The 288,358-nt window shown below is 45.1% G+C and overlaps 1 protein-coding gene and 1 long non-coding RNA gene across 2 annotated transcripts; both read left to right on the forward strand.

The window, feature by feature from the left end:
- The first annotated feature begins 25,884 nt into the window (after positions 1-25,884).
- On the forward strand, positions 25,885-55,340 carry LOC144767588 (uncharacterized). The gene is made up of 3 exons (XR_013598271.1): positions 25,885-25,910; positions 39,301-39,464; positions 55,207-55,340. It is a non-coding gene; the product is annotated as an uncharacterized LOC144767588 (long non-coding RNA).
- Positions 55,341-86,027: 30,687 nt separating this feature from the next.
- LOC144767589 (uncharacterized) lies at positions 86,028-229,120 on the forward strand. The gene is made up of 4 exons (XM_078650999.1): positions 86,028-86,184; positions 128,732-128,822; positions 210,912-211,001; positions 228,914-229,120. The coding sequence occupies exons 1-4, from the start codon at positions 86,044-86,046 to the stop codon at positions 229,018-229,020; spliced, it is 429 nt and encodes a 142-aa protein (XP_078507125.1). The 5' UTR covers positions 86,028-86,043; the 3' UTR covers positions 229,021-229,120.
- Positions 229,121-288,358: the final 59,238 nt, after the last annotated feature.

The raw sequence follows: 288,358 nt of genomic DNA on the forward strand, positions 1-288,358 counted from the left end.
AGTCGACAGGTGAAATGGGCTAAACCAATACTCCATGCTATATGCTGTGGTGGGAGGAGGGACAATGTGAATGGCTTTTGAACAAACCAATCAATGGAAGAGGGCTAGATTAAAGATGTTGATTGTATATCCATATGCCACAGTAATGTGCGCTCCCTCATTTTAACATGCCAAAATGTTTATTAAAAAAAAGAAAAAATAGTCAGTGAATCACAGTTAGGCAACAAGGAGGTCCACTGGCACACAGATAGCATTCAAGCTCAAACATACACGTGCAGAACATAAATGTATATGTTTACATACACATGGCTCCCATGGAGAACAAATGAGGAAACAAAAACAAAGACATTATGCAGGTGCAGAAACTGAAATTGTGCAACAGCACACATTAAGTGTTCAGATTGGTACAAAAATGAAAATGTTGAGAGTTAACCAAGCTACACAAGGATTTCTTGCCAGGCTTGAGGTGTTACGCTGTGGAGACAGTACATCTTGGTATCGTGGGTGATAACACAAAATGGCTAAAACTTCTACAGTTACGCCAAGGCAATATTCCTCAATTTACCGATCCCCTTTTTTAAAAAATATTTATAGTGCAACTATCAAATGTCATGTCTGTTTAGTTCATGAGACACATTATCATTAAACCATTCAAGTGAGCCATAATCATATTTTTGTCTACATTGTTATCAATCTTTGGTAACATCAGAGAGAAAGAAAGGGAAGACTCCTTTAGTAATAAAGCACTTAATGGTGCATGTGCAACTCTTACACGTATATAGAGCAGAATGTGTACAGCCAAAACTGCCAAAATTATCTCTATTATCTTCATTTCAGGTACCCCAAAAATGCCTTTTAACCAAGACCATATACTCTACCCATCCAGACTGAAGCTATCATTAATGTTGTGTAACTCCTTGATACCATAACAGATTTGATCAATTTGTTCATGTACACTCAATGAGACATTTGGTATGAACAAGCAGCATTCTGAACCTACAATGGCACAGACGTCATCCTTGGTAGCCAAGAAAAAATCAAGAGACACTCGATTTTGAAGAAAGACAGGCATTTGCAGTCACTGCTAATTTATTGAACATCAATCCTACCTTTATGCAATGGAATTGGCAAATTCTTCCAAGACCTTAGCTTCTTATTTAGAGCCAGGCCAGGCCTCTCGTCCACAACCTTGATCAAGTTCAGGCACTTCCCTGTCAAACCCAGGTTATCAAAGAAATCTGCAGGTATACTAATTTGTCTGAAAGCTGAAAATGTTTATTAACAAAAACAAAGATAGTCTATGAATCACAGTCAGGCTTCAGGGTGATAGCATGGCTCCACATGAGCATAGAAGCTAAGGCACATAAGCACAGAACACAAATGTACACATTATCATGCATACAGCTTCAATAGAGGTCACATGGCGAAATGGAAACAAAGGTACTTATTTATGAGCCCGTGCGTCACTTTTGCACCGCCGGTGCGTCACTTTTTGTGACGCACCAGCGGCGTAAAAAATGCACCATGTTGCATCATATTTACAAAGTGACGCAACTAGGTAGATGCGTCACTTTGTAAACCGCTGCGCCACATTATACCTGCGCCAGGTATAATTGTTGCACGGTGGGCGTTCCGACGCAAGTAAGCCTCGTAGAAGTGATGCAGTGAAATCTATGAGATTTCACTGCGCCACTTCAAGGACGCAAATGTGTCAATATCTTACGCCTGCCTCACAGCAGGCATAAGACTGACGCAGGCACATTGACATGGGACTTGCCCATGATAAATGACCAATTGCTGAAGTTGCGTCACTTTTGTGGCACACTCCAGCAATGTGTCATTTTCACGCCTACAGATACCTCAGAAATACTGACGTATCTGTAACTCTTTGCGACATGATGCATCATATTGTAAATATGACGCATTCAGCATGGCGCAAGGAGGGGGAAATGAAAAGTGACGCATCGCTGTTTTCATGCAGCATTGCGTCACTTTTCATAAATGAGGCTCAAAGACTTTATGCAGGTGCAGAAACTGCAATTGTGGGACATTACTCATTTGACCTTTTAACTGCTACAAAAATGTAAACTTTTAGAGCTATTTGATAATTTCCCGCCTACAGTACTAGGCATGAGAATGAGGCTTTACGCAGCACAGATGTTTCAATTTGGCACGATGCGTCGATAGGGAGCAAGAAAATGGTAACCACTACTACAGTTGTGATTATGCAACATTTTCAATTCCACAACTGTATGCATTTTAATTACGAATGTTTCTGAAATTGAGATTCTGATAAGCCAGTCAAACCATTCCCCAGGTCAGACCAAAAGCATTTCCTTAATAAAATTAAACAAAACAACTATACTGCGTACAGCCTTTTAGTGTTAAAATATATGTTATTCATTTATGTATCACTTAGAGAGTGCATCGTATCATCCCCAGGGGGATCTCACGGCGCCTAGGCATGACAGCAGACAGAGACCACGAGCAATGCCGACCCCTAAAACATCCAGGTTTTTAAGCTTTTTTAAAGTGTGCCAGAGAGGTACAGTGACGAATCTCTTCCGGCAGCCTATTCCAATGGAATGGGGCCAGATAGGAGAAAGCACGTCCTCCCATTCTGGCTTTATAGATTCTGCAAGGTACTAGCAGATTCTGGCTACTTGACCTGAGGAGGTGACCGGGAACATACGGCCTTGTCTTCTTCCTCAAGTAAGCTGGACCCAGATCTCGAGTTGCCTTAAACACCAGAATAAGGAGTTTAAAGACTGCTCTTTTCTTTACAGGCAGCCAGTGTAGAGCTTTCCGCAAAGGTCGCGAAGGGTAGTGTCTGGGTTTATTCAGGACCATTCTTGCGGCTGTATTTTGCAGCAATTGGAGCCTTGTAAGCAAATCTTCCTTGGCTCCGACCAATAGGGCGTTACCATAGTCCAATCTGCTTACAATAAGCGCCTGTATCAGAGTCTTTCTTGTCCCTAGGGGAATCCAAGGAAATAACTTTCTTAACATCTTCAGAATTCCAAAACAATTGCCCGAAAGTGATTTGATGTGATCTTCAGGTGACAATTTGCTGTCCAGTAACACTCCCAGATTCCTGACCTACTTTGCAGGGGAGGGAGATTCCCCCAGCTCTGTAGGCCACCAGTCCTGTGACCAGAGTTCTTCCGCCTTCCCGAATTAATAGAGCATCCATATAAATCCACATCAGACTGGCCCTACTGTCTCAATTGTTTTTCTTATCAAAGGCCCAGCAACTCTTACATTTGCAAAGAAATAGTGAGGCTCATTTATAAATTTATGCTACGTTTGCAACACAAACTCCTCTCTACAAGCACCATGTTTGTTGTGATTTTGCAACCACTGTAGGGTACTTTAAAATTACTATGCATAATAAAAGTAACTGTATTTCATCGGGCTGGATTGTTCCCATGTGGGCAGCACCAAGACTGATTTGCATATGGCTGGGCCTAATCTGGGGTGGAATGGTGGTCAGAGCATCGATGCATTAGAATGTGGCCTGGAGTGGTGGCAGCGATTAGACTTTTTGCAAACATTCCTCCCATCACCTTTTGTGTTTTTGACACCACATAGCAGATGAAATTATGTTCATTTGCCAATTCACATTCACAGCATGTTGATCTCATTATGTATTTGTTGTTCACAAATTCACTCTCATTAAGACGAAAGTCCATTATTGCCCATACAATGAAGCCACAAATCTGGATATGATATAATGTGTAAATATCAGCTAAATGTATACCAATTGGTTCATCTAAGTTTATTTTGAGAACATTAGTAGCACAATTAAATGTAATAACATGTTTTTGTCTAACACTAAGTCAGTTGGGGACACTTCACCAAAATCAACATAGGAGATGCCCAGCATTTGTAACAAAAATTGTTTTTTGTTTTCCCTGAAAGGTTTCTGTGGAGAGTCCATCTGCACAAATGATGAATGGTGTGGCCAGAGAAATGCTAAATATGGCTGCCTTTGCAAGCAAAATTATGATCATCAGGCAAAACGTTCTCTTGGTACGTTTAGGAATGAATTATATTTCAAATAACCACTATACGTTGCTAATATCTCAATAGTCCGTGTTTAATAATTCTAATGCAGAATATACAGATCAGTCACATTAGTGCCTCATAGTTTTTTCTGGGATCACATATTTTTCTTGCATTTTTTCTAATGTTTATGTAATTAGCTGGGATAATGATATTGAATTTTCACAACACAGGCACCAGCATGTTCAGGACAATAGTTACACTAGCCCCTGTGTTTCAACATCAGTTCCCTTCACTTTAGGCCTCTGCCTGGACTTGTCCATGCTTTGAGGTAAGGCAGCAATGGTTGCAATATTCACCCACACCCAGTGACACTAAGGTTGCCTCTACCACCTGCCTACCCCTCTCTGGGGAATCACTCTCCACCCCAGACTTACACTGGCAATCCCTGGGGATGGCCCCTTAGGAGGCATCTCCCCTTATGTGCCCTGCTGGTTACAATCAAAGCACTTGCCCACCTTTGAGTGGTGAAATAACCTACCACTCTTTCCCTGATACTCCCTTCCTTTGAATGCTGGGTGGTTCAGCCTCACCCTCCTTGTTCAGGTTTGTGTGGGTCTTTGGAGGATTCCTTAGGTTTTTTACCTTTTTTCCCCTGGCTTTCACCTGGGAAGGCACCTGTCCTCCTTTCTTCTGGTCAACCCCCCTGGTGCAGAGTGGAAACCCGGGTCCTCACCCACTCATCAGCTGCCTCGACTAGATCTCTAGGATTAGACAGCTTAGAGTCCTCGAGGTACTGGCGCAACTTCTCTTCAGCACAATGAGTCAAAATACATTCTCTCAAAAACAAATTATACAATCCCTCATATGTGTCAACATTGTTACCAACAATCGAGCCTTCGAGTGCTTTCTGTGAGATGTCCAAAATGTCTACCCATGACTTTGAACTCACTTTCTGGGTGTCTCTGAACATCGCTCTGTACTATTCTGGGGTTAAACCAAATTTCTCTACTAAGCATAGTCTCATGTGAGTATAGGACTTTGCCTCCTCTCCCTACGCGGTCAAGTGCCTATACCTTCCAGCCACTGGAATCATTTCCCACAAGAGTGAACCCAAGTGCTTGAGTCAGACCCCCCCAAATCTCCAGGGCACTCTCAAATGCAGTCAGCCATTTGTCAAACTCATCCCCATCTATTTACAGGGGTACTATACCCTTGGAAAGCTTGTGATCAAACCCACCACCTCTGTACATCTCAAAATGTTCATCATTTTTACTGCTACCATCTCTTTTTGCTGCCTCTTCTCACTCCCTTTCGGTTCAGCCAATTCCAGTTTCCTCTACTCAAAGCTATCAAAGCTAATTGGGCCTTAAGCTGTCTCTGCAAGGGACAGTGGTGGTTCCTGAGTAGGAGACCTGTCCCCCCTCCAACCATCTGGAAGCATATGACTAACACTTGAAAAAATGGAAGAGGCCCCATCCTCACCCCCCTCTTGGATGAGGTTTGGAGGAACAGCCCCCATCATCCTTTGAATCTCCTCAGGTGCCATAGCCCAGGCCTTTAGATACTCAAACAACCCTGCCTTCCTAATCTTTTTGGAAGCAAGCAGCCCCCTAAATCTACACTGTACCCTAAGATCAGCCATTCTGAACTGGGACTTTTTAATCAGGTCCAGCTCCATGGTTCTCTAGTTTTGGATCACAACAACTGGTCACACAGACTTAGAACAATTTGGACAAATCAAAACAATGGATTTAAACAGTTTTAGTCCAAATTCTAAATATTTAACTCAGACGTTTTTGCTGTAAAACAATTTAGAGGATTTGCAAAATCTTAATTAACTTACTGAAAGGTTTACTTTTTAAACACAAGTCCCCATCCACCCAACTGACCACCAAAATGTTGGAAACTGAGCTATTGGTAGTAGTAATATATATCTACCACTGGCAATAAGGCATCTAACACAATAGAGTGCTCAGTACAGGTCTTAGAAAATGTATCCCCATGCTCAACCCTAGGTAGCTTGGCTGCAAACATGCAGGCTTAACTTGAAAGACAGGTATAGAAAGGCTTTTAAAAACACCAATTTCAGTATATAATTAAGGCACAACAAACAATTAAAATCCAACACCAATTTATAAAAATTAAACAAGCATTGGAAATGCAATAGGTCTTGCAGCATTAGAGTTAGTGCATTTAGAATTGTTTATGGGTTTTTTGTTGTAAATCTTTTGCATTTTTATTTTTTGTAGCCAATGCTAAAGAATTACAAATCAAAAAAGCAATAAACATTTGTAAAAGCTTTAACTAAAAATCCTGTGAGACCTATTGCACTGTGTGAGGGTGAGGTGTTGAGGGTGAGTGAGGGTGGGGGTGAGTGAGGAGTTGAGTGTGAGTGAGGTGTTGAGGGTGAGTGAGGTGTTGAGGGTGAGTGAGAGTGAGAGTGAGTGAGGGTGAGGGTGAGGGAGGGTTATTGTGAGTTAGGGTGAGGGGTTGAGGGTGGGTGAGGGTGAGGGTGAGGTGTTGAGGGTGAGTGAGGATGAGTGAGGGTGAGTGAGGGGTTGAGGGTGAGTGAGGGTGAGTGAGGGTGACTGAGTGTGAGTGAGAGTGACTGAGTGTGAGTGAGTGTGAGTGAGGGTGAGTGAGTTATGAGACGCCTCACGCCTGTATCATAGTGAGGTGCAAAAGGAGACGCACGGTGCGAGAACCTTACAAATATGAAAAGCTTGCAGCATGCCAGATGCTAGGATGCGCGGGCGTGTGTGAGATACAGGTACACGCGCGAGAAGCCCTGATGTGGAGCGGGAAATGCACAATGATGAGCATAGTTCGATATACAGAACGAGGTGGCTGTGTGTGGGTGGTACTCAGAAGTGTGGTGTTTGCGATGAACACAGCACGAGAGCCCGAGGGAGATACTTGAAAACTGTGAGAAACATTTCCAAGCGAGTACACCGCACGAGGTCACAAAAGAGCAGTGCATGAGATGCTCACAACACAAGCACAACAAACTCAAGTATGTGGGAGACAAACACATGAAGCATTTTGTATGTAATGCGTGGGGCTCCTCACACACGGGAAGGTGGAGAAGGAATAGAAACACAGAAGTGTGAGGTGGGAAAAGATCGTTTAACATGGGAAACTGGTGTGAGGTGCCAACAAACGAGCCCTGTGTGTGATTTTACCACACAGGGTAACCCTGGTGTGAGAATACGAGCGTGTACAGTGCGTGTGAACCGCTCAGAGCGCGAGAGGCTCACACACACGGGTGTGAGATAGACGCCGAGTATGGGCGAGTCTGACGCTCTCGAGACGCCTGGTGTGTGCCTGTGATGCCCCTGTAAAGCGCTCTGACACCTTGGATAATATTCGCGCTATATAAAATCGCATTAAATAAAATAAATGAAAAAAATAACATGGAAGATGCTCACAGACGCAGGAATAGTGTGAGATACTCGGAAACATAAGCGTGTTGTGTGTGACTCTCAAAAACAAAGTGTGTGAGGTGAACACCGGTACCATGCCTGTACGAGATTCAGGGTGCGTGAGATATACTCAAACACGTGGCGCCCGGTGCGTGAAATGTGTAGAGCTGCGACAAGCATTGTGTAGAGCTGCGACAAGCATAGTGCGTGCGACGCTCACAGGCAGGAGAACCGAGCTGCCCAGCCCACCCCCTCCCCCAGGTAGAGACTGAGGCCGGAGTCGTACACAGAAGCCGAATGCACGTGCGACACAACTGCAAAGACCACGAACAGTACTAGGGTCTTATGGAGAAATAACCCCCTGGGGACTGTAACTGGTAGTCAGACCGTGGGAGTTGCACCGATTTTATGGTATACGCCAAAATAATGCAGTTTAATAGGGCATTCTCGAAATCATGTACTCCTCCTGCCTAGACGTGTAGCCATATGCGATAGTTCTTGTATTGAAGGTGCAAAATGCGTTGTACGAGGCAAATAGAAAAGAATAAAAACAATAAGGTTCGGAGGTGGTAATACACGTTTAATCTCATTTCCATACAACACAAGGGCTTCTGTATAAATATGCTCAGATTCAAAAAAACATTTGTGTACGCGAAATGAGTGTCATTTCTCCCACCGAAGCCTAACAAATACTGCAGGAATAAAATATATCAAGCGTGTACAAACAGAGGAATCCGGGGTGAGGCGTTCAGGCTGGCTACTTGCATATCTCGTTCGAAGCAACAAAAGACTTGCGCTTCGTGTTGCCGCCACCCGTGGTGACTGGAAAGCCATTTTAAGTGAGCGAGAAGGAAGGCGAAAGATAATGGCCGATGCACAGGCTTCAAAGCGTGAGGCGGCTTTCTCTGCAGTGCTGACTCAGGGGAGGGGGCGGAGCGGGGCAGAGCGGCATGTGGGTGTGAAGAAGCCGGGCCTTTGAAGTGAAGCTAAGCTTCACTTCAAAGGTGTCGGAGGAATGCGGGCGGCTGTGCACGCGCTTTTAAGCTCAATGCACATGCGCATTGAGCTTAAAAGTCACGGGCACTGCAAGGAATCGCCACGATTCCTTGCAAGTTAGATAAAGAGTCGATGAGCCCCTATAGTCTCGCTTGCTCGATGCGCATGCGCATCGACAGGCGAGACCTAAAAAGTATCTTTAAAATGACACTAAACCAAAACCTACAGCGTCTATGGAACATCTGGCCGTGCTAAACCAGTTTAAAGTCAAAGTTTCAGGCTGGCCGTGATGGAACCCTGCACAGCTACCCCTGGTGGTAGGTCTTGATCAAAGTTTGTACCATATGACTTTTCTGGGCCTTTATTCCCCTGGGTCCCTCAAAGCTCTCAGCCAGTCCAGATACGGTGAGGGTTTGGCGGCTTGCCTTGCGATGAGCTCCCAGTCAAAGTTGTGGGGATCAGACCTCCCAAGCTTTCCAGAAGGATGAACCAGGGATCCAGACCAGTTTGAGGTTGGAGGTGGGCGTCTTAGCTCTCGTGGTTGGTCCCGGTCACCTATTCTACGTTCGGACTTTGAAACGTTTACATAGTTTTTTCTACAGGGGTCCCTCGATGCTCTTCACCAGGCCGGCATTGGAGAAGATTCACCGGCTTGGGTTTCAGATTACTCTGGGTCAAACTCTGGAAGACGGACCTCTGGAGGTTTTCAGTGGAACAAACTTTGGTGAAAGGACAGCTCACGGTTGTGGGTCGCCTCCTTGGCTGGCCCGGTCGAGTCAGTCCACTTTTGGAGCTTTTTTCCAAAGTTGCTCCAAACCTCTGGAACTTCTTAAAGTTCCCCAAAGGTTGCAAAAGTGCCCAGACATACTCCAAGGGTAGGGAAGCTCCAAGATGGTCCTTGAAACTTTGGTACTTCAGTTACCACAATCCACTTGGACAAAACCCTTCCAAATCTTCTGGTAGTACTCCAGGCTGAGGATTCTTTGTGGTGATGTTCCAGGTGAGCTCTGTTAACATGTAACTTGCAGGGAGAATGCTCTTTATTCCTTTTGAAGCAAGTTAGGTCCACAGAGCTGTAGTTCAGTTTGTGCAGCAGGCGCAGTCTTCTTGACCTGACCCCACTCTGGAACACCTAGGGGAGATCCAGGGGGACCTAATATGCCCAAACATTGTAGTTTATGCATTTCTAAGTGCCCTACATACCAAAGTCCAATTTGGGTATAAATTAGCATTTTAAAAGCAGTCCTGCAACACAGGCTGCTTTTAAACTGATCTCAGGCTTGAGCAGTGCACACATGCAAGTGTAGAAAGGGCTGCTGGCCTCTACATTGCCATGCCTATTATTTACTAGGGACTAACAAGTAGTTTCAATCTCCCTTCCCTAGTATATCCTGGGGCCTTATATGGGAGGTCATGCCAATCATAAGGGTACCCTAACCCATAGTGTACGCTAGTGTATGTAAGTGTTTTCACTGTATGCTAATTGTCTCTTTTAACATAGCTCTGGCCCTGGGCCTAGTTAGGCAGAGCCCAGGGTTATTCGGAGATAGTTATCAGCAGTACCGGTCAGCAAAAGAGTTGGGGGTGCCCAGGGCACAGGATGGATTGCAACATGGTTTAATGAAACACTTAAGCCCAGAGCACAGTTATAGAAGAGGGTCTGAGGGATGTCTCAAAGTACAGTCAATCTGAGCTGGTCTTTCTACAGATTTTTGGGCATCATAATAAAAATACTTCCAGCGATCCTTGTCTGGTAAAAGAATGCAGGCCTTGTCTATGGAGTCATAAATAAGGCCCCTGATTACAAATACAGGTGGGCCTCGACCTTGCATGGACACAATGGTGGCCTGTGGGAAACGTGTCCAGATGCCTGGCCTGTGGGGCGCATGATCACTGCTTGTACTTTGTGTGCTGTGTCTTGATTGTCTATGTGTTCCTAACATCATGTGGCACCTGACATTATTATGTTTTGGGAAAGCTCGCACCCCTCTGTCCATGTGAGCTTTATTGGAGCCAATTTACCCAGACCATTGTGTGTTGCTGCGCTTATTTCAGGGATGGACCTGAGTATCCTGTTCGTGGTTTGTCTGCTGGCTACGTGCCACTCCGCCATATGACCTGTCACACAGTAACCTTAACGTCAAGCCTAGGTTGCAGAGCCTGCCTGACCACGTATTTCTGAGTCAGGGTTGATGGATAGCTCATGACGGGCAAATTTGGTAATAGTGATGTAATTTCCTCGAATCTGAGAGTGCATCATTACAGACATTGACATTGATTGCATCAATATCAACAATGGCACCCGCTAAAACAAACTGGAAACGTTAATTTGGCACACTGTGATATAATTTATCTGTTAAGTAATCTCTGTTTAATAGGATTACTTTAGGAAAGTTTTAGGTTTCAAATAGTTATGCATCTCAGGCCCTTACACTGTCAGGGATTTCCATACTGAGGTTTCTCGCCAACAACAGCTCTACATTTTTTTTTCCTTTCTCAAAAGAGTTATTTCCCTGCCACGCGGTAGATGACGCATCACCCGTAATAGAAACTTTGTCTAGGGTTCCAAACAGTCTTGAGTAACTTATTAACAGGTGATAGAAAACAAGAAGGACACGCATCTCACCCAACAGCCGATAGCAATCAGAGGCTTTTCTTTCCAGTAGCCAACACAATCCGCAAAGGCTGGATCCCAGGTAGTCGCAATAGGGGGCACTCAAAGGCAGCAGTTAACTTATGAGATGTGCCTCTTTTCCACAATTGCTTAACTGATTCATCCATGCCACACTCGGTGGCAAGGTCTAACATTACTTCAGAGGTCAAGTTATGACATTGCCAGTTCACTTAAATTTAAATCGTAAGAGGGGATTCACGAAGGTATTTACGTGTTGGAGTGCTATAGTACAGTGCTTACATGTCAGTTCGAAACATCCTTTTCTTCATTAGTAAAAGTGCAAAGAGGGGATAGACATTTCTATTTGAAAAATGTATATAAGAACATTCCTTTAATACCCCCCAAACCCCCTGTAATTCCCGTTTTAGATGATTTGGGACCTAGTTATAAAGGCAAATAAGAGTATAGAAAATAATACTCCGGGGAAAGCTAATGTACGTACTTATAAATGCCTTTGTGAATTGTCCCTGTGTGCCCGATTTTCTTTCTGATTGAGCCCCTGCCTAGGCAAAACATAGATGGGGAGTTCACTTTCCCTAGGCCTGCTCGGCCATAGCTCCCCTGTCCCTATTAGTAATTAAGCTCCTGAACATGTTTTTACACACCCTCTTCCTGGTGGAAAGCAGCACACCTATGAATCAGCCTAGCATCAATATCTTGAGAATACATGGGAGTCTAACAGATCTGCTTTGCCCGTTGTTTGCTTGGGTTAAGGCAATGAGTTATCTATTCGATCTCAGCCTTGAGTGCTAGATGGAAACTACAGTGCCCTTTAGGTACGTAGATTTCAACAAAGTCCATCCGGGTTCAGTGACAGAACCAGGACAGCCAGGATAGTCTTCCCCTTTCAACGTTCATGCTGGCTGCCGAGATGAGGACCCAAGATACAGTGGTAGGTAGGTTGAAGGGATTGCCTTCCCAGAATTTGTTGAGCCTGCAGAGGCTGGATCACATCCATGGGGTTAGATTAGACTAATGACTAAGTGGAGGATTATAGACATTTGGATCTGCCTCCCTGCAAAGCACCTTATGCTTCTTTGGCTAGGCTGTACCTAGAAACAGAGAGTGTGGGAGTGAAAGGGCGAGATTTTGATCGATACCTTATATCTATTGATCCAAACCTCGATCTGGTCGACTGAACCTTTATTGCCTGTCTTGGAAGGAAACAGTACACCTATCTGCAAATTAGTTCACCCAAGAAAGGACTCTACTCTCAAAGATCACGGACAACTTCTAGGTTTCAAAAGTTTATTGTAAAGATATAATGAGCTGCAAATACAAGCATCTCAGAATGAGATTCACGAGATACACAGGTCCAATTACATACATGTGCTCTCGAAAAGCCCTCAGACGAGCAACAGAAATCACTAACACAAGTTCTAAAAATAGCAAAGCTATAAGCATAGACGCATATCTCTCCTTCATTTAGGTTGGAGGAAAACAAACACAGGTTAGGCGTCCCTACCCTGTTCTAGATGGTATCCCTACTTAACCAAATCCCAACCTAACAAAGGTGTCAGCAATGAATGACCCCCAAGGGAAGTCACCCACTCTAAGTCTCTTGGTGAAAACCTAAAGTTCTCCAGTCATGACCCCTCACTGCCTACCCATCCTCTCTCTAAAGGGTCCTCAGGTCTCTGCTCTAACCCCACCCAGGGGTGCTGTCCCTAATACAAAACAGTCAACAACATTTGAGACGCCCCTTGCGAAACGCCTCTCACGTGGTGCAACTTCAGGCTTTTTCCATGATGCTTTGTATTGGGCCTCAGACGTTAGAGTTGACCTTGCTTCTCAGTCTCTTCTCCGGCCCGCTGATACCCCTTAAACATTCCAGAACCCTCCTCCATGTCTGGGCCGTCTACTGAACAGACCTCTATTCATTCACTTATAATTGGATCCCCCCTTTCCTGTTGCAGACAGATATCTGCCGCCAAGAACCCAACTCTCATAGACTTCTAAAAAGGCTTGCAACATTTCTCAGCCCAGACATGTACGTGTAAATCAATGCTAAAACATTTCAGGCCTACAATATTTCACATTATGATTATAGCATTCTATTTCTTCATTTAATTAAAGCATGTTAAAACTCTTATTCTATTATTTAGAAAACATTACTCTAAATCATGGCCCATTAATGCAATGACCAAAAACGTTAAACAATCTGTGTCGTGAAAAGAAACACCTTCCCTTTTAGCTCCAGCTCTGGCCCTGAGGCCTACCACGTTCTGCGTTTTACCACAGACCATCTTATATGTTAACAGCTACACGACATAGATTCAAAATAATCACGTCTACTAAAATCATATAATGTCACACATTTCTGTATTAGTTCCACTTCTACTTAAATCTCTATATTAGCTATACATTTAGAATATAATTTCATATACTATTAGCACTCATGGCATTTCTCATCATGACTTGTGCTCTCTATAGGTAAGTGTGATGTACTCATACATTTATCTCAGTTTGCGCTCTCTCAGTTCCCCCCTTTGATGACCTCTCGGGGTCATCACTAACATTTAAACTGCAGTTATTGCTGGCATTCTCTGTGCTTCCAGAGCTCTCAGGCTCCTGTACTGATTATCTTGTATGGCAGCCAATCTCTGCAACTGTTCTCTTTGGGCCCTTTCTAACCTTCTTGCTCTGTACCATTTGAATACCCTCACCAATCCCCACAATATTATCCCACAGATCAATATTATGATGATAGGCTTTAGGATATACCAAATAAAGCTTTTGCCTAAGGTGGAAAACCACCCTCCAACTGTACTCATTCCGTGGCCCACCTTTTCCCAGACATTTTCTCTACTCAAGTCTTCGATCTCTTTGTGTATATTAGTTATGTTCTTAATAACTTTCTCAAGGGGTTTTGAAAGGTCTGGAATGTAAGTGCAACATTCCTGAACCTTCAAAGCCTTACAGACTCCGCCCTCTTTTGCTAATAAGACATCTAATGCAAGCCGATTTTGAAGAACCATAGCCCTTATCGATTGCATCTCTCCTTCTACCAGCATTAAGGACTGAGCAGTGCTGGCAGACAACCTGTCGACAACTGTTGCCAGTCGTCTAATTTTAACATCATTAAGGATTATTCCCAAAAGAGGGAACATAGCTCCAAAGACATCTCCAACCATTTCTGCATCGCCTAAATCTCTCCTTCCCCTCGATGATGTCTGGCCCTCAATGATCAATAAGTCTTGTGCATGATATATTTTGGGGAAGACAATTGCCAAGTAACATGATCCATACCAGTTGTCAGGTAGTCTCACGTAAGCATTTCTTCCACATACAAAATACACATTTGGAATCACTTGCATTCCCTTCAGGAAATCCTTAGTGTAGTACTCTAAATTAAAAGCATGTTCACAGTCAACTTCACCCACGTATACATTTTCATAATACGTTTTGGCTCGGTGAAGACATAACTTTCCTTTCTGCACTTTATCTAAAGCTATTGGACCACTACTACCCTTTCTCTTGTGTGACTTCTCTTCCTCGGTCCAATCTAATTTCCCTTGTCCTGATTTTTTCAAAATCTTTTGTCTCCTGTAACGATCATCCACCTGCCCTATGAACTTTTTCTCGACTTCTGACACCTTGCATGTCAGATTATTTCTACGGGCATGTGAAGTATCTAAGGTAATCCAAGGAATGAAGAACTTGGCCAATCTGTCTTCACTCTTCCAGTAATCCCATTTATTCATCTGCTTATAATTCGGGACTTCTGGCAACACAGAATCATAATTGGAGAAATAGTATTCAAAACTATCTCTCTCATAAAATATACTAAGCAATAAGCTACATGTAATGCCATATGTCAGAGGGAGGTGATGATATCGAATTCCTTCATCTACAGACGCAGGCAACTGCATGCAGACGTAGCAATCCTTAACCTCCATGGCATCCACGTATTCATACAAAAGTTTAGCATAAGCATTTGACCTAAAGTCTCCTTGGGACTCGTCTACATGTAACCTGCGGGCTTCTGCAGCCAATAACGCTTTCTCTTGAGTGTTTTCCCTTTTCTCACCTGCAACAGTGGGTGTAAGTGTTACTACAGAATTCGCATCAGTTACCTTTACCTCTTCCTCATGTCCCTTTACATAAGAAATTGTTACCACTAAAGCTATTAATATTATCACTCCTACTATTAGTGTACCTATTATACATTTAGCTCTGCGGTTCGGGGTGCCGGCCTCCATTTCGTCAGACAATCTAGCTTTTCCCTTTCTCCTTGCAAAAAAAGTTCTTTTTCCTCTCGTTCCTTTACAGTCTCTTTCAATCCTTTTCTTGTCTTTAGAATCCACACAGCTGGAGGCTGACAGCCTTTTTCGCAAAAAGTCCTTTCACAGTTCAAAAAGACAACCCTAGCCCTTCTCCATCCACTCAAGGGATTCCCTATAATTCTCTGCTTCCTGGGCGCTAGGTAATCTTCTTTTCTTCTGCTTGCTTTATTTACAAAGTCCTTTAACAATCGACTATTAGATTTGTGGTTGCAGCTTCAATAGCATAGTTCAATATTTCCAAGCGAAGAGTATGCTCTTCATGTGCTGTTATCGTGGTACCAAAGTCGGGGAATTTCAATTCTGTAAGAAACATGTGTTTTAACTTGCTGAGGCGGGGAGGTCTGGGGAGCACGAATGTTAGTGACCCTTCTTGTTCGACACCGGGTACCAACAGTTGTATTTCCACGGTGATAATGGGCTCAGAACTGGACACCACCACCGCTCGGATCCTCCCTGTCTCCGGTTTCACAGACATTTGTCGCCAGATATGTCCACTCAGGTGTGGAGTATCTTCTGTTAGGCACACGCACTCTTCTTGACCTTCTTCGGTCTGGTGCTTCAGCGCCCTGAGCACCTTCTTCTGGGTCTGAGTCTTCTGATATCGGAGGAAGGGTTGCTTCTGGAGTTGACCTCAGGCTAGAACTTCTTCTTTGCGGCCAATTTGCTTCTCCACGTGCCCTTCTACTCCTTCTCCTTCTGGTCTGTTCTCGCTCTCTTTCAGACCTGTCAGGGTCAGACTCGTACTCCCAGCTGTCTTCTCCTTCTGTAGCGTCTTCTGTTTCGCTGTTGTACTGACCGTCCTCAGCTTGGTCAGACTCGTTCCCTGCTTCCACTGGCACCTCTACAGCTTGGCTAGCCCCCTCTATGGCTTCTTGGTCCTCAGCTGGACGTCCATCCGAGAGAGGAGCTGTTTCCAGAGGTGCTGGAACCCTTTTCGTATGCGACGCGTGTATCCAGTTGGGCAGGCCTCCCACCTTTACAGCTGTACTTGTGATCAGGATGACCTGGTAGGGCCCACGCCAACGAATATCCAAGCAGCTTCTTCTCACATGTTTCTTCACCAGGACCCAGTCCCCAGGATACAGGTCATGGCAAGGGCCCTGGCACGCTGGAACCTCTGCAGCCTGCACCTGAAGGGACACAGAACGCATGGCGTCAAACAGCCCCTTACAATAGTCCAGGATCATATCATCTGTGATATTTAACAGTGCAGTAGCTGGAATAGATGGCAGTCTCATTGCTCTCCCCATTAACACCTCATGTGGTGACAACCCTGTTCTTCTGTCTGGGGTACTACGAAGGCTCATGAGTACCAATGGCAGGGCATCAGGCCAACTCAGGGTCGTTGAGGAGCAAACTTTCGCTATTCTGGACTTGATCGTGCCATTAATTTGTTCCACAATTCCTGAGGCTTCTGGTCGGTAACTGCAATGGAGCTTTTGGTCGATATTCAGTGCAACACAAATCATCTTCACAAGCTCGCTGTTAAAATGTGTTCCCCTATCTGATTCCAAAAAGGCCGGCACCCCGAACCGAGGGATAAGTTCTCTAAGCAGTAACTTAGCCACTGTGAGGGTGTCGCACCTACGTGTAGGGTATGCCTCAACCCATCTGGAGAACACACAAACAACCACCAAGACATAGCGGAGGCGGTTGCATCTTGGCATTTCAATGAAATCTATCTGCATTCTGTTGAATGGACCTCCAGACCTTCCTATGTGACTTAGTGCAACTGGTGTTCTTTTCCCTACATTCAGCTGCTGGCAGGTCACACAACGCTGGCACACTGCTTCTGCTGCTATTCTAAACTTAGGATTGTACCAAGTCTGTCTAAACACTCTCAGCATAGCATCTCTCCCTAAGTGTACGGGACCATGTATGAGTCTAGCCATTGGACTCACCATCTCATTGGGCAACACTGCTCTGCCGTCTGCTGAGACCCAAAAATGAGTCTCACCCATTACACATCCTGCCTTTACCCATGTTTCCTTTTCTGAATCAGGAGCATTTTCTTGCATGGTTGACAGTTCATCCCAAGTATCAACAGTTTCCAGTATCATGGCTAATTCAGTTCTCACATTTATTCCACCCACATCCACCTCTGTGAAAGAGTAACCTTGTTCTGCACAATACCGCGCAACTTCATCAGCATATCTATTGCCTTTCGAAACAAAGTCCTCATTTTTGGTATGTGCGATGCACTTTACAACTGCGATACTTGCTGGACATTGCAATGCTTCTAACAACAAGCGCACAAACTCTCCATTGCGAATGGGAGAGCCTGAAGAAGTCATGAACCCTCTTTGAGACCATAACTGCCCGTAATCATGAACTACCCCAAACCCGTATTGGCTGTCGGTGTAGATGGTGACTCGAATTTGATTGCCTGCTAAGCAAGCACGTGTTAGGGCAATAATCTCGGCTACCTGAGCGGAGTGTACTCCTTCCAGGCACCCTGCTTCCACAACTCCTTCAATTGTACAAACAGCATAAGCTGCTCTCAACTGCCCAACTTCGTCTCTTACACATGAGCCATCGACAAAGAAAACTTCATCTGGGTCCGTCAGTGGCTCATCCACAATGTCGGGTCTGGGTTTGGTGCATAGTTCAGTCACATCGAGACAGTCATGGTCTGTATATTCATCATCATCATCAATATCATTTGGAAGTGGCATTAAGGTAGCAGGGTTCAAAACAGAGCATCTCTTGAGGGTCACGTTCTCTGCAGCAAGAATAACTTGCTCATAGCGCGTGAGCCTGCTATTGGTCAGATGCTGTGTTTTGGTCCTGGTCATCAACAGTTCAACAGAATGTGGCACGCACACCTCTAACGGGTGCCCCATAACAATGTTTTCACATCTCTCAATGCTGACACCCGTTGCAGCAACGGATTTGAGACATCCGGGCAACGCTGCGGCTACTGGGTCTAAAGTAGCTGAGAAATAAGCAACTGGTCTACGGGCATTCCCATGGATTTGGACCAACACAGACAACGCACAACCTTCTCTCTCACAACAGTAAAGAAAGAATTGTTTATTGTAATCAGGCATTCCCAATGCCGGAGCACGACACAGGTCCTCTCGCAACTGTAGGAACGCCATCAAACAGTCTTTGTCCCATGGTACCGGATCACTCACCTCTTTGTGCGTCAGTTTTTGCAAGGGCTTTGCTTTCAGTGAAAAGTTCACGATCCACTGTCGGCAATAACCCACCATCCCTAGGAACATCCTGACCTCTCTCTGTGTCTGAGGCGCGTTCATTTTCATGATCGCCTCTATCCTGTCTGGTGACACCTTTCGTTTGCCTTTCTCAATTCTGTGTCCCAAGTACTGCACTTCTGTCAGGCAGTACTGCAATTTTCCCGGGGACACCTTGTGCCCATTAGCAGCTAGGTGATTTAACAAAGCAATGGAATCTTCCCTGCAAGCTTCTTCTGTTTCTGACGCCACAAGGAGGTCGTCTATGTACTGGACCAGAACTGACTTCTGGGGCAGCACTAGACTTTCAAGATTTTTCTTCAGAAGCTGGTTAAAGATCGATGGACTCTCTGTATACCCCTGAGGGATACGACACCATGTTAGGACACGATTTTCCAGCTTAAATGCGAAAAGAAAATGGCTATCTTCGTCCAAAGGGATCGAAAAGAAAGCCTGACAAAGATCTATCACAGTGAACCACTCAGCTTGGAATGGAATCTGAAACAGTATCACTGATGGATTCGGTACCACTGGACAACATGAAACGACTATGTTATTAATCTTTCGAAGGTCCTGCACTATCCGAAATTTCCCATTTGGTTTCTGCAGACCCATAATCGGGGAATTACATGGACTACCCACGATTTCTTTCAGTATTCCCTGTTTAATCATGGACTCGATCACGGGTTTTATGCCTGCAATCGTTTCTGGAGTCAATTTATACTGGGGTGTTCTTGGGAACTCAGCATGCGGTTTCACTACAATTTTCACTGGGTCCACCCCTTTGACTAATCCAATCTCTTCCCCAGTGAAATCCCATACCTCTGATGCCACTGTCTCTCTCAAATCCCAGGGAAGCTCGTCTACTGTCAAAGTAGGGTACAGCTCCACACATATTCTTGAGTTTGCAACTTTGAAATCTGCATCATCATCATTAGTCAATACCTCCACTCCCTGGGGTGTACAATATATAGTACAATTCAATTTGCACAACAGGTCTCTTCCTAGCAGACACACAGGGCTTGAATCGCAAACTACAAATTGGTGCTCATCGCTGTACTTCCCTATTTTCACCTGTACCGGTTCTGTCAATTGGCTGGTTATTCTCCTGTTTGCGACCCCTACCACCTGTATGGTCTCTCCAGACATGGGCAGGTCTGGAACTGCAGCTGATCTGATCGTGGATCTAGTGGCTCCTGTGTCCACCAGAAATGTCGTAGGGCACCCTGCTACTTCTGCTTCCACATAGGGTCCCCTCTGATCTACCTCTAAGGCTGCCCCAAGGGTGCAGTCTTCTCTTTCCACTCTCTGTCCGGTTAATGGGTCCACATAATAGCATTCTTCACCTTCCACAAACAGGGGCATTTGTCTATAGGTCTTACCCATACTCCCTACTCGAGGAGGTTGCGGGAACTGGGCTCGGGGAGGAGCCCCCCCTTTGAGCACCTTTCCTTGGTATGGCGTCGCCCCTCTCATAGGTGCGCTCTGGACCTCTTCCTCCTCTATCTCTTGCTCTCCGATCTCTACATTGTAAGGGCACTCGCGTTTCCAATGCCCCAACTCGTTGCACTGGTGGCACCTAGTCGTTTTCTTCAAGGTAGCTATGTCTACTCTGGGTCTAAAGGTAGTACTCTCCTCATTACCCTTGTTCTGACTGTACTGCTTCTTACCTCCTGTACCTGTCCCTTGCTGCTGTTGTTGCGGTCCCCCCTTTCCTGCTGCCTGCAATTGTACCACCATCAGCTTCTCCTTTAGTTTCTTAGCCTTGGAGTCTACCTCATCACAGCAGTACCTGGCATATCTCAGTATTTCATCTAGGGGTCTACTTTGCCAACAAATCGAGTGTTGCTGAATCATTAAACTAATATCCGGTCTCAGTCCCAGGACGAACTTGGACACGAATTGCCCTATATCTTTTGGATCCATTACATCCAAACCGCTATACTGTTTAAACGCCTTCAGCAATCTCTCGTAATATTCATGGACTGTCTCTTTGGGTTCCTGTCTCGTTCTGTCTATTCTGACCCAATCTATGTCTTGCATTGGCACCTTTTCTTTCAGCCAAGTCATCACTCTCTCGAATTTTGCCATCACGATCTCGGACGGCCCATTAGTCCTAGCATCTCTCTCTGGCTCCGTTGTGGGCCACTCAGCGCTAACCTTGCATGCTGTCCACAGATCTCCTGGTACTACAATGTCAAACAGCGTGTTCAGATCTATCCATAGGACTTTTGAGATCTTTACAAACCTCTCGACTTGCTTGTACCACTCCACAGGGCTCTCTCGTAACTTGGGGAAAGATGTGGTAAAAGCAGCTAAATCTCCCCTACTCCAAGGGACATGTACATAGCTCCCATTGGCAACTTCACGCAAAGGGTAAGCTTCTATTCCCTGCTGTCCTGGTGTCATACCAATCATGCTTCTTCTGCCGGTCCCTTTCTTAGACCACCTCTCTTCCCATTTATCTAGTGCCCTCCATGTCCTTATTCCAGTAATCAGTTCCCTTATGTGTGTTTTCAGCCCAATCGTTCTCCTCTCATCAAGATCTCGATCTGAGTAATGTAGCCTGTGGTTACCCTGTAATGCTTTGGTTCTTGACAAGTCCACCATATATTTGCCTGCTAGTTCGACTAACTTCTCATGGACTGCTCTCGCCTTTCGTGTGATGTCCTTTGCCATATACAGTATTTCATCCTGTTCATACATTTCCATTCTTTCTAAAGGCAGGGTACCATCTACCATGTCATCCAGATCTGACCTTAAGCTGGAGACATCAAGTCTCTTGGCTTTTATCTCAGCTCGCAATATGTCTTTTGAAGGGGGCTCACTGGTCTCCCTACCATCCCAACTTCGAGCTCTGCGTTTGGGCTCAGGAGAATTAATGGGTGGCCTCCCTTGCTCCCATCTCTCCAGGTCCCATGCTCGGCCATCCAATCTTGGAAGGTGATGGAACACGGGCCTTTTATCCCTACTCTCTCTCTGCCCACTCTCGTCTTCTTCTCTCCTCTCACCGCACATCTCTCTGTTATTTTCCCTCTGGTCGCTACACTCCCTTTGCCTCGTATCGCTCAGTATCCGATACGATCCTTCCTGGTTCCCCATATTCCCTGGGCTGCGCTCATTTCTGTCATCACAGGGACTATGGTGCGACCTCTCACAACTCCCATTCTGTTCTCTGGTGCCAGGCACACAGTGTGGACACTTAAAGCTGTTCCTGTACTCTTGCGCTCTCCTCTCCCCTTCACTGAGTATTTGGCACGCCACCCCTTCACTCCCGGGGCCCCCGTTTTCCAGGTCTGTTCTACCTCCATTCCGGGCCCAATGGGTGACTCCCCTACTCCCTCTACAGTCCCACTCCGGGCTACTCTCCCCAGCCCCGCAGTGAGTCCGTGCTCTGCTGTCCTGACTTTCCCTTTCTGCTTCTGCATCATTGATGCACTTTTGAGCCTTCACTGCCTCATCCCACTGCTTCATGTACTCATTTAGCTCTTGAAAGGATTTTCGTCCTGATCCCCTCAGATCCATTGGCCATCTAGGGCCCCCAGGATCTCCTCCTGGGTCCCCTGCTGTGTGCATCGGGGTGCTCCACTCTCTGGGTATCGGCATCTGACTTGGGGAATTAGTGGTATCGTTCCTCCTTGCCTGCTCTGCTCTTTCTCTGTCTTTCCGTTTCCGTTCTTCCCCTCTTGCTCTCTCTTGGTCATATATCGATATTATAGGACCTATGGTAACAGGTACCTGTAGTGCATCTGGTAATGGGTAGGATGTGGCGCTTTCCGTTTCCGGCGCTCTTTGTACCACAAACCTACCGACCACCTGTTGCACCTGACTAGGCTGGAGCAACTCTTTCTTTGGCTCAGGATCCCACTCTGAACTGGGAAGCGGTCTATGCTCTCCTGCATTGCCCCCCTTTTCTCCTTCAGTATTCTCGACCTCTCCCCCTGCTCTATTATACGGGGGTGGCCTGTCTGTCAGTAATCTGTTTATCAGGCTGTCCTCTGTTTCGCTCTCGTCATCTTCTTCTATGGGGCTTTTATTTACTGGCGCCTCTAACACTGGGTACAGTTTATTTATTTCCAAATTATGCACTCTCCATCTTTTAGCATCCGCATCCCACCTGGCATCCTGTACTGCCCTTACCGAGCGTTTCACCCTTTCTTGTCGTCTGTTCATATTCCTTTCATGCGCTGCCCTAAGCCATGCCTCAAGGGCTTCAAACTGGGTTGGTCTAGGCAAGGGTCTCTTTGAGGTCATGACTGATTTCAATCGATGTAACACCTCTAATCTGAACGTCCCGTACTTCGGGAACGTCAGTTCCTCATTTCCTTCAGTAATCTTACTCCACTCTGATATCCAAAGGATCGTATGCAACCCAACATTTACTGCCATATAACGAGCTGGCGTACCCTCCGGCGGGGCTTCTTCCCCTTCATACGATCCTCGCCTCTCTTTCTTAAACAGCGCTTTCAACCATTTAAAACACTTCATAATTATGCGCACAAAATCCAGCCTCGCTACTCTGTTTACTTCCTGATGACAATCCACCAATCCTGTCGCGGCTTTGCTAGCTTGGCCTATCACAGCGCGGTCTTTCTCCGGTCAGCCAATCACTGCGCGACACCACCTGACGTCTCTTTTCTCCGCTTCGCAGCAGCACCCCTCCTTTCTCAACTCGTCTCCCGGTTATGCATGCGTCCCATTCATACACTGAAAAATGACTACTTCCGACCAAGCGGTCACTTCTCTCGACTGTACGTCCACAGTCTATCTGTAATTGTCAACACAACTGACGAGATGTCTATCGTCTTTCTGATAGGTTACTTACACACACAGTAACTTCCGACCAGCGTCCGTTACTCACGCACTCACTCTTACGTTCCCCCTATCTCGGTCCCTCGGGTGATCAATGGTACCTCATGACCCCCTTCACACTAGTTGACAATTACTCTGGGTGTCCGATACACCCGAACCACTTAAGCTCTCCTTGAACTTAAGATTTCCACCGGTTGCGCGCGCTCACAACCTGTTCCACAGTCACTCTACAGACATTCAACTCCGCCAGACATTACAACATAGATACAATACAAAACACCGCAATCTAACACGCATAACCCTTTATACTCACTCTCTCTGATACTGCTGCTTTTTCTGTCTCACGTCATCCGGATCTTCATCTGCGGGCTGTTCTTCCGATCATCGATTTCTAGGGGCCTTGGGGTAAGCTAACCTGGCCTAGGTCACCGTCCTCAAGAAGGCAACCATCCTCTATAGCTACCAACTGAAAGGGCGAGATTTTGATCGATACCTTATATCTATTGATCCAAACCTCGATCTGGTCGACTGAACCTTTATTGCCTGTCTTGGAAGGAAACAGTACACCTATCTGCAAATTAGTTCACCCAAGAAAGGACTCTACTCTCAAAGATCACGGACAACTTCTAGGTTTCAAAAGTTTATTGTAAAGATATAATGAGCTGCAAATACAAGCATCTCAGAATGAGATTCACGAGATACACAGGTCCAATTACATACATGTGCTCTCGAAAAGCCCTCAGACGAGCAACAGAAATCACTAACACAAGTTCTAAAAATAGCAAAGCTATAAGCATAGACGCATATCTCTCCTTCATTTAGGTTGGAGGAAAACAAACACAGGTTAGGCGTCCCTACCCTGTTCTAGATGGTATCCCTACTTAACCAAATCCCAACCTAACAAAGGTGTCAGCAATGAATGACCCCCAAGGGAAGTCACCCACTCTAAGTCTCTTGGTGAAAACCTAAAGTTCTCCAGTCATGACCCCTCACTGCCTACCCATCCTCTCTCTAAAGGGTCCTCAGGTCTCTGCTCTAACCCCACCCAGGGGTGCTGTCCCTAATACAAAACAGTCAACAACATTTGAGACGCCCCTTGCGAAACGCCTCTCACGTGGTGCAACTTCAGGCTTTTTCCATGATGCTTTGTATTGGGCCTCAGACGTTAGAGTTGACCTTGCTTCTCAGTCTCTTCTCCGGCCCGCTGATACCCCTTAAACATTCCAGAACCCTCCTCCATGTCTGGGCCGTCTACTGAACAGACCTCTATTCATTCACTTATAATTGGATCCCCCCTTTCCTGTTGCAGACAGATATCTGCCGCCAAGAACCCAACTCTCATAGACTTCTAAAAAGGCTTGCAACATTTCTCAGCCCAGACATGTACGTGTAAATCAATGCTAAAACATTTCAGGCCTACAATATTTCACATTATGATTATAGCATTCTATTTCTTCATTTAATTAAAGCATGTTAAAACTCTTATTCTATTATTTAGAAAACATTACTCTAAATCATGGCCCATTAATGCAATGACCAAAAACGTTAAACAATCTGTGTCGTGAAAAGAAACACCTTCCCTTTTAGCTCCAGCTCTGGCCCTGAGGCCTACCACGTTCTGCGTTTTACCACAGACCATCTTATATGTTAACAGCTACACGACATAGATTCAAAATAATCACGTCTACTAAAATCATATAATGTCACACATTTCTGTATTAGTTCCACTTCTACTTAAATCTCTATATTAGCTATACATTTAGAATATAATTTCATATACTATTAGCACTCATGGCATTTCTCATCATGACTTGTGCTCTCTATAGGTAAGTGTGATGTACTCATACATTTATCTCAGTTTGCGCTCTCTCAGGAGCTATAGTGTGGTTCCCATTCACCCACGAGGCAGGCTGACAGGTCTGTTTACAGTATGAATTTAGTGAGCTCCTTTCCCTTTCCAAGAGATAGTAGGTGTTCCCTACATCCCTAACTAGAGGTATCTTAAGGGAATGAATGATAGAGACCAGCCTGGGGCTCCTTTAGCCCTAAGGCAAGTCCTCCTCCCATACAAGCCACCTTAGAAACATAACATGTTTGCTGTATAATGTTGTCAATAAATAAATCCATAGGTCACACAGTTAATCTATCACTCACTGTAAGTGTTTGAACATTCAAGACTTTACATAGAGGCAATACTGCTGAAGCCAGTTGCTGTTTGCAAGAAGCACAGGGGCACTTAGTTTTCCACATCCTTGGATTTATCAGAAATTGTTGCTTAATGGGCAGAAATAATGTGAGGAATAATATCATTAATTCATCTCTTCTTTCAGCTATGGAACTAGTCTGTGATGGTCAAGAAAGCTTTGCCTCCGTCTCAAGGTGCTTGCTGTTTGCCTCATCCATTCCTTTGAACACCTTGCATCTAGCCGATCCCACGTGCATGGGGAAATTGGTCGGAGGAAGACTTATTTTCCCATTTGGCAACTTAACTAAAGATTGTGGAAGTCATTTGCGGGTAAGATTTAGAACATATCCAAAGTTAGGTCCCCATAACATAAGAGGGCACGTCGAATGGCACCTTCTTCTGAGCTCTTCCAGTCACAGCATAAATTAACAAAATACATATTAATGGCTTTCATATATTTGCACGTAAGCATTCAATTGATTTATATGAATGAATCAGTAAGAATGAAAAAATATTGACTGAGATAATTACTCATGCGAGAAGTCCAAGCATGTGTTCACAATAATTTTTTTGAGAATTCAGAATGCCCTTTTAAGAGGCTGTGTTTTTCATTTATATTATTTTAACATAGTAATATTAACCACAAGAAACAATTGCAATTACAAAACAATATCAAAATAGCATTGAAGATATTCAGGTTTTCTGTTATTATTTTTATTATTATTGGGATGAGACGTGGGTTCTGAGCTTCTCAAACCGCCTAGACATTTTTATTTTTTTACCTCTGGTTTTGGATCACTAATTGACCTTAAGTCGCCTTAAGCTTCAGGTAAATGGTATTATAAATACAGCAGCTGCACAGCTGAGGTATGAGGCTCCGCACTGCTTACACACAAGCACAAATGCACACATGTATATGTAAATGTAGTTGAGCTTATATAGCGCACAGCTACCCGCAGTGGGTTTCCCGGCGCTTGCTTAGGGAACCCTTCCTGATATTCCCCTGTGAGATAACCCCGGCAGGGTATCCACAAGGTGAAAGTCAGGCATCCCGCCGCGAGGGGCCGTTGTGGAGATTAAGCAAGCTATTGCCCAGAGTCGCAGAGTGTGAACCCGTGAGTTGAGGAGGCACCGGGGCAAGAATTATCGAGTCTGTGGAATTTTTAGCCCAAGAACCGCCGAGACGGGGAATTGAACCCTGGTCCAGGACCGATCTCAGCTTCCGGGTCTGCCGCCTCTAACCCCTGAGCCACACTTCTCCACATGTACATACATGCAGTCTGAGAGAGGAAGATTACTCTCTACCACAGCCTGCGATTTCCACACATATAGCCTGTGGAAGATGAGACCTTGCATAAATTGCTCATACATAACCAGAAAGCAATATTCCTCGGGCAGATTCTGGTAGCTGTTTTTAATGGCTGCCTACTTGTACGGTTTCACTTCATCAGGAGACCACAATGGATTTGGCGGCGTTGCCAGCTATCGAAATTCAGAGTCAGGCCGGTCCTTCAATATAGTCGGTCCCTGGGCCCGATTGCATCTGCCATTTCACCACCTGAGGGGACATGCACCATGTGGGGATCCTAGTCCTGGCGAGCCGACCCGGCCTTGTGGAGGGTGCGGTCACGCCGGAGGAGGCCGCACGGTTGGACCTTGGCCATGCTGGGAACTGGGGGCAATAGGCTGCCCTCCCCATACTTGCCCATCCGGTCCACTTGGCATCTCAAACTGTCAAATATGTGGTGGGGGGTTATTTTGGACTTGTCTCTGGTTTGCCTTGACCCGTAGACCCTTCTGGTACATGGTGGGCCTTGTATCTTTCTCATCCCCAAAATGAGTACTGCAGTCGTCCCCTCACTGCCCCTCCACATCAGACATTTTTTAACTTACCTGCGGTCCCGTGCCATGTGCGGTGCCAAAAAAATGTTGCACAAATATGAATGTACCTTGAAGAAACAGTAGACAAGAGGTGTTTGGTGGCGGCGAAGCCACAAGAGGTACTATGACTGTCTAGCTGTGGACCTGGTCCCTGAGACTGATGCACAATGTGGGCCTCCTTCTTCACCTACTCCCGTCCTTCCTCCCCCCACAGATTGTAGCTCCTGGTCACCAATAGATGCCTGTTCTACACTCTACAGGTGTGGACGGTCTCATACAAGGCTACATGCAGAGGACTGTCCCAGACCCTTCCCCACCCCATGCTACTCCTTGGCTCCTCAGTGTCAGCGTCTCCTACCTCCGAGACAGTCAGCTGGGCCAGCTATTGGACCTTCAGAGCACCCGCTGAGGGACTTTAAGCCCTCCATAGCATCAGAGATGCCCTCCAGAAAATCAACCCAACATCTTCCCTTTATGGAGGTTGTCTTGCAGTCTTGCCCCTCGCATGCCCTCCCTGCTTTGGCCTCCTTCCTCAGGACCCTACGATAGGCCGTATATTGCAGGAAATCACAGCGGTAGGCTGTTATCTGGAGGGCATGGAGACCAAGATGTATGACATTACATTGGAGCGACGGTATAGCTGGGCAGATATTAGCATCTTTAATTATACAGTGGAAGGGGTGGAGAACTTTCTGTCGTCAGTGGAGGAAAGTCTCAATCGCCTCCGGGATTGGGCATCAGAACTCTGACATCTCTGTAACAAGCTCAATGATCTTGAGGACTGGAGCGGCAGAGACAGTCCCGCTTTCTGTTTTCTCTGAGCTTCCTCAGAGCTGTTCTCCTCACACTCACTGGGCTGCTCCCCCCTCCCCTTGGAGATTCAGTGGACCCACCACCTGCGTACACTGCTTTGGTGGTACCTGGGGTGGGCACAGCCCCTTATCACCTGCTTCCTCCACAATGAGCAGGTTCTACAACTCCTGGCTGTGGCCTGGCCCATATGACTTCAAGAACTACGAGATTCGCATCACAGTGGACTTCTCCTGGCAGAACAATAAAAAAGAGGAAGGACTTCCTCGGTCTCAGGACCCAGTTGCACAATCAAATTGACACCAAATTCGCCCTCTTTGAACCTACATGCATGTTGATCACGAAGGACAGGAGGACCAATCACTTTTTCAGTCGGGACAGCTGCAATCGTTTCTGAAGGATCTTCTGGATAAATCAGTCAATTAATCAGGATTTATAAAGCGTGACTAATCACCCAATTGGGTATCAAGGTGCCTGCAGGTCCTGGAAGTTTATTCAAACAACCAGGTCTTGAGGGCCATTTGGAATTCTGGCAGTGAGTTGATGATCCAGAGTTGCGTGGGCAAGCTTTTTGTGGTCTTTGCTTTGATGTGGGAGAAGGAGCTGCACCCACTTCTGCTTCAGTAAATGCAGAGAGAGAGAGTATGAACAAGTGAAAGGGAGGTGGAGTGTACTATTCTCGGCAGTTGGTGGAAGTTCAGGTGGTGGTTAATGTAAGCGGTTCCTTTGTTGTGTAGAGCCTTGTATGTGTGAGTCAACTTCTTGAATTAGCATCTCTTTTGTACTGGGAGCCAGTAGAGCTACCTGAGGTGGGGTGTAATGTGGGTACGTCATGGAATGCTGAAGATGAGTCTGGTTGCTGCATTCTGCATTGTCTGTCTGAGGTCTCTGTAGGAGGTGTGCAGTGATTCCTATATGGAATATATGGTCTTGCCGTATTTTAGTCAGCAGGTCATGAGGACCTGTGTTACAGTGCGTTTCATGTATAGGGGTAGCCACTTGAAGATCTGATGTCGCATGGGCAGAGTGAGAAAGCAGGCGGAGGAGATGGCATGGGCTGTGATTTCATGGAAAGCTTATTGTCAATGATGATGCCAAAGTTTTTGGCGTGGTCAGTGGGAGTGGGTCCATCACCTAGGTCTGATGGCCACTAGAAGTCGTTCCATGTCTTGCTGCTGCTACCGAAGATCAGTACCTCCATCTTGTCTGTCATCAGCTGCAGGCAGTTTTCCTACAGCCAGTCAGCGACGCTTGTCATGCACCCGTGGAACTTGGTGGTGTGGTCATCGATGAATGAGGGGATGAGTTGGGTGTCTTCTGTGTGGGAAATCATGTTGAGGCAGTGGGACCTGATAATGTTGGCCAGTGGGGTTACAGATATTTTGAAGTGCATGGGGCTGAGGGATGAGCCCTGGGGGACAGTGCAGGTGATCTCCTTAGGATCAGAATTGAAAGGTGGGTGTGTATCCTCTGGGCTCTTCTGGTGAGGAAGGAGCTGATCCATCTGGTTGCTCCCCATGGATACCAATGTGATGGAGTATTTCGGTCAGTGTGTGGTGGGATACAGTGGCGAAGGCTGCCAACAGGTCAAGGAGGAACAGAGCTGCTGTTTATCCCCGGTCAAGGTGGGTTTGGATGTCATCGGTGACTGCGATCAGGGCAGTTTTGGAGCTGGGATTGCTGTCGAAGCTAGATTGGGAGGAGGTCTGTGATCAGCTGCAGGCAGTTGTTCTTCATCCACAGAGCGACACTTGTCATACAACCGTGGAAGTTGGTTATGGTGGTGGTGTGGTCATCGATGAATGAGAGGATGAGTTGTGTGTCGTCTGTGAAGAAAATTATGTTGAGGCAGTGGGGCCTGATGATATTTGCCAGTGGAGTTAAAGATGTTTTGAAGTGTGTGGTGCTGGGGGATGAGCCCTGGGAAACATTGCAGGCAATTTCCTTGGGTTCAGAGATGAAAGGTGGGTGTGTATCCTCTGGGCTCTTCTCGTGAGGAAGGAGGTGATCCATCTTGTTGCTCCCCTTGGATGCCAATGTGGTGGAGTCTTTTGATCAGCATGTGGTGGGATACAGTGATCATAGAGGGAGTTCCCATGCTCTGAGCCCAGACAGGAGCACTCAGACCTCAGGCTAGCCATCGTACACAGTGCCAGGGGGTACCATAGAACTCGGCGTCGCCCGAACCGCAGGGGGCAGCAGGGCTATTGTTACGCCACTGCCCTACTCACAGTTTGTGTTTCCTTTCCTGCCCTCCCACCCACCTTAGTTAGTCAGCCCCCCTCCTCCCTCTCCACCCCTCTTACTTCTCCCTCATCAGGGGACTCCTCTCTTCTTCTGTCCCCCCTTTTTCGTTTTCCTCTCCCCTATGCATTCTTATCCCTCTTTCCTGTTCTCTGCTTCCCTTTGCATCCCCTCAGATAATTCTTGAAGCGGGGGCTCCACTGCACCATTGTGCTCCCTCACGTGGGAGAGCATTTGCAGACGCTTCCTTCTCAGGAGAGCAGGTAGTGAAGAGGGGCTCCCATGCCAGCGAGCGATGTGCCAGATATGTTGGAAGCTGACGAGGAAGCACAGGCTTGGACGTCTGCATGGAACCTTTTACTTTACATGAGTGTCCCGCGTAAAGGTCTGGGTCATGCACCATCAAAAGAATTAACAGGCACACCTGTAGTTGCTGTTGAATTTTATTTCTATTTCACTCATCAGAGCAACTGATTCAAATGGGTGGAATATCATGATCCACAGGCCTAATTATGCGCTTTCAAAATGTACATTTTATCCAGAGTGATACCCCAGAGGAAGCAGCGGCACCACCAGCATAGAACATTTGCTGGTGGCTACCAGGACTGCAACAGTTCCCCCTTCAGTTATCGAATATTCTCACCCTGAGTCTCCTGTGTTGCAATAAAAGTGTCCAGGAGAGAGTTGTACCAGACACAACAATCACTCTTGGAGTCAGGACCTTCTTCTTGAGTCTCTTAGGTACATGGACATTAGGTGGGGATTTTTGTTGTTGCTTTGCAACCTTAGTGTATGTAGAGGAAATATTTTGAAACCCTTATTGATGCGTTTGTTTGACAATTTACAATATACATGTTTTATGTCTTAGAAAGGATATAACATTGTCAAAGTGTTTTACCTTTGAATTACACTGTTTTAGGAATTTGTGCTTTACATTTGATTGTCCTGGTGATACCCTGACAAAGTCAGTGGTGTCATGTCGCCATGCCTGACCCCACTCAGAGACAGGGCAGGCAAGTAGGAAGGGGAGGGACAGGAAACGGGAACCGGAACGGGGAGTAGTCTGTAAGCCAGTTGAAGGCTGGCAGGGAATAAAGAAAGGTATCTGCACACTAGCTCCGACTCCTGTGTCTAATTGCAAAGGGCAAATGCGACAATGGCGACGAGGGTGGGATCAATGCACTCCCACAAGTAAGAGACACGCAGCCCAGCCGTCTACACTCGGCCCGACCAGTGAGTCTGCAGTTCATTTCACCGGCAGCGCAAGAAGATCGCGAAACGAAGACCGGCGTCGGGAACTGCCAAGAGCAAGAACATTAGATGAGACAGCGCCGCTTGCTCAGAGACAGCGGTGCAGACGAGAAGCTCGTGCTCCGCCGTGAAAGATGACCACGAGGGATCCCCAGAAGCCGAGCAGCGCCGCAGTGGATGTGAGAGACCCGTCTACCTGTGAAAGCGCGAAGGAACTGATGACCACAGGGGTGAGTCCCGCTCCCACAACAGAAAGAGAGAGAGCGTGACTGTGGCAGCCGATCGGGGTGAAAGCAAGCAAGTGCTTAGAGAGCAGCCAAGGCCCGAAAATACAGCGTCCCACACGGTGGCCATTTTGAGGTCAGGCGCTGGCCACTGGATAACCCACGATCTGAACACGGCGGCCATCTTGAAGTCAGGCGCCCCCTACCATAAATCACAAATTGTAACAGGAAAGAGCGGGACAGCTCCTATTCAGCCAAATCAAACCGAATCAAGCTCAAATGTCTGACACTGAACTCCACAGCACGTCTGGGGGAAGCGCTACAGCCGGCCCAGCAACACCAGCTAACGCAGCCATGCTGCCTCACGCGCCCATGGGGGCATCCTTCTTGCGACAGCCAGAGCCGCTGACGTTGACGCCTGGTAACAGTATGGGGCCTGCGTGGAAAAGCTGGATCGAAGACTTTGAGGACTACATGGCTGGGTCCTTAGTGCAAGACCCCAAGCAGAAACTCGTAGCGTTAAGAAACCTAATAGGCAAAGAAATAGCACAGATCATTAAAGAACTGCCAAACGCGGCGACTGCCACATATGAGGAAACCAAAACTGTCCTCGACAGACGATTCCTCCACAAGCGCAACGTGGACTACGAACGATACACGTTCAACTTGGCCACCCAAGAGAAGGAAGAGTGCATGAGTGATTTCATCACGCGCATCAAAAGGATGGCACGTTACTGCGAGTTTGAGAACTTCAAGACAGAGGACGCGCTGCGACTTCGCATTATTGATGGATGCCAATCCGAATCCTTACGCCGACGACTCCTAAAGAAACAATACACCCTGGAAGAAATCGAGGAAATAACAAGAATCAACGACCAGGCGGAGGAACATGCAAAACGGATGGAAACCCACAAGCCCGACCGGAAGGAACACGCTCTCCAGATGCAGGCACAGAAAGTCACCAGACATGCGACTACCTCCCACAGATCGAGTAAGCCAACCCACACCTCTCAAAGAACATCCTCCAGACGAGAATCACGACACAGCAAGTCCGTCAAATCAGCACCCGCATGCTACAGGTGTGGACAGGACTACCCACACTCAGGACAATGTCCAGCGATCGGTCAGCGATGTCATCGCTGCGGAAGGGACAATCACTTTGAAATAGCATGTCAGGCCAAACAGTCAACACGCAGGTCATCGACCTCTCGGCATGGCACCATGCACGTGCTGTAAGAGGGAGAGAAGGACACTCATCCAGCTCGTCGAGATCTAGCAATCGATCAACAAGCCCATATCAATCACGAGGCCGATCCACGAGCACCCACCGGCCCCGACACCACACAAGAGATTCGTATCGATCTTGCAGACCCACGTCCAGTGAATCATCACACACGCCTGTGTCACAAGACAGTGACGAATACATTTGCATGGTGTCGGACCCTGACCGTTTGAAACGATACCCCAAACTAGATATCATGATAGGAGACCACCCAGCGAAGTTTGAGGAGCGTCACTGAACTATATTTGCGCACTTGAATACTACAACATGAAACAAAGACCCATACTAGAGCCAGCAGCAGTTCGCATATTTACATGGATGTCACGGAAGCCTTTACCGTGCCTGGGTCATTTTCACACAACTCTTGCATTCAAAGACAGAAAAATACCAGCCTACATTCACGTAGTAGAAGGTCCAGATGTGGCCGATTGTCTGCTCAGCCTACCGACAGCAGAGAGACTAAAACTAGTGGAACTCCTCTACATGACCGAAGATGCCCCCGACATCGTGGCAAAATTTCCGAACCTCTTCAAAGGCCTGGGAAAACTGAGTCACTTCAAGGTGAAACTGCACATTGACGAACGGGTGACTCCCATCGCTCAACACCACAGGAAGGTGCCCTTCCACTTACAACAAGCCGTCGATGATGAACTCCAAGATCTTCTACAAACGGATATCATTGAGCGCATGTCAGGACCCACACCATGGGTATCACCGGTTGTGGTAGTCCCAAAAAAGGGGCAAGACAACAAGGTCAGGCTGTGTGTGGACATGCGCGCACCCAACACCGCCATCGAGCGAGAGCGCCACCCGGGCCCCAACATAAGTGATATGATCACGAGACTCAATGACGCCACCGTGTTCTCCAAACTCGACCTTAATAAAGGCTCCACCAGCTGGAGCTTCATGACAAGTCGAGCTATATCACGACATTCACCACGCACCAAGGCCTCTTCCGCTACAGGCGTTTGAACTTTGGCATTTCATCAGCTGCCGAAATCTTCCAGGAGGCCATCCGGCGAGTCATCCAAGGAATTCCCAACGCATTCAATTACAGTGACGACTTACTAGTCTTCGGGAAAGACCAAACGGAACACGACACTGCTCTGGACATAGTATGTCACGCGTTGCTGAACGCCAACCTGACACTTAATGCCAACAAATGTGAATTTCACAAGGACACCCTGAAATTCTATGGACACATTTTCTCCAAGGAGGGAATGAAGCCTGACCCGGAAAAAGTAGCCGCACTTGCTGACACCCCGACACCTCGGGACGTGAGTGATCTCCGCTCGTTCCTTGGTATGGCGAGCTACTGTGCGCGCTACATCCGTGAATACGCTACGATCAGCTACCCGTTACGAGCACTCACTCGTCAGGGCCAACCCTTTGACTGGTCCAATGCATGCGAACAGGCATTCACTGAAATCAAACAGGCAGTTGGCTCAGCCATCGATCTCGCCTACTTCGACACAAAAAAAAGAACAGAAATCATGGTTGATGCCAGCCCGGTGGGTTTGGGCGCCATCCTGGCCCAGTACCACGAAGACTCTGACCAGCGCCACATCATTGCGTATGCGAGCCGCAGCCTCACGGACACTGAAAGAGCGTACTCCCAGCCGGAGAAGGAAAGCCTGGCTGTGGTGTGGGCGTGCCAACATTTCCATCTGTTCGTGTACGGCAAACATTTTACAATCATCACGGACCACCAGGCACTCCTCACCATCTTCGGCAACCCCAACGCCAAGATGCCACCGCGCATCGAACGGTGGGGACTGCGTCTTCAGGACTACATATACACCATCGTCCACAAGCCAGGCAAAGCCGAAAACCCAGCCGATTATATGTCTCGACATCCTCTGATCGTCACACCGGCTGCTCACTCCCTAGCCGACGACTACGTCCACTTTGTCATCGATGCGGCCTGCCCTCCTACAGTCCCACTGGAAGCCATTCAAGAGGCATCGGCACATGACCCTCTCGTGCAAGCTGTCATGACCCGCATCCGCACAAACTTCTGGCGACACGTGAAAACCACGCATCAGGACTCGGAACAACACCTCCGTGAACTCACAGCCTTCCAACACGTGCAAGATGAACTCTCCATCAGTGACAGCGGACTACTTTTGAGAGGGGGGAGGATTGTAATTCCGCACAAGCTACGCCAAGGAGTCATCAACCTGGCCCACGAAGGCCATAGAGGCATAAACGCCACAAAGAAGACTCTAAGAGAACGCGTCTGGTTCCCCAAGCTAGATCAGATGGTAGAGTCAACTTTAAAAGACTGCATGACATGTCAACTGGTAAGTCGAGAGGAACCACCCGCCACGCTCCAGATGTCAGAACTACCCGATGGAGTGTGGCAACAGGTCGCGGTCGATTTCTTTGGACCACTGAAATCAGGACAATATATCATAGTCGTCAGGGACGAGTATTCACGATTCCCATTTGCACACATGGTGCCATCTACCAGAGCAGCGACAGTCATTCCAGTACTGGGCGAGATCTTCGCAGCATGGGGCATTCCCCTACGAGTCAAATCTGATAACGGACCCCCATTCAACGGCCATGAGTTCACAGACTTCGCAGAACATCTCAACTTTAAACACCAAAAAAAAACACCACTATGGCCACAGGCCAACGGCATGGTGGAACGCTTTATGGGGACACTCAAAAAAGCGATTCAGCAAGCTGAACTAACACACCGAGACATTCAGCAGACCCTGAATGAAGTACTGAGGGCGTACCGCACTACCCCGCCCAACACCACGAATCAGTGCCCGGCCACTGTGATGCTAGGGAGGGCGCCCCGCACGCGACTACCCATGATGAGCAACACACCTCAACCACGGACCATCAACGTTGATCATAACACCCTAGTTGAGATTGATCACGAGAAGAAACTCAAGATGAAAACATATGCTGATCGGCGCAGGCGCACCAAGGACGTTGACATCCAGGAAGGAGACTGGGTGATAGTCCGGGGCGACCGGCGAGCAAAGGCGGACAGCCGATATCTTGATCATCCCCTCCAAGTTAGCAAACGGAAAGGAACCATGATCACGGCGAAGGCTGACCACAAGCAGATAACAAGAAATATATCGCATTTTAAGAAATGCAATCCCTGCAATCACCGTGGGACCTCCTCAAGTCAAACCTCAAGCGACTCAGCAAGCCACAGTGACGGTGGTGACCTAAATCACCGCAGCCCTCTGAGAACCACCAGTGACGCAAGCCATCATGTCCGAACACCAGCACAAGAGAGCCGCCCGAAGCGCCAGATAAGAAAGCCCAGGCGACTCGTGGAGGAGATATGAGAGATGGTGAGACTTTGTACAAAAGGGGGAGATGTCATGTCGCCATGCCTGACCCCACTCAGAGACAGGGCAGGCAAGTAGGAAGGGGAGGGACAGGAAACGGGAACCGGAACTGGGAGTAGTCTGTAAGCCAGTTGAAGGCTGGCAGGGAATAAAGAAAGGTACCTGCACACTAGCTCCGACTCCTGTGTCTAATTGCAAAGGGCAAATGCGACAAGTGGGTCTGATCATTTTGTTAATTCGCTCCTCATGTTGTGTTAGACGCATGTAGGAATGGATTTTTTAGGGCTTGTTGGTGTGCAGATTGCTAGAGATGCCTTCAGCGCCGGGGGTCCAGGGTACATCTTGGGGTTTACTAAACCTTTGTGACCTTTGTCCCCTTCAGGCTGTGGAGCCCTTCAGGAGGTGTTACCACAGGCTTCCCCTTGCTATTTTGTAAATATTTAGTTAATTTGTGTCTTATTATTTTTCAGTGTATATAATAAAGATTTTTTCCTTAGGCACAGGCTGGACAGCTATTTATTGCGTGTTACTGAGTTCTGAGTTTCCAACCCTGAGCCGTAGAGTGCACACCTCACTGTCCTGGGTGTAAAGTTCTAAAATTGATGCTTGGTTCTCAGTCTTAGAGTCTGCCGTAGGGGGACCTCAAGACAGAAGTAGCAAAAGACTCCAGTTGTTACTATTAGGTGCAGTTCCAAGTGACTGCCCTGGGGCCTTTCCACGTAGAATTTGCATAGTTAATAGTAGTAGATATAGTGGATGTAGTCATAATATCAAAAGAAGAATTGGTAGGAGTATCCATTTTAATACAGCTTTATATAGTTTTATAGTTTTAAGAAATGGCAATGTTGACGCCATGCTGTTGCTTTTAAACTTAAAGCGATGGGACAAGTTGACAAGTGGCAGTGTCCCTGCAGTGGTACGATCTTCAAATTCTATGCATGGTGTAGTGGGTGCGACACGAAAAGGCTTCTAGCTAATCCGAAGAAAATTTTGTTGGACAATCAGAGTTTGTTCGAACGGGATCCCTGACATAAATTGGCCGCAGTTCCCAATTTACCAACTTCCTGATCCCTTGCCTCACTTGGCGATGGGGGGACTGACAGCTTTCCACTGACTGAGCCTCAGCTCTGTTTCACCCTGGGAACTCCTTGACCCCAGTCTTGATGTGGTTACTAACACTGACATTCAATGCATCCATCTGCAAATTACAGTCCCAAAGTAGCACCCATGGCACTGCTGATGAAACTTGGTGCAAACGTGCTCAAGATTCAACAGACACATATCTTTCATATTGTTCTATACTATTCCTGGCTTTGGACGTGGGTAGGTTCAAGTCTGTTAAGTGTAATTCTATATCATTCCCTTGGGTCAATTACCTTCGTGCTTTAAAACGAGCCATGTGCTATTGCAGATGCAATTATGAGGCATCCCTGACACTCAGTAATAAGCTCGCCCTGCACAAAAATGTTAGCCACAAACCTAACCAAATAGAACTATTTTTTCAGATACAATTCCGAAAGCCCTGAACAAATAAAAAAAGGAGTTTTTAAAATTATCAACGACCTTATTGCTAATACGCTAACGCTGAATGAATATCTTTGTTCAGCATTTTTTGTGAAAAAACTAGAAAGTTCTTTCACTTTTAAAATTGATGAGAGCTGAGCCTCTAATACAAATTATTCTTTTATAGACATATACTTCCTTCACTCAAGAAGTACGGAGCCTTTACTGCAAATTATTATTTTAAAGAGACCTATCCCTTTTGTCTTTGTACTTTGGTCCAGATTCGGCCCACTGGACTGCACCACACTTCTCAGTTCGTTTTCTCGGTGTAGATCTGTTTCACCATTAGATCCTCTGCCAGGGAACCTCTGCACAGTTCAGCAGATCCTGCTGCGGCAGTTTTTTCTGGATATCCTTGAATATTCACTATCAGAAGGCTCAGTTCCTAGCACCTTTAAGGTGCCATTTTAATTTCTTTACTGAAGAAAAGCCATCTCTGATTCACAAGTTTCATCCAACTATTTCCCAATTACTCTGCTGCCTACAATAGGAAAGATCAGGGGTGCAGTAAGATCCTAAGTAATGCGCAAGTGGGCTTTAGCCGCTCACACAGCACTGACCTTGCCTTATGAGCCACGCGTGGTGATCTTTACATAGCGGCAGAGGACAATAGTGCAAATGACATGGTTGTATCGCTCTAGCAACGTCTGTTCTACACCATAGGTTTATACCCCCCCACACACTCTCTCCTATGAGTCTGCCTTTCTCATTTATAGGGATATATATATATATATATATATATATATATATATATATATATATATATATATATATATACTCACCTTATGGGTATTATATGAACTCATAACATTGTTTTGAGTAAGCAGACTAATTTGAAATCACTGCTGTCAGTGTCACAGTGAGTTCTCTGGGGGTCACAGGATAGACATACTTTAGGGGCAACTTTGTATTTTAGTGGCCATTTTCTGCTAAATCAAACGTAATCGGGACAGACAATATTGAATAATGCATTAAAGGTTGAGATGGAAAACCGATGCGAGACAGAGAGAAAGTTCTCTTTCCCAGAGGCCACTTTGAAGGTGTTAGGCTCAGGCACTTTGCCACTTGCCCTTGCATTAAACCATCTCGGATAGCTGTGATTGAGAATCTTCTGCCCATGTTTAAACCCTGGATTTTTATTGTAGGTGAACTCCACCCACGCTATTTATTCAAATTCAATAACGGGTCACTATATCATCCAGAAGCGGAATGTGGTTCTCCTTGAGGGTAACATCAATATTCGGTTCTCCTGTGCCTACCCTCTGAATGCAGACCTTTCCTTCTTGTGGGCCATCCAGACCATCCCCAAGTAAGTATGCTTGCTTGTATGCATGTCCGTTCTTTTGTTGTATTTATCACGCACACATGCACACGCACACACATGCACATGAAAATACATACACACACATACATCATATAGTCCCGCCATCCCATAAAAGAATATTCTTAGGTATGAATCCATGTTGAACTCACGCTCCATCTTTTGGCAAAAGGTTCTTTAAAGCAATACATAGATTTGTCCCAATAAATTCAGTTCATATATTGATTGCTTTCCAAGCATGGCGCTCAGGACAAATAATTAATTAATTAAGCAAGACATTCCATACATTTGTATTGTTTTCAAAATGCATTACTGTTCATTCTGTGCTAAGACGAAGAATTCTGAATATCACTTTTTAAAAAAAAAATCTTTTTTATTGCAGGAAAAAGAAAACAGCATCACATTATGTACACATTTCAGAGGCAAAAATATCCAAACAAAGAATTTAACCATTAAATACATTGTTGAATAAATACAGAGGATGACAGTGTACATTCCCCCAAAAAATAATAATAATAATAAATAAATATAAGTGAATATCACTTTTAAGTAAATTCGAATCTCCAAATGTTATCTAAACGTCTGGAAGAACTTTCTGAAGAGGCAGGCCGGGTATGATGTTATGACAGGGCAGAGTATTCTTCTGCATACAAAGAAAATTTACATGTGTACCTGTAAATGATTACAATTATGCAACGCATGTTAAACCACATGTTTAGGGATTAACATTTGAATCCATGTTTCTTTCATACATGGATTACATGCTTACATCTCTCCACACCTTGCACAGGTTTGTGTTTCAAGAGGGACCTTGCATGAATTCCGGTACTTAACTTTCCATTTATTGCTTGAGGCACTATGCATTGAAGTGGTGGTATTTCCTTATTAGCAGAAGTAAGCACCCGATGCAGTATATTGAGTCCGTGCTTTCTCTGACCGCAGCGTTCGGAGGCTCAATGAACAAATGCGTTCAGTGTAGGGGCCTGTGTTTTACCTCATGGTCACAGGCTCAAATCTCAGCGCGGTCACTCAGCTTTTCATCCTTCGGAGGTTGATAAAATGAGTACCACTGAGTTGGATAACAATTATTCTCCAGTATTAGGGGTGTCTTTCATAGATTCACATGCTTGAATATTCCCCGTCGTCGAAGTGGGAGTCCCACGGTATATAAAAAATAGCAATAATGCTAATATAACATAAATGATAACATCATATATAATAAAAAATAGAGATAATACATACTGTAAAACCTCTACAATGGTAACTTCCATAGGAAGACATTATAAAGAGAAAAACTCATTTGTAGCATATCAGTGTCATTATGTTAGTCCAAACTGCAGCCAATCAGGCTCAAGCACCCTCTAGAACCTTCTCCTCAGAAGCTCAAGCCCTCAGATTTTCTACCGCACGTCGTGTGAAGGGAGTCTCCCTGAGCTCTGCTCAGTTTTCTTCAAGGAAGGATCCCCACCAAAAGTGTATTTACTGTTTGTATCCTGAACACAAGGTGGATGACTGTAAATTCTGTAGAGCTTTTCCAGCTAAGACTCTCAGAGACAGGGAAGGTCGTCTTCTTCTATGGTTGAAGCGCCTCCAGGATAAAGAGGATGTTTTGTCAGACGCAGAAAGTTTCCAGTCAGGCTGTTCTTCTGTTGCTTCCAAGCGTGGAAGTGTTCAGGAGTTACCTTCTCCTTTTTTGAAGAAGAAAAAGATAGCTTTAACAGTGGCACAAGTTCAACCACCAGCTCCTCTGGTTTCTGTGTCTACGCCCACGAGACCTGGCTCTCAGGCGTCATTTCCAGCCTCTATAAGTGTTGTCACAGTTCTGACACCGCGGTCGTCGACGGGCTCGTCGACGACCGTTCCATCAACGAGATTGGCTGTGCTGTCTTCGTCGACGACTTCAGTGACGACGACGTCTGCTTCCTTGTCGTCGACGATGGTTATGTCGACGTCTTCTACGTCGACGAGAGCTTCTATCTCCTCTATCTCGTCCACGCTCCCGATTGTCTCGTCGACGACGAAATTACCGTCGACGAAGAAATCCTCGTCGACGTCGAAGAGTTCATCGTCGACAAAGGTCCCGTCGACGCTGACCGCTTCGTGGACCAGCTCGTCGACGACGGCTTCGTCGACGAAGAAGATGACGACGGTTCCGTCGACGAAGATTCCGTCGACGAAGGTACCGTCGACGAAGGTACCGTCGACGCAGGTACCGTCGACGAAGGTACCGTCGACGAAGGTACCGTCGACGAAGATTCCGTCGACGAAGATTCAGTCGACGAAGATTCCGTCGACGACGGCACCGTCGACGGTAGAGCCTAAACGCTCGTCGTCGTTTACTGCTACATCGTCGACGCCCGCCGTGGAAACAACTGCCTCGTCGACGGCGACAGCTACAGCTGCGGCAGTTTCACAGGGATCACGGCCGGAACATGCAGCATCCACGTCAGGAGTGGGTTCTTTCGCCACTATGCCTCTAGTGCCTCTGCCTTCCATGGCCTCTGGCAAGGAATCTACTCTCCACTTGCCACCTCCTACTCTCCAGCTACCATCACCAATGATGGCTACTGATCACGAAACGGAATCTATTGGGGACGACGATGTCCTTGACGATGCACATAGTCCATCGGAATTAATAATTAAATGTCAGGACACAAGTTCTGAGGGCGAGGAGGAGGAGGTAGTTGACCAACAGGACGAACAATATGTACAGGTTCCTATGGCATCATTTCCAGTATCTTTGTTTTCTAACCTCCAGCATATGCTGGACGACTACAGTCGAAGATTTCCGCCAACCCCTCAGGGTACACCAGGCCCCGCTCCATCAGACACACTAGGCCCTGCAAACCATCAGCATTCTTCGGAGCACACTGTTCAACCAGAGCGACCCCGTCCTACTATCCCCACGAATCCGCAACCTGTTGCGCAAGAGGAGGAGGAGTCGGACAGAGAAGAAGGGGAAGTACCCCAGGATACTGATGAAGACCAGGGCCAAAATATGGCGGAATTCGATGACTATTGGATACAGACACCCTCTCCTCAGCAAGCAGATGCTGGTGATTCACCTCCGGTTGACATCGCAAGCTTCCATGTGCTGATGAATAAAGCGGCGGACCGCTTTAAATTACCGAGAGCACAACGACAGGAAGACTGTTTTCTCTATGATTTCAAAAACCAACCGTACAAACAAATTCACACCATACCTATTATAGAATTTGTATGGAAAGAGGGTATAAAGATCATGCATGCTCCTAACTCCTTGCCGGCACAAGTCCCTCGCCTGGAAAAGAAATATAAAGCTCCGGCTGGTTCCCCCGCTTGTTTGCTCTCGCATCCTAAGCCAGATTCAGTGGTCACGCAGGCAGCGCAGCGACGGTCCCGTAACCCGGCGACTCCTATCACCGCTCCGCCTGATCGAGAGGGTCGACATTTGGACGCAATTGGGAAAAATTCGTGCTGCAAATGCATTAGCCATTTTGGGTCGTTTCGACCGGCAAATGTGGTCGGATATTTCTGCACTGGTTTCGCTGATACCGGAAGCGTCCAGAGCAGAGGCGCAACAGATCCTTCAGGATGGCATGAGGGCATCAGAAGAAATGATCGACTGTGCGATTGACGTGGCGAGCACTGGTTTTCGTATCCTTGCCAGTGCTGCGGCGCTCCACCGTCAGGGTTGGCTTAAATCCACTTCATTTCGGCAGGAGGTCCAGTCGAAGATACTCGACATGCCATATGACGGTGAGTCTCTCTTCGGCGCTCACATTGATGAAGCGCTTGAGTCAATAAAGAAAGACACCGATACAGCAAAATCGCTAGGATCCTTGCAATTTAAAAACCAGCCCTTTCGTGGCGCACGTGGACGAGGCTCGTCTTCAACCACTTTTCGAGGAGGACACACTCAGTACCGCCAGTACAATCAAGGAAATCAGCGTTATTCCAACCAACAGTCTAATCGCCAGCCACAGTCGAAACCCTATAGAGGAAAGTCAAATTATAGGGGTTCCACCAACAAACGTCAATGACTCTCAAGTTGCGCAAGGAGTTGGAGGGAGAATCTCGCAGTTTTATTCCCAATGGTCTCTAATAACATCGGACCAATGGGTATTAGACATTGTTCGCAAGGGTCATGCCTTGGAGTTCACAGAGTTTCCTCCTCAATCTCCACCATCAGGCCCGCCACCTCCCCATTTCAGGGAATTGCAACATCAAGTTCGTCTTCTAATACTAAAAGGTGCAGTCGAAGTGGTTCCTATATCTCAACAAGGGACAGGTTTCTACTCACGTTTTTTCCTCATTGCCAAGAAGACAGGAGAGTGGCGGCCCATATTGGATTTGAGGGCTCTCAATTTCTTTCTGAAACAACAATCTTTCCGCATGCTGACGTTATCGGAAGTCTTGCGGCTTCTCTGCAGCGGAGATTTCCTAACAACAATAGATCTACAAGACGCCTATTTTCATGTGCCGATTCTCCAACACCATCGCCAATTTCTGAGGTTCAAAGTGGGCAATATGCATTACCAGTTCAAGGTGCTGCCTTTTGGCCTGCGATCGGCACCTCATGTTTTCACGAAGGTCTTGGCCCCTGTCATGGCTTATCTACGTCTTCAGGGAGTGCAAATCTTTCCTTATCTAGACGATTGCCTTCTAAAATCTCCATCCCCCCTACAGCTGGCTCACGACACAAGTCTCTGCCTGCAGACATTCGAGTCACTGGGGTTGACCATCAACATGGAGAAGTCACATTTTGCACCATTGCAAAGGAGAAACTTCCTGGGAGCAATTCTAGACACGAGCATATCAAAAGCCTTCATCTCCCAGGAACGACAGAGGAAGATAGAACGTCTGGTCACCACCATCCGTTCAAAACAGTCAGTTTCTGTGCGAACGTTGAAGTCATTTCTGGGGATGGCGTCGTCCTGCATCGCTCTGCTCCCGAACTGCAGGCTACGCACTTGTCCTATACAGGAAGAACAAGACCTGCAATGGCGCCAAGTGTCAGGGTCCTTCAACGACCTAGTGCGAGTCTCGTCTCGCATGAAGGACAGTCTGCTTTGGTGGAAAGAACCATCCAACCTGGACGAAGGAGTTTCGTTTCTGGCCCATTCTCCGGATCTAACACTGACTACAGATGCGTCCATGGAAGGTTGGGGTGCTCATCTCCTGGACCTTTCAATCAAGGGCAAGTGGACGGCGACACAACAAACCTGGCATATCAACAGACTGGAGTTGATGGCGATTTTCCTTGCTCTCAGATCCTTTTTGCCCGTAGTGCAAGGGGAGTCCGTGCTGGTTCAAATGGACAACACAACCAGCATGCACTACATGAACAAACAGGGCGGCACAAGATCTCAGCCATTGTCTCGGCTAGCTCAAAGGATCTGGAATTGGGCTCTTCGTCATCAAATTTCCTTGACGGCGGTCCATCTGCCGGGGGTTTCAAACATCCTAGCGGATTCGTTGAGCAGGTCCACGTCATCGACCCACGAGTGGGAGCTTCATCAGCCTACTCTGGACATGGTCTTCCGCCGTTGGGGTCATCCCATGATAGACCTTTTTGCCACTCCACTGAATCGGAAGTGCCCCGCCTTTGCGAGCTGGCATCCCCATCCAGAGTCCAGCGGAAATGCCCTTCTCATGGATTGGAGCGGCCTGTTCGCCTATGCATTTTCTCCAATACCGTTGGTACCGAGAACGTTGTGGAAGATGCGCAGGCAACCCTGCCACTTGATACTGATCGCCCCTCGTTGGCCCAGACAGGCTTGGTTCTCAGAACTTCTTCTGTTATCCCAATGCGCTCCCATTCATCTGCATCCACGTCCAGATCTCCTGTCAATGGACGAGGGTCGAATTTGCCATCCAGACCCGACCACGCTTCAGTTATGGGCATGGAACCTGAATACCTCGAATTCGCAAATTTAAATATGCCCCAGGAATGCATAGACATTCTGGCTTCTGCTAGAGCTTCATCAACCATCAAAACGTGCAAGCTGAAGTGGAAACGTTTTTGCCATTGGTGTGCTGCATCAGATGTCCATCCACTCACTTCTGCTCCGGAGCAGCTTTTGCCTTTCTTTCTGAGCCTTGCTCAGTCTGGCCTCTCTCATGCCACCTTGAGAGTCTTTCTGGCAGCTATTTCGCGTTTCAGACACGATGGTTCGACGTCTCTCTGCTCATCCAGAATAATCCGACAATTCTTTAAAGGTCTCTTCAGAAAGTTTCCTCCTATTAGACGCCCTCCTCCAGCATGGCAGCTCAACGTGGTATTGTCACAGCTCATGAAGCCTCCTTTTGAGCCAATTCACAGGGCAGACACCAAATTTCTTACCTGGAAGGTTGTATTGCTTTTAGCCCTAACATCTTCTCGTCGTGTAAGCGATCTTCACGCTTTCACAATCAAGCCTCCATATTTGCAATTTAAGCCCGATGGAGTGTCTCTTCGTACCAATCCCTCGTTTTTGCCAAAAGTGCCTAATGATTTCCATCTGAACGAACCTGTCTTCTTAAAGATTTTTTTCCCGGATCCAAAATCACCGGCAGAACAACGACTTCATTCTTTAGACATCAGACGTTGTCTAAAGTTTTACATTTCAAGGACTACCCCTTTCCGCAAATCCGATCAACTTTTTGTGGCATATGGAAGGATGCGGAGGGGACATTCAGTGACAAAACAAACACTTGCAAGGTGGCTCTCAGCAGCCATATCCTTCTGTCACCAACAAGCTGGCAAGCCTTTACAGTGTCCAGTAAAGGCGCATTCGACGAGAGCGATGGCGTCCTCCACCGCCTTGTTTGCTGGAGTGCCTCTACACCAGATTTGCCGGGCGGCAACATGGTCAAGTAGGCACACCTTTACCAGACATTACTGTTTGGATTCCATCAACGAAGCGGATACCGCAGTGGGGCAAGCAGTGCTTCGCCATCTCTTTAAATAAGGTGAGCCTCTGTTCCCTCCTCCTTTTCTTTCTGTGATTGCTATATGCTTTTAAGCTATATGTTTGCCTTCATTTTAAGAATCTATTAGCAATCCCAGTTCTAAGGAGTTACTGCTATCTATTCTATTCAAGCATGTGAATCTATGAAAGACACCCCTAATACTGGAGAAGAACAATTGTTGGCACTGAATATCAGATGTGAACAATTGTTACTTACCTGTAAACAGGTGGTTCTCCAGTATTGGTGTCTTTCATAGATTCACATGCGACCCACCCTTCCTCCCCTCAGAGGCTCTCTTCTCCTCATGCGCTATTATTACTAGTGCTACAAAAATCTGAGGGCTTGAGCTTCTGAGGAGAAGGTTCTAGAGGGTGCTTGAGCCTGATTGGCTGCAGTTTGGACTAACATAATGACACTGATATGTTACAAATGAGTTTTTCTCTTTATAATGTCTTCCTATGGAAGTTACCATTGTAGAGGTTTTACAGTATGTATTATCTCTATTTTTTATTATATATGATGTTATCATTTATGTTATATTAGCATTATTGCTATTTTTTATATACCGTGGGACTCCCACTTCGACGACGGGGAATATTCAAGCATGTGAATCTATGAAAGACATCAATACTGGAGAACCACCTGTTTACAGGTAAGTAACAATTGTTCACATCTGATATTCAGTGCCAAGATTCCCACGGGTGAACGTGTGCTTTACAAATACATGTTATATTTATATCTACTATGCTAGGGTTGCAGCCACAGAAGCCTTCTCAAAGATTGAGAACTGACTTTCAGAGGAGATTAAACTTCTGGAATCCTTATTGACCCTATGAAAATTACTCTGCTTAAACTTCATGCATACAGGACTTCTCCTGGTCATATGTAATTTGGCTCCTAGATTTACCATCACTCGGACTCTTCTATTTCTGTATCCTGTTTTGAATACTTTCTCTTCCCTTTGCCTCCTCCTTTTTCAACTCCTCCTTGTAAAGTGAATATTCCATCCACTTCCTTTTCAATACATAGTCACCCCTGAACCCCTTCCCGCATTGTTACCTTACAAGATCATGTCTACTACACACCAACATTTTCCTGGGCCCTTGACTTGTTTATGCTTCCCTTCCTGATCCTTCTACCTGCTTCCCTTTACCTCCAGTCTTCACTCATCTATCTGCATATACCCTCTCCCCTTTTGGCTCGCTATCTTGGTTGTGCCCTATTTTCTACATTTTCACTTCTGATGTTCTGAACGCTTGTTGGTTAAATCATCCTTTACCCATTTACTTTTTATATATATGATAAAGTTGTTACTTCAAAATGTACATGACTCCCCTGGCCGACATCATATCCTAAGCAGATCACACCCAACTCATCCTTTCCCTCTCAGAAGAACACTCCACCACCAGGACCAACTTCCACAACTACATGACGATCATCACGGACTGGATAAAGATCAACTGCCCGTACCGCAGCACGGACAAGAAGGAAGAGCTGTCTGTTGGCAACAACACCTCCCCCTGGAACGACACCTGATGGCCATCCGAACTCGGACCCACATTGACAGACCATGCTCTAAACCTCGGCATCATTCAGGAAACTCGCTATGAAACACCAGATCAAAGCACTCTAATCTGCCTGCTTCCACACTCTCCACTTGCTTTGAAAGATTTTCAGATGGCTCCCCGACAACACCAAGCAAACTACTGCGCAAGCCCTAGTCACCAGCTCGCGGGACTACGGCAATGTGCTCTGTGCAAGATTCACCACCCAACTCCTGAAGAGACTTCAAACGATACAGAACTCAGCCGCCATACTTATCTTCAACCTCCCCAAACAGACCCACATCACTCAGGAGCCTCCACGGGCTCCACTTCTCCCAAAAATGTGCTGATTCAAGATGTTGGCACACGCATACATGGCCCTCCACGACCCAGAACCACCATATATAACCATCCAGACACGCTCTGCCTTCCTCGCCCTTGCTCACACTCCCTACATTCGTTGAAGCAACAGTTGAGGATGCTTATTCTCCTACCTCGCTGCCAAATCCTGGAACAACCTCTCCCTGCACCTCTCCAAACACCATCCTCTCTCCCTGAATTCAGAAAAAGACCCAAGCCCTGGCTCTTTGAATGATTCAAGTAAGAACCCAGCCCCTAGATACCCCCACAAGTGAATAGCCACTCTGCAAATCCAAGTTGATTGGTTGAAACCGTTTTCTGGGCAGTGTGCTGATACCCTCCGGTTGAGAGTGCTTTAAAAATTGTATAACTAAATAAAATAAATCTTTCTTCAGGACACCAAGATTGGAGACCACCCAGAACACCAAACCGAGATTGATGATGTGGCAATGTCCATGTTCTTACAGTGACACACCGTAGTATGTGCACTAATACATCCTGCCAACACACTGTACTTTCTCTAATTACACCAATTACACCACGTCTTGATAAGGGCCCTTAGACATTTTCATACAAGCCAATATAGCCAGCTTCCTAAGCCAGTACACACAAATAAATCGGTGGTTATCTGGTTTGCCTTTAGAAAAAACTGCTTCATATGTTAGTACTAATTATTGAACATCCGTGACCTCTGCACTTGGAATATACTATCAGGACGTAATCATGCACTATACATCTTTGTTTTCGAAGTCAAAACAAGAGATTTTTTTCAACATAATTAAAGCAATGAAAGCTGTTTTAAAATGAATCAAAGCACCTTTACACGAATTTACCAAAAACATACACAAAAATGTATATGTCTTAATGACCCTCTAGAGACAACATGAATTAGCTTGAAAAGTGAGGAATAATTTTACATTTCTTGGCACTTCATATTATTACTAACTAGTACTTTTCTCATGAGTTCCAAATTTCCATGGAAAAGTGGACACCTTAGTCACATATAAAAACAAATATAAATGAGTTACAATAATAATAATAATATTCTGTTATTTAAATAGCGCTTTTCCGTTAGTGCTTAACATAGAACACTTTAGGTGTATACAATTATTACTCAATTAAAATTGGTACTAATCTTTCGACATCAGAAGGATGTAAATTTTAAATTGCCTTTGTGAATGATGTAACCTGCAACTTATAGACCACACAGATAGACCTCATCATGGAGCACTAAATATAGCCATTTTATTGGCTAACTATATTGCAACAACTCGAATCCATAGCCGAGAAGATACGTATTATTTCAGTAAATTGCCTTGAAACACATTTCAGGTCACATCAAACCCTTCCTCGGGAGAAGACATTCCTTGCAAATATTAAGTAGTTCTTGGTCTCCCACGGTGATAAGGTATTTTGCCATTCTCGAGTTAGGAAATAAAGGCCCTGAACATCATTGAAATACTCTATATTCTCTGACCTCAGCAGCTAATCTGATGACAATTCCATTTACAATATTTTGGTAGTCCATATTCTGCCTTCAATAGAAGTGAGATGGGTATGCCCAGACATGCGTCCCTCGCTCGCTGTGCCACTAGATTGAAGCTGTACAAAAGGGAGTGATGATGGACAGAGCATCTGAATCAATCAAACACTCACACCTACTATATGCAAATCAGTCTGACCCTGTGCCTCATGGGAACAGTCCAGCCCGAACCGCCAAGCCATGTCTTCCCTGGACCGGAAACAAGCTTCTGAGGACCGGTTTCTGGCATTCCTGCCGTCTTCAGCCCGGCTTGCTTGAATCCAGTGACAAAGTGAGCAGGGGACTCACGTCTGAGCATACCCTGCCACACTTATGGCGGCCAAAAGCGGTACAAAAAGGGGTGGTGAAGGAGGGAGCATCTGAATCAATCAAACACTCACACCCAGTCAAAAGATCTGGGTTTAACCCATCACCATTCTTTAGCCCACTCTGCCACCCCAGTTCAGACATGGCTATATGCAAATCAGTCTGACCCTGTGCCTCATGGGAACAGTCCAGCCCGAACCGCCAAACCTTGTCTTCCCTGGACCGGAAACAAGCTTCCAAGGACCGGTTTCTGGCATTCCAGCTGTCTTCAGCCCGGCGTGCTTGAATCCAGTGGCAAAGTGAGCAAGGGACTCACATCTGAGCATACCCTGCCACACTTATGGCGGCCAAAAGCGGTACAAAAGGGGGTGGTGATGAACGGAGCATCTGAATCAATCAAACACTTACACCCAGTCAAAAGATCTGGGTTTAATCCTTCACCGTTCTTTAGCCCACTCTGCCACCCCAGTTCGGACATGGCTATATGCAAATCAGTCTGACCCTGTGCCTCATGGGAACAGTCCAGCCCGAACCGCCAAGCCATGTCTTCCCTGGACGGAAACAAGCTTCCGAGGACCGGTTTCTGGCATTCCAGCCGTCTTCAGCCCGGCTTGCTTGAATCCAGTGACAAAGTGAGCAAGGGACTCACGTCTGAGCATACCCTGCCACACTTATGGCGGCCAAAAGCGGTACAAAAAGGGGTGGTGATGGACAGAACATCTGAATCAATCAAACACTCACACCCAGTCAAAAGATCTGGGTTTAATCCATCACAGTTCTTTAGCCCACTCTGTCACCCCAGTTCAGACATGGCTATATGCAAATCAGTCTGACTCTGTGCCTCATGGGAACAGTCCAGCCCGAACCGCCAAGCCATATCTTCCCTGGACCGGAAACAAGTTTCCGAGGACCGGTTTCTGGCATTCCAGCCGTCTTCAGCCCGACTTGCTTGAATCCAGTGGCGAAGTGAGCAAGGGACTCACGTCTGAGCATACCCTGCCACACTTATGGAGGCCAAAAGCGGTACAAAAGGGGGTGGTGATGGACGGAGCATCAGAATCAATCAAACACTCCCACCCAGTAAAAAGATCTGGGTTTAATCCATCACCGTTCTTTAGCCCACTCTGCCACCCCAGTTCAGACATGGCTATATGCAAATCAGTCTGACCCTGTGCCTCATGGGAACAGTCCAGCCCGAACCGCCAAACCTTGTCTTCCCTGGACCGGAAACAAGCTTCCGAGGACCGGTTTCTGGCATTCCAGCTGTCTTCAGCCCGGCGTGCTTGAATCCAGTGGCAAAGTGAGCAAGGGACTCACATCTGAGCATACCCTGCCACACTTATGGCAGCCAAAAGCGGTACAAAAGGGGGTGGTGATGGACGGAGCATCTGAATCAATCAAACACTTACACCCAGTCAAAAGATCTGGGTTTAATCCTTCACCGTTCTTTAGCCCACTCTGCCACCCCAGTTCGGACATGGCTATATGCAAATCAGTCTGACCCTGTGCCTCATGGGAACAGTCCAGCCCGAACCGCCAAGCCATGTCTTCCCTGGACCGGAAACAAGCTTCCGAGGACCAGTTTCTGGCATTCCAGCCGTCTTCAGCCCGGCTTGCTTGAATCCAGTGACAAAGTGAGCAAGGGACTCACGTCTGAGCATACCCTGCCACAATTATGGCGGCCAAAAGCGGTACAAAAGGGGGTGGTGATGGACGGAGCATCTGAATCAATCAAACACTCACACCCAGTCAAAAGATCTGGGTTTAATCCATCACCGTTCTTTAGCCCACTCTGCCACCCCAGTTCAGACATGGCTATATGCAAATCAGTCTGACCCTGTGCCTCATGGGAACAGTCCAGCCCGAACCGCCAAGCCATGTCTTCTCTGGACAGGAAACAAGCTTCCGAGGACCAGTTTCTGGCATTACAGCCGTCTTCAGCCCCACTTGCTTGATTCCAGTGGCAAAGTGAGCAAGGGACTCACGTCTGAGCATACCCTGCCACACTTATGGCGGCCAAAAGCGGTACAAAAGGGGGTGGTGATGGATGGAGCATCTGAATCAATCAAACACTCACACCCAGTCAAAAGATCTGGGTTTAATCCATCACCGTTCTTTAGCCCACTCTGCCCACCTAGTTCAGACATGGCTATATGCGAATCAGTCTGACCCTGTGCCTCATCGGAACAGTCCAGCCCGAACGGCCAAGCCATATCTTCCCTGGACCGGAAACAAGCTTCCGTGGACCTGTTTCTGGCATTCCAGCCGTCTTCAGCCCGGCTTGCTTGAATCCATTGGCAAAGTGAGCAAAGGACTCACGTCTGAGCATGCCCTGCCAAGTTATGGCAAACAAAGCGGTACAAAAGGGGGTGGTGATGGACGGAGCATCTGAACCAATCAAACACTCACACCCAGTCAACAGATCTGGGTTTAATCCATCACCGTTCTTTAGCCCACTCAGCCACCCCAGTTCAGACATGGCCATATGCAAATCAGTCTGACCCTGTGCCTCATGGGAACAGTCCAGCCCGAACTGCCAAGCCATGCCTTTCCTGGACCGGAAACAAGCTTCCTAGGACTGGTTTCTGGCATTTCAGCCATCTTCAGCCTGGCTTGCTTGAATCCAGTGGCAAAGTGAGCAAGGGACTCACGTCTGAGTATACCCTGCCAACTTATGGCGAACAAAGCGGTACAAAAGGGGGCGGTGATGGACGGAGCATCTGAACCAATCAAACACTCACACCCAGTCAACAGATCTGGGTTTAATACATCACCGTTCTTTAGCCCACTCAGCCACCCCAGTTCAGATATGGCCATATGCAAATCAGTATGACCCTGTGCCTCATGGGAACAGTCCAGCCCGAACTGCCAAGCCATGCCTTCCCTGGACCAGAAACAAGCTTCCTGGGACCGGTTTCTGGCATTTCAGCTGTCTTCAGCCAGGCTTGCTTGAATCCAGTGGCAAAGTGAGCAAGAGACTCACGTCTGAGCATACCCTGCCAACTTATGGTGAACAAAGCGGTACAAAAGGGGGTGGTGATGTACGGAGCATCTGAACCAATCAAGCACTCACACCCAGTCAACAGATCTGGGTTTAATCCATCACCATTCTTTGTGGGCCCCCTTAGCAGATTTGGTGACACAATTTGACTTTGATGCCAAAATAGGCTTACAATGCCCACCCCAGCCTCTGCCTTAAAGCATCCAGCTACCTGCTATGAAGGTCAACAGATTCCAGGGTAGTTTCTCTTCTGTGCTGCCGAGCGAGGATTTTCGAATTTCATGTAAATGAAATCTTATCAAATGATGATTCGATTTTATAATTAAACTAGCAGCCCGTCCCAACGTTGTCCGGGTATGAATTGCTGCCGGCCAGTAGTATATTGTTTTGTAGGATTTCGTTTTGATAGCATTTCTTATCTGTGACAAGCCTGTGAAACGCTCCGATTCACAGTGCGCTGCTGATGCACTTAAGAGTGCGCGTTCAGTAGTGTGTGAACTCGAAATTCGTTGTAAATGCATTAATGGTAAAAGCATGTTTTTTTAAAATGTTTGGATAAGGTTAGTATGGGTAAAGGGGTATATGTTTTGGGGTACTTAGGTATATGTTTTGGGGTGTTTGGGTATTTTAAGTGTTCAGATATAGTTTTGGGTTATGGGGTACAGGGGTAGTTTTAGGGTTTAGGGATAGGTATGGGTTTTGGGGTACAGGGGTATTTTTAAGGTTCAGGGCTAGGTTTGGGTTTCGGGGAATAGGGGTATTTTTAGGGTTCAGGGGTAGGTTTGGGTTTTGGGGTAGAGGGGTATTTTAAGGGTTCAGGGCTAGGTTTGGGTTTTGGGGTACATGGGTATTTTTAGGGTTCAGGGCTAGGTTTGGGTTTTGGGGTACAGGGGTATTTTAGGGTTCAGGGGTAGGTTTGGGTTTTGGGGTGCAGGATTATTTTTAGGGTTCAGGGCTAGGTTTGGGTTTTGGGGTACAGGGGTATTTTTAGGGTTCAGGGGTAGGTTTGGGTTTTGGGGTACAGGGGTATTTTAAGGGTTCAGGGCTAGCTTTGGGTTTTGGGGTACAGGGGTATTTTAGGGTTTGGGTTTTGGGGTACAGGGGTACTTTTAGGGTTCAGGGCTAGGTTTGGGGTACAGGGGTATTGTTAGGGTTCAGGGGTGGGTTTGGGTTTTGAGGTACAGGGGTATTTATAGGGTTCAGGGCTAGGTTTGGGTTTCGGGGTACAGGGGTATTTTTAGGGTTTAGGGATAGGTTTGGGTTTTGGGGTACAGGGTATATTTATAGGGTTAAGATTTAAGGGTGTTGGGGTATTTTAAGAAGTAAGGGTCGGTTATGATTATGGGGTGCAGGGGTATTTAAAGGGAGCAGGGTGGCACCCGGAGCTGGAATGTACAGAACCTGGGAAGAAAAAAACAATGAAATATTGGGCACAAAGCTCGCTTTTTTTTCCGTTATCCCGCGCCCCGCACACGCCCACGCCCCCAGCACACGCCCACAGCACACGATATGAGACATGGCATGAAGAGCGGAACGTACCACACTCCCCCAGCGTTTGTCACGCCCCCAGCACATGCCCACAGCACAACGCAGACACGCCCACAAGGGACTACTTTTCTGGCACGGTTCTTTTACCTTTTAAATGTATATGGTGGGCGTCTGCATAGCCTATGTCCTTCTGCTGCAACTGCCCTTTCCAACGCTGTATTGGGTGTTGTGATTGGTGCTGTGGTTCCTAAGATTACCCGCCCCAAATGTTTGGGCTCTCTATTTATTATATTAGTATGGATGAAAGTAATTGATATCAATTCCAATTCTTGTCTGAAGGCACTTAAAATAAACTGGAGTTAGGAGTGAATTCTAATGCTGCCCTTTGTTGGTGATTATGGCCTAAATGGCTGCTCACTAGGTCAAATCCAGGAGTTTGCAAGTTCATTTAAATATACAGTTAGCATGCAATGCTGTATACTTTTTAATATACTTCTAACATATTTCTAAGTTCATTTTATCTTCCTAAATGGTACGTGTCTATTTATTTTACAGCAACATTATCAGCTTGTCTCTGCCAAATGACAGTCGAAGTTACCTGACTAGTCTGAGGCTTCACAAAGATGCGGAATACACCCACCTGCCAATAGATTCTCCTCTGACCTTGAATATCAACAGCAACAAGGTGTACGTTTCTATCACGGTTTCTGGACTCAACATCAGTCGTTTTGTTCTCACCTTAGATGCCTGTTGGGCAACCACCTTTGCAGACCCCTCAACCAGTGACAGATGGGATCTCATCAGAAACCAGTAAGTTCTACTATTGTTAACAATGTATCAATATGACAAATGTTTTCTGTTGGACTTTGCCTTTTTGCAGGGTCACCCCTACACTTTTTGCCTTTCTCCTAGCCTTTTTTCTGACATGGTGTTGGTGGTTTTAGGCCTCTGGGCACTTTAGCACTGCTGTCCATTTCAAAGTGCGTGCACACTCTGTGTCAAATATGGTAAGAATGGTCTACACCTGCTTGGCCTATGTAATTTACCTGTCAGTCCCTTGTGAAGTGGTATCTCAGATACCCAGGGCTGGTAAATTAAATGCTACCGGTTGGCTTGCAGCGCTGATTGCGCCACCCACCAAAGTAGCCTTTCAAACCTATCTCAGGCCTCTGCCATTGCAGGGCCTGTGCGCGCAGTGTCACTGCCGCTGTGACTTGGCACCTAAAGTGTATGCAATGTCTGTGACCCCCCCTTTTACTACATTCATGTCATTCACTCCTAAAGTAGGCCCTAGCTAGCCCTATGGGCAGGGTGCATTGTAGGTAAAAGATTGGACATGTACCTTAAGTGTGTGACATGTTCCCAGACAGGCTTTCGCCCTGGTCAGGGTACAGAAACTGCCCTTATAGTGGTTGTCGAAGAGGCACGGCGGATCTTGGACTCAGGGGGATCAGCAGCAGTGATCCTCCTGGATCTAAGCGTGGCCTTTGATACGGTTAATCACCGTATCCTCATCCATCGCCTCAGCAACCTGGGAGTCTCGGGCTCTGCCCGGGTATGGTTAGAATCCTTCCTACACTCCAGAACCTTTCAAGTTTCGGAAGTTAACATCTACTCCAAATCGACCCCCCTCCAGTGTGGCGTGCCACAGGGCTCATGTTTGAGCCCGACACTTTTCAACGCATATATGGCCCCACTGGAAGACATCGTCACTCCCTTTGGGATTAAATTAGTAACCTACGCCGATGACACACAACTGGTCATTTCACTCAACCAATCCGACCATTGCTCCGAGAACCTACGGTCCTGCCTGTCAGAAATCTTCGGATGGATGAATAAATCTAAGCTCAAAGTAAATGGAGACAAAACAGAGCTGATGCTCCTGGGTCACAAGACTACATCTGTTCTAAGCTCCATGTGGCCCTCATGCCTTGGACCAACCCCAACAGCAAAAAAAGAAATTAAAAGTCTCGGGGTATGGCTCGACCAAGATCTCTAGCTCAAAACCCAGGCCAAGAAAACAGCCGGGGTGTGTTTTGGCCTTCTTCGGACTGCACAAAAAATTCTACCCCTCCTACCATTCCACTCCAGGAGGCTTCTCGTGCAGGGCCTGATCATTTCCAGGCTGGATTACAGTAACGCTCTATATTCGGGCGCTCCAGAATCCACCATAAATAAACTACAACGAATCCAGAATTCGGCAGCTAGACTGCTAACTGGTACCCCAACCAAACTCTCAGCCAAACCCTCCCTTAGATCCCTCCACTGGCTACCAATAAGGGAGAGAATCAAATTCAAATCTCTGTGCATTATGCACAAATCTCCCCAGGGCAAGGGCTCCCCCATCCTGAGAAGCCTGGCCTGCCCCTATAAAGCTAACAGGGCACTCAGATCAGACCACCTGTACCTGGCAATTGTTCCTAGAGTAAAGAAGGCGCGATCAGGAGGACGTTGTTTCTCTGTTAAAGCCGCGCAGCTCTGGAACTCCCTCCCCCTTAAGATTCGTATCGAACCCAGCCTGCAGAAGTTTCGCAAGCTTCTGAAAACCTTCCTCTTTCCCTAAGGTTCCCTCAATTCCGCAAGCCCGGGCATAATCTCTTTTCTCAGCGCTGGGACGCCTACGGGTATCCATGCGCTCTATAAATCCTATTCCATTCCACATGTCCTGTACGTGACAAACATCCATTTTGGTTTCTCACTACTGTGGGGCTGCTCTCCCATAGGAATGCATTGAGGATTCCCTGATAAGTGTTTCAGTGATAATTCCTGATATGAGAGGTGCAGTGTGGTCAAGTTTGGTATGTTTGGAATAGTGGCAATACAATCTACGCAATGGTGTGCACAGATTTATTATAACTATTTTAGAAATGCCACTTTTAGAAGTTAAAAAAGAGATAGGAGGGGTTTGGCCCTATGGGAAAGAGGGTAGGTAGGGCCTATTGTAATACCAAGAAAAAGGGGGTTTACCTATGCCTCTTATAAGCATACATTAATGTACAGCAAAGAGAAAACCACATCAATTAGTTAACTCAGACATTTAATTTATGTCATTTACTTTCAAGCTTTTTCTGTTTTGATTATTTTAAGAAAACAAGGAAAGATACATAGTCAACTTCACATTGAGCAAACACATTTTTTCAGGGAAAAGCAGAGAAACATTATATACAATCAATAAATTGAAAACAGTGCAAATGTGCAATCAAATTATAACAGTAATAAACAATTATTTCGAAACAGTGAGGAGAAAACAGTATCATCAAGGTGTGTTTGGTCCAAATTTATTTTTGGGTTCCCATTCCTGTGCTTATATAAAATATTCCTCTGTAATGACATGGTAACAGGAAATTGGGCCTTTTCATGAATAAGACTCAAACCCACCTTTATCCATTTTGTCAAACACACCTTGATGATACTGTTTTCTCCTCACTGTTTCGAAATAATTGTTTATTACTGTTATAATTTGATTGCACATTTGCACTGTTTTCAATTTATTGATTGTATATAATGTTTCTCTGCTTTTCCCTGAAAAAATTTGTTTGCTCAATGTGAAGTTGACTATGTATCTTTCCTTGTTTTCTTAAAATAATCAAAACAGAAAAAGCTTGAAAGTAAATGACATAAATTAAATGTCTGAGTTAACTAATTGATGTGGTTTTCTCTTTGCTGTACATTAATGTATGCTTATAAGAGGCATAGGTAAACCCCCTTTTTCTTGGTATTACTTTTAGAAGTTGGCATTTCTGTGTGCTGTGTGTCTGCCTGCCTGATGTGAATTGCATGTCTGACTTTTCAGTGACAGAGGCTGGTGAGGTGTGTGTGGCTCCAGGAGGGGCAGGATGAGTCAGCGCTAGGCTGAATGGGACATCTACATTTTGAGTAGTGGGAGGAGAAGTCCCTGGTCCCTGAATAGGATGTGCCTGCCCCAGTGAATGCTGGCTCCGCCCCCTGTGGTGTGTTTGATGACGAGCCCCCACCTAACAATAGGGAAGAGGAGCCTGGTAAACAGAGTGCTCCAGAATCAGTTGGAACTGGTTTTCCTAAGCCCTGTACTCTAGGAAAATGAAGAATAAATGTAGGGGCTGTGACCCCAGAAAGAGGGTTCTTGTGCTTACCTGGGCCAGGAGGAACCATCATGGGACCCAGCTGCATCTTCTTGGGGGTCCCCGCGCACTGGCCTGCCTGGCTGCCCCCTGCTGGGGTGTCCCCAGCCCCAAAGGACTTCTATCTCTGCCTGCCTTCTAGTGCTTTGTGTGCGCTATATTTTAATTGCCCATGAGAGAGAGTGTGCAGGGGCCCTGCAGCACGAGGCTGTGACACGCTGTGAGGGAATCCCGGCGTGAGGATTCCCCCACGTTGTGAGGAGGAGCGGGAGTCCACCCCGCATTGCTGCTCATCTGGCGGGGGCCTACCCCCATTTGAATTTATTTTTATTGGCGGGAGCCCACCTTTCTGCTGGAGCCTTGTGCAGGAGTCTACCCTGCATTGTGGTTATTTTTGGGCAGGAGCCTACCCCACACTTTTGCCTGCCGAGAAGGAGACGCTGGGAAGCAACCGCCATGGCCCAGGCTGGAAGTCAGGCCGAGGTTGCCTGGTGGTGGGCGCGGCAGCAAAGAGGAAGCAGGAAGGCACCTTGCGGCCTCCGCATCGTAGTCCCGGGTCCCAGGAGGGGACCCGGGTAAAGTCAGAGAGAACCTGTGCATCGGCCCTGCAGCAGGGACAGTGCAGGTCGAGGCACATTGGCAGTCTGTGCAATACAAAAGGGGATGATGGACGGAGCGTTTGAACAAATCAAACACTCACCCCCAGTCAACTGATCTGGCTTTAATCCGTCACCATTCTTTAGTTCACTCAGCCACCCCAGTTCAGACATGGCTATATGCAAATCAGTCTGACCCTGTGCCTCATGGGAACAGTACAGCCCGAACTGCCAAGCCATGTCTTCCCTGGACCGGAAACAAGCATCCTGGGACCGGTTTCGGATTCATAATCCTCATCAGCCAGGCTATCTTGAATCCAGTGGCCAAGTGAACAAGGGACTCACGTCTGAGTATACCCTGCCACACTTAGGGCGATCAAAGTAATACAAAAGGGGATGATGGACGGAGCGTTTGAACAAATCAAACACTCACTCCCAGTCAACTGATCTGGGTTTAATCCATCACCATTCTTTAGTTCACTCAGCCACCCCAGTTCAGACATGGCTATATGCAAATCAGTCTGACCCTGTGCCTCATGGGAACAGTACAGCCCGAACTGCCAAGCCATGTCTTCCCTGGACTGGAAACAAGCATCCTGGGACCGGTTTCGGATTCATAATCCTCATCTGCCAGGCTATCTTGAATCCAGTGGCCAAGTGAACAAGGGACTCACGTCTGAGTATACCCTGCCACACTTAGGGCGAACAAAGCGATACAAAAGGGGATGATGGACGGAGCGTTTGAACAAATCAAACACTCACCCCCAGTCAACTGATCTGGGTTTAATCCATCACCATTCTTTAGTTCACTCAGCCACCCCAGTTCAGACATGGCTATATGCAAATCAGTCTGACCCTGTGCCTCATGGGAACAGTACAGTATCATAATGTGATGTCTATTCGTAAAGTGATTAATGCGTAATGTTAGGCCTAATGTGATACCTAGGACATCATGTATTTATGTTTAGAATGTTTAGGTATACTGTGTTTATGCTGGTGAGGCCCATTGCGTAATGAGTTTATGCTGATGAGGTTTGGGACTAATGTGGGTTTATGTCTAAGGCTTATAGAATAATGCTCAGGTCATTATGGTACCGATAGTTACTGGTTGTGATTGGCATTTACTTACCTTCATTTTGATGGTTCTGTCCTTGGCCGATTGGCCCGGTCCTGTATATAATCCTCTGTGAATATTGCCCGTGCCAGTTGGCACAGTGTAAATGTGTGATTATGTTTCTAATGTGGCTATGACAATACAAAGGCTATTTTTATATAACCTTGCATGGAGTTCCTTTTGTAGTGTGCCTAGTGTGTTGCTGCTGTGTGTTGCGCAAATGCTTTACACATTGCCTCTGGTATAAGCCTGACTGCTCATGCCAAGCTACCAAGGGGGTGAGCAGGGGTTATATTGGGTGTGTAACTCCCTTGCTCTTACTAGAGTGGTGGTTTCAGCCTGGCTTTGACGCAAGCCTTAGCCAACCAGAAATTCAATTTCTAACAGTTTCAATTACCTGATTTTTTTAAATTATATTAGAAGGCGGAGATATTGGGAGTACCACTGAAGACAATGTAGTGGCTCAGTACTAAGAATGGCTGGTGTACAACGTCTTACCAACATTTACATTTTTGTCTTTCTTTTTAATTTAGAACATTCTACCCTCAGTTGGTGGAATGTTCTGATAGCCTCATTGCGCTTTTCTGTCGGGCTATACAGGTTGTTCAAGGCCATCTTTCTTGTTTTAGGACCTCACCTATGGATTGGGCCTACAGCTCAGGTTCAGGGCCTTTAACCCCTTCCATGCTTATGACAGAACGGTTCCGTCATGAGCGACGGTTGAGCTGTGCTCATGACAGAACCGTTCCGTCATCGTTCCATTGGCTCAATGGAACGTTCAGCACAGCGCAGGAATCTGCGCCGGGCTGAAGCGGTTAACACCTAATATAGCCCTCTTCGGCAGGATATAAGGCTATATTAGTTGCAATGACTACAAATATTTGAAATTTGTTACTTTTTGGCATTTAGCATAAAAAGCATAAAACATTAAATATATAGTCAATCTCAAATATTTTCGGACAACTGCTGAGTATGTAAGTGGTAGTGAATAATATAAGTTTATTGCACAATTTCATTACACCCATTTGTAATAAAAATACATGAGATTTTTATGTTCACATTTTTAATTTTCAATTTCATATCTATTTTCAGCAACAAATCCATAAAAACTATTTTCAGACACTGGGCCGGTTGTACAAACACAGGGATTGTGTCCTGTAAATAACAGCAGACCACTGCCATCACTAACTTTGAATTCCAAAATGGAAAACCTGCTTTTAAAGCAGCCCATGATCATTAGAGGATACTGCTCTGCCTTCCCGTTTGGGAGCACATTGGGGAAGCAGGAAATGGCTTCTGAAATACTTCCTGTGCCCCTGAGTTCACCTAACACAATTCCCAAAGGGGCAGCTTTCTCTTTGCAAATAACTTACCACCTCCTTTGCACAGTTGGTAACTTTTCAATGGGTTGAAACTGCAGTATAGAAGTGAACACCCATTTAAAGTTCCCAAAAGCAAATTAAAATGAGTCTGTAAACCCATTGTTCGGTTTAGAAAGATTTTTACCGAACCGCAAAATGGGATTAGTAGATAGCAAAAAAGCCATTTTGAGTGACAAACTCTGTAAAAAGTAGAATGTACTGGGAATTTCAGATTTACCCTCCCTGGTTAGGATACAATGCATTAAAGCATTTAAATAAGGATTTTGCCAGCCAAAACGGAAAAGGTGTGACTAACCATGGTTAAATCAATTGGAGCAAAAAGAAATAAATCAGAGTGGACAAAACACTAAAATACTCATAAAATAGCATCTTATTAAAACTGGAATACACATAAAATAGCATCTCATGGAAGGGGCTGGAAAGATCCAGTTGGAGTTTTAGTCCGGGGCGGATCTATGCAAAACATACAAGATTGCCCCAACACTCCACTCAGAGGGACGACTTGGCTCTATTTTGCCCATAGATGTTTCTACAGCCTTGCCTGTGTAGGAGATGTTATTGTTTCACAGATATTCAGCGCAATGGAGGATTCATTTCAGCTGTGAGTACATACAATATCAAACTTAGTGTGCTGGAAGACACATGCTGTGTCCTGAAGCTGGTGTGAGGAGAGTAGTGGGATTTCAGAAGTAGTGAGAAATGTCATGTGTGCAAACACATACAGCAGTGAGTGAAGTAAATGTGCAAGGTATATGTAGTGAACGAAGCATGCATTGTCTTATGGGAGAACATGGGAGAACAAGGTGCACAGGACTGCTTCCTTCTCCTGCAGTGTTTGCCAGATATCCCTAACAAACAACTGTGTTCAGACCCAGGTGTTGTTGCACAGTGGACTCACCAGCGGCAGCGACATGTTTCTGGAGCTCCGTATTCATAAAAGAGGCAGCATTTCTCTTCTCAGTCAGGCAAGGGTTTGACATCTATCCCATGTCACTCTGTCAGTATCTGTGTCTCTGCAGACCATGAGGAGCACTAGAATGGGAGGAATGTGGGCACAGAGCAGAAGGATGGAAAGGTGGAAGGATATCAAACAAGGGGTTCTTCTTTTTATGCAGAACAATTGAATTATCCTGAAGTAGAAGGTGTTGTCAGCCTTAAATCAATGCCTTTCCAAGATGGCCACCCCCAGCGTTTTTCTTTGAATTTCCTAACCCAGCATGGCACCTACCTCTTTTCCAGTGATGACACCTGCTGAGCGGACGATATATAAAATAAAAGGAGGTTTACCTTCAGATTGAAGCATCGCAACGCATTTGTAACCTTATTCTTTGTCACTCTGAGCCCTGGATTCATTCTTGGGATTCTTTTATTCTGAAAAACTCCACAGACCTGAGGCACGAGCACACAGAGGCAAACGTGAAAACAGGTACAGACCACAACGAGGGATGTTGCGAATTAGAGTGCCTTTATTCCAAAGATGGGTAGCAGCATGACAATTTTATATATATATATATATATATATATATATATATATATATATATATAAATATATATATATATATATATATATATATATATATATAGGGTGGCATCTTGGGTAGTCGGAGGAATCACCCTTTCCTCAGGCACTCAAGATGTATACTTGAGGGACCTTGTAGTGTATATACCTTGACAGAGGTTCAGCTACCAAAATTACAGTGAAGCATAAGTTGAAACAACAGAATAAAAACCATATATTGTCAAAAGATATTATAATATGGAACAGTCTGTTACAGGAAAAATGATAAAAAGTAGTAAAAAAAAACATCTTATGGAGAAAAATAAGTAAAAAGAATTAAGGGTAGATAAATAATCAGGTGATAGTTGAATACATTTTAAGAATAAGAAATAAAACAGACAAATAGGAAAAAGAGGGAAAGAAAACATAAAGAGACGATGAGAGGAGAGGGGAAGGGGGAAAATAAGTAACTGAGGTAAAGATGAGTGTGAAGATAGGAAAGTCATAAAGGGAATCCAAAATAAATTATATTTAATTATCTGGGGTAACGATGACTAAGTTCATTGCAAATGAGATTCCATCACATTAAGGTACATACTTTAAGATTATTTTTCCAACAAGTTAAGATAGCTTTAAAAGCAAGAGAATTAAAAAGATCAAACAGTTTCAACTTTGGTGAGGTGTCGGAAAAATCATCGGATAAGGATCCGAGAAATACATTTTGAATTGATAATGGGATATGACAGTTAAATGTCTTAGATGACGTAGACGAATGGACTTCCAGAATTTAAAAACAATGGGACAATAATATATTAAGTGTAACAATGTGACATCCGAGGAGAGACAAGACCAACAAAGGGGAGAGGAAGAGGAGTTTATCTTATCAATATGAACCGGAGTGCAAACTGCTCTGTTATAGAGGAACAATAAAGATTGAGTAATTTTAGCAGCTTTTGAGGTAGTGAATTTTTTTTGCTAAAGTTTGTTCCATCTGTGAATGGAAAGAGATATAGAGAGATCTTGTTCCCATGCTAATTCTATGGTGGATTTTGGTCTATCAGATATGGGAGTAGACAGTTGCTTGTATATAAGAGAAGTTTTGGGAGTGGAGTCAGGGAGGATTGTGTTTAAAGGGGTCAGGGATGTAAATAAAGTGGGGTCATCAGGGCCATTTTCGGATTATAAGAAGGACTGTAGAGCATTTGTTATTTGTGAGTATTGGGAAAAGTAGGAAAGAGGTAAATTATAATGTTCTTGTATTGCAGTGAAGGGTATGACAGATTTCGGGGATACTAGCTGATGAACATAAAAAATACCCTTTACTTTCCAGTGTTTGAAGTAGAATGATTTGTGTTGAAACGTAATGAATTTATTACACCAAATAGAAGTAATGCTTGCTGAAAGGTAGCATCATCTGTAAACAGTGAATGTACCAAATGCTGGGACTATTTTAAAATGGGGTGTTGAGAAATGAAGGTACAATTGGACGTAGAGCATATGTCAGAAAAGGAGAAATTATGTAGTAAAAAAAGTTTGAAAGCAATACACCTAGGTATTGGTGAATCATGATCCTGCCTAATTAAAGCATAACATTCTCTTAGTAAAAAAGCAGTGTAATATCATTTCAAATTAGGGAATCACACACCCCCATCCGTTTTTGCTTGGTTTAACATTCCACAAGAAGTTAAGACAGAGAGAGTCAAGTTGTTTAAAATAGTAATTGGGAATTTTAAAGGGTAACGTAGAAAGCAAGAAAAGAATGAGAGGAACAATCATCATTTTGGTAGTGTCCAAACTGCCCCATCAAGATAAAAAAGAGGGGATCAATAATTAAATACATTTTGAATCTTACGTTTTAGTGCATTAAAGTTGTGCAAAAGAGTACGAGGGATGGTAGGGGAAAACCAAAAACCCAGATATTTAATTTTAGATGTACACCATTTGAAATTAGTAGCAGAAAATATTAATTGAAAACATACGGAATTTTAAGGTAAGACCTCTGTTTTGGAGAAAGTAAATTTATAGCTGGAAATTTTAGAGTATAAATCAATTTCCTGTAAGAAAGGAGGCAGAAAGGATGAAGGTTTAGAAAGATAGATAAAGATATCATCTGCATAGGCAGATAATTTGATTTAATGGGACTTGTGTTCAAAACCAGTTATTAAGGGGTTGTGACTAATGCGTTCTGGGTAAGATTTAAGGCTCAAAAGAAATAAAAGAGGGGAAGTGGACAACCTTGTCTAGTACCTCCATATAAATTGAAATATGGGGACAAAGGACCATTAACAGAAACAGATGCTCGGGGTGCAGAGTATAATCATTTAATAAATGAGATACATTTGGAACCAAAACCAAACCAATGAAGGGTTTTGAAAATGAATGAGCAATTTATATGATCAAATGTTTTTCTGCATCAAGCGATAATGCACCTGAAGGATCCGCATACTTTTTTCCCAACAAAAGAATATTGGAAAACATCCTAGCATTATCAGAAGTAAGTCGACCTCTAATCAAGCCAGATTGTTCAGGCTTGATAAGTAGGGGTATAACATCATCCAATGTAGAGGCAAGAATTTTTGCAAACATTTTACAATCATAATTAATTTATGAGATTGGACGATAATTTTGGCATAGGGTATGATCTTTATCTGGTTTAGGGATGAGAAAATTATCTAAAAAAGATCCCTCAGACTTTGATTTAAATATGAAGGAATTAAAAAGTTCAGGTAGACACGGAGCAAAAATGCAGGAGAAAGAAGAAATGAGTTCAAGAGAAAAAACATCTGGACCGGGATCCCTGGCCCTCCTCAACAATTTAATTGCATCAAGGATCTCCTGAAGCGATATTTTCTTTTCATGGAGAGTCATTGCATCCGGCACAGAGGGGGGAGAGTGAAGGTTATCAAAGAAAGTCTGGGTGTCACCTTCAGAAGAATGGGTATCATCTATATATGGAGAATGATAATAGGATTAGAAAGCATTAACAATTTCTGAATCAGAATGATGTAAATTGTTAGTGGCAGCATTACAAATAGGACCAATGGTTTTCTTTTCTGTTTTGTTTTTTAAATAGTTGGCCAACATTTCACCAGTTTTATTTTGACTCTTGTTATATTTGGATTTTATTTTAAGTAAAATATTGCAAATATCAATTTTAGCCAATTTGTTTAAATCTGATTTTGCCTTAATAAGGCCTCGGAGGTGTGTTGGACAATTAGATGTGAAGAAAGAGTGTTCAAGAGATTTGATATGTTTGAGGGTAGCGAGATACTGAGAGTTTGATATTTTCTTCTTTTTGTGGTCATGTTGGCAAGCCCTAAAGGATGCCTTAAAGGGGTCCCAGTTGTTATGGATAGAAGTATCAGTAAATTTATTGAACAGAAGAAACTCATTTATGAGAAGTAGCCTCAGATATAAATGGTTGGTCAGATAGGAGCGAGTTGTTAATTCTTCCCTGGTGTTGTAGACGAATCTAGGACTCTAATTAAATATTCCCGATTTATGCCCTCATGTGGTTATATCAAATAATATCCTTATATAGGCATACGAAGCATACCCATATTAAGACATAGCCAATGCAGTCCAAATATGGCAAGGCTACTCCCATAGACTCCTAGAAAGCACAACGTGTTTTTAAACAAACCAAGCCTCCAGCAGCCCGGGAATTCCCCCTGCTTCTGTATTGTTTTGTCCTAGAACTCCTGGAGTCCTGAATGAACTGAGAGTTCTTAGTGACGTCTTATTTCCAACCTTATGTCAAACTGGGCACCTTCCAGGTATAAATATACCAGCATCTGCCCTAGCAAAACACACGGTGGTTTGGAGCAGATCGACTATCTAATTGCCCGACGCCCTGCTGTAGCAAGTGCCGGAAGAAGCCGACCCTCCCACTGATGCACTGAGAGAGACGCTGTCTTTCCTCCTGCAGAGAAATCCAGCTCCAGTGTTTCCCTGTCACCATTGTGGGTTGCAGGGAGATCGAGTCCTGAGAGAGAGATACAAGACCTCCTTCATTCTATAACCAAGGTACGGAGCTGATTAGACCCTTAGAGAATTCGTGATTTAGATTCTTGGCAGAAACTACCTTAACTAAAAACTATATCTCACTTACTCCTTCCCACGTACTAGGCTTAGGTTAGGGGTATCTTAGAAGCACTAGTTGAGTACGTTTAGTACTTATTTTATCATTGTATGTATTGTACCCTTTTTAATATTACTTTGTAATACTCCTTTTACTGTATGCACTTTACTTTACGACAAGTATTGCAATTGTAGCAATTCACTTCTCTTGCATGAGATAGAAGACTGTTCAATATATAACCTCTTTTATTGAAAACTCTCTGTTTCTCTGCTCTTTTGGTGAAACTAAGCATGCACGATTGACTGAGTAAAATAGCTATCTATTGTTTCCGCGACTCTGGAGGTATACTCCTTATTCTGGAGGGAGCAAAGTTGTCATGTTCATGCGGTTGTCAGAAACTAATCCCTTCTTGTGTACTCGAGAAAGTTTCTAGTGACCTCTGAGCTGGCTGGCATTTTATAATTAAGTCTAACATATTCAATAGAGACCTAGTTGACCTCAGTCCTACGTCTAAACTATCGTTTATGTTATTCCAATGCGCAGAGCCTATTGGGAATATAGGAACTACACTACACTGGGTATGTTTACAGTTGGTAAGGTCTAGATCAAATGATGAAAAGACAGGGGCATGGTCAGAAATAAACATGGATCCAATTTCTGAAGATTGAACAGAGAGTAGTAGGGACTTTGAAACCAAAATATAATCAATATGTGGTATAGTATGATGAACACTTGAGAAAAACGTCAATTCATATTTATCAGGATTGCAGGTCTTCTATACATCGAAAAGTGGATGAGAGGCAATAGCAGAATGAAATACTTTGTGAGACTTATCAGGTTTAAATTTACATTTTGACTTTCTGTCCGAGAAAGGTTCTAGTTAATTGTTAAAGCCTCCAGCAACAATACTGTTAGGATTAGTAAAGGAGGATGATTGTAATTTAATTATATTCCAAAAATCAAGGTCAGGTTTAACTGGTCCATAAATATTTAAGAAAGTGATCGGTTTGTTATGAACCTTGGCATGAAGTATTGCCTATTGTCCATCTGTGTCACATTCAGTAGACAAAATTGACATTTTTAGAGATTTGTTACAAAGGATTGCAACCCTCACCCTTACGGTTGACCGCAGGTGAAAAGACAACCGGGCACACCCAAAGGCGTTTAGGTTTGAGAGATTCAATGTCATTACAGTGGTTTTCCTGCAAAAAAGCAATTTGACAATTTAACTTCAACAATTGAGAGAGTACCTTCTGACACTTGACAGGGTGACCCAAACCACGAAGGTTCCACAACACAACATTAAAAATGTATCACTTTCAAGACAAGGGTGCAGGAACACTGATGACACACAGCAAAAACAACAATGGGAATAAAAAGACACCATTTTTCAATAACGAGATGACATAAAAAAAATTATGAAAAACATGAAAGGATGAAGAGAAAAAACCCATAAAAGGTTGTAAAAAGAAATGGAAGAAAGTGATAGAAGTAAGGAGATAACGAAGGGTAATAAAAAAGGGAACATGAGAAAAGTGGGCAGTTAGAGGGAAGAAGAGACAGATCAAGAACAAAAAGCCAGATCTGAAGCAAATAGAGAATGATAAGAGAAACAGGCATGTTAGCACCTAAAGACAAGAGCAACATCAGAGAAAAATGAAGGATAAAAATAAAAAAAGAACATTTCCACCACATAACTAGCAATTAGAAGAAAGAACTAGGGAATAAAACTAGAAGCAATAGAAATTAATAATCGCATTGGAACAACTTAAGAACATTATACAATTGTGTCCATAGGTGACTTGGTGATGGACTGCAGAAATAATTTTAATTTAGTTGGATCTTCAAATGAGCAGGAGACACCTTCTTAAGTAATTGGCTTGATGTGGAGGGAGACTCCGAGGGACAGCCGTTCTTTCGGAGTGCCTCACTTCCTGCCAGGGCCATCTACAGCCACCATCTTGGGCAGGGCAGTAGTCTAGTGTCTCCGCTATCAGACAGCCCGGGCACTACACAGGCAGCAAAAGCCGCGAACGCGCAAAGATTGATGCAGAGCACAGGTTGCACTGGGCTTTTACTTGAATGCTTCAGCGGTAATTTTTAAATATATAATTTAGTATCTTATTTCATTTGCGGCAATCCCTTACTGGTTTTAGTCGTGTTTCGTCTTGTCCACTAAACAAACTTGCTCATTACTCACCAGACCACCGTAAGAGTATTTGGTGCCCTGCAGTCTCCCCATTCCACCGCCACTCATTAGCGGACTGTTTGATGTGAAGGGAGACTCCGGGGGACAGCCGTTCTTTCGGAGTGCCTCACTTCCTGCCAGGGCCATCTACAGCAACCATCTTGGGCAGGTCAGCGGTCTAGTGTCTCTGCTATTAGCCATCCCGGGTACTACAAAGGCAGCAAAAGCTGCGAATGCGCAAAGAGTGATGCAGAGCACAGGTTGCACTGGGCTTTTACTTGAATGCTTCAGCGGTAATTTTTAAACATATAATTTAGTATCTTATTTCATTTGCGGCGATCCCGTACTGGTTTAACTCATTTTACGTCTTGTCCACTAAACAAACTTGCTCATTACTCACCAGACCACCATGAGAGTACTTGGCGCCCTGCAGTCTCCCCGTTCCACCGCCAGTTAATAGCGGACTATTTGATGTGGAGGGAGACTCCGGGGGACAGCCGTTCTTTCGCAGTGCCTCACTTCCTGCCAGGGCCATCTACAGCCGCCATCTTGGGCAGGTCAGCAGTCTAGTATCTCCGCTATTAGCCAGCCCGGGCTCTACAAAGGCAGCAAAAGCCGCGAAAGCGCAAAGATTGATGCAGAGCACAGGTTGCACTGGGCTTTTACTTGAATGCTTCAGCGGTAATTTTTAAATATATAATTTAGTATCTTATTTCATTTGCGGCGATCCCTTACTGGTTTACTCGTTTTTCGTCTTGTCCACTAAACAAACTTGCTCATTACTCACCAGACCATCGTAAGAGTACTTGGCGCCCTACAGTCTCCCCTTTCCACCGCCAGTCATTAGTGGACTGTTTGATGTGGAGGGAGGCTCCGGGGGAACAGCCGTTCTTTTGGAGTGCCTCACTTCCTGCCCAGCCCATCTACAGCCACCATCTTGGGCAGGTCAGTGGTCTAGTGTCTCCGCTATTAGCCAGCCCGGGCACTACAAAGACATCAAATGCTGCGAACGCGCAGCCTTTTCCCATGGCCATCAAAAAATAATTCCAAGCCATAAATCTCTATCATATACTAACACTCAGCTAATGGATTTAAATAATATCGATAATGATCATCATTGCTTCTCTTTCACTGAGGATGCACTATTCAATAAGTCACTTTCCACATGCCCAAACTGTCTATTTAATATAGAATCAACCAGGGCCTCTTTCTTTTCTAGTACACATATCTCCCTAACTAAACCAGATATTATTTATTTCGCACTCTTAAATGTTGGTTCCCTTCCTAAGCACAAGCTTGAAATACATGAATTTCTCATTAGTCTGAACTTGGACTTTCTATTCTTGCCTGAGACCTGGGGTGATTCCTCCTTTGGTCCTTTATTTATCGTGATAAATATGCAATTAAACCTGACACCCTCAACTTCTCAGCTTGTGAAGCATTAACTTTCACAGTCCCGCTTTCAAATAATCAATCATTCAGAGGAACCCTACTATATCGCCCACCAAGCTCGCAAACTGATTTCCTTGTGGAACTTCAGACTTTACTAGAATCAACAGCAGGAATCCCGGATTATACTATCCTGGGAGATTTCAATTTTCATTTAGAGTGTCACAACAACAAGGAATCCTCCTCTCTTATTACGGACCTCCTATCAGTAGGTCTACATCAGCTAGTCACTTCCCCCACTCACAGAGTGGGCCATACACTAGATGGTCTTTTTACCAACAACAGCAGCATCTCTCTTTCCTCGGTCATACCCTTGATCTGGACAGATCATGCTGCAATAATCTGCACCATTCAGAATAGGAAACCCAACTCTAAGGGTAAGGGTTCCCATATATCTAAACACATTTGGCAATGGAATAACATCAATGCTGAACTTTTGCAAGAATCTCTTTCCTCTTTCCAATATAGATCCTCAGAAGACCCCGAAATAGCATCCCAAAAACTACTCTACCTGGTTACATGATACCTTTTCTACTTTAGCACCACCTAAAAAGGTCTCCACTAATCGAAGGGTCCATTCCGCACTGTTGATCTCAGAGGAATTAAGACTGGAGAGACAACGGTGCAGAAATTTAGAGAGAAACTGGCGTAAAGATTATAATAGCAAATGCCGAAACACTATATAAAGATGCAATGAGAAAATAGGAACATCTTATTGTCATAGAAAAAAGTAAATACTATCTTACACAAATAAAACTGGCCCAAAATTCCACCGAGGAACTATTTCAGGAAGTAACCAAACTCTTCACACCCCCAACAGGTACTTCTGTAGAAATCTCTCAAGATTTATGCAATTCTCTTGCCAATTTCTTTAAAGAGAAGGTTAGTCACATTTATTCAAACTTCGCCACTCAGGCTAATTTAGAATCGCTTGGGTCTAACAATTCATTTAACACCTCCTTCACCACCGCATTCTCAGAATTTTCTCAGGTTTCATTTGAGCAGGTACGAGAGCTTGTTCTCTCTATCAAATCTCGTTTCCCCTGGATCCCTCTCCCCCTTCCATTCTCACACTAATTCCGGACCATATTGCCAGAATCCTTGGTGATATTTGCAACTTAATATTCCACACTGGTGTTAACCTATCAGCTTGGAAAAAGGCTATTATCAAAAAGAAATGTAATCTTGATCCGTTAGAACCTAAAAATTATAGACCTATAGCCTGTCTCTCTTTCCCATAAAAAATTATTGAAAAGATAATGAACTTGCAACTAGCCCAATTCATCGATAACAACAATCTGCTCGATGATACTCAATTTGGATTTAGGAAAGGACATGGGACGAGACAGCCCTCACTAAGGCCTCGGACGAGATCAGGATGATTTTGGATAAAGGTGGAGAGGCAGTCCTGATCCTGTTGGATCTGTCCGCTGCTTTTGACACGGTCGATCATGCCATCCTGATCGACTGTGTCTCTGCTATTGGCATTGAGCAAAAGGCTAGATCTTTTAAGTTGGGTGAATTCTATTCTCCAATTTTTTCCCTCCAATGCAGGGTGCCTCAGGGATCCTCCCTAAGTCTAACCTTGTTTAATGTCTAAGTTTCGGACCTGGCCAGGATCATTAAAACCCACGAGATGAGGTTAACTTCCTACGCTGATGACACCCAAATCGTGTTGGCAGTCCACAATGATGGACCAGAAGTGGCAGCAAATTTTCAGGAGGGGATGCGAGACATCAGTTCCTGGATGTCACGGAACTGCCTGAAGCTGAACTCCAAAAAACTGAGGTAATGACCTTCGGTAGTTTATCCCTCAGCTGGTCCCAATTTGGTGGCCAACTGAGATAGGTCCCCCTCCGCAACCAGTCACTAAGGTTAGGAAATTGGGAGTATTGTTTGATGATAATCTTTTGTTTATACACCATGCAAATGCTGTGGTGTCTTCATCTTTCTTCACCCTCAAAATGATTAGGAAAATCCTCCCTTTCCTCCCTCTTAGCGCTGGAAAAATCCTTATGTGCACACTGGTCTTATGTAAGATCGATTATTGCAATGGCCTCCTCCTAAATGCTCAGGAGAAAGTTTTGAACAAGCTGCAATTGGTCCAAAACTCAGCAGCCAGAATACTGTCAGGCACGCCCAAGTTTAAATCCTTTTCTCCGATTATACGCCAACTTCATTGGTTGTCGGTCAGGAACCAAATTAAATTTAAGGCTCTCTGCATTGCATACGGGGCAACCAACAACTCTGGACCTGAGTTTCTGAGAAGAACATTATGCCTGTACATCCCTAACAGATCCTTGCGCTCCTCTTCAGTTCGCCTTCTCACTTTCCTCGTATACAGGAATCATCATGGGGTGACATACTCTTCTCAGTTGCTGCAGCAAAATTATGGAACACCCTACCTCTTCACATTAGGGCCAGCCCCTCCCTTCCTATTTTTAGGAATCTAGTGAAAACGTGGCTTTTCAACCAGTAATCAATCATTCTAATAGTTTGCTCCAATGTCTTTGCAGCGCCGAGACACATTCAGGTATTTGTGCGGTAAACAAATTGCACAAATAAATAAATAAATAAATAATTTTGCAGAGACAGGGATGTAATATGCCGTAGCGGATACTCAGAGACCTCATTTAAGGATGTAGTGCCAAAAATCCCTAACACCAAGCAATGGTTGCATTAGAAAGATCTTGGGAAATAAAGATATTATGACTACACCAAACAACACAACCTTTCTCTCTGGCACATATCAGTACATGCATTAAGTCGGTGAATTCTAGAAAGAGCATTATGATGCCATGTGGTCTGGAGGAATGAGGTTGGCGGCTACCAAGCCAATGTTCTTTTTGGATTTTGGATGATTAGAAGAGCAAAAGACTGAAGGTTTAAGAGTTCAGGTAGAAATTTCTTCAAAAATGACAGAAGATCAAGGCCTTCAATATTCTCCGGTTGACCATATATATGCAGATTATTCCTTCTGTTGCAATTTTCAAGATCCTCGATGTGAAGTTTGCGTTTTTTAATATCTTGCTCCAACATAGGAATCTTGGTCGACAAGTCCTGAAGATGGCCCACACGCTATTACATTTCGGTGATTTTGCCTTCCATGTTGATCCATCTGTCTTCAATCAACTGCAGGTTTTCATTGGTGGCATTCATAGATGGCTTAAGAGCACATAATTCATCCAAAATTGTATCCAGGACTGCATTTGAAGATGACTGAATCCGAGAAGGAGGGTCATTCTGAACTCTTTTTGGTTTTACGCCAGAAGAGGAGGACGTGGAAATGCCATGCCAGTTGCTAGACATTTTACTAATACATATCTGATGCTGAGGAGGCTTTCTAATAGGAGAGAGTCTGCCCATAAAGGTATGAAGAAAAAGTGGTAGGGTATCAGCACACGGCAACTGGAAATATGCCACCAACACCTCAGGAACAGGCACCAGAGAAAGTGGGGGAAGAACTGATCCCACTACAATTTTATGCTAGTAAGACATATGAGGGGTGTGTAGTAATGATTGAAGGCAGAAAAAAGCCAATTCTAAAACAGCATGCTCGGTGAGCACCAATGGGACTTAAACTCCAATTTCATGTGCTCAATTTAACCAATGAAATCATTATGGCATGATGCTAATAATAAATCCCTAGAACTAAGTGAAGATGCAGACATGAATAAAATTATAAAATTAGGGCACCGCAGCAGTGGGTTGAAGTGAAGTCATGGCAGGAGCAGAAATATAGGAGTAATGATTGAAAATGAGAACTAATAAAGAAAAGCTCACCCAAATATCAATAGTCACAGGAGAAAGTCTGAGGTGAGGTGCAGCACAAGCGCCGCACTGCACAAAATGGTGTCTGCTCGGTACTTCAGAGAAAAATCGCTGCAATGAAATGAAGTGAAAACCGGATGTAAATAGGCTCCCATAGGCTCAAGAGGTTCCCACAATGAAGCAATGTGAGAGACCAGCTGTGAGTACGTCGGGCATGGTCTCAAAGTGGACGAAATTTGGTTTCCATTGCTCCATTATCGGATGGAGCTCAGCAGGATGCCTCCATCTTGTCCAATGTGTAAGCCACGCCAGACTTCTTTGATTTCAATAAATTGAATCATGGAGTAGGCATTGGCCCCATTCTGCATTACTATGATGGTCTACACATAATGGGCATCGTCACCATAAACAAAAATTGAAATTTGAACCTATGAGGTCATTAGTAGCAAAGGTACCATGTATGATCGTACATTTTATAAACATACAATCGCAGAAATGAACAGCATATGTTTTTAAGTCTGAATTTAGTAGCACACATTTCGAGAAAATTACAATGGCATTTTTCCATTTCTTTCCTAAATGAATGCCACCAGGTTTAGGATGGCTAAGGGCTGCGGTTCATCACCGAACTTCAGGCTGCAAATATACCTATGGAGGATTAATTTGCCAGAAACTTCAGAAGTTTTGATGATTTCCTTTTAAGTACAAATGTCAGCAATACATTTTAACTTCCTTTAATGTTGTGGACAAGAGAGGTTTCACGTGGTCAAGATGGGGCCACCTCACTGATGTTACTCAATTATGGATTACAGGTCACTTCTGTTCCAATTGACAGCGGCTGCAGAAAGTTTTAATAGACGGGTGGGCCCTTTAGTGATAATGCTAGGACAGATTTGAATATGATTTAATTTTGTTCGCTGTTAAAGACAAATGGCAAAACAGTGCAAAAAAAGAAGTGCAGAGGAAATGATCAAATGGTTCAGATTGATTCTTGCAACCAGCTCTAGCCAACACTTTTTCAGAAGGAGGCAAACTAATTCATATTTTTTTTTAATTTAAACATGAATTCACTCTTAAACAGTAGAATATTGGTGGGTCATCTGCAGAAAGCAATGGACCTTTTGTGTTGAATGGCTGATTTTTTGTTATTATACACATATTTATCTGTTTCTGTCTGCCTTGCAATGAATAGCACCTTTTCAAGGCTAGACGCATAATAAGATATGAGCTTAAAATTTGCTTTTTTTAATGGTGGTCTTTATGCTCAAGTCAAGGCCCTGTTCGCATCATCACTCTGAAATATATATACATGCTTGTTTCCGAGACAGGCTCAGATAACACGAATATTCAACAGAATCTAAATTTGCCAAGCAGTGTGATGGTAAGTTCCAATTCTATTAAGTACATGGAGGTGAGGATTATGCATTATTCTCTCTTCGTTTTATTTAACATTCCAAACACAGCAGCCAGAAAGATAAACAATTTCTCATTACCAGAGAAAAAAACTACAGCTCCCTACAACCAGGGAGACAAGTTAGTCCATAGTCCTTCCACAATTTCCAGCACTCGTAGTATTTAGTCACATGTTTGTCTTTCCTCTTCCTCTTCCAATCATCACTGGTCCTGTTTCGACCAATCATTTCCTAGAAAGGACAAGATAGGTTCAGGAAATTAAGAACTTAAAGAATCTGTAAAATGTCACAAGAACGACCATATCGAACCAAGCCTCAATGTACATTCTTAACCAACCATTAAGAAAAAAACACCAAAAGTGATTACTTACCACATTATGGGTGGTTTTGCACTATCGTGCTCTGGGTGGGATAATCTTTGCCTCCATGTCCTTAATAGAATTGAAACTTACCGTCACACTGCTTGGCAAATTCTGATTCTATGTCAGGACCGAAGGCTTCAGATTATGCTAGTTTAAAGCTTACTTACCACCAACTGAGCCACATCCACCACTGGTTGAAAATGAAACCTTTTAAACGTAGAGTGCGAAGACCAATCTGCTGCTCGCGTCAAATCCTCTAAGCGCGCTCGCAGCGCAAACGCCTTAGAGGCCATGGCTCCTCTAGTGGAATGTGCACCTAACTGTCTCGTATCACTGCCCGCTTCTTGCATGACCCAACGCACCCATCTTGCAATTGTAGGAGAAGACACATCCTTGTGTGGTTTCCTGAGTGCTATCAAAAGTTGTTGCTCGCCCTGAGGACAAAATTCTAGGGTCAAGTCTTCGTAAGGTTTGAGACAATCCACCACACACAACTTCGGGGTATCTCAAAAAGCCGGGTATGACACAGTTCGAGTATTAGACTTAGTATGGCATCTAATTGTTAAAACTACTCTCTCAGGCGAAAAAGTCCTCGCCGAAATGTCCAACACACGGACATCCGAAACTCTCCTGCAGGAGATCAAACATAGCAGCTTAGCCAATTTCGCAGAAAATTCCTTCAAAGAAAGGTAGTTATTAGGCTGCCAAGATAAAAAGAGGTTCAGAACTAAATTAACATCCCAAAGGGTCAAATACCGAGGTTCCGGAGGTAAAGACAACTGGATACCACGTAAGAGTCTACAGACCAAAGGATGCTCCCCAATTGGTTTCCCATCGAGCGGGGAATGGCCTGCAGAAATCGCCGACCGAACTGCATTTATTGAGCGGTATGCCAGTACATCAGACACCAACTCTGCCAGAAAATTCAAGACATGAACGACGTCCCTTCAAACACACCAACAAAGCCACCTTGTCCAAGCAGACCTATAACTTTTTGTGGTGCTGTCTGCCCAAGCCTTTGATTAGAGGGTCGCAGCCCGCTCCGAAAGGCCTGGCAGTGACCAACGCTGCCGAATGACACGGAGCTGTCTCTGCGTGATCAGATGGTGTGACATCCCATCTGGGTTCAGAAGCAGGTGAGGATACCGGGGGAGTAGGATTGAAAAATCCCAAGAAAGTTCCAGAAGAATCAGAAACCAAACTTGAGACCTCCAACAAGGTGTTACCATGATCACTTCCGCCCCTTGCCGACAGATTTGAGCCGCCGCTCTTGCGATCATTGAAAAAGGAGGGAACCCATACCCGACTTCCGTAATCCAATCCTGGAGGAAAGCATCCGTGGCCAGTGCCATCGGATCCGGTCTCTAACTGAAGAACTGGGAAACCTGATTGTCCAAGCGGGAGGCAAAAAGGTCCACTGAGAATGGGCCCCACAGAGTGGTGAGTGGACTGTGGTAGTGTCCCAGCTGCTTTACGGCACCAGCGCGACCTGTGGTGTGTTTTTAACCTGCTTTTATATACGAGGGGACAGAGGGAGGAGAGCGATTAGGCTCCCTCCGTGTTTTGTTTATTTTATATATCATTTGTGCACTGCTTGACTGCAGAGTTCCTCTGACAGTTACCCCGGAGGCATTTGTAGCATTTACGGGTGGCACCGTTGTTCTGACGAGGTCTCCTACCTGAAGGCAGTAACTTGGCACAGGGGGGCTAGGCTCTTTCCTTCCTTCCCGCCCCGTTCTGACACCGGTGACTAGCACCGTTCGAGCAGAGGGCGTGGAAGGTCCGAGCCAGCCACTTCCGGTGCGCGGGGGAGGACGGGCAGAGCTCTAGTGTTCCTAGGCGCTGGAGGGGTTAAAAGGCACAGGATCCCGGGCCCCCGCGGTGGTGAGTGGACAGTGGCAGTGTCCCAGCTGCTTCACGGCACCAGCGCGACCTGTGGTGTGTTTTTAACCTGCTTTTATATACAAGGGGAAAGAGGGAGGAGAGCGATTAGGCTCCCTCCGTGTTTTGTTTATTTTATATATCATTTGTGCACTGCTTGACTGCAGAGGTCTTCTGACAGTTACCCCGGAGGCATTTGTAGCATTTACGGGTGGCACCATTGTTCTGACGGACGAGGTCTCCTACCTGAAGGCAGTAACTTGGCACAGGGGGGCTGGGCTCGTTTCCTTCCTTCCCGCCCCGTTCTGACACCGGTGACTAGCACCGTTCGAGCAGAGGGCGTGGAAGGTCCGATCCAGCCACTTCCGGTGCACGGGGGAGGACGGGCAGCGCTCTAGTGTTCCTAGGCGCTGGGGGGATTAAAAGGCGGATGTCTGCTCGTCCGCGAGCGGATGAGCTCAGCGTACGTGCGCAGCGGGCGCGCCGGTGGCGCGCCAAAGGCGAGCCCGTCTGCTCCCCTCCATGGTCAGGCGCGGGCCACGGCCTTACCCCCTGGTCCGATGGGAGTCCGAACGCTGTGAAGCAGAGATCTACTCCTGAGCCTCCTCACAAAAACCCCTAACCCGTGCTTATATAGCATGAAAGTGGAGGAGGATTCGGGTTGTAAATACTGTCAGTATGTTTTCAGCATAGGAGGAGAGGACAAGCAGACGCACACCAGCCTAGACTGTGGGCTGCTTAATGTTAGATCCCTGCGCAATCATAGGCTAGACATTTACGACCTGCTTACAGAAAAACTATTTGATCTCCTGTTTCTTACAGAAACATGGCTGGATGCGGACTCGGATCCAGAAATCATCGAGGCCTTACCAGAAGGGTATCAGTTGACTAGGCAAGACAGGCCTATCGGCAGAGGCGGGGGCATAACCATTGCATTCAAGCAACCGCTGTGCTGTCAAATGGAGCATATGACGATTACGGACAGCGAGGCAGGTGCCTTTACTATTAGGGTGGACGGTGGCACCACTGTGAAGGGTTTTCTGATTTACAGACCCCTGGGCCCCCATTCCAGGTACTCAGATCGCTTGGTAGAAGGAATTACAGAGGCCGCACTACGCAGAGACAAGTTTTCTCGTGCTAGGGGATCTGAACATGCACATGGAAGATCCCTTGGACAGAGGGGCTGTAGGGTTCTGTCAGGAATTGCAGGCACTACAGCTGGAACAGAGAGTGAAGACCCCCACTCACCAGCAGGGCCATTTACTGGACCCGATATTCGCTAATTGGGGGGAGTAGAGGCCAACCCCCCCATCCCGGTTCCCTGGTCAGACCACTTTCGTGTACCTTTTGTGGTGCAGATTCCGGGTGCTAGGATCCTGGAACAGGCACCCCTTAACTATCCCAGACGGAAGTGGGTAAAATTCTCTGAAGCGAGGTATGATGAGGCACTCACCAAAGGAGGGAGGCCGGGTGGGTTGAATGTGGAAACAGCGAGCAGTAACCTGGATAAGCGTATTATAGAGGCGCTCGACTGCACTGCCCCACTCTGTCTTGCCAAGGCGGGTCGTCGCACACAGTTGAGTTGCGGCTGGCAAAGGCGGATTGCAAGTGCTCTGAGAGGCAGTGGAGGGTGGCCTTTTTGCCCCAGGCCAGGCAGGAGCACTTAGTGAAGAGGCGGGCATACCATGGGCTGATCAGGAAATCAAAAGCAGTCTACTATGCAGAAAGGATTAGGGAGGCGGAGAATTCTGCGAAGGAACTGTTTAAAATTTCCAAATCCATTTCGGTAGCTAAATCCTCCGTGGTACAGGGAGATTGCTCGGTGGATTCTTGCAAACGTATTGCGGACTTTTTTGTGGAAAAAGTCATGAAAATGTATTCATCCTTCCCAGCCCAAACTACAACAGGGTCTGAGTTCGCTGAAGCTGCGGGGGATGTTAGGGGACGGTACGGTTTGGCAAACATTACTACCCTCCCCCCAAGGGATCCCCCTCCCCCCAAGGGATCCTGCATCACCTAAGCAGCTCGCTGGAATCCTGGTGACCCTGGAGCCCTAAATTAGACGCCTGTTAGAGATATCCTTTAGGACTCACACTGTACCTATAGGGTGGAAACAGGCGGTAGTGCTTCCCCTACAAAAGAAGCCGAACATCAGTTTTGAGAAACTGGAGAACTTCCGCCCCATTTCACTCCTACCCTACATGGCCAAAGTAGCGGAGAAGGTCGTGAACATCTAGCTGATGGAATTTGTGGAGGAGGCGAACCTCCTTCATGCCACTCAGTTTGGATTCCGGCCCTGACACTCTACTCAGTCGGCCCTACTTATGGCAGTCGAAACTATTAGACAGGCGGTGGATGAGGGTCAAACTATAGCCCTGATTCTCCTGGATCTAAGTGCAGCATTCGACACTGTAGCACATGCCATCTTGCTACAGTGTCTGAATGAAGGTGGGATCTCAGAGGCTGCACTGAAATGTATCCAGTCCTTCTTGGTAGATAGAGGTTTTCAGGTTAGGCAGGGGGACTACTACTCCAGAGTGGTCAACCTTTGTCAGGGCGTCTCCCAGGGTTCGTCCCTGAGCCCAACCCTACTCAACCTGTATGTCTCCCCAGTGGCTACTATAGTTGAGGGCCATGGGCTGCGCATAGTCTCCTATGCCGATGACACGCAGCTGGTCATCTCCCTATCGCGCACGCCCGGTCTTGCTGCGGACATTTTCAGAGCCTGCATGCACAAGCTTGCATCTTGGATGTTATCCAACTGCCTGAGGCTGAACATCAGCAAGACAGAAGTGCTCGTGGGGCGGGGGGGCCGTCGGTGTGGTCATCGGCATGGTGGCCACCCTGTTTGGGGTCGGCACCCATGCTATGTCATGAAGCCAAAAATCTGGGTGAATGGCTCGATGCTGACTTAACATTTGGACCTCAGATTAACCGGGTGGTGGGGGTGTGCTTTGGTGTTCTGAAAGGCCTGCGGAAGGTTCTTGAGCTCCTTTCAACGGAGGCCAGAAGGATGCTGGTGCATGTTCTTATAACAGCACGATTGGACTATGGCAATCTTCTCTACCTGGGGGCCACAAGAAAGAGCCTGGATCGGCTTCAGGTGTTGCAGAACGCCGTGGCCCTCCTGGTCCTGAGGTTGCCCAGGAGATCGGCCTCAAAGGCAGCGCTCCAAGCACTCCACTGGCTCCCGGTGAGGAGTAGAATCGAGTTCAAGGCTCTGTGTGCGTGCCACCGCATTATAGGCGGTAAGGCACCATTACCACTTCAGGATCTTGTTACCCGTTATGAGCCACTCCGAGCCTTGAGATCCTCCGGCTCTGGGCTACTTAAGATTCCCAAAGTGAAAAAGGCACGTATGAGGGGCAGATCCTTTAGGTTTCTCGCCGCGAAAAGCTGGAAAAAACTCCCGTTGGAACTGTGCCTGGAGCTGTCAGAGTCCAGATTCAGGGGTAAACTTAAAACTCATCTTTTTGTCCGGTAGTTTGGTGCCGGGCTTAGCTGCTGTGATTTTGCTGCTCCCACCTATCATAGCGCGGGGACACGCCGATGTGCGTAACCAGGCACTTTATAAACCTGCCTATTATTATTATTAGTGACTGGATCCACTGAAAGATCTGGGGGTCCAATTTCCAAAGACTGGAATCGTACAAGTTGCATGGATGCCAGTCCGCGATCTGATTGGTATGACCCAGAAGATACACCGCTGTTACTGAAATGTGTTGATCTAGACAGAAAGTCCAGAAATCCTTTGCCAAGTTCACCAGAGCCCACGAACGGGAGCCTCCCAAGCGATTGACGTACCGGACCGCAGAAACGTTGTCCATCTTCAGAAGGACACAGGATTACACTCTGTCTCCGGTCCAACATCGGACTGCAAAGGACCCCTCTAAGAGTTCTAGACAATTGATGTGAAGATTCTGCTCATCTGCAGACCACACTCCTCCGGTGGAAAAATCCCTGCATTGCGCGCCCCAGCCAGAGTGACTGGCGTCAGACTCTATGACTAGGTCCGGAATCAAGCCGAAAATCGCCCGCCCGTTCCAGGCCTCCATGTGGGACAACCACCACGTTATCTCCTCTCTGGCTTCCTCTGAGAGGGGAACCATATGGTTGTAAGATCTCCCCCTTCTCAGATGAAACGCCTTGAAGCACTGGAGCATCCGGTAATGCAGAGGTCCCTGGAAGATCGCCTGAATTGAAGAGGAAAGAAGGCCCACCATCCGGGCCAGGTGATGTAGAGAAATGTGGAGTATTGAAATCGTTTGCCGCAACTCGTGACAAATCTTCACCATTTCCCGAGACGGGAGACTTAGATTTGCTTGGACAGAGTCTATCACAAAGCCAAGAAAGGTTATCGTCTGCGAAGATTGCAGGACCAATTTGGCCTCGTTGATCACAAACCCTGGACCTTGCAACAGAAACACCTTCAGCTGGAGTTGGGAGGTAAGGGTCCAAGGACATTGCGCCATGAGCAGCAAATCGTCCAAGTAGACGATCATGCGGATGCCCTGAGCGCGGAGGAACTCCACTGCTGGATGAAGCACCTTGGTGAAACACCAAGGTGTCGAGGACAGACTGAATGGAAGGGCTGTGAACTTGAACACAAAGTCCTTCCAGCAAAGCTGCAAAAACCGATGATGCGGCGGTTGGATGGGCACTACCAGATAGGCATCTTTCAAGTCTAGGCTGACCATCCAGTCGGCCGGTAGGAGAATGTCGTGGAGGAGGTGGATCCCCTCCATTTTTAAATGACGATACACCAACCAGCTGTTGAAGTCCCTGAGGTTGATAACAGGACGTCAGCAACCGTCGGCCTTGTCCACCAGGAAAATATTGCTGAGAAACCCATGGGGTGTAACGTTGATCGGCAAACAGCCCCTTTGCGGAGCAGCTTGGACACCTCTCCGTCGATCAACTGAGTATCTAGGGCCCTGAAAGAGATTGGTCGAGGAAGAGTCTCTTGTCGGGGGTCCCCATGAATCTCTTTATGAAAGCCCTGAATGGTCTGGAGAACCCATGCGTCTGAGGTCATATCTGCCCAAGCGCCCCGAAATTCAGCTAGCCAACCCCAATACGCACTTGAGCCGCTGGTAGTACATTTACCGTTGGAATTGCCACCAGAGTTGGTCTTGAAACCTCTGCGTTCCCGGAATCTTTGTCCTCGAATTTAGTAGAAATGATTGTAGTTTGCGGATGTATTATATTGTCCGCGTCCAGAGCCTTGTCCCCTGCCGGAGGTTTGTTGGAATCTGCGGCTGGGAGAGCGGCCCCTGCCTCGCCCGACCACACGGAAAACCCGCTGATTAAAGATCTTTTTGACACTGGCCTTGTCCAGTGAAGTGAAAGTTGCGATGAATTTCCCCAGCTCTTTAATAAAGGGGTCGCCGAAAAGGCCTCCCTGTGCCATAGCTCCTGCCTCCGAGGAGGCCAAATCCCCGAATTTGGGATCTAATTGAATCAAAAGAGACCTCCGACGCTCAGTGGACAGAGCGCAATTAGCTTGCCCATAAAAATATTAAGCCATTGGACCCAATTTGAGAGGACTTCGGAGAGATGGGGGACCCCAAGACCTTCGCCTCTTCGGCCAGGTCAAGCATTTTAATCATTGGCCAAATGGCATCGAGTAATTTATCTTGACAGGATCGCCAGGACCTGTCAATACCTTTCCTGGGATCCTTCGTGAACTTAGCCAAGAATGTGGCCATTTTAGGGTCTATCTCCGGCGTGAACGCAATCTTGTTTTCCAAAGAGGGTCTGGAGCATTCTGCACACAGACAGCCTCGAGCCTCCTTTTCCAAGGGCTTCCAGAGTCTACTAGCCACAAACTTGGCCATCTTATCGCCAGGAACCCAAGCCGCTGAACGATGGTGCATGATCTCATCGGGGTTGAGCATGTCAGAATCCTCCTGTGCTGTAGCGGCGCAGGTCGAATGAGTTGCTGCCGGAAGCCAAGGCCATGAAGACCCCGCCTCATTGTAGGTATTTCCCTGTGTGCCATCATCATCCGTTGCGGGGGAAGGAGGTTCTAGGGGCTCTTGCAGGGCATCCGCTGGGGTAGGCGGAGGGACGGAGGGTACCCCCGGTCCTATAAAAGCAGACTTAAGGCGCGTAAAAGCCTCCACATCCACCACTTCAGGTCGCTATTTTTTAGTAGGCGGAGGGTTCTCCCCAGGCTGTTGGCAAGCATCTGCAGAGGGAACCGCACGCGGCGCCGCAAGTTTTGCACACTCGTGGACAATTTTCTCTGAGAGGCACTGCTCCAGTGGACCAACGACCTCATTTACAACCCTATAAATTGAGGTGTCCACCGCCTCAAAGAATTCATCATCCCAGGGCAAATAACTCTGCACCTCCTCTTCATAATACTCAGAGTGACCCTCCATAATATGACAAATGACACCACAGAATGTAATGCCCAAATGACTTCACAGAAAAATATATAGGCCAACCACAAGCTTTGAGTTACACTAAAATGTGCTGGGCACAGAAATTAAGAGGCTTGTAGGCTGCACAAACTCTCTGGTAACCCCAAGGATTACAATAGGGGCAGCACGTACCCCCAACACGCACGGCCCTCAACAGAACTGCCTCCCTGTGCGCGTTCCGCAAGATGCGTGAGATATGGCAAGCGCAAACGAAAGAAGCAGGACTTGTGCAATCTACAATGCTCAGCTGAGCGCGTCAATCAAGTGGGTGAAAAGCTCTTAAATACGGACCCCCGCTGAGTCGTAAATGTGTATAAATAGCAGGGAATACAAGCCGATGGAATTGGGCGTCACGGTGAGGCAGGCAGGGACAGGCTCATACTCTACTCTCGCAGCACGACTCCTCTTTGAGGATCGACGCCGCAAGAGCAACGAGAGGGCCGAGTCCCTCTAGAGGTCGAATCAGTTACCGCACCAGCAGGGGGCCAGCCGCGTGAGGAGTGGAATAAACGCTCCCACGGCGGGGAATCTGAAAAGCCAAAAAATAAACAATGCCACACGAGAACAGAAAACCACTGTAGCCAGGCAATAAATAAAGACACAAAAACACCTCCAATTCTAAGACAGGGCTCCAGGTAGAGAAAAGAACAATAGAGAACGTATCTGGCTGTCGAAGCAACGAAGAAAGAGGAAGAGGAAAGACAAACATGGGACTAAATACTACGAGTGCTGGAAATAGTGGAAGAACTATGGACTAACTTGTCTCCCTGGATGTAGGGAGCTGTGTTTGGAATATTAAATAAAGCGAAGAGAAAATAATGCATAATCTGAAGCCTCCAGTCCTGACATAGAATTAACAACTGCATGGTACAGGTTCTAGTAAAAAAAACTATAAAGAAGGGATGGACCATAGTGGATGGTGGTGAGGGGCACTGGGCAACAGCACATGTGGATGTTGTAAAATGTTTGCCAATATTTACAGTTCTTCATATGATAAATTATACTAGAGATGTGTATACTGTACCATTGTGAAACAGTGTAACTGGACAGCTGTCTTACCATGCCTTGTCTCAAATTCTGGTTAACTGCTTTCTTGTGTGAATTACAGGTGTCCATTGTCTCAAAACGGGATGCCGGTGGTCGAAGAAGATGGGGTGTCCAACATAGGAAGATTTTACTTTGATTTACAGGGATTTGCAAACAGCACAAGTGGACTTTATGTTCATTGCCAAGTTGGCTTATGTGAGATTGAGGATGGTCCATGCATCTCGGTGAGTTGCCTCCTTGTAGTACTTGCTTGTTTCAAACATTACAGCACAGTGTTTAGAAATGTAAGCTGTTATGCTTAGTGTTTCCCGTCTATATCAAAGTTATTCCTCGACTGGGTTTATCAACACTTTGCACCAGTGCAAAGTCATCAAAGTGATGCAAAGTAGTGCAAGCTGTTGATTTAACTTTGCTTGAGGTGGAAAGTTGGCTAAAAAATCAGAGTACTCCTACCTATGGACTGCTTTGAGTTATGTTGTCCCAGGTGTAGTACATGGATAATCCCACCCATATTTTTGGATACAAAGTCCTACCTACTAAGATTTGTAGACAGAGCTTTGCACCAAATGAATATGTCCGTTGAGACATATACGAAGAAGGGAAGGAAAATAATTCTCGAAACGTTTCACGTGTTCTGCCCTGTCAAGCTCACATGCAAAATGGGAAAAGTTTAAAACTATATCTAAGCATAGTATTTAGTACTGGAAGGCTGCATTTCTAGTACCAAACCTTTGTTAGAAATGCAGTGCAAAGGTGGTGCTGGGAGCAAGGCAGTTTAGTTGCGTGCCAGAACTTGGGAAGAGAGCCAGAGGACCATAACTTTGTGGATATGTTGCTGAGCTGCTCTATCTCATATTATGCAGCACAAATACTTTGGTTGTTCAGCATTATTGTGCAACTTTTTAGTGACCGTGCCTCTTAATGTTTTTGCTACAAAAGTGGTGCTATGCATATACAATGGGTGAAGAAAGAGCCTTCTGTTGCAATAAGTGACAAATACTCAGTATTAGATTTGCCAATAGGGCAATCTGAAAGTACAAGTAGGGAAATTCTGATAGGTCAGTGTTGTAAGCATTTTTAAATAAGCTGAGGGGCAGTAGCAATAAAATCTGTGCAGGCTGTGGATATTGTTATCTTATTGCATGCAGTGTGTATGGACCAATCACAGTTTGTGTGTTTTTATTTTTTTAATACGTAGGGAATTATTAGCTGCATATATCAAAGTATTATGCATTCCCAAATGGTGCATCAACTAAATTGGCCCATTTGCAAATCTGAGAATCGCAATTTGCAATTCCATACCCGTAAGATGCCTTTCCTAAATGCAAACTGTGCAATTAGGAAACACTAATACCATTGATTTTAATTTGAGTGTAAACATGTGCATGTGTGTGCCTTACATGTGTACCTTTTTTGTTTGGGGAGCTTCAGGGGGGATTTAGACCACTTAGCATCATTGTCATTGCATTACCTAATTTGCAATTATCAATTAGTAATCGCAATTTAGGTAATGCAAGACCATTCGCACCTATGGGCCTTGAGGCCCATGGGACTGAATGGAGTTACTATTACAAATAGCGATTCCCTAACTGCGTTTGCGATATTTAAGAAATCACAATTGGGGAATCTGTGTTTCCTGTCTGTTTTGTTAGAGCGCATTTTGCGATTACCAAATAGCAATTTCTTAAAAATTGCTATTTGGTCATCTCAAAATGCTACTTTCATACATGTGGCCCATTGTGAATTTATGCACAGCATTTCTGGGAACAATGCATGCCTTTACCACGCATGCCCTTACCACACATATCGTTACAACAACATGCCTTTGAGAAAGCGCTGGACTTTGGAGCAGTATAATTTTCTATTCCAACTCCAGTCGGTGCAACAGTAAGGAAAGCATTGGGCTTTAAGGTCCAAAGCTGCTTTCACCTAAGGCAATATGTGTGGGAAATAAATGCGTTGGAAAGATGAATTTGTTATAACACCCGCAATATAACAGCAGCGCGTGGTTCGCTCCGCATTGTAAATGCTTTTTCCCACCTAAAATATTGCCTGCAGCAAGCACACATATGTATAGTTCCCATGCAGGATATCTAAACTGCCTGAAAGTAAATGAGACACTGCTAGTGAGAAACATTATCTTAGCTTGAACAGACTGGCAATGAAGGTTAAGCAAGAAAGTAATGGGCCCTTTTAACCCCTGAGGTGCCAGAAGAAACCAAATCACCCCAGTGTAGATTTAAAACTTGCTGCTGTTGCCTGCCACCGAACGGATTACTTCCTAAACTCCAGAACTCGTGGTACCCGCTTTGCGGGTCCCGCATCGCCAGGGGGTTCGAGACTTACCCTGGGGAGCTGCTGCTTGTGCGGACCGGGGCAGGAGGGCTGCGAGTAAAAGGGTTAGGACTCGCTTTCCCAGGAGTCCCTGGATAACCCGCGCCCGTCACACCTGGGCTGCTCTCCCTCACCGCCCCGCCCCCACCGGAACGACTTAAAGTACCTCGTTTGCAATTTCACCGTGGGACCATTTTAAAACTTGCTGCTGTTGCCTGCCACCGAACGGATTACTTCCTAAACTCCAGAACTCGCGGTACCCGCTTCGCGGGTCCCGCATCGCCAGGGGGTTCGAGACTTACCCTTGGGAGCTACTGCTTGTGCGGACCGGGGCAGGAGGGCTGCGAGTAAAAGGGTTAGGACTCGCTTTCCCAGGAGTCCCTGGATAACCCGCGCCCGTCACACCTGGGCTGCTCTCCCTCACCGTCCCGCCCCCACCGGAACGACTTACCTTGTTTGCAATTTCACTGTGGGACCATTTTAAAACTAGCTGCTGTTGCCTGCCACCGAACGGATTACTTCCTAAACTCCAGAACTCGCGGTTCCCGCTTCGCGGGTCCCGCATCGCCAGGGGGTTCGAGACTTAACCTTGGGAGCTGCTGCTTGTGCGGACCGGGGCAGGAGGGCTGCGAGTAAAAGGGTTAGGACTCGCTTTCCCAGGAGTCCCTGGATAACCCGCGCCCATCACACCTGGGCTGCTCTCCCTCACCGCCCCGCCCCCACCGGAACGACTTAAAGTACCTCGTTTGCAATTTCACCGTGGGACCATTTTAAAACTTGCTGCTGTTGCCTGCCACCAAACGGATTACTTCCTAAACTCCAGAACTCGCGGTACCCGCTTCGCGGGTCCCGCATCGCCAGAGGGTTCGAGTCTTACCCTTGGGAGCTGCTGCTTGTGCGGACCGGGGCAGGAGGGCTGCGAGTAAAAGGGTTAGGACTCGCTTTCCCAGGAGTCCCTGGATAACCTGCGCCCGTCACACCTGGGCTGCTCTCCCTCACTGCTCCGCCCCCTCTCCCAATTGGAGCTTACTATATAAGTAACCTAAGGTTCCCGCTGCGCGGGAGCGCGCGGGAGCGTCCGGGGCTAAGCCCGGGCAAAGGGCGGGCCCTCTGTGGCCCTCCGAGGCCTGCAGAGCTTGGCCTGGACAGGCCTCTTTACCCTTTTATTTGCCATGGTCACCTCCCCTGGGTGTTATGCTAAGTAATCACTCATTCTTAACTGTCCTATTTTTGCTGTTATATATATTGCTGGTCTTCCGTGTTATACTTATCTTTGGCAAATTGCAGTTTGGTATTAGTTTAGTATTTTTCTTGTTATCCTGTTTCTTTTTCTAGTTTAGGAGTGTTTTGCTATCAATTATTATGTCTACTTGTAAAATACGAAGCCAGAGAGCGGCTAATGTTAAAACCAAAAAAGTAATTGGCACCCTAGATAACTTTATCTCTCGCACTAATTCTCTGATTGATCAGGGAATCTCACTCATGGAAAGGAGGGTTTCGATGGATCTTGTTCAAGCCAAAAGATCATCATTAGGCAATATTGCCCTAGCCCGCTCCCCGATCCAAGGATTAAACAATTCTGCTCCTCTCTCTAGCCAGCTTGTTGTCTGCCCACTTCCCGCTATGTGCTCACTACTACTACCCACTGATCCTCCCCTATGAGTATACCACCTACTGTTACCCCCACGTTGAATAATATAGTATCAACAGCAGTTGAAATCCATCAAGAGAATGATTCCCTACAAGTGGGTAGTTCGAAAACTGTTGTGACAGACCCAAATATTCTGAACCCTACGACTGATACCCCCATTACCAATACACAAGAGGCCATGGGACCAATTGACGGGGAGGTTAACACGGGTGCCCTGGTGGTAGAGGAAAGGGTCCCTTTGGTTACTAATGACCATTTGGAGATTGATATGCTAGATTCCACCCCTCATTTACTATTATTGGGTGTCCCAGATGACACAACTCCTGATAGCAGTTTGGCCAGTATTCTGGATGTTAGCGGTAGCAACGATTCCTCAATTGACCCAGAGGGTGGTAATGACTTCTTTATAATTCTATGTCCATCCTTATTAAATCACTACTCTTGCCTTTAGAGACTAGACTTGCGAACATCGAACATCAGCTTGAGTCTATTCTCTCAATACAAGAACCTAAGATGGACAACCCCATCCCTTCTACCCCTGTTGTAACATCTTCTGTTCCTAATAAGGTGCCTATTATTAAAAACCTTCCTACGGGGGTCAACACTGTACCTAAAACCTGTTTGCCTAATATTCCATACTGGCGAACAATACAACTAGTACCAATCAACCCCCCACCTCTGCATGTCCGCGTGTTGTGAAGGGTAAGGCTCCTATTACCCCAGCTCTCATTAAACCACCACTACAGCCAAAATATTCCAACATACGCCGGAGCATCAATTTACCACCTGATGCCTATGTGGTGTTTTGACTGGTATTCCAGAACTGGCCCCTTCTGTTTCAGAACCTTTTTGGGCAATCAAAAACAAAATCTGTCACTGGCTAGACAGAAATTATCCGCCACCTCCCGGAATAAATAAGAACATTCTTATGGTAGAGAGGGCCCCCTGGGTAGGTGGGAATAAGAAAAGTATAAAGAGTGATTGCGTTGTTATCACGTTTGAGGACCCACGATTGGTAGAATTTATCTGCTCCTTTCCTCCTTGTGATAATAAGTCTGTGGTAATAGCCAAACCATTGTCATTTTTCTACACTCAAGAGGTCCATCAAGATGCCAGGTGGAGCTGGCTGAGGCCGTCCAATATAGGGACAAGGAGAGGGAGAAATAAGAGGGAGAATCTTACCTACCAGATCCCCCAAAAGTGGGGGGGGGTTGAAGAGGAAGGCTGGAATCTAGCTCCTGGGAGGGCGGGGAGACCATGGATGGGTGATCCTCAGCCGAATGGAGAAGGGTTGCGTCCGCAGCTCAACCATCCTCTATTCCCCTGCTACAACCGTTATAGTGGGTGTTGGAAGTGGGTAGCCTGGCCTAGGGCAAGACATGCATTTCAGAGGCACAGTGTTAAGGTTGCAGACCACCCAAAAGTAAAACCCCGCAATAGCACACAAAAGAAAACGCTACACCATAAATGTAGGAAAATAAGCACTGCTTTATAAAAATAATATATATATATCTCTTAGCTCTTTTCACTTTCAAGATTCACAGTTAAATTATCATTTAGGTTGGTTGGATTATAGCAGGAATACTTTTTCAATTCTAAAACATAAGAACGACCAACATTTGTAAAACAGATAAATCACCTGGACATTTGGCAAATAATTCTTACTCTTTTATAATTCAATCAAGTAATGTCTGTACCCAGCTTACTTTATATTATTTCCAAACACAGCATTACTTTAAGTTTTGGCATAAACAACTTCTAAATCCAAGCAGAGCAACACTCCCATCTACATAGGAGACATTTAGATACTCTTTTTACTCAATTGAAGGCCATTGGGTTAAGCCCACTTAAACCAGCATTTAATTAGGCCCCTACAGGTAGTCGAATGGATTTCTATGGAGTACACTATGCTTGATTTACACAGTACCAGTAACCTCCTTCTGATAGTGCATAGTCATTGAGGGATTTCTCAGGTTCCTCCCCACTGAAGGCTATACCACTGTGGAACAATGCTCATTGAATGAGTTATTTCTTGCTTAGGTTATAGCGTTTCTCTCCCCTTCCAATAATACCTCCTTACTTGCTTGTCAGGCGGTGATGTTCTTGTTGTATTAGAGGATGAGGGAGGGACAGTGGTTAAGATAAGGGGGAGACTCGTGCGGGTGAGGTATATTAATCTCTGGGGCCCCTCAGCTCTCCTCCGAGAATCACCAACACTCAAAGAGGCAGAAGGCCTCAGAATACGTCAGCCGCTCTTGGGCTTCTAGGCTCTCCCTTCCCGCTCGCGCTCGCCTCACCAGAGGGCGCTTGAGCAGGGGGGAGAGAAGCTCTTCTGCCTGGCTTCCGCCGAGGGACTCCCGGCGCCTCTCCTCACACTACCAGGTGTCGCGCTGATCCTCCGGTCATGCGCGAGGGCTCCTCCTCACTCGGGAAGGGGACGCGCTGTTCCCTGGGGCATGCGCGATGCTCTCCTTGCTCCCGCCTTCAAAGATCCGGCTCCGCCTCACGGAGCCTGACAGCGCCACCGGGCATGCGCGAGGGAGCAGTGTCTCACCGCCTGGGACCGCGCTGTTGATCTGACGCTGCTCTCCAACTTGGCAATTAACAAGGACTTCCCTCAGTCCACTTCTCACCACAGGGCACACAAATTCGGCTCCACAACGGCGCCGCTCGCCCAGTATCAGCTTGGGGTTGAAGAAGGGTGGAACAGCCCGTTTTCTCCTGGTCTCTGCTCTCCTCAGTGGCGCTCCACAACCGCAGGTGAGAGGGGACGCTCCAGGGAATCTAGCACAATTACCAGTCTCTCCAACTGGGCAGAGGACTGCGCTCCGCAGCGCTGCAGTCTCCTTCTCCTATGGACTTCCCCTATTATTTAGAAAAGGGGGCAAGCCAGGCGCCCAGGGTCTCCAGTAACTTCCCACAGCGGGGCCAAGACAAGTAACCAACAGGGGAATAGTGGGTTGGACCAATAAGGCAGCTTCCCAGTCCAGGAGGTCAACCCTGAGTCTAACCTCTTCCCACCCTCAGCTACCACCTGTCCTCCAGCTGACTTCCACAGGTAGACAAAATGGCTGCCCCGCATTCCACCTTTTATTGGCTGTCCTTCAATGGTCCAGCATGGACCAGAAGGTTCTGGAATGCCCTATGTTAAGCTATGGCCAAGTTCTAGGTGTGACAGTTGGGGCAGTTGGTGGCCACCATTTTAGGTGGTGCCAACTTTCCTGTCAGAACAGGCCTCTGGGCCTGAGGTAAAAGACTATGGGGGGAAAAAGAACACCTATCCCCTTGACCAACACCTAAAAAAGTAGTAGACACAAAAATTATCAAGGGTATGAGGGGCAAAAAGGGGACAAAATAAATAATAATGAGGAGGGACTGCGCAAAAAAATCCAGACAGGTCTAACACGCGTCCCCCCCAGCTGAAAGTGGGGAGAACTACCCAACCCCTTGGGAGTCCTCATCACTAAGACGGAAATACCTGGAGAGACCGTCTGTGTTTGCGTGGTCCACTCCAGGCCGATGTTCCACCCGGAAGTCCATTCCCTGTAGGGAGATGGACCACCTCAACAGCTTGGGATTTTCCCCCTTCATTTGCATCAGCCAACGAAGGGGGCGGTGGTCAGTCTGAACCAGGAAGTGCGAGCCAAAGAGGTATGGCCGCAGCTTCTTCAGAGCCCACACCACCGCAAAAGCTTCCCTCTCAATTGCACTCCACTTCTGTTCCCGGGGAAGCAGTCTCCTGGATAGGAAGACTACAGGCTGATCCAAGCCCTCTTCATTTAGTTGCGATAACACTGCCCCAATGCCATGTTCGGATGCATCTGTTTGCACAATGAACTCCTTGGAGAAATTGGGAGCCTTCAGGACCGGTGCTTCACACATTGCCTGCTTCAACTTTTCAAAGGCTTGCTGACAAGCCTTTGTCCAAACTACCCGTCGAGGTTGTTTCCTAGAGGTGAGCTCTGTGAGGGGCGCTACAATAGTGCCATACCCCTTCACAAAGCGACGGTAGTAACCTGTGAGGCCCAGGAAAGCTCGGACCTCAGTCTGTGTCTTGGGGGGTTCCCAGGCCATGATTGCCTCAATCTTCGCCTGCAGGGGTTGCACTGACCCCCTACCCACCAAGTGTCCAAGGTACACAACCGACCCCTGACCAATCTGGCATTTGCTGGCTTTGATGGTCAATCCAGCTTGTTTCAGCGCCTGGAGAACTGCTTGCAAATGTTGCAAGTGGTCCTCCCAACTGCTACTGAAGACAGCAATGTCATCCAAGTAAGCAGCCGAGAAACCCTCCATTCCAGAGAGGACCTGGTTCACCAGTCGCTGAAATGTGGCAGGGGCGTTCTTGAGCCCAAAGGGCATCACACAGAACTGAAAGTGTCCCTCAGGCGTGGAGAAGGCTGATCTTTCCTTTGCTCCATCTGTCAAGGAGATCTGCCAGTACCCTGAAGTGAGGTTAAAGGTACTCAGGTATTGGGCAGCTCCTTGCCGGTCAATTAACTCATCCGCCCTGGGGATTGGATGAGCGTCAGTTTTGGTAACTGAGTTCAGTCCTCGGTAATCCACACAGAACCTCAGTTCTGGTGTGGTGCCCGGTGGGGCGGCTTTTGGGACTAGCACCACCGGACTGGACCAAGGGCTGCTGGACGGTTCTATCACTCCTAGCTCTAACATCTTGGCTACTTCGCCATGGATGCTAGCCTTCACCTTGTCTGACAGCCTATAGGTCTTGGATTTCACTGGGGGGCTGTCTCCTGTGTCCACATCATGGGTACACAAGTGGGTTCTTCCCGGGACAAGAGAAAACAGTGAAGAGTACTGCCCCAATACCTGTCGGCAATCCTCTCGTTGCTCAGGAGTGAGAGACGGGGAGAGAATTACTCCCTCCACCGACCCATCCTTCTCTTGACATGAAAAGAGGTCTGGGAGAGGCTCGCTTTCTGCTTCCTCAGCACCATCAGTCACCAACATCAGGATGACCTCTGGCCTCTCATGGTGGGGTTTGAGGCGATTGGCATGCAGCACCCGTAGGGGCTGCCTCGGGGTCTTAAGATCCACCAAGTAAGTGGCCTTACCCTTTTTCTCCAACACCTCAAAGGGGCCTGTCCAACGATCCTGAAGGGCACTTAGCTCTCCAGGTTCCATTACCCAGACTTTCTGGCCAGGCTCCAACTCCACCGGGTGAGCATTTTGGTCGTACCATTCCTTCATGACTGCCTGACTGGCCTCTAAGTTGTCAGCAGCCTGCTTCCACAACTTGGCCATCTGGCTTCTGAAGGTCAACATGTAGCTCACCACATCCTGGGGAGGTTTTCTGGGAGACTTCTCCCATCCTTCCTTCACCAGGCTGAGAGGCCCACGCACTGGGTGCCCATACAACAATTCGAACGGGCTGAAGCCCACTCCTTTCTGTGGCACCTCTCGGTAGGAGAACAGTAAGCAAGGTAGGAGGACGTCCCACTTCCTCCGTAAGCTCTCTGGCAGACTTCTTACCATGTCCTTCAGGGTCTTATTGAACCTCTCAACCAGTCCATTGGACTGGGGGTGATAAGGAGTGGTGAACCGGTAGGTCACCCCACACTCCTTCCACATGGTCCGCATGTAAGCAGACAGGAAGTTAGTCCCCCTGTCGGACACAACCTCCTTCGGGAATCCTACCCTAGTAAAGATTCCCATCAGGGCCCTAGCTACCACAGGTGCAGTAACAGTCCTCAGAGGGATGGCCTCTGGGTACCGTGTGGCATGATCCACCAGAACCCGGATGAACCTGTGACCAGCTGCTGTTGGTGGATCCAATGGCCCTACAATGTCGATGCCCACCCTTTCAAAGGGGGTGCTAACGACAGGAAGTGGTTCCAGGGGAGCCTTTAGCTTCACCCCTGTCTTCCCACTGGCCTGGCAGGATACACATGTCCTACAGTATGTGTTGGACGCCACTTTCATCTGAGGCCAGTAAAAGTGGAGGACAAGCCGTGCAAAGGTCTTGTCCTGGCCTAAGTGTCCTGCCAGTGGTATCGCATGAGCCAATTCCAGCAGAAAGGCTCGGTATTGCTGCGGGACCACCAAGGCCCTTGATGAGCCAGGTAGAGGTACCTTGGGTTCACTGTAGAGGAGGCCATCCTCCCAGTAAATATGGTGGTGTCCCGTAGCATCACCTGCTGCCTGGGCTTTGGCCTGACGCCTCAGTCCCTCAAGGGTAGGGCACTCCCTCTGCCCCCTACAGAATTCCTCTCTGGTAGGACCTCCCTCCACATGCCATTCAGCAGGGATGGGTAAATCCTCCAGAGAGTCTACTTCCCCCTCCACGGACTCCTGGCCTACCACTGCAGGAGGCCGATCTGTCACATGGGGCGTGGAAGCCGAAGCAGGCTGTCCCTGTCTCCGTTTCTGACCCTTTTTGGCAGCGGGTTGGGCCATTGTTCCAGGCTCCAACCCAGGCGAACTCCCTCTCCGGGCAGTCGCAGACCGTGTGCTTACACAGGCCCAGTCAGGTGTACCCAGCATCGCAGAATGCGTCCGGTATTCCACCTCTCTCCAAGTGTTGTGCTCCATGTCATTCCCCAACAGACAATCAACTGGCACGGCAGGGCTTACGGCAACTCGAAGTGAACCTGCAACCTCTTCCCACTCAAAGGGAACCTCAGCCACTGGATAGTGGCCCATTCTGCCGTCAGCCATCGCGGCGGGGTGGAGTACATTAGGGACAATCTGCTCTGGAGACACCAGTTGACTTCTCACCATAGTCATACTGGCTCCTGTATCTCTCAGAGCCTCCCCTCTTTGGCCATTGATGGTAACCCATTGCCCATACTTGATAGTATTTGGGGGCACCTGGATCTTTGGTACCATCTCCCGCTCTCCCAGGGACACTAAGGTGACACCCGCCCACTCACCCCCCTTATCTAAGGGCAACTCCTCCCCGAGCGCTACACTAGCTACTCCCGGTGACTTTCCTCCGGTGGGAGGGGGTGGTCTCTTTGGGCATCTGACATCTCCCTTATAATGTCCAACACCACCGCATTCAAAACAGTGGAGAACCCTTGGCTGCTGGCTTTGGCCAGGATTAGGGTTTCTGGGCGGGTTTGCCCTAGGGGTGAAACCTGCTCCCTTACCTTGGAAATTATTTTGGGGACCTTTGGAGAACTCCTTCTTTTTATCTCCTCCCTCTTTCTTCTGGGGGGCGCCCTGTCCGGCTTTTTGAGAATCCCCTCCAGTCCCCTTGGAGGACACCCGGGTACTTGCCCAAGTGTCTGCCTCCTCTGCAAGCTTCCGGGGATCGGTCAGCTTGCTGTCCACCAGGTGTTGGCGCAACTCGGGAAAACATTTCTCGAGGAGGTGTTCTTTCAAAAATAGATTGTACAGCCCCTCATAGTCTTTCACCTCGCTGCCCTTAACCCAACCCTCCAAAGCTTTCTTGGCGTAGTCTAAAAAGTCTACCCAATTTTGGTTACTCATTTTGTGACTTCCCCTGAATTTTTGTCTGTACCTTTCAGGGGTAAGTCCAAACTTTTTCACCAATGCCACCTTCATGGCAGGGTAGTGGGTTTGCTCATCCTGCTCCAGAGCCAACAAAGTGTCTCTGCCAGCAGGTGGCATGTATTTGTACAGCCCACCTCCCCAGTGAGTTTCTAGGATCCCGTGAGCCCTTAAAGAAACTTCGTAGGCGGCCAACCATTTGGCAATGTCATCGCCTGAGGTGTAACTAGCGATGACATCTTTAGGTAAATAGGGTCTGGATTCCCTGGTGTCCCCTTTCTTTTCGCTGCCACCATTGTCTGGATTGGGAGACCTACGGTTGAGAGCTTGTAAGTCCATCTCCTTGATGGTTCGCTCATGAGCTAACCTCCTTTCCTCCCTTTCCATATCCATCCTAGCTAATTCTAGCTTCATTCTCCTCTCCTCCCTCCTATCTTCTAGCTCGGCTTCAGTTAAACCCTTCTCCGAGACACTGCTGCCCACCCTGGGAGGTGTCTTGGAACCTGTTAGTAGATTCCCCCCTCCCGCTTGGTACAGCATGGCAGTCTCAATGACAGTGTCCCTGTCACTCCCTTCTGATTCTGGTACCTCCCCGGAATGAGCCTCCACCCATGCCCGTATGCTTGTCAGCAGCTCGCCTTTCCTGGCACCCTTTTTAAAAAACACATTTTGCTGCTGACACCAGTCCTTTAGTTGGGTCACAGTATAGTTATCCAGCTCTTCCACATTTATCTCCATTTTTACTAGAGTATAAACTTTTCACACAGGAGGAAACCGAAAGTGTCCTAGGGTCAACCTCCACCCACCACCAGAAATAAATTTAGAAAAACAAAAATGTAAATTAGGAGGGCCGCAAGGAGAAAACTCCTGGTGTAGGTTAGTGTATTGCGTTGAATTACTAGTGAGTAGCTGCAACCAAGTCAGTAATCCCACCGCTAGGCACCAAATGTTGGAAGTGGGTAGCCTGGCCTAGGGCAAGACATGCATTTCAGAGGCACAGTGTTAAGGTTGCAGACCACCCAAAAGTAAAACCCCGCAATAGCACACAAAAGAAAACGCTACACCATAAATGTAGGAAAATAAGCACTGCTTTATAAAAATAATATATATATATCTCTTAGCTCTTTTCACTTTCAAGATTCACAGTTAAATTATCATACAGGTTGGTTGGATTATAGCAGGAATACTTTTTCAATTCTAAAACATAAGAACGACCAACATTTGTAAAACAGATAAATCACCTGGACATTTGGCAAATAATTCTTACTCTTTTATAATTCAATCAAGTAATGTCTGTACCCAGCTTACTTTATATTATTTCCAAACACAGCATTACTTTAAGTTTTGGCATAAACAACTTCTAAATCCAAGCAGAGCAACACTCCCATCTACATAGGAGACATTTAGATACTCTTTTTACTCAATTGAAGGCCATTGGGTTAAGCCCACTTAAACCAGCATTTAATTAGGCCCCTACAGGTAGTCAAATGGAATTCTATGGAGTACACTATGCTTCATTTACACAGTACCAGTAACCTCATTCTGATAGTGCATAGTCATTGAGGGATTTCTCAGGTTCCTCCCCACTGAAGGCTATACCACTGTGGAACAATGCTCATTGAATGAGTTATTTCTTGCTTAGGTTATAGCGTTTCTCTCCCCTTCCAATAATACCTCCTTACTTGCTTGTCAGGCGGTGATGTTCTTGTTGTATTAGAGGATGAGGGAGGGACAGTGGTTAAGATAAGGGGGAGACTCGTGCGGGTGAGGTATATTAATCTCTGGGGCCCCTCAGCTCTCCTCCGAGAATCACCAACACTCAAAGAGGCAGAAGGCCTCAGAATACTTCAGCCGCTCTTGGGCTTCTAGGCTCTCCCTTCCCGCTCGCGCTCGCCTCACCAGAGGGCGCTTGAGCAGGGGGGAGAGAAGCTCTTCTGCCTGGCTTCCGCCGAGGGACTCCCGGCGCCTCTCCTCACACTACCAGGTGTCGCGCTGATCCTCCGGTCATGCGCGAGGGCTCCTCCTCACTCGGGAAGGGGACGCGCTGTTCCCTGGGGCATGCGCGACGCTCTCCTTGCTCCCGCCTTCAAAGATCCGGCTCCGCCTCACGGAGCCTGACAGCACCACCGGGCATGCGCGAGGGAGCAGTGTCTCACCGCCTGGGACCGCGCTGTTGATCTGACGCTGCTCTCCAACTTGGCAATTAACAAGGACTTCCCTCAGTCCACTTCTCACCACAGGGCACACAAATTCGGCTCCACAACGGCGCCGCTCGCCCAGTATCAGCTTGGGGTTGAAGAAGGGTGGAACAGCCCGTTTTCTCCTGGTCTCTGCTCTCCTCAGTGGCGCTCCACCACCGCAGGTGAGAGGGGACGCTCCAGGGAATCAGGGACAAAGGGGACAGTCTAGCACAATTACCAGTCTCTCCAACTGGGCAGAGGACTGCGCTCCGCAGCGCTGCAGTCTCCTTCTCCTATGGACTTCCCCTATTATTTAGAAAAGGGGGCAAGCCAGGCGCCCAGGGTCTCCAGTAACTTCCCACAGCGGGGCCAAGACAAGTAACCAACAGGGGATAGTGGGTTGGACCAATAAGGCAGCTTCCCAGTCCAGGAGGTCAACCCTGAGTCTAACCTCTTCCCACCCTCAGCTACCACCTGTCCTCCAGCTGACTTCCACAGGTAGACAAAATGGCTGCCCCGCATTCCGCCTTTTATAGGCTGCCCTTCAATGGTCCAGCATGGACCAGAAGGTTCTGGAATGCCCTATGTTAAGCTATGGCCAAGTTCTAGGTGTGACAGTTGGGGCAGTTGGTGGCCACCATTTTAGGTGGTGCCAACTTTCCTGTCAGAACAGGCCTCTGGGCCTGAGGTAAAAGACTATGGGGGGAAAAAGAACACCTATCCCCTTGACCAACACCTAAAAAAGTAGTAGACACAAAAATTATCAAGGGTATGAGGGGCAAAAAGGGGACAAAATAAATAATAATGAGGAGGGACTGCGCAAAAAAATCCAGACAGGTCTAACAGTGGGTTAGAAGGGGTGGACTGACTACCATCTCAGCCCCCTGAATTTCCCAATGAGAGAGGGGAATCCACTTCCCTGGGCCCTGGAACTAACAATAACGGCAGGGAGGTACTACCCAACCAGGCCAGCACCAGTTCAGATATAATAGAAAGGGAACTTGTTACTGTGACACTATCAAAAGATCTATCATCATCCCTTTCCCCAATTAAGATCCTGTCTTGGAACATAGCAGGTCTTAAAAAAAATCTTGATAACCCTGCTTGGAATGATTTTTTAAATGACTACCACATTTGCATGTTCCAAGAAACCTGGTGTGTCCGGACAGAATATAAAAATAGATATTCAACATTCTTTATTCCTGCCGTTTCATTGGGGAAAGGACGCCCATCGGGAGGTTTACTCATTTGGGTTAGGACAGATTTGAACTGTGTCACTATTGTTAATAATATCTCTTCAAATGACATCCTGCACATTACTGTTAAAAGTTCATCTGGCAATAACGTTTTAGAACTCTTTTGTGTTTATGCCAGAGGCTCACCGGGTGGTCAAACTTCACCTATATTGGAGTTGTTAGATAACAGGTTATCTTCCCTCCCCACTAGATCCAAAATATTGGTGGGGGGTGATTTTAACTGCACCTTTGAGCCCCTGGAAGAGGAAGATTTTTTGGGTTTATACAATGAAGTTGGGAACCAGCTTATACCATCCTTAGCCCTGACTCCAATCAATAAGTGGTCTGCACGAGCAATTCAGTTAAATGCCCTGGTTTTAGATCATGATTTACGGACCTTAAATGGTCGTACTATATCAGATCGTGAGGGAGCAATGACTTTTAATCGAATAGGCAGCCCATCACGGATTGACTACATCCTCCTGGATATTCAGTCATGGGTTAACCTAGTGGATATGAAGGTCAGACAAAGGACAGAGAGCGACCATAATCCTCTATGTATGGAAATTTATTGGGGAGATAAGTTTAGTAATAGTGGTCCTAAAGAGATGATCACCAAAGAAGTAGTTCCCTCTAACTGCAATCGCAGGCTCAAGTGGAATGCAGTTAGGTGTGATGAAGGGAAACTAGATAACATCAAATGTATGTATAGGCATTTATATAGCGCACTACTTACCCATAGGGTCCCAAGGCGCTTCGACCGCTGCGAAACCCTTCCTGGCTTCCCTGAGAGATGGTCCCTTAATGGGTATCTCCAGGGTGAGACCAGGCATCCCCGGCGGTCTGGTGGGGCCGTTAGTGAAGATGAGGCAAGCTAATGCCCAGAGTTGCCGAGTGTGAACGCTGATCAGAGTGGGCACCGAGGCGAGAGAATTATCGAGTCCGCTGACCCTGGTCCAGAAACCTGCCGCGCCGGGAATCGAACCCTGGTCCCGGGCCGTCCTCTGCTCTCGGGTCTGCCGCCTCTAACCAGTGAGCCACACTACTTCAAGGATCTAGTCATGGCCGCGCTGAGTGACCTGTCATCGGTCACTCCAACAGTCCCCCATTCCCAGGGGCCCAACACTGCAGCCAAATATAAGAATTTAATGGGAGAGATTGGTATGTGTTTTATTAAAAAATCTAAGGGGCAGAAACAGGTTAAGCATACTCAAAGTAAGGGCAATCTCTGGTACACAGCTAACTGTAGGGAAAAAAGGAAAGTAATTTCTTTGGCCATAAAAAATAAGGATCCAACAGCTGTAAGAGTTGCAAGACATGATTATCGCAAAAGCATTGCGATAGCTAAGAAGACATGGGAAGAGGACCATTGGCAGGTGCTTAAAGATGCAGCATATGGAAAAAATCCCACTCTGTTCTGGAAATTAATAAATACTCTCGACAGGCGAGGGGCAGAGCTTATTCCCAACCACATCACTGAGCTCCAATGGCACTCTCATTTTTCCAAATTATACGGTGAAGGCAGTGTGGAAGATGTGTCAACATCTCCTGCTCTGGGCATTGGCCGTTTGGTTAAATCGAATTATGACAGCATAGATGAGTTGTTCACGCCCCGCGAAGTCCAGGATGCAATTCATAAAATAATTCTGGGTAAGGCTCCTGGCCCCGATGGAATCCCGGGGGATTTACTGTCGTATGACCCTATAGTTTGGGCAGACTTTATTGCTAGAATTATGAATCTTATCCAGTCTGGCCATCAAGTACCCGATTCCTGGAAGGGTGCAGAGGTCATTACTATTTTTAAAAAGGGTGAAAGAGAGGACCCTGCCAACTACAGACTAATTAGTTTAATTGATACTATTCAAAAAGTAGTTGGCAGGGTCATTATAAACCGGACAGAGTGTTGGTTAATGGAAAAAAACATTTTGGCTCACTTTCAGGCAGGTTTTAGTAGCAACGTAGGTGCTATGGACCAGGTTTTTAGATTTTGTGCGTTTTTTTGGAAATCGGTGCCAATAGCCAGAGGGAGTCTTTACCTGGCCTTTATAGATTTAAAAACTGCTTTTGATGTAACTCCCCGCGCCAAACTTTGGGAGGTTTTAATGGACATGGGATTCCCTTCTTATTTGTTGCAATTTATAATCAAATTACACGAAGGCAACTTTGCTAGGATTCGGTGGGGGACCCAGGGGCAACTCACTAAGAGTATTCCTGTTAACAGGGGGGTGCGGCAGGGGTGTGTGATGGCCCGACCTTGTTTTCTCTGTTCATAAATGGAGTGGTGGACCATGTGAGAGAGATACCGGCAGACGCTCCTATAATTGCCGGGGAGAAAACACCATCGCTCCTCTTTGCCGATGACACCCTGCTGTTATCCAAAACCCCCAAAGGCCTGCAAATCCTCCTTGATCGTTTTAATGTATTTTGTCAAGAACGGGGACTAACGATAAACACCACTAAAACGAAACTAATGGTTATGACTGTAAAAAGAAACCATAGGAAGATTCATCTTTCCTTGAATGGGTCACCTCTAGAGGTAGTAGATGAATTCGACTACCTCGGGGTTAGAATTAGTAATAAAATGAACTGGGAATCCCATTTGAGCAAAATGACTTTAAATCTTAAAAGAGTATCCGGCGCTATTCTAAAGAACCAACGCTTTTCAGTGAGTAGACCAATAGCTCCTGCTCTGTCGGTCTACGAGGGAAAGGCGTTAGCATCAGCAGTCTATGGATCAGAATTATGGGGTACCGAGAATACTAAAGCTCTTGTGCTGGCCGAGAATACGTTTATGAGAGACTTGGTCTCGCTTCCAGTCTCAACTCCACTAAAACCATTATTTGCCGATTTGGGTAGGAGGTCCATTTGTGTCATTGTCCAGCTACGTCCACTATTATTGTGGGTGCGCCTTAGGAGGACCCCGGAACTTGCAAATTATGCTCTAGTGTTCGACGAATTATTAAATCTAAATATCTCTGACAAGATCAAGTGGCTAATCGATTTAAAGAAGCTTACGGTTAGCTTGGGTTTACGTGACGCCTGGGCCTCTCAATCTCCCCCACCCAAACAAACAGTAAAAAAACTTTATTGGGACTGGATAGAGGCCAAGGCTCTGCAGAACCCAAATTGGGGCCAACTAACAGAGAATTTTTTATCTCACAAGCCTACTACAAAGCTAGAACCGCTTTTGGATTTTATTCAGATCCCCGTGACAGAACTCTTTATCTGGAATTCAGATATGGCACTCTCCCTCTTAAAAACTTTACGACAGGGTGGGGAAGGAGGAGGGAAGAGGATAGGAAGTGTCCGGGTTGTCCCTGCCCGGAGGAATCCTTAGGCCACTTTCTTTTTGCCTGTAAAGCCTATAATCAGGCTAGGAACAAATGGTTGAAGTCAGTTTTCAGAAATCTTGGAGTTAGGGATCACAAAACAGCCCTACGAATTATTGTCTCCAATACCACATGCATGGTTACTGTCTGTGGGGTTGCAAAGTTTTTAGCATGTGCTTGGATCATCAGGCTAAGGTTGTTGCACCATACGTCTACAGTCAATATCCCTATATGACTCTTAAATGTAATATTCTCACTACGTTTTTAATACTTTTTCCTGTAATGATGAAGTGGTTTTTATAAAAAGTGTAATCTTTGTAACATATATGTATGTATTTTATGTTATAATGAAAAAAATAATTCCCAGGTGAATGTGTTTTTTCACCAGATTATGATTTTGGTGCTAAGGATACAAACCCTGTGTTTGCACCCGCTTTGTCCTTTCCTTTAACGCTTGCACAGGGCCTGATTCACAAAGATAAACGTACACTTTTGTGCAGTTTGCGTTTTTTTTGGTGTACACAAGCTAGAAGTTAATACTCACCCTGGGCGCATTTGGTGTAGTAGCGCTATGCGTAGCTACGCGAAGTGAACTTTGCACTACGCACGCTGTTCGTAGCTACACGAACTGTGTAGTGTGGTGGGGAAAATGCAGTTCGCAATGATTGCACAATGCCGGATGTTTGTCTGCACTGTGCAATCATTGCAAATGGCATCATGCACAGTGCGTTTTTTGCGCAATTACCAAAGTGTAGAAGTCGGTGGTGACTGTGCAAAAGATGAGGCAGGTACAACTTGAACTCAGCTGCTAATGGGAGCAAGTGCTAAAATGTGCATAAATGCCACTTTCACCAATTTTAGTTAAATTTCACCATTCTAAATGACCCCCCTGACATGTGTGTCATTTTACAGTGTCCTCTGAACTCACTTAATATGCACGTTATACACGACAGGGCTCTCTCCAGCTTGTACGACACCTTCTTACCAAAGCTGATGCTTGATAGGCATGGTACATCCTTTCCAGTTCTATCTGCACTTTGACCTTTTTTATTCACAAATAGGTAACACATAACAAAACAACTATTCTCAGAAAAGAACGAGACTTGTGCAGGTTAAGTAAATATTAGACATCGCCCAGCACTGCACATACCACATTTCAGGGACCTTCTCCTTTAAGTCATCCCAGCACTTTACAGGCAGATCATACTTTCCAAAATACCTGTTATTCTTAGTGTACAGGGTATTTATCAGAAGAGCCACACATAAGCCACCCCCTAACTACTGTCCACAGATCTTACCAATATTTCATTACTGGCTTTATTATTATATTTATTATTATAGAGGAGGGTCGGTTTTCAAATCTAGCAACCATTTGCATACAAGGTTACATTCTATAAGTGCAGCACTTTAAATATAAGCCATACCCTCTCAGAAATCACACCAGTGCTAAATTTGAGGTGGTGGGTTCCGTGGTCGGCACCAGAACTTCATTGTCAACACTGGCACTTATAACAGCTGCAACATAGTGGCGCTGTTTGTGTAATATGGAGATGAGCATAACAAGAGATGTTTATTAATAAAATAGACAATACAAAAACTAATACCTGCCTTCCAAGCCATTCCTACAGCTTCTGGGGGCCTTGACAAGTCTGAATTCTCACACTTGTAACAGTGTGATGACTGGTACTTTGTGTATGTACTATCATTGGTAGCTCTGGCAGTGGCAATGGGTGGTGCAAGCTGAGGTGGCCTCTTGACCAGGGCCCGGCACTCATTTATTTTTACAAATAAAGCACAGCTTTACAGACAATTACTGCATAAGAGACCACGTTCTCTGCTCTGCCAATGCGGAGGAGTTTAATAAGAGACGTCGTTCAGCCAAAGGTGGGACAACGCTTTACATATTGCTGGTTATACTGTGTAGGGTTCCATTACTAAAGTGGCATGTGAAGTGGTCCCCAAACTGGCACCTTTCTAGTGATGAGGAGCAGGCAAAAGACTGTGGCAAGGAGGAGGAATGGACCTCCCTGGGCCACTTCAAAAATACCTCCTAAAGCAAATAGTATTTCACCAAGGCTTGAAAAAAATATGCTGTTATAAGAGAAAACTAAATCGTTATGCAAATCTAGCAACCCTTCACATACAAGGTTACATTCTATAAGTGCAGCACTTTCTTTAAATATAAGCCATACCCTCTCAGAAAGCACATCAGTGCTTAATTTGAGGTGGTGGGTTCCGTGCTCGGCACCAGAACTTCATTGTCAACACTGGCACTTATAACAACTTCCACATGGTGGCACTGTTTGTGTAATATAGCGATGAGCATAACAAGAGATGTTTATTAATAAAATAGACATTAAAAAAAACGAATACCTGCCTTCCAAGCCATTCCTACAGCTTGTGGGGGCCTTGAAAAGTCTGAATTCTCACACTTGTAACAGTGTGATGGCTGGTACTTTGTGTATGTACTATCCTTGGTAGCTCTGGCAGTGGCAATGGGTGGTGCAAGCTGAGGTGGCCTCTTGACCAGGGCCCCACACTTATTTATTTTTACAAATAAAGCACAGCTTCACAGACAATTACTGCATAAGAGATCACGTTCTCTGCTATGCAGAGGAGTTTATTCAGAGACATCGATGAGACAAAGGTGGGACACCGCTTTACATATTGCGGGTCACACTGTGTAGGGCTCCATTGCTAAAGTGACATGTGAAGTGGTCCCCAAACTGGCACCTTTCCAGTGATGAAGAGCAGGCCCAAGACTGGGGCAAGGAGGAGGAATGGACCTCCCTGGGCCACTTAAAAAATACCTCCTACAGCAAACAGCATTTCACAAAGGCTTGAAAAAAATATGCTGTTATAAGAGGAAACAAAATCTTTATGCACTTTCTATATTAATTATATGAAAAGAAATAGCATTCACTGTGAATATCATATTGATACACCATTTTTTTCAAATGTCCATAAACTTGTTGACTTCCTTTAATTGAACATAATTGTGATTTCATGATTCATGTAATAGATTTACTGTAGGAACAAAAGCAACACAGAAGATAGCTTTTGGCCTTTTATTTCAAGAGGAGCACCAGTCCAGCCCTCCTCCCCGTCCCACTTTCTGATCTCATTGGGAAGGTTTGGTAAACTTGCAATGTTAACACAGAATATATTGTGAAAACATTGAAAGTAATGGGGCTTAGACAAAATATTGGAGAAACAAATAACATGTGGATAAAAAATTGTGTAAGAATAATGAGGGCAAAAATATCATGAAGGTAAGTTTCTACAGGTAACCAAGGTTTTACTATATATAACTCAACTTATATGTACCTTGACAATATGTATATATATATATCCTCAAGATATGTAGTGGTGGAGTTACGGATAGCAAATCTATAATTACCTACTTGCACTTACCGTCTCTGTATTTCGGTCCTCAATATTGTTCACACAATATTCTGATAAGGATGGGTTCCACTACAGAAATTTAACAAGGAACCTCAGGTCGATGTCTCTTTTTACCTGCTGGGATGTGTAAAGAGGAGAAACAGTATATCATCCCAATTGACTTTCAAATATTAACACAGACTCCAACTTCAGATTAGGGGGTTTATTACAAAGCCAAAAACAACTGAATATGCAAGCACCTCAAAACGTGGTTGTAGAAATACATAGGAAGTATAAAAAAAAAAACCTACGGATTAGTCTGCTCCAGTGGATCATTAAAAGAATAAATAGCTCTTAAAATAGAACACAAGCTACAGCTGCTCCAACATTTAAGTCAGACTTCATCTGTAGCTAGAAACAGAAAAACATTAGACTATCCCTACACTATCTCTAAGTTGACATCCCTACTTAGCATTTCCCAGGCAAAGTCAGTAAAAAGGTGTCAGCTTGTGAAGACTTTCTAAGAAGCACATTCACAATGGAAATCAGATGACTAAAACTAAAGAGTTCGTTTCAAGATTCTGTTCCCAAATCAATCCTCTAACTCCTACTCCTAACTCATCCTGTCTCCTTCTACCTCTCTAACACTCTTTTTGACTCTCCTCCCTCGGGGCTCTTTCCCTAATACAAAAAGCAAAAATGTAGAACACGCCCACAGATCACCTCCGGTCAACACACAAAGCCCGGCTATAAATCCCCCCCCCCCCCAGGGTCAGCCTGGCAGACATGACTGCGGTGAAAGGAATCCTTGTGCATGTCGGTGATTTGCTTTGAAGTAGTCCTCAACATCAAAGGCACTTTTAGGTATAAGTACATAGTCTCCGAACCCATAAATCAGACACTTCTGGATCTTGAACTGAACCTCTCTCAGAAGGATTGCTGTGCTGATTAAAGTACTCATCTAGACTGCTTTTCCAGAAGGACTGCTTTTCCGCTTGTTGCCCTGCTGCCTACCGTTCCTGACTCTGCTGTAAGGACTCTACCTTCCCTCCAAGTGATCTCCAACAGCTTGCTGGCTTGTCTCCTGTTTTCTGAAGTCTCAGAGACAAAAAATACTTCCTACAATTCTGCTGGCGCTGCGGGACTCTGCCTTCCTATCATTACCTGAGGTGTCCTTTCCCAGTTCTGGGTCTCAGAGGTGGGTTCTATGCTGTTTTAATAAAAAATACACCACATTGCATTTACTGCGTGAAAAATTCCACCACATCGATAACAATGAGGAGGCTGCCTGATGACAGCGCCTCCACAGCCTGTGCCACTGGATGATGATCTGTGGGGTTCGATAACCAGGCATTCCATTCACTTCAACAGAGCTCGATGCCAGTGATGAACCCCTTTTTCGTGGCTCGACAATGACGCAGTAGACTCACAACATTGACAGAACTTCATACATGGTATTTCTTCTCTCTGGGTCCTGTTGCTGGCCTGCTGCTGATCTTGGCGGTGTGAACAATGGATTTTGCACCGGTCCCTCGTGACCTCAAGTAACCTTTTGAAGGCTAGTGACTTTTAAGGACTATTCTTTTTTTAATTGTTTTTTATTGAGAGTTTATAAACAACACAGCATATAATAATACATATTTCAAAATTTCAACAGAGGAGAAGAAAAAATAATAATTTAAGTTTACAATACAAGATGTTACTGTATTAAAGATATACATTTCTAACTGCTCAGCAATATATTCATAATAATCCTATAATACAGAGACTTCATAGTAAGTTGAAATAATAGCAGAGTGCAGAATCGGGATTCATACACAGATCCGTACCCAAAATAAGTTGCAACATGCTATAGTTGGACTAATGAAAGATTTTACCAAATGGTAAGCATTCAATTCTACATAATCTGCAGTATGAGCACAATCTTCCTGAGATACAGAGAGTTCATAAGTATTAAAGTGCAGGGAGCAGAGTCAGGATGCGTCCCTCCTATTATGTCCGAATTAGCAAGAGGGCAGAGGGCAGAGGGAAATTAAGGATCTTAGAATAAAGTGCAAAATGCTGTACCTGTGCGAGTACACAATATTACAATGTGATACAATATTCATTTCTGAATACTCAGCAATATTCCTATAGTAAGAGAGTTCTTGATAGGTTAAAGTGCAAAGTGCAGAATCGGAATGTACACCCTTATACGTACCCAAAGCAGAAGGAAATTAAACTCCTTAGGATAGAGTGTAAAGTGCTATTCCCGGACAAATATATATGTTTCCTTTCATACCGACTGTGATAGGTTCCCCTACAATTCAAACACACTCCAATATTTTTCTTTCTTTTTTAAAGCCCCTGATCTTATTGCATACTTATTTTCCATCTCTTGTACTCTGGTTAGTTTTGCCCTCCAAGCTTTAAAAGTAGGTACTTTCTCTGTTCTCCAAGTTGTAGGATTAAAGATCTTGCTATTAAGGCTGCAATAATAAACTTTCCTTGTTAATAGAAATGGCAGAAGAGCAGCCCAGGACTGAAATAGATTTATCAATGAAAATGAGGGGATCAATTATGGTTTTAAGATATTTCTCAATCTCCTCCCAAAAGCTCTGAATTTTTGGGCACTCCCAGATGATATGAGTCCAGGTTCCTTTCTCTGCACATCGAAAGCATTTGTCTTCTAGCTGTGGGTATATTTTATGTAGAAAAGAGGATGTTCTATATATCAACCATTTCAAATAGTATTGCATGTGTTTGAAATTCGCTCCTCTAAATATAGCTATATTAAACTTATTGAGCCTATTCCAGGTTGTTTTGAAAATCTGCATGCCTTCCCTTTTCTTCCATCTATCCCTCGCTTTTTCATATAGAGAGAAAGATTTATTATCATTGAAGATTTTAATCCAATTACTAATTTTCCGCTGTATGGGGGCATTAAGGAATTCCCTAATAGTAGTTTTATAGTACAGGTTTTTCATATCAAGTTGTTCTAAAATGGATTTTAATCAAATGAATGATCAATTTAAAATTGTGCTTGAGTGTTGCAGCCCCGTTTTAATCTCTGCCCAGGTTTTCCAACAGTTCCCCTTAGCAACATCCTGGATCTGAACAAATCCATTTTCTTCCCATAATCTTAATATATTACTCTCTAGGACACTTACTTCCCCAGTAAATAGATTCGAGAGCCTAGTTGAAATGTTGACTTTTAAAATATCATAGTGTGCTAAGAGCTGAGATTTTTGTTTGTACATCTTTTGAAAGATCTTATAGCTTACTTTTTCTGGGGTACTTAACAACTCATGTGGGATCTACCATGTTATGTTCCATTAAATCTTTTTCATAAAAAATGATCTGCCTCTTGAGGATCTAAAAAAAAAAATCGAAAACTATGATGTGCAAATGCTGCTTAATAGTAATCTCTGATATTTGGTAATGATAATCCTCCCTCTGCTACAGGATAATTTAAAGTGCTGAGTGCTAATCTTGGTATCTTATTTGTCCATAAGAAAGAGGAGAACATACTGTCTATTTCTTTAAAAAAAAGAAGCCTGTATTGCACATGGTGCTGGGCTAAAGAGAAAATTAAATAACGGGAGAATAGACATCCGTATTAACGCAGCTCGGCCTATTATTGATAGCGGCAGCTGATTCCATCGTGTTAGCTGAGAGCGCACCTTTTTCGACAATGGAATGTAATTTAGAGAAAAAAGATCTTCTACTTTCTCGGTTACATAAATTCCTAGATACCTCTTTGGGCTGGTATTATATGTTTGTTTGAATTCTGGTATAAGAGAATTCACCTTGCAATTGCATAATATTATTTCAGTTTTGGTCTTGTTAATCTTATAACCCCCTCTTTTTTCAAAATCCGCAAAGATTCCCATAATTTCTGTCTGAGTGTCAATCTTTGGGTCCAAGAAAAGAACAATATCATCAGCATATAATTTTATGTTCATCATCCCTTGGACCGGGACCGTATGAGCTCTTTTTTCCCTAATCGCAATTGCTAAGGGCTCAATAAATAAGGCAAATATAATCGGGGAAAGGGGACAGCCTTGTCTGGTACCTATATTAACAGAGTTGATTAAAATTTGTGCCTGGGAATATATGTAGAGCTGTACTAATAAAGTTATAAAATCACTTGGGTAAGCCAAACCTTTTAAAAATTGTAAAAATACAGTTCCAAGAAACAAGGTCAAAGGCTTTTTCAGCATCCAAAAACCAGATCTGTGCCTTAACCTTATTAATATTTAAAAAATCCAGTGCCTCTAGTAAAAAATTTGTATTAGTATAAAGCTATCTCCCTGCTATAAAACCACACTGGTCTATCCCAATAAGTGAACCCACTATCTTATTTAACCTATTGGCAAGAAGTTTAGTAAAAATGTTGTAGTCAATATTTAAAAGGCTTATTGGCCTATAAGAATTTACATGTTCCCTATCCTTTTAAAATACTGACCACTACTGCCGTACGAAAAGATACAGGTGGGTCTACACCTTGTAATACATGATTTGCTAGTTTTAAAAACTCGGGGGTGAGTACTGTAGCGAATGTCTTAAAAAATTCTGCAGGGATACCATCCTCTCCAGTAGCTTTACAATTGGACAAGGAGCTGATAACCGCATCTATTTCTTCCTTTGTGAATTCAGCTAGCAGCAGCTCCTTATAGTGATTTTCCAATTTTGGAATAGGTAAGACCTGTGAAAATTCATTAATTGCTTCTAATGAGACCTGATGAGATGCCTGATATATGTCTTTATAATGTCTGAGGAACACCTCGCCTATTAATGACGTAGTCTTTACACAGGTTTTAGTTACTTTATCCTGGAAAGATTCGATTCTATTTCGAACTTGCTTTTCTTTTGCTTGCCAAGCTAACCATCTTCCTGTATACTCACTATCTTCATAGCAGGTCTGTAGGAGAGTAGGGTCTGCAATCCTATGATCACCCAGATTTTTGCTTTTTGCTGCACTGGTTTACGACTTTCCCTGGCTGTGGGCCTGCTAATCAGACCCACAGCCTAGCTGTTCTCTCTATCCAAATTGTACTCAGGTACTGAATTGGCACTGGGCCCTCTCCAAGTCCCTGTACCCAGGGCTGAGGTGTACCCAGAAGTCTCCCAGGGGCTGAAGCATGTATTATGCCACCCCTGGGCTGACTAACTAAACTGACACAACTGGCTGCACGACAGCTGGGGCAAGGTGGTGTACTCACCCTTTGCTTTAGATATAGTATACCTATATCTAACCCTAAAATGGACACACAGATCTCCTATCAGTCACTCCTATGGCAGGCCTTAACAATCCTGAAGGCAGAGTGCTTGGAATCGTGTGAGATGGTGCTCTGGCATGAGCTGAGCCTGTCTGCGGCTTTCGGGATCCATCCCTTAGCCGTTTCCATGATATCGCATACCATATACTCTTAAGTGCATTATAATCCTCGCGGTTATATGCCAACTCTGGTATCGCTTTATCAAAACATGTCGAGTAAGGTGTCATACGAATTGGAATACTAACCCCTCGCCAATTCTGGCGACGGGGTTAGCATTCCACCCTTCTAGAGGGACACGACATGTATGTAACCCCTAACCCCGGTTAAAGTCAAACAGAGCCTCAGCTCCACAAAATGGATGCTGCCACCGAGACACAAGTCTGCCCTCCTGCTGCTGGGAGTCCTCCCAGAGCAGGAGATAAGGACAAAGGGTTTCCTGCCAGGGGCGGTGCCAGCACCGTCCCAGACAGGGTTTTGTGTATTGTAGGTAGGCAGGGCTTTAGAGGAAGGTGACTGCACGTGGCACCCCGGTGCTCACTGTGCATAGGCTGGCTGGAACCAGTTCCAGGGTCACTCCAGACCCTGTGCTGGGGAAAAGCCCGCCAAGGAAGTGGGTGTAACCACCCCCCTCCTAGTCCCACCCATAGGGCAGGACTTAGTCGCGTGCCAGCCCCTTTTTACAGGATAAAGGTAGGAACTGGCCCCCTTCCAAATCAGATCATCTTTGAATCCTGAAACTACTTTCCACGAAAGGAACTCAAGACTTCTTCCTAAGATTTCTCCCTTGTGACTAAGGAGTAGTCACCCTGCATCCGCAGGCACCACCTTAAGAACACTGCGGTCTGCTGCAAGTCTCTCCTCCGGATCAAGACTGCCCAGCTCGACGAGAACCGGCTTCCCTGGCACCTCTGACCTCTACCTGCATCATCAGTCACGCTGAGATTCGTGGGTGTGACGAGACCTCGAGGGACCGGCCATCTTCAAGACTGCACGACTTCTTTCCAGCAAGCCCGCCGAGTAATTTCCTGGTGAGTGCTTTGGGGTCCGAGAAGCCCCGACCCTGAGCAGCTCCAGCACCGAAGTGCAGCCTCCCAGCATCTCCACGATCTGCGTGGGGCCCCTTCTGCTTTTTGCTGCTCACCGCGTTGTTTGGCTACTAGCCCGCTGGCTTGTGGCCTTCTGAACGACGCCCGACGACATTTCTGCTGCTGGTCTGGTTGCTCCAGGCTGGCCCTTGCTCCCTTCCAAAAGAGGAGCCCCCCGGACCCTCCTGGTCCACTCAAGACGCCATTTTGAGTCCACCGCGTGGGCTTGAATTAGCCAAGGCTTGTTGCCCAATCCTGGGTAACTTCGACGCCGACAGCTTCATCCATTGTGGGACAGCTCGCCTCTCCATCCTGGTCGCCGACAACGCCTCCTGGTCCGTGAGATCTGCAGAGCCAGCGTCGCCCACTCACCTAGTCGAGGTGACTTCGCCCGGTGCCATCCTGGTGCCCACTTAATCACTGGCTAGTGATTCAAGAACTTGGTCCCCTCTGCTTTCAGGTTTCTTCTTCCTCGATCCAGGCTTGGATCCAACGAACTTTCCTTCACTGGTCGCCTGCCAGCAACTTCCTTCTTCCAGGCTCCTGGTCCGGCAACGAGATCCCCGACGTCTTTTCAGACCTATGCAGCTGCAGCCCCTGGGCTAGGTAACTTCGGCACTTCGGTGTCCCAGCATAGCCTCACTATCCTAGGGTCAGGATCCACTGTCGTTTTCTTCCTACCAGGTCGGGTTCGCCCGTGAACACTAACTTTGCCTTTACTAGCTTCCATAGACTTTGTCCCGCATCCCGCGTGAGAGTGCACACTCTGCACCCGAGTCCCCTAGGTCTCCTAGAAGTAATCTAACGATTCCCTAGTCAAGTCCTAGCGATTCCAAAGCCTATTAGTACTGTACTTACCTGCTAGTAATTTCGCATTCCACTTTTTAAGTATATGGTTTTTCGTGCCCCTCGGGCATTTGTGTATAACGTGCTAACTTAAGTATTTTCGTAAGAGTTTTGTTGTGTGCCTAGCACCCTGTCCTCATAAAGAGTACAGGGTTGTTGTGATTCTAATAAATACACTGTTTATTTTCATAACACTTGTGTGGTGTCCTTTCACTGGGTGTTCAAGGGGTAATGTGATGGTAAAACAGCTGGCTTAACACGCCCTCTAGAGTCTTAGCCTTAGACTGCTCGTATCCATGCTACTAGGATAGCTGGTCTATAAGGTTGACTTACAACCAATCATCAATAAGGGTTGTTTGGACTGATATATAGTGATCACTAGAATAGTGAACACTGCACATCAGGCCAACTTCTCACATTGGTGAGCAGCGGTTGGGATTTGAGCTTGCTGTTGTTTTACCACACATGCCCTAAGAATATCTTGTGAAAGATCACATAAGTACTAAAGGTACATATAACTTAGCTTAGAATACTCTGAGTTCTACTGAACCAGCTGTTGTAGCTCCTAGGGCCTAGCACACCCTAAACTACAACTCTAGCAAGGGATCAGTAGGCAAACATATAGTGTAGGTAAGTGCACCACTTACACCTCACTAGAAAAGCATGTCTACCCAGGGAGATTCTACTGAGACTCCCCTGGTCAGTGTTGACCCTCCACAGGTCACTTCAAGATATGCAGCTCTCAGTTTCCAGGAGATGAGATAAATCTGTGTCTCCAGAAAACTGAAGCAGGGGTCTAACCCCACCATTCCCTTTCTGATAGGTCTCTTAGAGACATATGATGCCAGAAAGCTTTCTCAGTTACATGAGAACATGCCAGCCTTAGAGGGAACCTCTGGGGATCCAGACCTCCCCAACACTGCTACTGCAGTTGAGGAGGAGGAGGATCAGGAGGAACTCTCTGGGGATGAGGTAGACAAAGGTCTTGAGGTAGTCAGAAGGCTAACTAGGACCAACTTAGACTTACTTGGGCTAGGATCTGGGGGACCCCCAGTACTAACCCGAAGTGGGCCTAACCTTGGAGTTAGGAGAGATAGATATCTTTCTAGGGACTCCAACAGATCTCTGCACTCTAATGCCTCTTCTCAGGGGAGAAGGAATCCTCCACAGAGGAGATTTACTTCCCCTCAGAGAAAAGAGCATGAAGCTAGAATGAGACAAGCTGAACTGAGGATTGAAAGGGAAGAACTTGCCCTGGCCAAAGAGAAGCTTGCCTTTGCTAGAGAGCAGCAGATGAGTGGGCTAGCTCCCACTGGTGGCAGCAATCTCCCAAGAGATAGAGAGAAGGGTTTAGATACTAAACACCTGACTAAAATAGTGCCCCCCTTTAAGCAAGGGGATGATATCCAGAAATGGATGGCTGCTCTGGAGAGGGCCTGCACTGTGCAGTGCATTCCCCAGAGTCAGTGGGCAGCTATACTGTGGCTCTCCTTTGATGGTAAAGGTAGAGATAAGCTCCTCACTACAAGAGTAGAGGATGCTAACAATTACCAGGTCCTGAAGAATACACTGGTTGATGGGTTTGGTTTAACCACTGAGCAGTACAGGTTGCTGTTCAGAGACACCCAGAAAACTCAGTCTCAGGACTGGTCTGACTTTGTGGATTGTGCCACTAAGGCTTTGGAGGGCTGGTTGCTGGGTAGCAAGGTTACAGATTACACAGGATTGTATAATCTAATGATGAGAGAACAAATTTTAAACAATTGTCAGAACCAGTTGTTGCACCAGCACCTTGTTGATTCAGATCTGACCTCTCCCCAAGAATTGGGAAAGAAGGCAGACAAATGGGTCAGGACAAGGATCAAGCAGAACCAGAACCAGAACCAGGGTGGTCAGAAGAAAGCAGACCAGAAGGGTAATGTTAAGAATGAGCAAAATGACCAGAAGTCTTCACCAGGTCCCCAATAAACCAAAGAGGGTGGGGGTCAGGCTTCCCAGAAGAAGAAGACTCAAGAAGGCCAGTCAAAAAGGTGGTGCCAGTACTGCAAAAGTAAATCTCACTGGTTTAGTGAGTGCACCAAAAGAGGAGGACAAACTCCTGCCACTACAGCCCCTAAGGCAACTGCACCCCCTAGTACAGTCAGTAGTGGTAGTGTACCTCCCAAGGCATTAGTTGGGTTAACCTTGGGTACTGAGGGGTCTGACAACTTAGTTGGCACACTCACTCAGGCTGTCCTTGTCTGTACAGGGGATATGGATATGCCCCCTGAAATAAGTCCCAATACTTTGGGCAAATACAGGCAGACACCTTTGATAAATGGCAAAATGGCTCAGGCCTATAGGGACACTTGTGCCAGTGTCACCATGGTGACACCTAACTTTGTGGACCCTGGACAGATCATGCCAGGTACTGATTTCCTGGTGACCAATGCCAGCAATGTCACTACTAGTCATAGTGTGGCAATTGTGGCTTTCTCCTGGGGTGGAGTGAAGGGACAAAAGAAAGTTGTAGTCAGTTCAGACCTCCCAGTTGATTGTTTGTTGGGCAATGATTTGGAGTCATCACAATGGTCAGAAGTGGAGCAGAGGACTCACATGGAAATGTTAGGCTTGCCAGCACATGTGCTTGCTGTGACTAGGTCACAGGCCAGAAAATGCCCCACTGAACAGGTGCTGGATCCTGAAATGATGGACCAGACACCTTCCAAGAAGAAGAGCAGTAAGGGTAAGGCTTTGCCTTCCCCCTTGCCCCAGGTTGAGGATCAAGTCTCTGAGGAGGCTGATCTGGAAGAGCTGAGGGAAACTGAGCCTAAAGAGCTTGAACTTGATCAAGTTGAGTTTCTGGGCTCAGGGGGACCCTCCAGAGCAGACCTGGGGAAGGAACAGTTGAGCTGCCCTTCCCTTGAACCCCTCAGACAGCAGGCTGCTGCTGAGGCTGCAGGGAATGCCACAGGTGCCCACAGGGTATACTGGGAAGATGGACTCCTGTACTCTGAGTCAAGAGACCCCAAGCCTGGTGCAACCAGGAGGCTGGTCATCCCCTTGTCTCTGAGAGGTTTCCTTCTCACCTTGGCCCATGAAATTCCCCTTGCAGGTCACTTAGGTCAGACAAAGACTTGGGACAGGCTTGTCTCACACTTTCACTGGCCCCATATGAATGAGAATACCAAGGAGTTTTGTCGCTCCTGTGTCACTTGCCAAGCCAGTGGTAAGTCAGGTGGCACAACAAAGGCCCCCCTCATACCACTACCTGTGGTGGGGGTTCCCTTTGAAAGAGTGGGGATTGACATTGTTGGTCCAATGGAACCCCAGACAGCATCAGGGCACAAGTTTATACTGGTGGTAGTGGATCATGCCACCAGGTATCCTGAAGCTATTCCCCTTAGGACCACTACAGCACCTGTAGTGGCAAGAGCCCTAGTTGGAGTGTTCTCCAGAGTGGGTTTTCCCAAGGAGGTCGTTTCTGACAGAGGTACAAACTTCATGTCAGGATATCTGACTGCAATGTGGAAGGAGTGTGGTGTGAACTACAAGTTCACCACACCCTACCACCCACAATGCAATGGGCTTGTTGAGAGATTCAACAGGACCCTCTAAGGGATGATTCATGGGCTACCTGAAACTCTTAGGAGAAGATGGGATGTCCTGATCCCCTGCCTCTTGTTTGCTTACAGAGAGGTCCCACTGAAGGGGGTTGGCTACAGCCCTTTTGAGCTTCTGTATGGGCATCCTGTAAGAGGACCCCTGTGTTTGGTGAAGGAAGGATGGGAGAGACCTCTCAAAAAGCCTGCAACCAACATAGTGGACTATGTACTTGGTCTCCGCTCCAGGATGGCTGAGTATATGGAAAAGGCATCCAAAAACCTTGAGGCCAGCCAAGAACTTCAAAAAGCTTGGCATGACCAAAAGGCTGTTCTGACTGTGTACCAGCCAGGACAGAAGGTGTGGGTGCTGGAGCCAGTGGCCCCAGCAGCTCTGAAAGACAAATGGTCTGGGCCCCACACCATCATTGAGCAAAAGGGAGAGGTTACCTACTTGGTGGACCTTGGAACTCCCAGGAGCCCTCTCAGAGTGCTCCATGTTAACAGGCTCAAGGCATATGTTGACAGGAAGGACATGAGCTTGCTCATGGCCACAGATGAGGGACAGGAGGAAGAGAGTGACCCTCTCCCAGACCTGCTCACTCAGAATCCTGATGATGGATCAGTTGATGGTGTTGTCTTTTGTGGAAGCCTCGCTGAACATCAGCAACAGGATTGCAGGCAAGTCTTGCAATCCTTCAGACATATGTTCTCTCTGACACCCAGCCAAACTGATTGGTGTACCCATGATGTTGACACTGGAGACAGTCTGCCTGTCAAGAGTAAAATCTACAGACAGCCTGATCATGTTAGAGACTGCATCAAAACTGAAGTGCAGAAAATGTTGGAGTTGGGAGTCATTGAGCCCTCAGATAGCCCTTGGGCTAGCCCAGTAGTTCTAGTGCCAAAGCCTCACACCCAGGGTGGTAAGAGAGAGATGAGGTTTTGCGTAGACTACAGAGGCCTCAATGCAGTCACTAAGACTGATGCCCACCCAATACCAAGAGCAGATGAACTTATAGATAAATTGGCTTCTGCCAACTTCTTAAGTACATTTGATTTGACAGCTGGGTATTGGCAAATCAGGTTAGCTGAGGAGGCCAAACCCAAGACAGCATTTTCTACCCCTGGAGGGCATTATCAATTTGTGGTAATGCCCTTTGGACTGAAAAATGCACCTGCCACCTTCCAAAGGTTGGTGAATCAAGTCCTCACTGGGCTGGATGACTTCTGTGCAGCTTATCTTGACGATATTGCTGTCTTTAGCTCCACCTGGGAGGATCACCTGGTCCACCTGAGGAAAGTGTTAGAGGCCCTGCAAAAGGCAGGCCTCACTATCAAGGCCACAAAGTGCCAGATAGGGCAGACACAGGTTGTATACCTGGGCCACCTTGTAGGTGGAGGCCAGGTTCAGCCACTGGAGAGTAAGATACAGGCCATCAAGGACTGGACTCCTCCAATCACCCAGACTCAGGTTCGAGCTTTCTTGGGCCTGACTGGGTACTATAGGAAGTTTGTCAGAAATTATGGGTCCATAGTGACCCCTCTTAATGACCTGACAAGCAAAAAGATGCCAAAGAAAGTTCAGTGGACAGCAAGCTGTCAGAAAGCATTCGATGACCTAAAGCAGGCCATGTGCACAGCACCTATCCTAAAGAGTCAAGATTACTCCAAGCCATTCATTGTCCAAACAGATGCTTCTGAGTTGGGTGTGGGGGCTGTTCTGTCTCAACTGAATTTTGATGGTAATGATCAGCCTATTGCTTTCATTAGTAGGAGGTTGACACCCAGAGAGAAACATTGGTCAGCTATTGAGAGGGAGGCCTTTGCTGTGGTCTGGGCCCTGAAGAAGCTGAGGGCCTACTTGTTTGGCACTCACTTCACCATTCAGACAGACCATAAGCCCCTCTTGTGGCTAAATCAGATGAAGGGTGAAAACCCCAAACTGCTTAGGTGGTCCATTTCCCTACAGGGGATGGATTTTACAGTGGAGCATAGACCTGGTACTGATCACAGCAATGCTGATGGGCTCTCCAGGTATTTCCACTTAGAGCAAGAAGACTCACCTGGTCAAGGTTAGTTTATTGTCCCAAAGTTTGGGGGGGGGTCATGTAGGAGAGTAGGGTCTGCAATCCTATGATCACCCAGATTTTTGCTTTTTGCTGCACTGGTTTACGACTTTCCCTGGCTGTGGGCCTGCTAATCAGACCCACAGCCTAGCTGTTCTCTCTATCCAAATTGTACTCAGGTACTGAATTGGCACTGGGCCCTCTCCAAGTCCCTGTACCCAGGGCTGAGGTGTACCCAGAAGTCTCCCAGGGGCTGAAGCATGTATTATGCCACCCCTGGGCTGACTAACTAAACTGACACAACTGGCTGCACGACAGCTGGGGCAAGGTGGTGTACTCACCCTTTGCTTTAGATATAGTATACCTATATCTAACCCTAAAATGGACACACAGATCTCCTATCAGTCACTCCTATGGCAGGCCTTAACAATCCTGAAGGCAGAGTGCTTGGAATCGTGTGAGATGGTGCTCTGGCATGAGCTGAGCCTGTCTGCGGCTTTCGGGATCCATCCCTTAGCCGTTTCCATGATATCGCATACCATATACTCTTAAGTGCATTATAATCCTCGCGGTTATATGCCAACTCTGGTATCGCTTTATCAAAACATGTCGAGTAAGGTGTCATACGAATTGGAATACTAACCCCTCGGCAATTCTGGCGACGGGGTTAGCATTCCACCCTTCTAGAGGGACACGACATGTATGTAACCCCTAACCCCGGTTAAAGTCAAACAGAGCCTCAGCTCCACAAAATGGATGCTGCCACCGAGACACAAGTCTGCCCTCCTGCTGCTGGGAGTCCTCCCAGAGCAGGAGATAAGGACAAAGGGTTTCCTGCCAGGGGCGGTGCCAGCACCGTCCCAGACAGGGTTTTGTGTATTGTAGGTAGGCAGGGCTTTAGAGGAAGGTGACTGCACGTGGCACCCCGGTGCTCACTGTGCATAGGCTGGCTGGAACCAGTTCCAGGGTCACTCCAGACCCTGTGCTGGGGAAAAGCCCGCCAAGGAAGTGGGTGTAACCACCCCCCTCCTAGTCCCACCCATAGGGCAGGACTTAGTCGCGTGCCAGCCGCTTTTTACAGGATAAAGGTAGGAACTGGCCCCCTTCCAAATCAGATCATCTTTGAATCCTGAAACTACTTTCCACGAAAGGAACTCAAGACTTCTTCCTAAGATTTCTCCCTTGTGACTAAGGAGTAGTCACCCTGCATCCGCAGGCACCACCTTAAGAACACTGCGGTCTGCTGCAAGTCTCTCCTCCGGATCAAGACTGCCCAGCTCGACGAGAACCGGCTTCCCTATTTATTTATTTAAAGAATTTATAAAGCGCTGCTGACACCTTGCAGGTTTCCTGGCGCTGAAGAAAACTCTTAACTGAGGCAAATCGTAACGGGGGGATAGGGGGAGGGTTTAAGGAAAGAGCCAAGTCTTAATGCGTTTCCTGAAAGGGAGGAGGTGGGAAATTTGGCGAATATCAATGGGCAGACTGTTCCAGAGTTTAGCCGCTGCGATTTGGAAAGATCTGCCCCCGATTCTAACTTTATAGTAGTTCGGCACTTTTACAAGACAGGCAGATGTAGAACGCAGGGTCCTGTTGGGGGTATACCAAGAGAACAAGGCTTGCAGAGGTTTAGGTCCGAGTCCATGCAAAGCTTTGAAGACCAGGCAGAGGGCTTTGAATGCCACCCGCTGCTTCAGTGGTAGCCAGTGTAGCTCGGCTAGGGCTGCTGTGGCCGAGGATCTCCTGGTCCAGCCGAGGGCTAGTTTGGCAGCCGCCGACTGAATTCTTTGCAGCCGATCCAGCAACACGGTTGGAGACTCGAGTAACATCGCGTTACAGTAGTCAAGGCGACTAAGAATAGTGCACCTGACTATCGTTACTCGGGCATGTGCGGGTAGGAGTGGCATAATTTTGCGCAGAGAACGCAGCAAAGCAGAACAAGTCCCCACTGTTTTTGTAACTTGAGTTTCCATGCTCAGCTTGTTATTGAGCATAACCCCAAGGTTACGGACCGAGGTTACTGGCTGTGGTTTATCCGGTATTTCCAAAGGCCAAAAATCGCTCGGGAACGGACGAGGAATTCTATTTCCAGCACAGAACAATACCTCGGTTTTGGAAGAGTTGAATTGTAGGGAGTTGTTATGCAGCCACCCAGCCGTCTCTCGTAGGCAATCATGGAAGGATGTTAAGGGAATAGAGTCTTCACCTTCCCAAGAGAGAATGAGCTGGGTGTCGTCAGCATAATTGATGGTTTTTATCCTGTGGGACTTTATAAGCGTGATCAAAGGCTTGAGATACACGTTAAAAAGAATGGGGCTGATGGAGGACCCCTGGGGAACCCCCTGGGGCACGGCTGCAAATTCCGATTGAAATGGGGGAAGGGATACCGCCTGTCTCCTGTCCTTCAGGTAGGAATGAAGCCACAGCAGGGCTGTGCCGTCCACACCGGCCTCTCCGAGTCTCTCCAGCAAAATCTTGTGGTTGACCGTGTCGAATGCGGCAGACAGGTCCAGCAGTATCAGGGCTACTGCCTGGCCCCTGTCTGCACGCATTCGAAGATCCTCCATGGCAACCAAGACCGCTGTTTCGGTGCCGTGGGCTGGGCGAAAACCGAATTGGAGGTCATCCAGGAGGTGGTTCTGCTCCAAGTGAGTGGAAAGACAAGAGCTGACCCATCGTTCGGTGACCTTTGCTGGAAATGGCAGGAGGGAAATGGGCCGATAATTCGACAGACAGTCCGGGCTTAGAGAAGGCTTTTTCAGAAGCGGGGTGACAAGAGCTTGCTTCCAAGGAGTGGGAACGTACCCACAGTGCAAAGATTGGTTGCAAATTCTGCGCAGAGTGTCGAAGAGGTCAGATCCAAAGCACCTCTGACCTCTACCTGCATCATCAGTCACGCTGAGATTCGTGGGTGTGACGAGACCTCGAGGGACCGGCCATCTTCAAGACTGCACGACTTCTTTCCAGCAAGCCCGCCGAGTAATTTCCTGGTGAGTGCTTTGGGGTCCGAGAAGCCCCGACCCTGAGCAGCTCCAGCACCGAAGTGCAGCCTCCCAGCATCTCCACGATCTGCGTGGGGCCCTTCTGCTTTTTGCTGCTCACCGCGTTGTTTGGCTACTAGCCCGCTGGCTTGTGGCCTTCTGAACGACGCCCGACGACATTTCTGCTGCTGGTCTGGTTGCTCCAGGCTGGCCCTTGCTCCCTTTCAAAAGAGGAGCCCCCCGGACCCTCCTGGTCCACTCAAGACGCCATTTTGAGTCCACCGCGTGGGCTTGAATTAGCCAAGGCTTGTTGCCCAATCCTGGGTAACTTCGACGCCGACAGCTTCATCCATCGTGGGACAGCTCGCCTCTCCATCCTGGTCGCCGACAACGCCTCCTGGTCCGTGAGATCTGCAGAGCCAGCGTCACCCACTCACCTAGTCGAGGTGACTTCGCCCGGTGCCATCCTGGTGCCCACTTAATCACTGGCTAGTGATTCAAGAACTTGGTCCCCTCTGCTTTCAGGTTTCTTCTTCCTCGATCCAGGCTTGGATCCAACGAACTTTCCTTCACTGGTCGCCTGCCAGCAACTTCCTTCTTCCAGGCTCCTGGTCCGGCAACGAGATCCCCGACGTCTTTTCAGACCTATGCAGCTGCAGCCCCTGGGCTAGGTAACTTCGGCACTTCGGTGTCCCAGCATAGCCTCACTATCCTAGGGTCAGGATCCACTGTCGTTTTCTTCCTACCAGGTCGGGTTCGCCCGTGAACACTAACTTTGCCTTTACTAGCTTCTATAGACTTTGTCCCGCATCCCGCGTGAGAGTGCACACTCTGCACCCGAGTCCCCTAGGTCTCCTAGAAGTAATCTAACGATTCCCTAGTCAAGTCCTAGCGATTCCAAAGCCTATTAGTACTGTACTTACCTGCTAGTAATTTCGCATTCCACTTTTTAAGTATATGGTTTTTCGTGCCCCTCGGGCATTTGTGTATAACGTGCTAACTTAAGTATTTTCGTAAGAGTTTTGTTGTGTGCCTAGCACCCTGTCCTCATAAAGAGTACAGGGTTGTTGTGATTCTAATAAATACACTGTTTATTTTCATAACACTTGTGTGGTGTCCTTTCACTGGGTGTTCAAGGGGTAATGTGATGGTAAAACAGCTGGCTTAACACGCCCTCTAGAGTCTTAGCCTTAGACTGCTCGTATCCATGCTACTAGGATAGCTGGTCTATAAGGTTGACTTACAACCAATCATCAATAAGGGTTGTTTGGACTGATATATAGTGATCACTAGAATAGTGAACACTGCACATCAGGCCAACTTCTCACAAGGTCTGAAGATACAACCTACTTGCCATATCCCCTAGCTCGTAATAGAATTCCCTCATTTTTGTTTTTGCATTTAGTACTTCTTGTGTGTTATGCGAGGTGCTATTTCTGAAATATTCTAGGTTTGCATAAGCTACTTTATTTTCTATTACCATTCTTTCCTCCTTTTTAGCCTTTTGTTTAGGTATCTCTTTTGAGGTAAAAATGCCTCTCAGTGTTGCCTTGAAGGCATCCCGTATTATACTTACTGTGGCAGAATCCTTGTTTATCCTAAAAAATAAACTAATCTCCTTCTCTAATTCTGCACACCATTGCGTATCTGCTAAATTGAGTTTATTAAAATACCACCTTCTGGCTGCCTCTTCTTCTTTGTTCCATAGGAGGATTTCCAATTTTATAAGGACATGATCTAAAAAAGCATTTGCTATATGTTCGTATTTGCTAAATGCCAGATTATGGGAGGTTAAAAAAAATGTTGCCCTGACGCTGAATCATATTTCGCCGAATAGCAAGAGTACTCTCGCCTGGTCAAATTATTGAGCCACAGTTATCTAAAATATCTAGATCTGTTTTACAGCTCAATAGAGCATTGGCTACTTGTGGTTTGGTTTGCCTTCAGTCTTTTTTTGTAGAACCCACCGCAGGATTTTGCTAAACATTTAAATCACCTCCCCATATAATCTGACCAGGTATACCTGAGAGAGCTTGTTTTAACTGTAGGATGGGGAGCGGGTCATCTACTACTGGTGCATGGATCGTGGCTAATATCATGCGTGTTTTGTTTATTGTTCCATACAGGAATACCCACCTACCACTCGTATCTGATTGTGATGCTTCAGCCTGAAATTGAACATCTTGGCCTATATAGATGCATGCTCCCCTCTAGGGCTATCCCTGACACAGATGAGAAATAAAAACCTGCCCAGTTTTTAAATACTTTACTAGCATCTGCTAAGGCTCGAATGTTTGTCTCTTGCATAAAAATCACATCTGGGTGGTATCCTTTTAACCAGGTCTCAGTTGCACCAGCTTTACGCCTATTATTCAGCCAGTTAGCATTCAGAGATAAAATTACGAGTTTATTCCTATTCATAATTTTTTTTTAAAGATGGGAGAGTATAGCTTATTATGTTCACAAATACTTAGATATCCTATCTAAAGTGCAACTTGTGCTGTGTGTGCAAAATGCATATCTAAAGTGCAATTTGTGCAAAAATGTGCAAGATACATAAATGGTGTACCCTAGCAATATTAGATCTTTTATCCCTACAATAGAGTAATGGACTAAATTCTTGACTAAAATACAAACCATAAGTTGTGCAAACTACGTAAATATACCATATCACGTATGACAAAATTCATGCAGTAAGGTGCTACATGTGCAAAATACAAAAATACAAATGATTTGAATTGTGCAAACTAGATGCGTATACCATATCTGGTATGACAATTGTGCAGATCATAATATACGATGCTGTATGTGCAAAACGAATATCTAAAAAGCGAGCTTGTGCAAAATTTGCAAAATACATAGATAGTTTACCGCAAAAATTCTTTGATTTTTTCTTCTTATAGGACAGTAACGGTCCAAGATATCCACTAAAATATACACCATTAAATTGTGCCAGATTGTGGAAATATACCCTGTCTTCCATGATATTTGTGCCAAACATACAATAAGTGCAAATTGCGCATTCAAGTTGATGTACCACAGTACAATTTGTATCCATTGTGCAAGAGGGTTGACTAATTTATAGACCAAGCAGTCATTAAACCAATAAAACCACTATGCTACAGTGCAGCTTATATCCATTATAAGCAGTAGACAATAAAGCATATTAAAGTGCAGCATTCAATATATGACAACAACATTCCAAATCCTCTTTGTGGAAGAAAGAGAAAAAACAAAAAACAAAAACAAGAAAAAACAAAAACATTTCTGTCTACGAACTCTCTTTTTTTTACTGCTTCACGCCCACCCCCACCCCTCCACCCCACCCTCCCCACTGCTTCACCCCAATGTCCCACTACCTCCTCCCCTCCTCCTTTTTCCTGTCAGATACCATCTTATTGCATCCTATCGCATCCCCTGATTCACCTTGTATCTGCCCCTCGAGGAAAGCTTTTAGATGTTTTACTTGATTCTCATGTTGCTACTCATTGTTATTGAAACAGACCTTTAGGCATAGAGCCACAGAGTTCCCCTTTCCTTATGTTGCACTGAGACCTTCTAAAAGGTTTTGGGCTTCCAATATGTCCATAAAAATAAAAAAGAAATCCTTTGGCTATCACTTTTAACTTAGATTGTAGCACAATTATCGCCTGCGCCCCTTTGAATAAAGTCCTTCCGTCTGTGAGCAGAGGCAGCTGACATGTCAGAGAAAATTTTAAATTTCTTGATTTCGTCGGCATTAAATGATCTCCTGGATATTGCCGCATTTACATTTTTCTCTTTGATTCTGTAGTCTGAGAAGTTTATTAAGATGGTTCGTGGATATTTAAGGTTAGGAGGCTTGTGTTCGGGTACCCTATGGGTTATAGTTATTGTGAGATCCCCTTTCAATTCAGGTATTGCCTTCTTCAACAAAGTCTCAGTCCATTTTACCATTTCTGTACTTTCCTGGCCTTCCGATATTCCCACGAGACATAGGTTGGATCTCCTGTTGTAGTTCTCTAAGTCTTGTAACTTTGATCCCATCTGGGTCTTACTTTCATTCAATACCTGTAAATCCTTTTGCATGGTAGTGATGGTGTCTTCGAGAGCCGAAACGCTTGTTTCTGCCTCAGTGACTCTGCTCAGTAGGTTAGTTAAGGTCTCCTTCATCTTTGCCAATCTATTGTTCAGCTGTGATATTTCCCTTGCTTGCAATATTTTCAGGTCTCTTAATTCTTGCAAGATAGTTACCAGCAGTTCCTGTACTGAACTATCTTGTTCCGCCTTTCTCTTTGCAAAGTTGTCACTAAATTCGAGGGACTGACGCATTTCTTTTTCTTTTTCTGCCTCTGTTTCTACTTCCGGTTCTACTTCAGAGTTTGCTGCCAGACCTGGCCTATGAACCATTGCCTCTTCTCGGTCTACTTTTTGTGGCATCTTTGAGCATACATTAGCATCCTTAGTCGGCGGCTGATTGTTTAGTGACAGTTTCCCATGGGCAGCAGTGATTATTTCTACCAGGTCTGATCCTACGTGCAAATTTGACTGAGGCGGTGGATGGGGAGCTTGGTCTGACAGGGCGTGAGAGGGTGACAGGGCGTGAGTAGGGGCGAACAGTAGATTCTGGCCTTGTGTAACTTATAGGACTTTCTCGGCCATTGGAAAAATGAAATTATGCATTGAAAATAATTCTGGATCCTTTATCTTTCCTATCCTTTCCATCCAAAAGACAATAACACCCTTGCCTGCTCTGTACAAGTCAAAGAGACTCCCAGCCCCTCAAATCTGGTGCAGAAGTAATCCGACAAAATGAAACATGTTTCTTTTTTCCTTCGCCCAATGTGAAGGACTTCTTGAAATTATTTTTTTACACTTTACGATTGACTGCACAGAATATCAAGGACAAAAATATTGGGAACATATGTTTGTATAGGTCAGCAAAGCTTTACTATCTATAATGCCACATACATATACATTGACGATATATACATATCTTCAAGTTACATAGATGTGGAGTTAAGACTAATAAATCTATACTTATCTAGTTATAATTACCTTCTCAATATGTTAATCCTCGATATTTTTGGCACTGATAATCTGTCAGTGATCCCCCACAAGCATTGCTTTCTCACTGAGGACATAAGTGATTTCAATTTTAATAATGTTCAGAACTATGTGGATTTGGTAAAGTCTTAGATGCTGCTATGTGTTGTATATCATTTTACTCCATTGTAAGATTATAGTTGAAGCTACACTTTTCAGCTCGTAGTCTTTTGAATGTCACCTTGCCAATATTTTGTAGAGTACATGATGCCTTTATCTGTCTCCTGGGTGTTTGGAGTCCAAATGTAATTTTGCTCTCGGTTTCTTTCCACAGGTGTGCTCTCCCAGATCTTTAGTCTCACAGAGCGACAATGAATCTCCAGTTTTAACTGGCGGCCCAATCATAGTACAAACCAGTAGCACAAGTAAGTCAGCTAAAAGGTTCTTTGAACTTTGGTGAGTTCTTGTGTGGCTGTGTCCTAAGGGTGCTTCTATATATCATTTTAGGCTTAGGTTTCTACTTAAACTCAGGTCAATTTCCTATTGCTAATTCCCAGTGTGTCTAGATCCAATTTTGCATGACCAATTCACCACATGGCCTCCAGACCATAGATTATTGAAAGGTTAGTCACAACATACACAACATAAAAGAATGACTTTATTGGAAGCTAAGTTTCACAATTTCGACCACTTGCCATTGGGCAGATGCAGTATGGTTCATAAGGTTCTGAAATAATTCAAACTAAAATCTAGTATAGCCTTCGCTTCGCATACAAAACTAAACAGTAATTTCATTTAAAGTATGTAATTTAACCTGGTTCTCTGGCTCCTCTGTTTGTACACACTTTATTTTATGCTTTTACTATATTTTATTGGGTGTTTTTTGTAATGTGTTGCTTACCACCATTTGGTGATGTCAGAGCGCTTTGGATGTGTGGGTACATGTATGAGGGGTCGATGATTAACGTTATAATGACATTTCTGGAACATGTGATGAAAGGAACTGTTTGTACTTTGTTTGGGCAATTGAGCACCTGCATTCCCTATTTCTGCAGGTGTACATGGTGGCATTTTTAATGGTAGTTTTGGGCAATGTGTTTATCTGAGGGATTAATGAGAGACCAGTCGAAGTTCAATCCCAAGTTCCTTATCCTATCTACTCTGGTTAACCTGGGCAGAGGGCAGGGGATCCGACTGACAGTACAGAAGTTCAAAATGCCAGTTTTTCCCAATTAGGTGTAGCCAATTATTCTGCATCCATTGGTCCTCTTGAGTTTAGGTGGGATAATTGTCCAGGATAGTCTTCAAATGTGAGATGGAACTTTGTATCATCCACATACATGTGCAAGCCTATGATGTAGGCTTTTGTGCCAGGAGTCCATGTAAGCACTGAAAGAGATTGGAATAAGGGTGAAACCTGAGGAACGCCAAATTGAATGTCAACTGTTCTGTAAAAGAACACACCTAATTAAATATAATTAGTTTGATTTTACTGGAAGAAATTGACCAATGCCACCTCTGTACCACTAACGCCAGCTACAGCAGATAGTTCTTCCAAAAGCACATTATGGCCTATCATGGAAAAAGAAACAAGCATTTGCAATGCAATAGCTCTCGCATTTACGCGAGTTTCAGCTATTAACATTGCACATAACAATGCCTTTTATTTTAGTTTTTGTTTTTAAAACATAAATAACAGGCAGTGTCATTTACAACGCCAATAGCTTAAACGTGCATATTTGATAGACCTATTGCATTGCAAATGCTTGTTGAAATACTATCTGAATAAGCAAGATGACAGCTCACTTTGTTTTATCCATGTCACTCTTAAATTGTATGCTAGGACTCCAATGGCCACCAACAATTGAGTAACTTGATTATTGTGACTGACACCAATGAAAGGAACTATTCAATACAAAGTGCCATCTAGTTTGAAAAATACAATTTGTGCATCTTTTATGGAATTGAAATTGTAATGTGGCCGGCCTCTGATAACTCTTCAGATCATCCGGAAGTTGCCTACATTAGCAAAAAAAATTATACTAATACTAATAAGGCTCCTGTTTGAGCTGTAACGCAGCCTGTGACGATTGCGGTGTGGAACAGGCCCCTTGAATAAGTGGCACACCTCACTGTGTTGCACCATCCTGGACCAAGGCGTCCGGATGTCAGCAGCTGCTCAACTCTGGGATGGAAACAGAACACATATAAATCACTTCCTAATGTGAGTTACTTGCCAGGCCCTCATTTTAAGGTCATAGCCGATTTGACCAGAAAGTCTTCAAAGAAAGCAGAGGTGTGGGACACACGCTGCAGCTTCCGTGAGTTCTGAGGACTCGGGAACAGGCGCCCGGAGTTCATGTTTCTCACATCCATCTGGTGTGGCTCCATCAGCCACATCTCACAGCTCCAAGGGCCAGATGTAGGTAAATATATTTTACCGACTCATAAATACCGAATTTTACCGATTCGGTATTTATGAATCAGTAAAATATATGGAGGGAGATGTAGGTAAATCCAGATGTGGATTTACCGAATCTGTAAAAGTCGGTATTTACCGATTCGGTAAATACCGACCGGTAATGCCCATTCATTCCTATGGGCTTTGACACCGGAATCGGTATTTTACCATCAAATTGATTTTGATGGTAAAATACCGAATTTGTAGGGCTTGTGGGACTCAGAAGAGTCCCACCTACATATCATATTTACCGAATCTGTAAAAATACCGATCGGTAAATTTACAGAATCGGTAAATTTACCGAACGGTAAATTTACCGATTCTGCCCCCTACATCTCAAAATCCTTTTACAGGTCGGTAACGGCCGAATTCGGCCGTTACCGACCGGTAAAACCCTACCTACATCTGGACCCAAGTGCTTTAAGTGGGATGAAAAAACTGGGGGGGGCTCCCAACGGGGCATGGCCTATGTAGTTAAGGGTGTGTCTTAAAGGCACGTAAGCTAAAAATCTGTGCTTAGCATAGTGTGCCGCCCAACTTATATTTTGCTGTTTCTGTCATTGGATCCAGGTTTATGATACAACAAGTAACATCTTACCTACAACAATTCAGGACTATCGGCTTTGTCAATGGTTGTTAGTTGCATACGATAAATAAGCAGTAACAATGGCTTTTATATAATATTGAAAAAGCTTCCACTTAAAGCCCTGGTGACACAACAACGATGTTGCTGCTCCTGAATTTCAAAAAGAGAAGGCAAATCCAGAGAGAATATGACTCTCTTTAAAGGATTTCCCTTCATCTACAACACTGTCACTGCAGTCTGGGAAAAACAGACTGTCTGTGCCAGGGCACAAAACAGAGCCCGATAGAGACCCATTTCGAGGCCTCCTTCAAATAACTGCCAGTGCTCAGCACCGGTGAGACCCAGCCCACTAAAAGCCCTGCCCAAGGGCACATTGGGTTACTTACTCTGTGAATTATGGTTGCAGCTACTGACATCTGCGGTGACCTGCAGGTCACGAGTTCGGAAATAGGTAAAGCAAATCATTCTGTCGAGGTCGAAAAAACGAGTATTAATAGGTTTAATAATAGTGTCATTTGTTGTAAGCAGTGCTTAGAATTGGGCGACATATAGCGCTGGCTCAACTATCCTGACGCACACTAAAAACAAAACAAAGGTACAGACTTCATGTCTAGTCCCATCTCTCCGTAGTACTCTTCGTCACAGGACTACACAGCATTTCGAAGCCACATACACACTTTGTCTGTTTGTCATCTTTCTTCTACTTCCTGTTCCTCGCGTATCTTTCTCCATCTCTCCTTTCACCATGCCTGCTTCTATCCACATCTCTCATCTGTGGCCCTTTCCCACTGATTGTTTCTCTTCCCTCTGTACCTCTTGTTCTCTACTTCTCTATCTTTATACCAGCAGTTTTTGTACTCCACCTAACTCCCCAGCTATCTTTCTCCTCCAATCTACTTGCTCCCTGCCGCTAGTCTTCAGCGTCACTCTCTCTTCCCACTCGAGCCCACCTCCCACCCCTTCTGTCGCTCGATCTCTTCCTACTGTGGCCTCTCTCTCCTCTGGCTCGGTCCTCTCCCGCTCTCACTTTCTGTCACCCTATACTACCCCCTCTCTCCTCCTGAGGAAGTCTCTGTGTCTGTGGGGAGCACTGTAGGCCCCGGTGCAGATGCAGAGAGCAGTGCATTATACTTGGAGCTTACTGAATTAGTTGAGAGATTTGCGCCGATTCACTCCTAATTGAAATTCTGAAGCACACAATCAAAAGCAGAGAGCCGACCCGAGGACTGAACACCCTTCCACGGACACTGCAATCGAGCGGCATACTGCCAGGAGCTCACCAGCCACTCACGAATCAGCCCTTGCCTTAAAGTGTATGGATGTGAGGAAACTCCCAAGTTTCCAAGGTCCAGTCCGTTCTTTTCTTAAAATTCTGGAACTTGTAGTCCAGATTTATTTTATACCGCTTTCAAAAAGGCTACAAGTCTCAGAATTCTTAAAAAAAATAAAATCAGACCTGGTCTAATTAGTCAGACATGGATCTGGGACACATCGTAGGGGTGGGGGTGTTGGGGTATTCTGTGCAGTTTGTGTGTGCGTGTCTCCGGTGTCGGTTTGTGAGTGCACGTGTCCATGTCTGCCTGTCTTCATGTGTGTAAGTGTGTGTGTGTGTGTGTGTGTGTGTTTGGGGAGGGGGATGCTAGGAGAGCACCTTGACAAGAGATATCAGGGCATCGGGTAGGGGTTGAGGGTTCCAAAAAAGGCTCGGAAAAGAGGAGTTTGGAGAACATGTAGCCGAGTTCTCCGAGGTGGCACAACAATTTGAGCTGAGACAGCAGTCACTGCGCTCCAGCCAGCACCAGTGGCGGAGCATGAATTGGTGTGTAGCAGGTACAGGGACAACGGGGCCAAGAGGTCCGGGGAGTGCCCAACCAACCCTTATAATTGATGTATTTGACAATTCAAGCTAGCAGCTTCCAGGGGCCCATTCCTTCCAAGCCTAAGGCCAGTGACAGCGACTGCACCACCTGCCAGTGCGTGGAATGTACAGCATTGTTCTCAGTGCCTTAATGTGCGGCCACGTAGTAATGATGAGCGAGGGGGCCCACACAGTCTCCATTGGGGCAGCGCCGTGGCGTCCCTACAGTGTGTCTGGATCCACTGGAGGGCAGGCCGTGGGGGCTTATATAGGACCCTGAGTACAGAAGCATAGCAAGGATGCTCTGGAAGTGACACAAGCTACGGAAGTTGTCCCTTTGACTGCTGTTGGGGGTAGGAAATTCTGTGTTCAATGAGGCCCTGTGGCTCTAGGCTTCGGTGCCACTGAACCTGCTGCTCCCGCAGGCCAGGCGTATGGTGGCACGTGTCAGGTCTAGAGGCTCCGAGGGGTCGCCGAGGTTCACACAGACCTCACACAGACCGGGAAAAGACCTTGAGAAGCTGCGGGGGCCTCCTAGCTCCAAACTGATATGGAGGGGTGGTGCTAGGCTAGGTCAGGTGCACCTCCTTTCCTGCCCCAAGAACAACCCCCGCACACCTCGCTCCGTGGGTTCAGAACCAGTGGGGCACAGGTTTCAATCCTGTGTTGCCGCTCTACATTCCCCGTCTATGATATAACAATTGCAGTGCTGGGTGATAGACACACCTATTGCTGCTGGCACACCAGGATGAGAACTAGTTTACATGAGAGCAGCGATGCGCTGCCAGGCACAATCCGGCCGAGCTTGGAAGGAGGCTGCAACCAGCGCTCAACATATGGTTCGGATACACAATACTTTATTTGAATCTATGACATAATATCGACAGACAGAATATCTACATACAAAAATATTGACACAAAAATATCGACATCAAAAATATCGAAGTCATATCTTCATAAAGGTAAGTACAAAAATATCAAAAAAATAATATCGTAGTACAAAAATATCGAAATTAAAAATATCGTTTTTTTAAATGTATTAATAATAATGTAAAAATATTTTAGAAATATATCTATTTTTACAAATATTAAAGAAAAACATTACAACATATTTAAAAAATTATAACTAATACATATACATTTAAAATTAATTAAAAACTCTACATATAAATTTATATATATACCTACTCCACATATTGCAACAGTAGGAAAAGCGTTGAATAGCGTAGGGGTAAAAATTACTATTCCCACTCCAGAGGGTGCAACTGTAGGGAAAGCGTTGGATAGCGTAGGGGTTTAAATTACTATTCCCACTCCAGAGGGTGCAACAGTAGGGAAAGCATTGGATAGCGTAGGGGTAAAAATTACTATTCCCACTCCAGAGGGTGCAACAGTACGGAAAACGTTGGATAGCGTAGGGGTAAAAATTACTATTCCCACTCCAGAGGGTGCAACAGTAGCGAAAGCGTTGGATAGCGTAGGGGTAAAAATTACTATTCCCACTCCAGAGGGTACAACAGTAGGGAAAGCGTTGGATAGCGTAGGGGTAAAAATTACTATTCCCACTACAGAGGGTGCAACAGTAGGGAAAGTGTTGGATAGCGTAGGGGTTTAAATTACTAGTCCCACTCCAGAGGGTGCAACAGTAGGGAAAGCGTTGGATAGCTTAGGGGTAAAAATTACTATTCCCACTCCAGAGGGTGCAACAGTACAGAAAGCGTTGGATAGCGTAGGGGTAAAAATTACTATTCCCACTCCAGAGGGTTCAACAGTAGGGAAAGCGTTGGATAGCATAGGGGTAAAAATTACTATTCCCACTCCAGAGAGTGCAAGAGTAGGGAAAGCGTTGGATAGCGTAGGGGTAAAAATCACTATTCCCACTCCAGAGGGTGCAACAGTAGGGAAAGCATTGGATAGCGTAGGGGTAAAAATTACTATACCCACTCCAGAGGGTGCAACAGTACGGAAAACGTTGGATAGCGTAGGGGTAAAAATTACTATTCCCACTCCAGAGGGTGCAACAGTAGGGAAAGCGTTGGATAGCGTAGGGGTTTAAATTACTATTCCCACTCCAGAGGGTGCAACAGTAGGGAAAGTGTTGGATAGCGTAGGGGTTTAAATTACTATTCCCACTCCAGAGGGTGTAACAGTAGGGAAAGCGTTGGATAGCGTAGGGGTAAAAATTACTATTCCCACTCCAGAGGGTACAACAGTAGAGAAAGCGTTGGATAGCGAAGGGGTAAACATTACTATTCCCACTCCAGAGGGTGCAACAGTAGGGAAAGCGTTGGATAGCGTAGGGGTTTAAATTACTATTCCCACTCCACAGGGTGCAACAGTAGGGAAAGCATTGGATAGCGTAGGGGTTGAAAAATTACTATTCCCACTCCAGAGGATGCAACAGTAGGGAAAGCGTTGGATAGCATAAACACACAACACACTACACATAAATAAATCACATCATTTAATCACTTAATAATGATTAATTACCAATTAATTATTAACTAACAATAACAAAAAATTAAATATATTAGCACATTAACTCTAATTAATTTAATTTAATAATTAATATTATTTAATTACCAATTAATTAATTAACAATAACAAAAAATTAAATATATTAGCACATTAACTCTAATTAATTAAATTTACTATTTAATATTATTTAATTACCAATTAATTAATTAACAATAACAAGAAATAAAATATATTAGCACATTAAATCTAATTAATTTAATTAAATAATTAATATGGCAGGCTAGCAGCCGCGATACCTCGCTCTGGGCTCGAGCAGGGCATTTATACTATACTCGCTATGTCGATGGCCGAGTAATTAATGTATTTTACATGCTGGGGCACGGTGCTGATTTCTTTCACTCTGGACTGTCGACGAAGCGTTTTGTTTCTGCTTGTAACATTTTTGCGGAGGATCTCGGTGCACTCGGAGCTTGCCGGTAACCCGCTCACACCCCATTTTGGACCCGCAGGGGGCGTGCTCTCTCCGCGTTCGCAACCGGCGTCAGCACACAACCTGCTGAGCCTGTCAGCTCTGGCGGCATTGCAGACACCGGTCAATCCCACGCCGGCACCTTGGAGGTGCGACCAAGCCGCCCTGGAGCACCGCCGAGGGAGGCAGGCTCGCTCCTTACGCAGAGACCTTTTTCCCACGGTCTTTGCAGCGGCAGACACAGAGAGGCAGCAAGCGGCATCGAGTGGAGGCAGAGGCAGCAAAGACTCTGGGCATTCCGGTGCACCGATTACAGTGCCTCCCAAGGGGTCTGGTGGTCACGAGCAGCTGGATTATTATTCTACAAAGAAGGTGAAGGGGTTGCAAAGGGCGAGGGAGGAGGTGAAGGCTGCAAAGTTTAATGTGTCAGAAGCGGCTGTGCTTGTGGATCAGTCTGAGACCCCCTCAGTTGTATACTCTGACCCTCAGGGTAGCATAGGCTCTACGTTTGAGGTTGTAGACCAGGCTGTTTGTTTAGTAAAAAAGCCTTACTTTTTAAGAAGTGGAGCAACCACCCAGCCTGAAGTAAGGAAAAAATCAGTCCTAGAATCGTGCAGAAAAGGTCGTAGAGCTGGAAAACCAACTAAAGCAGGAAGTGTTCTGAGTAACCGAGGGGGATCAGCCTTAGGAAAATCTAACTGTTTTTCTGCCCCAATACTGGAGTCTTCTCAGTCTACTGTACAAGAGGCCCAGGTTAGCGCTACTGAGGACCCTAAAGTAATAGTCCCAGCTAGCTTAGCTAGTCTAACGCCTACCACGTTTTCTAGTATTAGTGACGGTAAAAAAAATACGCTTTCTAAGTCCTCCTCTTACCTATCAGTAGAAGCCAAGCCCAAAAAATCTAAGAGAACTAAATTAAAGAAAACGGTTTTGGACCCGGGCACAAAGATAACACCTTCCTTGCGCTCATATTTTAAGGCAATCCCACAGGTCCTGAGTCTCGCACATGCCAGCCATTTCTCCACTGAACCCCATTCTGAGGCAAGCCTAAGCCCTAGCCCACCAAAAGTTGGCTATATGGCCGCGGTCTCTGAGCTTCCAAACATGGATAATAGACAATCAACTGCTACACTAGAAAACTCTGTAAACTCTAAGGAGGATAATGTCGCACCCCAGTCCAACATAAAAATGGCTGTCTCACTCAATACCATAGAACCGGCAGACCTTGGCCTCCCCGACAATGGTAACAATCATGCAACAAAGGACTATCAGGGAGTAGAACCAGCTCAAGCACTTGAAGGTTTGCCAACTTCAGTTGATAGCTCTCAGACTTCTCAGGGTACTATACAGCAAGTAAATCAAATATCTCAACCTCTCAGTCCTGCAGTCGCTATCACTACCCCACCTTCAGACCTCTCTGCAGTACTAACCATGATTTCGAACTTAGCAGTTGATGTTAAACGGGGGTTTGAGGAGTCATCCAAAATCCAGAGAGAGATTAGGTCCTACTGCGAATCGTTAGACAGCAAAATTGATGGCCTATATTCAAGGACAGGGGCCTTGGAGGAGACAACAGCAGTGATGTCCATAGAACTAGACAACGCTAAGGAGGATATACTGAAGCTTAAAAGAGAAGACACAGCGCTGGCAGAAAGAATAGAACACTTGGAAAACAACGCGAGGCGATGTAATATTCGCATCCTGAATGTCCCAGAAGCTAATGAAGGCACCGACATAAAGGCTTACATTATCCAACTCCTAATCAAAACTCTAAATTTAAAACACACAGAGGAGGAACTTAATCTTGACATTCAGCGAATTCACAGGGATCCATTCAGGCGTAATCAACAACGTACAAAGCCCCGCAAGATTCTAGTGAATTTCCACACGTATCAACTTAAGGACCATATCTTAAATCTAGCATTAAAACAAAAATCCCTGACAGGTGATGGTTTTTACTTCCAAGTCCGCTCTGACTTGTCAAGGTCGACCCTTGACAGACAGTGGGAGCTAGGCCGAAGGATGGAGGCATTCAGAAATCTGGGAGCATCAGTCCAGTTAAGTTTTCCTGCAGCCCTCAAAATCATGCTAAACAACAAAATGTTCAACGTTCGAACAGTCCTAGCAGCAGATGAATTATTACTAAGTTTGGGCGCCTCAAAAAAGTAATTCTTGGTGGCTCTCCTTATAAACCAGTTCACAGAGTTTACAGTGTTTGACTCTGACCGAACACTATACGGCTAAAAATGACTTAGTATAACGAAGCAAATAGAAGGAAAACAGAATAGTCAACTTGAGAAGAAATAAAAAAAAAAAAAGGAAAAAAGCGCATTATTATATACTTTAAAAACCTTGAAGGTCCTATTAAAAAAAAAAAAATGAAGGGAAAAAAGGAGAAGGGAGGAAAAGGGAAAAAAAAAGGGAAAAAAAAAAAAGTATAAATAAATAAATAAATAAATACACACACCACCTAATAGGAAATTCCAGAGCACTAGTGTAAGAACTTTTTTTTCTCCCCCTATAAGACTCTATAGTCACCACTATAAGTTATTTAGTCAAATTTTCTCACTGTGACTTCCCAATAAAAGGCTCAATAGATTTAGATACACTCAGCCCTAAACGTTAAATAAGTCTCGCCCGAGGCCGGATAGAGTATCAGGGGTATCATAAACCGGATTTCTTCCGGTTGGATAACTAGGGGTTCCTCAGTGGTGGGGGGGAGGTTTTCACAGGGGAAGGGGTAAGGCAAATACAAAATAAAATGTTTCTCACTTCTAAAATGGCGGGCAATAATTTTGTAAATAAACATTGGACTAGTTTCTCTTATTTTTGTAATATCAAACTAAATGCAACGACTGGACCCTTAATCAATACCAATAGATCCACCAATTATAAATACCATTAAGATTCTCTCCTGGAACGTGAATGGCCTGCGCACCAAACCTAGAGCTAATACAATTATACAATACATTCGGGATTTTGATGCTCAGGTCATTATCCTCCAGGAGACACATCTGGTTGAAGCAGAAATACTAGACTTGGTAAAAAAGAACAGATGGATAAGTCTGTCAGTTTCTACTTCCCAGACAGTTAATACAAGAGGGGTTGCTATTTTATTTAAAAAAACGATCACAACAAAGCTCTTGAAAGCAAGGGTTGATCCTCATGGCAGATGGGCTATCGCGGCAGTAACGATAGGGGGGTCAAATATTACATTGGTAGGCTATTACGGGCCTAACTGCGATGACCCCTCCGTCTTGGCCATGTTGTTCTCTGAGTTGCTTCATTTCCCAGAACCCATGATTATAGCGGGAGATTTTAATATTGTGCTGGACCCGAAGTTGGATAAATCTACTTCCAGACGCCAACAGCCACATTCGAAATCTAGAGATTTACTAATTAAAAATATGCAGCAATACGGTTTTATTGATATTTGGACGGCAAGGTCGGGTCAGAAGTCCGGCTTTTCTTTTAGAAACTATAAGTACCGCCACAGATCAAGGATCGATTTCATATTGGTCAACAAAAGCTTGGGCAAGCAAGTGAAGGATATAACATATTTACCATCACACCTGTCCGACCACTCGGCCGTACTCTTAAATCTCGAACTACAATCTCAAACCGCGACAAGATCGTGGACAATAGACAGATCTTTTCTTACATCTTCTGAGGATCTGGAATATATTAAGGTGGAGACGCAAGAATTCTTTAAAATTAACATTGGGTCGGCGCGCTCTAGTGTAGTATGGCAAGGGGTGGTGAGGGACAGAGTCTCTGAATTAAGCAGAATACTCTCACCCAGTCAAGAGATCAGGGCTAGATCCAACACCGTTTTTTAGCTCATTGCACCATCCCAGTTTCAGAACCTGGCTGTATGCAAATTAGTCTGTCCCTGGCCCAGTGCATGATGGGAACAGGGCAGACCAGACTACAAAAGCCAATTCTTACACTGGGAAGGAAACAAGCTTCCGGGGACCGGTTTCTGGCATTACAGCCGTCTTCGGCCCGGCTTGCTTGAATCCTGATGGTGCAATGAGCAAGGGACTCATGTCTGAGTATACCCTTCCACACTTAGGGTGGACAAAAATATTTACAACAAGGGGTGGTGAGGGACAGAGTCTCTGAATTAAGCAGAATACTCTCACCCAGTCAAGAGATCAGGGCTAGATCCAACACCGTTTTTTAGCTCATTGCACCATCCCAGTTTCAGAACCTGGAAAATGGATCAAGCCCTGATCTTTTGACTGGGTAGGAGTGTTCTGCTTAATTCAGATACTCTGTCCATCACCACCCCCTTTATGAATCGTTTTGGCCACCACAAGTGTGGAAGGGTATGCTCAGATGTGAGTCCCTTGCTCACTGCACCATCAGGATTCAAGCAAGCCGGGCCGAAGACGGCTGTAATGCCAGAAACCGGTCCCCGGAAGCTTGTTTCCTTTCCAGTAAAGAATTGGCTTGGTAGTTTGGTCTGCCCTGTTCCCATGATGCACTGGGCCAGGGTCAGACTAATTTGCATGTAGCCAGGTTCTGAGCTGGGATGGTGCAGTGAGCTAAAAAACGGTGATGGATCAAGCCCTGATCTTTTGACTGGGTAGGAGTGTTCTGCTTAATTCAGATACTCTGTCCATCACCACCCCCTTTATGAATCGTTTTGGCCACCACAAGTGTGGAAGGGTATGCTCAGATGTGAGTCCCTTGCTCACTGCACCATCAGGATTCAAGCAAGCCGGGCCGAAGACGGCTGTAATGCCAGAAACCGGTCCCCGGAAGCTTGTTTCCTTTCCAGTAAAGAATTGGCTTGGTAGTTTGGTCTGCCCTGTTCCCATGATGCACTGGGCCAGGGTCAGACTAATTTGCATGTAGCCAGGTTCTGAGCTGGGATGGTGCAGTGAGCTAAAAAACGGTGATGGATCAAGCCCTGATCTTTTGACTGGGTAGGAGTGTTCTGCTTAATTCAGATACTCTGTCCATCACCACCCCCTTTATGAATCCTAGTGTAGTATGGGACGCTTATAAATGCTCTCTGAGAGGGATCGTTAAAAATAAAACTTAATTTCGTAAGAAACAATATACCAAAGAGGTAACATTAATAGAGGCCAACATATTAAAAGCTCAATCAGATTTAGAAAACTTAAATCACTGCCCAGATCATGTTAGACATGCAAAACAGGAGCAGTTAACAAAACTTAAAGGGCAAATGGCTTCTGTATTGAATCAGCGCATATTGCAGAAGTGGGAAGCTAGTAAACTAGCCAATTTTGAATTTGGGGAAGGTGCAGGCAAATTATTAGCCTGGAAATCTAGGACAGACCAAACACGCAATAACATCAGCTCTATAATCTCTGATTCTGGTACAGCATCTTCTGACGCAGAAATAAGGTCAGTTTTCAAAGATTTTTTTCAGGCTATCTATAGAGAGGATAACAACATCACCTCTATTGATGTAGCAAATTGGCTCAACAAAATTTCCCTACCAGTACTCTCTAAAGAACAGGCAACTACATTGGATACTCCAATCCTGGTTGAGGAGGTAGCATTTGCTATATTAAATAGTAAATCTGGCAAGGCGGCGGGCCCGGATGGCCTTCCAGCTGAGTTATATAAATATATTGCAGCAGATATTGCGCCTTTTCTCACCACACTATTTAACCAAATACTGGTAGAAGGAGATTTACCTCCCTCATCATGGAGCAAAGCTTCCATTACGTTAATATTGAAACCAGGTAAAGATGCTACCGCCTGTGGATCATATCGCCCAATTTCAGTCTTAAATGCTGATTATAAAATCTTTGCATCTATACTAGCCAAACGTTTGGGACAAGTAGCCCCTTCAGTACTACATCCAAACCAAAAGGGCTTCGTTAAGGGCCGCCAACTCTACGAGTTAATTTATGACTTGATAGGCGCAATTGACATGGCAACTAATTCATCACAGCCCGTAGCTATTCTAACCTTAGATGCCGCCAAGGCTTTCGACAGGGTTAATTGGAAATACCTGTCGGGGGCCTTGGAAAAATTTGGGGTGGGGCGGGCTTTTTGCCGGGCTGTGGAATTATTATATCATGAACCTTCTGCCTCGGTTTTGGTTAACGGCGGACTATCTGAGCCTTTTACCATCACAAGAGGTACCCGACAGGGCTGTCCACTCTCACCCCTACTTTTTGATATCTATATGGAGCCTTTCGCCCAATCGATCCGCGAAGATATCAACATTGCTCCATTTAGATATAGAGATTGGGAAAAAAAAGTCGCTTTATATGCTGATGATCTCATGATCTTAACATCGGACATTAACACAACGCTCCCATCAGTTATTCATTTGGCACAAAAATTCAGCAATATCTCAGGCTACGAAATTAATGCCACAAAGACTGAGATCATGGCATGGAATAGTATAAATGCGCCACCCCCAGTACAAACTCGGGACAACATGAAATATTTAGGCATAAAAATCTTACAAGATATCAACCAGATTGCCCACACAAACTTTACATTATCAGCCAAAGACTGTAGGAACTTAATGAACTCTTGGAGCCATCTTCCACTGACACTCCTAGGCCGATCTAATCTGGTCAAGATGTCCATTTTGCCTAAATTGACCTTTGTTTTCAATAGTTTGCCACTATATTTTGAAAAGAAAATGATAACAAAGATGCAGAGTGACATCACCTCATTCATATGGAGGAACAAGACAGCAAGAATTTCTTGGAATAAGTTGAGGCGTCGTAGGGAGAAGGGGGGTTTGGCCGGCCCTGATATTCAAATTTATGCCTGGGCATTTCAGCTGACACACGCCCGAATATTATTTAAAACTCCATCAGATCAGGGAGTCGGCCATATGTTTTCAACACTGCTAAAATGTGAAGGTTTAAATCAGACAGGTTTCTTATTTAAGTTTGGAGACCCAAAATTCTTTAAGAAAATTAAGTTGAAGACATTGCAAGGCCTTGCAAAAACTTGGTACAATGTTAGAACCACTACCAAAATAGGCTATTACTCTAACGGCTCTCCCATATGGGATCTTCCGGCTCCACCGGAGTGGACTAAAGACGCTCTGACAAGCCCGCTAAAAGATGCTGGGATCTTAACTTGGGGAGATTTGGTTTTTGAGGGAGAAATGCTCTCCTGGGAACATCTAGTGAGTAAGGTAGGTCCCAATCTCTCTAGACTTAAATATCTGCAGATCTCTAGCTGGGCGATTGCACAAACATCCGGCTCCACTCGCCGTCCACAACAATTATTGGGAGACAATAGTCAGCTAGAATCTTCTTTATTGGATAATTCCTTAACAAAAAAACAGGTTTCTCATTTCTATAACCTAATTTTAGAGGAAATAGATGGAGTGTTACATCTTCCCGACCAATTATGGGGATCATTATTGCCGGCGGTAAATCTAAAAGAATTATGGAAGTCATCCTTCACTGTACTATGTGACATTATTAAACCAGCCTGGTTGCGAAGAAACCATCTCTTCACCCTCCACAGGGCTTATTATTCTCCTCAGAGGCTGTCCAAATTTTCATCAGGCACTCCAGTAGTTTGCCCCTGTTGTGGTCAGGTGGCAGCCTCTGATGCTCATATGTTTTACGATTGCCCACACCTAACATCCTATTGGCAATCAATAAGCAACAAACTAACAACGGACAAAAAACGCAGCACAAATAATAACCTCCTGTTCTACTCAATCCTGGTGGCTCGACAGGAGATTTGTAGGCGCTGGAAAGAGGCATCCCCCCCGACACTACAAGACTGGAGTTCCTCCATACTTTCTATATCGAAATTAGATCTTTCTAGAGGTGGCAAACCAGAAAAAAGAGCTTTCTGGCTTAAATTTGATTGGTCTCAATAGTCAAGACTGGGTTTTTTTTTTTTTGTTTGTTTTTTTCCCAGTTCCAATGATTACGAAGCCATGTCGCACCCCTTTTGCTCACTCATGTTTGCCCTTTACAATTAAGGTCAATTTGTGGTATGAGTAGATGGTGGAATTTGGCTAATGGCAAGCATCATTCCAGGAGTATAAAAGGGCCTGTGATATACTGTGAAACTGACTTTGTTGTTGGGTCTTGGCGTATCCCCGTAAAGATTGACCCCAACCAGTCCTGCACTGAGACAGCATGTCTACTTCTCAAGTCACACTTTTCCTGGCCCGCTGTTCTGAAGGACCTGCCATGGTTGAGATGAGGAACGAAAAAATAAAAAAAAAAATAATAATAATAATAATATTTAATTACCAATTAATTATTAATTAACAATATTTACAAATATATATTAATTAATTAATTATTATTAAATTACTTCCCACCCTATTACCCTATTAACCCACAACCCACTCTGAAACTAAAACGCAAAATGTAAACAAAATTACTATTTTTCAAACATACATTACAAAACATATTTAACAAACATATAAACATCATAATAAAATACATAACACTAAACACAATTTAGATATTAGTAAATTTCGATATTAGTAACATACATACCTTAAAAAACGATATTCTGTCTGTCGATATTTTACACATCGATATTTTATACCATCGATATTAAAACATCGATATTATTGTATATCGATATTTTAATTTCAATATTTTGTCTCACTACCACTTTATTTATCGCAAATTTACGATAAATAAAATAAAGTAAGAAATACAATTAGTTTTTTGTAATCAAGTGTGGGGTACTGGCTTGTTGGAACCTTTCTGGTCAATCTAAAAGAAAATAGGTCGGAATAGAGGTAGTATACTAGTTGTTATGGTTTCTTCCCCCCTCCTCTTGGACCTAAAAGTATTTTAGGGGGAGCTTTCTCTCTAACAGTATGCCCTGTACTTAGTCTGGAACCAGGGCCAGAAAGGCAGAGTATCTGTTCACTTCAAAGTGCCAACTGTGGAAATTTGTCCGCACTGGAATGCAACAAAGTCAGTAGTACAGGTCGACCACCCTTCAAAGGCACAAGTATGAATAAGTACTGGACATCAGACACCAACTCTTCAGAACATTTTTGGACCTTTGCAAACTCTGCCATTAAGAAGGACTGCTGCAAGGACTGCCACTCTGCTGGACTGCTGCTCTGAAGCAACTTCTACATTGCTGTGCTGACCTGCTGGCTGCTACCCTCTTGCCTGGGTTCGAAAGACTGGACATGTGTCTCTTGAACCCTGAATCCAGAGTGACTGCATGAGCTAGTTGGATGTCCCCCTAATCTGAAGTCTCCTGGATATGACAGCCTTCCAACAACCTTGCAGCTGCAAATGGACTCTGCCATCCATGAGTCTACCCTGCCATTTGGTGCAACCCCAGTCCTAGCTGATGTATCTCTTCTGCTGCATGGATTTAAAGTGTCACAAAAACCTGCATAGCTTCTCGGCTATTCGGATCCACTCTATCTCCCCGACTGTGCAACACATCCTTGCCACAGGCCTTCTCATCCTTCATCGATGGCTGCCTTGACGACAACGCCGAACTCCACATTGCAGCTCCTTGGAAACGGCATATCTCTCGACTGAGTGCCAAATTCTCAGTGCCAGACTTCGCATCGTGAACCCCATCAACGAGATCCTCAACGATGGTGCAGGCTCTCATGATGCAGCCTTGACACATCAAGTGAACTGATGCATCGCTTTGGCTGTGCAATGCTTCTTCGATGTGGATCTTCGTAATGCTCCGCAAACAAAGAACTTAGGGGCACGTTACAATAGTGGGCGGTCATCAGTCCGCCTACCATCGCTGCGGAGCTTGGACTACCTCCAGTAAGGCAGCAGTCCCACTCAGTGTATTAGGATGTGCCTGCCACTATGGCGGGCACATCCAGGCACCTGATCATTGCAGGTTCGCCATGCACAAATGGCACTTAGGATTATCTAGGCACCCCTCTCAAAAATGATTTCTGTAGGTCTGGGAACAGGGGTAAAAACAACAGACTATAAACTACAACCGAAGAAATATTGGCCAAGAGATAGAGTGTGGCACCCCAGCTTACAGCACAGCTACTCAGGGCTGATTGTATCACCCGGTTCTCATCTGTGCATGCAGTGTTGTTCTGGTGGTGCAGAGTATGAATGTAGTGAGTGTAAGACATATGATTGGTAGGTGAAAGAGGTGTGATTGAGTGTAGGGGATTTGCTGAATTAATTTGTTATAATCTCGTTATATGTGATTTCCAAATTGTAGATATGAATATGATTGTGTTTGAATTAAGACACCATATATATTTTTGTATCTGAGAAGACTTCTTGCTATGCACTAAATGTAAAGTATAACAAACATGAAGTATAACGAATATAAAAAAGCATAAAATGAAATAAAGAAATAAAGTATCTTAAAATTGATTATCTCTAGCTCTACAGATTTGATTTTTATTGCTGTGGTCTTGTTTAATTTATTAAAGAAAGGTCTATTATTCCAAGTTGTTGTGGGATCTTTTTGAGTGGTGTTTTCACTGTATTATTGTTTGAAGTGTTGCTAAATACTCCACACATTGCCTCTTAGTTAAGCTTGACTGCTCTGAGCCAGACTAACACAGGGATGTGCAGAGATTCATGTAGGGTAAGCTTGTGCCAAACCTGATAAGGATTGTGATTGCTGCTTGACCTGTGCTCACACCCAATCAACCAACAACCCATGTTCTCACAGGGTGATAGAGGCAAGGTTATCTTTTAAGCTGTCTCTGTTCCCACTGTAGAAAGACAGAAGATTATTTTTGGGTGTTAGACCTGTCTTCACCCAAGCATTTTGTCCATTTGCCTCCAATTTTAGTGATCTGCTGTGGGTGGCTGTAGGACTCTGGGCACTATATCACTGCTAACCCATGGTAAAGTGCATGTGCTTTCTCCCTAAACATGGTTTGACTGACTCATCCACAATTGGCATTTTTAATTTACATATAAATTCCTGGTAAAGTGCCCTATATGTGAATAGGGCTTGTAAATTAAATGCCACTAGTAGCCCTTCAGCACTAATTGTGCCATCCATTTAAGTAGCCCTTTAAAACATGTCACAGGGAATGTATGATGGTACATCGCACACCGTTTACAACACGTGCTTTCAGCACGCAGTCAGCACATCGCCAAGACTATCACTTCTTGCCTATTGAACGGCAATGTTGTTAACCCTATAGGCAATGCCACCAGATGGCACACAGTCATTGCATGAGTACATGGATAGTGAATGGATACTTAGGGTGCTGCAAGGAGACTGCATAGTGAATTTATAAGTGCTCGGGTTTCGGCAGAGTTATTGTATAAGGACATGGGACTGTCTGGGTAATTGGAGGAGTGCATAGGTAGTAACAGGGAGATTACTAAACTGTATAGGCAGCACTCAAGGGATTATAGAAGTGCATGAGTTAGTGCCTGGGTAATTGCAAGAGTACAAGGGTACTGACTGGATGATTAGAGTACTGCGAGGAGAGTGCATAGTGAATGAATATGTGCTTGGGTATTGGCGGAGTGATTGGATTAGTACATGGTATTGTCTAGGTGATTAGAGGAGTGCACAGGGAGTGACAGTGTGATTGCTGGACTGCATGGGTACTACCTGGGTAATTGGAGGAGTGAATCAGTAGTGTGTAGTTGATTAGAGGACTGCATGGATAGTACACATGTGATTGTAGCACTGCCTGTGTTAGTGCCTGGGTTATTGCATGAGTACAGGGGTAATGAATGGATGATTAGAAGACTATAAGGAAAGTGCATGGTGAATTTATAAGTGCTTAGGTTTTGGCGGACTGATTGGATAAGAACATCGGGCTGTATGGGTGATTGGAGGACTGCATAGGTATTAACAGGGAGATTACTGAACTGTATGGGAAGTGCACAAGTAATTGTAGCAGTTCATTTGTTAGTGCCAGGGTTATTGCATGAGTACATGGATAGTGACTGGATGATTAGACTACTGCAAGGTGAGTGCATGGTGAATTTAGTAGTGCTTGGGTTTGGCACAGTGGTTAGATAAGGACATGAGACAGACTGAGTGATAGGAGAAGTGAATAGGTAGTAAGTGGGAGATTGCTGACCTGTTTAGGTAGTGCTCACGGGATTGTATAAGCGCATGAGTGAGTGCCTGGGTCATTGCATGGGTAGTGACTGGATGATTAAAGTACTGCAAAGAGAGTGCATGGTGAATTTATAAGTGCTTGGGTTTTGGCGCAGTGATTAGATAAGGACATGAGACTGGCTGGGTGATTAGAGGACTGTATAGGTAGTAACAGGGAGATTACTGAACTATATGGGAAGTGCACAGGTGATTGTAGCAGTGCATGTGTTCCTGCCTAGGTTATTGCATGAGTACATGGATAGTGACTGGATGGTTAGGGTACTACAAGGTGAGTGCACGGTGAATTTATAAGTGCTTGGGTTTTGGCACAGTGATTAGATAAGGACATGAGACTGACTGGGTGATTGGAGGAGTGCATATGTAGTAACAGGGAGATTACTGAGCTGTATAGGTAGTGCTCACTGGATTGTAGAAGTGCATGATAAATGCTGGGTCCTTGTATGGGTAGTGGCTGGATGATTAGAGTACTGCAAGGAGAGTGCATGGTGAATTTATAAGTGCTCTGGTTTTGGCGCAGTGATTAGATAAGGACATGGGACTGGCTGGGTGTTTGGAGGAATGCATATGTAGCAACAGGGAGATTTCAGAACTGTATATGTAGTGCTCAAGTGATTGTAGAAGTACATGGGTAGTGACTGGATGATTAGAGTACTGCAAGGTGACTGCATGGTGAATTTATAAGTGCTTGGGTTTTGGCGCATGGATTAGATAATGACATGAGACTGACTTGGTGATTGGAGGAGTGCCTAGGTAGTAATAGGGAGATTACTGAACTGTGGGCCTTATATATGAAAAGTGATGCATTGCTGAGTGAAAACAGCGATGCGTCACTTTTCATTGCGCCCCCCTTGCAACATGCTGGATGCGTCATATTTACAGTATGATGCATCATGTCGCAAGGAGTTACAGATACATCAGTATTTCTCACGTATCTGTAGGCGCAAAAAATGACGCATTGCTGGAGTGTGTCACGAAAGTGACACAATTCCATCAATGGGTCATTTCACATGGCCAAGTCCCATTTCAAATGTACCTGAGTCAGTCTTATGCCTACTGTGAGGCAGGTGTAAGATATTGATGCATTTGCGTCCTAGAGGTGGTGCAGTGAAATCTCATGGATTTCACTGCATTACTTCTACGAGGCTTACTTGTGTCAGAAAGCCCATCTGGCATACATTATACCTGGCTCAGGTATAAGGTGGCACAGGGGTTTACAAAGTGACGCATCTACCTAGATGTGTCACTTTGTAAATATGATGCAACATGGTAAATTTTTTACCCTGCCGGTGCATCACAAAAAGTGCCACAACGGCAGCGCAAAAGTGACACAAGGGCTCATAAATAGCCCGGTATATGTAGAGCTGAAGGGATTGTAGAAGTGCATGAGATAGTGCCTGGGTCATTGCATGAGTACACTAAGCATACATGCAGCTGTATAAATAGTATCTGAACACATAGATATCTCATTACATACTATCTAGTTACGTAGATATTTGCAACATGCCACAAAGGGTAATATATGGTGTTTTATTTTTGAGTTACATCTTGACCATTCAATCTACAAATATGCGACATCATTAAACTATACCTCACAATAGACTTAAGAAAGTAGAGCAATTAATAACACATTTAATGATCATTTTTAAAGCCACATATATCTTCAGTTTTGTATCTCAAATCACGTGGCATCATTCAACTATACCTTTGCTTAAACTACGAAAAAGAAACCTAATTAACAGCACCTTCCTTCACCATTCTGTCTTTATTTATATGCCATAATTTAACTTTACCTTCTATACAAACTAATAACAGAAACCTAATTAATAACGCATTATATGATCATCTTTCAAACACCACAGTTGTGCTGCGTCTTTACCAAAGTACCTATAATTATGCAGTATAATTAAACTATACCTTTGTAGAGAGAAGAAAAAATTAAGCCTAATAAACTACAGCTTTTAACATCTTTCAAAATACACATTTGTACTGCATTTTCAACTAACTTTCTAAAAATATGAGGCATCATTCAGCTATACCTTTGAACATGCTTAAAAATATTCATATTACTGTAAAAACAGTTTCTTAAACAAAGTACAATTAAACTAATTCCTATATACATCTCTACATTTAATAATATATCTCAAACAACACAGTTTTTAAATACTTTCTTATCTTTTGTAAATATATAACTCGCCTTGCAACTAAGGGGCCGATTAGGATGGCGGACGGACTTGCGTCCGTCCGCCACCCCTGAGTAGGAGGGACCGTCCGCATGGGCAGCGGCGGTCCCTCCATGGCAATTAGGATGTGATCGCCACCCTGGCAGTCACATCCTGTATGTTTTACATTGCGGCGGGTGCTGCTTGAAGCAGCACCCGCCGCAATGTAAAAAATGGAAGCAGTGCATTTGCATGCACAAAGCGGCAGGCACCGCGCGGTGCCTGCCGCTTCGTGCACGCAAAGGCAGGGGGGTACCATAGGTACCCCCCATGTGCACCCCCCACGCAACCTTCACCCAAAGGGCCCGCAACGGGCCCCCAAAGTGAATGTCCGTATGCTTTTCCACGGCGGAAAAGCTGCCGCGGAAAAGCATTACTTTCCCTACATCCTAATATGGCTGGCGGTGTCTGATAGACACCGCCAGCCACGTTAGTGCTTTTCCGCCGTGGTCGCATTCCGACCGCGGCGGAAAAGCGGAGGACAGATTGTGAGACCCACCAGCCATCCTAATTTGGCGGTGGGTCTTTCAAGCCTCCTCGGCGGATTTCCCGCATACTCCGGGCCGGCGGTGGCTTCTGCCAGCCCGGAGTATGCGGAAAATCCACCATCATAATGACCCCCTAAATCTGTTGAATAAAAATCCCATACATTCAGACAGGATTTTCTTTTACACACAGTCAATATAAATCACCAGACTCTGCAAGGTGAAACCAGTAATGGCAAGGTTTCCCTCTCTTTTACCATACAAATACCCATAAGCTACAAATGACATTGCTTTCTCAGAGATTTTCAAATTGCAAAACACATTTCCATTGGTCACAAATAATAACCCTTATCAACTGAATTCTTCACCCCTTCTGCTTAATATCAGTGTCCATAGCAACAGATCATGCAACATCCAACTGAACTGAAAGGTCACAAGTTCACCACACAATGTTGCAAATCAGAACAGCAGGTGTGGTTGGTCGTTGCAAAACATGACCTTATCCTTTCTGCTGTACCTTTCAAAAAATGTTTACTAACCAATAAGAAACTTGCTTTTAAAACAAAGTAAATTACACCCTATTTTTGAATTTACAATGTTCTTAAACAGTGAATCAAATCTCTACTTTCTTAAAAACAGAATCGTGTCCACCATTTTAGATATCTCTCATTCTACCAACTAACTACCTCAGCTACAGACATCTTTTCATTACCTACAGTCATCACTTGAAGATGCTTTCAATGTGGATTGTTGGGCACAGCTATGTTTTCTGGTGCAAAAGGTATGCTAAACGCAGAGGTATTGACAAAGACCTAGCTTTGCAAAATGTAGACATTAAATGGATTGGACAGAGGTGATTAAAGTGACACCAATTGATGCTTTTGGTTAAAACCCTTGTGCATCTCCAAGCCCCTGACCTCATAATTGTGCACTGTGGTGGCAATGACCTAGGCACAGTGACTGGGGTAGGTCTGGAAATGCTAATGAAGGACACCTTTGCAGAATTGATGTTGCTTTTCGCCCAAACTGTCTTTGTATACTCTAACATATGTCAAAGACAGAAATGGAAGTGATCCAATCAATTTTGTCCTCAGTTTGAGAAAGCTAGAAAAAATGTCAATAAAGCTGTTTCTGCTTACCTGAGAGTCCATCGGATGGGCTCCATCTATAACAACAATATTCGTTTCAATATGGATGGCATCAACAGAAGTGATGGAGTACACTTCACTGATGAAGGCAACAGAGTGTTTCTCAACAACCTGAAGCTCTGCATCCACACTTACATGCAGCTACAACAATCTTCCAATGAAAACAAGGGCAGCACTGGGAGCCACGCACCTCTCGCGTTCATACTGGGGGACCGCGCTGGGAGCTGTGCAACCCTAGCGTTCACACTAGAGGGCCACGAACCCCTCTCGTTCACACTAGGGTGGCATGCTGGGAGCAATGCACCTCTTGCGTTCACACTAGGGGGCCGCACTGGGAGCCGCACACCCCTCTCATTCACACTAAGGGGCTGCACACCCCTCCCGTGCACACCAGGGGCTGCGCTGATTACCGTGCATGGCTCACTTTTACACCAGGGGGCCACTCTGAGCACTATGCATGGGTCGCAACTCCAAGCTGTGGCAAACAAAAATGTCCTCTATTATTAATTTATATTTGCTCCGGGGACCCCATCCCCCGGGACATGCCAAATTCTTTTTTTATAAAAAGGAGGGGGACCGCGTGGCACCCCTCCCAGGCCATTTTTGGCCCCAGGGACCCCATCCTCCGAGGCATAGCCTCACAGTTGGGAACCATGGGGGGAGCCCTAATGCCCCCATGGTCCCGGCATTGCTTTTCCACAACGGGAGCTGCTGCTGGCTCCCCTTGTGAAAAAGCAATCCTTAGAAGGAAATTCTAATTACAGCACTCCAAATAAGTGTGTATGTATCAGTAATGGGCTCTGGTATATAGCCCTCAGCACCAAAAAGCAATTCAAACCATTATTGAAAAATAGACAAACAACCTCGAAGATGAGTCACAAAAAATAGTAAGGGATCAACAGTTATCAACCCAGATTCAATTGGAGTCCAAATCTGTAATCTTCAATCGTTTCTTTATTCAAATTTCATTAAAAAAAAATTATTTTCTTTTTCTCCCAGCACGTTATTCGCCAAAACACGTGTTTCGTCTCACACTGAGACTTTATCAAGGCTGGAAATATTAAATACAAGCATTTAGATGACACAAATATAAGCTATTTACATAATAAAAAAGAGAATAAAAAAGTGCTGTGTATAGAACATATACACAATACTAATATATTACAACAATACATGACACTATAAACAAATCCAAGACATGTAAAGCATGGTTTACATTCAATCCATACTTCTAAAGTGAAGCGTGAAACACAGTTAATTCAAAGGTGGAACAGCATACATATACATTCTACAGGTTTGGAAAGCAAATTGAACATGGAAATAGAACAAGCTGTGACTATCTAGACAGAGCCTCTATAGATGAAAAAAATAAAGATAAGATTAAAAATGAGAACCCACCATGAATAATGTAGGAATATCGTGTTGTTTTATAAATGTTTCAAAGCACACTGGAAACATCCAAAGATAGAACACCTGAAGAGAGAAATGTCCAATATTAGCACAGGAGCTCTATGAGTAAAGTGCGCATCAAAGCCATACCATCAGGTATTATCATATCTACAAAACAGCAGATACAAAGATGAGTCAAGAAGGGACGGGAGAATATATAAACCAGGAAATCCGTGACACTTTAAAGAAGTCAATGAATGGGCAAAGCTGTAAAGGAGCAACAAGGGTAAACATGCGAAAAGGACTGTCTTCGCGTGTAGTAGGGGCAAGTATTGACATGCTTAATACCCCGGTCAAACAAGAAGTCATAATCAATTTAGTAATCTCACCATATATTAAGGGCAGCGTACTTTCTAGTTAAAGTGCATCACAACGCGATATTCGTTTGGAAAGTGGAGAAGAGCAACAGCATCTATCATTATTCAAAGATGTGACCGAGATGACCCCAATTTCTACATATATAAAAGAAAACGGGAGAAAAACATGTTACAAAGTCAGTTACATAGCACCAAAAGCGACCTGGTAGGTTCAGGTTTAAAAAGAACATAGGCGAAGTGCACTAAACAGTTAGTAGATTACTATTCATGCGGAAAAACACAACATATGGACACAGTAACTGAGTATAATGACTGAAATGTTCGAGGCAAGTGACTGCGCGCGTCAAAAGTAAAGCACAGAAACGTAAACAATACCGATCCAACCCAATAGACTGTGAAGGCGGTAAACTATCCATTTATATCTGTGTCGGTGATGATACAGCACATATAGTTTCAACACGAAGTGCCTGGTGTGTAATACGGACAGAAGGTACTATCTTGTTTACACTAGGCATGTCTATATTAAAAACATATCCCCTACATATAATCACGAAGCAAAATATGCCTGAGCACCTGACACGACACTGTCCACGTAAATAGAACAAGCTGTGACTATCTAGACAGAGCCTCTATAGATGAAAAAAATAAAGATAAGATTAAAAATGAGAACCCACCATGAATAATGTAGGAATATCGTGTTGTTTTATAAATGTTTCAAAGCACACTGGAAACATCCAAAGATAGAACACCTGAAGAGAGAAATGTCCAATATTAGCACAGGAGCTCTATGAGTAAAGTGCGCATCAAAGCCATACCATCAGGTATTATCATATCTACAAAATAGCAGATACAAAGATGAGTCAAGAAGGGATGGGAGAATATATAAACCAGGAAATCCGTGACACTTTAAAGAAGTCAATGAATGGGCAAGGCTGTAAAGGAGCAACAAGGGTAAACATGCGAAAAGGCAATCCTGCTTTGCTTCGTAGAAGCAAGAGCAGGTGTCCCTGCTCTCACTTCCATGAAGCAATGTAGGAGTTTGCAATAAGAGGGTGGGAGCCCCACAGCTCCCCCCGCCATTGCAAACAGCAGTGTCCTGGGGTGGGCACCCTGGGACACTGCGAGACCCCCACTGCAGACCCCCGTGTATAATTATTAACTGCCCCGGGAAGGTGGCGCTCTCTGCAGCTGTGGGGGCCGCCATGGGCCCCCATACATTAATTCGCAAGTGCCCCCAGGACCTGGACCACCCGGGGGCTTTTTGAAAATGACAATCCATGCTTCTTTTTTAAAAAATAATCTTGCCAGGGGTCGCGACCCCAACGCAACCTCTGCCATTTTTTAAATTAAAAGTATATCTTTTTCTCCCTAGGGGGCCTTGTGGGACCCCCTAAGCATCCCTAGGGGGTGAGGGGGTTTCTACCCTGCCCCCTTTTCTTCATTTTACACTCTGTTTTGCTGTTTTCTTGTGACTCGATTCTACCGAATGTACCATTCTAGCTAACATTTTGAACTTGGTAAAAGGGAGATTTTGAGAACAAAAACTGGGGAATTGATTTTCCCCCTTGACTTACATTGTAAAAGAGGAGAATTTAGACAGGAGACCGATCGAATAAAGCCCATTTGGGCTTAAAAACATTGGGCGTTTCCTCGCTGAATCGGGTCTGTTGGCATGTATGGTTGTAGTACCACTGCCTCTTCCTTCTGCCGACAATGGTCTATTATATTGCAACATCCTCTCTTGCCTATCCTGTATTGTTGGTTTGTTGCCCCTGCCCCCCTTTACACTACCCTCTATAGCCTGTGTGCAGCCACTGCCCTTCCTGCCTGCCCAGTGTGGTCAAATTGTTGCCTCTGCACCCTCATTCCTGCCTTCATTTGTCTTAGTACGTGCCCCTGGTCTCTGCCTTTCAACAGTATCCTAATGAACAACTAGATTGCTAACATTCTATATTATTACAAAGGTGTGGCACGCCAGACGTCTTCTTGATGTAATCAAAACTGTAATACCTAGAGCATTTCCTTTAGAAATTACATGGATGAGAGGGTCTTATTTGCACCGAAATGATGGTTAGTGCTCTAAAAAAACTAAAATGAGGAAATATTTTCTGAGTTTTCAAATAGCGACAAAGCACTTTTAAACATTTGTTATCTTTATGATTTTTTTATCCAGTTGACCACTTGATTACATGTTGCACTTAGGGGAGAGAATCTGATGTTACTTCCAGAGCTGCAGACTTTGCAAATGGGGACCCGGTTTGGAGTTTCTGCTTCAGCTCGACATTCTGTGGGTCTGGTCAAATCACTTAGGGGCATATTATCAAGAATGGTATTAAAATTATCGCCGGTTTAGCGGCAGTTTTCTGCCGCTAAAGCGGCAATAATGGGCTTGATAATATGCCCTGGAGAATTCCCATAGAAGCTCAGGTTCACACCAGAACATGGGCTTCTATGGGAATTCTCAAGGGCATATTATCAAGCCCATTATCGCCGCTTTAGCTCCAGTTTTCTGAAGCTAAACCGGCAATAATGTTTAACACCGTTCTTGATAATATGCCCCTAAATCTCCCCATGTCTACAACCAAAATGAATATGTCCTTGTGTGGTGTAACCAATGCTCATGTAAAGTTATCCAATACCTGACCAGTATGCACTATAAAAAAACTGCAAAAACTCAAGCACCTTTCAGCCATTGAGCTCCACTTGGGCTACATTTGGGTGATATTTGTGTTCTTTTGTCTCTGGTGGCCATCTTGGGAGATTTATTTTTTATGAAGTGTCCTAATTTCCTCATTTACTGCAGTCTCCTCAGTAGGATATACTTTCAGGTTTTTACTTTGATTACATCAAGAAGGCATTCAGATTGTCACACATTTGCAATAAATTCAGAATTTTAGCACTCTAGTTGCTCATTAGATCACTGTAGTAAAACTGCTGCTCCCCAGGGAAGTCTGGTGCTGGTATTGAAAGAGAATGTTTCAGTCTGCATGTCAGAATATTTTTATGAAAAAGAAGAGGATTTGAGAAGTTAAAATGTGCCCAAAATCTTTCTTTCTGTGGGACTAATCATAATTTCTATGGCAAAATGAACCCCCTCATTTTGTTCCTTTGCAAATTAAATGTTTTAAGTGTTACCACATTATTCCAATCAAGATGTCTTCAGGTATGCCATACGTTTTTCATAAGTAAGACTGTTAGCGCACTAGTTGTTCTTTAGAACACCCTTGGACATTCTGTCATTGGGCTATACTTTGTATACATCTGGGTGATATTTGTGTTACACTTGGGCTCTTTTGTCTCTGGTGGCCATCTTGGGAGACTTATTTGTTATGAAGTTTCCTAAGTTCTTCATTTACTACAGTCTCCTCAGTAGGAAATACTTTCCGTTTTTTACTTTGATTACATCAAGAAGGCATTCAGATGAGTCACACATTTGCCATAAATTCAGAATGCACTTTAGTTGCTCATTAGATCACTGTAGTAAAGCTACTGCTCACCAGGGAAGTCTGCTGCTGGTATTGAACGTGCATGTACCAGTCTGCATGTCAGAATTTTTTAATGAAATAAAGAGGATTTGAGAAGTCACTAAAAATTTGCCCTAATTTTTCTTTCCGCAGCACTAATCATAATTCCTATGGCAAAATGAACGCCCTCATTTTGTTCGTTTTCAATTTAAATGTTTTAAGAGTTACCACTTTATTCCAATCAAGATGGCTTCAGGTGTGCAATCATAAGTAGACTGTTAGCGCTCTAGTTGTTCTTTAGAACATTCTGAGAAGCTGCCGTAGAACACAAAGGAATCAACTGACAGTCTCTGCCCTTGTTTGATCTACATGTTTTACTGAGAATGTCAGACTTCATTCTCACATGACTGGGAAAGATAATGCGAATTTACAGAAAATATGCTCTCATTTTAACTTCCAAATCTCTGTGGGAAAAGTATGAGAAAATAGTTTTCTCTCAAACATGATTCATGATATCCCAGCAGAAGGCTTTTTCACAGGATAACATGACCTTAGAACACACCAAAATTCCTAAAATTAGTATGGTACAATCAAGAAATGATTTATAATCTAACTAAAGTATTATCACCCTTTATACACTAGGGGGCAGATGTATCAAAATACCTATTTGCAATTCTCAAATTGCGATTTTTTGAGAATCGCTATTTGAGAATAGCAAAATGGTATGTATCTACAAAATCGCAATTTTTTTGCGATTTCCTAAAATTCCTTCTTTGCGAAGAGCAAATTGCGAATTTGCAAATAAGGAATAATTTCCCATTCATTTCCATGGGCCAGGAGGCCCATAGGAATGAATGTGAAGTTATTCTCAATTTGCGATTCGCAATTTGCTAATCGCAAATTGTGAATAATTTCAAGGGTGCAAGGGTGTCTTAAGGACACCCTGCTGCACCCCTGAAATTTACATGTGGGTGCATATGGCGCACATACATGCCCTAAGGGCATGTATGAGCGCCACATGGCACCTTTACAAATGCCAAAAAGTGCATTTGTAAAAGAAATCGCAAATTACCACCAACCACAAGTTGGTGGTAATTTGCGATTTCTTAGTGTAAATTCGCAAAACCTGAATGCATCATATATAGCATTTAAGGAATCGCAATTTGCGATTCCTTAAATGCTGACGCAAAATTAAGGAATCGCAAAATTTGCGATTCCCTAAGTTTGCGATGCGATTTCAATGATACATCGCATTTTCAGTTTTTTTTGTCTCAAACGCTGCTATTTTGTGAATCGCAGCGTTTGCGACAAAAAAACGTTTGATACATCTGCCCCTAGATTCCTAGTCTCCTGAGGCGGAAGCAGGGAGTAGCTTTGTTTGTTTTTAAAAAAGCGCCGCATATCATTTTAACGGATGTATGACGTTACACGCAGGCTATTACAACGCCTGCCTTTACAACGCGGTTTTTACATCGCAAACCTTTACAATGCATAGCGCTTAGAGGTGCTAGATAGTGGTAAGAATAATTTTCTATTCCAACGCCAGTCCCCATGGACACGAGGGAAGGTGTTGGATAGAAAATTAAACTTATTCCCTATCCTAGAGCCCCCCCCAGCGCAATGCGTTGTAATGGTTTGCGTTGTAATGACCGCGTTGTAATGGTAGTGCGTTGTAATAGTTTTGTTGTAAAGGTTGTTCACCCATTTTAACTGCACCCTTCTTACTTTTACTCACTTGTGTTCGAATTACAGCCTCGCTCACCTTCTCAAACGCGTACGCACTGCACTAGATTCCTAGTCTCCTGAGGCGAAAGCCGGGAGTAGCTCTGTTAGTTTTTTAAATGCACCACATATTATTTTAACTGCACCCTTCTTACTTTTACTCACTTGTGTTGAACTAAAGCCTTGCTCACCTTCTCAGCCGATTAGGTGCTGGGGAGGAGTGACACCACGCGCTAGAGTCTACCGCTGGAGCGGTCAAACATCTTGGGTGGCATTGCAGTAGGCGCACTAACGTTTGGCTCCTCGGGGAACAAATAAAAAGAGGACGCAAACGCGTTCGCACTGCACTAGATTCCTAATCTCCTGAGGTGGAAGCCAGGAGAAGGTCTGTTAGTTTCTTAAAAGCGCCTAATTGTCACCCTGTCTGTTGCCGACTGCCTTAGCGCCATGAAACCTTTTTGGTATACGTGCGCTCTACAAATTTCCCTAACTTCAACTTAACTTCAACTTCACCCTTCTGACTTTTACTCACTTGTGTTCGAATTACAGTCTCGCTCACCTTCTCAGACGATTAGGTGCTGGGGGAGGAGTGACACCAAGAGCTAGAGTCTACCGCTGGAGCGGTCAGACATCTCGGTTGGCATTGCAGGTAGCGCGCTAGTGTTTGGCTCCTCGAAAAACAAAAAAAATGAGAATGGTGGTGTGCTGAAGGCGCGCCAAAGGCAAGCCCGTCTGCGCCCATCCACGCCAAACCAAGACTAGAGGCCAGAGATGCTGCCTCTACTAAGGAAATATCCACCATCAAGCCCCCCTATATTACTCAGCTTAATCTTTACTCGCAATCAGAGCGCTCTCACAAGCCAATAATTGCACCAATGCGAACTGCACTCAGAATTTCCCCGATATGTTAGAAGGGCCGGTAACATGCAATCACTGTCAATTTCAGATGGTATCACCTGTAGGGGTTCTCCAACCCCCCAGCAAAGCCCCAGATCCAGCCACTACGAGCCAAAAAAACATATTGTGCAATGTAAGATCACTTGCTAAACACCCGTTTGAAATATAGGACATGATTGTCTCACAGGACCCTGCATTATGTTTCTTCACTGAAACATGGTTGAACACCTCAAACCACCCCATGATAAAGCTGGCCATACCAGAGAATTATAAATGTATTCATCTGGATAGAGTGAAAAAAATAGGAGCGGGTATAGCCCTTGCTTTTAAAAATCATCTGTACCTAAATTGGGTTTTTACTGTTAGTAATGATTGTCTAGAACCAGGAATTTTCAAGGTCTCTATGTCTCCTTCTGACAGCTGGTATGGCGCCTTAATCTATCGGCCCCCAGGACCGAGAGCCAAATTTATAGACCTCCTGGTGGAACATCTACACGTGCTTGCATCAAGTATATTTCTTCTGCTTGGGGACTTTAATTTTTATGGGGAAAATCCTACCAACCCTGAGGTTAACAAACTCCTCTCTTCCCTCAAACTAATGGGACTTACTCAAAGAGTTGAAGGCTCCACTCATCGAGCTGGCCACCTATTAGACCTGGTTTTCTCTAACACAGACCAGCTGAGATGTGACCCCCCCAGATTCCCTTCCTTGGACGGATCATTCCATGATCATGATCTATATCCAGCAGTCTTGCCAGAAGAGCTCCTAACTATCTATCAGACAAAATCCAGAGCAGCACAGGACATGGTGCAATCTCTCCATAGAAGCATTTAATGAGGTATTCTCCCCGGAATCAGTAACTAACGTCATGGAAGTATCCAAAAAATTGGAGGTTTTTAATACCGCCTTAGAAACAGCTTTTGATGCAGTTATACCAAAAAAATAGGGCTCCTGCCAATGGCGGCCCTCTACCCTCTGGTAAACGGAGGAGCTAAAAATGGAAAGAGCCAAATGTAGGCATTTGGAACAAACTTGGCGAGCTAGTAAGACCCATCAAAACAGACTTCTTTATAGACAGTCTCTGTCCAAATATCATCTGAACCTAAAAGCAGTCAGACGTCTGTTCATCATGAACCAAATAGAATATGCCAGCAACTCCCCGAAAACCCTGTTTGGTATAGTAAGGGACTTTGTATCTCCTAAAGTCTGTAGACAGTCGCCAATGGAATCCCAGGAGTTTTGTAACTCCCTGATGACCTACTTTCATGAGAAGATATCTAAAATCTACGAGAATTTTCTTCCACTAGTCCCTCCTGACTTTGTATCTCCTACCAAATTAGAGGAGCAGGACAAGATAACAACTAGCTCTCTAAACAGCTTCGAACCCACCTCAATTTAGGAGATCACTAAAGGCCTAGCTGCTGCCAAATCCGGGTTGCCATCAGACCTTTGTCCACCAAAAACTATGGCACTTCCAGCCACGAGCTGTGCCCCTGTAATCCGAGATATATTCAATCATTCCATACAAACTGGCACCATCCCATACAAACTGGCACCATCCCTACCATCTGGAAGGAGGCGTTTGTACGCCCTATACTAAAAAAAAACACTGCAGACCCTTCAATCCTTAGCAACTATCGTTCCATCTCCTTATTACCGCTTCTGGGTAAACAACTGGAAAGTATTATCAGCCGCCAACTAAGTTCTTAGCTGGAAATTAACCATATCCTGGATCCATCGCAGTTGGGTTTCTGGACAGGTTTCAGCACAGAGACAATCGACGCAGGAGGCTCAGTAATACTGATTCTCCTAAATCTCTCTGCAGCTTTTGATTCCATCTCCCATTCAAAGCTGGCGGAGAGACTTCTCTCCTGTGGTATCTAAGGGACAGCCTTGAAGTGGCTTCAACACTTCTTGTCTGAGAGAACTCAACTGTCATGTTAGGACCCTTCACTAGAAAATGCATCTCGACCAGGGCATCCCGCAGGGCTCCTGTTTAAGCCCAACTCTCTCTAATATATACACATATCTGACCTGGCAAGGATAGTCGAGCAGCTGGGTTTTGAGACCATCTCATATGCTGATGATACGCAGCTTATGTTTACCATCAGATCAAACCCAGAGCTTGACAAAATCCGTTTTGCCACCGGTATGCTTGCCATCTCCAACTGGAATACAGAAAACTGTCTCCAGTTGAACCCAGAAAAAACTGAGGTTATGTTAATGGGAAAAGCCACGGACATCTGGTCGGACGATTGGTGACCTGCTCAGTTGGGCACAGCCCCCACCCCCAAACAATCAGTAAATAATTTCGAGCTAAAATTGGACCAGGTCCTGACCATGAAGGATCACATCGCGGCCACCACCAGTTCGTGCTACTACAGCTTACAAATACTTCGAAAAATCCTTCCCTACATTCCCACCGCAGATCCCTAGTCCAGGCAAAGGTAATTAGTCATCTGGACTATGGTAAAGCTTTGTTGGCGGAAGTGGGAGAGACCCTACCGGCCAAACTCCAAGTAGTACAGAACTCTGCATCTAGAATGATTTTAAATCATCCTGCATGTTCCCCCTCGATTCCATTGGTTTGTGAACTACACTGGCTATTAGTGAAGAAGAGATCCTTGTTTAAAATCTGCTTCCTCACATACAATGCGTTGAATGAAAGAGGCCCCCTTTACTTGCTAAAAAAAAACTCCTAAAATATTCTCCCTGCAGGAAACTCAGACCTAGCACCCTGGATTTCCTTCAAGTTCCCCAAATTCATCTTACCCACTCTGGGGGTAGATCCTTCTCATAGCTTGCGCCTAGATATTGGAACGAGCTCCTTCCAGTTCTGCGCAAAAGTTCAAGCTACAGCATCTTAAGGAAACAGCTGAAAGCTTTTTTGCTTCAACTGACTTGCCTATCTCAATCCTGGTTCTCTAATCCTCAGAATACTACTTCTAGGCAGCGCTGAGATGCCCCGGGGTGATTTGAGCGCTTTATAAAAACAGTTAACATAACATACGTTCTCCTTTTGGTGACTATTAACACCTTCCAATCACTACAATGCTTTTAAATGAGGTGCTATCATGTATATTAGTCCCAAGATGGCTGCCAACACTTCTTGGATGAAGTGCTGACAGCCAATCAGATCTCACCATGAGATGTGTGTTTAGTCTCCGCCCAGATATATAAAATTATTTTTCCTTTAATATTTAAAAAACTACTGAACTGATTTACCCCATTCAACAAAAAGGACTCTTTCTGAACCAAGGGCTACCTTTTTTGCCAAATTTGGTGTAATTCCGTTCAGCAGCTCGTGGTGTAGCTTTGTCTAAAATTTCCTATAGAAAATAACATGGGGAAAATGCATTTTGGGACCCTATTTTATCTCAGCCCCCGCTTGACGAGTCACACCGAAACTTTGGAGACAGGAGATGATCACTAGTTTTGAAAAATTTGCAAAGATTCGTCAACCGACGCCAAAGTTATTGGGAAAACAACAGACGCTTTTCCTATGGAAACTAGGTCCTAACTATAACTACCTAATGGAGACTTGAAATTACAGTGGAGGAAGAAAATTAGAGTACATGACTAATGGTTTTTGGCGTTAGGATTTTGAATTAACTTTATTGAATGCCGTAAGAAAATAGGCACCACACATCAATAACATGAACTCTAATAAAAAGAAACATTCTATTATAAATTAAAACATTAAACTAAAAATCTTAAAACATTACTATTCCTACTATTCCTACTCCAATAAGTGTAACAGTAGGGAAAGTGTTGGATAGTGGAGGGGTAAAAATCACTATTACCATTCCAATGAATGCAACAGTAGGGAAAGTGTTGGATAGTGGAGGGGTAAAAATTACTATTCCCACTCCAGTGGGTGCAACAGTAAGGAAAGTGTTGAATAGTGAAGGAATACAATTTATATTCCCACTCCAATCCAATAGGCGCAACAGTAGAGAAAGTGTTGGATATCGCAGGGGTAAAAAAAAATATTCCCACTCCAGTCAGTGCAACGGTAGGGAAAGTGTTGGATAGCTGAAGGGTAAAAATGAATATCCCCACTCCAGTGAGTTGAACAGTAGGGAAAATGTTGGCTAGTGGGGGGATAACATTTACTATTCCAACTCTGTTGAGTGCAACAGTAGGGAAAGTGTTGGATAGCAGAGGTGGACACATTACTATTCTCACTCCAATATGTGTAAAAGTAGGGAAAGTGTTGGATAGTAGAGGAGTGAAAATTATTATTCCCAGTCCAATGAGTGCAACAGTAGGTAAAGTTTGGATAGTGAAGGGCTAAAAATTACTATTCCCACTCCAGTGAGTGAAACAGTAGGGAATTTGTTACCCTTCCAATCAGTACAACAGTAGTGTAAGTGTTGGATTGCAGAGGGGTAACAATTAATATTCCCAGTCCAGTCAGTTCCAAAATAAAAGTAAACAAAATATTAACAACAACAAAAATATATTTGAAAAAAACAAAATGAATATATATATATATATATATATATATATATATTACCTACTGGCGGTCGCCAGTAGGTATATATAGTTAGGATTTTTTCTCTATGGGATTTTTGAAAATTCTATGTCTAATAACTTTGGCAGTTGTGGACGGAATTGGCTGAAATTTTCAGGAAAATGGAACATTTTGTTTCTGAGCAGCCCCTGAAAATTTGGGGGGGTTCGTCAAGGGGGGGCCGAGAAAATAGGGGGGTCCCAAAACGCATTTTTCCCATGTTAATTTCCATAGGGCGGTTGGACTCACTTTTAGCTCGAACGGCTGAATGGATTTCCACGAAACTTGGCAAAATTGTAGGGACTGGTAACCCGATGTGCCTTTGCTAGGTCTCAATATATGTTCTCCAGTGGATTTTGAGAAATTAACGTTCAAAAAAAGATATATATCTGTGACAGCGCTCCGGGCAGCGCTCCGCTTCGCGTACTTTTCGCGTTACGGAGCTTTGCGAAGCGAAGCTGATTGGCTCTCCGGTGTCTGTAAACATTCCAACCAGTCCGTAGCGGCCGCCATCTTGTCTCTCGGTAGGATCGAGAGACAAGAGGAGGCCAAAGCAAAGGGGCAAATGACCATAAGGGGGCATAGTAGATCCTCCCTGACCCCCTAGGTTTGATGTGGAGGTTTTAAAAGGGCCCCGCGGGGCAAAAAAAAAATCAAACGGGTGAATGGATTTGCATGAAACTTGGCAAAATTGTAGGGACTGGTAGCCCGATGTGCCTTTGCTGGGTCTCAATATATGTGCTGCAGTGGATTTTGAGAAATTAACGTTCAAAAAAAGATATATATCTGTGACAGCGTCCCGGGTAGCGCTCCGTTTTGCGTACTTTTCGCGTTACGGAGCTTTGCGAAGCGAAGCTGATTGGCTCTCCGGTGTCTGTAAACATTCCAAACAGTACGGAGCGGCCGCCATCTTGTCTCTCGGTAGGATCGAGAGACAAGAGGAGGCCAAAGCGAAGGGGCAAATGACCATAAGGGGGCATAGTAGATCCTCCCTGACCCCATAGGTTTGATGTGGAGGCTTTAAAAGGGCTCCGCGGGGCAAAAAAAACATAAAAAATCGTTTTTTTTGGTGGGGTGCGCCCGGTTAGCGTAACGGGAAGCGGACTGGGGAGCGTACTACAAGGAAACAAGAATGATTGACTTTTAACTTATTGTATGTTTATAGACTTTTTTTTCTTTTTTTTCTGCTGAGTGACGTCTCGGCCTATCTCCACGGGTTGCAGTCCCTACCATCTCGGCGTTTAAGCCCAGGGGGACCGGTAGTGTGGGAGAGATAACGTCTGTTAACGTTTGATTCGAAGGAAATCAGGAAGTGTTGAAAAACATTGTCTGCGCCATCTTGCCTTTTTTCAAATGCCACACTTTTGTCGTGCACGGCAGCCATTTTAGATGCCTTGACCAGACCCACTCTCTGCACGCTGTCGATCCTTAGCATGGCTCCCCACCCTCGCAAGCATCTCCCCCAGGCACTGGTCACCCCCGCTCTCTGTCTTATGCATGGGCAATAAACCTCCCCCCCATCTGCGCTGCTCTTCCCTGAGAATCACACCCTGTGCCCGCCCGACACCTCCCTTTCGCCCTATTCACTACCGCACCCTCTGACACTCCTCTTCCTCTGTGTCCGATTGTCCAGGCCGGTCCCAGGCTATCAGGTAGCCCTGCAGATGTAGTTTATGGCCCCAGCTGTAAAGAATCAGACCTCTTCAAAGGAGTTACAGTAGATCAAGGCCCCCACCCGATGAGATCCGTCACACCACACGCGTTCCTACTATCTGAAAACCATCCTGTATTGTGATTGGGGAGGGGACCGAGCCTGAAGCGGAAGATTCCAGGGATGCCTCTTTGTACATCAAAGTTTTTACAATTATGTGTCACATTAAAAATATATAGCACTCCAACAAAGTAGTAGGATTATAAAACTTTAATAACTTATAAATATATACAACGCAACAAAAACAGTACAAACATTTAAACATTTTTAGGAAAAAAGAAGGAACAATGGTCAGTAGCGGTCGGTTGTGCGAATAGTCCCAAGGCAGCACAACGTCCTGAGTTCTGGATGGCACCCAGGTGATGTTGCCTGGGTGCCGCACTGGTTTTGGGTATCCTACAATGCTGCTCCGAATAACGGCGTGGGGCGTCCCGGGGGGTGGCTCGTCAGTAGCGGTCTGTTGTGCGAATAGTCCCAAGGCAGCAGAACGCGCTGAGATGTGGATGGCACCCAGGTGATGTCAAGTAAGTTGCCGCACTGGTTTTGGTATCCTACAATGCTGCTCCGAATAACGGCGTGGGGCGCCCCGGGGGGGGGGGGTGAGGCGGCGTGAATGGGCCTCCCCAGGTGGAGGCTCGTCTGCTGTAGTGGGGCGCCCCTTTACCGTTTCAGATGCCATTCCGCCCGCTTTTGGTACACTGTGTCAAAATCCGCCATTCAGCTGAGTTGCGCCCACTCTTGCGGTGCAGCGATAGGCGGCTGCCACAGGACTCTCAAAATGGCGGCAGGCTCTTTCCTTTTTGGGCCTGGTCCACTGAAATGGCCCTGGGACACCTTGGAAATCGGACGCTTGTCTGCTAGGTCTTGGACCCCATTCTCGAAAGCGTCCCCTCAGCCTTGAGGATTCTACAAAAGTCTTGGGGGCCCCCGACTCCTGCAGGCTTCCGGTGGGGAGCGGCTGCCATGATTGCTCGCGGAATGACCACGACGGAGCCACGAGATGGTGGTGCTCTTATGCTGACGCCAGCTTCAGTCTGAAACATCCAGAAACAAGGTGGGGCTTTCATCGTTTGGGAAAAAAAAAAGTTTTCATCCAATGAAAAGTGTTATTTTTAGGTCATATGATCAAGCCTTCCATCATTAGGAAACCAAAAGTAAAATGAACCAATGAAAAGTTTTATAAACAAGTCACATGACCTGTTATGCGGCATAGGGTATAAAAAGCATAGAAAATCCGTTGGCACGTGAGGCGGCGTCAGTAGCGGACCGATGTGCGAATAGGCCGAAGGCAGCACAACGCGCCAAGATCCGGATGGCACCGAGGTGGTGTCTAGCAAGTTGCCTCACTGGTGTGGCCATCCTACAATGCTGAAAGTCGGCGTGGGGCGCCCCGTTGGCCTGTGAGTTCGAGTCAGTAGCGGACCGATGTGCGAATAGGCCGAAGGCAGCACAACGCGCCAAGATCCGGATGGCACCGAGGTGGTGTCTAGCAAGTTGCCGCACTGGTGTGGCCATCCTACAATGCTGAAAGTCGGCGTGGGGCGCCCCGTTGGCCTGTGAGTTTGTGTCAGTAGCGGACCGATGTGCGAATAGGCCGAAGGCAGCACAACGCGCCAAGATCCGGATGGCACCGAGGTGGTGTCTAGCAAGTTGCCGCACTGGTGTGGCCATCCTACAATGCTGAAAGTCGGCGTGGGGCGCCCCGTTGGCCTGTGAGGTGGCGTCAGTAGCGGACCGATGTGCGAATAGGGCCAAAGGCAGCGCAACGCGCCAAGATCCGGATGGCACCGAGGTGGTGTCTAGCAAGTTGCCGTACTGGTGTGGCCATCCTGCAATGCTGCGCCGAAAGTAGGCGTGGGGCGCTCCGTTGGCCTGTGAGTTCGCGTCAGTCAGTGGGGGTTGTTTGAGGATCTGACTGCATTGGAAAGCAATGTGATGCTGTGCGTCACCCCCAAGATGAAGGTTCCTCGGCTGCAGTGGGGCGTCCCTTGGTGTTTCACTCGCTATGCAGCTGAGTTGCGTGCGCACTTGCGGCGAATAGGCCGAAGGCAGCACAACAATATTTTCTGAATAGAAGACACCACAAGGCGCTGAGATTCGGTTGGCACCGAGGTGGTGTCTAGCAAGTTGCCGCACTGGTGTGGCCATCCTACAATCCTGCTCCGAATAACGGCGTGGGGTGCCCGAAGGGGGGGGGGGAGGTGGCGTGAACGGGCCTTCCCAAGTGGAGGCTCGTCTGCTGTAGTGGGGCGCCCCTTTACCGTTTCAGTTGCCATTCAGCTGAGTTTCGGCCGCTCTTGATGCTACAGCGACAGGCGGCTGCAACAGGACTCTCAAAATGGCGGCCTGTTCTTTGGATTTGGGCCTGGTCCACTAAAATGGCCCTGGGACACCTTAGAACTCGGACGCTCGAATTTTTTTTCCTTTCCTCTACATGCAAAAAAGGTAAATGCCCGGTACGTTACCTGCCTCATCTGCCACGATGTACTCTCCAGAGGAACCGAAAAAAAATATAGTTATGGTAACTATACCATGCATCATCATATGGAGAGGTGGCACCGATTAATTATAGTGCTGCACAAAAGAGAGATTTGGAGGAGAACCCCCGACCTGCCAGTACATTCACCAAAGAAGTGGCACTGACAGCATCAGAGGCAAGGGAAAGGGTCCCAAATATTTAGAAGAACTTTGGAAAGATTAAAATGACATGTTTAGATTGTGGCAAATTAATTTCATGTGGACAGATGAGTGTTACTCTAATAAATACAGCATATGAACATCATCATAGTCGATGGTTGGTAGAGACATTTTGACTATATCCTGGACCTGCCCGTCCTCGCCCAAAATGGCGCCGGAATAAATGGGACTCGTAACTCCTTGTTGTGTACTGGTTGCAGAACCTTGAAATCACGAGATACGTATGCAGTTTTGAAGCACATGGCGGGCGGGGACGAGAATTGATTGAATATTTCGACATCCCTATTGATATTAAGTTCTGATGTGTTATTGATTACTGTACTATTGAAAGTTCGAATTAACGTCACCCATGGTACTTGCCCGCAAATGTATATCTAGATAATTTTATTGTAACTGGCTCTGTCGTATTTTAATTATAAAATGTACGTCCACCGATTCCGCAACTGTTAGACACCTTAGTTCTTGCAACCTAATGGCCCGCCCGTTACGTTCCTCTACAGTGTAAATGTCTACTCATCATATACGATTACAGTTTGCTCCGTGGCCGGCCCACGTAGTTATAGGCCCGTATTTGTATACTGACATTTTCACAATAAAGGTTTTTAAAAGAAAACATGGTAGTAGTATTTACATTGGTAAAGTTTTTAATAATAGTCACTGTTTTAGAATCAGTAAAAGGCAAGTGAAATAAAGCAGTCCAATTACATGAAGGGTAAAAGGTATAATACGCAGGAACGCAGTAAAGATAAATGGTCAAGGGCTGTTGTGTTTCTACTTCTGCAACATAAAGTGATCGATAAGAATCTGATATTCAGGCGTATCGGCGACTAAGACAGCAGGCCGAGCCTCTTTTGCTCAACGGCTCCGTCATGGGACGAAGAAACGCCCTTTTTCTCGAAAAAGGAATATATTTTACTTGCAGGACAGTTGTAAATTTTCCGGGAAAGTACATTAGCCTGGAACATTATAACATATGTTTAAGAAAAAATAATGTTCGAAAGTAATAAAAAGCGTAATTTTTAGGTCATATGACCAAGCCTTTCATCATTAGAATAAGAAAAGTAAAATGAACCAATGAAAAGTTTTATTAACAAGTCACATGACCTGTTATGCTTACGTTACGCGCTGCGCGCCGCGCCCCGGATCGCTTCCGGGAAGCTGCGCTTCGCGCACCGGAGCACTTCCGGATGCGCTAACGCGGCGCGTCATATGACGCATTACGCGACAACGCAGGTCCAGAATATAGTCAAAATGTCTCCACCAACCAGCGGTCGGAACACAACCCCTTTCAGCAGGCTAAATAGTTCTGTTAAATGACAACAGAAGGGACAGGCAACAAGAACCATCAGTCAAAGAGGGGAGGGCAAGTTCTTCTCTACCGGGTCACGTTGGGGCGCTACTGGAACTGATCGAATTGGTAGTCTACAGTGTTTCTGGATGTTTCAGACTGAAGCTGGCGTTAGCATGAGAGCACCACCATTTCGTAGCTCCGTCGTGGCCATTCCACGAGCAATCATGCTAGCCGCTCCCCACCAGAAGCCTGCGGGAGTCGGGGGCCCCCAAGACTTTTGTAGAATCTTCAAGGCTGAGGGGACGCTTTCGAGAATGGAGCCCAAGCCCTAGCAGACAAGCGTCCGAGTTCCAAGGTGTCGCAGGCCCATTTTAGTGGACCACGCCCAAATCTGAAGAGCCGGCCGCCATTTTGAGAGTCCTGTGGCAGCCGCCTATCGCTGCACCGCAAGAGCGGGAGCAACTCAAGTACATGGTGAGCGAGACGCTGTAGTCGAAAGAGCGGGCGGTAAACAGCTGAATAGCGGAAGAGGCACAGTGTAGCAAAAGTAGGCGGAATGGCAACTGAAACGGTAAAGGGGCGCCCCATTACAGCGTGTCTTTAGGTGAAACGGATTGTGGGACAAGGTCAAGAATGGAAGAGTCACCAAAAGGCAAAAAGTTCCGCTTGACCCCGGGAGCCGGCCACCTATGTCGGGGCGATCTCAGGCCACACCAGGGCAACACGACTTGTGGAGGGGGCCGGAGCCAAGCGCCCCCTCCGAGTCCACGCCATGACACCGTCCCTCGGGGCCCTTCGTCAAGCGGTTCAGGGTGGCACCGCATCACATTGTTTTCAAATGCAGTCACGTCCTCAAACAGCCCCCACTTACATTGAGAATAGTGAAGCTGTAGCAAGTGCAAATAGGCTTCAGACAGTGTTACAAGCACTCCTCAAAACTTTGAACTATCAGAGTGCATGAGTTTCATGCTCAATCGATTGAGCTAGCCGGATCGGGCAACAAAAAGTATAAAATAGTTATGTAAATAGTTATTTAATAAAATGTTTTACCCTGTTACTTTGCTGGTGTGTTGTATATATTTGTAATATTTGCATAGAGTTTATCGTTATTTTGGGCGGGGTGGGTGGCGGAGCCGAGCTGTCTTGCAGCCATCATGGTGTGGAGCTCAGTTCATCTCACTAGTTTCGTATTTCTCATGAGGGGTTGTTCCTAATGTTTCTATTTTAGCGAGGTCAAAAAGAGATCCCATTAGTGGCCTACTGATTTTGCTCGATTCCTTTTGTTTTTTTACACGATTTTTCACTATCTGCAAAGACTAAACAGAGTATTGCGACTCGGTGCTTGTTTGTAAATAGAGAATGAACCAAAGAGAAACAATTCTAAAACAGTAAATGCTTGGATAACAATCAATCAAATGGAGAGAGAAGCAGGCACGACGGATTACAACGGGGGCAAAGGCCTGCGTTAACTACCCTTCACTATCTGCAAAGAGAGAGTACTCCTAATAGAAATGAGGGGGAGGGGGGGCAGCATTCAAAGCAGATCAGTGTGCATAAACACGAAAATGTTTTTACTTACCACGTACTTGACATTCGACAGCTTATGATATTTGCTATTAAAAAACCATTGAAATTCACTGAAAAAACCATAGGTTAGAGACCATATATAGTTAGGAATTAGCATTTAAAAACCTTGAAAATTCACTGAAAAAACCATAGGTTATAGACCATATATAGTTAGGGATTAGCATTTAAAAAACCTTATTTTACTCACACAAAACCATTGAAATTCCATATATAGTTAGTTGCACTAACTATATATCGCGCACCCGCAATCCACTGCTGATGATGTCACATATTACATCATTCATGACATGGTCAGTGACATCACTGATGACATCACTGATGACATCTCAAATGACATCACGGATGACATCACTGATGACATCTCAAATGACATCACTGATAACATCTCAAATGACATCACTGATGACATCTCAAATGACATCACTGATGACATCACTGATGACATTTCATTTGACATCAATGACCACATCACTGATGATATCATTCATGTGACAATACAATGCATCTCCTCACACTTTAATATAACCTCTGTTACACCCAGTGTTAAATACAGAGTATAATTTTTGAAACCATTGACACACCAATACTAGTTACTACATACGCACTCAGTGATTCCTATGTTTACACACACATTCACTCATTCACCAATACAATCATTCATACATACAATCACTCATCTTTACAACACTATCATATGCACTCATACACCTATACAGACTCTCACACTCTGTCACTCATCCATGGAGTTACTCACACACCTAGTCAGTCCTGTAAAGAATCAATCACACTTCCATTTTCTAATCTATACAGTTAAACATAGAGCACCTTACATTTTGAAACATATACTAACACATACTTACTCTCTTATACAATCATTGATACAAGTACACATTGATCTGCACAGAGTCACACACCTCACAGCCAGCCACACACACACTCAGTCTCCCATACAAATACTTGGGCAATCAATCAATAACCCATATAGTTACTCATATAGCTACTGATCAACACATGCAGCAGTTTACAGAACAACAGACATAATGATGCACAAATTAAGACAGTTTAGTCACTAACCCATGCACTCAGTGAGACACATTTAATCACTCACTCATACATTCAGTCATGCACCTACTAAATCCTTCGTCCAGACACTTATACATCTACTCATTCTTCAATATGTAAGACATATTTTAACTTTACAGAAACATACAGTCACTGGATGTTGTCATCAGTGATGTCATCAGTGATGTCATTTGAGATGTCATCAGTGATGTCATCAGTGATGTCACTGACCATGTCATGAATGATGTAATATGTGACATCATCAGCAGTGGATTGCGGGTGCGCGATATATAGTTAGTGCAACTAACTATATATGGAATTTCAATGGTTTTGTGTGAGTAAAATAAGGTTTTTTAAATGCTAATCCCTAACTATATATGGTCTATAACCTATGGTTTTTTCAGTGAATTTTCAAGGTTTTTTAAATGCTAATTCCTAACTATATATGGTCTCTAACCTATGGTTTTTTCAGTGAATATATATATGCTACAAATTAAAATGCTAATATATTTAATATTAAACATTACAAAAATAAAAACATAGTATAATGTTAAGTACATATGGCAAATACTTACAATATTATATCAAATAAACTAAAAAATAATTTTCAAACAAATAAATATTTTTAATTAGAAAATATTTAGAAACAAAAACATTAATTAAATAAATTTAGTTTCTTTTATTTCCTACCCTTTAACAACACACAATTCACAACCCACATATGAATATTAAAAAATATAGTTCCATAATTAACATAATTATCTACCAATTAAATAAATATTATTAATTAAAAAACAAATTAAAACACATAAAAATTCTGGGCGGCCCAGATAAAGCATGCAACAGAGGGATTCCAATGCCTGGGAATCTTTATGTCTCATTGTCCAAAGGTGTCCTGGGCCCGTAACATTAACCCACTCCTTGCCGGCCTTCGAGATGAGACAACAAGATGGTCATCTTTACCTCTCTCGCTGTATGGGGGTTCAGCAATTTTTAAAATGGTCTCTCTCCCCAAAGTGCTTTACCGATTAGAGAATTTCCTGTATCGTATACCCCTTCATGGTTCATGCAAATAAATGGCATACATAATAAATTCTTGTGGGGTAGGGGGCTGTCCGAGTGGTGCTACAGACCTGTGTATAATCAACCTACTGTGGTGGCATTGCTGCGGCAGACGTGTATTTATACTATGCGGACTCCCAACTATTGGTCATTAACAGCCGGTGGTACATTACACCCACAAATGCGGCGCTTGCACTGGAATGTACAGCAATGGAAAGGGTCCCCCTACTTCGGTTAGTAAACAGCATGCAGAGCATTGATTTCCTTCCCCATGCTAGTAGAACAACCATTCAGCTCTGGCGGTATATCGTTCAGCAAATGGGATGGCACGGGCGTCTGGCTCAGGCATTGCCCTGATGGCAAGGTACATACCTGCGCCAGGTGTCAGCATTGGAAGGGTTCCGCCGGTGGGACCTGGTGGGCATATCCACACTCGGAGATGTTATGCAGGGCACTACCCTAAAGTCATTTCAACAGCTGCAGAAGGAATTCCAACTCCATAAAACACAATTCTACAAATACTTCAATTGCATCACGCTCTCACCCCTATGCTTCTCACTTTGGACAATCTCCCGGAGTTTCACCCTGTGGAGGGCCGCCTCCTTATTGGTGACTTGGGAGCTCATAAAATCTGACAAACCTACCAGACGCTAACAACACACTCCACTACGACCTTCCATAAGACCAGGAGGGCATGGCAAGATGACATCCTGGACATGACCGACGATGACTGGACTGAGGCCATAGTTTGTCCAAGGGGTGCGGTGGTGTCCACTAGATACCATCTCATTCAATTTAAATACGTCCATCAAGCATGTTACACGTATCTCACTACAGCCAAACGTGATATTGTGCAGTTGTGGAAGGGGATCTAACCCCGACAATATGAAAATGGTGTAAAGAATTGGACAAATATATGGGGGCGGAGATAGTGGTCTTCCAGGCGCGGGGCTGCCCGCAGAAGCATAGGAAAATTTGGTCCAGATGGGCTCCATATCGAGGCATAGATCTTCCCCCTTTTCCCTCCTACACGCCTGGATTTTTTTTAAATATATTTTTATTCACTTTTTGTCAAGAAACCGCTCTCATGATACATCATATTGCTGTCGGAGATGTTACAACATTGCAAACATGCCTATAGGAAGCATACAATATTCCGAGGCTGCATGGAGTAGGGGCATGGATCCGCTAATAACTGATGCAGCGTGAGCGCGGGAGAGATTTGGGGTAGAGGAATAGGGGACTGCGTGAAAAGAGGAAGATTGGTAACGGGAGCAGTGTTACTGTGAGGGAGAGGGGAGAAAACCCTCCCCCAGAAGGGGAGAGAAACAACCGGGGAGGATGAAGGGGGGGCAAAGACTGAGCCAAGGCAGTAGGGCTAAGCAAATTGTACAGGGCACAAAGCCACCTATTACAACAAGCTGATTAATTCCAGTACTAATCGCTCTAAAACGATCTTTTCTCTAATAAAGGACATGACTATAACGCCTGCGGCAACTAGCAGCACAATAGTCTCTGTCTCTCAGTGCGATGAATTGGCCTGTTTTTTTGTTAACAAAGTAAAAGGAATCTATGATTCACTAAAACTTGGTGAGCCTGTTACGACCTACGTGAAGCCACTGGCCCATATGATCCACCCTACTCTCTTCTTACTCTTCCACCTCTTTCTCAGACAGATTTGGAACTACTGGCCTCCAAGGTGAAGTCTGGATCACCAGATGACCCGGTAAAACCTGAAATGTTCCACTCACACCAGGATTCCATCCTGCTTGAGGGATGGGAACTGATCAATAGATAGCTCCTGGAAACACGCTAAGGTGGTTCCACTGCTGAAAAAGCCCACCTTGGATCCTTCGCGGCCAGAGAGTTTCAAACCCATCTCTTTGTTGCCGTACTTGGCCAAGGTGATGGAATCTCACGTTAATTCCATCTTGACCAAATAATTGGAGACTAATGAGATCCTGGTTGAATCTCAAAACCGTTTCCAAGCTAATCATAGCACGGAATCCGCTTTTTTGGCAGTCACTGAACAGCTGAGGGCTGCACAAGACCTGGGCGATACTTCAGTCCTGATCCTGCTGGACTTGAGTGCGGCCTTTGACACGGTCTCCCATAAGATCTTACTTAAACGACTTGGGGAGATAGGGGTCGGGGGAGGGGCTCTGGATTGGTTTGCGTCTTTTCTATCTGACCGTTCCTTCCAGATTCATGCCCCACCGTACTCGTCCAGCAGGTTCCCCCTCAGCTGCGGGGTCCCACAGGGGTCTGCCCTCAGCCCCACGCTGTTTAATGTGTACGTCCGCCCCCTGGCCGTATTAGCCAGGGAGCGTAATATCAAATTAACAACATATGCTGACGACACACAGCTTATTTTCACCTTTTCCAGTGACGTCGAGAGGGACCGAGTTATATTTCAAGGAGATGTACTAGCCATTTCTGGCTGGATGTCAGAGAACTGTCTCCAACTTAACTCGTCTAAAACCGAGGTGCTCTTGGTTAGCCAAGATCCTCAGAAGTGGGATGAGGTTTGGTGGCCCCCTGCATTGGGCCCACCTCCGATTCCATAACAAGAAGTACAAAATCTGGGGTTCCTTCTGGACAACGCTCTTGCTCTCGACTCCCACGCAAAAAGAGTGGCAGGCACCTGCTACGGTCGCCTACATTCTCACAAGCCCATTTTAGGTTTCTTTGAGCCTTCTACCCGTCAGACAATAGTCCAGTCCATGGTCCCATCTCATCTGGTTTACTGTAATGTACTCATGCTGGGCTCAAACCTGACAGTCATAAAAAGACTTCAAAGGGCTCAAAATGCTGCTGCCCGCACTCTCCTTGCTCTGCCAAAACATTGCCCCACCTCTCAGATTTTACGTCGATGACATTGGTTACCCATTAAACATAAAATTCAATTTAAAACTCTTTGCCTGACTCACAAAATTCTTTATGGCCACGGCGCACAAATATTGCAGGGACTCTGCCTTCTACACTCACACGCGTGCTCTCCGTTCTGCTGACCTCCTTCTTGCCCGCACCATTAGAGTGCGTAGGAGTAGAGCTGGGGGTCGCTCCTTTAAGTCCATGGCTCCGCTACTTTGGAATTCTATCCCCTTGGAAACACGTAACACCAGCAATCATCTGCTCTTCCGAAAACTTATCAAAACTTGGCTGTTCTCCTCCCTTTAGGGCCCCTCCCGTATATTGATCACTTCTCTTCCTCTTTCTATTATGCACCCGTCACACCTATTGTTGGTCCGTCTGCTAGTGCTGGGACGCCCCATTGCTGGGGTAGCCATGCGCTATATAAATATATTTAACATAACATAACATAACATCTGTAGAGAAGAGGGGTGAGGGAGGGGGGAGTAGGGAGAGGCGGAGGGGGTGAAAGAAAAAAAAAGCGGGCGGAAGCCGGTGCAACGGGCCAAGGCGTGGGGGGGGCTATGTTATGTGCACCCTATTGAGGTAGTAATGTGGTCTGGGGTGTGGTGGCAGCTTGAGAGGTACTCGGGGTGTCTTGCTTGTGAGCTGACAGAAACTGGTGGGACAGTGTGGCCCATTCTAGAGATATAGGGTGTTTGCGCTGGCCTTTCACTTCCTCCTCCCTCAGGGCGTCTTCCTCTGCTGCGGCCCACTTCCTCACTGCCCCCACCCATTTCTCGAAAGAGGGTCCAGTCATCGCTCGCCATTGCATGGCTATGTTCTTGGCTAAAAGCAAGGATAGAGCAGCGTATCTGACCTGCACCTTGTATGTCTTCAGCCTGCGAAAGGTCCCCAGTGCGACTGCCTCCCAGGAATGTAAGTCAGTGAGGCCTGTAAGTGTGCTAATGGAGTCAAGGACGGTAGACCATTAGGTCTGTAGGGTCGGGCAGCTCCAGAACATGTGTTGGAAGTGTGCGTCCGGGGAATGACATCTAGGGCATAAGAACTGAGTGTCGGGATAAAATTGCTGGAGGCGTGCTGGGGTCTGATAGGTTCTGTGTAAAATGTAGTATTGTATATTTTTTAACCTTGCGTTTCTTGACACTTTTGTTTGGGAATTCTAGTGCTCTATCCCACTCCCGGTCATGTAATTGTCGCCCGATCTCGTCCTCCCAGGCCGTTCTCAGGGTGAGCAATGGCTTGTGTGTGAGTTCTCTAATTGACATGTATAGCCAAGTGACAAGATTTCTGCCGCTTCCCATGTAAAGGATAGTGTGGATTACGGGGTGTGTTGTGGGCTCGCTGACTGTAAGGTGGGGGCGAAAGCAGTCGATGAATTGGTGATGTGTCAAAAACTACCAGGGGGGAGGCCGTGGTCCTCCATGAGTTGGTCGAATGGTCGAAGCTGACCTTCTACGAACAGTGTCTCCGCCTCCGTGACCTCAGATTCCATCCATACGCGTAACATGGTGCTCGTAAAGTATGAGTCTTCTCGTGGCCACCCCGCTAGCGGAAGCCGTGGGGAGTAGCAAGGGGTCCTCGCCGCCATGCAGTGAATCCGTAACATACATTGGCGGGCCACGGAAACCTGCAAGGGGTAGGTTCGGCGGGGTTTGGTGCCCGGAAGCAGCAGACGGCAGAGTTCTGGTACGGGGACAGGGCTGTGCGTTGTGTGGGTCTCCCGGGAGTGTCTACCCACCGTCCAGTAGGAAAGCCACTGGAGTTGTGCTGCTAGGAAGTATGACTCGGAGGCCGGGGCACCCAGGCCCCCCTGAGGGGTGGGTAGTTGGAAGGAACTTCTGGGAGGCACGACCGGGAGGTTGGTGAATTAATATAATAGGCGGGGGACGATGCTCATGTTTGCCAGGGCTACACGCCCAATAGGGGCTAGTGGGAGGTGTTTCCAGAAGCCCTCTGAGGCGCGGATGCTGGCGAGGACTTTACCATGATTTCCCTCGAAGATGTCGGCAGGTGAGCGATAAAGGCGGATCACCAGATAGCGCGGGGAGCCCGCGGTCCAAGAGAGGCTTTGCGTACAGATCCAGATCTCTCGAGGGTCAAGGGAGTGGTGCAGGGAGTACACCACCGAATTCTCCCAATTCACCTGGAGACCTGATGCCTCCGCGAACTCCGACAAGATCGTCCAGATGGGAGTCAGCAGTGATGTCCCGGACGTACAGTAGAAGATCATCCGCGTACATGGAAATGCAGTGGTTCGTACCAGCTATGGGAATGCCCCAGGTTGTGCCCTTCTGGCGCAGGCGGATCGCCAATGGCTCTACTGCCAGGGCAAAAATCAGCGGGGAGAGGGGGCAGCCCTGTCTGGTGCCCCTCTTGACATGCAATGGGGCTGAGATGTATTTGCCAAGTCTGACTCGGGACGAAAGGTTAGTGTATAGGAGCCGAGTATATCGCAAAAGGGTTGGACCTATTCCCGTCCGACTAAGAACTGCAAATAGGTTAGGCCATGTCACTGTATCGAAAGCTTTTTCGAGATCTAGGATAATGCAGGCCGCGCGTGGGAAGGCCTCTCCCACCTGCTCTTGAACATGGAAGACCCGTCTGATATTCTGGGACGTGTTCCTTCCGGGGACGAAACCGTTTTGGTCTGGGTGGACTAGGGGACGCAGTATCTGCTCATACCGGGCAGCCAGAATTTTCCCTAGGAGTTTGTAATCGGTCGAAAGAAGCGTGATGGGGCAGTAGGAGGACAGTTGTTGTGGGTTTCTGTGCGGTTTGAGAAATGACACAATGACCGATTCCCGGAGCGACTCTGGGAGTTCCCCCCACTTGAGGGCGTCTGCGAACATGGTGGTGAACCTGGGAGTCAGCAGTGCGGAGAAGGTACTGTAGTATTCGAGTGGTAGCCCATCGAAGCCGGGGGCCTTATTCCGCACTAGGGAACGTATTGCACCGGAGACGTCTGTCGCTGTTATTTTCGTATCCAGGGCATCCCTGGTTGCCTCCGTGATATGGGGGAGTGGCTGCGGGTCCAGGAACTGGGAAAACGCTTCCTGACGATAGTGCGTATGGGCGCTGTATACGACGGCATAATAGTGCTGGAACGCATCAAGTATCTCCTGTTGAGAGCGCACCAGAGCGCCTGTGGGAGTCCGGATCTGTGTAATGGGTGCTGTGTCTGTGTCTTGGCGTACCATCTACGCTAGCAGTGTGCCCGTTTTGTCACGCTTCCTGTGTACGCGAGGGGCATAAGCTCTGAAATTGAATTTACGCCTGTCTGCTAGGGCGGTAGCGTATTTTGTTTTTGCCTCCACTACCTGGGCCACTGTTGCCGACTGGGCATCCTCCTTTTTGGTGAGTGTCGCTAGCGTACGTTCCGAGTCAGCAAGTGTGTGTTTGAGTGTACGACGGGCCCCCACTATCTGTTTAATGCAAGCGCCCCGTGCCACTACTTTGAATGCATCCCATTCTACGAGTCTGAATGTGGCGGAACCGGCATCGTGAGTGAAGTATTCTTGCCCACCCAAACCCCTTGATGAGCGGTCCTCACCAGATGTCCTAGGCAATAACACGTAGTGTATTGTATTTTTCATTGTGGCTATCACAGGTGCTCAATCATACTCCTACATGAAGGTGGAATGGCAATATCGGAGCAAAGTTACTACTTTTGTTGTGGTTAAATATGCAAACTTTGGTCAACGATGTTTACAAGCTTGGTACATTGGCATTACCCTGTCTAAAATTTGTATATGTCGGGCAACTAGCCAAACAGTACCATATAAAATCAATAAAATATGTTAAAAAAAACCACATAAAAATGAATTACCTTTCCACACTTTACCTCTATGATCCCCACAAGCCACACCTAAAATTAAACTGTAAAAAAATAATTATGAAATTCAAACTTATTTTCAATTAAAAAACTAATAGTATTTAACAACTAATTATAAAGTAAGCAAACTTAATGTACTCTCCACCCTTTATGCCCAAAAGGAAAACCCATCCACAAAAAATAAACAATGACCCTAATTAAATATCAATGAATAAATTACTATTAATAGTCAACTAATTACTAATTATTTAAACATAAATTACTCCGTACAAATTACCCCTATAAACCTAACAACCCACACCTAAAATGAATTACACATTTTCCATATTAAATTTTCAATTCATTAATTAATATTAACAACGAATGATTAGTTAATTAAACATAAGTTAGTTCCCACCCTTTACCCCTATAAACCCACAACCTGGACCTAAAATCAATTACACAATTTCCATAATTAATTTTCAATCAATTAATTTATATCAATTAACAACAAATTACTAATTCATGAAAAATGATTACTTCCCACCCATTACCCCTATAAGCCCCAAATGACGCACCCTACATTCATTGCACAATTTCCATATTTAATGTTTAATTATTTCATTATTATGAATTAACTACATACTATTAATTAATTAAAAATAAATTACATCGCACCTTTACCCCAATAAACCCCACAACCCAAACCTAAAAAAAGTACAAAATTGCCATAATTAATTACCAATTAATTAATTAATATTAATTAACAACCAATTAATACATAATTAATAATACATTACTTCCCACAGTTAACACTATAAAATCTCAATTAATTAAATATTAATACATTTAATAAATCATTAATTGATTATAATTACATTACTTCCCTCCATATTACCCTATAAAACCGCAGCCCATCACAGAAATAAAAAACGCAAAATTTAATTAAAATAAAATTGATAACTACTAAAATTGCATTTAAAATATATACTAAAATACATGATACTAATTAAAAAATCAATCTTTTAAACAACTATATTTTTGCCAACAATAATAATGACTTCTATATTTTATAAAACAATATTTCTTACCTTAAAATCGATATTCTTTACCACGCTATTCTTGCTGTCGATATTTCTGACTCACGATATTTAGGACTCGATATTTCTGTAGTTCATTGTTTCCAACTTGATATTTTGTATGCATAACCTATTATTACATATAAATCACCCCTAAAGTAGGCCCTAGGTAGCCCATAGGGCAGAATGATATGAAATCAAAAGGTAGGATATGTACTTTTAAGTTTAACATGTCCTGGTACTGAAAAATTTCCAAATACATTTTTCACTGCTGTGAGGCCTTCCTCTCACATAGGTTAACATTGGGGATTCCTTGTTATATATAATATGTGTAATTCCCAATTGGAATGAGGTAAACATGGTATGTTGAGTACCTGCGGAATTGTAATGAGAAATCCTCTTCAATGGTAAAGTTGAATTTATCATTGCATGTTTTTTTTAAATGCCACTTTAGGAAGTTAGCATTTTTCTGCTCTTAGCCCTGTGTACCTTCTATCTGTCTACAATACAAGTTTGGGATAGATGACAGCTGGGCCTTGTGCATTTCCTCTAGGTAGCCACACACAAAAAGAATAACTTAGCTGTGAGTTTTGGGCCATCCACTTCCTGATGGGCCATCCTGGGTAGGGTGGGATGGAGGAGCTGATTTCACACTTACACCTGAATAGGCTGTCTCCTGTCACCACACAAAGGATTGCTTAACCTCCTGTGGTGAGTCTAAAGCCAGGGCAGGAAGGGAGGATCTCTTTGTACTTCAAAGCCACTCTTCAAAGTCTCCTCCATTTCAAAGGCACCACTAGGTAAAAAAACGGTACTTCTGACCCTTCCACTTCAGTACTCTTCTGGACCTGTAGATATTCTGGCAGGAAGAAGAACTACTGTGCTGCTGAAGGACTGCCACTCTGTTTGACTGCTGATCGGAAAGGACTTCTTTGCTACTTTGCTGACCTATCTGCTGCTTGCTGCTCTCCTTGCCTCTGTGAAAGGACTGGACCTACACCACTGGAACCCAGAGAGGGCTGTGCCCCTTGTTCTGAAGTCTCAGGGACATCAAATACTTCCAAGAACCCTGCTATAGCACCTGGACTCCGCCATCTGTGATTGTTACCCTGCCAAGTGATACCAATCGAGTCCTAGGCACTTGGAAGTGGGTAAACTCTGCTTTCCCAGCAGAAATCCATGCATCTATGCTGTTGCACCACTCAAAACCAGTGAATCTCCATTCCTGCCAAACATCCTGCTGTGAGGATCGAGTGCATTGCATAGCTGATAGCACATTGCCTCTATTCCCAGGCATCTTCAACTTTGTGCAGTTCAGAGCTGATGCCCCCCTACATCCCAAGGATCGATGCCGAAATGTCACTTCCTTTACTCTTCACATCCCATCCTCGATGTTGACGCAACCGCGAACCAAGGTACTGTTTCAGCGGGAGAAGGCTGGTCCCTATATCTGACCTGCACTCCATGGCGGTCATCCTGAACATTTGGATTTTACCCGGTCTAGCACAGCCAGACAGTCCCAGTTCGCACTTTAAGCTTTTAAACACTACATTTCGAGATATTCTTTAGAAATTCATAACTTGTGTTCTACTTATTGGATTTTTGCCATTTTGGTCTTGTTTTGTTAATTAAGTTATGTTCTATGTTTCTAACCAGCTATGGTATCTTTTTGTTTGGTGTTTTCACTAACTTACTGTTTGAAGTGTTTCACAAATACTCAACACATTGCCTCCTAAGATAAGCCTAAATGATCTGTGTCAAGCTACCAGGGCCTGAGCACAGGTTTGAGGTTTGAGCCAGTGCATTGAAGGCCTTGATTTGTTTGAGTGTGCTAGAATGCCTTCAGAAGTATCTAGATGTGGATCTGGCAATCTGGGCAGTGGCTAAGTGTAAATCCTAGGATTTATATTGTATAGGTTTCACCATGTGGAGACTCAACCAATATCAGGGAACAATCTGGTTCACTGTGAATGCATAATATGACTAAGAAGGGGTCAAACAAGTGTTTATGTTGTGTTCCCAAGTGCTCTCATTTCAAGGAGAGACACGATTGGAGACTGCAACTTCTTCAAGCGTAAGTTCTTTGGCCAGTTGTATAAAAATGACAGTGTTCATATCCTCTATTAAGTTCATGACAAACATATTTGCTGAATCACCTGTTGAGCTATTTCGGTCCTGTAGGGTAAGAGGTTTTCAGAATATACTGGGCAAGGTCAGGAGATTGGATTGGGAGGTGATGAGTCAGTTCTTTGTTAATGATGGATAGATAACCGCACAGACAGAGGAAGAGGTTGACTGCTGACAGCCTTTGATAGAAGATACAGGAAAGAACAGAAGGGTGGTCCATGCAGCTCCTTGAGTGAAAGTGAGTGGAACAATGTGATGTAATGCATATTAGAATGTTAAAGGGAATTATATTGTTGGATGGAAAGGGGTTTTGAAATGTACACTGGGCAATTATTGGAGCCAGGTTAAAAGGCAAACAGTGTTAGCCTGTGCCCTGAATAAATATCTGAAGTGGCTGCCTGTGTCGAAATTTTGCATCGTAAAGTGTCACAAGGGCAACCAGTAGAAGAACTCCATGCGGTATCTACTAAATAAGAGTTGGTTGCAGGCACCAGTAAGAGTGCAAAGCGTTGGTATCTTCCAAGGTTTTGTTGTGCTAAGGCAAATGAAAAGTGTTGAACATGACTATGATGAACATCCTTAGCAATCTGAAATATTGTATACGATGTGTGAGTAGGATGGTATTAAACAAATTAACATGATAAGAAAAGAAAACAAAAAAAACAACTGTGGAAATAATTGTTGCCTTTCAGAAGGTTCATGTTGTCCTTGATAGTGGTGGAACATGCAACATCATGTATATCACTGAATATCAGAAAACGAAAGAACAACTGCCTCTAAACCCGTCAAGTATCTTTGTTTTTCAGTGCAGGGCCAAACAGCCTGTTTCCTGTTTAGAAAAGAGGCTGGATCACATGCTGAGACAATGCCTCACTGCCCTTTCTGCATTGGCTGCCCTGAACGCACTATAACTATGCCTCCTCTCTTATCACTGACTCCTCTCGTCGCGATCTGCAGTAATGGTTCTTCACGTGCTGGGGCCATTACAGTAATTGGTACTGTGGTGCATGTTGGGCATAATCTACAAAATTACTCACATGCTGTTGGTAATACCGAGAGGGCTTATAGTGCACAACTACTCAGTACCAATCATGTCAACACTTCTGTCACTTCCCACAACTGCATCTTCTACTGCTGAGGCACATCTCCCCACACATCCAGCACAATGTCTACTGACTTACTGCTGCAGGTAAGCTTCACCCAACATTGTTGATCAACTGCTCCAGTCCTCACAGGGTCACTGACACCTCAAGCAACTCTATGCCCAAAGATGCATCTGTGAGAACGTAGGTTAAAAAAATTAAAAAGTACACAAGGGTGGATTCAGCCGAACTTGGCTAATATACCACCGAAAAGTGCCTGAGTGTTATTCAATGAAATCAAATCAGATATGCCTTGTTTTAGGATGGCTGCCAAGAGTTTATCAAAGAACACCAGGACATGCAGCAATGGTGGAACTTTTAGTCTTATGAGCAGCATTCAACTCAGTCTCTCATGTCCCTGATCTAGCACGACTAATATAAATCTTTCCTTACAACACTTAACCCAGAAAACATCTACATAAACTATATCTTATGAAACCCTATGTCAGTGGGGCCCATAACACTGCATACATACATTCACCTAATTTTCCACATCAACGCTAAGAAAATGAGCTGCTGGACAAACAGAGTACCTTGTTAAAATGACAGAAATATAACTTACACATTACATACATTAACTTAGGATCCTTTCAGTTCCAAACATCAAAGTACTCTGCTATTCAGTCAATGGGCCAACTAGTAGAATCAGTTGATGGCGATTAAGTCCAGCTCAATCACAATTAAAACCTTTAACATTTATTAATCACAATTATATTTTAAAGAACCACAGACTCATTTAGAGTTAGCATATGATTGTATCTAAATTCTTTGAGCAAATAAGTAAAGTTCTTTATTAGACAAAATACATTTAAAATATCAATCAGCATTTAAGTAACATTTTAAGAATGAAAACGGAAAAATATTCATTACCCTTGGCCATAGGGCAATAACAAGAATGGTTCACCAGGAAAGAAAGATGAACCGCAGGTCACAAGATCGACTCCCAAAACTGACTGACTGTCCCTCTAACCTCCTCGGACACAAGACCCACAATGATCTCATTCTTTCCCCAGTCAAGATTCAAAAGTCCAGAATGAGAGAGTATCCCAGCATCAGGGTGGAAGAAGAAGCAGCAGCACACAACGTGAGAGCAGACTTTCTTATACCCTTTTCTCTGTCTCATTACACTCAAAGTTGCAATTTTCTGGGGGCAGAAATCACGCTAATTTGTCCATTGGAGGGGTGGTGATGGTCACCTCATCACCCTCCTTGTGTGAACCGGTTTGCAGACAATAACACAAACAGTAGTTCTCATGATCCAAAACATCCAAATGTATTTCAACTTGTTAATGTATTTTGTAACAAACTCTGATGGTCACACATTAGTTAATTCTCTGTAGATCGATTCTCCCATCCGTTCCCATGCATATGTTCTGAATTCTTAGCACAACTCTTGCTGCAGGTCAGGCTGGCCTGGACATATCTCTTTCTGGGCACAGGCCGCATACACATGATTGAAGCATTCACACTGCTCCTGCGCAGGGGCCATTTTTTTCAGCTCACGCAACCTTATCCATTTCTGTTGCTTATTTTCGAACCACGGCCTAGCAGGCCTGAATGAAACTAACATACGAACAAACACAACAAAAATCTGAAATAGAAAATAAGCCTTTCTGTTTACCACCCACCATTCTAAAGACCCCTGTTAAGTATTACCTAGCAGAAGCGACATTTAAAGCCATTTTACTTACCATCTGCATTCGTTGCCACAGTACAATTTTCTACGCAGCACAATCATGCAATTTACTCTATTTACTACGCAAATCACATTTCTAATGTTATTTTGCTTTACATTTGTAAATGAATTAGAATTTGCAATTCCAGCAAGTTGCCCACATGTACTGTTTATTAAGGGTGCATTTATTGATTAATACATGCGTTCAAACAGTTAGTATAATTAACGTTATGGTGTCATTAACTTCCAAGGGGTACAAAAAAATATTTTGTTTTTCTCCTGCTCCATCATCACCCTCTTAAAGAGACTAAAAAGAGCTTTTATTCCTGGGAAATCCCTTTCATGGGTGATATCTTATCTAAAGGATAGATCACAGAGAGTCCACCTTCAGCCAATCTCGTCCTCCCCTAGGCCAACATTATATAGAATTATGCTGGGTTCTGCACTGAGCCCTTCTCTCTTTAATCTCTACCTAACCCCCTTTGGTCAACTGATTGAAGCTTGAGGTGTACAGGTGGTGTCATATGTGGACAGCACTCAACTTCTGTTATCCTTCCAGGAAAACTCAGACTCTGCTTTGAGTAGGTTTAAGGAGTTGCAGGATGGATGAATGATAATTCTCTGAAACTGAACTCGGAAAAAAACAAAGTTCTCTTTTTTGGCACTTGTTCTCCTCCTCCTAGTCTATGTGTCTAGAGGAACTAGGCACCCCACTGGACCCTGCAGACCACTGTAGAAATCTGGGAGTCATGTTTGACTCTAGGCTCTCTTTCTCTACACAAATCGAGCTGTTGTCTTCTACTTTGCCAAACTCAGATCTTTAAGGACCTTGCTGCTCCTGATCCCTTAAAAGACTGGGAAGACTGTGGTTCACACCTTGGTCACTTCACAATTGGACAAGGTAAATAGTCTGTATCTGGGACTACCTGCTGCCGTAATTTGTAGACTTTAGGATGTGCAGAATGCTGCAGCAAGGCCAATTCAAAGAGTCCCATACAAAAAGGCCATATCCCCTCATTTAAACCGCTGCATTGGTTACCTGTGATCATCGGATCAAGTTTATTGCCCTAGCACTAGCTTTTAGAGCTTATATGGACAGTGCCGTGCTTACCTGCAAACTCCGCGTTCTTTCCAGCAACATAGAGTGCTCAGATCAAGCCATCTTTTAGTGCTGCATGTCACAAAATGTGTTACGACAAGGGGAGAAGGAACATCTTTCACAGTCTTGACAGCCAAGCTAAGGATCACTCTCACAATTAATTTGCATAGAGCTGCATTTTTCAAAAATAACTAAAAACCTTTCTCTTTGACAAAACCTAAACCTCTTTCCATTTTGCATGGTATGTTTTGGCTGCCAATTGTCGGTTTGAATGCCAGGACGCCTCCTGGGAAGCAGCTGTGCTCTATCCAAACAGTGTTTGATCGAATTGACCAAAATCTTGAGGTATTTCAGTGCCCCTGTACTTTTTAGTATTTCTTGTGCTTTTGCTTGTGAAACTTCTGATATCTTATTAATAATCTTTATATCCACCAAGATTTGCCACTGTGCATTTGTTATATCAGGCAATCCGATTTGCCTAACTTCAAAATGGAACTGGTTGCTACAGTCGTTCTATGTAGATTGTGACCCGCCTGAAGGTAAAATGGTGATGGCAACGGCTGTGTGTGTGCCGGCTGGCACTGGTAGGCTTGCTCAGTGCCTCCAGCCAAAACAGATCTCTGCACATAGCCTGTGAAGCTTCGTGCTCTTACCAGTGAGTGCAACAAACTCATATTTTATGACATACCACATTCCTTATGCAGTTCCTCCACTCATCGACATTGTGACGCTTTAAGAATCACAACTGACTCAGGTCGGCCTCTTCAGGTATTTATTCAGCCACAGTCTAGCACTGCTAGCCTATTTATCTGCTTTCAATAACCAACTAGTGTACATTGCCAAACCCCTTTCCATTTTGAATGCTGAAAGAAGATATTCACAGCCAGAAAAATAATGTGTGGCTGTGGTCTGGCCTTCAGATCATAACGGTTCAAGGGTGTTGACTTCTATTTTTGGAAAAAAAAAAAAATAAAGTACTGCAAATTGAGAAATGGGGAATGGAATTAATAGATTATAATTTTAAAATTGTACAGAAACCTGGAAAAGATTGTAATCTGCCAGATTATTTATCTAGACATACATCTAAAAATTAAATAAAACAGCTGTCGGAAGCTGAGGAATATATGTTTTAGAAATAGATCCACAGTGCCAGGAATTGTTTCGGAGAGAGAATTAATTAAGGGATCGCAGACTGATGAGACAATTCAGGAGGTAGAGAAAATATACTCGAAAATAACTGGAGATTATTATTAAATAGTGCAACTCAATTTCAATCGAACATAAGAAGAAGTGACATTTTGACACTCAAGGATATACACTCTAAAATATCGGTAGCCTCATTTTTGAGAGGTAACAAATTAATCATTCCTTTGAGCTTACAAAGGAGTGCAATTGATTTGACCCATGGAAGTCTCAAGGTTGTCTCTGCAACAAAAAACGTTTTGCAAGAGAAGAAGGTGTTTTCCGGATTGGACAGTCAAGTAGAAGAAAATATTCAGACTTGCCACTTGTGTTAGTGCACTGTGAAAAAAAGAGTGTTGGAAGAATTGTACATGTCTAAATTGCCAGATGCAGTATGGCCTAATATGGCAGCAGATTGATTCTGGGTATTATTTATTTGCAATAATTGGTGAATATACTCATTTTCCAATCTTACAAGTGGTATTGTCAACTTCTGCACCAGCTGTGCTTCCTCTTCTTGATATTAATTTTCCCACTTAAGGAACATCAAATGTGTTAAAAACAGACAATGGGTCATCAGTCAGTGCAAATGAATTGAAAAAATTAATGGATTACTTAGGAATAACTATTTGATTAATAACTTCAATGTGGTTTTGGGAAATGGAATGGTGGAAAGTCTAATGGCCACCATCAAAAAGGCTGTACAAAGGACAAAACTTTCACAGATTTCAATAAATCAAGCTCTGTGTCAAGTTTTGTGTGATTATCAGAAAACTCCTCATGGATCTACTGAGAAATGCCCCTTTGAATTGATGTTTGCTCAGTTCAGGCAAATTCGATTGCCGCATCTCTCTACAAATCCACCAAAAGATCCTACTAAAATGATGACAAGGGACAAGGTATTTAAAGAAAAAAATGAAATTTAATGCAGACTGTTGTAGAACTAGTAAATACCAAGATTATCAAGTAGGAGACTTGGGGGCCCATTACGATGTCGGGCGGATTGCCTCCGCCAGACTGGCGGTAGCCACCGCCGGCCTTGCGGAGGCAATCCGCCCGACATCCACACTAGTTTTCCTCCCCGCCATATTAGTATGACGGGGGGGACCTCGGCGGACGGAAAGACCGTCTGCCGTTTTTCCGCCCCGGTCGCCTTGCGGCCGGGGTGGAAAAGGAAAAATATGGTGGCGGTGTCTATTAGACACCGCCAGCCATATTATGATGTTTGTATATAGGTGCCTTTCCGCAGCGGGGATGCCGCCACGGAAAGGCATGTGGTCTTCACTCTGGGGGCCCCCTGTGGGCCCCCAGAGTGAAGGAGAGGTGGGGGGTGAACACGGGGGGTACCTGTGGTACCCCCCTTCATTTGCATTTACAAAGCGGCAGGCACCGTGCGGTGCCTGACGATTTGAAAATGCAAATGCTGAAATGCATTTTTAGCATTGTGGCGGCCGGTGCAGAGAGCACCGCCGGCCACAATGCTAAAAATACAGAATGTGCCCGCCACTGTAGCAGGCACATCCTACCCCACCATGGGACCCCCGCCCTTATGGCGGGCGGTCCCTATTTCCACGAGGATGGCGGGCAGGCAAAGTCCGCCCGCCATCCTAATGACCCCCTTGGTATTTGTGAAAGAACAGCAAACAAGAAAATTGCGAAGTAGATTTCATCCTACTTCTTTGGAAGTGACTAAATTTAGTAGAATAGCAGTTAAAGCAATAGACTATTGGGAATGTCCTGGGAATTTTAACTGTAGCTATTACATTAAAAAGGGCACTTTGAATGGCATTAGAATGAGAGTGATGCTACAGCAATCATCCAGAACAGCATGGAGTCAGTGAAGAAGGAGGTTGAAATGGGTTAGAGTGAGTTGAAACTTGGATGAAGAGTTTAAGACATCAGGGGATGTATTACAGAGAGTGCACCAGGGGCGCAAAAGGTGTTTGGACCCGCTTTGAACGCCCCGAGACACTTTGGTATTATAGAAGGGGCTGAAGACACTTATGTGGACCCTTCTGTAATTTCAATAGTCCTGGTGCACATAAATCACCAATGCTCTGCAGGAGGCGTTCTCTCATTTGCATGGGAGTGTGCCTCATGGAAATGAGTTAACCCCCTTGCCTCTGCACCAGTGCCGTATTACAAAAGTGCTCTCCCAGTGCACCCCTTGAGGGGGGAAAGGGGATCCTATGGACCCCCAGACATCCCCTTCAGACGAATGCAGTCAACGACTGCACCCACCTGCAAGGGGATCCTTAATCTATTTTCAAAGTGCAGGTGGTTGCAACCTGCACAGTGAAAACATGGAACAGCTTTAAAGCAGCCAATGTGGGGGCAGCATATTCCATATAATAGGGCGCACTTCCCCTGTTTGTCGCTGGTGTATCTGTGTTAAGGTGCACTTGCCACAAGCAAGGAAAGTGTGCCCTTTACAAAATAGGGCCGCTGTTAGTAAGCGTTTATCAATTATTTGAATAAAAATATTCACAAAGGTGTAACTGAAAAGTAAACAACATGGGTTAGATTAATGTATAGAAACATCTTCTACAACAAAGGCAAATACAGAACTCTCCTAGATTTCCCATTATTTTTTAGCAAAAAGCAGTGTAATCGGCACTTAAGGTTTTACTTAATGTTCCATTAATGTTTTGTGTAAGGTTTTACTGGTGTGCACATTAAACTAGATGAAGATTAGAATTTTACCAGAGCTCTGCTACAAATAGCCAAAAATCCTTTAAAAAGTCTACAACCTGAATCCAATAAAAAGGATTCAAAATACACCTACTTCTGTCCGTGCAATAAAATGATAGAATTAATGCACTACTTGCAAAACATACAGTACATCAAGAAAATTCACACAATTTCCCTCTAATCAGATGTGCAGCTTAAACTGATATTCGACTGTACTGATAGTGATTTAAGTGAACCATACACTGCCATCTCAGATCTGTTGAAATTCTAAAAGCCCTGAAAGTGCACCTCTATAATTAACTGACATACCACGCTAATTCCATTCTGAAACATCCTTAGAGTTCACCATGCATTGCTCTTTCTTCTAGCAATTAAATATTAAATATCTCTCTTAATACACATCTGTATGCATGGTGTCTAAGTACTGTGATATCGAGCTATAACTAATTGGCCAATCATCCCTTGTTAGCTGCAGTATCTTAGCGCCGGGAGACCCTTATGGGTAGCTGTCACGCTCTACAAGCTTAAATAATAAATCTGTAGATATCACTCTGGAATGGATTGCACATACACTGATATCCCTATATTGTGAAATTCACAGGGCTCTAATAATGCACCTCTTTTTTTGGTCTGCAACATCCCAGTATTAATAGCTTAAGCCAATAATAGCTGAGTGAGTTGTTTGCTTGTTGCAAGGGAACTGTGCAACCTGCAGGTCATAGGTGTAGTCCTAGAAAGAATGTTCCTACCAAAGAGATCTGTTTCTAGTCTGCAGGTGAGAAGATTCAATATCACTAAAAATAAAAAATAAAACAATGAGAAGGTTCATGCATGTATTGCAGACAATTTGTCTCACCTGCAAGTTACAATCCATGTAAAAGAATACAACACGTTAATGCACCTGTAGCAGATATATGTGCATAATTTAAGTGTTTTACTGTTCAATTAGGATTTGTAAAGGGGGTTATAATCCGCTACAAATATTTGGTAAAATTTAAGACTCGCAGGCTCTAATGGAAATAATTGTATTGCTCATGGTGATGATTTGCTGCTGTCTATATATCTTTCACCTGAATGCCTTGTGATTCCACAACATCATGATGGAGAGTTTTAAAATACCTATAACTAGCTCTGCTTAACAGTGCACATTGTTCCTGTCCCTTTATGGCAGCTACAGTGGCTGTCTCATAGGACTATTTTAATATGCAGGACATAAGGTTAAACAAGCATTTGCAATGCAATAGGTCACACATTTAGGCGAGTTTAAGCTATCGGCATTGTAAATGACAATGCCTTTTATTTATATTTTAAAAAGCAAAACATAAATAATAGAACAGGAACTAGCATCCCCTTTGCCTCCCGCCTCTTTTTGCACCACTTCTACTTTCCATATCCTGTTTTCCCGTGCTATCATTCTCGATACAATTGCTGCGGCCCGAAAAGTAGACAAGAAGGTGGCGATTCCTTTGCATAAAACTAGGTGGTCATCTATCTGGCGAAATTCCAAATTAAGCTTATCACTACTCCAAATCTCATGTCCTATTGGGCAGGTAAAGGGATTTCTCTTGTCACACATCTCTATGGTGCTTCTGATGAACCATTACCTTTCTCTACCTTGGCTCAAAAACATTCTTTAACAAACCTGGATTTTTATACTTTTCTTAAAATTAAGGTGGCCATTGCTAAAGTGCGTCTTCATCCTACTTCGTCTACAATCTCACTTTTTCAGCTATGGATTAAATCTGGTCATGTCGCCTCCAAAATTTATAAATTTTTGTCTTCTGCTTCACTTCCTGCACAGACCGTTGCTCAACAAAAATGGCTACATCATTTTGACCATGCTATTACGGAGCATATTTCCCCTGATACTTGGCAATCAATTGGTAAATTTTCTCTCCGTAATAAGATCGCACCTTCTTTAATGCAATCTAAGTTTTTCTCTATTAATCTTCTCCATTGGACACCTGTACGTCTCCATTCGCTTAACCTTAAAGATGACAACTTATGCTGGAGCTGCGGTTTGATGGCAGGCGACTTTCCTCATATGTTTTTCCATTGCTCCTTGCTTCAACCTTTTTGGAACCTCATCCAGAAGCATCTCTCTCTTATCTTTGGTTTTGAGCTCCAACTTTCCTTCCCCTTAATCTTATTAGGTCCACTGGCGGCCCCTACTCCTCTCCCTTTAGATCCATTGGAGTTGCAGTTGTTAGATCTTCTCCTGACTGTAGCGGTGAAAATTATTCTTATGGAGTGGAAATCCTTTTCATCGGTTTCCTATCATACGTGGTGGGCTTGGGTCTCCTTTTTACGCAGTGCACACACTTCGGTTGATCAAGCTCACCTCTCTCCATCTATTTCTAGTGGGGTTTGGCATGCTTTGGATGATTATATGGAGTTGTCTTCCAAAGGGTTGGTTCCTCAGTTTCCTTTTGATGTGTTTGCATAATTGTTGTCTGCTATTTGGTCTCTAGGCAGGGGTTGTCCTGTGGGAATCCGTCTTTTCTCTTTTTTCTCTTCTTGCTTTCCTGTCTTCTTTCCTATTCATCCTCTCTTTACTCTTTCCCTTTTCTCCTCTCTTCTTCTTTTCTGTTTCCTCCCCTATCCCCTTCTCCACATTTTGATAAGTGATACGTTTGTTTTATTGCCTTGATAGAGGCTTTAACTTGAATGCAATTTATATCTCTCACAGGCTAATGTCCCTTATGTCTATATATTCTCTTAGTTTACCTATTAATTTTTAGCCCTTTTTGCATATGTCTCTTGCATCGATTGTATCACTTGTATTGTATTTCATATTCATTATCCTTACCGTTACTCTCATTAATAAAATTTTCTTGAAATCAAAAAAAAAAAGCAAAACATAAATAAAAGGCACTGTCATTTACAATGCCAATAGCTCAAACTCACGTAAACATTGTAAATGCTTGTTTTGTTAGTTAGCCATCCTCCATATTTTCTTTTATCCTCGCCCCAAGAGCGAACGTGCGTGGGAGGGAGAGAAGGGAACTGAAATGAATCAATGCCTTGATTTCTGAAGGGCGAGGGCAGAGAACAAACAGGAGTACCCTGCTGGGAACTTGCCTTGCACTTTTACCAGCGTTTCTTGTAAAAATAATGCTCACTGGAAGTGTGGCTGTCTAACTGTTCTGCCAGTTCGGTCAGCATGCAATCCAGGGCTTGCAGAGAGGAAGACAGAACCAACAAGCAACACTGGGTGAGGGGCAAAGGGGGTGACAAGTGACTACTGGCGAAGCAACAACAACAAGCAACAACAAGCAACAACAAGCAGCAACAACAAGCAACGCTGAGTGAGGGGTGAAAGGGGTGAGAAGTGACTACAGGGGAAGCAATAACAACAAGCAAAGCTGGGTGAGGGGCGAAGGTGGTGAGAAGTAACTACAGGGGAAGTAACAACAGTAAAAAAATTTATACTGGGCCGCACAGGAAGGAAGCACTTTGGCTACTGCTTGGAGTAAATCACACCGGTAGAAATGCAAATGAAAATACAAGTCCCGTTATTGCCTAATGTAAACATACCACGCACCGAATAGCTTGCCCCACCCGGGAGCGGCTTCATAAAAACGAGCAATGCATTTAGGGCTCCTCACCAGACGAGTGCAAAACACACCACGGCATGGGTCTCCACACAGCACAGTGCTTTACACCAAGGCAAGCTAAGCAGCCCAAAATACATATTTTATCCTGAAAACTGCACACTACTCACTTCCTGGTGGCGCCACCCAGCACTGTTGACCTGTACAACCATTGCACACGAGGGGACAGAGCATAGCACTCCTAAACAGCATGTTGGAGCGCAATGTTGATATGGGCACCAGACACCAAGGCAAGCTAAGCAGCCCAAAATACATATTTTATCCTGAAAACTGCACACTACTCACTTCCTGGTGGCGCCACCCAGCACTGTTGACCTGTACAACCATTGCACACGAGGGGACAGAGCATAGCACTCCTAAACAGCATGTTGGAGCACAATGTTGATATGGGCACCAGACAGCCCAGAGAATGGTATTCTACTGCTCCGAGAAGGGGATGGCAACATGAGAGGGCGTGGAGTAACCTACAGAGTTGCAGACTTTGGGACTCAGAACCTGGTTCGAGTCTCGGCATCGGCTCTCCCGTGGCTTAAACAAATAAATATATAAACGGAATTGTAAAATAGTGGTACAGGCCTAGGAATGAGGTATCAAGGGGACACACGCTTTACAGTTGGTGGCTGGCAAGTGACCTGGCCACGCCCAGAGCCCTGGGCCTTTTATTGCCTGCATAACGTGCCCCACGTGTACGTGGGGCTGAACCAACGTCCCCTCACGCTCAAGGGGTAAACTGGTAGTAACAGTGGGAGGGGGCGTGTGCTGTAGTGGACTGCTCCACAATCAGCAACACTACATTCCTCCTTTACCTAGGGATAAAACAAACTGGGAAGCAAAGATGCATAAAAGTCTTTCACAGTCAATAATGTTGTTCCGATAACCACTGCAGGCATCATATAACAAAGTTCGCCAAATGTCTCTGGTGCAGTCTCTGAAAAGAACATAACAGGTGATGTACAAATCAAAACAGTCTTACTTTAATCTCGGCGGGGTCAGCCATCTCGGTTACTTCAGCGCCAACACTGGGCCACAAAATCTCAATATCTTTGGGAAGGTCTTGGGCACGGCCGAAGACTGTATCTTGTTTGGCTCCGCTCTTCCGCCGTAGTTGCTGAAGGACCTTCAGACTCCTCCTCGAGAACACTGTAGTCTTCCGTTGGTCTCTCTGGCTCTTCTTCGCTCGGGGCGGTGTTACAGGCTTGGCTTGTCAGGGTGTCAGTTCCGGTCAGCTCCGGCGGTCTGTTCTGGGGGGTCAGCTGCCAGTCGTCTGGGTCCAAGTCCTCACCTGCTTCAGGTGTCTTTTTGAAAAATGAAATGTTCCTTGTCACTATTTCTCCATTCCTGACAGCAGTGACCATTGTTCCATTTACCTCGGTTACTCTCCAGGGGTCCAGCTCGAAGGGCAAACGGAACTTTCCGCCAGGATGGCGGTCTTTCACCAGAACCCTGTCCCCGACTTGGATCTGGCTGTCGGATGCTTTTCGTCTACGGGATGCTTCCTGATTGTTCTTGGTGCGTTGCTCCATGGACCGGTTCCTGGGGGTTGAGGCCAGCTCCCACGAGGGGTGGTGTGGTAGGGTGTCAGCTATAGCCCGGTTGAAAGAGAGTCGGCTTGGGGAGACTCCTGTTGTGCAATGTGGGGTCAGGCGATACTCTCGGAGAAACTGGTAGATAGCCAACTCCAAACCGTGGCCGTCAGCTATTGCGATTTGGATTGTTTTGTTCAAAGTCCTCATCAGCCTTTCGACCTCCCCGTTGGCTTGGGGCCACCTCGGTGTGATCCGTCTGTGCTTGATACTGTGGCTCTGCAGATACTCTGTGAACTCGCTGCCATTGAACGGGGGTCCATTGTCGGTGCGGACTTCCTTCATGAGCCCATGGGTGGCGATGATTTTCTCGAACTTCGGGATTACTTCGGATGCCGCTGTTGAAGTTACAATTTCCACTTCGGGGTAGCGAGAGAAGTCGTCTACCACGACGAGCATGTACTTGCCTCCAGGGAGGCTGCCGAAGTCTGCGCTTACCCGTACCCACGGGGACGATGGCCCTTCTTCGGTGATCACCGGTGCTGGAGGGTTTGGTAGACTCGTCGCTAGGCACACTGGGCAGCTCTGGACTACGTCCTCGACGGCTTTGTCAAGTCCTGGGAACCATAACTTGCTCCGGAGTCTATTTTTGGACTTGACAATCCCCTGGTGCGACCCATGGGCTAGCACCGCAGCTTGTTGGGTGAGGCTGTCGGGCAGCACCAGGCGAGGGCCTCTCAGGAGGCATCCTTCGGCTGAGATAGATAGCTCGTGTCTGACTTGATACAGGGCTTTTAGGACAGCTTGCGCATGTGGAGTGCGGAAGGATGCCGGGCTTTGTAGCGCCTTCCAGTCGCCAGAGTCTATAGCGTGGATCGCTATCTGGATGCAGTCGTCATCCTTGGTGGCTCCCGCCACTTCCTCTAATGACATCGGCCTTGGTCTTGACCGTTCGACGATCAAACGGACGTATTCTTCCGTGGCTGCTGCTTCGGCTGCTTCCGCGTCGGTGACTGGACGGGCATGCCTCGATAGATAATCTGCAGGGTTTCGCGTTCCAGGCCGGTACTCCACTGTGAACTGGAACTCCTGCAGCTGGAGTATCCACTTTTCAATTCTCGGAGGTGGACGAGAGGAAGATCCTTGAAATAGAGGTACGAGGGGCTTGTGATCGGTGATCACTGAGAAAGGATGTCCATACAGATATATATGGAAGTGTCGGCACCCCCATAGAATGGCGATGGCCTCCCTTTCGATCTGTGAGTAGCGTTGTTCGGTGGGCGTCAGTGTACGGCTGGCATACGCCACTGGGGCCCACTCTCCGCATGCCTGTTGTTGTGATAGGACGGCCCCAAGACCAGTGGGGCTGGCATCCACCAACAGCTTTGACTCATGTTGCGGGTTGAAATAGACCAGGGTGGTGTCCGCTGATAGGGCTGTCTTAGTCTTTGTGAACGACTCTTGTTGCTCCGGGCCCCACGTCCAGGTGGCATTTGACTTCGTGAGGTCGCGGAGGGGTCCTGTCAGGTCGGACAGGTCCTTGATGAACCGTCCGCAATATGTCACCATACCTAGGAAACTGCGGACGGCAGTTACCGATGTGGGGGCAGGCGCGTCGTGTATGTCCTTCACTTTCTCTGGATCAGGCCCCACGCCTTGATCGGAGAATTTATAGCCAAAGAAACTGATGTCTTTGCGTAGGAATTCACATTTGTCTCTGTGAAGAGTCAGACCTCGCTCTTTCAGCCGATTGAATACTGCTTGGAGACGTCTGATGTGCTCCTCCAAGGTCGGAGCGTGTACCAGAATATCATTGCTCACATTGAGTACTCCGTCGAGGCCTTGGAGGACGTTGTGAATGATATTTTGAAACACTTCGGCTGCGCTTGATATGCCAAAGTTCAGTCTCGTGTATCTTCACAGGCCTGCGTGAGTGGAGAAGGTTGTGATCGGACGGGAGTCCGGGTGAAGGGGAATCTGATGGTACCCCGACCTCAAGTCCATCTTGGAGAACCACTTGGATCCCGCAAGCTCCCCGATGATGTCGTCGATAGTCGGTGTCAGGTGACGCTCCCTCTTGATTGCTAGGTTGGGGAGGCGCATGTCCACACATATCCTGACTGCCTCGGGCTGCTTTGGTTTTTTGGCAACCACAATGGGGGAAACCCACGGGGTGGGTCCAGTCACACGTTCAATAATGCCGGCTTGTTCCAGCATCCTCAACTCGGCTTCGACTTTGGGTCGGAGGTGAAAAGCGATCCGTCTGTGTCGAAGGGCTACAGGGGCCACCGAGTGATCGATGTGGAGCCGGACGGGAGGTCCTCTCAAACATCCAATGCCCTCGAACAGCGAGGAATGTTCCGAAACCAGATGGTCCAAACCTTGGGCTTGTACGGTCAGGGCAAAGTGTATGAGTCCAAGTTCTCGTGCTGTTCTGCAACCGAGAAGGAAACCTGACCCTTCTCGGGAGACGTAGATTTTTGCTTGTAGCTGCGTTGAGTCGTGGCACACCGTAGTCCGGAATACTCCGCACAGGCGCAACGGGCGCCGGGTTCCGTAGGCAAATACTTGTACTCTTGTAGGGAGAAGTGGTGGAGCATTTTCGAGGGTCTGGTAGACGCTGGCGGCCATGAGGTTTATCGTCGCCCCTGTGTCGATGAGGGCTCTGACTGTTTGGCTATGCACCTGAACGGTGCACATTGGTTCGGTCAGAGACGTGGCTGCCAGGGTGTTGAGCATGCGCACTACATGGACTGACGCAGCGTCTTCGTCATCGTCATGCTCGCTAATGGCGCCATTTGCCGCACTCTCCTGGGTGGAGCACCCGGCTTCTTCCTTTGCGACGAGAGGCAGACGCTCGCAAAATGGTTGGCTTTGCCACATGCGCTGCAGACTTTACCTTGGGCGGGGCAGGCGCCTTTATGGGCGGTGGCCCAGCCACACCACATGCATGCTTGATCTTTGTCGGATTGGGCCGGTTTCGGTCGACCTTTCCTGGGAGGCCTCGTCCGGGAGTCTGCAGGTTGCGACCTGATGGCACACACGGGCTCCGTCTTCATCGTGACCGCTGGCTTCGGTTCCATATGGGCGGCACGGGCTTTGGAAAGTTCTTTGGACCGCCCTAGGGCCAAAATGTCGCGCATGGACATGGCGTCAGTTTCCAGCACTCGCTCACGCAGTTTTAGGGAGGCACAGCCTTGAATGAACTGGGCGCGAATTTCATCCTCTGCATCCAGGAGAGTACACGTGCTGGCCAACTTCTTGAGCCGGGCGTAGAATACGTCGACGGACTCCTCTGGGAGTTGCCGCGCTTGACGGAGCAGGAAACGCTCGTAGTCCGCGCTGGTAAACGGCTCAAAGTATTTCGTGATGGCATCCCTCAGGGTCTTGTATGTGTGAGGCGGGGCCCCTTCAGTAATGTCTTTAGAGATGTCATGGATCGCTTCGCCTCCTAAATGGAGCAGCATGGCACGCTGACGCGAGACCGCAATGTTCGCCGCGACGAAGTAGATTTCAAGCCGCTCCACCCACTTCTTCCATCGGGTAGCCTGGGAAGGGGGGCTTCCTGTGACCGCAAATGGCTCAAGTGGCGGGACAGTAGCCATGACGGACAAAATCCAACAGGGGGGGGGTACACTGAGGGGCTGCAGAGAGGTCCAGTAGTGGATAGCGGCGTCCAGATACGACCTAGGCACAGTAGATGATTGGCCGGGACAGCGGAGGGATCCAGGCACCCTTTCCGCGAGATGCGTGAGGTTTGGCAGGTGCGGATGACACGCGCAATGCGTGGGAACCGGCAGGTAGGCCACGTAGCGCGTCCACCACGTGGCGCGGGGCGCACACAGCGCATGCGCGGGACCTCCGGAGGGCCGCTATGACCGGGCGTGGAGGCAGCAACACGGGTCTTCGGTCGGGGCAGCGGGCAGCAAGCAGAGGCACAGGGTACTTGACGTTGGCGAGGAGATCCTCGCAGCAGAGAAGGATCGGCAGGCAGGCCAGCGGGATGCTGAGGTGAGGAGCCGGCGGGCTGTCGGCTGGCACCGGGGGGCCGCCGGGGGTCGCGCAACCAGCGCTGCCTGATCCGCGATGCAGACGGTGGCGGGGCGGCACGCAGGGGGGTCGGGCTTACAAACACCCTTCGTCGCCAGTGTAGAATAGTGGTACAGGCCTAGGAATGAGGTATTAAGGGGACACACGCTTTACAGTTGGTGGCTGGCAAGTGACCTGGCCACGCCCAGAGCCCTGGGCCTTTTATTGCCTGCATAACGTGCCCCACGTGTACGTGGGGCTGAACCAACGTCCCCTCACGCTCAAGGGGTAAACTGGTAGTAACAGTGGGAGGGGGCGTGTGCTGTAGTGGACTGCTCCACAATCAGCAACACTACAGGAATCATAATTATAAATGCCGATTGCTAGGAAGAAACATACACATCTAAGAACGAGCAAGAACAGCAAGGAAGTGGTTTGGTCCTTTTGAAGTTTCTACAAATGGGAAGCGCGTTGGATGTGAAGCATGTGCGGTGCTTAGGCAGGGAAACACATGATGAAGGAAAGTAGTCCCCGCACAAAGACAAAAACACATAAAGTGCAATAAAACTGTAGATGGTCGGTGCTGCTTCTGAAAAAAACGGAAGTGATGAATAGGAGCAGCAACCAAATGGAGGCCGGAAATCTGAGTGAAGCATAAATAACACAATTGCAAGCAGCAGGCTGGATTACTCTAGTTATACGGATTACCGGATGTCTCGGAGAGACATCGCATGCGCACTGCCTAGGCGAGAACTAAAAATTACACATTCACATATGGAGAATATGACATTATTTTGGGAATTAAGAGACTCATGAGCCTTTCAGTACTGAACTTGTGCCACTCTCCATCAAAATTAATACAAATAAAGCAGTTTTGTACTTTCTTTGCGCTTCTTCCCTTACCTTTAAGTACAACAGAACTGGAATACACAGAGGGCTATGCGTATTTTCTTCTCCCCACCTCTTCTAAACCCCCAATCCCTGCTCAATCGAAATACAGATATTTTGGCATTGTATGCATGTTTTAGTTACTAACAAAAACAGATCAGAACCCTTCTCCACACAGTCACCTCCCCCACAGTCACGGCTGGTGTGTCTCATGGGTAGGAGGGTTGGGAGAGTCACACGGGGAGTGGGAGTCATGTGGGTGCGGTGTAAAATTCAACAACAACCAAAAATAGAATTACCTTTCCGCCGGCCGGGTCCAGTGTCTTCTTGGCTCCTGCTCCTGGAGGAAGCAGGCAGCCAGGCTTCCTCTGGACCTTCCCCTAAGCCAATCACAATGCTATAATGTTCTGATGTTTACTTTAGAGATGTCAATAAATGCAACTTAACTATCATCTTCTGCCTTGAAACAACCATGAACCTCTGTATAATGTAGTAAAATACAGCTTTTGCAGCTCTATTACTATTTAAGACACAGGTCAGCCCAAAACGGTGACTGAGACCTGCCTTAAAGTAGCATTTGCAGGGCTCACTTTAAGTGGTCCAGCCTCATGTCTTTCATCACCACTTGCAATGCTCTTAGTTTGTATGATACAACTTGCCTGTCTCATGTCCTACATTTGCACTTGCACCTCTCAATTTACATGGTCCAGCCTCATGTCTCACATTAGCACTTGCAGCGCTCACTTTACGTGGTTACGCCTCATGTCTTATATTAGCACTTGCAACGCTAACTGTACATGGTCCAGCCTCATGTCTTCATCAGCACTTGCAGCTCTGTCTTTACATGGTCCAGCATCATGCAGCGCTGTCTTTATGTGGTCCAGCATCATGTCTTACAATAGCACTTGGAGCGCTCACTTTTTCGTAGACCAGCCTGATGTCTTATATTAGCACTTGCAGCACTCTCTCTACAGGATTCATACTCATGTTTTTAAATTAGCACTTGCCGAGCTTAATTTCCATGGTTCAGCCTCATCTGTGGAGAAGTGTGGCTCAATGGTTAGAGCGACAGACCCTGATGCAGAGGTCTAGCCCGGAACCAGGGTTCAATGGCCACCTCGGCGGGTCTTGGGCTCAATTTCCTCGGACATGATAATTCTCGCCTCGGTGCCTATTCTAATCCATGGGTCCCACTCTGCAACTCTGGGCAATAGCTGGCTTAATCTCCACAAGGGCCCCAACAACGCTAGGATGCCTGGCTTCACCTTGGGGGTGCCCCGGAGTTGGCACTTCACAGGGAAAAGCCAGGAAGTGTTCCACAGCGGTATGCATACAAGCGCCCAGATGCCCAATGGGGTGATACGTGCGCTATACAAGTACTACTACATTTACATTTACATCTGACATTAGCACTTGCAGCAATCATAGTTTGTAGTGTACACCTCACTTTGTTATTCGTGCCATGCTGGATCACAAGTGCTCACACCTGTCCACCAGAGCACACTTTAGATGGTCCAGCCTCACTTGCAGTGCCCCATTACGTGGTCCAGCCTCATGTCTTACATTAGCACTTGCCATGCTCTTACTTTGTATGATACAACCCTCTTTGTTTTTCTTGCCTGTCTCATGTCTTTCCTTAGCACTTACAACACTGTCTTTAGATAGTTCAATCTCATGTCTTACATTAGCACTTGCAGCCCTCACATTACTTGGTGCAGCCTCATGCCTTATGATAGCAATTGAAGCGCTCATTTTACGTGGTCCAGTGTCATGTCTTACAGTAGCACTTCCAGCACTCACTTTAGGTGATCCAGCCTCATGTCTTACGTTGGCACTTGTAGCGCTCACTTTATGTGGTCTAGCCTCATGTCTTACATCAGCACATGCTTTGCTCACTTTACGTGGTCCAGCCTCATGGCTTACATTAGCATTTGCAGCACTCACTCGACAGGATCTGGCCTCATGTCTTACATTAGCACTTGCGTTGCTCACTTTACATTGTCTAGCCTCACGTCTTACATTAGCACTTCCAGCACTTACTTTATGTAACTCTCATAGCTGTCTTTACTTGCTCCAGCATCATGTCTTACATTAGCACTGCAGTGCTCACTTTACGTGGTTCAACTTCATGTCTTAAATTAGCACTTCCAGCACTCACTTTACAGGATCCAGCCTCATTTCTGACATTAGCACTTGCAGCGCTCATGATTTGTATGCTACAACTCCCTTTGTTTTTGTTACCATGCTGGATCACAAGTGCTCACACCTGTCCACCAGAGTGCACTTTACGTGGTTCAGTCTCACTCACAGTGCTCACTTTACATGGTCAAGCCTCGTGCCTTACATTAGCACTTGCAGCGCTCCCTTTACATGGACCAACCATTAGCACTTGAGATGCTCCTAGATTTAATTAACCCTCCAGGTGTGATGCAACCCCCTTTGTTTTTCTTGCCTGTCTCATGTCTTACATTAGCACTTGCAGCGCTCGCATTACGTGGTCCAGCCTCATGTCTTTCATCACTACTTGCAGTGCTCTTAGTTGATATGATACAACTTGCCTCTCTCATGTCTTACATTAGCACTTGCAGCGCACACTTTACATGGTCCAGCCTCATGTCTTTCATTACTAATTGCAATCCTCTTAATTTGTATGATACAACTTGCCTGACTCATGTCTTACATTAGCCCTTGCAGCACTCACTTTACGTGGTCAGCCTCATGTCTTTCATCACCACTTGCAATCCTCTTAGTTTGTACGATACAACTTGCCTGTCTCCTGTCTTACATTAGCAGTTGCAGCGTTCACTTTAGGTGGTCCAGTGTCATGTCTCACATTAGCTCTTACAGCGCTCACTTTTAGTGGTCCAGCCTTGTGTCTTACAATAGCACTTCCAGGGCTTCCTTTACATGATCCAGCCTCATGTCTTACATCAGCACTTGCAGCACTCACTTTACAGGATCCAGCCTCTTCTTACATTAGCACTTGCAGCGCTCAATTTATGTGGTCCAGTGTCATGTCTTACACTAGCACTTGCAGTGCTCACTTTACGCGGTACAGCCGCATGTCTTACATTAGCACTTGCAGCGCTCACTTTACGTGGTCCAGCCTCATATCTTGCATTAGCACTTGCAATGCTCACTTTACTTGGCCCAGCCTTATGTCTTACATTAGCAATTGCATCACTCACTTTACGTGGTCCAGCCTCAAGGTTTAAATTGGCAATTGCAGCACTCACTCAGGATCCAGCCTCATGTCTGGCAATAGCACTTGCAGCACTCTTAGTTTGTAGGGTACAACTTTTGTTTTTCTTGCCATGCTGGATCACAGGTGTTCATGCCTGTCCACCAGAGCACACTATGGGCCTCATTAGGATGGAGGAATATCCGCATCCTCCGGGCCGGCGGAAGCCACCGCCGGCCCGGAGGATGCGGAAAATCCTCTGCGGACCCACCAAAGACCCACCGCCACATTAGGATGGCTGGTGGGTCCCGGTTTCCGTCTGCAGCTTTTCCGCCGCGGTTACCTCACAACCGCGGCGAAAAAGCACTAATATGGTGACGTTGTCTCTCAGACACCGTCAGCCAGATTAGGATGGGCTCTGAAACATGCTTTTCCGCGGCGGCTTTTCCGCCGTGGAAAAGCATGTGTAACTTCACAGCGGGGGCCCGTTGCGGGCCCCCTAGGTGAAGGGGGGCGTGGGGGGTGCACATGGGTGGTACCTATGGTACCCCCCTGCATTTGTATGCAGAAAGCGGCAGGCACCGCGCGGTGCCTGCCACTTTCTACATACAAATGCAATGCGTGCATTTTTAACATTGCTGCGGGTGCAGCTTGAAGCCGCACCCACCGCAATGTTAAAAATAGAGGATGTGACCGCCAGGGTGGCGGTCACATCCTAATAGCACAGGAGGGAACGCCGCAGCCCATGCGGATGTTCCCTCAGCCTCGGTGATCGCGGACGGACTCAAGTCCGTCCGCGATCATAATGGGCCCCTATATGTGGTCCAGCATCACTTGCAGCAATCACTTTTCGTGGTCCAGCCTTGTGTCTCACAATAGCACTTCTAGGGCTCCCTCTACATGGTCCAGCCTCATGTCTTACATTAGCACTTGCCATGCTCTTAGTTTGATGAAACAACCCCCTTTTTTAGGTCTCGCCTACTCAGCGCTCATGCGCTGCTTAGGACAGAGACCTGTAGCCATTGCCACAGTGTTGGGGGCAAACATGTGCACGCGTTGCATTGCTTGCAATGCAACGTTTGCGCATCTTGGTGATTTCCTTGCGTGAGTGCGCGGCACCATGCAGTTGCACGCTCCCGCAAGGGGAATCGCGCTGGCCCCCTCCCTGTTCACGTTTGTTATATGATGCCAAATATTTTCAGGGCTGGGAGCGTGCACAGGCTCTTAAGAGCCCAGCCACACATTGCCTAAGCTTTCCTTGTTAGTTTTTTCACTCGTCCACCAATATGAAATTTGCATTTTAAACAAAGGAGTTGTCTTACTCAAAAGCCAAACCGTACTTACAACAAACCCTGCGACTAAATTTGCTAAAAAAGCATCAAAAACAGTATGAAAATCAAGTCTCCCCTACCTTAAAAGAAACCTACTTCAAGAAACCACCTTGACTCTAATGTATAAAATAACCCACGACAAAACCGCAGTTGCAACTTGCTCAATTACTCTTCAGGCGTTCAGTTTTCGTCACATGACCTAAATCAACTAACCAACCAAGCTTTAGCAATTCATCCCCCCTATGCTCCTCCCTCTTCGACCTTCGTACTGTTGTACGTCATTAATAGGCGGGGAGAGATGTCTGCCACTTTCGCTCACTCTCGCTTTCTCGGCCATTGGTTTCACATCCATGCGCGAGTGCGCACGGGATTGGGAAGAGTTGCAAGACAATTACCAGCAGCTTCAGGTGGGTTAACACGACCCTGCAGCCTGCTGAAGCAGAGCGCATCTACCTTTCAAAATAGTTCCTCCACAATGCCCTGATTGGTTGAATTGTCTGTCTGCCCTTTGAAACATCGTCTCTGAAAAGCTGATTGGCGGAATATCTTACCTGCGCATTGGAAGTACCTCTCGTTTACGCGGATTGGTTAAACGAAATGTCTACGCTTCTATATTTTGTTTATAGATATCACATATTTGAGCCTTCAGCTCTACCTTCCCAAAGCTGCCAAGGTTCCAGTCTGCTTATCTGTGAGAATTCTCGGTTTGTAGTGAGCTTATGTGTGACATTCCCAGTCTCATGTGTGACACTTTGAGTGACACTGTTGTAAATGTTTTCAAGTGTTGCATGGTTAAACACTTATAAGGTCCCAAAGGAGAGGCCTATTGGCTATGCCAATCCTTGTTTTATCTCAATGTTGGTGAATGTTAAGAGGTAACCCTTTGTTTGTGTCCACTGCGCATCTACATTGATTTGCACAAGCATGCTGTGCTCAAGTTGTCCGCGATCTAGGAGTTCGCGAACAACGCAAACATACATACTTTGACATTCTCACTGGACATTGGCATTTTGCTTTACATCTCCAAAACGACTTATTGGGGCTACATCAAGCTGAAGCCACTTAGTGACAGAAAGACTATAAAAATATAGTTAGCAATTGTTCAGCTGTTTTGTAATGACATGCTAAGATAAACGTCCAATACGAAATACGATTTTTTGACTTGTGGGAAAAAAAAGTTGGGGCCCCCATTAGAACTTAACTTTTGAACCTTGTTACCAATTTGTACCAAAACAGGCATGCTCTTACATATCATTGCAATCTTTTATTGCCCAAGAGCTGATTCTCATTTCTCCGGGTGGGGGTTATTAAGGGGCTAAAATTATTACTGATTCAAAAATCGGATATCCTATAGAATGAGGTGTCAGCCTTCCATTAACACAAACATGTTTCTTCTCAGTTAAATATGACATATAAGAATACATCTTTTGCCTCTATGCGCTACTTCTATGTGCACATCTTTGGAAGTCTTCAAAATTCATCCCAGAATACCTACCATCTGCTTCTTCCCACACATTCAAAACTCAGCTCCACTCTATACTGTGGTTTATAAAAGCTTTAGGAATGCTTTCATCCATCTTTAAGATGTATTCCTCTGTAAGTACCTCTGAGAAAGTACCCCTCACTGGAATTTACTGGCCACAAGGCACAGGGGAGGTGGCTGGCAAGGGCGGCACAGGCACAAAGATACAGCGATAGACTGCTGCTGAAGTCAGTCCTTTGGTTTCCAAATATCAAATTGCACTTCTTCTATTAATTTTTAAACCCTGGTAGCTTTCAGTTAAACTAAAGTGAACATCAAAAGAATGACAAATAAACATCGAGGAACATAATTTGATGACACAGATTTATTTGAGTTAAATTTTTTAAACAGGCTCCATCAGATCTGTTGGATAGGCTGACAGTTGCATTGGACTGCTTAATAAAACATTGGACGCAGCATTTCCAGCTAATGCAGAAATCCAAATCCCAGCAGAGATATTTTATTCATGAGACAGAAATTTCAGAGACTAGCAAAAAAACTTGCACAAGCACGGCAGGCTGCAGGCCCCAGGGGGAGGCACGCGCACCTCACGCGGCAGCAGCGGGGAGGAGGAGGAGGAGGGGGGTCTGCGCAATTCCCTTTCTAGAGCGATAATTGCTACCATATGGCAGTGCTCGCTCCCGCAAGTGAATTGCCAGACGTGCACGCATTGCCATTGAAGGCAATGAAACGCGTGCATATTCATGAGACAGTAATTTCAGAGACTGGCAAAAAAACAAGCGCGGCAGGCTGCCTGCAGCAGGGGGAGGCCCGTGCACGCCTCGCGCGGCAGCAGGGGGGAGGAGAAGAGCTGCGCGATTCCCTTGCGAGAGCGATAATTGCTATCATATGGCAGTGCTCGCTCCCGCAAGTGGATCTCCAGACGTGCACGCGTTGCCATTGAAGGTAATGGAACCGTGCATATTCATTAGAGTAATTACAGAAACTTGCAAAAAAACACAAGCGCGGCAGGCTGCCGGCAGCAGGGGGAAGGGCGCTCGCACCACGAGCGACAACAGGGGGGAGGAGGGGGGCTGTGCGATTCCCATGCGAGAGCGATAATTGCTAGCATATAGCAGCGTTCGCTCCCTCAAATGAATCGCCAGACGTGCACGTGTTGCCATTGAAGGCAATGGAACCCGTGCACGTTTTTGGCTGAAAAGACAAACCGATTGCTAAATGTCTTTTTGCCTATGCCTCGCATACGCGCTGCATAGGCGAGTCCTAAAAAAGAGTGTTAGTCCACAAAAGAGAAGTGACACCTTGGCTTGCAACTGATAACCTAGAAAATAAATCTCCTCCCTCAGGCCGGAGGGCACATATGCTGCTATCCTTTCTGCCATGATGTCCAGTAATGCTTTCCTTAACAAAAACTCAGGTTATAATCACTGGAATAAGGCGAAAAGGAGGAGAGGACTAGGATAAGAAAGAAAAGGACATTACAACATCAGCCCTTTTCCACTCCACAGTCCTTAAATATTGAAAACGGACAAAGCAGCAATAAGTTGATATGACCACTGGAGCTGTTCAGAATGACTAGTATTCACTGTATTACAACAGTATAGCAGGCCATACAATAGGCTCAGTGAGCTCATTGCAGCCTTGCCAAACACTCCTTTGTGGTCTCCGACCAGAGTTGGACTGGCCATGGTGGGCACCGAGCGTTTCCCCCGTAGGCCGCTAGGGTGGGGGCTGGTTTCGGGCCCGGGGGTTAGTGCCGTTTTTGTTACCTGGGGTCACAATATCGGCCCCCTGGTAACAAAATCTTCCGAAACCGGCCCTTGGAAACTGCTCAGCTGCATTCCCCCTCACCCCAGGGGGGCGGCTGAGCAGTTTGCCAGGGCCGGTTTCTGTTTGCAGTCCGGCCCTGTCTCTGACTGTACTAGGATTGTAATGTACTTATACCAATAGGTTTCTGTTCAACCAATCTGGGCGTGTAGAACATGTGGGCAGTGGGCTGGTAGTGCAGACACATGTCCTGTAGGTAGACTATTGGATATTGTGTTCCCAATATACACCTTTAGAAACAATACTAGTCAATACCTGTGGCAGTAATATTTCAGACTTCCCATTAATTTCTCTAGTGCCCCTGACAGGCAGACTGTTTCCATGGGAGCAGTTTTGCTGTAGTAACTGCAAGAAATGATGTATTTACTCTCCAAATGTCAGAGACAACGCTGGAAGTGCCATTCCCACCTTGTGGTAATCCATCAATATGATTTGACTGAACCCTTGAAAATGTGTGGTCCAGAGGGCTCTTGACAATGACAACTGGAGCTAAGAGCCTAGTTACTTTAAGATGGGAGAGGTCTCCAATCACATAATATGGTCAATGTGCCATAAGGTCATCAGGTACACACACAAGCCTGCATCTGGAATAGTTGTGAGAATGATGTGGCATAACCCAGCCTGGCACCCCGTGCAGGTGAGCGATAGTCAGTACCGCAGTGATAATACCAGAGGCAGACCAGACACCGGTACCTAACTTCCTGACGGGTAATTTCCCATTGTAAAGTGCCAACTTGTCTGGTGAGATACCAGGTGGACACCTGCATGTATGTCATATTTACGAAGCTATCTAATTTGTTAACTCGCCAACATCCATCTTCTGTGGGGTACTGTGCTTGGCCACATATCTTCTATTATTACACTCGGATTCTGATTAAAATATGTCAAGGCAGGGGTAGCACAAACATGAAAGAAATACTATCATAGAAGCTTTGGAACCAGAGCACAGAGTAGAGTATGTATTCCAGGGTGTTTATGGGTCAAAAGGTGTAGCATTCACCACAGTACAGGTGTGCCTCTTACTCTCTATGGCTGTGGAACTCTTCACAGAAAGACCTCAGGATTCGATATGAGCATTGTACAATTTAGAAAGTAACAAAGGTCTGTCTGTGTCTATTTTAATTCTCAGAAATATTCTTCTCAGCTAGCATATCCACGCCTTCTCAGTTGCTATAAGTTAGCACTATTATAAACTGGGGGTTTGCTAAGCAAGATAAATCCATTATAACATAACAGACTTGCTGTAATAGATTTAATGTAACCACAATCCACTAAATAGCACAAAAGTGGAAACCTTTTAATAAAGTTTTTGCAGGTGGTACTAGAACAGGATGTTTTCATTCAGTGGTGTTAGCTGAACTGTCTACATTTGCATCCATCGCAGACTAATTGACGCCTAACCTTTTTGTTCTCTGGATGTTTAGGGGGCACTTCTGGAGACCGAGCCAAAAGAGAAGCGGATACCATCCCTGAAGCCTGGGATTCACCTGTGTATCGCTTCGACCCTTCTTCAGGTAAAAACATTCCTTATTATTTTGGTTGAAGGATGGTTGAACTATGCAGAGAATAGATGGATCATGAGGAGGGCTAGTTTAAGGCACTAAGGGGCCCCTTATGATGGCGGGCAAACAAACAGACCGCCAGAGGTGCCCCAGTCACGCTGTGCCTCTTATGGTGCGACCATCACCCTGGCGGTCGCATCACGCATATTTAACATTGTGATGGTCGGTGCTGTAAGGAGCACCCGCCACAATGTTAAAAAGGAATGTTGTGCATTGGCGTGCACAACGTGACTGGCTCAGCGCGGTGTCTGCCACCTTGTGCATGCCAATGAATGGGGATGCCATGGGTACCCCCAATGTGCACCCCCACCCACCCAACACCCGGTACCCCGCAGCAGGCCCCCCAAGCCAAAGACTGCATGCCTTTCCATGGCGGAGTCTCCGCCATGGAAAGGCATTCTACCGCACCCATCATAATATGGATGGCGGTGCCTGCAAGACACCACCACCATATAATGGGCCTTTTCCTCCTGGCAGGTAATCGTGACGACTGCCTGCGGGCTGAAAAGCAGTGGACAGTCTTTCCGTCCACCACGTTACCCCCGCCATGCTAATGTGGCAGGAGGTAAATGGCCGTCCGGCGGTGAGTTTTGGCCGATGGATTGCCATTGCCAGTCGGGTGGTGGCGATCCGCCAACCATGATAATGGGCTCCTCAGAGTGTGAGATGGTTTTGAACACATGCCTACGCAAAGCATCCCACTGCAGAATGCCACCCTTGATAGCAGCCTACCAGAAACAGAGCCAAAACCTACCTGACAAGACTACAACCACCAGTGATCTGTGCGAAATTAATACGGTTTCCGTACACACAAAAACAGAAACCAAATACATATTACTAATTGCTAAATTTATACAGCATCAAGTGATATTATTCTGACTTAGCTTCACATACCTGGAGGGTCTATTCCTGTTATATGTATTTTGTGGAAAAATACGTGAAAAAGTTCTTTGGCAAACACAATAGGTGTTTTACCGAATTGTTGCTATAAAACCTCCTTTTACAAGGTTTCCTGCAATCTTTAAAAAAAATTATATATCATGAAATTTGGTAAGAAAATTCTTTGCTATTTTGTGACTTGCAAGACAGCGCCCATATTAGCTGTATTGTTACCCTGCATTCGATCACCAGCGTAGTTACTGTGTACATTTTAGTCGGGCGATCCCTCATCTCCCGTCTGAATTTCACCTTCGTTGTAGCCTTTAATGTCGCCCACAGAATCCAAAAGCATGTTCTCTGTGGGTCTACAGTAAACAAAAACAACAAAGACATAGGAATACATTATTTTGATTAAAAAACAATATGATTAGCCGAGACCGAAATTACAATTTGGGTGTATGTAGGTGAACTGTTATGCTGAAATCTTGTTGACGAACAAATGGAGAATTGTACATAGTCTAAAGAGGAAAAAAGTTAAAATTGTGTACATAGTAAGAGAGGGGAACTCTTAAAAGCACGAAGAGTATAGTAAGACGAGAGAGAGGACATTTCATGGTATGCCATGATGCATAATTTGCCAAACTTTACAAACTATTTGGTTTGTGGGTATTCACATACATCTTTCAATTAGGTTTCCACTGTGTAAGCTCATGTAAAGGCTACTAGGAAATGTCTTTCTAGTTTGGAAAATGGAAAAGAGAAAACGTGTTATTGACGGTGCAGAGGAAAGGGTTTATCTAGAGACTTGCACATTATTTGCTTGGAATTTTTTTTAAAAAAAACATTAATTGTGCAAATGCGCAATTTTACAGATGTTCCATATAATTAAAATGTGGTATTAGGAATAGACCAGGAATTACACAAACTGCGGAAAGGCCCACAGAGTACTGTTGAAATCTCTCTGAATCGCCCACATTACAAGTTATCCCATGGGTCGTATGTCAAAACATCTGTAGCAATTTTTTTTATAACAGAATGGCCCTCATAATATTTAGAAATATATTGCCCCATTGGGTGTAGATTATCTCTATTACCGCAACAAATGTGTAAACAATATTTCGGACACAATTTTTATGGCAAGCAATATTTAGGAAGTAATAGTCTGGGGATTAGTGCTTCACATGGAAGTTGGTTTCTGTTAAAAACAAAGTTCGAGAGGGTTGAAGCCCCACTCAAATAATACAACACAGAACTCTTTTCTTTTTTTTAAGTTTATTTATTATGCAGCACCAAATAAATACATAGCAACAATTATATACTAAACAGATTTCATACGTTTAGCAGCAAATGGGTACATAGAAGATACAACAATAGTATAAAAGTACATATTTGAAAAAATAGGAGAGAAAAAATAGCAGCAGATTGGTAGAAAAAATAAAGAATTTCAGTAAAAGAACACCATCATTTAAATTCAAATAGAGGGAAGCTAGATATTGTGCTAATAAAATATTCCATATTCACATATACATACAGTATGATACAACATAGGTTATACAAATAATTACAGTATATCGACAAAGATTCTCCTCTCTATGAGCCCTCTTTCACTCCTTTCATCCAGTTTTCAATGGGTTGCCAATTTTTTTAACCACGCGATCTATAGTGTCTACCCCTGGTTACATATGTAGCCGTTTCTTGGTTATATTTAGCCAAGAACCTGGCAAGCCACATTTGAAAGGATGGGGGATTTGTTTCTTTCCAGCTAGCTGCTAATAAGATCCTGAATACCGCTGTTCCAATAAACAGGCATGATTCTTCGACCTTACTCAACCCCAATGTACTATCACACCCTAGAATAAACAATGTAGAAGAAATCGCTAAAGGATGTCCAAATACCTCTTCCCAGTATTTACCCAGTCCATTCTTTAACCCCATTAATTTGTCACACTCATAGAACATGTGGTTTAAATTGGCAGGACCCAATCCACATCTTGGGCAGTGATCATCCAATCTTTTCCCCCATGAAAACAACCTAGCGGGGGTAAAATAAAGATTAAAAGTGTGTTTTATATAATTGGGCTTTAAGGCTCGAGGACATAAGTGTCTTAGATGCCAAATATGAACTCTTATCGATGTCTACGTTGGGTTGGTAAGTCTGAAAGCCCAAGAGGACTAAATGTGCTCTAGATCATCGTTTAGGCTGTTTAAAAGCAGGTCATAAATTTAACCAATTCTAAATGATTTTGTACCGAGAATCTCGAGAAGTGGTATTCTTTATAATAGAATCCTAGGAGTTTTTGATTTCAGGACTGTTTTAACCTGCAAACATTTTTACAAAATGGGATTTGGGGATTCCTAATTTATTCTGAATACTTGAAAATTTACAATCTGCTTTGTTTCCCCAGAAATCCCAGACTGTTCTTATTCCTAACATTTCCCATTTCTTTGCCATATCATCATTTACTAAAAGGGGCAGTAGCGAGGAGCCCCATAAAGGGGTATATCTATTATATTTTGGGATTTTCAAAAACCTTGAAATCCTGCACCAAACTCTCCACGCACTCTTGACTACCTTAAATGTAGTTTTTTTTTTAAATAACTGGGCTCTAATTGCTTTAAAAGAAAATCTTGATATTTTTTTCCTAATAGTAGTTCATATATCGAGGGTATTTCTGGTAGTGGAATTTCTGTGCCTGGAGCGAAAATACTAAATAAGGGAGCCAGTTGTTGGAGAAAGGCAGCCCAATGATATAGTGCAATATTGGGGAGTGTTTGGCCTCCTCTATGCTGCGGTAGCGTCAGAAATTTAAGTGATCTACTGATTTTCCAATATTGCCACATAAAGGATGAAAACAGCGAGTCTATTTTTTTAAGATTACTATCTTCCACTGCTAATGGTATTGCACGAAATAAATAAAGAAACTTTGGGAGTACATTCATTTAAAAAAAATTCCCCCTCCCAATAATAGATAAGTGTAAACTGTTAACTCTCTTAAGGTCCTTCTCGATGTTTGTAATTAGGGGGTCATAATTTAATCTATTGATCACTTCTACCTTTGATGTTAAACATATCCGGAGATAAGTAGTCTGCTCTACTTTCCGAGGATCATTATATACTGTATTATGAGTGCATATAATAATTGTTTTTTCCTTGTTAAGTGAGTATCCAGAAAATAAGCCAAATTGATGAGTAATTATATCAGTTTCTGCAATTGCCTCCGCGGGGTTTGGTGTTAATATAGCCACATCATCGGCATACGCCAAGACCTTCGTCTCATAGTTGCCTATGCTTATGGGTTTCATTTTTTGTTCCTGTAATAATCTAATAATTAAAGGATTGATATAAAGGGCAAAAAGAATTGGAGAACAAGTACAGCCTTGTCTTGTTCCCCTAGATATTAATGAAACTAGATTCTTTACCCATTATCTGTAGTTTTGCCTTTGGATGATGATACATGGCTTTAATAGAATTGATGACGTTGGATCTGACAGGTTTATTCTTTTTGGGGAAAATAATTAGATCTGTTTCGCCCCAAGAGTCTGGAGATTTACCGGTTCGTAGTATACCGGTAAATAGATCAAACAAAAAGGGTAATATCAAAGTGCCTAATATTTTATACACTTCAAGAGGAATTTTATCAGGGCCAGCGGACTTCCCTGAAGCCAAGCTAGAGAGGGCTAGTTGTATCTCGGCAATGCTGATCTCTTTCTCCAAATCCTCCTTGGTTAGAACATCTAATGTTCTAGCTTGTGGGGTATTTCCTATAAATTCAGTCACCACTTTGGCGCTCTGAGGGATATCGTCCTTATACAGTCCCTGATAATATTGACGAAACCCTTCAATTATTTCATCGGGATCAGTATAATCGGTGCCATTTAAATTGATGCATGCTATTGAGTTATATGAGGCCTTTTGCCGGGTGCGTAGCGCCAACTGTTTACCAACTCTCTCACCATTCTTGTATAAACTGTTATGATACATCTGAAATACCTCCGCTGAGCGTTTAGTTAGCCAGCTATTTAATTCAGTTTTTAGGATCAATATTCAGTGAAGAATATGGACTCCATCCTTATCTTGCGTGACTGCTAGAACATGTTCCTCTTCAGCTTTTATCAAATCATATATTAATTGTGAGTTCCTGGCTTCACATTGTTTTTTTTGCCCTAGCCACGTAGCTGATTGTTTCTTCTCTGAGGGCCACCTTAAAACAATCCCCTACAAACCCCCTAGAGGCACTATATTGATTCATATAAAAAAATCCCTCTGCCCATTTTTTAATAAAATTCACACAGTCTTCATCAGCTAAGAGCTTTCTATCAAACGTCCATTTAGTATATGGCCTGGTTAATTTAGTAATGTCTAATATCAGAAGTAGAGGGTTGTGGTCTGAGATAATTTTAGGGAGTTTCTTCATTTGTGCTTTGGTGACTAGGTCGCGTGATATAAGAAAATGATCTATCCTAACATGCAAATGTAAAAAGAACAATTAATGGACAGAATGCTGATCAATCTCAAACATTCACCCCAGTGCAGAGATATGGGCCTACATCCATTTTTTTCTCCCCATGTCATTCCAGTTTAAACCCAGCCATATGCAAATCAGTCTTGACTCTGTTCCCCATGGAAACATTCCAGCTCTAACTGCCAGGCCAGGTCCTCCCAGGACTGGAAACAAGCATCCTGGGAACTGTTTCGGGGCATCCCTCCTCATCAGCCAGGCTAGCTTGACTCCAGTGGCATGGAGAGCATGGGACACATGTCTGGTCATACCTGTCCCACTCAGGGTGAAAAATGCAAAAAAAACAATTGATGGACAGAATGCTGATCAACTGGGGTGGCATGGTGAGCAACAGAAGGATGGATTTAACCCAGATCTCTTGACCGGGGGTAAATGTTTTGATTTGTTTTGCATTCCGTTCATCATTTGTGTGCCTTTTGCTTCCTTGGCACAACTGTAGCCAGTTCATCATCCTTATGAAGTTGAAGTGCAAAAAGAAAAAAATACAACCCAACCGAGGATCTTGAACGACATTCCTATATCCTTAAGTACTTTGTCAATCATTCTCCAACTTAGAAAATAGCTCAAGACACACTTTTAAAGAACACTACATCATGACACAGTAACAGTCCGCTTTCATGCTTAGAAAACACCACTTTCACGCTTAGAAAACACATTAATTGTGTCTTTGCCTTGGACCCCGTACAGTACTCCACTACCTTTCACCCAGGTTTGAGCTATAGATACATGCATCGTATACATACATACATAAAGACATACTGTTATCAATGGGTTTTATAGTTGGCTATGGTATGCACATAAGCCAGGCATAACCCACCACTCTTGTCAGGTTATGGGAGTTGCACATCCAAGATAACCCCTGCTCACCACCTTGGTAGCTCGGCAGAGCATTCAGGCTGATCCCAAAGCGTTTGCACAACACACACGCACACCAGTGACACACTAGGCACACGACAAAAATAGACTCCACATAAGGTTATATAAAAATATCTTTTGTAATATAAAGCACATAGACCATAGTTACATGAATCACTTTGCCGGCTAGGCAATAGTAATAACATCACATGTATAATAAATCACTTTGCCATTAGGCAATGGTCAAAACAGCAAAGGTAGAGCAATAGGGTAAATACTCATAGATTTCACACGTCACAAAAACACCATCACTGTGCACATCAATGCAACTTCCTGAAATATTAATCGTTATCCTGATACTGCAGGGCAAATTAACTATATCATACTATCAGGAGATGAGCTGCAACAGATTATACCTTAAAAACACATGGTTCATCAATACTGCGTCCACATATGCCAATCCTGAAAATGCAAGACTCAGAACAATATTCATGATGAACACTGTGCATGTAAGGCAGTCATCAATTGGGGGTGAAACACATAAATCCTCCTGAATACATAAGATACGTTGTACCAGTGCTCCTAGTCAGTTCCCTACCATAATTTCAGTGAGGCTCCTCCAAAGGTGGCAGGTTTCTCTAAGCAACGGGCCCTCCATTGAGGTTCCACCCCATGTCCCAACACTCCAGAAAATGCCTCCCCCCGTGTTTTTGCAGAACAAGAGGGGAGGCACCCTCACCACCCACATTGGTGGGGAGACCTCCCTTCACAAAAGGGGCTGGCTTCCTGTGAGCACGCCGCACAGCTGTGAACTGTTGGGCGACTCCTCCCCAACCTTGAATGACCCGAAGCCCTCGGTGCAGCTGGTGCGATGCGAGCAGGGCTGCTTTCTGGCCACACAGGGAGCACCCTGCAATGCTTCGCACCGAGGATTCTTCTGGGTAATGCGGTTTAACTCTTACCGGATTAGGCTGGCTACCAACAACGCCGCCCTTGCTTTTGTTTCCCGGGCGGTTACTGAGCACCACCAAGACCTTCAAGGCAGAGCATTGGTTGCCAGGAATTTATGGGGTCTCCTCCATGCCGGCCGCAGCCTTGCTGGCCAATTCCTCTCCCCTCCCTGCTCTCAGGAGAGCCGCCCAGTGCTGCGGTGCCAGTAGTGCGATTCCCTATGGGCCTGTACAGCAACAAGGCCCCGGGTGTAAATCATGGTGGGACCATGTACTGGCCACCAAGGAGAGGGAGCGCACTTCAGGCACCTCAGCTCTACCCTCCCTTCACTTGAACACATGATGCAAGGGCCAGGGCCGGACTGGCCATAGTGGGCACCAGGCAATCCCACGGTGCGCCGCATGGGTGGTGGCGGTTATGGGCCCCTGGGGGCCAATTTTGTTACATTGGCCCTGTGACAAAATCGTCCGAAAACCAGCCCTGGCAAAGAGCTCGGCGGCACCCCTAACCCCCCCGTGGGGAGGAGAGGACGCAGCCGAGCACTTTGCCAGGGCTGGTTTTGGTTCCCATTCTGGCCCTGGCAAGGGCAGCTCTGCATGGGCTAGCCCAGGGATTTTCTGAACAGCGCTTCCCACTCGCTGGGATGGAAACCGAAAGCACTTCTTACACGTTTTACTTTCAAAGCAGAAATTCACCCCTGCTGGAGCCTTCTCCATGCTCCAATTGTAGGTGACTGAGAAGGCCGTGCTCAAAGTCCTAAAGCAAGCAGAGAGTAAGCAGAGTCTTTGGGTCCCGGTAGGATCGAAAACGCTCACCATGTCCATGACAGGGCACAGGTCAATCACATGCCCTTGGAGATCACTGGGGCACACAATCAGCAGGAAGCAGGCAGAAGGCCAGCAGGAAGAAGTGAGTGGGCAAAGTTGCAGCTCTGCTAGTTGCTCAGCAGGCCAGAGGTCATCACAACAAGCAAGTCCCACTCATTGTCTCTAAATCATGGGGTCACAGCCACAGTACTTATACCCATGAAGTCTTCAATCTGGGGCACTTCAAACAACCTTTAGAAGTGCACAACATACCCATTCAATCCCCAGCTCTGGCTCCAGACACACTACGCGGAGGAGGTGGAGAAAGCTTTGTGAAAGGCAGGCATAGGCCTATTCAGGTGCAGGTGTGGTAAAGTGCCCTGAGTCATAAAACCAAAAAACAAAATAGGTCAGATAAAATACAGGAGGAAGGCAAAAGGTTTGGGGATAACCCTGAGAAAAGGGACAGTTCCAACACATTCATACATACATACATACAGCGAGACCATAAATGGTAGCACATCAGGGGCAAACATGTCAGATAATAGCAAAAAATTGGGGAGAAGTGGCAAATTCCTTTATTTCATCCCCTGGTAGTGTCTGTGTTCAGACCACAGGCACCTGAGTCACTCTAAACTATATATATTTACAGAATTATGTAAAAATGGGGTAACTCAATAGGCCCATGGACCCGGGTACAATGTGGTACATATAATAATAATGTCACAGTGGAGAGCATTTATAAAGTAAAGGGCAGCAACAAATGATCAAAATAGGCAAATTATAACAACACCAAATAGCTCATTCCAACAATGGTTGTGATTTAATTGTATCACAGGTATAGAAATGAATCAAATATATAGAATAGAATATATTTCACATTTATACAATTATACGAAGAGGTGCACACAATGTGAGGTGACAAGTGCATAACAGGGATGAGTGCAGGTGATGTGCAAAGGGAAGGTAGTTGCATATATGCATAAACAATTAGTGATGAAGACCTGTCCTGCAAGATTTTCGGCATATACATGAATATTAAATCATAACAAAAAGATGCAGATACATATTCACTGTCATCCAAGTTTGACACAGAAAGTAAAATAATGTCGATGTTTCGACCCCTATATGAACCAGCCGACTTCGTGCCTTGAAAGTGGGGTCTTCATCAAGACCAAGGTAGGGGGAAGTGGGCACCTATGAATAATGGTATGAAGTTAGTGAGGTGGTGTCTCAGTCAAGAATGTATCTACTAAGCATTTTATTTGTGATAAGTTACCAAATAAAGTAGGGTGGGCCTTGTGGGCTCCTACAGGGGAGTAAAGAAGAAAGGAGACATAAAAAGATCCACTAGGATCAGTTCAACTAGTGGGTGAGAGGAGTATAAAAACAAAGCTGAAATTTAGCGAGACTTACTCACAGTTAGCGCAGGTGTTCAAGGTGGGTCGGCCAAGGTTGGTCAGTAACCTATGGTCAAAGATAGCGCAGGTATTATGTAATAATGTTAGAAAAGCTATTGTGGTGTCGCGAGCTTAAAGACAAACTCCCACAAATGGAAGGCATTGTGTCATGAGAACACTACTCTATTGCAAAAATTGGGATAACGGGGGAAGAACTTTCACAGCGACAGCGCGCTCATTGTGAGGAAGAATATACCGTGTACAAGCCTAATACATTAAATAAAGACTATTAGGGTGTCTAAAGCGCGCATTAAATGTGTGCTAAAAAACCAGTGATGTGAAACGATGTAGACCTCTCACTGGTAGGAGCAACAAAGTGGAAAAATGGATTTAAGCCAGACGCAGCAATAAGCTGTTTGCCGTAAAATTGGTGCCCCATTCTGCAAGAAAACGCGCATTTCCAGTACGTCCCTCGTCCTCGACCCAGTCATCACTCATGAGGTATTCCACAGACAGGAAACAAAACAGGAAACACTTTTAGGCTCCACCCCCCCTCCTGCCAGGTGCTATATTACACTCAACCACCAACAGCACATCCTGTTTTGTTTCCTGTCGGTGGTTTACTTGATGGGAGACGCTGGGGTGGGTGCCGGGCACTTACCTCCATCTTCGTCCTGTGGATCCTCCTCTGCTGGGCTCTGGGGGGCTCCCATGGACCTTCGTGGGATGTTTGGAGTAGGGCTGCTGGGCTTCCCTGTCTCCTCCTGTGCTTGGTTGACCTGGGCTGCTGGGCTTCTCTGGTCTTCCTCCTTTGTGCCCTGTTCGCTGCTGCTGTACCCTGGATGGTTGCCGGAGCTCTCCTGTTGGCAGGTAGGGGCTGGGGTGCCGGTTTGCTGTGTGCGCGCCCCTCCCCTTATTATTCCTCGCCCCCTTCCCCCGGGCCTCTCTGTACTGGTGGGGGCCCGGGGATGTTTTTCATTTTGGGCTTCGTTTGTCGGGAGGTGCGCTGGGTCTTGCGCGCTCCTCCCCGTTTCTTCCCCTCTCACACCGGTCCTCTCTGTGGTTTGGGGACCCGGTGTGGAGGCTCTGCTGGTCGCGGCGTTTCTTGGCCGTTTCGGCCGACGCCGATGCGCTGTTCCCTTGGGCCGGGTTTCCTCTGTGTTGGTGTTTGGAAGCCCGCCCTCCTCTCGCGCTGCTTGCGTGGTTCCGCGCATGAGGGGTGAGCATTTCTTCCCCGACGGCTGTTTGGTCGGACGCCCGGGTGGGCTCCGGGCGCTCCGGTCCTTGGGGGTGTGTTTTGGTTTCTGCCGCCTCCGGGCCCGGCGGCCCTGCAGCCCGAATCTGGTGGTCGATTTGGCCCTGGTGGAGCCTCGGTGAGTTGCTCCTTTTCTTTATGCTTTGTTTTTCGCGAGGGGCTCTTTGCTTCTCTTTTTACTTTGCCTGCCCCTCCCTCTTTGCCAGCCTGGCTTGTTGGTTGGCTAGGGGGTCGTGGGCTTGCCTCCCTGGTTGTTCCGTTCCTCCCTGTGGGGGGTTGATTGGGGTGTGCCCTGTATATGTATATATAGGCGGCCCCTGGGGAGTGTTTGTGTGCTCTTATGGTGAGCGTTTGTGTGTTCATTATGGGGAAACACCTTCGCAAGAGGAAGCATTCCTCTCCTGTGCCTCCCTCTTCCTCGGGTTCCAATGGGGCCTCCTCTCCTCCTCCTCTAAAGCGTGCCAGGGGAGTTGATGATGATCGGCTCAAGCGCCTTATCCTGGAGACTCTTTTTGATTTGAAGGCGTCCAAGAAGGGTGTTGCTGGTCTTTCTTGTTCTGCAGCTCTTTATTCTGATATTTCATCTTCTTCTGAGTCTGATGAGTCTTCTTCGGCTGCTGTTGAGCTTCAGGGCAAATACGTTTCCAGGGATCTCTTGCCTGACGTCCTTTCCCATGTGCGTCTGAACATGGGGTTTCCTGATGTTTCTGAGCCCAGTACCTCTCAGGATTCGCTCTTGCCGCCGTTTCGGAAGCCTGTTGCCTCTTCCTTGCCGGTCCATCCCTTTGTCTCTGATGTCCTGCTGAATGAGTGGAAGGACCCTGATCATATTTCCATGCCCAGGTTTATGTCCAAGCTTTATCCCTTGCAGGATATGGCGGAGCATTTGCCTGATTCAGTTTCCTGTGGACTCTGTTGTAGCCAGTCTGGTGGGTCGTCCTTCTATGGCGGATGATAACATTCTGAAGGACGGCGTGGACAAGAAGGTGGATTCTGCCCTGAAGAAATCTTATGCTGCCTCGTACCTGGCTATTCGTTCTGGCGTTTATGGGGCGTATGTTGCCCAGTCTCTGCTGACTGATTTCAAGTCCCTGTTTTCATCTATGCAGGAGGGTGCCAGTTGTCTGGAATTGCTGTAGTCTATGGAGCGCCAGGCGGAATTCCTGTCAGACATTGCCTTTGATTCTGTGAGGGCTTCTGCTATGTCCTGTGGTTCCTCTGTGGCTGCCCATCGTAACCTGTTGCTGAGGGATTGGAAGACGGACGCGGCCCAGCTGGCTTTCACTGGTGCCCGTCTCTTTGGTGTCTCGCTGGAGGAGAAACTGCACAAGGTCTTCAAGGAACGCAAGCATTCTATGTCCTTTCGAGATCCTCCGCCCCGTAGGGGTTCCTCCTTCTCTGGTGCCAGGTCTTTCCGCCAGCCTTCCAGATTTCAACAGACCTCGTTTCGGAGTCAGCGGGGCACTGGCCGGTCTTTTCCCAGGAAGTTTCAGAAGAAGTCCCAGCGTGGTGCCGGGTCTGGTCTGCTGCCTGGGGGACGTTCTCGCTGGCGATCCGCCTCTGGTTGGTGGGAGGCTTCGCCAGTTCCTTCCTGCTTGGCGCCTGACGACCTCCAACAGATGGGTGCTGGATGTCTTGTCAAGGGGCTACCGGATCGAGTTCCTGACCCCACCTCCCCCCTCCGGGGTGGTGGTGACCCCTTCTCCTCAGGATGCCTCCCGCCGTCCGGCCTTGTCGGACGGGGTTCGTTCTTTGGTCAGCAAGCTTGCGGTTGTTCCTGTTCCTCTGGCGGAGAGGGGGTTGGGTGTATACTCCATCATCTTTGTGGTGCCGAAGATCACGGGGGGCTTCCGGGTGGTCATCAACCTTCGGGGTCCGAACTTGTTCGTGAGGAAGATCCCGTTCAATATGGAGACTCTCCAGAAGGTTATCCCGCTGATCCAGTCTGGTTGGGTGTTCTCCACTCTGGACCTCCAGGATGCGTACCTACACGTCCCGGTGGCTGTGAGGGATCAGCGTTTCCTGCGCTTCTGCCTGGAGGGCCAGCACTGGAAGTTCTGCGTCCTTCCCTTTGGTCTTCGGTCCGCCCCCCGGGTGTTCACCAAGGTGGTGGCTCCCTTGGTGGCCCATCTCCATCTCCTGGGGGTGTCGGTGTTCCCGTATCTCGATGACTGGCTGGTTCAGGCTCCGTCCCTGGAGGTCATGTCTCGCCACCTTCTCTTGACCATGACTACGCTCAGGGACCACGGGTTCTTGATCAACTTGCCGAAGTGCCACCTGGAGCCTGCCACTCGGAGGACCTTCATCGGTGCTGTGTTCGATTCTGTGTTGGGCAAAGTGTTCCTGCCGGAGGCCCAGATTTGTCGCCTTCAGTCTTTGCTGAGGAAGTTGTTATCACGGACCTCGGCTCCCCTCCTTCAGTGGCTGGAGGTTCAGGGCCACATGGCTGCTTCTGTCTTCACCGTGCCCTGGGCCAGGGTTCATCTGCACCCTCTGCTGTGGCATGTGAGGTGGTGGGTCCCCTTTCCTGTACTGGATTATGCGGTTCCTGTGCCTGTGACTCTGGACATTGTGTCTGCTCTTCAGTGGTGGCTGGATCCTTTCCACCTTTCCGTGGGGATGTGGTTCCATCTGCCTCCTCCTCTGGTTGTGACCACGGATGCCAGTGCTTCCGGATGTTGGGCGACTCTGGACCATTGGGCTGTTCAGGCTTGTTGGCTCCCGTTGGAGTCTCGCAGGTCGTCCAACTGGAGGGAGTTGTCTGCGATGGAGAGGGCGCTCCGTTTTTTCCAGCTTCATCTGAGGGGTTGCCATGTCCTGGTGAGGTCGGACAACACCGTGTCTGTGGCCTATATCAATCACCAGGCGTGGACCCACAGTTCTTCCCTGAATCTGGTGGCCTGCTCCATTTCAGACTGGGCGGAGACGAATCTTCTGGCCCTGTCTGCTCAGCATATTCGGGGTGTGGACAACATGGTGGCGGATTCATTGAGCTGGAGGTTTCCTTCATCTCTGTCCCTGTGCCTGGCTCCCCGGACTTTTCACTTGCTTTGCCTGAGGTTCGGGACTCCGTGTCTGGACTTGTTCGCCTCCCGGTCCAATGCCCTGGCTCCCCTGTTCTGTTCCAGGTCTCCGGAAGTGGGCGCCTGGGGAGTGGATGCCTTGTCTCTCCGGTGGCCTCCTTGGCTTCTTTATGCCTTTCCTCCTTTTCCTCTGATTCAGGCCTTCTTGCTGAAGGTTCAGCGGGAGGGGGCTCAGGTCGTGGCTGTTCTTCCACACTGGCCGAGAGGTTTCCTCTGCTGCTGGGCCTAGCGGTGGGCCCTCCTTGGCTTCTGCCCCGCTACCCCTCTCCTCTGAGGTCCCCGTCCCTTCTTCTGGTTCCCCTCTCCTTGGTGGTCTGGAGGTTGAACGGTTGTCTCTTGGGGTCCGTGGTCTGCCCGACCAGATCATTTCTGTGATGCAGGCCTCTTGTAGGCCGTCTACTTTGTCTTCTTACTCGAAGCACTGGTCTTCTTTCTCGGGGTGGTGTTCCTCTTCTGGTTTGTCTCCTACCTCTTGCCCTGTATCTTCTATCCTTCAATTTTTTCTGGATGGCTTTCAGAAGCGTTTTGCTGTGTCTACCTTGAGAGGCCAGTGGGCTGCTATCCGGGCCTTCCGGGACCCGGATTCTTTTCTTTCTTCGGATGGCCTTTTGGTTTCTAGTCTGTTTCGTAGTTTTTCTCTTTCTACCCCTTCTGTTCGTTCTCTGGTCCCCCCTTGGGATCTCTCGCTGGTTTTGGGTGTTTTGCAGTCTTCCCCCTTTGAACTTTGGAGTCTGTGGACCTTAAATTTCTGTCCTACAAGGTGGCCTTTCTGGTGGCCATCACTTCTGCGAGGCGGTTGGGGGAGCTTACGGCCTTGCATTGTTCCCCCCCGTTTTTGCGTTTTCTGGATGAAGCTGTGGTGCTCTCTTTGGATCCTGCTTTTGTCCCCAAAGTCCGCTCCCGTTTCCATTCCTCTCAGGAGCTGGTTCTTCCTTCTTTGTGTCCTTCTCTTTCTTCTCCTTCTGAGCTGTTGCTTCATTCTTTGGACCTGAGGCGTGCCTTGTCCATTTATGTGGCTCGTTCTGGGGAGTTTCGCTCATCTGACTCTCTCTTTGTCACCTTTGGTTTGGCTGGTAAGGGTAAGGCTGCTTCCAGGCTCACCTTGGATCATTGGATTAAGGCTGTCATCACTCTTGCCTATCGTGGTGCTGGTTTGCCTTGTCCGCCGGGGGTTCAGGCGCGTTCCACTCGGGGCGTGTCTGCTTCCTGGGCTGCTTACCATGGTGTGTCTCTTGATGAGATTTGTCGTGCTGGGACCTGGGCCTCCGAGTCCACGTTTGTGCGGCCCTACAGGTTGAACTGTGCCCTGTCTGACCGGACCAATTTTGGTCGTGGAGTGTTGCAAGCTGTGGGGGTTCCCCCTCTGCTCTGAGTTCTGTTTGTGTATTAAACATTTCATATTGCTGCACTCCTTTGTGTCTGGTCTGTGTTTTGCTGTGTTTGGGTTGCCAAAGGCCTGTTTGGGCGTAGCTTTGGTATGCCTCATGAGTGATGACTGGGTCGAGGACGAGGGACATAGAGGTAATGCTATGATTACGTATGGTAATCCCCATTACTCTTAGTCCTACTCATCCTCGACCCAGTCATACTTCCCGCCCTCCCTCCCTGTCCAGGCCTTTGTTGCTTGGTGTGTCAGGATGCGCTGTTGGTGGTTGAGTGTAATATAGCACCTGGCAGGAGGGGGGGTGGAGCCTAAAAGCGTTTCCTGTTTTGTTTCCTGTCTGTGGAATACCTCATGAGTGATGACTGGGTCGAGGACGAGTAGGACTAAGAGTAATGGGGATTACCATACGTAATCATAGCATTGGATTACCAAGGGGCCGCTTCCTGCCATGGACCTAACATGCCTAATTCTGTACACAATGGGCTTAATGAAACAAATGTGACATATGCACAGATATCTCTATTAGATGGAAATTAGGAGATACAATCTACACTCCATCCAGACTGGACAGCATGTTGTTACACCCCAAACATGATAATACCTTGAGAATAATTAATCTTCTATTTAAACATTCCTATGTATTACTTCTTACATCAGCACCAACTGTGTAATATAGTAAGATCTGGTGACATTGTTTTAAATACATTTACTGATGTTTACATCTGCATTTATTGTGATACAGTATGTCTGTAATGCATCTTTTCTCTACTTTCGTAATTGCAAGCATCTTTGATTTTTAAGGGGGTTCTGAGGTCATAAATGCATGTCTACTACCGACGCTTGCATCACGTATCATCATTTGTAACTGCAAGTATTTCACTCTCAAAGAATGCACAAATGTTATTTCCTTTACTGACGTAAGATACTTACTGCGCCGTTCACAATTGCAATCGCCAGACTCAAAGATTAATACATTTATAACATTGATATGGCTCTGCCTTTGGCATTGCTTTCAAAGTCAGATCTGCACACGTAATTCCTTTCCTATGACATATTTTGAACAGAAGGGCAACTACATGTATGGGCCGGGTGATGGACGAACTCTGACTTCACCACGTCTCCAGCCGATAATAGAGTGGTTGTAAAACACATTGCATCTTGTACATGCCAGGCGTGCGCGCTGACTTGCAGTATTTAAACATGACACATGACACCATCTTTGTGTTAGCTGTCAGACGAATGCTACCAGGCAACCAACTGTTATGTCCCAGTCGCCCTCACAGTTAGGCGATTTCTGGTTGTCACGCGCCCAATTTAGGTCCATGGCAGGAAGCGGCCCCTTGGTAATCCAACTTGCGTTGTCTTGCAGAATAGTGACTAACAAACATAAAGGAGGTACCCTTTTAACTAGAAAAGGGAGAAAAGGACTCCCTTTCCCTGGTTTTATACAAAACGAGGCACTGTGCCTCTTTCTACTCTAAAGTGGAGTATTCGCCAATCTTTTTCTAAGCTATAGGGTCTAAAGTAGGTTACCAAAAGGATTTTTTCTATTTACAACCAATATTCATCAATACAAGAAAAACAATAAAAAACAGTAAACATAGGAAAAACCCTGAGTTCTAGAGTCTATTTATTTGTCTATTTTATTTGCTAAAAAGCATGTAGTAATTACACATGTACTTACAAAAAATTTCATTACTCATATAAAAACAATTTGGATACAATTTAAAAACACATTATTTAAAAAAAGTTTGTCGATGCGGCGTTTCGGTGTTCAGATGATGATTGTCACCTTCTTCAGGACTACACTTTCAATTTTTAGAAAGAAATATCTAGACAAGAACATAGACATTATGTTATTCTTTATCCTAATTCAGTGTTTATGTTCCTACTTGCGATTGATTATGATAAAACTAACTGATTAATAGGGTTTTTCCTTTAACAATTCTAATAGGGCTGGTTCCAACAAGGGCATGGGCTTAAGTTCAGGGTGAGTGCCTGATAGCTGGAAGTGACTGAATGAAACAACAAACAGGTGAGTGTGGGCGCAATGAGTCTGTGTGAGAGGGGAATATACTGGTTGGAGGGAGCACATGAGCAATTTAAAGAATAAGCGGGCAAATTAGTGATCAGGGGAGTGAGTATAAAATGGGTGTAGTGTTAATATGGACCATATGGTGGGAAAAGTATAAATGTGTGGCTGCATTAGAAAGCATTGACGGCTAAAGAACCCCACCCATGCTCTGTTCTGCAACTCAACAAATGAAATGATAAGTTTGATATCCTTAGTGTGCCTCTATGAAGCTCAGTGAGGTTACTCAATTGCAATTGGGTGTTTTTATGAAGATCCTCTTAATCAATTTTGGTAAATATGAGAATTTACATATATAACATATATAACATACACACCTGTTGAATGAAGCTAAAAATGATATAACTCAACAATCGAACAAAGGCATTCCAAGAAATCACCAAAGTATGTCTGAGTTATGATTTGTGATGGACTTAAGGTATCTCTAAAGGGGCAACATCTAGGAACAAAATCTTCATGCAACACACATGAATGCATTAAAATGTTTGCCGCTTTAGAGCATGACATGCAGTTGTGCATACAGTTTTACATTTTTGACTTGAAGTAGCATGAGAAAAATTATGTTAAACATATCCAAGTGGTTAGTTGTTTGTCAATGTACAGGACCGTAATTCCTCCTTCTATATTTTTCTTCATTAGACCACAGTTTCGATCCTAGGATGGCTGCCAGCAGATCCCACCGACCTACACACACATCAGCCTATCGACTACTACTGCTGATCTGTGCCATGGTACTCCCACACTGAGACATCTAACCAAGGGGAACTCCATCTACTGCTACTCCTTGCCATAGATTAATTCATCCAAAGCCGTGATAGGTTTGTTGAACTAAGGCAATTCCTTTAGTACTAATCCTGGAGAAACTCCTTAGAGAAAAGACATTCTCATTCTTGTGATCAAAAAAAGGTCAAGGAACAGATAATGCAGACATTTTAAATCTGCAGGTTCTTTGACAACCCACCCACTTCTCTTCACAGCCCTTAGCACTGCTGAGATCCCAATCAATTTGTGGAGTGGAAGAAGATGAAGGGGCACCTCCTTTCCTGAAGCCTCTACTTTCTGATGAGTACTGTAAATGCACATATATAAATCATGACATGAAGTATTGTATATGAATTATTCATTAAATAAACATGCAAAACGTATTTGTATATCTCCACCTTTTTTGTATAACAATATAATTAAGAATAAGTGTGCAGAGCAGCAATTAACCTGAAGACCAGTAAGCCCTAAATTAAATGAGGGAAGGTTCAGAAGAAATAGTTAAGCCTTGTACAGGGTAAAGAGCTGTAGGAGCGGTTTGTAAACATCATCAGTCGGTGAAAAAAATTTATACATTATAGGAACAATACTTAGATGGCACACACTTTCAGCATACAATGGAATATTTGCTCTCCTGATGATACGTAGAAATATTTGCCTGAGATAGAAATGACTTTGCACAGAACAAATTGTATTTGGCAAAAACCTGCAATCAATTGAGGATGTTGACTAAATAGTATCCTCTATTGTCTCTTGTTTTAAACTAATATATTCAGAAGCAAAGCAGAGCCTCTTTTTCCAATGCATAGAATTTCAATAGCAGGCGCTATCAATATTTCTATCTGCAGAACCAGAGACTCCTTCTGTGGATATCAGAGCACTACTGTTCAATTGTATTCTGTTGTTGAGATGTATTGATGGCTATACCATAACTGCGGCTCACATATTTAAATATACCCTATTGTGACAGTTTTAGCATGTCAGCATTGATTTAAAAATGTATGTGTCTCTACTTGCGCCAAGACTGAATTAACTAGGTAGAAGGTAAGATGTAAGATGTGAGAGAGAGTGTGTGCCTGTGTGTAGGTGTGTGTTCAGGACTGTGTTTGGATGGAATTTGGTTGTGAAGTTCCCTGCGTGGAACTCAGAACCCTTCTGCAGCAGCCTCTATCACTCAATGGCTTCACAGGGCTAGATCTGCCGACTGAGACACAGGTGCCATGCCAGTGCTGCGTCCAGGTTCCAGTAAGTGCCTCCAGGGTAGTCACGCGGATGGGAGAAGTGCACAACTGTGCTCTGTAGTCACTCAGGCAGCTTACGTCATCGACTGTGAGTTGGGGGCTTTCGGAACATAGCGCACATAATTGATTTGCATTGTTCATGTCCGGATACAAGCCATATTTGCTAAAGAGAACATATGCATCGTGTAATGAACGTGTCAGCCATCTTTGGTGAGGACAAATCACCCGTTTTATCCTTTTGCCTGCACTTTCACCGGTGACAGGCACACCTTTGTAATGTACAGCCTAGTTTCCTGCATTTAAGGGAGCAAGGGAAAATACACATGGAACATGTACAGTGTGGTTTTCCTGCATTTAAAGGAGCAAAGGAAAATATACATGGAATTAATCTGAATTTTTTTGTGTAATATTTACCACAACAAGGAAATATTATTTTGATTGCACATTATTTTTATAACAATAAGAAACTTATATTCTATGTGTATCCTTGTTATCTTTTTTGGGGCAAACTGCTTGTGCACAGTTTTGCAACAAACTGACTACTGTAACAAACTTCCCCTGGAGAGAATTGTTGCACCAGCACCTTTTCTACACCAGACCCAGCACCCAGCAAGTCGTCAAAAAAACCAACACAAGTCTTTTGCGGAGTGGCAGTGATCAATTATCTAAACCCAAGAACGAGAAGACAGAAAGGTGCGAGAACTCGTTTCCATTGTGGTAGCAGGTCCCATATGGGTAATGCTACATTCTGCTCAACATGAACCCAAACCTGCTTCAAGTGTGGGAAAAAGGCCATTTTGCACGAGTGTGCAGACCTAGCATTAGTCAGCGATCTGCTCCCTCACAGTCTGTCAAGAACATTGAGGAAGATTTATGCAATTCCGACGAAGAGAATAACGAGATTCTAATGCTGTCCTCAACAGACCAGGAGTAGAGTGTAGTGGTAGAGAAATCATCTATAGCTGGTTTACGCAAAAGAAAGACGAAAGTCTCCATCCTGCACGATCTCTGTGAACGAGAGACATAAAATTCTTAGCAGATTCTGAATCTCCCTTCACTTTGCTGAACACATTTTTTTTTTAGTTAATTTCAGAACACTGTTGTGCATGTATCTTGTATTAAACTGTTTGCTTAAAAGGGCAAGAGGGTAGAGGTTGTAAGGAGATTTGATTCAATTTTACAACTTGATGGCAAACATGCTGTAGGACCTGTATACATTGTCAAGGATGAATCTAATTTGTTAGGGTGGAATGAGCAAGGCGAGTTAGGAATTATTTTAGACCCCAATCACCCTGACATGATACCGTCGAAAAAGAATGTGGACATTATGTCGAGTGGCTACAGATTAAATATTCCTGAGAATTCCTAAAGCTAATCAAATGATAACTGAAGAATGGGCCAAACATTACCCTGAAATTATCTGTGAACGGTTGGGGAAACTCAAGGGTTTTCAGCACCACATAATGTTGAAATACAACGCAAAGGCTGTAGCACACAAGGTGCGCAAGGTAGCACTATATCTAGGGGGTGAACCTAAAAATGGAACTAGACAAATTGTGTTCTGGTGGAATAATAGAATCCATCGAAGGTTCGAAGTGGTTGGCATCCATTGTTCTAGTGCATAAGGCAGACAAGTCGATGAGACTTTGTGTATATATCAGGGATCTTAATTCTAATATCTGGGTAGATCGTCAGCTGTTGCCCAACATAAATTAAATACTTTTGACTTTGTCCAATGCCAGATACTTTACCACTCTTGATGTATCTTCAACATACCACCAGATTGAGTTAAGTAGAAAATCCTGATGTCATTTATTACGCCTGAAGGAGCATTTAGGTATATCCGAATGCCTTTCGGGTTAGCATCAGCATCTGCTGTATTCCAGAGATTGATGAATAAGCGTTTCAAAGACATCAAGAGTGTTCTTCCAAGATGACATCTTGATTGTTGGAGAATCTATAAGAGAACCTGACAGCAGAGTGAGCACAGTCTTGGACGTCATCAAGGGAAGTGGGTTGAGCCTAAGAAACGAGAAATGTGAGTTTGCTCAAGAAAGTGTTGATTATTTGGGTCATCATGTATCCGGAAGGGAATTAAGCCCAAGGTAAAAATCCATGATGCCATTCAATGTGCACCAAAACCAAAAAATAAGGACCAGCTCTATTCATTTCTTGGGCTGGTGAAGTATTATTTCAAATTTGTTAGGAATTTTTCTGACAAACAAGTGGGTTACTCAATCTCCTGAAGAAAAAACATGAAGTATGAGTGGAATGATGATTGTGACAGGGATTTTGAATCCATCAAAATGGAAATTATAAATACTGGTCCCCTCAAAATGTTTGATATTAATGAGTCATTTATCATAACCACTGATGCTAGCAATGTGGGTCTGGGGCAGTATTTATGCAGATGAAGACTGATGGGAAAGAAGAGACTATTGCATTCGCATCCAGGATGTTACGAGGTGCAGCATCTTCTTACTCCAAGATTGAAAAAATCATTGGCCATGTGGTAGGGTGTTCAGTATTAAAAACAATGTGTGTGGGGAAAATAATTTAACTTGATAATGGACCATAAACCTTTCTTGGATCTGTTAACCACCAAGGGTGGGGGTAGAGTAACCAAGCGCATCGCCAAATAGCAATATAGACTACAAGAATAACAGTATAGGTTGGAGTATGTGCCCGGTGCAAAAAACGATGTTGCCAATTGCTCTCAAGGTTGCCTTTGGATGGCAATCACATGGATCAAGAGGATGCAAATGATTAGGGAATTGTATGTGTGGTGAGCTTGATTAGTGACACCACGAAAGAAGTGTTGTCTGAGCAAGAATGGTTAGAAGCTTTATCAAGGGATGAAACCCTTCAGGAAAGGATGAAGTGCATGTAGAATGGTTGGCCTGCAGTCAGGAATACCCCTGAGGCATTAGTTCCTTTTAGTAGAATAGAAACTGAGTTATCCATTGAGGGGAGCATTCGGCGCAGGAGTGGGCACCTAATTGTCCTGGAGTGCCTTCAGGAGAGAGTTCTGGTTCTAGCTCATGAAGGGCATCTTGGAATTCGGGCCATGAAAAGAAGGATAAGAGAAGCCTTCTGGTGGCCTGGTTTTGACAGGGTGATTGAACATTACATTAGGAATTGTTGTATGTGTGTCCTCAGTGACAAATCACAGGTGATTTGTCCGTCTCTGGTCAACCCAATTGTGGTGAAAATCATGTCATGGAGTAAAGTGGCCTTTGATCTAACTGGTCCTTTTGCTGTCGGGGGAAGTACACCCAAATATGCATTGATCATGATAGATTATATGTGGAAATGGCCAGTGGAAAAATTTGTGGACAGTATGAACTCGGATGTCATCATTAGATTCTTCAATGAGATAATTTCTAGTGAAGGCTTTCCAGAGGAATTGATACCTGACAATGTGACCCAGTTAACATGCAAAGAAATGCAGATTTGTTTTGATACTTCTAGCATAAAGCACATTTTATCTTCACTCTATTATCCCCGTAGCAAAGGTCTTGTTGAAAGGGTAAACAGTTGCATCTAAGACCAATTACAACTTGCACGCATTAATGGGTTACACTAGAAAGGGGCAATGAATGACACATTGTGGGCCATGAGAACTACTACCCCCCCAAGAACTACCCCCATATAAGCACCGGAGTGTCCCCTTTTACCTTATTAAGAGGGAGGATTGCAGTTTCTAAATTCAAAAAAGAATGGATGGAAATGAAAACAAGTGATGCAGCAAGGTTTGCTAAGGAAGCGGAAGTGAGAACTGTGGTATAGGAGAGGTATGATTCCACGGATGAATGTAATTGGGTTCTGTTGGTCCGGGTGGGTGTCTGGGTGAGAGTTAAAAGACTGTTTTGTGTTCACAAAGGTTGGTCACGTTTTTCTGCACCCATTCGGGTTAGGAAAGTGAGGGAGCATGTTGTGATACTAGAGAACACAAAGACATAGAACACATGTGTGAGAAATTGGCCTGGCATATGCTGTCCACTATTCTAGTGGGCACCTTGCACCTGTCCCTTATTGATGGAAGGTTAAAGACAACTTTATAGAAAGCTATCTTAGTGGTAGCTGTGGAGAGCAGCTTTCAGGCTAAGTCTTGGAGGAATGTAAAGCAGCTTGTTTTACCAGTCTATAATCTCATGAATGACCAAATGAAAGGAGAACCACACCAGGTATATATATAAAATATATGTATTTATTCTAAACACATCCCACTCGTCTGTTTATGAGGCTAGAGGCAAAAGTACATTCAGTAAACCTAATAACACACAGTAAATTAGCACAATATACGTTGAGAACAATACTGAACCATATATTAGGAAAGTGGTATTAGAACCATGACTTGCATAGACATAAGGCCTAGAGCCTGTAGAACTACTGAGGTCACCAGCAACCCCCCAAGGTAGGGACACAGGAGACCCACGGGGGACGTGTGCAGTGTCTAAACACAGCCACGAATCACCATTAACTTCTATGGGGAAAGTCAAGCTTGGAAATTTAAATATTTACGACACTTAGGAGAGGACTTTGAGCAAACACCTTTAGACTTACAGGGTTCAAGGGCCACCACCCACAGGAGCACCAGAGTACTTGAGTTACCTCACCCAGGGAAGCCGGGTTCATAGATGTCTTTTGGTTCAGGGTTTCGTCGTTGTTTTCAATGGCGATGTGCAGCTGCCAAAGAAGTGGAAAGTGTCCGGAGTGATCCAAGCTTGGGTCAAAGATGAGAAAAACCTGAAAGCAGAGGGGACAGAGTTTGGGTCACTAGCCAGTGACCAGAAGCACGATACTTGAAAGCCCACCGATGTTGGGTGATTTCAGGTAAAGAAGGTGAAGCTTGGCTCTTCAGCCACGATGACCAGGAGGTGTCTATGACAACCAGAAGCTGGATTTAAGCTGCCCCACAAAGGATGTCGAGTACTGCGGTGTCGGTGCCTGGATTGGAACCAACAAGCCTTGGTAACAGCAAACAATGCAGGAATCAAAGAAATGCTTTGGTGTGGACCAGCAAGGTCCAAGGGACTCACCACTTGGTAGGAAGTCAGGGCACATCTGAAGCAACCAGAGAAGCCAAAGGAAAATCAGAGTTGCCTTCACAGGGACCCACCAGTCGACAGACCAGGGATCGCCAAGGAGCCTCAAGCTGAAATGTAAGAAGCGGTCTCATGGAACACTCATGGAGTGTAGACTCACAATTATCAGTGCAGATGGTGCTCGGGGCATGGGCTACAAGTAACCCATAGCACAACTTCAGGAGACGTTGATAAGTTAATGCACTAGCAAATGTTCACAGTGTCCAGGAGTTCTGGTTCCACGTCACTCACGAGAGCTGCGGTCCTCAGCCTTGCTGGGGACTCAGGTCAGCCTCTGAGAAGTCTGGAAATCCTCTTCCTGTGTTGCAAATACTTTGGAGTCTGGCAGGAGCTTCAGAAATGCAGACCTACAAGATGCTTCATTAGTGCTTACTTGAGCAGAGGAGTCACTCCTTGACCCCAAGGGAGATTCTTCCATCCTCTAGTCTTTAGTAGAGCGTCGAAGTTCCAGGATTCAGTTTCAGAATTTCGTCCTGGTGTAATCTAAAGTCCTGTTGCCAGGGGTCCCTTACTTATACTAAAAAAGGGGTTAGACATACTCTGGAGACCACCTATGGGATGGTCTGGAAAGAGGGGTGTCCAGTTTCATGCCAGAGCAGATGCTGGTAGCCCCTGCAACCAGTGTGCACCTGGCTATGCACAATGACACCAAATGTGCCCCCACTGCAGACTTCAAAGCACTCTCAGAGTTCACCCACATATCCCCAATACACTAAAGCCTGTCTGGGAGGTGGTTACACCTCCCAGAAACCTCCCAGGAAACCTATTGTCCAGGCCTCCTTTGATGAATTTTCGGTCAGCAGCAGGAAACCAGACTCGTGTCTGTGGCTGCAGCATCCATTATGTGATGCCAGCGTTCTTTAAAACTATTACCGGTTAGACCAGTGTGTACATGTCTCTCCCTCCAGAAGGGTGGAATTTTACCCCCGCCACCAGGACTGGTGGGGGGTAGGATTCCAAAGTGTTTGACACCAAACACGACATGTTTCCATGCCGCCATCCCAAAGCTAGGGCCTCAACAGGATGACGGGCGGACTTTGTCCGCCCGTCATCCCATCATAAATCGGGACCGCCCGCCATAAGGGCGGTGGTCCCGGGGGTGCTCTCTGCACCGCCCGCCACAATGCTGAAAATGCACTTTCACATTGTCATTTGCAAAGCGGCAGGCACCGTGCGGTGCCTGCGGCTTTGTAAATGACAATGTGTGCACCCCCCACCTGTACTTCACTCTGGGGGCCCGCAGGGATCCCCCAGAGTGAAGACCGCATGCCTTTCGCGGAAAGGCACTGTAAACAAGACATCATAATATGGCTGGCAGTGTCTGTTAGAGACAGCCACCATATTATTCCTTTTCCGCCTGGCCGCAAGGTGACCGGGGCGGAAAAGCGGCAGACGGTCTTTCCGTCCGCCGTGGTCCCCCCGCCATCCTAATATATAATAATCTTGTTATGATCTCGGGTGGATTGCCTCCGCTAGGCTGGCGGTGGCTACCGCCAGCCTGGCGGAGGCAATCCGCCCGATATCATAATGGACCCCTTAGTATTTACCGCGAGGTTATAATGCACTTAAGAGTATAATGTCTGGCTGCATCACAGAACAGCCTCAGAAAATAGGCTCCGAAAGCTGCAGAGGAGACCAGCTCATGCATGGGCACTGTATCACACAAAACCAAGCACTCTGCCTTCAGGATAGATAAGGCCTGCCATAGGAGTGACTGATAGGTTTCTATGTGTCAGTGATTAAAGGTAAGGGGTGCATGCACCACCTTACCCAGGCTGCAGTCATGTGGTGTCATTTTGGAAGGCTTCCCAGGGGCGGCATAATACATGCTTCAGCCCCTGGTAGGCCTCTGGGGTACCTATGCCCTAGGTACCTACGGTACCATATACTAGGGACTCAGTAACCAACCTGGAGTGTACCTATTGTACATGAAATCAATTTAGAGAGGATGCAGCTAGGCTGGGGTCCTGGATAGCAGGGCCGCAGCCAGACTAAAGATGAAAAACAGTGAAACACCAGCAAAAAAGTGGTGGTAAACAGAGTAAGCAGATCCCACTCTCCTACGCAACCTCCCCTCTCCCCCCCCCCCAAGGCAGAAACATTAAACTAACCTTGACCAGTTGAGTCTTCATGTTCTAATTGGAAATATCTGGAGAGTCCATATGCATTGTCATGGTTACTCCCAGGTCTATGTTCCACTGTATAGTCCATCCCCTGTAGGGAAATGGACCTCCTAAAAGGTTTGGGGTTTTCTCCCTTCATCTGTTTTAGCCATAAGAGGGGTGACTTATGGTCAGTCTGAACAGTGGAGTGAGTGCCAAACAAGTATGGCCTCAGCTTCTTCACAGCCCAAACAACAGAAACAGCCTCCCTCTCGATAGATGACCAACGTTTCTCTCTCGGGGTCAGTCTTCTGCTAATATAAGCTACTGGCTGGTCCTGACCTTCATCACTCAATTGTGACAGCACAGCCCCTACCCCCAACTAAGATGCATCTGTTTGGACAATGAATTATTTGGAGCAGTTAGGACTTGTAGTGCACATGGCCTGCTTCAGGTCATCAAAAGCCTTTTGACAGCTAACTGTCCACTGAACCTTCTAGGGAATTTTCTTGGAAGTTAAGTCATTCAAGGGTGTAACAATAGATCCATACACCTTGACAAATCTTCTGTAGTACCCAGTCAGGCAAAAGAAAGCTCTGACCTGAGTCTGGGTAGTTGGAGCAACTCAGTCCATGATGGTCTGGGTTTTGCTCTTTAATGGTTGAACCTGGCCTCCACCTACAAGGTGGCCCAGGTATACAACCTGGCTCTAAACTATCTGGCACTTAGTAGCCTTGATTGTGAGGCCTGCTTTCTGCAGGGCCTCCAAAACATTTCTCAGGTGGACCAGGTGATCCTCCCAGGTGGAGCTAAAGACAGCAATATCAAGTGGATATGCTGCACTATATTCTTCCAGACCTGTTAGGACTTTGTTCACCAACCTTTGAAAAGTGTCAAGTGCATTCTTCAAACCAAAGGGCATCCACAAACTGGTAGTGCCCACTAGGGATCAAAAATGCTGTCTTTGGCTTTGCATCATCAGCTAACCTGATCTGCCAGTTGCCAGCTGTAACGTCAAATGTGCTCATAAAATTGGCTGAGGCCAAAGTATCTATAAGCTCATCTGCTCTTGGGATTGGATGGGCATCTGTCCTAGTGACTGCATTGAGACTCCTGTAGTCTACACAAAACCTCATCTCTCTCTTACCACCCTGGGTGTAAGGGTTAGGTACCAAGACCACTGGACTAGCACAAGGGCTATCTGAGGGTTCAATAACTCCCAAATCCAACATCTTCTGGACTTCAGTCCTGATACAGTCCCTGACATGGTCAGGTTGCCTGTAAATGTTATTTGTAACAGGCAGACTGTCCCCAGTGTCCACTTCATGAGTGCACCAGGTAGTCTGACTTGGAGTCAGGGAAAACATGTTTCCGTACTGATTGAGCACCTGTCTACAATCAGCTTGCTGCTGAGCAGTGAGGTTGCTTGCCAAGGCCACACCATCAACTGACTCATCATCAGGGTTCTGTGGGAGCAGGTCAGGGAGTGGATCGCTCTCTTCCTCCTGTCCCTCATCAATAGCCATGAGCAAGCCCATGCTTGCCCTGTCAACATAAGGTTTCAATCTGTTGACATGAAGGACCTTATGGGGCTCCTGGGAGTTCCAAGGTCTACCAAATAGGTAACCATTCCCTTCTGTTCAACAATTGTATGGGGGGCACTCCACCTATCCTGGAGGGCTGGGGGGCCACAGGCTCCAACACCCACACATTCTGCCCTTGCTGGTAGACAGTCAGTACAGCCTTTTGGTCATGCAATTCCTGGCTAGGCTCAAGATTTTTGGTTGCCTTTTTCATGTATTCAGCTATCCTGGAGCGGAGACCAAGTACATAGTTCACTATGTCCTGTTTATGGGGTTTGAGAAGTAACTCCCATCCCTCCTTCACCAAACACAAGGGACCTCTTACAGGATGCCCAAACAGAAGTTCAAACAGGCTGTAACCAACCCCCTTCTGAGGAACCTCCCTGTATGCCAACAAAAGGCAGGACAGTAGGATGTCCCATCTCCACCTAAGCTTTTGTGGGAGACCCTTGATCATGCCCTTTAAGGTTTTGATGAACCTTTCAACTAAACCATTACATTGTGTGGGATAGGGTGTGGTGAATTTGTAGTTCACTCCACACTCCTTCCATATTGCAGTCACGTAACTAGACATGAAGTTTGCACCTCTGTCGGATACTACCTCCTTAGGGAAACCCATCCTTGAGAACACTACCAAGAGGGCTCTTGCCGCCACCGGTGCTGTAGTGGTCCCAAGGGGAATGGCTTCTGGGTACCTAGTGGCATGGTCCACCACCACGAGGATAAATCTGTGCCCAGATGCTGTCTGAGGATCCATGGGACCAACTATATCAATCCCAACCCTCTCAAAGGGAACCCCCACCACAGGTAGTGGTATCAGGGGGGCCTTTATAGTACCACCTGCTTTACCACTGGCTTGACAGGTGACACAGGAGCGACAAAACTCCTTTCTGTCTTCAGACATGCGGGGCCAATGAAAGTGAGGGACAATCCTGTCCCAAGTCTTGTTTTGGCCCGGTGACCTGCTAGGGGAATATCAAGGGTTAGTGTTAATAGGAAGCCCTCAAGAACTCAACCTGATCAGGCTCAAGCTCATCTGGGACAGTTCCTTCTTCAGCAGCACAATCATCTCCCTCAAGAGACTGATCTTCACTCTGAGTCAGGGGGGAAGGCACTGCCTTAACCCTAGTGCTCCTTTTCTTGGAAGGCGCCTGGTCCATTATTCCAGAATCCAGGGCCGGTTCAGTGTTAGACATTTTGGCCTGTGACCTAGTCACAGCAAACACATGTGCAGAGATACCTAACATTTCTGCATGGGTCCTGAGCTCCACTTCAGCTCAGGCTGAAGTTTCCAAATCATTGCAAAGCAAGCATTCTACAGGGAGGTCTGCACTTACCACAACCTTCTTGAGGCCAGTTACACCTCCCAAGTAGAAATTAAAAACTGCAAGGACATGGTTGGTCCTGACATTGCTAGCATTGGTCACTTGGTAAAGTTCACCAAGTATGATCTGCCCAGGGTCCACAAGGTCTTGTGTCACCATTGTGACACTTACCACTACTGTATCCCTGTATGCCAAAACCTCTTTTCCATTAATTAAAGGCTGCTGTCTGTCCCAACCCTCTCAAAGGGAACCCCCACTACAGGTAGTGGTATCAGGGGGGCCTTTATTGTACCACCTGCCTTACCACTGGCTTGACAGGTGACACAAGAGCGACAAAGCTCCTTTGTGTCATCAGACATGTGGGGCCAATGAAATTGAGTGACAATCCTGTCCCAAGTCTTGTTTTGGCCCGGCGACCTGCTAGGGGAATATCATCGATTAGTGTTAATAGGAAGCCCCTGACCTAAGTCACAGCAAACACATGTGCACGGATACCTAACATTTCTGCATGGGTCCTGAGCTCCACTTCGGACCAGGCTGAAGTCTTTAAATTATTGCCGAGCAAGCATTCAACAGGGAGGTCTGCACTTACCACAACCTTCTTTAGGCCAGTTACCCCTCCCCCGGAGAAATTAACAACTGCCAAGGCATGGTTGTTCCTGACATTGCTAGCATTGGTCACTTGGTAAGTTTCACCAAGTATGAGCTGCTCAGGAGCTACAAGGTCTTGTGTCACCATTGTGACACTTCCCCCTGTAGGCCAAAGCCTCTTTTCCATTTATCAAATGCTGCTGTCTGTACTTGCCCAAGTTATTGGTACTCACAAATGAGGACAAGGACATATCCATGCCTCCATCACAGATCAGTACAGACTGAGTTGGAACCCTGACTAGGCCAGAGTCCATCTCAGATCCCAGGGTTAACCCTACTACACCCTTATTCTGAGTCCTACCACATGGAGCTGAACTAGGGGGAACAGTTGCCTTAGGGGCAATGGTGGCTGAAGTTGAGTCTTTGTGCCTAGTACAATCACTAGTCCAGTGGGTGTTCTGCATATAGATTTTACACCATGGTTTATTTTGGCCTTTCTTCTTGGATGATTATGATTCCCCATCAGATGCAGCTTGCTGTGGGCCTTGAGAAGACTTCTGGTATTTACCCTTTTCCCCACCCTTATAAGAATCTTGCTTCTTCTGGTCACCACCTTGGTTCTGAACCTTCTGCTTCATCCTGGTTGTGACCTATTGTCTGCCTTCTTTCCCGATTCTTGGGGAGAGGTCCGATCAGAGTCTACTAGGTGCTGATGCAACAGCTGATTTTGATCATTATTAAGAATCTGCTCCCTCATATTTAAGTTGTACAATCCTGTATAATTACACACCTTACTGCCAAGAAACCAGCCCTCCAGAGCCTTAGTAGCACAATCAACAAAGTCAACCCAGTCCTGAGTCTGAGCCTTTTGGGTGTCTCTGAACGTTATCCTGTATTGTTCAGTGGTTATGCCAAACCCTTCAATCAGAGCACTCTTCAGGACTGTGTAATCATCAGCATCCTTTTCTCTAACAGTGAGGAGTTTATCTCTACCTTTGTGTGCAAAGGAGAGCCACAAGATGGCTGCCCACTTCTCCTGGGGGACCTTCTGAACTTTACAGGCCCTTTCCAGTGCAGTGATCTCTTGTGGATGTCATCTCCACTCTGGTAGGGAGGGACAATTTTGTTTAAATTCCTATGGTCATGAGATCTTTCTCTACCACTAGGGAAGTTGCTGCCACCATGGAACTCTAGTCCCATCTTTTTCTAGCTTTTTCAAGCTCTAGGGATTCCCTTTCTAGGCTACTTGTTGCCTTCTAATTCTCAGCTGGGTTTCTTCAAGACTCATCTGTGTTTCTCTCTTTTCCAAGGAGGATTCCCTCCTATGAGAAAAGACAGCGGTCCCTATAGATACACCAGAAAGGTCAGATTCCACAGAAGGAGATCTGGGCCTTCTAGGTGTAACTCCAACTCTCCCTGGGGGAGCAAAGAGAGGACCATCTTGGCCTTCATCCTCATTTCCAAGAGGAGCTGCATTGTCCAGGTCAAGGTCATTGTCACCTTCCTGGCCAGCATCAGAGTCTGAGTCATGGGGGGTTGTACCACTGGGTCCTGGTTCATCTGCTGCCCCATCCCCACTGCCTGACCCTTCAGGCTCTGAAGCCTTTCTAAGATCATCTAACAGTAGTACTTCCTTGAGGCGTTGGGTGTTGGTACTCTTGCCTGTCTTCAATTTACTCATAGTACACAATTCCCTTAATTCTAATAATGGGAATGTGTCATACTTGGATGCCAGTAAAGTACTGACATTTAGCAGGGACCCACTGGTTCCTGGCCTTGAAAACATTACTAGTGAGCTGTGGTGTATGCACCTACCTACTCTAGTTGTTACCTACTAAACTCTCTTGAGTTGTAGAAAGGGTGTGCTAAGCCCTTAACACACAACTCTAAGTTCAGTAGAACTTACTGTATTTAAGCTTGTATTATATGAACCTCTGGTACCTTTAGTGGTTTTCAGTTAGTCAAATCACTTGAGATTTTCTGGTAAAACAATGCTAGAATCCCACACGCTGCACACCAATGTGAGAAGTTGGCCTGACATATGCTGTCCACTATTCTAGTGGGTACCTTGCACCAGTCCAAATGGCCCCTTATTGATGGTAGGTTAAAGACAACCTTATAGAAAGCTATCCCAGTGGTAGCTGTGAAGAGCAGCCTATAGGCTACGTCTTGGAGGAATGTAACACAGCTTGTTTTACCAGTCTATAATTTCATGAATGACCAAGTGAAAGGAGAACCACACCAGGTACATATATATATATATATATATATATATATATATATATATATATATATATATATATATATATATATATATATATATATATATATATATATATATATATATATATATATAATATATGTATTTATTATAAACACATCCCACTAGTCTGTTTATGAGGCAAGATGCAAAAGTACATTCAGTAAACTTAATAACACACAGTAAATTAGCACAATATATGTTGAGCCCTAGGGGCATACAAAACCATATATTAAGAAAGTGGTATAAGAACCACGACTTGCATAGACACAAGGCCTATAGCCTGTAGAACCGCTGGGTCCACCAGGAACCACCCATGGTAGTGACACTGGGGATTCACGGGGGACGCGTGCAATGTCTAAACACAGCACCGAATCAGCATTAACTTCTATGGGGAAAGTCGAGATTGGAAATTTAAAGATTAAGGACACTTAGGAGAGGACATTAAGCAAACCCCTTTAGACTTACAGGGTTCTAGGGCCAACACCCATGGGAGAACTGGAGTACTCGAGTTACCTCACCCAGGGAAACATAGGTGTCTTTTGGTGTTGGGTTTCATCGTCGTTTTCAATGGCGATCTTCTGCAAAGTGCTGCTGCCGAAGAAGTGGAAAGTGTCCGAGGTGATCCAAGCCTGGTTCGTAGATGAGAACAACCTGAAAGCATAGGGGACACAGTCTGGGTCACTAGCCAGTGACCAGGGGCACAATAGTAGAATGCCCACCGATGTCGGGTGATTTCAAGTGAAGAAGGTGAAGCTTGACTCTTCAGCCACGAGGACCAGGAGGTGTCGATGACAACCAGGAGCTGGATTCGAGCTGTTCCATAAAGGATGTCGAGTGCTGCGGTGTCGGTGCCCAGATTGGACCCAACAAGCCTTGGCTACAGAAACCCATGCAGAAATCAAAGAAATGCTTTTGTGTGGATCAGCAAGGTGCAAGGGACTTACCACTTGGTAGAGAGTAGGAGCAGGTTCAAAGCAACCAGAGAAGCCCAAGGAAAATCAGAGTTGCCTTGACAGGGACCCACCAGTCGACAGACCAGGGATCGCAAAGGAGCCTCAAGCTTTAATGAAAGAAGCAGGCTCACGGAACACTTGTGGAGTGTAGGCCCACAATCTTCAGTGCAGATGGTGCTTGGGGCTTGGGCTATAAGTAACCCAAAGCACAACTTCAGGAAACGTTGAAAAAATAATGCACTAGCAAATGTGCACGATGTCTAGGAGTTCTGATTCCACTTCACTCACAAAGGCTGCGGATCTCAGCTTTGCTGGGGACTCGGGTCGGCCTCTGAGAAGTCTGAAAATCCTCTTCCTGTGTACTTCGGAGTCCAACAGGAGCTTCAGAAATGCAGACCGGCAAGATGCTTCTTTGGTGCCTGCTTGAGCTGCGGAGTCACTCCTTGACCCCCAAGGGAGATTCTTCTATCCTCAAGTCTTTAGTAGAGCATCAAAGTTCCAGGTTGCAGTTTCAGAGTTTCGACCAGGAGGAATCTAAAGTCCAGTTGCCAGGGGTCCCTTACTTATACTAAGAAAAGTGGTTGGACATACTCTGGGGACCCACCTATGGGAGGGTCTGGAAAGAGGAGCGGCTACAACCATTTCCTTGTCCAGTTTCATGCCAGAGCAGGGGCTGGTAGCCCCTGCAACTGTTTTGAACTGGACTATGCACAGGGACACCAAATGTGCCCCCAGTGCAGACTTCAAAGCTCTCCTAGAGTGCACCCACCCAGCCCCAATACACTAAAGCCTGTCTGGGAGGTGTTTACACCTCCCTGTGACAGGAAACCTATTGTGCAGGCCTCCCTTGCCGGAGTTTTGGTCAACAGCAGGAGGCCAGACTCATATCTGTGGCTGCAGCATCCATTTTGTGATGTGAGGGCTCTTTAAAACTATTACCAGTAAGACCAGTATGTACATGTCTCTCCCTATAGAAGGGTGAAATTCTACCCCCGCCACCAGGACTGGCGGGAGGGTAGGATTCCAAAATGTTTGACACCAATCACAACATGTTTCATTGCAGCCATTACAAAGTTAGTATTTACTGCGAGGTTATAATGCACTTAAGAGTATATGGTCCGGCTGCATCACAGAACAGCCCCAGAGAATAGGCTCCGAAAGCTGCAGAGGGGCCCAGCTCATGCATGGGCACACTCTCACACAAAACCACGCACTCTGCCTTCAGGATTGATAAGGCCTGCCATAGGAGGGACTGATAGGTTTATATGTCAGTGATTAAAGGTAGATATAGGTAACCTATATCTTAGTAAGGGGAGCATGCCCCACCTTACCTAGCAGAAGTAGCAGTCCTGTGGTGTCATTTTGGAAGGCTTCTCAGTGGTGGCATAATACATGCTTCAGCCTCTGATAGGCCTCTGGGCTTCCTATGCCCTAGGTACCTAAAGTACCATATAGTAGGAACTCATAAGTGTACCCCAGTAACTATACTGGAGTTTACCTATTGTACATGGAATCACTTTAGAGAGGAAGAAGCTAGGCTGAGGTCCTGGATAGCAGGGTCCCAGCCAGACTAAAATTGATAAACAGTGAAACACCAGCAAAATGTGGGGGTTACCATAGTAAGCAGATCCTACTCTCCTACAACGTGTTTTAGTTCTTTTGTACCCAACTCAAAGTCAGAATATGTTGGGAGGAAGATGAGTATGCATGTTGATTCTGCTCAGTCTAATGTGTGATTTTTTTCAGGGCAAGGGATGTGCTGCGGACAGAGTTGTGGCACATCCTTCAAGACTGACTCCGACCAGGGAGAGCACTGCGTTGAGTGCTTCTGTTAGAGCATCTGTCAGAGCAAGGACACATCCTGCAAAGTTTAGTGATTATAAAATATTCTGATTCAGTTTGTACGTACTTGGTTATTTTCCATTTCACCTCGGTTTTCTTCTTTGAACTTTTTTTTTGTATCATAGTCTTTTACCTGCTTATTTCTCTTATTCTCATCTCATGCATTCCTGTTATGTAAATTTCATTTTTGTTGCGCATTTTGTCTGGAGGAAGGGGGATGTGTTGGAATGGAATGTGGCCGTGAAGTTCCCTGCGTGGAATTCAGATTGCAACTGCAGTTACTGACGCAGTTACTAACAGATGGAAAAGGAATAAAGCTGGCTATCCTTATCTGCCATCTCCTGACTACTCTACAAATACTCTATTGTGTTCACTGTGAGTAACTTCTTTGTTGATGGCAGACCATCTTTCTTTGCTTGCTCACAGGCCAAGAGACATTGCATGATTATATACATGCCTAGATACAACTCTACTTTCAAAAGACCTCATTGAGAAACACCTGCAACTAGAATCAGTCCTACGCAGAAGAGAATGAGACTATGACTCAGCTATTTACCTTTACTTATTATCTAGCATTGCAAGCAATTTATAGAACCGGAGGGGCAGATTTAATAAGGTTACATGCAATGCATGACAGAAAGCAAAGTTACTGCATTACATGAAATTGAGAGAGTGGAAATGCGCCATATCCACTAAGATATTGCACACTTCTGCTCAATCCTTGCTCTGGTGTATTCTGTGCTCCCAGCGCCAGCGCCATGCTGACAGGGTGCCTGTGTTATGAGCAGGCTTGTTTTTTTGCAGGATGGGGCTACCATGGGGTACCTTCCTGCACCAGAACAATAATTACAGCCATTTATATTTTTCTATGTCTGATGAGGAATGTATAACCCATATAAAAAGAAAGTAACAAGAAGGCATAAAGATATTGCTCCTCGTTATGCTTGTGTCTGGGAGAGACACCATTTTGGTGCAATCCCAGGGTTACTGACCTTGGTAACTCCAGGATTGTGTAAACATCTATTAGTGGATGCATGAGGACACCTATGTAACACCTATGGAACACATCCTTGCCACCAAGTAACACGTTGGCAGCACTTTGGCTGTGCATGCCTTAGTAAATCCCATATAAGAACTTGTGTAGCCTTACGAAGACTTGCGTCAAGCAAGGACAGGAGAAGCCCCTTTGTGTGGGATGACATGGAAATTGAATACCAGGTTTAGTTGTTAGTGGTTTTGTAATGGAACAAAAACATGAAACACATCATTACACATGCACTTAAATATTTTGAGGCAGTGCTTACAGCGACAGATGCCATTGAACTTAGTACTCACGCTTTAGAGGTGAGCTTTCGAGTTCTTAGAACATTTATCTCCTTCTGCTGGAAAACATAGTAGGAGATGGTGGGGACCATCCGACAGCCTTCTGTTTGTGCCTTCTCTGTTGGCACCACAACAACAAGGCTTTATGACTGAGGATTCTAGAGAGAAGAGACACCAGTTCTAAAGTCTCTCAACTACTTGAAATGAAAATCGACTACTGCACCGAAGAGCCCAGCTCAGATAAAAAAGTTGTGAAGTTTGTCTCGTATTCAGATTTCTATTGGCAGTGATGCCCAGACCTGACAAATAAAATCAAAGGGCCCGATTCACAAAAGTAATCTGAGACAAAATCCTAACTTTACGACTTTCAGTATTCACAGAGGGCATTTAGGAGTAGTAAAGTTAAGATTCTTAACTTTAGTACTCCTAAATACCCTTTGTGAATACCGAAAGTTTTAAAGTCATGATTTTGTCTCAGATTAATTTTGTGAATCATGTCCAAAGTTTTTTTAGTGTTGAGATTCTCTGCAAGTTAATTATAGACCTGTGGGGCTCTCCAAAGCGGTACACAGACATAATATCGACTCCAAAATATCGTTTGGAGAAAATATCGACTCCAAAATATCGTTTGGAGAAAATATCGACAGGATAGAATATCGACAGCCAAAATATCGTTTTTAAGGTAAGTGAAGTAATATCGTTTTTAAGGTAAGTGAAGTAATATCGTTTTTATTTTTAGGGTTCAGGGTCAGTTTTGGGTTTTTGGGTAAAGGGGTATTTTTAGGGTTCAGGGTCAGTTTTGGGTTTTTGGGTAAAGGGGTATTTTTAGGGTTCAGGGTCAGTTTTCAGTTTTTGGGCAAAGGGGTATTTTTAGGGTTCAGGGTCAGTTTTCAGTTTTTGGGTAAAGGGGTATTTTTAGGGTTCAGGGTCAGTTTTCAGTTTTTGGGTAAAGGGGTATTTTTAGGGTTAAGGGTCAGTTTTCAGTTTTTGGGTAAAGGGGTATTTTTAGGGTTCAGGGTCAGTTTTCAGTTTTTGGGTAAAGGGGTATTTTTAGGGTTCAGGGTCAGTTTTCAGTTTTTTGGTATTATTTTATTATATTTTATTATATATATATATGTTTAATAAATATGAAATAAAAAAATATTTATTTAATTTTCGTTAATTATTTAATTATTATAAGTTAATTTAAGTAATTTTAAGTATATTTTAGTAATTAATTATTAATATTAATTTAATTTAACACTGTTTTTAGTAAATACGATATTTTTTACAACTATATTTTTGTAAACGATATTTTTAACTCGATATTTTTGTACTTACCTGTTTGTAGATAGAAACTCGATATTTTGACTGTCGATATTTTCTCAACGATATTTTTGATGGTCGATATTCTGTCCGTCGATATTCTTTCAGTGATCCCTCAAAAGCATGAGTCCTAGGGAGCAATGTCCTTTCTGCTCCCCACTTCTGTCAATGATCACCTTTGTGTTTAAGATGGCCGAAGGACAGGAGCTCCTGGAGTGAGCTCTGGGTTGGGGGATCGCCAAACGGTATATATCCCCGTATAACCCCGCCACTCGCAGACCCCACTCACCGCATATCTGTCCACCCGGAGTGTTGAGCGTTGATTAAGGGGGTCGCCGGTGCTGGATAGAAGGTGCGGATGCCTGGATATCTACAACACGAGGAAGCGAGTCCAATGCTACAGGGATGAAAACGAGAACCGGGTGAGTCACTATCAGCGACTTGCTCTTCACTCCATATCGCGCACCCAGCATGGGGGAGCTATTGATTACTAGATGGATGAGCCCTCCCCTCTTCCTCGTCCTGGGAGCACCGAATTGAGTAGTCAACGAGGGCTGCAAAACATGAGGACAGTAACATACGAGGGTTATAGATCAGATCACTGACTGCATGAAGGCTCCCGAGTCATCCTGCATCACTATTGTGACGGAAAAAGTGAGAGAAAGTCCGCATTCCCCGCGGTTCACCGGATCTAGCCCCACTCCTTCCAATTGCAGGAGGGAGGGGGTTTTCTCGGTGTTTGGGGTTCCTACCCTCCATTTTGGCTTCCTCTTGCCTAGAGGGATCTTCCTGCTCTCATGTAGTAGGCATGAAAAGAGGACTGAACTAAGACGACTGATCACACACTAATTGGAAAGAGGGCATAGTATGGAAAAAGTGGTGGCCATCTTAGAACGGTGTTTGGGACAACTGTAAAACACCAGCAAATATCCGAAAGCAGGATAGTAGGAAGCAGTGAAGACGTTTTTGAATTAAAGCAATAAGAATAAAAGTGTTAGGTTAAAGAAGACAAGGAAGACAATTGAGATTAAGAAGAGGGAGGTAAAGATTAATTTTTAATTAAATGGAACCAAGCTTACAGCCATCAGGCTGTCATCCCTTCATCATCTCATCCCCCCCCCAAGTTTTCCAAAAACGCAGCCAAGAATTGCAAACACTGAATCCTGAAATCGCACCCGGAGACTCTGATATCAGATCCCTGTCTCTTGTCAAACAAGGGCAGAATTCCGAATGACCTCATCTTCCACACAAAAAAACGTGCACAGTGGAGGAACACCCTCTACTCCTTGCTGCGAATCTCAAATACCAGGAAAATCCCTCATGCCCTCAAATTGACGGTTATAGCCTCAGACGTCTGCAAGGCGAATGCTACCATATCCAAATACAATAACGGCAGCATCCTCATACAAGCTTCCGATAGTAACCTAGCTCTCATAGATGAGATCTTTCCTATTCTTAAAAGAGTTGCGAACTGCAAGAGAAATTCTCTCCAAGACACACTCCTCCCATTTTCACAGAAGACATACAATCTTTACGACCTATTCCACTACCTATTCAAAGGGACCCTACCCCTCGCCTTACCATCCTCAACGATTCCCACAAGCCCCTTCCAACTGACCCTATCACACCAGGGTCCACAGATCCAGATCGGACAGCCATAACCATCGATAATGAACACCACACACTCTATGATACCCACACCACTGTCTCAACCACACCAGGGCCCCCGGACTCAGCGAGGACAGTCTCAAGCAGTGACAAGATGTACCACACCCCCAATATTCCCCACACGTCCCTCACAGCTGGCTCAACCTCACTAGGGCCCTCTGGTCCAATTCGAACAGTCATAAGCTCTGGTAACGACCTCAATAATGACATCCCTGACACTCCTCCTACCCAACTAGCAGATGAGCCATCTGGCAAGCCCCCCCCGATCCGACACTTACTTTGACCCCTGGTCAACTCCTAACACCCCGATGCCCTACCCGCTCACCCAAACTCTGCACACAATGTCTATACCCCCTCCACGTGCAACACCCCCTTTAATGTTAGCACCTCTTAAGACCATCCCCCACTTCATCTCTGACTCACCTTCTACCCTCCTTGCTCATCCAACCCCGTCAAAAATTAACAAAGATATCCCTACCCAATCCGTTACCCAGTTCTCCATGCTATCTGACCACAATGGAGGAACTACCAGTATGGGGGCGCACAGGACCACACACTTAACTGTGTGCCCTAACCATGACTGGACCGCTCGATTCAACGAGTTAACCCTTGGTCTAGCCCAACTCAAAGATGAAATGAAAAATCTACTATCAATCACCAACAAACTCCTAAACTCTAATAAAGCCACCAGTGCCACAGTGAACAAAATTAGTGAGCACACAAGCAGATATATAACCTCGAATCCACATCCAGACTTTATAACTCAGAGTAAAATATCTTCCCCATATTACCCGGATCGACCAATGAGAACTATGGATGGTCTATCTGACAATGACTTACATGACCTTCTCACCTCATACACAAGTCATAATGGCAATAACAAGTCTCAATTTGGCACAAACCAAGCCTTCCGACCCAACCCACACAGAGAACCCTCCCACAACCACAGATCCATAATCAGGGAAAACCTCACAAAGGTCAATATAATGCAATCAATCGTCACTCACCCGACTAGCAAATTAAAGTGTGCACTAATCAACTGCAGATCGGCTAACAAACATGCAATGGTCATTTATGATTTAATTCTTGCGAATGACCTGGACATCATCGTCCTCACAGAGACATGGCTTAAGAGTTCCTCTGCTCCCATCCTTGACCTACTGGTCCCCCCTAGTCATGATATATTTCGCATGGATAGAACTGAGAAACCCGGAGGGGGGATTGCCTGCATCCATCGAAACACCATCGCAGTTAAACAAGCAGACTCTATCTCCTTATCCTCCTGTGAATATCTATGCACCAACATATCGGACGACAAGGGCATCATTTGCCAACTTCACATAATATACCACCCCCCCGGGTGACAATCCGAAGTTCATTGATGAGCTAATGGAAGTCTTTACAACCAATGCCAACTCACAAGTGCCGAAGATCTTTCTGGGAGACTTCAACCTCCATTGGAGCAATACCAGCGATCATGATGTAAGCGGTCTCAAATCCTTTCTGGCAGACCAGGAACTGTCACAATTCTGTGACAGCCCAACCCATAATAAGGAGGAAACGTTAGACCTCATCTTTGTAAAAAGAAACACCATATCGCTAGAATCTATCTCCCCATGTGACTGGACTGATCACTACAGTATCCTTTTCTCCATCAACAGTGAGGTAACTCCAAAATGAAACCAACCTACAAAAACTAAACAATGGAAAAGGAATATCAGAAATATCAATGCCAATGCCTTGGTGTCCCAAAGCAATTCCGCCCTAAAACCATCAGCAGATATGGCAGACCTCCAAGATTTCACAGACTTTTACAACGCCACTATGCTTGAAATCCTGGATACCACAGCGCCCCTTCAAGAAAAAAATGTCTCCTCCAAAATATCCAAACCATGGTCCAATGAGAATCTCAACTCGGACCGACGGAAATTAAGACTAGCTGAGCGAGCATGGAAAGCAGCACCTTCCGCTGATCATCTACACCAACTTAGGGCACTGAGAAACACGTACAACAGAAAAATCATAAAAGCTAAAGCAGACTTCTTCAAAACACAGCTGAACCAAGCCATTAACCGTCCTAAAAAGCTATTCGAAATCGTAAAACAACAATCTAACAACCCAGCAAACGTAGTGGAGCTTTGCAACCCTGCTACTCCTAACTGCGACGAGCTGGCCAAATTCTTCCTAGAAAAGACTAGAACCATTGAAAATGACATTCAATCCAAGAAAGAACCCCAACTATCTTCTGACCAAGAACAAATGCTCTACTCACAGATCAAGGACCTTTTTTGCCTGCCGACTGAAGCTCCAAAGAACAATGCCAACTGGCACTCCTTCTCGCCCATCACTAAACAAGAACTATATAGCACCCTGCTAGCAATCAACCCTGCCAACCATTTCTCCGATCCCCTACCCCATCGGTATTCAATATGATAAAGTCCTCTATTCTACCTCTATGGGTTAAAATTGTCAATGCCTCTCTTAGGCAAGGCTCCATACTGGACTGTCTGAAAATAGGGCAGGTCACACCTATACTAAAGAAAGCCAACGCCCTCTCCACAGACCTCAACAACTATCGATCTATATCCAGCATCCCCACGCTGACAAAGTTAATGGAAAAATGTGTATAAATTCAACTTTGCAATCACATAGAGAACTTCAACCTCCTAGATAAACACCAATCCGGTTTCCGTCAAGGTCACAATACTGAATCAGCTCTCACCCACATAATGGATGACATCTTAAAAATGCTGGATCACAATGAATCGTGCCTATTGATACTCCTTGACCTATCTTCCGCCTTCAACACGGTTAAACACGACAATTTACTGTCTCTACTTGAACAAAGGATGGGCCTATCCGGTCCAGTGTTACAATGGTATACCTCCTTCCTAAGCAACAGAACCCAAAGAATCAAGTTGAAGCAACGATTCTCTCAACCTTCCATGGTAACACTAGGAGTTCCACAGGGATCAGAATTATCACCGATTCTCTTTAATCTACTCATGGAACCCCTTGCTAATGCGCTTAGCTCTGCAAACATTCTACATCATCTATACGCGGATGACACTCAACTTTATTTGAAAATCTCCTCACCAGATGACTTCATCTCCCTCAACGCCATTCTTCATAATACCCTAAGTTGACTCAATGCCAACCACCTCATGCTTAACACTAAAAAAACTGACTTCCTCCTCATCTCCCCTCCCAATCATGCACCCAACATAGACTTATGGCTGAAGCATCTTACTTCCTTTGATTGCGCCCCTCACATCATTGACTCCGCAAAATCCCTGGGAGTCACCTTTGACAAACATTTAAATATGCAGGAACAAATCTACAATACTACCAAAGGAGCCAACTTTCAGCTGAGTATCTTAAGGAAACTCAAACCCTTCCTCCCACAGATTGATCTAAAAATGGCAGTCCAAGCCCTAGTACTATCAAGACTGGACCATGGAAGCATCACTCTTTGCGGTCTTCTAAAATACAAACTAGCACCGATCAGGGCATCACTTATTGCCGCGCCAGGCTGGTCTCCAGGAATAAAAAGAAATAACCACATCACCCCGGCCCTGAAGGCTTTGAACTGGCTCCCATATGAGTCGAGAATACAACTAAAGATCGACTGCATGACACATAAAGCCTTACTTAGCAACACCCCCAGCTACTTAGCACAAAAGCTAGAGCGGTCAGGATGTGGCAGACATCTGCGAAGCGCAAGCTCACTACTACTAAAACCTCAATCCTTCCACAAAAAGAGAACTGGGTGCAGAGCCTTCTCAGGTATCGCACCAAAGATTTGGAACAACCTTCCCCCAGACTTACGCAGAATCCCTTCTTTTACCAACTTCAAAAAGGAAACAAAAATGTTTCTCATTAACACATTTTCATCCTAAACCTTTAACTCCTAGAAGCCTACTTACCACCGCTTTTAATCAAACAGCAATGTTTAACTCATTTGTATTATATTATATGCGATTGTATGTATAACTTATGATAAATATGTACTGTAAAGTGCTCTGATACCCCTGTGGGTCATGTCCGCGCTATGTAAAACTTTATAAATAAAAAAATAAATGAGGTTGGATTCTACAAGGAGGGCCCTGGGTACCCGGGTTGAAAAAATACCCTAGGTTAGCTAAAGTACTATCCTGGAGGGGCGGCAGTGATTAGCACAAACGCAAAAGTGAAAAATACAGAGGTGGTATTACAGAGCTGCAGTGCATGCTTTGTAACAGTGAAAAACAGAAATCATCTTGAGGGTTTTTTAACAACCAGGACAACAAAGCAAGAATTTAGGCTGCAGCCTGTGATTTAAGGTCTGATAACAGTGTCATGATCATGTTTCTTTGACATATAGTAATGGCCAACATGACTGTATATTCTTCGTAGGACTGCTCTGTATGAACATTTTCGATGCAGTTTGGACCGCAACTTATGGCTTGACGGTTGCGGTCCAAACTGCATCTACTGCTGCGGTCTGACTGACACATTACGATGCCTGCACTCAGAGGCAGGAGTCAGAGTGACGGACCAACACAAACCGACAGGTGTATGGAGCCTTTTGGTCAGTCACAAAGGCCTCATAATCCCTTAAGGATGGCGTGTCCACCATCGGGATCATTATGTCGGTTTCCTAAAGCCTTTCCATGTCGGTCTTTATGGCATGAAAAGGCTATCAGAAAGCGGCAATTGGGGCCAATAGCAGACCTCCTTCCCTTCTGGCCCTCTGTATCTGTGCTTGTAGCTGCCCCCTGAACATCCCTGCACTGTGTGGCAGACACATGGTGGAGGAATGTTTACAAACTCCCATTTCTCAATGGGAGCTTGTGCTGCAGCCAGTTTCCGTTCGCCGCACAAGCTTGAGAAATGGAAGTTTTCGAATGCACTATGTGCAGTCGAATCATAATTTGTGTGTGGAACCGCTAACCTATGGTCGGGCGGTTCCTCCACTGAAATAGTGTCGGTCAGAGGCAGCTCCGACCGACATCGAAATCATGCCCTCTATGTTTGAGGCCTTCCTGAATGATGCTTTATGCCCATCTCCATTGAGACTTCATATATAGGCTATACTTATTTGGTTTGATTTTTATTATATACTGTAAAGTGTGTTGGCAAATAACTTATTTTTGCATTTTACAAACAAAAACCTGACAAAGGTTGTAGCCCTTCCTTTTGAATTCTGAAAAACCCAAAAGTTAATGCAAAAGAATAACTCTGTTTATTCTTTAAGGACTCTTTAGGAGGGATTCAAAATTCTTTCATTATAATCGATTTGAGCCTTCATTTCCTATACAAAAGACGGTCTCTAATTTCCTTATTGAAGAAGATTTGGCAATCATCTAGTCGCATGTAAAAAAGAATTTAAACATGGAAAACATTAAGGGGCCCATTAGGATGGCGGGCGGATCGCCCCCTCCAGGCTGGCGGTAGCCACCGCCTGCCTGGTGGGGGCGATCCGCCCGCCATCCTACCCTTATTTACCCCCCGCCATATTAGCATGGCGGGGGTGACCACGGCTGGGGCGGAAAAGGTTTAATATGGTGGCGGTGTCTATTAGACACCACAAGCCATATTAGCATTGCCCATAACAGATGCCTTTCCGTGGCGGAAAGGCATGCGGTCTTCACTTTGGGGGCCCCCTGCGGGCCCCGGAGGGAAGGACAGGTGGGGGTGCACACGGGGGTACCTGTGGTACCCCCTGCATTTACACTAACAAAGCAGCAGGCACCGCGCGGTGCCCGCACTTTGTTAATGTAAATGCAAATGTGCATTTTTATCATTGTGGCGGGCGGTACTGAGAGCACCGCCCTCCACAATGATAAAAATGCAGGATGTGACTGCCCCTGTGACGGGCACATCCTAATACCCCCCACCGGACCCCCGCCCTTATGGCGGGCAGTCCCGATTTCCGATAGGATGGCGGGCGGGCAAAGTGCGCCCGCCATCCTAATGACCCCCTAGGTACGTTTTCCTTTCTCTGACAAGCTTTTCAAAAATTATAATCATTCAGCCGAAAGGGCATATTTATGTTCCTAATTGCGATTTTCTTTGAGTCACAATTAGGTAATCGCTAATCCTAATATATGAAACTCATAGAGTTTAATATAGCGATTCCTAGTGGGTCACAAATCGACCTACTTTCTGAATATTAATGAAGTAGGTCGCCATTTGCGACTCATTAGGAATTACTAAAATCACAGGAATGATGGCCTGCAGGGATCGACAGACCACCATGTCTGTGATTGCTTCTAAATAAAGCAATCAGTTTTTTTTTTAATGAAACAGGGTTTCCTTAAAGGAAAATGGGTTCCATTTAAAAAAGACAAATTCAAAGTTTTCTTTTCGTTTTTTAAGAGCAGACAGTGGTCCTTGGGACCACTGCCTGCTCCTTAAAAACGTTTTTTACGAACATTCATAAAGGGGAAAGGGTCCCTTGGAGACCCATTCCCATTTGCAAATGTGTTGCCACCTACTTGAAGTAGGTGGTAAAATGCAGATATTTAGCGACCACATTTTGGTCGCTAAACATTCTCACATACAACTACTATTCAGTATTAGGAAGGAAAGTCCTAAACATACCCATCCTAATACCGAATCAGTATGTATTCGCAATTCTGAGATTCGGTAAAATGTCACCGAATTGAAGTTTGGGAATGATACATGCCAAAATGCATTTTTGCGGTCGCAAATGGCCTGATTCTGCAAATAAATCCAGCCCAAAATATCTGCATGTTCAAGCACAGCACTTTTTGACATACTTAAATGATTCTAATATATTGTGCCATAAATTTCTAATGGCTTTTTGGTGTGTTTAATTTCGCAGTATAGACTTAGGGGCACATACATCAAGCATTATTGCCTTTGCAACACAAAAAATACTTAGATGCAGCTAACCCTAATTTGCGATTATGTAACCTTTACCGAATCACAAAATGGGTTTGCATTCGGTATTTGGAAGGGGTGTGCCTAGGGCGTCCCTTCCAAATAGCGAATCATAGCGGTATGCTTGAATGTTTTGTGACCTTGAATGTGGTTGCAAAACATTCGCTTATTAATACCATCTTCAAGTAGGTGGTAATCCATTCGCAAATGGGAAGGGGACCCTAACAGACCCCTTCCCTTTTGTGAATGATTGTAAAAGCATTCTTAAGAGCAGGCAGTGTTCCCAGGGACCACTGCCTGGTCCTAAAAAATGAAAAGAAAACTTTTTTTTTTTTTTTAAAGCAACTCGTTTTCCTTTAGGGAGAACAGGCTGCTTTGCAAAAAAATAGATTGCTTTATTTAAAAGCAATCACAGACATGGTGGTCTGCTGGCCTCAGCAGGCCACCATCCTTGTGATGGCGTAAATTCCTAATGGCTCGCAAATTGCGACCTACCTCATTAATATGCATGAGGTAGGTCTATTTGCGACCCATTAAGAATTGCTAATGAAACTGAAAACAGTTTCATACATTAGGATTAGCGATTACCTCATTGCGATTCACAGAAAATCACAATTAGGTAATCACTACTTGCAATGATGATACATGTAGCCCTTGGATTTTATTTTTTATGTCTGCAATGAACATGAAAGAGCAAGACACTTAGGCCCCCATTAGGATGGTGTGCGGATCGCCCCCGCCAGGCCAGCGTTAGCCACCGCCGGCCTGGCAGGGGCGATCCGCCTGCCATCCGTGCCAGAATGACACCCGCCATATTAGCATGGCTGGGGGGTCCGCGGCAAAAGGAAAAGACCGGGCGGAAAAGGGTTTATATGGTGGCGGTGTCTATCAGACACCGCCAGCCATATTTGGATGGGCATTTACCAATGCCTACGGAAAGGCATGCGGAGTCCACTTTGGGGTCGGTTGCGGGCCCCCACAGACTCTGGGGGGGTGCACATGGGGGGTACCTATGGTACCCCACTGCATTGCATTCAACTCCACCCGCCGCAATGTTAAAAATACAGGATGCACCCGCCACTGTGGCGGGCGTGTCCTAATTCCCCCCAAGGGACTCCCACCCTTATGGTGGGTGGTCCCTTTCCATGATGGGATGGCGGGCGGGCAAAGTCCGCCCGCCATCCTAATGGGGGCCTTAGGATTCAAGCAGTTTGAGAGAAGGTTAATGGCATTACCATGTAACCAAAGCAATAAAATACTATCTGTCAAACATTACAAAATTATTGCAAGCCCCTCAGAGTTCTATAACCTTATAAAGGAGCTTGACCTTCGGCCTCATCCCCCTAATTTCTTTATATGGTCATGGAATTCCTCAGTGACTTTCAAAATCCATATTCTGCACAGTAGGGCAAACTTATCTCATATATAATGAGTTGAAATTATAACTTAGGGGCCCATTAAGATCTCGGGCGGATCGCCATCGCCCGGATGGCAGTGGCGATCCGCCTGAGATCTGTCCCCGCCTGCCACCCATTTCACCCAGCCTTATTACTATGGCGGGGAGGACCGCGGCGGACGGAAAGACCGTCCGCCGCTTTTCCGCACGGTCAACAAGTCAACCGGGCGGAAAAGAGTTTAATATGGTGGTGGTGTCTGATAGACACCGCCAGCCATATTACTATGGGGCGGAAACATACCTTTCTGTGGCGGCATTGCCGCCACAGAAAGGCATGCGGGAATTGCCCGTTGCGGGCCCTCAGAGACTCTGGGGGATTGGGGGTGCACATGGGGGGTACCTGTGGTAACCCCCTGCAGTTCCATGTACAACATGGAAGGCATCAGGATCAGATGGTGGACGGACTTCTAATGACCCCCTAAGTATGCAGGTACTGTGCTTCATTCCATGCTTTCTATTATGCTAAAGGCAGGTATTTTTTCAGGACTGTCTGTGTTATAGATAATCCCCGGGGGCAGGGAAAGAGGAAGGACTGAAAAATACTGGGAACTACAAACCACCAACCTAGTCAAAGGGGAATGTGGTGGTGTGTGTGTATGTGCACACCAAAAAGGGGGTAATCCGATTCCCAGGCATCTTGCTTGGTGGTTCTTCTTCTGTTGGAAAATGTGTATTGTAGTCTGCTTTGCACAGTAGGTGGACTTACCTGAAAGTTGAGTTGCTTGTCCAAGGGGTGTTGGTGTGAAGTTTATCCTTGGAGTATCTACAAACAAACAGTAGAACAGGGATCCATAAACCAGTGGTGGTTACTATCGTACAATGGGATCATTGACAGAATATCGACAACACTAATATCGACCTACAGAAATATCGGGACATAAATATTGTTGTCAAAATTATTGACCTCCTATCTTCATAATGGTAAGTGCAAAAATATAATAGATGTCAAAAATATCGAAGTACAAAATATTATTGTTTTATGTATTATAAAAAATGTAAAATAAATTAAATAATAAATGTTACTAAAAAATACATTTGATTTATTTTTAAATTTTAACAATTCTAAGTAATAGGTGTAATTAAAAAATATATTAAAAATACATATATAAAATGTAATATATATATATGTTTACTTAAAAATAATGAATACATAATCATTTTAATTAATTATAAAATGTTGGAAATGTATTAAAAAACTTAGAATAATATATATATACATACACCTTCAAGTTCAAGTTCAAATGACTTTATTCGATTGTTAACATTACAATCATAAAAGCACAATTCATGAACATACAGTTAAAAACAAGTGATCCTTTCCATTTGTGAAACGAGAGGTTACATGAGCAATATAAAACAAGGGTAGCAGGCAGAATGAACACTTTAAAAATATAAATAGTTATAAAAAGTAATATAAAAGTTAACAATATACCTAACAACAGCAGCATAATTATCCCTCCATACTTTTCCTGAATGTAATTGCTAATTTCAGAAAACTGCATACAAATATTGTGCAGTCACAGTTCAGGAGTTAAAGGTAGTAAAGTGCTGGTTTAATCTGTGCAAATTTCAGTTCTTTGAGGCATGGTTTTAAGTATAGCCTCCGGGGTACTATGCAATAAGGACAAATAAATAAAAAGTGTGCCAGATCTTGCGGAGACTTTCTGTCGCAGCCGCAAGCTGGCAACACTTGACCTCAATGGGCACCACTCGGTACCGCCAGTAAAAGATGAGACAGATCAAAACGGAACCTTGTTAATAAATAGCGTTCATAGCCAGTCATGGGCCATGTTAAGTATGGTTCCATTTGGAGACAGGTTTTAAGTAGTGCATGTTTCCTAACACTGTCTTTCTGTAGCTCGGCCTCTTCCCGGGCTAAATACCTGGTTGTCATGAATGTATTTTTCACAAAGGTGACATCCAATTTAGTGGTTGAGTCTGGGGTTAAAAACAAATCAGGCCGTCCTATTTCAGTAAAGCAATCATTAATATACTTCAGTCATGGAACCTTAAACCTACCCTCCCATGTTAGGGCTTCTTTTAATATATCATGGGTAAGAGGTATCTCATTATTTAGCCAGCAGTTCAACCAACACAATAGGGGATTAACTGCTATTCTATCGCTTAAAAAGGGCACCCCTAGCTCCTCGTGTACGGAGAAGTTTCCAGTTCCCCTTGGCAGCCTCAATAACTGCTTCAGGAAATTATTTTCTACAACCTCCAGTTCCCGCATCTGGCTATAGCCCCAGAGCTCGCTTCCATAGCAAGCAACGGCGATGCTCTTCGCCTGGTATAATTTAAGTAAGGCAGCCACCGGACTATTTTTCTTCAGAAATCAAGTATGGCCCCATTGACACGGGATACCTCGCCCTTCTTCCTCAAGACAGCGGGGCCCCAAGATAGTTGGGAATCAAAAAGGACCCCGAGGTATCAGAAGGTTCTGGTGGTTGGAATTTTTCCCCCATTTATGTTAAAAAGATTGGATTTTCGTGACCCCAGGCCTGTCTTCATAATATAGGACTTAGAGTTGTTAATACTTAAGCCTCGACACTCCATGAAATCAAAGAAAGAATTTAAAAGTGTCTGGAGGCCGATTGCTGTCCTTGAGATAAGTACAGCATCGTCCGCGTAGAGCAGAACTGGGACGCCTTTCCGACCTACGTAGGGGTAATCAGCTCCGGTTTTTAGCAAGTGCTCCTCTAACTCGTTGATATAAATATTAAAGAGGAATGGAGCTAAAATACACCCCTGTCGAACACCCCGGTTTATTCTGATATCCCCCGTCACTTTCAGATCTTGGGTGTATCAAACATTAGCTCTTGTATCGGAGTGCAGGTCAGCCAGTAAATTGATTAGATTCTGCTCTACACCCATCTTTAACATGGTGTCCCATAACTTGCCTCTGTCCACACAATCGAATGCAGACGATAAGTCCATAAAAGCCATGTGGACTGTTCCCTGCCGGGCCATGGTATATTTACCTATAATCAAATACAGGTTTAGGCACTGGGTAACTGTCGAGTGACCGGGTCTGAAGCCGTATTGTATTGGGGATATAACATTATTCTCGTTTGCCCATGCAGTTAATCTATTCAGGATTACACCCCCTACCACTTTGGCTACAGAATTAATTAGAGATATTGGCCTGTAGCATAACGGACTTCTACGATCACCCTTTTTAAACACAGGCACTATAGTCGATATCCCCCACGACTTTGGGCATCTGGAGGCCGCAGCTGCATTTACTACAACGGTAAGGACAGGGGCCCATAATTATATACAAGATTTAAAAAGGTCCGGAGGCAAGCCATCCGGGCCAGGAGCCTTGTTACTAGTTAACCCTTGAATACCCTTCTCTACTTCATTGACTGAAAAGCACAAGAGGTTCTCCATAGGAGTCGAAAAACCATGTTCTGCCTGCAGCTCATTGCTTTTAAAAATTGCACTAAAATGAGTAACCCAATCGTCCTCTGGGATGATAGTGCCAAGTGCGATGTCACTGTGCTCATCAACCAAAGGTTTATTAATAATTTCCCAGAATTTACTACTGTTACCCAGGACTGATGGATCAAGCAGAGACTCCCAGGTATGCGCCTTAATTTCTTTTTTCCATTTAGCAAGAGATTTCTTGTAAATCAGTCGGAGGATTTTGATTTGGGTTGAATCTCTGGGTTTAGTTTTTTGCGCCTTTCTCAGATCTCTGCTTGCCTTAGAACAAGAGTGGTCAAACCATTTAGAGGAGCTTCTGGTTTGTCCTTTCACTGGGACTGATAACATGGATCCTACTGAGGACACCACAACCTCAAAAACAGCTAGGGTTTGCTCTGGGGATGTGGCTGGTGACACGCAGGCCGCAAGTTCCTCACCACATGACCTATTGATTTCGATATACAGGTTTTCACAATTTACCATTGGCCATTTCAATCGACGTTTACCATTTATACATTTCAAGGTTCCCCAGCCTTCACAGTTCATTTGCTGTTCAAATACACCACCGCCCAGTCTAATGGTTATGGGATTATGGTCACTATAGATGTTTGTTTTAATAGTGAATCTGGAGGCCTGATTGGCAAGATCAGCAGATAGTAATATGTGATCTATAAAGGACCCATGGCCTGAACCTTTAAATGTAGAAACTTCAAAAACCTTGGAGTCTGGCACCATAGACATAGCTACAGTTAGGTTATTTTCATTCAACAAATCGTTGAGACAAATTCCACGCCTGGAGTGGTCAAAATGAAAGCCGTTCACACTATTACAGCCTAAAAAACCCATGGGGGTAACTCCTGGGTTACCGCACGGATGAGCATTAAAATCACCTGCAATCAGTAAATCACGTGACAGAGTGCCTACTCCATCTCTCAACATCTCATTCAGAAGCAGTATATTACATTCCCCTTGACTATTTATAGCATTGTAAAAATTAATTAAAGTCAAGGCATGTTTGCCTCTCTTCAATTCCAGCACTTGAATATTCCGATTTTCATGATACCAATTACTTACTTGACAGGTAAGTGCCAGATTAATAAAGATAGCCAGGCCCCCCTTTGCTCTTCCACTGGTTGAGGGAGCTGCTGGCCTCAAAAAACTTTATAACCCTCGATAAAGGCATTATTGTCTTCCATCCAAGTCTCTTGGAGGCATATAACTGCGTGTTTCTTAACGAATGCCAGCCAGACAGGGTCACATATTTTGTCAGCCAAACCCGCTATATTCCAGGAGACTAAACTCGCATTACAAACATCAACAGGTTCTGTTCCAATGACAGGCTCTGTGATTATAGGATTTAATAGTGATCGATTAAGTTGTTCTACGTATGTGTCTCCCTGAGTTTCAATTGTGGAAGGGTTAGGTTCTACTTGGATTGGAAGAGGGCTAAAAGCCTTGTGCAGGTCATGCGATGTACTGGTATGCTCATGTAGTACGGGGCTATCCGTTAGAAGATCTATATCTAACTTTACCTGACTATTGGTATCTAATTCAACAGTTGGAGAGGGAACAAATACTGCTTGTATGGCCCCAATTTCCCCATGTACTAGATTGCTTTGCATATGATCAGCATGCATTAGTGTGGTTGGAGCAACATGTAGTCAGTCGACCCCCTCCAGACCACTCTGATCATAGAAAGCGTCAAACCTATTTGAGATAGGTACATTATAATGGATGTTAGGGTATGTTAAATGAGAGTGATCATGGTGGTGATACATCCCGTGTGAGGCCTCCCGTCTCTCGTGGTAAACTGCTGGATGGTTAACCTGTCTGGTCTCCCAGGATGTATCTCTCCCATACTGTCTTTGATCTCCTACGGGGTAGTGTCCACGATTCTTTGGAGTTACTCCATCATGGTATTGATTAAAATTATCATAAGTTTTCTCCTGTTCAAGTGTGGCATATGGGTACACTTTGCCTAGACTGTGATCACTTGAGGGATAAAAGTAACTTAGATCCATAGTGCGGATCAAACTGCTAATCTGGCCGTCCTTCCAACTAGTAATATGCCTTGCCACACGATTGTCCTTAAAGTTGACAACGATGCAATCACCCTCAGTGGATTTAAATCTGTGCCCCACCCAGTCTACCCTCCTGACATTTATTATATTGCCACTTATGTGAGGAGGGATCGGTCTATGGGTGGTTAACCAGTGACTCACTTTATTTTTCAAATCCCCATGACTCTCTACTTTACCTTCTTCTAGTTGTGGCACACCAATCATTACTATGGTGTATAAGTGGGATTCAGGGGGGAGATTAATATGAGTGAGTTTTTTAGGTTGTGTCAGCTTTGGTGTTTGCACTAATCGTGTATTTATGGCTATATTTTGTGTCGGTATTGGCCTTTGAGGCTCAACCTGATCATTAAGTGACTCAGGGGATAAACCTTCCGCGGCCCATTCACTCTCATCGTTTCCAGTTGTGGGACCATCTGGGATGGTGGGCAGAGTCGCATCTGGTACCGTTTGGATATTTACACATACAGGCGGGGTTAAGATGTTATGGTCTATAACACCCAGGGAAGGGGTAAATAACGAAATTGAGCTATCACTATGGGTGATTTCTTGTCTCGTGTCTTTTTAGTGTTAGTTTGCTTGTGGGTGCTGATATCCTGTAAAGGACTAGCCTTCGGTATGGGTGCACTAAGAATTTTTAGCATGCTCGTGGTGTCATCTTTTTGAGACTTTTCAAACTTCACTAAGGTTTGCTCTATACTAGTGATTCTTTCGCTTATAGGCTGCAAGAGAGATCTAATTAGGTGTTCCAGTTCTGTGAGATATAAATTATCTGGAGTACTTGCCCTTTCAGTCTGGCTTGTCTGGTCTATAAAGGTTTTAATGTACTCTGGCTGTGTTTCATTAGGCAATGATAATACGCCCTGATTAGATGACATTGCAGTCAAATTAGGTGTTTTATTAGTTGGTTTGGCCAATATAAAGTTTGCCAAAACATCCTTAGCTGATGGTTTGTGATTACCTAAAGGTCGGTATGTTTTCCTCACTATCGATTTAGTTTTTTTCCTATATCGTCGTTTCGTCTTTTTTGGGGAAGATGGTTTATCTGCTGCTATTATATTTGCTAGAGGTGAGCTTCCAACGAGTTCGTCCCCTGACCTTGGGGAGTTTAATAACATAACACCTGTAATATTCAAGAAATATAATATAAATTAAAATATTAAAATATGTAATAATTTTTACACCAACATTTTACACTACATTAAGTGCAACAGTAGGGAAAGTGTCGGATAGCAGAGGGTAAAAAATAACTATTCCCAAGCCAGCAAGTGCAACGGTAGGGAAAGTGTTGGATAGCGGAGGGGAATAATTTCATATACCCATTCCAATGAGAGCAACAGTAGGGAAAGTATTGGATAGCAGAGGGGGATAATGTACTATTCCCACTCCAGCAAGTGCAGCAGTAGGGAAACTGTTGGATAGCATGGAGTAAAAATTACTATTCCCACTCCAGTGAGTGCAACAGTAGGGAAAGTGTTGGATAGCGGAGGTGTAAAAATTGCTATTCCCACTGAACAAAATTCAAATTTAAAAACAAACAAATGTCAACTACAATACAAGATATATTATAAAAAAATATATATGAAAATAAAAAAATTAACAAAACATCTACAAATATTTTAATGTAGCAAAAATCTAAAATTGAAATATTAATTTGTTTAATTTAACAATTTACAAGTAAATAAATATTTTAATTGAAATCAATCTTAATCCAAAAATTAAAAATTACATAAATGTAATATTTCTTTTCCTACCTTATAACACCACATTACACACATCTAAATTTAACAAAACAGTTAACCTCCATAATTAATACAATTAATTATCAATTAAACAAATATTAATAATTATAAAACACATTTAAAAATGTAAAAATGAAAGTACAAACCAAGCGTTACAGCTATTGAACCTAAGTCTCCCAAAAATACCTTAACAATTACCAAAAATATGTATCAATTGAATATTAATGATCAAGTAATGATTAATTAATTTAAACTAAATTAATCTCCACCCTCTACCCCAATAAACACCAAAACACACACCTAAGAATATTTACACAATTTCCATAACTAATTTTACAATAATAAATTAATATCAATTAACAACAACTCATTAATTAATTTGAACAAAATTACTTCACACCATTTACAATTTTAAGTCCCACAACTCTCATAAAAATGATTACACAATTGGCATATTTAGAGTTTAAATAATTATTTAGCATTCATTACCAAATAATTACTTAATTATAAATAAAATACCTCCCACCATATTCTACTATAAATGCCAGCACGAATTTCGTAAAACATTACAAAATGAACATAATTAATTAACAATCAATTAATGAATGAATACCAATTAACAAGCAAAATATAAATACTGATTGATAAATTAATTCACACAGTGAACACTATGAAAATATAATTAAATATCATATTAAAATATTAATAAATGTATTACAATTAAATTACTTCCCACCCAACTCCCTTATCAACCCACAACCAGCTCCTAAAACAATAACACAACTAACATAATTACCAATTAATTAATAATAATTAACAACCAATCAATAAACAATTAATAATAAGTGAATTCCCACAATTACCAATATAAAAAAAATATGTATTATTAAAAAATATTATTATATTCATTATAATTAAATTACTTCCCACCCTACTCCCCTATCAACCCACAAACTGTGCCTAAAACAAGTCACAATTTACATAATTACCAATGAATTAATATTAATTAACACCCAATTAATACATAATTAATAATACATTAATTCCCACAATTAACAATATACAATATAAAATAAATACATACTAATAAAAACTATTAATAAAATAATTATAATTAAATTAATTCCCACCTTATTCCCCTATAAACCCACAACCCGCCACGGAACTAAAACGCAAAATTGAATTAAAGTAAAATTGATAACTTCTAAAAATGTAACACATATATTAAAAAACAAATGCAATACTTAAACAGAAAAATAGAGCACATATATTTAAAATACAAACTAAAATACATAACACTAACTAAAAAGACGATCATTTTTACAACTATATTTTTGCAAAGGATATTAATGACTTCGATATTTAAAAAAACTATATTTCTTACCTGAAACTCGATAATCTTGACCACGAAATTCTTGCAGTAGATATTTATGTATCTCGGTATTTTGCACTCTATATTAGTGCAAGTCGAAATTTCCTACTCGATATTATGACTCTTTACAAAGGTGTGTAGAATACACTCTAAAATACTGATGCCACTATCTAACAGAAACCACAGAACCCACTTTACTAGTTATATGAGGTCTGCCCACAAAGAAGTGAAAGTCTGTCTATCTTGAATATTGTCATACACCCAGAACACACAATAGTTGGTGTACAAGGTCCAACCTGAAGTAAAACTGCGATGGTCCTGTGATACTATTGGTCCATAGACCACCAGTACCAAGCGTATGAGGTGCATCAAGAAATTAAAGTGTTACTATCTTAGCATATTTTCATAACCATAGAACCCATGATAGAGAAAGTGTAGTTGGTTTTGTCATACAGAATACTAACACACTGTATTAAATGTAAATAGGTGCAGACGAGGTTGTGAACTGTTGTCCAAGATCTAGTCCTATGTCAGTAATGCAGTTAATTTAAGGGGAGAGGAGTTGGCCTAACGGCTAGGGCAAAAAACACAGTTGATGGACAGAATGTTGAACAATGTCATACATTCACCCCAGTACAAGGATCTGGGCCTAAATCCATCGTTTTTTTGCACTCCACACCACCCTGGGTTAGACACTGGCTATATGCAAATCAGCTCTGACCCTGTGCCTCATGGAAACAGTCCAGTCCAAACTACCAAGCCATGTCTTTCCCAGACCGGAATCAAGCATCCAAGGACCGGTTTCTGGCTATCAGCCTTCATCAGCCTGGATAGCTTAATTCCAGTGGTGTGGAGAGCCTGGGACTCACGTCTGAGCATCCCCAGCCCACTCGAGGGGAAATTGCAAAAAAACACAGTTGATGGACAGAATGTAGAACAATGTCATACATTCACCCCAGTACAAGGATCTGGGCCTAAATCCATCGTTTTTTTTGCACTCCACGCCACCCTGGGTTAGACACTGGCTATATGCAAATCAGCTCTGACCCTGTGCCTCATGGGAACAGTCCAGTCCGAACTACCAAGCCATGTCTTTCCCAGACCGGAATCAAGCATCCAAGGACCGGTTTCTGGCTATCAGCCTTCATCTGCCTGGATAGCTTAATTCCAGTGGTGTGGAGAGCCTGGGACTCACGTCAGAGCATCCCCAGCCCACTCGGGGTGAAATTGCCAAAAACACAGTTGATGGACAGACTGTATAACAATGTCATACATTCACCCCAGTACAGGGATCTGGGCCTAAATCCATTGTTTTTTTGCACTCCACACCACCCTGGGTTAGACACCGGCTATATGCAAATCAGCTCTGACCCTGTGCCTCATGGGAAGAGTCCAGTCGGAACTACCAAGCCATGTGTTTCCCAGACCGGAATCAAGCATCCAAGGACCGGTTTCTGGCTATCAGCCTTCTTCAGCCTGGATAGCTTGACTCCAGTGGTGTGGAGAGCCTGGGACTCACGTCTGAGCATACCCAGCCCACTCGGGGTGAAAATTGCAAAAAACGCAGTTGATGGACAGTGATTCGGTTTGGGTCTAGTTCGCGCTATATAAAACACTGCAAAAAAAATAAAATAATAATAATTATCTTGATAGGGGTCTGCTGAGAATGTTTCTGAGGGGCAATTTCTGGAATTGGGTCCTTTCCTAGCCCTAATACTCCCCAGTCTTCCTCAACTCTCTATTCAGTAACTCAATGCCTGGGCTGGAGGTTCTGAGAGAAGGTTAGAAGTACTAGCCCGTGGAGGTCTACTCAACACTATAGTACACTGATGCAGGAAAAGATGACAAAATACACAGTCTCACAGATCAGTAAGCCTCACAATAAAGCAAAACTCAAATCTTATCCCCGCTGTGAAAACCAGAGCTATCCCTAAAATGTCACAAATGTTCCAGCTTAGTTTCAGAATAAAAGAATCAACCAGTGGAAATTACCTTGCTATGTATGCAGTGCTGTCCTCTGCTCATGTTGGTGTTCACAAACAAGGGAAAGGGTATCACAAAGGTCTCTCTAGGCACAATGTCACTGGGCCAAGACAGAGATTAATCATTGTTAGACCAGACAACCTTTGTTTTGTATTCCCGCGGACATTTTGCCGTCATCCCCCTAATATTGTGGAATTATTTTTTGTTGGTTTTAGGACAGCGTACTTTACCCCTGCTAATCAGTGATAAAGTGCTTGTTCGCTCTCCTTATATATGGTAAATAGGTACACATCTAACTGGCACATTTATTTACTTATAACGCAGTGTGCTACCCACTAAAGAAACACTGCAAAGTATGTCTCTGGCATGCCACTACAGCCTGTGCTGCTGTTTTATGCTACCATTTCAGCTTATCAAATGAAACTTTATGCCAAACCTTATCTTTCCTTTTTAATACTTAAAAGTCACCCCTCAGGTATGCAATAAAGGCTCATTGTGCAGGTTACATGGCATTAAAATGTAGAACATGTGTACTTAACGTGTACATGTTCTGACAGTGAGAACTGCCAAAGTCGTTTTTAGGTAAGCCTAAAGTCAGCACGCAAGCACTGCTCTAGGGAAGATCTGGGATCCAGACAGGCATTTTCTGCATACACGCATGCTGAAACCTGTCAGACTCACTCGCGCTGCACTGAAATCGTTTTAACTGTCACTTAGGCCCTGGCATTGCTGCTAGCCCACTCTGTACTTTCACTGGAGAAGGCATGTTTTTAATTCGTCCTAAATGCTGCACAGAATTGTTTTTTAAATGTTGCACCTGAACTTGTTTCTTTTTTTAAAAAGTGTTTGAATAAATACCTCAATACTCGCTTCATCTGACTCTCCCCGGTCCACAGCAACTCTGGTAGCTGATTTGGTGGAGGGAGAAATAGAAGCCTTAAATACTCACTTCCGGGAGGCCAACAGACGGACGCCATCTTTAGAGTTGGCGGTCTAGTCTTCACACAAAGGCACTTCCCGAGTCTGGATTTAAGACTCGGATGGCGCAGACGCGCTACTGATCAAGACAGGCATTTTCTGCATACACGCTTACCGAAACCTGCCAGACTCACTCGCGCTGCGCTGAAATAGTTTTAACTGTCACTTAGGCCCTGGCATCGCTGCTAGCGCACTCTGCACTTTCACTGAAGAAGGCACATTTTAATTTATCCTAAAAGCTGCACAGAATTTGTTTTTAAATGTTGCATATGAACTTGTTTTTTTTAATAAAAGTATTTGAATAAATACCTCCTCACTCGCTTCATCTGACTCTCACCGGTCCACCGCAGCTCTGGTAGCTGATTGCGTGGAGGGATGAATAGAAGCCAGAAATACTCACTTCCGGGAGGCCAACAGACGGATGCCATCTTTAGAGTTGCTGATCTAGTCTTCGCGCAAAGGCACTTCCCGGGTATGGATTTTAGACTGGGATGGCACCTAACATACACAAATTTAGAGGTCCTGGTACTAAATACAGGAGCTCACCCCAACTCCCAGCACTCTATGGTCTCCATAGAGCCCCTGACCTGTCTCTTCTATGGATTCACAGCTAAGACCGAGCAGCAGCAGAGAAAGAGTGAAGGGGAAAAGACAGACTACATTAACTATTGAAAGATGGGATTATTCAACTGTAGATCCTTCCCAAAACATGCAGCAGAGATTAGGCCCCTAATAGAAGAGGAAGAGCTAGAAGCTCTATTCCTAACGGAAACCTGGCTCCGAGAAAGCTCTATCCCAGACATCGTAAACGCCCTTCCTCAGGGCTTTGTAATCTGTCTGCTTGATAGAGAGGGTACAATAGGAGGGGGTATCGTTATCGTTTGCAAATTACACATAGCCTGTGTCATCAACCCCCTCAACATTGCTAAGTGTGAGGCCTTTGCTTTCAGACTGTCTCCCACTCCTACATGCTCCTTTTCATGATGCTTTATCTACAGGCCACCAAGGACCTGTATACCATTCTTAGAAGCTGCTCCAGACATTTTGGCGAGCATGATAATAGGGAAAAGTGCCTTTACTGTTCTAGGCGTCTTCAACATCGGACAATCACACCAATCCATAGACAATGAGGTGTCTAGCTGACTTAGATGCTCTACAGCTCATACAATTTGTACACCTGCCCACTCACGAAAAGGGCCACACTCTGGACCCCATTTTCTCAAACGATCCCAGACTGGAATCACTGGCCCCCATTCTTGTGCCATGGACGGATCATTTCTTCATTCGAATCTGGTTTCTAAAATCCAATAGTGCAGTACCCAAATATGTAAGCTCTGTATGGGACATAAATGGCCAAGGCAGGCCCTGAAGCCTGAATCAAACACCTGGAGTCAACCCCCCCACCAGAATCAAAAGATTTAGAAAAAGCCCATCAAAATTGGTTATCCAGGTTGAAAGGGTCCATAGACCGAAACTTCGGGAAGCCAGGTCCAATAAAGTAAAAAAACACCAACAGATCATCCTGGTTCAGCCGTGAGCTGGTCGCTAAAAAGAAAAGCTGTAAAAAGCTAGAACGAGGCTGGAGAAAAACGTATGACTCTGAGCTCAAAATAGCCTACAAACTAGCCATCCAGCATTACCATAAGAATATCAGAAAAGCGCAAGCTGCCTTTTTCGAGGAAAACATTGAGAAGTCCTCCAACTCTTCAAAGGAGGTAAAGTCCCTCTCTACAATCGACTTAGGTGCAAACATCGCCCAATGCTCAAAAGAGAGATACCACCATGGAAAGGCGGTGGATGGTCTTCCCATCCGCTGTGGACCCCCCAGCCATCCTAATATTGCGGGGGTCATTCAGGTATGGATGGCGGGTGGATCACCTCCGCCGGCCTGGCGGGGGCGATCCGCCCACCATCGAAATAGACCCCTAAGTGAGGAACAGGTGGGGTCCTGCTACAGAAAATAAATCACCCGGACCTGGCGTCTCCTCATATTCTTGTCCAAGCGGGGAAAATTGACCTAACTCAACTCTCCCACCTCATCTCCCTACCCCACGAAAGTGGCACGGTACCAAAGGAGTGGAAGCATGCCATTGTTAAACCCTTACTAAAGAAACCCCAACTTGACTGCGCCTCTCTAGCTAACTACTAATTTCACTGTTACCTATCTTGGGCAAGAATACGGAGAAACACGTAAATAGGACTATCCCACAGTTTCTAGAAGACAATGGTGTAATTCATCAGACACAGATGGGTTTTTGACCAAAACACAGCACAGAGTCTACCTAATTGTTGTCACCGAAAAACTAAAGAGCATTTTAGATCAGGGAAGAGCTGCCACAATTGCACTACTGGACCTAAGCGCGGCCATTGACATGGTAGACAATGCTGTACTGGTCAATAGGCTCAAGGATAATGGAATCAGAGGTACAGTAAAGAAATGGTTGGCCTCTTTTCTGAATGGTAGATCTCAAATCTTGGGATGTGGCTGGACCAGAACCTAACGATGGAGATCCAAGCAAAAAAAACTGGCCAACACCTGTTTTGGGATACTCCGAATGATCAGAAAAATATTGAGCCAGCTCCCAGAACACTCAAGGAAGACAATGGATCAAGCCTTGGTGGTGTCAAGGCTTGATTACGGTAACTCCTTATACCTGGGTTTCCCCAAATATGTTACAGACAGACTGCAGGTGGTACAGAATGCTGCAGCCCGACTGCTTTTGAAGATACCCAGACATCAGTCAGTAAGAGCTTCCCTCAGGGAGCTTCACTGGCTCCCGGTCCAGGCTAGGATCAAAGTCAAATCCCTCTGTTTAGCCCACAGAGCTATGCAGGGGAAAGGACCAGTGCTGGTACAAGATCTCATCTCTCAGTCCTCGCCACCGCACGATCAGGATCACATTTTCTGATCAACACCACCAGAATCAAGAGATGTAGATGTGGTTGAAGGTCATTTAAACTTCTAGTTCACCAACTGTGGAACAGTATGGACCCAGAGCTGCGAATGATTGACAGCGAAACAACCCTAAAAAGAGACTAAAAACATGGCTGTTCCCCTAAGCAACATCCAGAATTCCCCCTGTCTTGTTTCATACTAGCGCTGGGATGCCTAAGGGTAGCCATGCGCTCTATAACTCCCAAAAACTAAACCTGTGGTAGTTCAGTAAGGGAGAGAAGCCCTGCCCACTACCCCACCCATATTTTTCATAGACGTGTGTCTTTGTCCTTCAAAAATTCCAGCTTCTGATTCCTAAATATGCTTGTTAGTCCCTCCTTAGATCGTCAGTATCGTCATTTGAGTCCTCCCATGGCTACTGGCCCCTTTACTTTGGTACTTACACCGTAAGCACTATGGGCCAGATGTAGGTAAATCTTATTTACCGATTCTAAAATACCGAGTCATACCGAATCGGTATTTCAGAATCGGAAAATGAGATGTAGATAAAAAAATCGGTAAAAATTACAGATTCAGAATCAGTCGGTATCCGATATCGGTATTTACCGAGTCGGAATTTACCTACTCGGTAAAATCCGAATCGGTAAAACCCAATCACACCAACGGGTCCATGGCCCATAGGAATGAATGGGTATTACCGATTCGGAAAATACCGAGTAGGTAAAAACCGACTCGGTAATTACCGAATCGGTAAAATCCGAATCGGTAATTTGAAACTGACAAACATGTGAGCCTGTGAACCAATCAGGAACTCCAACCCAAATCCAAAGCCACTGGGGAAGTAACCAATCAGATCCAAGCACCCCTTCCCAGTACCTGGGACTGGCCAAGCCCATGCAGGTGCAGAAACCAACAGTCAGGAGAGCAGGAGGACAGAGTGTGGAGCAGGCTTCCCTGAGCTAACCAACACAGTGCCATGGAGAGTCAGGAGGCACAGAGGGATGCTGCAGAGCGCAAAAGGAAGCAGAAGTTCAGCCAAGAAGAACTGCAGGTGCTTGTATCAGAGGTGGCAAGCAATTACAGCAAGATTTTCGGGAAGCAATCTCTGCATGTAGCAGAATCCATCAAGCGCAGCACCTGGATAGAAATACAAGGCAAGGTAAATGCCATTGGTGTCACCCACCGTGACCTTGAAGATCTGAAAAAACGGTGGTATGACATCCGCATAATCACAAAGAAGAAACTTGCTCCCCACCGCAAGGAAAGTGCTCTAACAGGGGGAGGAAGAAACCGAGCCCCAAGACTCAGCGACATCGAGGAGATGGTGGCATCCACCCTTGAGCAGGAATGCATCCACGGCATCGGGGACGCTGACAGCTCAGCAAGAGGCACAAAGAAACAAGGTAAGATGCAAGTACATTGTCATTTACCCATTTACCTATTCCCCTCACACACTCTGTGTGCCCAAATCAGACTCCAGAACAGGTTAAACTAATGTTCTGCAATGCATCCTGGGAAATGTAGTCATGCGTAGATACCTCAGAGCAGTCAGCATGCATTGCAGCAAGGGGAGCAACAGACAACTAGCATAGGCAAATGAGAGACAGGCAAAGGTGCAATAGAAGTGTGTTTTATCATGAGACAAAGGTGAACAACTCCACTGACACAATGTCCATGTCTGTCCACAGGAGAGTCAATGCGCAGCACAGCAGAGGATAGAGAGAAGAGGAGGGAAGGAGCAGGACCAAGCACATCACACGGAGGGAAGGACCAAGAGCAGGTAGCCCTGTCACCTGAGGAGCCTACATCACCACATCCACAGTCCCCTCTCTTATTCAGGAGTCAGGAGACAGGAGCGGCTGGACATTCACCCACCCCCACAACACCATCCCCATGCTGGGAAGGGCAAGGTGCTGTGATGTGCCCCCTCACAGAATACTTGAAACATCTGAGGAGGAGGAGGTGGAGGGTGACACACAGGAAACAGGCAACACCGAACAGGTGCCCACTCCCAGATTTACGCGGGCCAGTGTCCGAGGGCGAAGGCCACGGGAGGCAGAGGATGTGCGTCAGGTTCAGGGAGTCTTCTGCGGACTGGAGGCCACCATGGTGAAAGTGCAGCGCCTGCAGGCAAAAGCGATGATGGGGGTTCAGAGGCAGGCACGCACAACAAACAACAAGCTCGATGCAGTAGGAAAGGGCATAGGGGAAATGGCAGAGAGGATGCAGTCAATGGCGTCTGGCATTTCTGACATTACACAGTGCATGACTGTCCTGTGTGACAAGTTGGACAGGGACCATTTAGAGAGACGCAAGGCTCGTGTGGATGTGCGGCAGCAGACAAAAGTCCTGAACAGGTTTGCTACTGCTACCATTGTGCAGATGGTCAGTGGCGATGCAGGATGCCATAGTGCAGTGCTGCAACAATTTATCTGAAGGAATGGCCAGGATGACCTCTGCAATGGAGCTCGTGCTCGCTCAACAGACTGGCACTGGAGGCGACACTTGTGTGTTGGAAAGTGAGGGGTCCACCAGCAGGAGTGGTGAAAGCACTCCTGTGCAAGACTTACGTAGGAGCGGCAGGCGTCGGGGAAGTGAGACAGGCCACACTGAGAACATTAACTCACAGCCACAGCAGTCCCGCCATGTGGTCCGTGGCCACAAACAATAACTTTGCCCTCCACCCGAGGAAGAAGTCACGGTGGTGTTAACCGTGACAACACAGTCGTGGACTGTTTGATATTGTGTGCCCAATGTGTGCTATCAATGCAGTAGCGTAGTGAAAATTAAACTACTTACACAAATTACTTTGCCTGCCTGTGTCTCATCACTCACTCAGAAATATAGCTGTGTAACCTCTTCCTGTCTCAGTCTCCCATCTGTAGCTGCTGCTGCCACCGTAGCATGGGGCTCTGCCTCCTGTTTCGTCATCAATGTCCTCATGATGTGTGATCTCCATCTCTGTGCCTTCCTTTGTTGCGAGATTATGTAACATTGCACATGTCGCTATGATCTTGCAGCAGATGATTGGGGTGTACTGCCGTGCCCCTCCACTCTTGTGGAGGCAGCGAAACCTGCTCTTAAGGAGTCCAAATGTGCGCTCCACAATGTTTCGTGTAGATCTGTGAGCCACATTGTATCGCCTTTCACTCCTGGTGGATGGGTTGAGGTAGGGAGTGAGCACAAAGGACCGCAGGGCATATACACTGTCGCCTAGGGGGGAGAAAGAATGACATTAATTGCATGTACATGAGATGTAGATTTGCTGTGAGTGTCATGGTGTGTCAATGTGAATTACCTATCAGTTATCCATTTCCAAAATCTCCGGCAAGTAGACGTGTGTATATTCCACTATTCTGGAATATGTAAGAATCATAGGTACTTCCGGGGAACTTGGCTACGATGTCTGTGATGAGGTTCCCTGCGTTACATATGACCTGGACATTGATGGAGTGCGTCGACTTGCGGTTTCTGTATATGTGCCCTGTTGCTGCAGGTGGACAGAGTGGGACGTGGGTACCATCGATGCAGCCTATCACGTGAGGGAAGTGTGCCAGGTGTTAGAAGTCTGTCTTGGTTTTTGCTAATTCTGCTGGTGTTGCAGGGAATGAAATGTAATGCCCCATCCTCTGCATCATTGCACCAAGAAACCTCCTGAAGAAGCGGGACAGGCAGCCCTGGGACACACCACCGACTGCAGCTATCACACTCTGGTAGCTCCCAGAGGCCAGCAGGTGTAGGCTACATAGCACCTGGACATGGGGTGGGATGGCGTGGGCCCTGGGTGTTGGGTGCTCCAGGAGTGGGTGTAGGTCCCTGATCAAGTCCTTGATGGTGTCGGGGTGTAGCCTGTACCTCTGGAGTATTTCAGGCTCTGTCAGTTGGAACAGTGTTATCCTCTGCCTGTACACTTGTTCCTCCCTTTGCCATTCTCTCTCTTCTGCTGCCTGTAGTCTTTGCCGTCTTGCTATGACGTAAAAAGCCGCCATTATGGTTCCAGAGGTGCATTTTGGGTCTCTTTTTATGGCCCTCCCCTCTATTACCACCTGCATTCAATCCATGGTAAATACCGACTCATAAATACCGATTTTCTGCAAAATCGGTATTTTTGGGCTTTCCTACATCTCCATGGCCTGTTTTTACCGTTTCTTATTTACCGATTAGAAAAATAAGAAATCGGTATATTTGAATTCGGTAGATTCCGCCTCGGTATTATTCCGACTCATATTTACCGAGTCGGTAATATTCCGACTCATATTTACCGAGCCGGTATTATTCCGACTCGTGTTTTCTGATTCGGTAAATATTGGGTTCCTACATCTCATTTCATGGTTACCGGTCGGTAACGGCCGATTTTACAGATTTTCGGCCATTACCGACCGGTAATTGGCGACCTACATCTGGCCCTATATACTTTATTGAGTGTGTCCTGCTCGAGGCAGGGTGATGTGTTTTGTTTACTTTCAAAGGTGCCGGGATGATCTCGACCGCTTGTTTTAGCTAGATTTTAGCAGTATTTTGGCAGTTTATGCTGTATGGTCAAAACCCAATTGCACAAGGTGCCCAGCAGCAGTGGGAGGCAAGCTTCAAGTACCTAGGTTTCCAGTAAAGCTTCAACAAGGTGCAGTACTTTTGAGGGAAGGTGGGTGTAGAAGGTAAAGTGAAGAAGTATATTCTTCCTGTTAGTAAAACCCAAAACAAATCCGCCCAGACCCGGAAGAAATAGTGAGCCCACTAAATACAGAAAAAGCACAAGACCCCAGATGCGGGTTTGAAACTGTCAGAAATAGACCAGTTCTCAGAGGTGCTGTGTACCCAAAGCATTGCCTTAGCCTTGTTACAGAAAAATATCAAAGTGGCCATTTTGGAATAGAATATTGAGTAGAGGACAAGAGTATATACCTTCAGAAAAAATCATATGTTTTATTGTCTTTAGTATTTGCTTAGCTGTCCTGTAAAATTGATAGCTTATCATTTTGAGTAACAATATGCTCAATTATTTTAATTCCCTTACTTTTTGCTAGAAAAAGAGACATTATTTTTCTAAACATAACTATCAATCTTATAGCTGTTCTGATAAACGAGATTATCTTCTTTTCATGCTCTACTACGATACTATTACTTTGAAGTCATAACCCGGAAGAAAGGTGTGTTTAGAATGGACACAAACAGAGGACACAGCTATAAAGAGTCCATGAGCTCGCACTAGACTATATTGTATATGAATTTAGGACCCCAGTGTAATTTTCCCGATTCATGCCCATATATAGGTATAAATCACCCTATCCTTATATAGGCATAGAAATCATAACCATATTTAGACTTAGCCTATGCAGTCCAAATACGGCATGGCTACATCCACTAGTTCCGAAAATCCACAACGATTTTTGGGAAAAACCCGCCTTCAGCAGACAGGGACTTCCCCTTGCTTGAATATTGATTTATCCAAGAACTCATGGAGTTTTCAAAGAACTGAGTCTTTGATGACGTTATTATGTCCAACCTTACGTCAAACTAGGCACCTTAAAGGTATAAATATACCCACACTTGCCCAGGCAAACACACAGTGGTTTGAAACAGTTCGACTATCTACTTGCCCGAGGCCCTGCTACAGCAAGTGCCGAAGGAATCCGACCCTCCAGCAGACGCACTGAGAGAGATGCTGTCTTTTCTCTTGCCGAGAAATCCAGCTCCAGTGTTTCCAAGCTACCCTTGCGGGTGGTTGGGAAATCGAGTCCTGAGAGAGAGATACCAGACCTCCTTCATTCTAAAACCAAGGTACGGAGCTGATTAGAACCTTAGGGAATTCTTGGAATAGATTCTTGGCAAAGAATACTGAAACTAAGCTACACTTCACTTACTTCTTCCCTTGTACTAGACCTAGGTTAGGTACACCGGGGTAGGCGTATTTTAGAAGCACCAGTTGAGTACTTTATTTACTAATGTATGTATTCTATGTATTTTATGGCTTAGAAACCATATCTTGCTTTTCCAGTATTATTTTGTAATACTCTTCGTACTGTACGCATTGTACTTTGCAACCAGTATTACGATTGTAGCACTTCATTTGTCCTGCATGAGACAGAAGACTGTTCAATAAATACCTTTTATTGAAAACGCCTGTCTCTCTATTTCTCTGCACCTCTGGTGAAATTAAGCATGCACAATTGACTAAGTGAAATAACTATCTATTGTTTCCGTGACTCTAGAGATTCATTTCTTATTGTTGGGAAACAAAGTTGTCATGTTTATGCGGTTGTCAGAGACTAATCCCTTCTTGTTTATTCAAGAAAGTTTTTAGTGACCTCTGTGCTAGCTGGCACTCACAATTAAGTCTAGTATATGCGATAGACACCTAGTAGACCTCAGTCCTACGTCAAATCTATAGGATATATTATTCCAATGCGCAGAGCCTATTGGAAATATAGGAACTATACTACTCCATAAATAAGCCTTTGCATAGAAAGAAGGGGTGGCCTCCAGCTACGACCACCTCTTCTCTACTGTTCTTTTGGGTTCGGCCATTTCCGTTATCGTGAATCAAAACGTATCTAAGATCAGCGGATCAATGTATATGTGCCTGAAGTACGGAAGTTGGCAGCTCCCTCGCTCCAGACCACATTATGCTTCACCAGAGGAAGTACTGCTTGTGTCTTTCTTTTCAGTTTGTAGTCACGCAACCAGTAGCAGCAGTAACAACGGCAGAGTATGTCATGAATGTAATGGCAGCCCCCATAGAGCTCATCATTATGCCTGCACTCCTGCATGTGTGAGAGTGAGTGTCAGACCACTGGAACGATCAGCTGAAAATCTCATTGTAGTTTCTTGATTTTCCCGGACGTTTATAGCATGTTGAGACAATACATGCCAACTAACTCAGAAGATTCATGCCTCTTTTAGGTTAATGGACTGTGAGTCTGAATTTAGGGGCCGATTACGATGGCGGGCGGACTTGAGTCCACCCACCATCATAGCGGACCGCCCACCTGTCATGTGTAGGTCCGACACCCCTAATTATGATGCAACCGCCACAGCAGCGGTCGTATCTGGCAATTTAACATTGTGGCGGGTGCTGCTGGCTGCAGCACCCGCTGCAATGTTAAATGGCCATGTTGTGCATTTCCCTGCACAACGTTGAAGGCACGGTGCGGTGCCTGCCACCTTGTGCATGGAAATGTAGGGGGGCCAGTGCACAACTGCCCCCCATGAGGGGGCCCGTAATGGGTCCTCCGAAGCCAGCCTTCGCCAGCCTTTCCATGGCGGTTCAACCGCCATGGAAAGGCTGGCTGACACCAGCATTGTGATCGGGTGGGCCATGCATGCTAGACACTGCAACCATCTCCCTGGTCAGATCCGCTCCGCCAGGCAATTGCAGTGATTGGCTGTGGCAGAAGCAGGGAGGGCGCTCTTTGTGCTCACCATGCGTGTGGCACTATTCCCCCGCCATCCTAATGTGGTGGTGGAAATGGGAGCCAGATAGAGGAGGGACTGCCACCACCGGACAGGCAGTGGCGGTCTCTCGTCCATTGTAGTGAGCCCCTTAGTTTTAAAGTTTAATACTTCCCTTGGACCTTGTTTGTATATATGCAGGGTTTTAAGTGTGGGATGCAAAAAGTGGAGACATTTCTAAAAAGAGGCATGACCTATTGTAATTAAGGGCATGGCTTAAACACATAACTAGTATTTTGCTACTCGTTTAAGTACCGGCATTAATATAACGTTTTTTTCAAATTACTTGTTCATAAATCGATGTGTTATTTGCCAGTAGAATTAAGCTAGTGAATATAGGGATGAGTTTCAATGTTCGTCTTTAATTTACTACCAGTTCAGAGACCCAGAGGATCTCAGCTCACATAAAGCCTTACATATATGTAGCATGTATTATATACGTCACTCATGCACCATACAGTGTTTGTAGTTATAAGATGGGGATTGGTAACAGTGCTTGCTATACGGAATGGCAGCGCACCATTAGTGAGTCATGGATGATACAAAGATTAATAGGTATACATTTACTTTCAAAGCTGTTTTAATAGTAGTCATATTTAAATGACTTACCAGCACCCTTGATGGTGGTCAAAATGTATTTTAAAGCTCAATAAACTTTACACTAAGGGTTTTCCTGTAGGAGTTTTAACAGAATGGATGGCATATGCTACATTTTAATACAAATTGGACCAACCGACCATTTAAGATTTAACATTTCAGAGTTTTGTGTAAGCACGATGAATGGTGCATTCCTAACACACTGAGAAACTTGCATTGCTTTCCACCTCCCAAAACATCTTTTACAAGATATTTATACATTCCCCGCAAAATAATGTTTTGGAAAATAGGCAGCATATAGTGCTGTATAAAAATATTGATTCGAGTATTGTGTTGCTCATAATGCATTTTCCAGTACACAATAAATCTTTCCTGCCCATGCTCCATTACACATAAAATGGAGACTCTATACTCATTGGTACTACATCAAACACCCTTAGTTCAACTCCCTTATATATTCATGGTTTTGATTTGTTTGGTCACTGTGATAGTCTGAAAGGCAACCCGCATTTAGGGCGATTTTGGCACTAGGAGCACAAAAAGACCAGAAGCTGCGCACAAGTTTAGAATATCCATGGAGCACCCACAGCACACATTGACCTCAAACAGGGACATGGGTATATGCAAACATTTTGCTAGGGGCCAAAACTATTGCCCAGTAATGTGCAGAGGGCCGTATTGATGCCAGAGGGGTGGTGGTCGGGCGAGCGGGTTAGGGGAATTGGTAGTAAGGTAACAGTAGGCGAAGCAAAGTTTCTACATCAACTGGCTGAATTGAACAATGTTAAATCAGAAAACCTGGGACTAATCCCAGCTTCCACACTTTTCCTTATTGTGTGAATCTAAGTAGTTGTTCAACTTCACTTTCCTTCCTTTTTCTTCATTATCACTGGTAAGAGGACCTTGAAAATACATGATTTCATTGGCCTTGAAAAATCTACTCTCCCACTCGCAATTGCAAGTCTGATTTTATCAGGTCCAGTCATTTTTAGAACCTACTAATCCATTCTGGCAGAGTGTAAACATGCACTTTGCACTTACAGTCATTGCTTACAAAGGTAAGGCTGCAAGTAAGTGTGCCTCTTTGGCTGACAGCCTTGTTTCTCATAAACAAGGATTATAAGCACAAAGTGAGTGCTTACGCACCACTTGCAGGTTTTTGAAACACATAAATAAAAGGCATTGTCATTTACAATGCCTATAGCTCAAACTCTCTCAAATATGAGATCAATTGCATTGCAAATGCTTGTTTACTGTGCAAAGGCTTTCACTCCCATGGACAAACATTATTACACTTACAAAGTGCTAACTTCAGTTTGTGAACAGGTAGATAAGTGCTTCTTCCAGTTAGATCAATTGTAATTTAAAATCCTCTTTAATGATAAAATACATTTTTAGATCACTACATACACTATAAAAAAAGTTGCCATTTTTATGCCTAAATCAAATGTGCCTTTCTGCCAGTGTCAATGATCAAATGATTGTGAGTGGCTCTCTTTCGGTGTGTTGTGTATTCCTTCTATGTATGGGAACAAAGGATGCCTAGGTGTAGAGGGGGTGGCCCTTCCTGACAAGATGGCTGGGGAGGGGTTGTGCCCTGTCCAGATTACACTTCAAATGGACCCTACAGCAGCACACAATGAGGAATCTGCCAGCAGTCATTTTGTTCCCTTTATCAATCAATCAATCAATACATGTGTAGAGCGCACAACTCACCCGTGAGTGTCTCAAGGCGCTGGGGAGGGCGGGGTGCTGCTACTGCTCAAACAGCCAGGTCTTGAGGAATCTTCTGAAGGCTAGCAGGTCCTGGGTCTGTCATAGGCAGATGGGGAGGGTGTTCCAGGTTTTTGCGGCGATGTGGGAGAACGATCTGCCGCCGGCGGTCGCTCGACGGATGCGGGGTACGGTGGCGAGTGCGAGGTCAGCGGAGCGAAGCTGGCGGTTCAGGGTGTAGAAGGTGAGTCATTTGTTGAGGTACACTGGTCCGGTGTTGTGGAGAGCTCTGTGAGCGTGGGTGAGGAGCTTAAAGGTGATCCTCTTGTTGACGGGGAGCCAGTGTAGGTCTTTCAGGTGGGCTGTGATGTGGCTGTGGCGGGGGATGTCGAGGATGAGGCGTGCAGAGGCATTCTGTATGCATTGTAGTAGTTTCTGCAGTTTGAGTGATGTTCCTGCGTAGCGAGCGTTGCCGTAGTCCAGTGTGCTGGTGGCAAGGGCCTGGGTGACTGTCCTGGTCACAGAGGGAATCCATCTGTAGATCTTGCGGAGCATGTTCAGGGTTTTGAAGCAGGAGGAGGAGACAGCGTTCACTGCGTGGTTAGTGGGCGTCGGTGCAGGTCCCAGTGCGGCCAGTCACCATGAGTCGTCCCAGGCAGAGGGGGTGGATTCCATGATGAAGACCTCCGTCTTGTCTGAGTTCAATTTCAGGCTGCTGATCATCATCCATTCGGTGATGGCCTTCATTCCTTCGTGGAGGTTATCACCTTAGACAGTTTGGAGCAAACCCTAGGTCAAGTTGAAGAAGTGACTTGAGCCAGATTGGACGTAGATCAGGGACAGCCCACCATAACACAGGCTGGCACAAGGAATAAATGTGACACCTTTAGAACCTCTCACCAGAACAGTCCTGGATCTGTGAAACATTCAGAATAAGAACTGCCCTGCTGTCTGAATAAGAAACACTGGACCCGCTTGCCTTGAACCCATGATTTCCAGAAGTAACACCAAGGGTCAGCTGGCTGACATCCTGTTTGAGCTACAGGGACACAACAAGGTTCTAGAGGCCTTCCCTGCAACTGCCCAGCTGACCAACACCAACTGGACTTTCCTACGCTCTGCTGCTGGCCTCTCCTGGAGTGAGTCTTGATCCCTAAGAGGTTACCCCCATCTCTTTGACCTATGGCTAGCATCAGAGTGTATTTCTTCTGTCTCAAAACAGAACTTGAGATGTTTTGGGCTTCTCTCAACCGCTAGCAGACTCATCTAACCGAGCAATGAACATCTGTGATGCCCACCAGCACAAATCTCCTGTAATGATCTGCTCTTTGTGTCAGCTATGACCATCCACATCAGCAACAATCGCCATGTATTCGGCCAAAGTGACGCACTAACAATGACCTCCTCTTCACGCCAAACAACAACCACCTGCATCAACCAATAACGCGAATCTCTAGAGGCAACCTACTCCTCGCACCAACAATAAACTTCTTACTGCCTCGCAAACGTGGAGCTCCAGCTGAGGCTCCTCATGCTGACTTAGACTGTGAGAAGGTAAACTCTACACCTGGTCAAACCTGGCCCCTGTATCCAAACTGCACTCCATGTCAGCTGCATTGAAACTGCAAGTTTGACATGGTCCAGCGCAACCAAATATTCATACCAACATGTGGTTCTTTGTGCTTTTTGGTGCTATTTTTATCTAAAACTTTAAAAGTTCATCATTCCATTTTTACATATTGGATTTTCGTCATGTTGGTGTTATTTCATTTACTAAAGTTTACTCTATTTTTCTAACTTGGTTTGGGATTTTTGTTGTGCTATGTTTGTATTTCATTACTGTTTCACTGTTACATACATACTTAACACATCACCTCTAAGTTAAGCCTGATTGCTTTTGTGCTGAGCTACCAGAGGCTTAAGCACGGTTTATTTAGTGACTTCTGTCATTCACCCTGACGAGGAATGTGTTTACTATTTTAGTGGGGCTTCCATCCCTCTAAACCAATACCTAAATTATTTCTTATACTCATTGCACCTTAATGTTGCTTATGTAATTGCTTTATGTAAGGAGTGATCTGAATTGGTAGTATTCCTAGTAATCCACAAGAATGCCAGAAGTCAGAAGCTTCTCTGGCTCACTCATCTTGCTCTCTAAGGTTTAACAACCTTATGTAGACATGAGAACACCGGGGACATGAGAAGTGAAACTCCAGCAGAGATGTCATCCTTCTATATGGACCAAGCAGTGTTATCAACTACAGTTTATGAATCACAACCTCAGAGCCTAGGAAAAAAGCAATATTAAGGAATACTGCTATTGTTTTAGGGGAAGAATTCTTTTCAGGGAAGCCTCATGTAACATTCTATCATTTGCTAGGATGGTCTTTCTTCGGCTTGTGTGATCTGGATTGTAAATGGCCAATTGTTAATTTGTCAACAAATATTAGTAAATTTGAATCTATGTTATTTGACATGATCATAAGCATATATCATATATTCTTGCTTCAAGAAAAGGACACCTTGAAAGGTTTTTAGGTGATGAGAAGGTTGCAACACTGCTCTGAGTGTAGGTTCCAGTGACCTATAACTTATGTAACTGTTAACATCAGAGCTTCCAAGAATCAACATTTTTGACAAACTGTACTAACCTTATCATTCTTAATTGCTAAGAAGACAAACCAAATATTCCTAGTCTTTCAGAATACTGTTTTCACAAATTATTGTGGAAAATACCACTAATGCAGTTCTTCCTAACACCCAGAACAACAGAAATAAGTCATTAGAGCATTCAATTCAGAAATGTCTTTCGAAGAGGCGCAGAGTAAGAAGCAAGCTGAACGTAAAGGGTCTGCACTCCAAATTACCTCCAAATACCATTGAAATGTTCGCCAAAGTTCAATTTTTGTTCAGGTAACCCAAGAACAAGAAACATCATGACAAAGTATAAGCCATATTGGATAAGAATTCATATATATTCCAAGCTTTTAATGTTCCTGTACGGAATCCATCTTGGATGAGTATAATGCTATGACAAAATACTAGACATTGATGAAGTATGAGAAAAATAGTTATTCAGAATCATATATCTGAAAATCTACCAAGGCTAGGAAAGGTGTTAATTATGGGCAAATGATCCCTGAGTCTTCTTGGAAGAAGCTCTATGGGACTCCTATCAGCAGCAACAACGATCCCTAAATTCATCCAAGTAATACAGTAGGAAAATCAAAATTGTTGCAAATAATTAATCACTTTTTCTGGATTTAGACAAATATATAAACACTCCCTTTAGTATGTGTTACAGAAGTATAATCACCCATACTACACAGCTACTTTATCTGGCAATCCAAAAACACAAAACCCCAAGCTAGAAAAAAGTTGATGTGAATACCAACTGTTTAAAAAACATATATAGTTTTAATCAGATAAAAATGGTTAACATAATATAGTAAAAATATTGCATGCATAAAATGAGAGAACATAAACTACACATAACTAAAAAAGAAAAGGAAGATTTTTCTAAGATGAATCAATCTGTTTTTACAAATATACATCTCTATCATACATATTGCAGCAGAACCAATAATTTGTTTTTGTAACAAGGTCTACTGTAGATAGGTTGTGTCATAATAATTCCCCAATAATGTGTTTAAGTAGCAATTTATTTTATGTACCGGGATCTTTAAGACTTAAATAGATGTATATCTTCAAAAGAATGAAAACAAAACTTTTTCACTACATCTATTAGACATAAAAATGACAATACATAATACATACATACCGTGCAACATTATTTGAACGTAACAAAGGCCCACGCAGACAAACAAGACAAGAATGCACACAATATGTATTCTATGAACTATTAACATCACTGAAAACTACGTAAACACACACATTTCAAGCTCTATCACAAAATGCATATTCACATTGGTTTCTAAATCTAATCTAACAGATGAGGAAAAAGCATGCATTAGGTGGTGAAATATACTATAACCTTACGGACCCGCTCCAGCGTTCGGCGAGGGCCTTTAACAAAGCAGTGGGACTTTAATGGTGAGTATAGCCCAGCTATGAAGGGCTATAAGGCTATTAGAACATTCTGCCACCAGAGGGCAGAATGTTCTAACAAATCAAACAAAGGCCTCTTGGAGCCCGAGGGGTTTAACTCCCCTCGTGCTCCAAGAGGACTTTGTTCACAGCAAGAGCTGTGAATAAACACAATGTGGAATATTGCTCTGCTGGGTTTTACTGGCCCATAGAAGCACGGAGCACTCTATTGTATTCAAAGGTGTGCTCCACATTACAATGTTCTAATACACAATACATTATTCAAACTCAAGTCAAACAAACATTAGAGGAAGTGCTAACTTTTGAAGTTAGATTTACAATTCCAACTTCAATTTAACAAATATTGGGGAAAGTGAACACATTGGCTTGAGGGTCAGATTTTCTATTCAAACTCTGAACTAACAAACAGGGAAAGAGTACAAATTAGGAGGTAAGAATTACAGTTCTAGCTCTAGCCTAACAAACTTTGAGGAAAGTGCATGCATTTGGGTGATTAGATTTACTATTCTATCTCCAGTCTAACAAACATTGAGGTAAGTGTATACCCCCAGCACCCAACAACCATATCCTCAGTCAGCAATGGAGAAGAAAGAATACAGGGTGAAGACAGGGTCCTGATCAAGAACTGCTACACTAGTGGCAAATTTGAATTGTATGTGCACTGTGGATGACTATCAATCAAAAGGACAATATAGTCACTGGCCATAGGGGAGGCAAGATAGTGACCAGAAATGTGCCTATTTTCAAGAAATGGAAACAAGTTGAGGAGACCAACCAAGAGCGAGACAACACTCTGGACCTGGATTTGAGTGAGTGGGATGAGTGGAATACCGTGACACCAGACACTAGTCCAACAAACACTGTTGGCAGAAACATCCACTCAACACTAGGTCATGGTAAAATTTTAATTTGCATAATTTGTATAATTTTCTGCATTTCACATTTTGCTTGTTACAAGAAATTCCTGAAATTATACCATTACATGAGTTGTGTACTTACACTGCAGTTCACTGAAAAAATATAGTGCCAGAGCTTTTTACCAAGAGGAACAACCAGAACAGGAGCGGCTTTTGTTCACAGCAATTTATTTTTCTGCACTATTCTTTTTCAACAATATTCATGCTTCGGAAATTGACAAAGACACTCTACGCTAATATATATTGGTAGGGGGCATGGTCAAGATGGCAGGCGTCTAGGACATGCTTCTCCATTGCCCCAAATAAAGCACAGTATGAGCCTATGATGCCTGCACAACCTCAAGAGACTACAGAGCACTGAAAGAGACCTCCAAAGAGGATCTCCTCTGTGGCAATGAGGCCCCAGCAGCCTGCAGCCATGAGATTGTGGAGGTAATAGTGGCAACCATGCT

This window comes from Lissotriton helveticus, chromosome 7 (assembly GCF_964261635.1).
Source record: "Lissotriton helveticus chromosome 7, aLisHel1.1, whole genome shotgun sequence".
NCBI lineage: Eukaryota > Metazoa > Chordata > Amphibia > Caudata > Salamandridae > Lissotriton > Lissotriton helveticus.

What these genes read in the sequence shown, in the direction of transcription:
- LOC144767589 (XM_078650999.1), top strand. Translation starts at nt 86,044, where the DNA reads ATGCCGGTGGTCGAAGAAGATGGGGTGTCCAACATAGGAAGATTTTAC. An exon ending in AGGATGGTCCATGCATCTCG is followed by an intron (nt 86,185 to 128,731) that starts GTGAGTTGCCTC and finishes TTCTTTCCACAG; the next exon opens with GTGTGCTCTCCCAGATCTTT. An exon ending in AGTACAAACCAGTAGCACAA is followed by an intron (nt 128,823 to 210,911) that starts GTAAGTCAGCTA and finishes CTGGATGTTTAG; the next exon opens with GGGGCACTTCTGGAGACCGA.